The sequence below is a fragment of the Thamnophis elegans genome, chromosome 9 (genome assembly GCF_009769535.1).
Source record: "Thamnophis elegans isolate rThaEle1 chromosome 9, rThaEle1.pri, whole genome shotgun sequence".
NCBI classification, from domain to species: domain Eukaryota; kingdom Metazoa; phylum Chordata; class Lepidosauria; order Squamata; family Colubridae; genus Thamnophis; species Thamnophis elegans.
In genome coordinates, this window is record NC_045549.1 from 48636438 (window position 1) to 48912510 (window position 276073).

General features: G+C 39.4%; 5 protein-coding genes across 20 annotated transcripts; 4 read left to right on the forward strand and 1 right to left on the reverse strand.

Moving 5' to 3' along the window:
* Nucleotides 1–70829: 70829 nt before the first annotated feature.
* On the forward strand, nucleotides 70830–126114 carry ACSL1 (acyl-CoA synthetase long chain family member 1). Of its 4 annotated transcripts, none has more exons than XM_032223609.1 (21): nucleotides 70830–70976; nucleotides 78794–79038; nucleotides 83414–83528; nucleotides 83869–83933; nucleotides 90426–90527; nucleotides 94777–94876; nucleotides 101995–102173; nucleotides 103346–103378; nucleotides 103475–103526; nucleotides 104263–104336; nucleotides 106367–106444; nucleotides 111374–111508; nucleotides 111942–112076; nucleotides 114617–114712; nucleotides 115528–115600; nucleotides 118231–118319; nucleotides 119027–119143; nucleotides 120660–120803; nucleotides 121077–121178; nucleotides 124615–124686; nucleotides 125107–126114. In XM_032223609.1, the coding sequence occupies exons 2-21, from the start codon at nucleotides 78829–78831 to the stop codon at nucleotides 125245–125247; spliced, it is 2112 nt and encodes a 703-aa protein (XP_032079500.1). In that variant the 5' UTR covers nucleotides 70830–70976; nucleotides 78794–78828; the 3' UTR covers nucleotides 125248–126114. The 4 variants fall into 4 exon arrangements, with proteins under 4 accessions (XP_032079500.1, XP_032079499.1, XP_032079501.1 ...); XM_032223608.1 differs by lacking the exon at nucleotides 106367–106444 and adding an exon at nucleotides 106496–106573 and having other exon boundaries at nucleotides 70831–70976; XM_032223610.1 differs by lacking the exons at nucleotides 70830–70976; nucleotides 106367–106444 and adding exons at nucleotides 71240–71344; nucleotides 106496–106573.
* Nucleotides 126115–130674: 4560 nt separating this feature from the next.
* Nucleotides 130675–161684, forward strand: CENPU (centromere protein U). Its single transcript, XM_032224718.1, has 12 exons — nucleotides 130675–130808; nucleotides 132850–132901; nucleotides 134681–134798; nucleotides 136339–136471; nucleotides 139889–139958; nucleotides 149265–149334; nucleotides 149552–149651; nucleotides 150287–150365; nucleotides 151406–151453; nucleotides 152601–152662; nucleotides 157588–157735; nucleotides 161540–161684. Exons 2-12 carry the CDS (start codon nucleotides 132857–132859, stop codon nucleotides 161660–161662), a joined length of 996 nt encoding a protein of 331 aa, XP_032080609.1. The 5' UTR covers nucleotides 130675–130808; nucleotides 132850–132856; the 3' UTR covers nucleotides 161663–161684.
* On the reverse strand, nucleotides 161183–178142 carry PRIMPOL (primase and DNA directed polymerase). 6 transcript variants are annotated; one of them, XM_032224712.1, is made up of 17 exons: nucleotides 177981–178142; nucleotides 177279–177365; nucleotides 174749–174818; nucleotides 172047–172231; nucleotides 171281–171372; nucleotides 170111–170252; nucleotides 169558–169705; nucleotides 169120–169398; nucleotides 166416–166578; nucleotides 165892–165989; nucleotides 165444–165530; nucleotides 165253–165361; nucleotides 164717–164799; nucleotides 164586–164632; nucleotides 162394–162726; nucleotides 161910–162051; nucleotides 161724–161811 (listed from the first exon to the last, which is right to left on the reverse strand). In XM_032224712.1, the coding sequence occupies exons 3-16, from the start codon at nucleotides 174756–174758 to the stop codon at nucleotides 161947–161949; spliced, it is 1881 nt and encodes a 626-aa protein (XP_032080603.1). In that variant the 5' UTR covers nucleotides 174759–174818; nucleotides 177279–177365; nucleotides 177981–178142; the 3' UTR covers nucleotides 161724–161811; nucleotides 161910–161946. The 6 variants fall into 6 exon arrangements, with proteins under 6 accessions (XP_032080606.1, XP_032080607.1, XP_032080603.1 ...); XM_032224715.1 differs by lacking the exons at nucleotides 161724–161811; nucleotides 161910–162051 and adding an exon at nucleotides 161183–161467; XM_032224716.1 differs by lacking the exon at nucleotides 161910–162051 and having other exon boundaries at nucleotides 161673–161811; nucleotides 177981–178141.
* A 57-nt stretch (nucleotides 178143–178199) lies between these two features.
* On the forward strand, nucleotides 178200–193040 carry CASP3 (caspase 3). 4 transcript variants are annotated; one of them, XM_032224719.1, is made up of 9 exons: nucleotides 178207–178304; nucleotides 178372–178583; nucleotides 183224–183360; nucleotides 183459–183540; nucleotides 184661–184785; nucleotides 187533–187661; nucleotides 188902–189077; nucleotides 190559–190676; nucleotides 191209–193040. In XM_032224719.1, exons 3-9 carry the CDS (start codon nucleotides 183315–183317, stop codon nucleotides 191433–191435), a joined length of 903 nt encoding a protein of 300 aa, XP_032080610.1. In that variant the 5' UTR covers nucleotides 178207–178304; nucleotides 178372–178583; nucleotides 183224–183314; the 3' UTR covers nucleotides 191436–193040. The 4 variants fall into 4 exon arrangements, with proteins under 4 accessions (XP_032080612.1, XP_032080611.1, XP_032080610.1 ...); XM_032224720.1 differs by lacking the exon at nucleotides 178372–178583 and having other exon boundaries at nucleotides 178205–178304; XM_032224722.1 differs by lacking the exon at nucleotides 183224–183360 and having other exon boundaries at nucleotides 178209–178304.
* A 19771-nt stretch (nucleotides 193041–212811) lies between these two features.
* Nucleotides 212812–257272, forward strand: IRF2 (interferon regulatory factor 2). Of its 5 annotated transcripts, none has more exons than XM_032224253.1 (9): nucleotides 212812–213612; nucleotides 238486–238580; nucleotides 239915–240014; nucleotides 242031–242207; nucleotides 243608–243654; nucleotides 246714–246828; nucleotides 249755–249919; nucleotides 250958–251007; nucleotides 255419–257272. In XM_032224253.1, exons 2-9 carry the CDS (start codon nucleotides 238494–238496, stop codon nucleotides 255719–255721), a joined length of 1044 nt encoding a protein of 347 aa, XP_032080144.1. In that variant the 5' UTR covers nucleotides 212812–213612; nucleotides 238486–238493; the 3' UTR covers nucleotides 255722–257272. The 5 variants fall into 5 exon arrangements, with proteins under 5 accessions (XP_032080144.1, XP_032080143.1, XP_032080147.1 ...); XM_032224252.1 differs by having other exon boundaries at nucleotides 212813–213607; XM_032224256.1 differs by having other exon boundaries at nucleotides 212814–213607; nucleotides 250961–251007.
* The last annotated feature ends 18801 nt before the right edge of the window (nucleotides 257273–276073 follow it).

The following is a 276073-nucleotide window of genomic DNA, read 5'->3' on the forward strand; positions in this document are numbered from 1 at the left end:
AATAAACCCCTCTAGAGCACTTCATCTTCTGCCAAATCTGAATATAAATCACACAGAGCATTAAAGAGAAATGTTGCAACCATTACCTTGAATGATGCCCTGATGGCCTAGAGAACAACCTATATAATTGCTGAGGTATTTTTGGCTAATTGTCTTCCTTGCCTTTCTATCACCTGAATCTCTACCTCCTCATATTCTTCATGTTTCTGCAGGGAGAGTTCACCTCCTTCCATTGGCTCTAACCTTTGCCAGTTTCAACCACAACCTTGCCTTTCCTATGAGATGGAGAAGATAGAGAAAGTGAATTGAGTTCCAGAATTCTGCTGCAGAAATAACAGAAGAATCAATCTCTATCACTTCACTCCTATTCACAAACATTCTCTTAAGGTTCAGAGATTCTGGCAAAGTACCTGTCAGGGGGGAGGGAATTTAGTAGATGGGGTGGAACAGCTGGTTCTCTTCAATTCAGGTGAACTGGTAGCGGCAGCTATAGGAGACTCCGCCCACCTATTCCGACATCATGCACAAGCACTGTGCATGCACAGAAGGCAGTACGCATGCGCAGATATGGCACGTGTGAGCAAAGCTTGTATTTGTGAACCGGTAGGGAAAGTACATGAATCCCACTGCTGGGGTGGAAGTGGATTCCATAAGAATAAGAGGCAACTTGGTTCAGGTAGTTTGTATGAGACAAAGGGGGTGAAAACACTCCCTCTTTTCCCAGGGTATATGTTTTGTGCAAGTTATCCTCTACTTCAGTATGGCAAGATTCTGTCTATGGGTGTAGAACAATAATTAAATCTGCTTGGAAGAATCACTATGTGTCTTTCCTGATTTCTGGAGCCTGACAAAGCCTCAGGAGAGGGGAGGAGATCTCCCTTGACCCAGCACAAACCACTCTTGCCCTAAGGTTTCACAGAAACTGGTGTAGTGGGCCACTACTCAATTCATTCTGCAAGAAATAGATCCAAGTATATAGAACATTGTATTTTATGATTATGATCATGATTTATCATTTGTTGCTTGTAGGTACACTGAGACCTTATGCACTGGAAACACATTCTTTGTGTGTCCAATCACACATGGCCAGTAAAGAATTCTAAAGAATTCTAAATAATTCTAAATACAGAACAGAGAGGAGAAGTAAAACTCCTTAAAACTTTCATTCTAAGCCATTTAGGATTTTAAGGTGAAGGGCATTTATCCTGTTTAGGGCATACCTAAACAGGTAGCAAAGGCAGATCAGCAAGGGCTGGAGTTTTATCAATACATTTATATTTTAAACATTATATCTTGTAATTCAATGGATATGCATCACTGACAGATGGAATGTGTCTACAAAGGGGGAGGCGATATGATAGACTACAGCAGGGGTGTCAAACTCAAGGTCCATGGAGTGAATTTGGCCTGTGGGGTGCTTAGATCTGGTCTGTGGGACTGCCCTGCGAACAGTGATGGTCTGGCTCTGGTGCCTCTGCCAGTGAAAACAGAGCTTGAGAGGGTCATGTGGGCCCTCCTGAGCTCTGTTTTCAGCTGTGGCAGCCTCCTGCAGCACTCTTCCAGCAAAAATGGAGCTTGAGGGAGCTGCGTGTGGCCCTCCCGAGCTCCATTTTTGGCCACAACGGCCTCCGTTGTGACCCTCTCGAGCTCTGTGCATGCTCCCCCTGAGCTCTGTTTCCCCTTTTGCATTTGAGCATCCAATAAGGGACAGGAAAGGAGAAAGGGAATGAGAAAAGACAAAGAAGGAATGATGGGAAGAAAGCAAGGAAGGAAAAAGAAAGAAAGAGGTAAAGGAAGAAGAAAGCAGAATGAAGAGGGAAGGAAAAAAAAGAAAAAGGGGAAAGGAAGGAAGGAAGGAAGGAAGGAAGGGGATTATAATGAAAAGGAGGGAGGGTCTGAGGAAAGTCCTGCCTCAGCTCTTAGCCACCATCAGCTCTGCTGCCCTTTCACCATTCCTTGCCCCAGGGGTGGGTTCCTGCCAGTTCTAACCGCTTCTATAGAAGAGGTTCCACAAATCTATAGGGCCGTTTAGAACTGGTTTCAACTCCCTCCCCCTGCCTGTCTGCATATCATCAAGATGAAGAGCGAGAGGAGGAATTCTGGGAGTTGAAGTCCACAAGTCTTAAAAGGTGTCAAGTTTGAACACCCCTGGGGTTTTTTTCTAAAGTGCTAGGGGTGCAAGGGTCATGTAACTTGACAGCTTTAAGACTTGCACACTTCAAATGCCAGAGTTTCTGAGCCAACGTTTTGGTTGCTAAACAAGAGCGTTGTTAAGTGAGTTTCACCACATTTTACAAGTTGGCTACGCCTTCCCAATCACATGACTGCCAAGCCACTCCCACTCGGTCACATGGCTGGCAAGCCACTCCCACCCAGTCACATGGCCTGCAAGCCACTCCCATAAAGCAGGCCATACCTACAGAAGAAGTTCTAAAAAAATTGAAACCCACCACTGCCTTGTCCCCTCCTGACCTCTCCTGGTGGACTCCCATCCTATCACTGAGGATGCTTTGGTTACAAAGTCGGGAGGGAGGGAGGTGGCCTCTCTCTGTCCCACACACTTTGCTCTCCCACACACACCATGAGCATCTTGGCCAAGGAGAGTGAGAAATGCAGCAGCAGTCTCGAAGAGGAGGTAAGCACAGCAGGACCAACCCTCGGGGAAACACAGCTGGGCTAGTGCCAAAGCCCTAGGAGCTCAAGGGCCAGGCTGGATGCTTACCCTCCACTGCCTAGGGCTCTGGACAGCCTGTGCTGCCATCCAGGGGTCCTCCATGTGACCTGAGAGGGATGGCGAGGCTCCTCTGGAGGACAAAGGTTTGGTCCTCTCCCTGGTCTCACCTTCCTCTTCTGAGACAGTGGATCCCCTCAGTTCCGCCTGAGCCACCACAGGTGCCCCCAACACAAGTGATGGTCCATCCTGGCCATGCCCACCTTGACCCCCCCCCCAAGGTGAAACAAAATCCTGATGCGGCCCTCAATGAAATCAAGTTTGACACCCCCGGACTACAGCAAGGCAGCAGATTTTGCAGGAAGGATGGAGCACATTTCAAGGAGAGGGATGAGACAAGAGACAGCACGGTCAGCAGCTGATCATGGGAAGAGGAAGATACTTAGGGTAGTCACTCCCTAAAATCTCACAGTATATCAGAGTTAAAGTAGTATAGGTTTAAGTTCTGCCTATATGGTGTGTGAGGGTTCCAAGTCCCCAACAAAAGAAGACTCTGAGGCTTGAAGTTCCTCAAAGTTCCATTTTTTATTAGATCTGTCGTATTGGCACATATGGGCAAACCTGAAGCTGAAAGCTTCCAGGTTTTCCCCACCCAAATGAAAGTCCAAGTCCTTGACCAGCACCCACATGTCCATCACATGGACCAATCAAGAACCGTCCCAACTGGAGATGCCTCCCAGTCACACCATTCCAGATGTCCTTGACTGTTTGAGAAAGGAATGTTGTTATGACTATATATCTCCCATACTCCATATACCCCCCTCCCATTTTCCCACAAAATTGAATGTGGCAGGCTGGATGGCCCAGTGTAAAAGATGGCTTCCAGGCCTGACAGGCAGCCAGTAAAGAACTGAACTTTGGATGAATTGTGTTACATTGTTCTTGGGATAGGCCTGTCCCTGACAGACAACTTTCTAGAAACATTTGGGACCAGCTGGAATTTCTGCATTATTTTCAAGGATATTACTATACTAAATGTATTTATTTGTTTATTTATTAAATATGTATGCCCCACTCCAACTTGCAGTTCGAGGCAACTCTGAGTGACTTACAATATAATGAGACAGTTTTGTTCTCCAAGGAACCATGTCTTCATCTTTCGTGGAAACCAGATAAAGCATGACTCAATTTTACACAATGATATATTTCTAAGAAAGGCTGAGCTTCCATATCAAGTACAGAATCATGACTCTTAGATGAATATTCTTAACTGAAGTTTGAACCTTTTACTAGAGACACACAATTCTAATGAAATTAAAAATTGTTTGAATGAGTTGTAGGATTGCAGAAAGGACATTAGTAGTGAGTTCACCCAACATGCTAAATGCTAATCCTCATTTTTGGAAAACACAACTTTTGTGTCCAAGAAAGGAAGCCTGGATGAGTGCAGTTTGCAGCGCCCATCTCCATCAGAATATCCTACCATTATGCCCAAGGGAAATAAACTACGGTATATTATGTCTCAGTGTGATGGAAAATTTTATATTGATATTAAATAATAGGTGAGTTTTTATAATCTGCTGTATCATAGACCACTCCAGTTCCAAGTGGGCTAATGTAATGTATTGTGCAAATGCTGCCATAGGTCTTTAAAATGCGTATTTTTCTGGAAGGTATCAGGATGTGGGAGAGAGGAAGAGAAACTGGGCCAAGTAACTTATCAACTCTATCTATTAATTCCAGAGAATAGTTCATTGAGTAACAGCTGCTGCCTTGGGCTTTCCTTTCCATGCCACCACCAAACTCATGGGGTGCCTATCTTTTCTCTTAATCATTGCCACTCTCTTACCTTAAGGAACAGGAGATGGCTGAATAAATCCTCCACATTAACTTTCAGATGTCTTACACTAAAATTACTCTTTGAAACACAGTAAGATATTTTGTCATTGGAGCTGCTATGATGTCTGTGAATGCCTAAGGTGACCAGATGTCCCGCATTTGGCGGGACAGGCACGCTTTCTCATAATTTTTCCCGTGTCCCGGGCCGTTCCCAAAAGATCCCGCTTAATTTTGGTGCCTTCTTCGATCGCTCGCTCCCCCGCCCATCCGCTGCCGCTCACATGGGTGGGGTAGCATAGCGAGTGAGCGGGTGGATGGCAGTGGGATCGCCACCCGGGAGCCGCCAGAAGCCTTCCTGCCCACCACCGGCTGCACTGCAGCTGACTCGCCCCGGGTGGGCTGGGAGGCTTTGGGCGTACGGGCGGGAAGAGCTGTGAGTGGATGGTGGTGGGATCGCCATCCGGGAGCCGCCAGAAGCCGCTCCCGGCCGCGGGCCCCTGCCCTGCCACGTCCAGCGCGTCTTCAACAGCAAGCGGGTTGTCTGCCCGGCTCGCTGCCGCTGCCCCTCCCTGACCGGGTCATCCCAAATGTGCACGACCCAGAGCTCCCCGCGCCTAGCTGCGTGGCACACACGCGTGGGCATTCAAGGAATCTGGCTGGATTCCTTGAATCCCCGCGCGTCTGCACAACGCAGCTAGGCAGGGGGAGCTCCGCTTGGGATGACCCGGCTATGCCCTCCATAGCCGGGTCATCCGAAGCAGAGCCCGCCTAGCTGCGTTGCGCACAAACGCGGGGATTCAAGGAATCCGGCCGGATTCCTTGAATCCCAACGTGTGTGCGCAACGCAGCTAGGCAGGGGGAGCTCTGCTTGGGATGACCCATAGCCGGGTCATGCTGTTGAAGACGCGCTGGACGCGGCAGGGCAGGGGCCTGCGGCCGGGAGCAGAGCCAGCCACTGCTGCAGGGATCAGGTGCCGCAGCAGCAGCAGTTCCCAGTTGGGACCGGGCACCCTTAATGTAGCAACCCTGCATTGCTCGTAATCTTGAGGCTCCACGTGAAAGGGCTGAACGCGGAGGAAAGGAAGGAGCATCGGGCATCCAGATCGCAGCTAGGAGAAGGAGGAGGAAGGTATTTATTATACTTGTATTTATTATACTGTGGATTTGGTCTGCATCAACCTGCCGCCTCCCCTCACCAGGCAAATCGCCAAGTGAAATTATATAATGGTTCCTCATGTCTCTGTAATTTTCTAAATCTCATCCAGAAGTACCACAGAATCTGGCATTTTCAGCAGAATGATGCTGATGCTAATAAAACATCCTGATTTTTGGTGAAAGGATGGAAAGAGGAAGGAAGGAGGAAGAGAGATCTAAAGAGCAGAAAGACAGAAGGCAGATAGGCAAGAGGAAGGAAGGAAGGAGAAAGAATGGAAAGGAAGGAAGGCTAGAAGGAAGAAAGAGGGAGGGAGGGAAGGAAGGAAGGAAGGAAGGTGAAAGGAGGAAGGAAGAAAGGGGTACTTCCACTTGTAGGCCTGGGACTGAATGCAGGAGGAGTCTCTCCATAGGATCAGCTGCTCCTCTGATCATGGTCTATGAAAATGTTACTGCCTGCCTGATGCAAATTTAGACAGATGGTGCTTTGGGCTGCCCCTCAAATCCCCCCTTTACTCCTCCCCCTGTAGAATTCAGCCCCCTGAGTTTTGCCTTTGAGGGGCATGTGTGGTTATGGCGGATGGCAGAGTCAGCTGGAGGTTGAAAGAGGATTGGGGGCTTTTGTCCGCCTGTGGAGTTCTCCCCATGGACAGGATGGGATGTTGGTATGAAAGGGATCCAGGCACAATCTCACCTGTTCCAAGTAAAGTTGCCTTTTGCAATTGGCTACCGGTAATCCTCGACTTACGACCAGGATTGATCCCCCAATTTCTGTTGCTAAGGGAGACGTTTGTTAAATGATTTTTGCCTCATTTTGCGACCTTTTATTGCCACGTTAAGTGAATCATGGTGGTTGTTAAGTCAGGAACATGGCTGTTTAGTGACCAAAGTTACAATGGCATTGAAAAAAGTGACTGATGACCATTTTTCACACTTAGCGACCATTTTCACACTTAGCAACTGTTGCAGCATCCTCATGGTCACGCGATCAAAATTTTGATGTTTGGCAACAGATTCGTATTTATGATGGTTTCAGTGTCCTGGGGTCATGTAATTGTTTTTTGTGACCTTTTGACAAAGTCAAATGGGGAAACCAGATTCACTTATGTTACTAACTTATCAGCTGCAGTTATTCACTTAAGAACTGTGGCAAGAAAGGTGGTATAATGGGCTTAGTGACCAAAGTTACAATGGCATTGAAAAAAGTGACTGATGACCATTTTCACACTTAGCGACCGTTGCAGCATTCTCATGGTCACGTGATCAAAATTTTGATGTTTGCCAACAGTTACAATTTATATTTGTAAATTGTAGTTATGTTGAAATAAAAAAAATATTACAATACTATTTTTGCGTTTTATGAAAATTTTTGTTGCTCCATCTAAATTTTTTAATCAAGCCCCCCCCCCCCCCCGGTCAAAGGTGTCCCTCCTTACCAATCTGAAAATCTGGTCACCTTATTATACAGTATTGATGATTTCTAATCATCCTGCCATGAAAAGCAGAACAGCAGAAATTGCCCATTTTCTCCAATCACTTTTGAACTCTACTTTTTGTTTCCTGATAATGATCCCCATACAAGAATACAAATGACTGAGATTTTGCTGAGCACGTGTTTTTTTTTTTTTTACTTTACCTCTCTCCAACTTCTCTTTATTTTGCTTCTTAGGGTCAAGTGCTAGTGGTGATCAATCTGAAGGTCCAGATAGGATGAAAGAACAATCCATTAGCAATTGCAACATATTGCATGAGAAACCAATTTATGCAATATGTTCTGACGCCTAATAGTGTGAGAAATAGTTGATTATTCCATGGGAATATGCAAATTTGCACTTCATGTTCTGGCTATAACTTTTTCTGGAAAAGATCCATCTAATGTCCTGAAGGACTATGGATGAGATGTTCCATTTTCCCTCCCTCCTTCCAAGCCAAAAACTACTGAATTTAGTGCAACTCCCTTTCCTTCTGGGGAACAATATGGGAAGGGAAGCATACTTTGGCTTAAGACATTCTCAGATATTCAGCTTTAACTGAGTCTCTTCATTGTAAGGAGAAGAGGATGAAGTGTGTTTCCTTCCCCTTTTGTGGTTCTGCACCATTGTCTGAGGCAGTGTTTCTCAGTCTTAGCAACTTTATGATATGTGAACTTCAACTTCCAGAATTCCACAGCCAGTATCTCTAGCAAGAGGAATTCTGGAAATTAAAGTCCACTCATGTTAAATTTGCTGAAGTTAAGAAACACTGTTTGAGATACAAAAGTTCCTAACTTTTTGGGAGTTCAGTTCTCTGATTATTTTGTTTTGTTGGTATCAATCTCTATTTCAGGGGGGGGGGGAATATTTGTGAAAAATGGGAAAAGTACATTCATCTGCTGCCTTATTGGACTTCTCAATATACATTAATAACATGCATCACTGTGACTTAATACTTAAGGATTGAGTTTTATGTTTAAATTTTGCTACGCTATTAACGTGCTCCTTTGATGTCCAGTTGCAAGAGGGAAACTGGGTTTTGAAAGTATTGCATCATTCTCCGGGTCTTGGTTTGCTGCTGTACTAGAGTTTTACCTTGTGAAAGAAAATATAGATATCATCACTAGAATGCTTTTATTTAATTCTCAGCAGCATAATCAAAACTAAATGAAACAAGAGAAGACAATATCAAACAATGTAATGAAGATATTGCATGTTTTTCCAAATAATACTACTTGATTAAAATGTGCAATAAAATATGAAACATGCTATTAAATAAAAGCATATAGCTGTGTCATTTTTTTGAATTTCTTGCTACAGGGAGGAAAAAATGGGAGGTCCCAAAAGTTGAGATTCTGTGTTGGCTGCTGCCTCCCAGTGGTAAGGAAATATATCGTGTTTTTAAGACCACTTAACAAAAATGTATACCAGAATATAAAATAATCCAGCAAGGCTTTATAAAGATATAATTTTGTTTCCACTAAGAGGAGCACTCTTAGTGGAAAAAGAAATATCTGTTTGTTGCTTGTGCTTATGTTTTGTTCATATTTGCCTGGCACCTTTCTATTTTAAACACATTAATTGACTGAATCAAAATTTTGTTGACTCCACTTAGCGTCCACTTAGGTAGACTTTTTCCATGATGATCTATCTCTAACCTCATCATCCAGTTCTTCCAACAGTGAACTCATTGCCATTGTAAGAGTCCCTCTTTTCTTTCCTTCTAGTTTTCCCTATCATTAGAATATTTTCCAGAGATCCAGGTCTTCAGTTAATGTATCCAATGTAAGATGGCTTGTTCCTTGAGTAAAAACTCTTGAGTTAATTTGTTCAATGATCCATCAGTTTGTTTTTTATATGTCCACAATATTCTCAGGAAAATATAGATTATTTTCCTTACCATTAGGAAAAGGCTAAGAATTTTTTAAAAATTTTTTCCAGATATATCAACTTTCTGAGCAGTTTTAAAAATTATTATCCACTAAAAACATGAAAATAAAAAAGAGCACAAACAAAAATCCCTTTCTCTGCCTAGTGTGATAATATTTATAATTGTAATTTTAAGTAGGTACAAAATTTATCAGCCACATACATGTGGAGTATTTCTGCCCAAACAGTATTGGCACAGATGGAAATAATAGAAATAACATAAATGATTAGGGACCATGACAGCCTTAATCAAGTTGAAAACGCAGTTTCTCTTCTCTTACTTAAATCCTTCATGCATCATTTTGTTGCAGATTTTAACCAGTCCTTTTGAAACTATTTAAATTACCTTCAGCTGGAAGTATCCACTTTTAGGACAGGGAAAATCAATTCTCCATTCCTTTTGCATTTATAAGTCCTTCAAACATTGAAGTCTCCTGGGAAGGAAGTGTGGGGAAAATATAAAAATTGTCTCCAATATTTGATTTTGCCTATAATTTCTAGTTAATTCATTAGTTCTATTTTTTAAAAAAGAATTGTAATCATGATTTCACCTTCACTGGGGCATACTTATCTGTTGAACTCAACTGGTATCAGTTAGACAAATTGGAAGGATGGCTGGTATCAGTTAGACAAATTGGAAGGATGGCCAATGCTTTGCTAAAGGGCTTATTTTTACTTCTACATTTTGGCTGTGTTTGCATAAGACATCCTTGTAAGCTAAGCTTAGTCAGTGCTAGTGTTCCTTTGCTTCATTTTTAGAGTTAGCTTTAAAATTCATTGCATGAAGGTAGAAAAAAAGTTAATTCAGGAGTTCTCAAACTGTGGTTCACACACTACCTACAAATTTAAGGGAAGTCACACTTGCTCCTGCTTTACTTGAACACATCTTCATTAAGCAGCTGTCACTGGTCTGGGCCAAGGATAGGATATGGCTGACAGAACTTTTCCTCAATGTGTCAAGTTCCAAGTAACACCCCTAACAAAAGAAGACTTTCCTCAAATTTCCATTTTATTAGAGATGTCATATTGGCACATCTGGAAAACCCAAATCTGAAAGTTTCCAGGTTTTCCCCATCCAGAAGAAAGTTCAAGTCCCTGGCCAGTACCCACATGTCCATCACATGATCCAATCAGGCGCCATCCAAAACAGGTGATGCCTCCCAGTCACCTGATCTGAGCTGCAGAGCAAGGTAACCTTGACTTTCTGAGAAAGAATGTTATTTTGACTATATATCACCCACACTCTGTATAATCCCGCCTCCCATTTTCCCACAGTAGAAAATATGGCAGGCCTGAAATCCCAAAGGTGAAAGATGGCTTCCAGGTCTGACACAATGGTGTTGCACCCACACCAGACATGCTTCAACCTTTTACTCAATATCACCAAAGGCAACCAGTCCTGAATAGAGACTCCCTTGCCCAATTTCATCTTTTCTGTACAGTAGAATAAGGGAATTCCAGGAACAACATTTTCAAAATTGCAGATTAATACGATTGATGCAGAAAATAGTCGTAGTATCAACCCAAAAATTCCAGTAATATTCTGAGTGGTTTATTGATTGATTGATTCCCAATTTTATATTCTATGTAAGAAGAAAATAAAATACACAATAAAACACATGCTACAGCTCCAAGAACCACCGCAGGTCAAAAGCACCTTCAGTTCAAATGTGTTCCTTTCTCAGAAGATCACATTTTGTCCTCAGCTCATGATATATATCCTTGTAATGTGCTGGAATATAAACACACACACACACACACACACACACACACACACACACACACACACCTTTGTCTTAACTTGACAGAATGTAATTCCTGGGCATTTAGTATCTTGGACATGAAGGTCTCTTCCAGGAGGAACCAGGACAAAACATGCCCAAGAGAAGAATAGTTTAAACCCTGGTACAGGTATGTGGAAAGTCTTTCTTAATGGTATTTTACACTGTGGGATATGTCTGGAGGTGATATTCAGTAGGTTCTGACCGGTTCTGGAGAACCGGTAGTGGAAATTTTGAGTAGTTTGGAGAACTGGTAAATACCACCCCTGATTGGCCTGCCGCCATCTATTCTCTGCCTCCCGAGTCTCAGCTGATCGGGAGGGAATGGAGATTTTTACAGTATACTTCCCCTGCCACACCCACCAAGTCATGCCCATCAAGCCATGCCATGCCCACCAAGCCACACCCACAGAACAGAGAGTAAAAATTTTTGAATCCCACCATTGGATATATCCAGTACTTAGGAAGAATACCCGTGGTCATAGTTGATTGAAAATTGGTGGCTACAGACATTAACTTGGGATTGCAAGGAATGGGTGGGTGCCTGTATCAATATGAAAAACCAGGTATGTCTTTGGTAATGTCAAGCACCAATGAAATCAGGAGATTCAGACAGTTCAAATGAGTATTAAGATTTATTGCAAGCTTAGCTCTTTATAAGAATCAGGCCAAGTGACCATTAAGAGAAATGTACAGGAGTTAAGAATAGAAAGGAATTCATAGTAGACTTGACTTAGATCTCTTGTGGGTGCAAAGAGACTCATGATTTATTACATGTTTGACTCCTTCCTTAGGCTCAGCCTGGTGATCTACAGGTAGTGGGTTATCCAGAACAAGGATCCTCCCATCGTTGAAGTATTATTGAAAAGAATTCATGTAGAGGTAGTCCTTGTTTAGAATTGGTGCTGACAACTCAGCCGTTCATCACTGTTGTAATTATGGTCACCCTACAAGGCAGTCATTAAATGAGGACTATTTTTAATTAGTGCATTATATTAGGGGGTCATAGACAATATGGATAACTGTTGTTTATATGAAATTATGAATTTTGCAAGTATTTAAAATATAATTGTTTACTGTATTTTATAGATTTACAACTTCCCTCCATCAGACATACTGCATTTTCTCTCATGTAGTAAATTCTAGTTGAAAGCTATCAATCCCGTTCTCATTTGAACTCATCTGATTTCTTGTTGAAATGATTGATGACATTGAGGATAGTCCTGAGTGCTGTAAAATATCATGCAACCAAAGAGAAGTAGATCCATAAATAATTTTAAGAAAAGACATATCTTCTGTACCATTTTCTATACTTTGTTTTAGGGAAAGAACATTTTGTTCCAGGACAAAAAGTGAGATCTTCATACGATTTGCACAATGAGATTGAGCTTAGATTGTGTAAGAAATGGGTCAAGAGTATGATAATTTCCTAAAATATATGAAATCCCCCCAATGGAAAATGCTACCCTGCTTACAAAATTTCATTTTCAAGAGTCCTTCAGGGAATTTGGTAATTTGAACAAAGTTTGAATTTATCACAACGCAAGCAAAGTAGATTATGCCTGCTTTCCCAAATGTGATGTCCTGCCCAGGTAGAAGGATCAGAACATCCAAAACATGCCAGCTTTATGGCCAATGGATTGAAAAGTTTCATTGCTTTATGCCACACTGTCGGGAGGGCTCTAGATTGGGTGAAACTTCATGTAAGATGGATATAAAATACAGTATAAACTGTAGTGATGTTTGAAAGAAGAAAGTAGATAAATGAAGAAGAAAACAGAAAGAAAAATAAGAAAAGAAGCAGTAGAAGTCATTCTCTCAATATTGCTGCAGTACTGAGGATATAAAGAATTTCCCCCTTTTTTCTAATATTCCTATACAGCATGGCTGAGACAGGGTAAATCCTGGGAGAGGCTGAAGTGATGCACTCATCCCAATCATTTTATAGATATGCCCCAAATATTTAAGTCTTGTGCTTGGGTACAGGTAGTTCTTGACTTACAATAGTTTATTTAATGACAGTTCAAAGTTACAACATCACTGAAAAAAGTGACTTATGACCTGCTTTCACACTAATGATCATTGCAGCATCCCCATGGTCACATGATCAAAATATTGGTGCTTGGCAACTGGCATGACAGTTGCACTATTCCAGTGTCATGTGATCACCTCTTGTGACCTTCTGACAAGCAAAGTTAATGCGGAAGACAGATTCATTTTAACAACTGTGGCACTAATTTAACAAGTGCAGTGATTCACTTAACAATTGTAGCAAGAAAGGTCATCAAGTGGTGCAAAACTCATTTAACAACTGTCTCGCTTAGCAATATAAATTTTGGACTTAATTGTAGTCATAAGTTGAGGACTATCTGTATAAAGCAAATTCCACCTTTAATATAATTCTACATGCAGAAATTTCATACATCCCATCACCTACCTACAGTCACTTTCTAGATAGATACCTGTTAGATTTTTGCTTAATTAATTGTTCTTTGGAAAATGTATTAGATATTTAAAGACAATTTTAAAAAGCATAAATAGGAAAGATGTTTACAAACACAATCATATTAAGTAAAATTAGTAAATATTTCAAAATAATATTCATTTGATTCTAAACAATATCTTATGTTAATTTGGCACTCCAGAACATTTTAAAGTTAAGAAGTAGTCATTAATAACAATAATCAGAAATAACTATAATTCAGAACAAGAATGCATTAATAGACCTTTTTTTAAAATGAAAAAAAAGGAAAACACATCAGGAAAAAGCAAAGTATAATGCAGTTACTGTATGTATGTATGTATGTATGTATGTATGTATGTATGTATGTATGTATGTATGTATATTCTGAATGCTTAATGCTGAAAGTATACTTTTAAAAAATCACTGATACATTGTAGGAAAACCTTTTGATTAGAATCTATTTTACAACTGAAAGATAACACATGCTAAAGTCACTTTTTAACTCTTCATATATTAAGTTATTCCAGAAATATTGAAACAAGAACGTAGTGTAAATCTTGTTTAATCGTCTCTTAGAGAAGGGAGAATTGGTTATTTTTGCAGTTTAAACTTTATTCTGGATATATATATATATATATATATATATATATATATATATATATATATATATATATATATATATATATATATATATATATGTTATTATTGTAGTATAAGATAATTTATCATTCATGAATAATTTGCAAATTACTGCACTGACTTGCCCTTGGGAGTAAACCTTACTGTGCTGAATAGGATTCAGGTCTAAACAAGCATCTTTTAATGGAAATGCAGATTTACCAACTCTATCAATTGACATCTCCTAGGATTTAGTCAGCCTGCTTGATTGCTTGATCATATGCCATCAAGGACAGAGTTGCTTCTTAGCAACTACTTAGATTGACTCTTTCCAGAATCACTTGTACCCAAGGTGGACTCTCTTGTCTCCCAGCAGTGCATACATTGTTATAATAATTCAGTTTCTTCATCCTGTTTCTGGTTATCCTCTTGTTCTCTTTTTTTCCATCTTTCCCAGCATTATGGGTTTCCCAAGGGTGCTGGGTCTTTGCGAGATGTGTCCAAAATATTGGCCTCATAATTTGTGTTTTGAGAAAGAATTTTGAGTTTATTGTAATTCATTTATTCTTTTGGATGGCTATCCACAGTATTCTCAAGAGTCTTCTACAGCAAGCAATTATCAGTACTCCTTTCATTCTGCTTCTTCAAAATCCAACTTTCATGTCCATGGAGTGTCTCAAGAAAAAAACATTGCCTGAATAATTCTGATCTTTGTAGCTATAGACATGTCTGAGCCAACCTGGCTCCTCCTTTATGCAGAAGCTTTTGAAAAAAAAATCCCATCAGCAATCAGTGAGTTTATTTTTATTTTTTTCAGTCTGATGATTGTACAGTTTTTGGAACAGAATATGTGTAAAAGGTGAAGCAACCTAATTGGTAAACACCTCCTGTTGGTTAGCAGCTCCAGTTTACTGTTTACTTTTGCTATCTTGGAAGATATGGTAGTCCAAAGTTAAAGCCAACTCTGTAGAACTTACAGAGAGCAGGACAAGAAATAATGGATGGAAACCAATCAAGGAGAGAAGCAAGCTGGAACTAAGGAGAAGCTTCCTAAAATTGAGGATAATCAACCAGTGGAGCAGCTTGCCTTCAGACATTGTAGGTGCTTCATCACTGGAGGCTTTTAAGAAGAGACTGGACTGCCACTTGTCTAAAATGGTATAGGATCTCCTGCTTGAGTAGGGGGCTGGACTAGAAGACCTGCAAGGTCCCTTCCAGCTCTCTTCTATTCTTATTCTGAACTTCAAGACTTTCTGACATATTCAATAACTGATTATTATTAACATTAAAAAAGATATTGGCTTTTGATAGCTGTTGGTCTGTTGTTCAAAATAGTCTGTTCAAAAAAAAATCTCTATTTTATGAAGGTAAAGTTTTTTCTTTTTTTGTTTGTTCAAATTGTTTATTTCAATAATATCTCTTCCTCCATTCCCACAAATCTGTACAGTCAATCTATCATGTTGTTGGAAGTGAAACTTGGGCCGAATGTCAATTTCAGGGCTCCCAGCTCTGCTCTTCTGACATCTAACAGAGGCACTGATCTTAGAATATCTGAAGTTCAAGAGAAATGTATGGTTGGCTATAATGCTTCAAAAACAAGCCATTCTTCTCCATGATTCTATGGATTGGCAAGGCAGTACCCAGTAATGCAAATCACAATGTTTGTGCAGAGGCAAGTTGATGAATGAATGAAGTTTCTCAAGTATTTTTTATCATTCATTCATTATTTCTGCCTTTCATTCATTTATTCCAAAAGAAAGCTTATATGCTATACTTTCTAAATATTTTTAAGATGGTGTATAAGAACTTAAAAAAATATAAACAATAAAAGACACATTTCAACTCAGTAGGAAAGCCAGATTATAAAAAAGTTAACTTAATTCTTGCTTAAAACTGAATTCTCTCTTCAGTCCCTTCCACCATTTGGGAACAATATAGGATTGGGCCACTTTCTACTTGCCCATCATGGAGAAACTTGTGACTGTCTTCAGATTTAGACTTTAGTAACAGACTTTAGTAACAGGTAGATTTACTGACAAGTGGGAGGCCTTACTTAAAGCTGCAAAAGTTGAAAACAATACCTTGAATCAAATATGTAAAAATTACAATCAATGCACATCTTTGATTGTAGAACTTTATACATTCATAATATATTCACAGTAAATTTGGCAACTTGTTCATTAAATGTGACATGGTTACCTTGAAATGAAGAACAAATAGCCCTCTCCACTTATTTAGCATGTACAGTAGTTGGTTTTTAAAAACATCCTCATCCAAAGGGACTATTATTCAAAAAAAAATAGTACATTAAGTTCATTAATTGCTCACTGCTAAACTAGCATGATGGTCTCATGGATCTAATATACAAGAGAAATAGAATTGCTGTAAAAAGACCGGAAGTGCTTTGAACCACATATGTGAATAATACTGATAAATGTATCTCTCATAGATCAATGATAGATATATTAAAGCTTTTAAAACAAGTTGACAATTTGTCATTTTAAAAAAAGATATACATGCATCTATAATTAAAATGTTATTCTGAGAAAAGAGCTCAAAATGCTGTATTGATAAATCTCTGGCTTCCAATGTTATCTTTGTTTTCTTTCAAAAGCGTTGCTATTTTACAAACATGAGCATTTCTTGCATAATAACTTCTTGTCCAAGGCAAGAGTTCTATTAATATGCAACATTTTCATGTGGAAATGCTGACAACTTACACCATATTTTATGATGAATTGATTCATGCTGAGGAATTTCAATGGGATGATAAATACAGCTGAAATCTTGGCATAGGTGTTATGGTAATCTCAATCTATGCTTACAACTATTACTTAATAACCACATTGCAAATTATAATTATAGTAATAGTTGCTTGATTGAATGGTAGAGTCTCAGTCTGTGCCAGAAATGCTTGCCAAAAGCTACCTACCTTATCTCTCCTTGATGGGGTCAGATCAGCCTGTCTCTCTTGGGGTTCTTCATGGCAACACTGGACTGGATAAATTCTTTAAACGTTGTGGAGACTTGACAGCTTTTAAAGTATTCCCTTAAAATTTGGCTCCGTTTTCTAATCTTGCAGAAGGACTACAAGATGGGTTCTTAAGCCAATGCCTAAGTTTTTCATTTGGTTCCTTAAAACCCAGTATTTATCAAATAAGGAAAATGTACCTCCACCCATTCTTATGATATCTAAGGCAACACAGTTCTTGGTGACTAACTACGTTTAAAACATAGGCTTTGTCTGTATAAAAGTTGATCGCTTTGCTCTAGGTAACATTTCAGTTGGACAGTGTTCATTTTAGATTACTGTTAATAACAATGTGGCATGTCTATGGAGTTTCTTTTGAAAAAAAGAAAGCACATTTGGGACAACAATGTGACATGATCCCAGAATTTAAAATTGAGGCCTGTGGTTCTCTGCGTTTACTTAAAAATATTAATCCACTTGGTGTCCTTCAGATCACAATGCTAACCTGATTATGGGTTGGGAATTCTAAAATTCTGGTCCATTTGAAGGGAAAGGTTGCTTCAAATATTAGTTGCATCCAAAAGTTACGATTCTGAGGAATGTTTATTGTAGGAAATGCTGGAAAATTCCGCTTTTCATCCAAATCATGTGCATCTGACCACTCCTAAGTATCTTCAATAGTTTTCTGAAATTAAATATTCCTGTTGTGCTCTAGACAACTACTTCTGGAAAACTACCACCTCTCCCAGGTTACTCAGATTAGTATATCCAAAAGAAAAAAAATGTTTGACTGTTTCCCGGAATAATCCATTTTAGAATGGTAATTTTGTGCAACGCAAATTAAATTCATTTCACAGATTTCCTTATTTCCCTTCCCCTCCTCCATCCCTGGTGATGATAGGAACCTAGAGGAGGAAATGTAGTAGAAATGCTGCATTCAACTAACAGCCCAAACAAGACATTTTTAGATGACATTGTGACTCATCACCAAAGGCTAATTTACTGCTTGGAAGAAAGTAAAATAATTTCAGTTAAGGGATTTTCTAAAATAAAAGTTAGTATTGAGGAATTACATAAACAGAATTAGGATTCAAATTTTCCTAGGGTGCCTGTCAGTACAAATATAGAAAGTACCATATTCCCCATAGATAGAATATTACAATACATCCAGTGAGTGCTGCCATGATTAATGAGAATAGTTGGAAAGTTAAAAGAAGGATAAATGTATTACAAGTCAGCATCTTTGTTGTTTGCCTAGTGAGACCAAAAAACAGATACTGGACAAATAAACAAGTTGATATTTATTTGTCTATCTTTAATCTTTAAATATGGAAAAGCAAAGTGATAGCAAACTTTTGAAATAAAGTATTATGATCCATAAGAAGGGAATTAGGGAAGCAGTTGCATTATTACCAATAAAAGGACATCTTTTAACATACTAAAATCAGTGGTGGGTTCCTACTGGTTTGAACCAGTTTGGATGAACTGGTAGTGGTTTGGCGGCCTGGGTCTCTGGAACTGGCAGCAACCCAGGCCTGCCACACCCCCGAACTGGTTCTCTTGTTTTTCACTTCTGTGCATGTGCAGAACAATTTTTATTGCATTGTGCAAAGCACACACAAACAAACTGGCAGTAGTGCTGCCGGAATCCACACCGACTAAAATGTTGCATGATATCTTTCTTTCTATAAAGGCACAATGTTACTTATGCCTTGTGTGGAATTTTCTGCCACAGGACCCATTTACAGTGCAATACATCAGCTCACTTGTATTCTGATTGGCTTATGCTTCCTGTGCAGAAAATATTCAAGGCTGTCAGGCTTTTTCATTGAATGACTCTTTACATTTTGAATTCCTGATTGGAAGGGAATTCCCAACGTTGAGTCCCTTGAATAGGTGTCCTGTCTGCTCTTCTGTTGGGAAGATTTAGAGAACCCCATTGCATCCTGTTTGAAAACTGAGCACTCAGTTTGTGCCTCATCCTTGCCACTTCTCTCAGGAATACCAACAGCTATAATTTTCCATCTGCACATTTTCATGGTCCTGCAAATCATCCACCATTGATGGAATGAAAAAAAATATGGTTTTGACAAAGAAAATCTGGGACAATAGCCTGCCTTTACTTGTTGTCTTTAAAAATAGATTAAGAAACTCATGTGCCATAATGTTCATTGCATATTCATGTGAGTTGGCAATCATCTGAACTTTACACATTATGTGGTGCATTGGTGGTTTTGCCATCATCCCAAATGTTCATATGCTTAACTTTTCAGTTATAAATTTTGTTTTTCTTATACTGTAGTTATAACCAAATTTTATTTTTTGGATACATGCTTAATTAATTACTTTCCTGCTGCAAAAGAGTATTTAATCTTACAACATAATAAATGTTTTTGCTTTTACATAGATAATTATAACACTACAATGAGTATTTTACTTTACAAATGTATCCTAACTTTTGCTAATGAATTTGAATGAGATGAATGGAGATCACAATTCTATAGAAGAAGCTTTGGATATTATCTGAATGCTCAAAATTTGCTCATGTGCTACAAAGTAAAGGTAACATGTAGGAGGGTCATAGTTAAGTACCAACACAAACAACCCCACTCTGGGATACCCACACATTTCACCTAAGATGAGAGTGCCATTTTCCCTTGTAGAAAGTTATCATCCAGCCATCTCCCCCCAAAAAATGAAATATCCTAGGAAATATTAAAAAGGCAGAATAATACATTTCCCTGGATGTGAAAAGGAAGAAACATGTTTTAAAGACAGAGTAGCTCCCTGCAGCTTCCTGGCCACCCCCCTTGTCAATGGGCCATTAAGATGCCCAAGCCAGTCCCTTTGCATAATAAAGAGTTCTCCCCTTCAGCTCCAGGATGATGGAATTAAGGCATGATTAGCCCTTACCCACTCACCACATGGCATCTGAGAACTCAACCAAACCTGGATTCAAAACACAGCCTAGAGAGTTGCCCCTGCATGGCCCCATGGGAATCTGACAACCAATCAGAATACATTTCTTACACAGGAGCAGGAAACAAATAGGTGGGGCTGAACAGATTATAAAAACCCATCAAGCCCCTTCCTTGGCCCTTCTCTTCTTCCTCACCCAACATTGAAGCATGTGATCACCTTTTCTGTTCAGAATCAAGCCATGTGGTCCTGTCCACCCTTAAACCATCTTTCCAAGCAGCCTCCATGTCTCCAGTGTCTTTTTCCCCACTTGGAGCCGAATCCAGAAGGACATTTCTTTCAACACCCTAATACATGACTAAAGAGTTGAAGTGATCCCAGAAAATATTTCATTATTCTTTCAAAACATCGCATATTTCTTAATTTTCTGAGATATTTCAGATGAAATATTAAAAGAAACCTGGAAAGATAATGTTGTCTTCTAAAATTTTCTCTTATTAGTTTCTTCCTTCCTTCCTAGTTTCTTCCTTCCAAGATCTAGCATGTAATTATTGCCACAAATGAAAAAAAGAACAAATGTTTTTTTTTACCTGCTTAGCACCCCAGCCTTTGTGAATGGTTAACTCCAATCCTTGAGAGCTAATTTATGTTCTTTTTAAGAAAACTTAAACCAATGTTATTCTTTTAACCTTTTGCCCAGATTACATTTATTAAACCTTTGCCCACTCCTTCTCTTGTTTTACGCAAGTCTATGAAAAGGTTATTTAGTCTTTCAGAATATCTTTACTGTTTTTATATGGAAATGACATCACTTAACAATGTTTCACAGCTATAGATGTAAAAGGTTTTTTGTTGCACTCTGGAGTATTAGGTTACTTTTTCTGGGCAAAGAGTTGAGTACTTCCAAAGCACTTGGTCTAATAGGCTCGTGTTCCCCTGGAGAAATGACAGGAAACTCTTTAAAAATTTCTCATGTTCATAAGCTGATTTTTTGCCACTCATTTTCAATGGGCCTTACAATACATTTTTCCAATGCAACAACATTTCATCTTTCTTTTACATGGAAACATGATGCATGTCCATGAATATGAAAATACTTTGTGGCCTCTTTTCTGCATTATATGTGGCCTTTTAAAGTACCCGTAGTCCTTGTCTTATGACCACAACTGAGACCAGAATTTTCACCGCTAAGCAAGGCAGCTATTAAGTTGCTCCTGCCCAAATTTTATGACATTCTTTTGCCACAGTTGTTAGGCAAATCACTGTCATTATTAAGTGAATCATGCATTCATTAATCTTGGCTTCCATCACTGACTTTGCTTGTCAGAGACCTGCTGGGAAGGTTACAAAGAGTAACACACACGACTCCAGGCACTGCAACCATTGTAAATGTGTGCCGCTTGTCAAGCATCCAAAATTTTATCATGTGACTGTGGAGATGCTATGAGGGTCATAAGTGAGAGGATTGGTTGATGGGTCCATTTTTTCAGTATCATTGTCACTTTGAATGGTTATTAAACAGTGGTAAGTTAAGGACTATGTGCAATTTAGAAGTAAAAAAAGTCTTACTCAACATGTTTCACACCATTGCACACATTGAATTGTAACAAGGAAGAAATCACCATGATTAACAACAATCTCTGTTCATACTTGGTCTCAGAATGTTCCAACATTTCTTCATGGCAAACTCAGAAAAGCATATACCAAATAGGGCAAGAATTTAATCTTTTGACACAGTTAATTTTCTTATATTTTATATATAATGTCCTGTGTCCGCTGCACCTATCAGCTGCCATTTTGAGTCACAATTGCACTGAACCCTGTGCTGCCCTCCAACACAGCATGACATATGTGTCAGTTGAATAATAGTAACAGGTACAAATCAAATTAATCCATAATATGCTGGGGTAGATTGATTTTAGCATGTTATGGTAGCCTAATTATTTGTGATTTATACAATAAACCATCATTTGAAGCCCTGGTTTCAACTAAAATCCAGTTACAGGGCGTTTTTATACTAAAGTTGAAGTATGATCAAGGCAGAGTCTGATAAAGTGAGCAGATACAAATGATGTTAAATAAATGAAACCATTTCTGTAGACATTTTAGGAATTCATTTCAAACAGGGTAGAAAAGGACATGTCTGCTGGCATTTTTATGAACAAATAGGACTGCATTAAAACCTGCATCAAAACTCCCAATTGAATTGCATGGAGATCAAATAAACATTCAGTGGAATTGTTAGTTCAGTCAAATCCCCGGAGATCTGCAAAGTCAGACTTTTACCTGAATGTACACTTGGAGATTCTCTCTGAACTTCTTCTTGTAGTATTATATTAGTATAGATGTAGCAGTACAGGTAGTCCTCAACTTAAAACCATTTGTTTAGTGACTATTCAAAGCTACAATGGCACTGAAAAAAGTGACATGCCTATTTTTCACACTTCTGACTGTTGTACAATGGCCCCACGATCAAAATTCAGACACTTTGCAACTGGCTGATATCTTTGATGGTTGCAATGTTTATGTGACCTAGGTAAGAAGATGGCTGAACTTCTACTGGAGGTACAGCAGAGGGACAAATGAGGAGAGATATAGACGAGGTGTACAGAGTGTGAACCAACTATGCACACAGATACAGCTACTGAAAGAAGTCCATGTGAGATTCACGAAAAGGATAAGAGATGAAGTATAAAAGAAAATGAAGGAAGAAACAATAACTTATACAGGAAAGGAAATACAAACACTGAAACGAATACCAAGGAGAATGAGAAATCAAAGGTAGTAGTACCAGTTCTTAACTTTGCAATTAATCAGATAAAATGTGATGTTACATTGGCTGGTGCCAGAAGGTATCCTTATTTCCTGGCAGGAGAAAAAAATTAAGATAGATACCATTGAGAAAGCACAAGAATTCTTCGAACACAAGCTGGAAACTAAAGAAGACCAAGAGAGCAGAGAAGAAGTTGAGAGCAGGAGCCAAGAGGAATACCAAACGGAGGAGAATGAGGGGGAACAAGAAGCTAGGAGAAAACAGGAGAAAAAACAAATAGAAAGAGAATGTGCAAGAGGAAAAATACACACAGAGAGAGACAAGGAACACAAGGAAAAAAGATGGAGGAGGAAATTAAGATAGTCTCCATAAACATAAATGGATTAAATTGTCCAGGAAAAAGAACTCAAATATTCACAAAACTACGAAAATCGGATATGGGCATTATGTTCTTGTAGGAGGAACACATCATAAAACAATATAGCAAATTATTAGAAAACCCAAAGTTAGAGAAGATGTATGCATCATTAACACAACAGAAAAAAAGAGGAATTGTAACATATGTTAAGGAAAGACTTGAGTCGAAACTAATGTATACAGACAAGGAAGAAGGAATTTTAATGATTGAAATTAAAACAGAGCAAAAACAAATACTCCTTACTATAATCTATGCACCAAATAACAACCAAACTGAATTTTACAGAAAAGTACATAACAAAATAATGGAATTACTATACGAAAACATATGTTTAATTGGAGATTTCAATGCAATAGTGGGCATCAGAAAAGATTATAAAAGTAACAAGAAGAATAAGATAAGGAAGAGAACACTGCCAGACTCTTTCTTTAAATGACACAAGAACTGAGCCTTTGAGATCTGTGGAGAGAAACAAATAGGAGACAGAACCAATATACATTCTATTCTAATCCACATAATGTGAAGTTTCCAAAAGATGAGACCTGACTCTGGCCAAAGGTATGCATGGAATTCTCCTCCCTTTTCTCCCTTTTTCTATGTCAACTTGATAGTAGTCATGGAAATACTTTACAAGTTGACATCCGGCTCCCCTCACTTTCCAAAAGCGACCTGTGTGAAACAAAACAATTTGAGTACAAGTATATAACTTAGGGATGCGTCCCTCCCCCAGGCTTGCTTGGATTTTCTTCATGGAATTTTGCTATAAAGAGATCAGCCTGGATATTTCTACTTTTTAATCCAAGTTGCCTCTGAGAAGGGGTAGCCCTTCCACTTGATTAAGTATTGGAGTTGTCTCGTGTGCCACCTCAAATCAAGGACTTGTTAAACTTCATAATGGGTTTGGCCCCGTATGACCACAGGGCCCAGGGGCTCCTAGGGTAGTGGTCTCAGAATGGATCCAATCACGGGTTTTAAGAGGCTACTATGAAATGCTGGGTGTATCTTCCCCAGCAATCGAAGCAGTTTCAATTTTACTGTAACTGGGTTGATGATCTTTACTATGGGGAATGGTCCCATAAACTTTGGCCCCAGTTTCTTGCTAGTCAGTTTTAATCTCAAATATTTTGTGGAGAGGTAAGCCTTCTCTCCCACCCGGAATGGCCGTTGCGGAGCCCGGTGTTTATCTTCTGTTTCTTATAGGTTTGTGCCACTTTAGCCAGTGCTTTTTTGACATTTTCCCAGGTTGCTTTCAGCATTGACATCCAATCAGTCAAGCTGACTGAGGAGGGGAGAATCCCTTGGATACTTAGGCATTGGGACAAAGTCCATGCCACTCACTACTTTGAACGGTGTGAGTCCTGTGCTACTATGAACAGCATTATTATACGCAACCTCAGCAAAAGATAAAAGGTCTGCCCAATTGGACTGCTGATAGTTCATGTAGCACCTCAGGTACTGCTCTACCATGGAGTTCAGTCTCTCTGCTGCCCCACTGATACTCGGATGAAAAGCTGAACTAAGACCCTGAAATGACCCAATGGACCACAGGAATTTCCTCCAGAACTTAACCGTGAACTGGATCCCTCTGTCTGAAATAATTCTTCGAGGTACTCCATGCAGTCGGTAGATATGCTTCACAAACAGTTTAGCCAGCTTGTGAGCCAAGGGTAGTCCTCTGCAAGGTATGAAGTGTGCCTGTTTGGAGAAAAGGTTTATTACAGTCCAAATCACCGTGTTTCCCCCACTTTTTGGCAACTCTACTATAAAGTCCATTGCAATCTCCTCCCATGGCCTCGTTGGCTCTGCTACTGTTTGCAGCAGTCCGGGGGGGGGGGGGGTTTCCTGGTCGTCTCTTCATTGTGGCACAGATGGTGCAACTTGTCACATAACTATCCACATCTTTCTTTATGCCAGGACACTAGAATTGCCTCTGGGCTAAGTGCCCTGCTGATTTGGCGTCGTGGCTCCTCTGGAGAATTAAGGTATGTAGGGATTCTGGGATTTAAAGTTTCATCCCCTTCCATGTGAAGTCATCTCTTTTTGTCAAGATGTGTTGGTTGTTTCAGAACCAGGGGTCTGCTACAGTTGCAGGAAGTCATTTATGTCTTGCAGTTGGGGGGGGGGCTCTCCTCTTGTGGAGGGCTACTAACCATTCCCTTGCTTCTCCCTCTAGCCCCTCTGTGATGGTATTCACCATGGCTCTGGGGGATGGGTAAAAGTGTTCTAGGTAGATATCAGCAAAATCAAGGGATAGAGCTAGCTGGTCTGAGTCCCTGTCAAACTTTCCCCTGAATTGGGGTGGGTCATTCAGCCCTACTCCTCCAACCTCCAGTCAGCCTCTGTATGCTTGTGCCTGATATGGCTGGCCGTCTTCCTCACTTCTAGTTCGGAGGGAGAGAGGGGTTTGCCTGTGCTGGGCAGCCTGCCTGCTGAGTGGGAGAGGCACTGGTTGCAGTTTTGGGCCCTTTCTCCTTCTATTGGGTGGAGGAAGGGGGCTGCACTCCAGTCTGCGTCTCCTCCCCTCAACAGGATCAGATGTCCCTCTCCTCTCTTTTGGGTGGCATGATGGCCCCTCATTAGCAAGGATGGTCCGCTCAAAATCCTCCCTCTGTTGCTCTATTGCACTCCCCAGGGATTCCATCTGAGGCTTTGGGAGCCTGGCTTGTGCCCAGTCCCACCTCCAGTCCACCCTTGCCAGCTCGCTTGAGCCCTTCCCTGTATCTTGGGACTAGGGTAAGGGAACTCAACTTCAGCTGTCTTAGGGGCTAATTTCCACCAGTACTCATCCTTTCTTGCTTCTGCCACTTGGAAAGGCATCACAGCTTGGCTGTCTGGAGCTTTGATGTCTGGACTAGCCGCATAGCTCCCACTGCAATCAGTCTCTATCTCCAGCTATGGTTGCCTGATTTTCCCTCCAAGTACCCCAAATATTAAGGGAATGCTTGGAGAGACTGGGATTCAGGAAACCCGGAAATCTTCATAGATTTTAAAAGTCAGTTTCGGCTCTCTGTGAAATTTCCAAAAGATGACCTAATTAATTTACGAGCCTCAAGACAAAGTTCAAAAGAAATCCAGTCATTTATTAGGATCAACATTTTGGCATGTTCTTCTGTGTAGCTGAAACTGATTTTTGCTTAATGGCATATGAACTTTACCCCTGTATCCCCTCCCTTCTGTCTGTGTCATAAATCACATCCACCAATAAGGTGCTGCGGCAGGCTATGAACATGCACATTTCACACACCAGCTGTAGGAATATGAGACCTGACTCTGGCCAAAGGTATGCATGGAATTCTCCTCCCTTTTCTCTCTTTTTCTATGTCAACTTTATAGTTGTCATGGAAACACTTTACAAGTTGACTCATAAATCATGGTCTAGGATCAATATGGCATGGATGACCTAAGAGCTGATACAAGAGATTGAAGAGATAGAAATAATGGCTAAAATCTGGGCAGACCACAACCCCATAAAAGTATTATGCAATGGAAAAAAGAAAAAGTGGTGGTGGACGATGAACAAGGAAATATTGAAAGAAAAAGAATATACATAGATGATTAAAAAAAATGAAATGACAGCATTTTTAAAAATAAACAAAAAGGAAGACATATCACTACAAAACTTGTGGGATACTACCAAAGCATATATATGAGGACTTACTATAGCATACAGAGCAAGAAAAAAACAAGAAAAGGAAGCAAAAACAAGAAGGGTTGCAGAAAGAAATTAAAAGGTTAGAATCAGATTTATAGTCCATGCCTCAAAACAGCAAGATAAAAGGAAAAATAGACTTACTAAGAATAAAGTGAACCTGATTACACAAGATGAAATGGCCCAGAAAGGAAACGTAGTCCTAATAAGAACGAACTGAACCTGATTACACAAGATGAAATGGCCCAGAAAGTTAGAATGGCAAAGCAAAACTTTTTTGAACATGCAAATAAGCCAGAGCATTGGCTGGCATATAAATTAAGGAAAGGAAAGAATAATAGCCTATTTGCAAGATGAGGAGGCCATGGCACACCATAGAAGAGAGGTAAAAAAGAATATAACACAACAATTTTTTCAAAGCTCGTATTGGCAGAAGCATGTATTGGAAGATAATATCAAACAATACCTGGATAAGATGAACTTGACCAAAATTACAGAGATAAAAAGAGAGAGATTAAATGAACCAATAACTATGATGGAATTAGTGGAGGGAAGGAAGAAACAAGAATAATAAAACACCAGTCCCATATGGATTACCTGTGGAACTATACAAGACAGTACAGGAACCATTAGATATGTTAATGATAGAAGTATTTAATGAGGTGCTTGTAGAAGGAAAAATACCAAATTCATGGACAGTAACACTTATAATACTCATTCCAAAAAAAGATACAGATCCACATAAGATTAAAAACTACACACCTTTGTCACTGCTAAACATGGACTATAAAATATTTGCATCCATAATTGCGGAAAGAGTTTAAAAGGTTCTAAACGAGTATATCCATCCAGACGAAAACTGATGTTTACCAAGAAGACAAATAAGAAGCAACATGAGAGCTATTATAAACACACTAGAATATTATGAAGCACATCCAGGAAAGCAAGCTGCCTTAATCTTTTTGAATGCCCAAAAAGCCTTTGATAATTTAAATTGGAGATTTACTATTTTACAATTGGAGACTATGAACTTTGGGGAGAAATTTGTAAGGATGGTGGGAAAAAATACACACAACCTAAACAGCCAAAGTAATAATAAATGGTGATACTACCAAAAAAAATATTATTGGGAAGGAGGTAAAACAAGGATATCTGCTATCACCTTTATTATTCATATTAACCTTGGAGGTTCTTGCTAATAAAAATCAGAGAGGATCAGGAACTAAGACTAAAATAAGAAAAGAAGAATGCAAAGTCCAAGCATTTGCGTATGACTTATATTGGAACAACTGCTAGAGACAGGACCCGAACAGGTGCAACATATAGAAGAATACGGTGGAGTAGCAGGACTTAAAATTAACAAAAATAAAACAAAGGCAATAATGAAAAATCTTACTAAATAACAGGAAAGAGAATTGGAAGAAAGAATGGGCACACAAGTTATAAAAAAAGTTAAATATCTGGGAATTTAGCTATTAGACAGATGTTCCTCAATCAAAGAAGACAACTACACTAAATTAATACATCAGATTAAAAAGATTTGGAAATATGGAAAAAAAACTACAACTGTCCCTTATAGGAAGGATAGCTGCCATCAAAATAAACCTTTTACCAAAAATACCGTTCCTCTTTCAAGTAGCACCAATAAAATTAGGTAAAAGCTTTCTTAAAGAGTTAAATAAGCTAACTATGAAATACATTTGGCTGAGGGGAAAAGCACAAATTAAAATAAAACTATTACAGGATAGTAGAGAAAGAAGAGGATTCGGGCTCCTGGATTGGGAGACTTACAATCAAGCAGCGGCACTTACAGGGATCAAAGATTGGATTGAGTTAAAAAATAAAAGAACACTGATTTTATCACTGTCATGATTTACAGTTAGGATGACTCATATTTATATGGGACAGAAAAAATAAAGTCCACAGTTATTTTCAGAAACATTTAACCAGGGATGCTTTGCTACAAGTATGGCAAAAAAAACTAAAGAAAAACACTATACTAAAATTCCGAATTGGCTATCAATGATGGAAGCATTAATCTACCGAAATGTATTAGACATAGATAAATAAAAAGATATAAAGGTTTGCTAAATGGTCAGGGGGAATTAAAAACAAGATTAGAACTAAAAGAACAGGGCATAGGCATTGATTGGTGGCCATATATGCAGATACAGGCTAGATATAAGAAAGATATAAAGGTACCAGTATGAATTCCAAACAGAATCACAGGATCTAGATAAAATTTTACAAGGTGCAGAGGATAAATTGATCAAGAAATAATTCAACTACTTATTGAATTACAGAATGGAGGAGGTGGTAGTTAAAGAAACTATGATAACTTGGACCAAAAATTTTGGCTATAGTATTGATTTGGAGAAATGGGGATAAATTCGTAATGAAAATTATAAAGTGACAATGGCAGTAGCCTATAAGGAAAATATTTATAAAATGTTGTATAGATGGCATCTCCCACCAGCAAGACTGGCTAAAATGTACCCAAACCTATCACCGGAATGTTGGAAATGTAGACAAAAATCAAGGAACATATTACCATATGAGATGATTATGCCCAAAGGCTAAACAATATTGAAATAAAATAAGAAAATGGCTCAAAGAAATTACTAAACAGCAAATAGATATGAAACCAGAATTATTTTTATTGAGAATACGACAATGAATACGACAATGAAATATGACAAAAAACCATAATATTTAATTATGCATATCATAACAGCAGCAAGAATAACATATGCACAAAATTGGAAGAATAATAATATACCAAGAGAGGGGAATGTTATAATGAAAGTGTTAAGAGTGTACAGAGATGGACAAATTTACAAAAGAAATAAAAGAAAAGGAGGAAACAATATTATATGGTATGGAATGAGTGGTACAAATGGCTAGAGGACAGGTGTAAAGCTTAAGGAAAGACTAAAGGAAGAAGACATAGGAGTTAGAAATTAGCAATGTATAGGTAGAAATGAACAAACATGCATAAATGGAACGAAGGATTGTAAATTAAGGAATGTATATAAGAATATCATATGTACAGACAAAGTGAAACTGAAATAAGGGAGGAGAAGTACATTTACAATGGATGTATACCAAGGTGGAAATGTTGTACAGAAGGAAATTTCAATTATCTTTTCTTCTGACAATCAAAGTCAATGTGGAAGCCAGATTCACTTAACAAGGATATTACTAACTTAACAACTTCACTTAACAATTGTGGCAAGATTGTAAAATGGAGTAAAACTCACTTAACAATTGGTTTAGTAACGGAAATTTTGGGCTCAATTGTGGTTATACGTTAAGGACTACCTGTACTATTAACAAGAGCACTTTTAAAAAATGACCAGAAGAGGATCGATCATTCATCTTCTCACTTCAATTGTGGCATATAAATAATGACCCCAAATAGCAGACTATGAAATTACAGCTAATTAAACAGAATTATACTGAGTTTATACTTAACAGTCAGCACTGTTCTCTTCTGAGAGTTGATTCTACAAATAAACCTAACAAAAAAACCCTTCAAGAAGTTGTCTGAATCTTGTGCACTATAAGTTTAGACTATCTAGGGCAGACATGATAGCAGTGTTCCAATATCTAAGGGGCTGCCACAAAGAAGAAGGGGTCTTAGAACCTATTATCCAAATCACTTGAAGGCAGGACAAGAGGGAATGGATCAGAAACTAATCAAGGAGAGAAGCCATCTAGAACTAAGGAGAAATTCCCTGACACTTAGAACAATGATCCAGTGGAATTATTTGCCTCCAGAAGTTGTGGGTGCTCCAACATTGGATGACTCTAAGAATAGACTGGATAACCATTTGTCTGAAATAATAGGGTTTTCTGCCTGAGTAGAGGATTGAGTAGATAACCTTCAAGTCTCTTCCAACTCTGTTATTCTATTATCTTCTCCAGCCAACCCACCCACTTCGTTTATCCCCAGAGGAATGTCTGACAGCTTCCCATTTCTGTAACATGCATAGAAACCAAAGGTGCTAAACTACTATGGCAACAACTTTACCTTGGAATATAGTCTCCTGCTTGAAATGAAATTGGTCCCTACAGAAATTATTGAAAACATACTTCTTTCACAGAATTTATAATGATGAGTGTGCAATGATTTTGGGTTTTTATAACTTTAGAATTATGTGATTTTAATATTTTATCATTAGTATTTTATTGTTTATGTTGCTGTAGTTTATCTGCTTCAGGCAGGTAATTCACCTAACAAATAAAAAACAAATAAAGTAATATAATGCTTGTTTACAAATAATTCATCCTATTTATTGCTTTATATATGTTCCAAATATGTTCCAAATGGTTTGGACAGAACCCCCAACTTATATTATTAGGAATGGCAGAGTTCTTGTTTAATCATTGTTCCTTTAAACAATGGAATAACAATAGCATGGAGCTTTGGAGAGGGATCTTGGAATCCTCGTGGACAATCACTTAAATATGAGCCAGCACTGTGCTGTGGCTGCCAAAAAAGCCAACAGATTTCTTGGCTGCATAGAGGGATAGAATCAGATCACGTGAAGTATTAATATGTTATAGTACATTATAACTTCACATTATAATGCCTTGGTAATGCCACTCTTGGAATACTGCATCCAGTTATGGTCGCCACGATGTAAAAAATATGTTGAAACTCCAGAAAGAATGCAGAGAAGAGCAACAAAGATGATTAGGGAACTGGAGCTAAAACATATGAAGAATGCTTGCTGGAACTGGATACGTCTAGTTTTATGAAAAGAAGGACTTATTATCTAATTGCATAACTAAGCATGTTAATGCATTTAGTTTATAATAGATGAAACAAAACCAAGATACCAATAAGCTTACTGATTAAATACATAAAGGATCCACAGTAGAAGACATTTTTAACTGTTTGTTTCAACTTAGTTATCAAGTTACATTCATCTACAATCTTCAGAAAGTTGCACCACCTCTTGCTGCATAACAGAAGATTAACTTAGAAGGGTGGCAATGGTTATGCAAACTCTCCTACTGTTGTTGAAATACATGGCAGTTAAAAGAATAGATTACTCATAATGCTTGCTTCTCACAGCTGTAGTAGAAATCTAGGATGCCATAGATCAGGCTGAAGATAGTATTTTGGTCTTCCAGCACATTATTAAATTGCAAAGCAATTTAAAATGAACTTTGAGAATTAAAGAGGCATCCTGCAACATGTATGTTACAAAAGTTGGGGTTTTGCCTCTCTGTGAAGGAACCATCATGAACATGTTCAACAATCATTTAATTCAAGTGCTTGTATGCAACTGCAAACAGTAAACATCGGCTTCAAAAAGGGATCGCCTCTTCTGTCTCACACTGGGGAAATGCTTTTTCTAAGACAAACTTTCTATTAAATATATTTTCATTGTCAAACAGCAAGAAAATATGCTTCTTTCATTAGGTAACATTGTTGTAAATGTTTTTCCCATCAGAACTATACTGACTTACAACCATAATTGAGCCCAGAATGAAAGCAAGACTTCCTATAGAATCCTGAAGGTGAAAAGATAAACAGATATTAGACTGAGAAGCTTTTTACCCAGAAAACTGTGTAACAGGGTAATTATGCGCAATGAACATATTGAATTGTCTCAAATTTAAGATTGATGTTTGTACAGTACAAATTATTTCTGAGCAACTGAATAAATAATTATTATAGTTATTTTTGTTTCTATGAACATCAGGCTACTTCTGCTGACTGTCGGCTGACTGCAATTTGGCAGTTTGAATCTCATTAGGCTCAAAGTTGACTCAACCTTCCATCCTTATGAGGTGGGTAAGATTCGATTTTAACCCATATCCCAAGATGGAGATTCCAGCCATTCAGTCACCATTGTCACTGACTAACAGTTATTACCAAGTGTTATTACCAAGTATGTATTCCTTATCATCAGTATAGGATGTGCTGTGTTTTATAATCCCAGGTAGTTTGATATGAATCCAGAGGTGGGTTCCTACCAGTTCGCACCTATTCGGTAGAACCGGTTCATCAAATCTACCGAACCGGTTAGAAGAGGTTCCACCAGTGGATCCGGAAAGCAGGCCACACCTACAGAAGAGGTTCCAAAAATTTTTGAAACCCACCACTGGCAAGGATCTTGTAACTTGACAGCTTTAAGACTTGCATGCTTCAATGCCAGAGTTTCTGAATAGCTACTTGGACCGACCTAAGTACTAATTCATAATTTCATATCTGTCACATGGGTGGTAAGCCACTCCTATTCGGTCACATGGGTGGCAAGCCACTCCCACAAAGGAGGCCACACCCACAGAGTAGGTTCCAACAATTTTTGAAACCCACCACTGTATGAATCCAACAAGAAACAGTATTTTTGAGTGTGTTGAGACGCTTCCAATAGTAGTTACAGACTCTGTCCTCCACATACAGTAAGTACAATTTCCAAGATTACTAGGAAGGGTGAGGAACAGCAACAGGTTAATTATTGACAGGAATCCAAATTGACTAATGACTAAGAAGGCTTTGATTATCCTTAAGAAGTCAGAAAAATATTTGATATGTTTTTATTAAATAGAAACATGCATTTTATTTTAAAAATAAACAATAAACATAATGAATTGCTAATGGAAAGCCACAAAAATCAATCTATGTCAAATCTGAACAATTAACCCTTGGACAGAGCATCCAAAATTGCATCAGTATTGCATACAAGTTCAAATTGTGCTATAATAAACTCTGAAATTTAGCCCTGAACTTGCATGCTCTTGCCTGACTCATGATGGCAAGTCTTACACACTGAGAACATGCACTTAATCGCAGGCCATACAGAAGAGAAAATTAAAATGTGTTATTCTGCCTTTTATTCTAGTGACCCAGCAGTCATATTTAGACTTATAAACATCAGCTCTACTCTTTCTGTATCTGTGTTACATCATAGTGTTATAATTTTAATCTCTGCAAGATATGTAAGATCAAATACACGTTGCAGTTTCAACCAAGGGCAAGGTTATGATTGCTATTATTATTGCTATTATTAGCCTTTTCTTCTGTTACTAGGGAATTTGATTGTATTCTACAAATATGTACACTGAGCTCAATATACTGCTTTGGTGAATTTAGCCTAACTTTTTTTTTTCTTGAACTCCTCGAAAAACTAGCAAGATTGTTATAGTTTCTAGACCGATAAAGATTTGGGAGGTTGTTAGGGAAACAACCGGTTGTAACTCCTTTATGATCAGGGAAAAGACTTTACCAGTTTGCCACTACATAGGAAAGCAGTTAAAAGAAATTGAACAATTTCCCCTCAAATATACTTTGGGATATATTGGTTTAAAAAGGAAAAAGTGAATTTGCTGGAATTCCTGCAACTCCATCTTCATTTTCTTCTCAATAAAACCTGCTAAAGAAACTGGGAGAATAGTATTTGGAAAAGAATCACTTTTGAGTTGAGTAGCTGCCAGTTATCCTGGGCCAAAAAAGAGGTTGGGCTGTATCGGGACCTTTAAGGATCAGTCTTGTTTTCCTAAGCACTTGGCAATATTTTTCTAAGATACTAGTATTTCATTTGGTATGAAGGAGGTAGTGCTGTAATTTGAAGCTGTTTCTTTACAGATAATTTCAGGCAACATCTTGAAAAGTCCAAACTTTTATTTCTATCCCCAACTGAAATTTCTCCTGTTCATACTGCTAGTATTGTTATTGAGAAAAAAAATAAAGGTGCTGTTCCCCCCCCCCCACCCAATATAAATGTGGGTTGTTTAATCCAACTATACTCTTAGCAATTTGGGTTAGGGTGTCAGCGTTCCGGAAGAACCCAACTCCAATGAAAAACTCCAAGACAGGCATTTTCTTAAAGTTCCCATTTATTAGAGTAGGTACAGGCACGTATGGGAAAACCCGAATCTGAGATTTCTGGGCTTTCCCTCAGTAAGTCAAAAGTCCCAACCCATCTCCTGCACCTATCAGTCCATCAGATGGTCCACTCCCAATTTGTCCCAACTCGAGACATCACTCCAACCACTCCTCCTCCAGGTGCAGGAATACCATGACTTTGACCGAAAAGAATAATGCTATTGTGTCTAACTACATTCCCTCTACTAAATTCCCCCCTCCTAATTTCCCAAGCACAAGAATGTGCCAGCAGGGAAGCTTCCAGTGTTAATATGGGTTCCAAAGCTGACATAGGGAAAATTTAAAAGAGAACATATCCTAAGGAAAAGGAACAATGTGGTAGCATCACATCTGTAATTAAGGTCAATCCTCTGCAACCAGTTTATTATTATTTTTTAATTGGTTGAAAATGCTGAAGGGAAATTCCAGTTTGGTTGCAACTTACATCTGTGGTAAATACAAACCAGTTATCATAAATTTAAGGGTCATGGCTTTTAATGGGCCTACTTTACAGAAAAGCAAACAAAGAGCAACTGTAGGTGAAGAAGTATCTAGAGAAATGTAAATTGTCTCAGTTGGGACCAATCCATCCAAAGTGATTTTTGTACCTTCCATTGAACAATAATAGTCTGTTTAAAATTTGCCCACATTTCTAACTTTCTCCCAGGACTTTCAAGAAGCTATCTATTGTGTTTAGGCAATGTTTGATGTGAAAAATAAGAGTTTTTAATGATTTATCAAATAAGATAGGTAAGAGCCCGAAGGCCCATAATCTGATCTGTACATTCTGAATCTCTCTATGCTGATAGAACAGAATGTGGTTACTCGCTGAAACAGAGCAGGTAACATCATCTCAGGCATTCTTGTTTCCAACCAAATGCTGAAGAACTCGACTTTCCAGCGGGTTTTTTTTTAACCTGCAGATTAAATATAAGATATGCATTTGCTTAGTAAGCACAGAAACAATATCAGCCACTTGGAATGGTTGTTATTGACAGAGAGTACTCAACAAAGGAAGAGAAACCGGTTAGTCAGTAAATTATAGAAATGGAAACCTGAAGATACAATGTTCAGCTCCTCAAAGCAGAAAATTAGATAACTGATTGAGATTTGGAATCTTTTTGGGGGTACAACTAAATAAAGTTGTGAGAATCATATTTGACACATATAGGAAAGCACAGAAAGTCCTGAAGAGATTTTCTGCAGTTGAGCTGATTGATATCCATTTCTGCTATTGCTGGAACACAGATCACAACATTTCCATTTTAAAAGGTACAATGCTGGTGATCTGCAGGATCTACACTCTTACTCATTTCTTGCCTTGTCTCATCTAGAGCCGAGGTGGCACAGTGATTAAATGCAGCACTGCAGGCTACTTCAGCTGACTGCAGTTCTGCAGTTCGGCTGTTCAAATCTCACCAGCTCAGGGTTGACTCAGCCTTCCATCCTTCTGAGGTGGGTAAAATGAGGACCCGGATTGTTGTTGGGGGCAATATGCTGACTCTGTAAACCGCTTAGAGAGGGCTGAAAGCCCTATGAAGCGGTATATAAGTCTAACTGCTATTGCTATTGCTATCTCCCCCAAACTGGTAGAACACTGCTTAAAATTTTGTGAATCCTTTAAATTGCCAATATTTCTACATATAACATGATCTATTCTGTAGTCTAGATAAAAAGAATCCAATTAAACAAAGGAGCCAAAAACTTTATAGTGCTTCATTGATTGAGGAAAATGACTTAAGGCTACATACAAGTAGTCCTCAACTTACAAGTGAGCCCAAAATTTATGTTGCTGAGAAATTTGTTAAGTGAGATTTGCCCACAACTTTTCTCACCACAGTTAAGTGAATAATTGCAGTTCAGTTCTTAAATTACTAACCCAGTTGTTAAGTGAATCTGGTTTCCCTATTGACTTTGCTTGTCAGAAAATCACAAAAGGGGATCACGTGACCCCAGGACACTGCAACTGTCATAAATGTGAGTCAGTTGTCAAGCATCTGAATGTAAATCACATGACCATGGGAATGCTGAAACAGTCATAAGTGAAAAAAATGGTTATAAATAACTTTATTCATTGCTATTGTAACTTCAAATGGTCACTAAATGAACTGTTGTAAGTCGAGGACTACCTGTAATTGGGTGTGGCAAAGTATGTAGAACTCTAGGAAATTAAGAATCAGGTGGTTCATCAATGAAATAATAATCAGGTGTGAGTGTGGGAGGTCCTTACCTATTAAAAGAACAGAATTTTATTCAATATCAAAGTGTGATCTTCACCACAACGGTATATGGAAATGGGCATTGGCTTGAATAGATTTGTGAGTGGGAAAACAATTTTTGATGCTCACAAGTCTGTAAAGGTTACACAACTATTTCTAAAGATTTTGGGCTCCACCAGACTATTGTAAAGTATATCATGTACTTTTTTTAAAAAAAATCTTCCATTCAATCGTGTTCGATTCTTGGGGACTATCTGAACAAGTCCCTGCCATTTCCATGGCAAGGTTTATCAGAAGTGTTTTGTCATTGCCTCCTTCCTAGGCATGAGAGAAAGTCCAAGGTCACACTGCTGGGTTTGTGCCCATGGCAGGACTAGAACTGATAGTCTCCTTGTTTCTAGACTGCTATCATAACCACTATACCCAACTGGATCTCAGTTCATAGGCAAATGGAGGAAAATCGACACCTTTGTTACTCTCCTCAAGAGTGGCTGACCAAACAGATCATACCATGAAGAATTCCAAGGGGCGCCAAAGAAATTGATGGATTAAAGAGCTAAAGGCTCTGTTGCATTGGCTAATGTCATTGCTCATGAGACCACCATCAACAGAATTCTGAACAACAACAGTATGCATGACAGAAGAAGGCGACTACTTTCCAAAATGAACACTGCTGCCCATTTACATTCTGTGAAAGACCATGTGGATAAAGGTAACGGAAGGCTATTGAAAAAAAGTTCCATGGATAGATGAAAACAAAGTAGAACTTTTAGGTTTAATGAAAAGCATTATGTTTGGCAAAAGGCAAGCACTAAATTCCAACATAAGAGCCTTTCCAATTTGTGAAATTTGGTGTTTATCATGGTTTGGGCCAATGTTGCTCTTTCTAGATCAATTATTTATTGAAATATGAATTCTGAACTAAACAGTAAATTCTACAGGTTAGAATGCAGGGTATCTGTCCATGAACTAAAGTTCAAGAGAAAATGGGTCCTACAGCAAAACAATGACCCCAACATATAAGTTGGGCAACCAAAGAATAAATAAAGCAAAACAAAGCCAATGTTTTGGAATGACCAGGTTTAATCTCCTGACTTTAAAGCTATAGAAATGTTGTGGAAGGAACCCCTAGGCATGGAATCTCTACCAACATCTGTGAGTCGAAGTTGTTCTATAAGAAGGAATGAGCTAAACATCTTCCAAGCTGATATGCACAGTTATTTGTTATTTGAAATATTTAGTTGCTGTTATTGCTGCCCAAGGGAGACAAACCGGTTCCCGAAAACAAAGATTTCATACACTTTTACCACACAGATAAGGAACTTTGAATCATTTTCTTCAATCAATGAACAAGCATAATGTTTTGACTCATTTCTTTAATTGGGTTCTCATTATCTCATTTTAGCACTTGTGAGAGAACAGATTACGTTTTAGGTCATATTTACACAGAAGTATTGAAGATTCAAAGTATGAGCAGAGCAGTGGCCTAGAGATGAAGAAGTTTGCCTCCCACTCAGAAGTTTGAAAGTTTAATTCTAGACAATGACAGATGTTTCTCTGTCGGGGGAGAAAGAGAAAATATCTGCTGCAAACTCTTCATAGGCATCAAGAAGGGCATCCGGCCTGAGAGAGGAGGAGCCTATGTCGCGATGATGCAGACATGCGGTCTCAATGCTCCGAGACTGCAGCCGATACTTTTGCCCCTGGGTGGTCCAATCGGACCTAAACTGTCCCGAAGAGACAGTGAACAGGGAGAATACGTCTTGCTGACCTCAGGGACAACACAAAGTCCCTGATCGATGCAAGAGAAGTTCTTCAAGCTGGTGACAAAAAATCCAGCTAAGGCTGATGAAGTCGGGGCAGCTCCAAAATGGAAGGATACAGCAAGAGAAAGTGTTTCCAGCTGGTGAGGAACTTTTTGTCAGGCCTGCAGCTATATTCCTTTTAGGATTTTTGGCCTGCCACACTTTCTATTATTTTCCTATGCTGTTTCATTAGTGTAGTAATTGGGATGGGGGATAGAAAGGAGTAGAATTGTGGAATGTGTTGTGGTCATTCCTTTCTAGAAACCCAAGGTCATCTTTTGTCTCCACACCTCTGCATCTGACTGGAACTAGATGGGTGGAAATGCCAGTGTGGCTGAAGAAGATTGGACCATGTGCTGGATTTATGGGTGTGGGGATAAGATCATGAACTTTCAACTGGGTGAAATCCCAGGAAGTTTTCAGATTTGGGATTTCCACAGCTCGTTGCCAACATGTCTGTCTTATTAAATTTAAGGATAGCTCTGCTTTGGACTCTGATTTAATTCTGCAGGATATTTGAAATGCTGACACTTTTACTGTTTTAAAAAGAGACTGCCTATGAAAAACTTAAAATTAATTTAAATTGAAGAACAGAAGAATCAAGCGTCGGAATTAAATTTGGAATAGTTTTGGACAGTGGGTTATCTTACTGTTTAAATGCTATCTTCATGGATGGAATTTATGCAAGCCTTTTAAAATGAATGGATTAAGTTTTCTTCTTTTTTATTATTTTTTCTTTTATTATTCTCTGTAACCCAGGGACTAAAATTTTCCTCTTTCATTACTGTGGGTGTTCTCCTAACCAATTTAAAAATTGGACTCTTTTTCTAACTTGAAATACAAAAAATATACAAAAAGAAATAAGGAAATTTGCAACAATAACACTGCTACTCGGAGGCTGGAAGGTTTGTGTATTGGAAATGGAACACTCTCTTTTCTTCACTGATTGTTTTGGCTTGGTACTACAAAATCTCACTGCTTGGCTATAGAGAGTGATAAGAAGGAAAGCATACAGATGTCCCTTTGAAGTATATCTTTAACCAGATACAAGTGAAAACAAAACATTATTGTGAATCTATTGTGAAGGTAAATTTTATTAACCTTCCAAGCTAGAGCAGCTGTGTTTGTTAGCTGGAGATAATGGCACAATTTCAACAGCAGAAAGAAACCTTAAGCTTGCAAAAGATATTTTAAGACATACAGATATTATCAAATACATATGAGAGGATAGAGAAGAATCTGGAAGACTTAGAGCATCTAACAGCAAAATATGATGAAGAAGTTGAGGCTGTTTATCAAGTGGAAAGCGTAGTGGTTAAAACCCAAAAAATTGAAGTGGAAAATGAATATAAAGAGATTAAATTTGCTGATATTTATGGTGATTGGTTTGTCTCCGAAAATGGAAAGAGTGGAATACTGAAAGAGGAATTATATGGAGGGGAAATTTATCCCAGATGGCAAGATACAGAAGAAGAAAAACAAAAGAATCTATGGATTTAAAGAGAGAAATTTTATTAGCAATAGCATTGATAACACTACTGACAATCAAAGATAAGCTGACTAAGGAAACAGAAGAAGGGCATCAAGATTACATGAGAGATCTTATAAGCAAGGAGTTGCTAAGAGGAGTCCATACAAAGTTGATCAAGGAGATGATTAGAGGACTGGCACCACAAATGGCAGAAGATATGAGATTGTTTTGCTATTGGAAAGATACAGGTTGATAGATGGAAGAATATAATTTAAAACTAGTTAAACGTAGTGAAAATTATTGACAATAGATATAGTTTAAATAAATAATTGATAATGTTACTAATGTATACAATGTGTAGTGTTATGATGAGTATAATTGGATATGAACAATGGTACCCATGTAAGGAAGATTAGAAATTCCTTTGGATTATATATAAAGGTTAATTAAAAAAAGCTAAGTTAGATACAGTTAAAGTTTTGATTATTAGGGGGAAAATATTATGATACAGGATATAGTTAAATAAAGGAGGGATAAGACTAACAATGTATATATAGATATGGGTATAACATAAGGAAACTGGATGTAAATTCTAAACAGTGATTTGGAAAGGAGGATTAGAAAAATTTGTTATTAAATATTATGGATATTTAGCTAGAATAGGACATAAGGATTTAGTGTTAGTGGAGGATTTTAGAAATAATAAATGAAAGGCCAGTATGTGGTTATGTACTAAATATTGGTATATTTTATGATGAAGGACGTTTAAACAATTATAGTCAAATTAAAATGGAGAGATGATGATGGTAACATGTATAAATATCTGAGTTAAAATACTTAAGTTAATATGAATTATGTTTGTTGACTGTGGAAGAGATGCATGAAAGATTTTTTGTAACCAACTGATACACTTTCTACAGCATGTAAAGAAGAATTGTGTTTGTTCTAAATTAAATATAAAAAAAAATTCATTAAAAAAAGAAGGGCTCAGGTCCATTCAGGTGCCCCGACTCCACCCCAAAGCAAGGGATTACTGGGTTGTAAATAGAAAAATAATTGAAGATTCAAAGAGTCCTAAAGGTGACTTCTTGAAGAAGCTTTTTGGATGAGAAGTGAAACATCTTCAAAGTAAAACCAGAAAGTCCAGTTGCCTCTTGAAAAAGTATCTTTGAGAGAGAGGGGAAGGTAAGGAAGAAATGATGGAGAACTATGAGCGAGGACAAAGGAAACAAAAGAAATTAGAACAACAAGAAGCACAAAACCAAGGTACCGATAAGGAAATGCAAGAGGAGATAAAAATTATATCACTCAACATCAGTGGATTAAATTTGTCTATTAAAAGAAAGAAAACATTCAATAGATTAAAGAAGTTAAATTTAGAATTACAAGAAGTCACATAAAAGAAAAACAAAAGCAGCTGCTAGAATATTCCAAAATAGGAATCGCATACACCCCATTAGCACACACAAAAAAGAGGGGTAGTTTTATTCATCCAAAAGGCGATTCCAGTGAAACAAATCTATAAGGATGATAAAGGGAGGATCTTGATAGTAGAGATAGAAATAAATCAGAAGAAAATTCTATTAGCTGAGATCTACGCATCAAATAGTGCACAAGAGCAATTTTATAGGAAATTACACAATACGATCTGTGACATACTGCATGATAACATCTGCATTCTGGGAGATTATAATGCAATTATAGACAAAAAATTAGATTATGAAAGTTACCAGGAGGAGGAGCTGAAAATAAAAGATGTTTGGAGAAAGAGAAACCAGGATAAAAACCAATATACATACTACTCGAATACATACAAATCATGGTCCAGAATTGACATGATCTGGGCCTCAATAGAATTGCAATCAGAAGTAAAGGAAGTTGCAATTGGCACGAATCTCTGGGCAGATCACAATCCCATAGAAATAAGTTTGGTAGAGAAAAAGAGGATGACAAGATGGATGTTGAAAAGATCGATTACAAAAGACAAGGAATTCAAATTGATGATGAGTAATCAATTGCATCTCTTATTCAAAAAAACAAAAAAGAATAAAAGAGAATTGAGAAGGATCTACAAGATAAGCCGCAAAAAGGGAATATAAAACAACAAATGGATCTAATTAGACATAAATTGAATATACTAGAAAAGAAAGACTTGGCATTACAGATAAAAAAGACAAACCAAAATACTTTTGAGAATGCTAACAATCCAGGGAGATGGCTTGCATACAAACTGAAAAGACAAACAGAGGAAAAATGGGTCATCAAACTACAAGATGAGGAGGGGAATATATGTTACCAAAATGAGAAGAAAAAGATAGTCCAGAAGTTTTATGAGAACCTATATAAAGAAATTGATTGCTAAGCAGAAGGGGAAATAATACGATGTCTTTAGAAAGTGGACCTGCTGAAAATTCCAGAAGAAATTAAAAATATGTTAAATGAGGAAATAAGGAACTGACAGATGCGATTCAAAAACAAAAAAATAATAAGATATCCGGCCCTGATGGACTACCGATAGAAATATATAAAGAATTGCAAGATACCTTAGGAAATTTTACTTGAAGTATATAATGCAGTTTTGGAAGAAGCGAAGATACCATAAACATGGATGGAGGCAAATATTATCCTGATATCAAGAAAACTCAGAGAAGACACCAATTAAGAATTATAGGCCTATATCCTTGTTAAATGCAAACTACAAGATATTCACTTCAATAATAGCAGAACATCTAAAAAATTCCTAGACAAGTTTATACACACAGACCAAAATAGTTTCCTCCTAAACGACAAATGAAAAATAATATACTGTATTTTTTGGAGTATAAGACACACCTTTTTTCCTCTAAAAAGAGGCTGAAAATCTGGGTGCATTCTTATACACTGAATACAGCATTTTTTGCCTCCTGAAGCTCCACCCCCTTCACCAAAATGGCCATGCATACCCTTATGAAGGTTTTCAGAGAGTTCCTGGGGGCTGGGGAGGGCAGAAATGAGCAAAAAATGGACCGATTTTTGCCCCCCCCAACTCCCAGCAGCACTCTATAAGCCTCCATAAGGCTATGCATACATTTTTTTTTTTGCTCCTTTTTGCCCCCTTGGAACACTCTGCAAGCCCCTCCCAAGGCTATTCATGCCTTTTATTTGAAAAAAATGGGACCATTTTCACAAAAAAAGGGGGGCTGTTTTGGGGAGGTTTGCAGAGTGCAAAACCTCCCACCCCCCCTTTCGGAAAGATGTTTAGTTAGAGTGGTTGATGAGTTTTAGGCACAACAAGTTGTCAGTGATTTCCTTCTCCAGCACATGGATAAATACACCTGGAAACATCTACCTACCTACTCTCTCTCTCCCCCCTACCTACCTACTGTATCTCTCTCTCTCTCTCCCTTTATCTACCTACCTACATACCTAACTAACTACTCTCTCTCCCCCTACCTACCTACTGTATTTCTCTCTCCTTCTCTCCCTCTATCTACTTATATACCTACATACCTATTCTCTCTCTCCTCCTATCTACTGTATTTCTCTCTATCTCTCTCTATTTCTCTCTCTCTATCCCTCTACCTACCTATCTACACTCTGCCTCCCTCCCTCCCTACTGTATTTCTCTCTTTCTCTCCCTTTATCTAACTACCAACTTACCTACTCTCGCTCCCTACCTATCTACTGTATTTCTCTCTAGCTCTCTCCATTTCTCTCTCTCTATCCCTCTATCTACCTACTTACCTACCTACCTACCTATCTATCTACCTACCTACCTACCTACCTACACTCTCTCTCCCTACCTACTGTATCTCTCTCTCTCTCTCTCTATCCCTACCTACCTACTTTTTTTTCTCTCTTTCTCTCCCTTTCTATTCACCTACCTACCTACCTACTTTTTTAAAAAATTTGCCTCTTCAAAACCTGGGTGCCTACCCCTTATACTCCGGTGCATCTTATACTCCGAAAAATATGGTAAGAATAATTCTAGATATCTTAGAATACTATGAGAAACATAGTGGAACGCAGGTGGCATTGTTATTTCTAGATGTGCAAAAGCTTTCAACAATGTTAATTGGGAATTCATGTTACAACAATTGAAATATATGGAATTTCACGATAAATTTTTAAACATGTTTCGGGTGACCAAAAAGTTTAAAATTTAGAAAGGTACAAGGCAAGGGTGTTCTTTATCTCCTTTGTTATTCATAAGTTATTCATATTCACTTTAGAAGTGCTAACAAAGATAATATGGAAAGAAACTCAAATTAAAGGCTTAGAAATTAGGAAAGAAGTCTATATACTGCGAGCATTTGTGGACGATTTAGTTTTTATCCTTGAAGAACCACTAGAATTGGGTAAGAGGCTGATGGAGGTATTAGAGGACTATGGGAAGGTAGCCGGATTGAAAATCAATAAAGATAAAACAAAAATGATAGTCAAAAATATGGCAGAGAAGCAGGAGGAGGAATTGGCCAAGGAAACAAATATCCAGATTGAAAAGAAAATGAAATATTTAGGAAATTATATAACGGCAAGGTGCACATCAATCAAAGAGGACAACTATGTTAAATTATTAATTCATATAAAAGGAGAATTGGAGAGGTAGAAAAATTTGAGACTCTCTTTCATGGGAAGGATTGCAATGATCAAAATGAACATTCTTCCGAAATCATTATTCCTGTTTCAAAACATCCCCATAAAATTAGATAAAAAGTACCTCAAAAATCTGAACAAAATAACATCAGAATACATTTGGCAAGGAAAGAAACCCAGGATTAAATTTAAACTTTTGCAAGATGTAAAAGAAAGAGGAGGATTTGGGGTACCAGAATGGGAATTATACGATGAAGCAGCAACACTAACCTGGGTAAAATAATGGATTGATTTTAAAAATAATAAATTGTTAACACTTGAGGGCCATGATTTGCATCTAGGATGGCATGCCTTCCTGTGGTATATGGGAAACAGGTAGCACATCAATATTTCCAAAGACACTTCATCAAACAGGCGTTATTAGAAACATTTAATTTTTACTCAATATCATATGCCATATGAATAATAATGCATTAAACAATTGTCAGTAGTTAGTAATTGGTAATTGTTTAACAATAGGTTAAACAATTACCTATGTTAAATTTGGAATTTTCCAAGAATGTTTGTTTAATTTAATTATAGAAATGCCAACTAAGTCTTGACCTAACATTAATCTTGTCTTCTAATACTTCAAATGAGACTTGCCTATTGAAGCACATCAAGAATAAATTATTTTTGGTCACAGACATACCAATGGTACATTGCAAAACCCTTTTAGCTGAATTTCCTACATGTAATTCCAGTCTGAAAAGGACTATATTTATGTATGATAACAATTCTTGAGTCTTGATTTATAAGCTAATGATTATAAAATTCTTATTTATATAACCAATTTTGTGTTTTAGGCAAAGGATTGTTAGCGGGGACAATCCAAATAACTAAGAGAAGCTTCACGTGTCACTTGGAGAGTCAATACCATTTTTTTCACAATCCAATTTTCAATACTGTTTGATGTTGCATGGTCTTCAGTCTTTTCTTGTGCTCAGTTAATCATATAAGTGCTTTGTAAAAAAAATAGTCCAGTTCTCTTAATTGTAACCTCAAGATGATAAGATATGACATTTGTAATGAAATGAAATGTAATGAAAATTACATTTTTCATTCTAGTTACAGTCCAAGCTCACCTGACAACCAAGAGCTGCTCTTAGGAAGGTCAATACATTTGCAGAAACAGGAGCTGCTCTTGTAATCATTAATCTGCCCAGATTTGTCTAAGGAAAGGCGGGGGGGAACAACCCCAAACATCATCACTTCAACAACCACAGGGAAGTCAAAAATCTATGGTGAGTGGCACTTGGATCATACTTGGAAGAATATTCAACAGCCCAAATCCTCTAAACTCTTTCCAAGTATGTGTGTTTAAAGGCAGCGTGGAATCATGAATGAATAGATTCTTTCAAGGAACATTTGTTGCAAGGAACATTTGCGGCTAGGTACATTTTGCCCTGTTACTTCATCTAAAACTACAGGTCATGAAATGCTGTTAAATAGTCCTTCTAAAACCAAACATGTGTATGGAATAAATTTAAGAGGAAAATTTATAGCAAGGTACCCATTTGACTATGAACACTAGAAGCAGTAGTGCATCCCAATCTTATTAATCAGGAAAAACAGGTCACCTATAAAAATATACTAGATAAGGAAGGGAGATTAAGATTGAGGCAAGATTTAAAAGAACAGGGGATAGATCTGGAATGGTGATCTTACCTCCAAATCCAATCATGCTACTCGAAAGATATGAGAGTGGGGTATTGGTGGCAAGTTGATGGCAATAGACAAGATTCTTTTGTGGATAAATGATAAATTGATAAAGAAGATTTACAAATTCTTATTGGAATATAAGATGGAAGAAGAGCAGATCAAGGAGACAATGGTTGCATGGGCGATAAACTTTGGTTATAATATACAATTGGATAGATGGCAAGAACTATGGGAAAGGAATAGGAAAATAACATTGTCAATACCGTATAAGGAAAACCTATATAAGATGTTTTATAGGTGGTATCTTTCTCCTACAAGAATCGCCAAAATGTTTAGAAATGCATCGCCAAACTGCTGGAAATGTGATCAAGAACCAGGCTCATACTACCATATGTGGTGGTTGTGCCCAAAAGCCAAAATATACTGGCAGAATATCCAAAAGTGGTTGATAGACATAACCAAAGAGGAAATAGAATTTATACCAGAACTATGTCTCTTGGGAATTATAAACAAGAAATACAACAAGGAGGTTATCTTTTGAACTATACATATTATCACAGCAGCAAGAATGGTATTTGCCCAAAATTGGAAAAACAGGGAAACTCCACATGAAGGGGAAATGACTAGGAAAATTTTGATCTGCGCTGACATGGATAAATTGATGTGGGAATTGAAGAATAAAGAAGAATCAGAATATTATAAGATCTGGGATAATTTTTTATCGATGGTTGGAATATAAAAGGGAAAGCCCAAAATAGGCATGACCCAAGATTCATAGAATGGAGACTAGAATTATGTATGAAATAATAAATGTGAGAATGTACAAGATAAACACAAACCAACACTGCTGGAAATAGGTTAATTTTTTTTTCTTTTTGTAAATACGGTATGGATCAAATGTTACCAAAAAAAGGGTGGCTACAATGTATAACTGAATATCTTAGCATGTATGTCATAGATTGGTTTACATTGTGTCCAACATTTTAATTTATGTTTAATAAAAAACTTAAAAAGGAAAAAGCACCTGATCCCAGGATGGTACAACTACTATAAATATATGCTGAATGGCAAACATCTGACTTTTGATCATGTGATCATGAGGATACTTCCATTGTTATAAATGCAGTGACCCTTTGTAAGTTTTTTCCAATACCATTGTAATTTTGAATAAATGGTTGTAAGTAAAGGGTTATTTGTATTTCTTTGCAAAGGGTTTATTAGTTGATCAAGGAACCACCCGATTCCTATACCCAGTTACTCTAGAGGTCATATCAAAATTGTCTTGCTTCATGTTTTATCTTTCTGATTTGACTTCTTCCTTGCTTCTCTATCTTACCAATGTTGGGATACTATCACAAAATAGCTGGTATGATGGGTATTGTTAGGAATATAATCTAACAGTTGGGTTGGCAATATATAAATCATGTAACAATGCTATACCTGTTTCTTTAAATCATACTGTAAAATGTGATTGGTTGCTGTTTTCCTCAATCGGCCATAAGAGGTTCAATCCCAGATGATTGTCGGAGCTACCAGTTTGCTTGAACCAGTCCAAACCAGTAGAATCTCACCCCTGGCCAGGCTGTTAAAATTATGCCCTGCTCTGCTTTTTATCCACTCCAACTCACATATGTTACTATATTTGATATAAGCGTATATACTATAGTACTGAACTGGTGGCATTTAATCATTTTTATTTTCTAAGATTATCTGTTGTTTCCTATGCAGAGTCCAAAGCATTCTTTATAAAATTATGCTAAAGACTGGCTCTGTAGATTAATTCCTTGTAGATCTTTTTAAAATTAAAATACATTTTGAAAGGCAGCCAAATTGGTAGAACCTGATAAGTGCCAAGTATTCATTGGTTCATTGGTTCATGGGCTCATTGAATGCCCATATAACATGTTGCCAATCTTACATCAAGCAGTTGATCTGAAAAGATACCACAAAATCTCTTATTCTAATTTAATTTAACCAGCAAATTATTTATTTGACTTAATGTCAATTATTTCAGAGAAGCGTTTCATATTTACCCTGACCTTCCCCCTGTTCCCCTTTAGGTGAATTATTTCTCCAAGGAAACTTTAGAAATAATAATAATAATAATAATAATAATAATAATAATAATAATAATAATAAAATGCTTAGAAACAACTGGCATTAGCAAAAATATTACATCCTTTACTGAAAAGGCGATGAAACAATGGAGAACTGAGTTGGCAGTAGGGAATGAGATCTATGGAATGGTTAATATCAAGCGAGGAATTTTCCAGGGTGATTCACTTTCACCTCTTCTCTTCATCATCGCAATGATCCCACTATCAGTAATCTTAAAAAAAATGAAATTAGGCTACCAAACAGCCAAAGAAGCTGAAAAAATTTCACATTTACTATATATGGATGATTTGAAACTCTATGGAAAGTCAGAAATAGAAATCCAATCATTGACAAACACAGTCCGAGTATTCAGCACCGATATTTCAATGCAGTTTGGCATGGAAAAATGCGCCACTGTATCCATAAAAAGGGGCAAAATCACTACATGTGAGGGAATTGAAATGCCCAATGGCCAACTAATTGAATGCAACGAAAATGAAACCTACAAATACTTAGGCATTCTGCAGTTGGATAACATCAAGCATGGAGAAGTAAAAACTATTGTCAGGCGAGAGTACACCAACACAGTTAGGAAAATTTTGAAATCTAAATTGAATGGTGGAAATACAATCAAGGCCATAAATACCTGGGCAATACCAGTTATAAGATACACAGCTGGTATAGTTAACTGGACACAAGCTGATTTGGACCTTTTGGACCGAAAAACCAGGAAACTAATGACAATGCACTACAGTTTACATCCACGTGGTGATACTGATAGACTATATCTGCCCCGAAAATCAGGTGGCCGAGGATTATTACAAGTGAAGCAAATAGTTGAAGAAGAAAAACATGGACTGGCTGATTATTTAAAAGAAAGTCAAGAACATCTATTAATCGAAGTAAAGAACAAAAATCTACTGAAGGCCCAACAGACGAAACAAGAATACAGAAAAGATGTGATAAAATCAAGAATGGAGAGTTGGCAGAACAAAGCACTGCATGGCCAATTTCTGGAAAAAATAAAAGATAAAGTGGACAGTGAACAAACTTGGTTATGGTTAACAACAGGTACATTAAAGAAAGAAACAGAGTCACTAATCCTGGCTGCGCAAGAACAAGCTATCCGCACAAATGCCATTAAGGCCAAAATCAAAAAATCCTCTGATGATGCCAAATGCAGACTTTGCAAAGAAGCTGATGAAACTGTTGATCACATACTCAGCTGCTGTAAAAAAATCACGCAGACTGATTATAAATTGCGGCACAATTCAGTAGCACAAATGATCCATTGGAATTTGTGCAAAAATTATAATATTAAAACAGCAACAAACTGGTGGGAACATCAGCCTGAAAAAGTCACCGAAAATCAGATGGTCAAGATCTTGTGGGATTTCCGTATACAAACCGACAAAATACTGGCGCATAATACACCAGACATCACACTGGTTGAGAAAAATAAGGTCACAATCATAGACATCGCAATACCAGGTGATAGCAGGGTCGCCGAGAAGGAACATGAAAAAATCGCAAGATACCAGGACTTAAAAATCGAAATTCAACGACTATGGCACAAACCAGCAGTGATAATTCCAGTGGTAATTGGCACACTGGGTGCTATTCCAAAAGCACTGGAATTACATTTAAAACAGTTAAAAATTGACAAAATCAACATCAGTCAAATGCAAAAAGCCGCACTGCTTGGATCTGCACGCATATTACGAAAATACGTTACGACGTCCTAGGCCCCTGGGTGGGGCCCGACTAGTAACCAATGCCAAATCCGGCGAAACAACTGGCCGCTGTGATACAATTGTATTATAATAATAATAATAATAATAATAATAATAATAATAATACAACTGGCATTAGCAAAAATATTTCATCCTTTACTGAAAAGGCAATGAAACAATGGAGAACTGAGTTGGCAGTAAGGAATGAGATCTACGGAATGGTTAATATCAAGCGAGGAATTTTCCAGGGTGATTCACTTTCAACTCTTCTCTTCATCATCGCAATGATCCCACTATCAGTAATGTTAAAAAAAATGAAATTAGGCTACCAAACAGCCAAAGAAGTTGTAAAAATTTCGCATTTACTATATATGGATGATTTGAAACTCTATGGAAAGTCAGAAATAGAAATCCAATCATTGACAAACACAGTCCGAGTATTCAGCATCGATATTTCAATGCAATTTGGCATGGAAAAATGCGCCACTGTATCCATAAAAAGGGGCAAAATCACTACATGTGAGGGAATTGAAATGCCCAATGGCCAACTAATTGAATGCAACGAAAATGAAACCTACAAATACTTAGGCATTCTGCAGTTGGATAACATCAAGCATGGAGAAGTAAAAACTATTGTCAGGCGAGAGTACACCAACACAGTTAGGAAAATTTTGAAATCTAAATTGAATGGTGGAAATACAATCAAGGCCATAAATATCTGGGCAATACCAGTTATAAGATACACAGCTAGTATAGTTAACTGGACACAAGCTGATTTGGACATTTTGGACCGAAAAACCAGGAAACTAATGACAATGCACTACAGTTTACATCCACATGGTGATAGTTTGAGTTTGAGTTTGAGTTTTATTTCATTTGTATGCCGCCCTTTTCCCTGAAGGGACTCAGGGCGGCTCACAACTCAAGGGAAGGGGTTTACAGACAGTTAACAACAACACAAAAACAATACATAGTTAAAACGCAACAATCATATCATTCGAGATAGGGGCAATGATTCTTTAGCCCCAGGCCTGTCGGAACAGCCAGATTTTAAGGGCTATGCGGAAGGCCTGGAGGGTGGTGAGGGTGCGAATCTCCATGGGGAGTTCGTTCCAGAGGGTCGGAGCAGCCACAGAGAAGACTCTCCTCCGGGTAGTCACCAGTCGACACTGGCCGGCGGATGGAATTCGGAGGAGGCCTGCTCTGTGCGATCTAATCGGTCTGGTGGAGGTAATTGGCAGCAGGCGGTCTCTCAAGTACCCAGGTCCAATACCATGAAGGGCTTTATAAGTGACAACTAGTGCCTTGAAGCGTATCCGGAGACCAATAGGCAGCCAGTGTAGCTCGCGGAGGATAGGTGTTACGTGGGTGAACCGAGGTGCACCCACAATCGCTCGCGCGGCTGCATTCTGGACAAGCTGAAGTCGCCGAATACTCTTCAAGGGCTGCCCCATGTAGAGCACATTGCAGTAATCCAGTCTGGAGGTCACAAGGGCGCGAGTGACTGTTGTGAGAGCCTCCCGGTTCAGGTAGGGACGCAACTGGTGCACCAGGCGAACCTGGGCAAATGCCCCCCTGGTCACAGCTGACAAGTGGTGTTCAAAAGTCAGCTGTGGGTCCAGGAGGACTCCCAAATTGCGAACCCTGTCTGAGGGGCGTACTGTTTGACCCCACAGCCTGAGAGATGGAACACTTGGCCAATTAATAGGAGGGAAGCACAGCAGCCACTCGGTCTTTTCTGGATTGAGTACAAGCTTGTTAACCCGCATCCAGTCCCTAACAGCCTCGAGGCCCTGGCACATCACGTCAATCGAAATGCTGAACAGACTGTGTTGTAATCAGGAAATAGGTGGTGTCATATCCTTCCCTTTCTGTTGAGAAAAGGCCGTTCAATCTTAATGTAGATGGCCTCTTTAACCCCCCTTTCAGACCATTGGTCCTCTCTGTCCAGAATGTGGACATTGCAGTCATCAAAGTCTCCAATGATATGATATTCTGACTGAAAATGTCCTATCCCAATCCACTGATCACTGATGCTTAAGATGTCTATTTACAACTGTTTCCTTTCATCTTTCATCATAGTGAGCTTTCCTGTGCTGATGCTCCTTTCATTCCTTCTATATTTCTATCTTTGTAGCTTCAGATTTTATTCTCCCGTATGGCAATATCAGCAATTATATATCTGAAGGCTTTAATCCAGCCACGTTGTGGACAACATTACTGGTAGTACTCAGCTGTTCTTCAATAGCAGGTTGAGTGCCATCTGACTTGAAGGATCCTTCATCTGCCACTACATTATCACTCGTTTTATATTTTCTACATACCAGAATGGGTTTACTACTGGCTACTCCTACATAGTATGAACTGATGCAATTGTCACTAAAATGATTATCTGCCTCAGGCCTCTTTCCATGTTACTGCTTCTCAGGAGAAGTGCCTATTTGCTTTCGCTGGACAGCTGGGATGACCTTCACACCTTGGGTGACCCTGCTGGATTATATATTCTTGGCATATGCTTTGGACATTCCCCCCCTCTCTCTTACACACACACACACACACACACACACACACACACACACGCTACAATGAGGTATCACAGAAGGACTTGTGGAGGATAATTCCATAAGACATCAATAAAAAATACAATTCTTTTTTAATATAGTTGCTGATAGCTGCAAAGGAAAACTAAGAAAAAGGAAGGGAGATATACTACCAACAATAGCTGATTCTAAATGTAAAGTTGTAGAACAGGGGTCCCCAACCTCGGGTCCATGGCATGACAAAGACCAGGCCACACAAACCAGTGAGGCTCCATCTGTGGGATGCAGGCAGCATACGAAACCACTCTCCCTCCGGCCTGCAGAAAAACCTCTCTCTGCAGAACCGGTCCCTGGCCCCAAAGGGGCCATTGTTGTAAAATATTTAAGTAATGGTGCATATTAGCAGCACCCCTACATGATAGCATTTTAACTAAATTTAAGTAAGAATGGCTTCCGTATATTTTATACATTATGTGTAAGCTTTGAAAACTATACTGTAAATTTCCGTATATATCTTATTGCACAATCACCGCAGTTAAGTGAATCCTGGGGTTGTTAAGTCAACCTGGCTTCCCCTGTTGATTTTACTTGTGAGAAGCCAGCTGGGACGGTTACAAGTAGTGATCACATGGCCCCAGAACAGCGCAGTTGTCATAAATGCATGCTCGGTATCAAGCACCCAGATTTTGATCACATGCTGCAACGGTCGTTAGGTGTGGAAAAAATAATCATAAATCACTTTTTAGTGCCATTGTAACTTTAAATGGCCATTTAATAAATGGTTGTAAGTTGAGATGGCCTGTATTTATTTATATTGTTTTTAGGACTGTTTTTTTTTCTTTTTTCTTATCTTTTATGCTATTTCTACAATTATAAATAATATAGTGGACATGTGGTGTAAAGCTCAAAATTTAATATTCCTTTTTGTCTTTACATCATGAAAACAATTCAATGTGCTTCCCCTGCCACGCCCACCAAGCTACGCCCACAGAAGTGGTAGTAAACATTTTTGAATCCCACCAATTCTTACAACCACAAATTAAGCCCAAAATTGCTGTTGCAAGATAGTTGTTAAGTGAGTTACTGGCAAATATTCTTGAATAGTGAACACAGAGACAACAATATAAAAAGACAGTGCTATATGCAATCACCAATAATGATATAGTACAGTTTACCATCCAATTGTACAATGTGCTTTAAAAGTTTCATATTTTCAGTAGGTATATTGATGGTCATCCCTACACATTTTTATATTGATGCCCACTTACAGAAACTCTTGTTTTGAAATCAGAGGTCAGTGCTATTATTAAGATTGACCACAAATGATCTACTTTGAGTGCCCCCACAAAGTCCAAGTTGTGTGTCTTGCTAAGGTTAAAGTTACTCAATTTTTTTAGAACTGGGTATCAGTTGATGTAATCCCAAAAGTACAAAATAGGGAAGAAGCAAAGAAGAATCTTTTGAAACTAAAAAGATAAAGACTTGCTTCATGAATCCACCCATGGGGAAAAGGTTTGCAACAATTTGGAAAAGGAGTTCTACTGACCTCATTCAGTTGTGGGGTTGTTTTTTTTCAATTTCCCTGTCTACCCTGTAGCTCTGGAAATTCCATCTAGTCCCTTTCTAAGCACTAATCAGATTTTACCTTTTTAAAGGTTTTTTCATTAGTTAGTTGATTACGTGTTGTTATTTAACTGTGTTAAGTATTTAAATTATGTTACTTATAGCATTACATGATGAAGAGGCATTAAATGACTATTTCAAATTTAGAACATATCTGGTGATGAATGTCAGTAGTTTCTCCTGCATAGCCTGCACAAAGCACATTGCTTTGTTTATTTTATCATTATGAGAGAAAATTGACAAAACCCAAACAGTCTAGTTAGTTAACAGATGGTTTTGCTCTCATCGCCGAGTTTGCTAACCTTTCAGTAACATCCTGCGTAAGAAGGATGGAATGTTGCTGCATGTTTGAGGATTCAAAAATAGATCTGCATGTGTGTTTGACTTCCAAAGACAGGTTAAGGAGAAAGAAATTTAGGGAATGAAAAAGAACTCCAAGATGCCTAAGTTTGATCCATTTTTAGATTTTATTTCAGGCTTTGATTAACACAAAGGAAGAAAGTTCAAAGAAATCTTTATATTTGTAAATCAATCTTGGATTATTATATAACAATGTTCAGAAGGGTCAAGGTCAGTTTTAATCACCTTGCAGAAAATTGTTGTAGCCTATTGGAAAATTTCTCCATTTTCCTTGCAATTCTAGTTATTTTTATACTGCATTTTGCTTGTTTCAATATTTATGTCTAAAAGGTAAAGAAGGCAGCATTTAGTTTGTCCATCCATCCCATTCAATTGGAAGAGTTTCAACTGAAGACCTATCTCCTCTCCTAAAGTCTCACCCTTTGAAAGCTGTTCCTTTAAAACTTCCTCCAAATGTCTCTCTCTTTGAAATAGTTCTCTATTAGAACAACCTTCAGGAACTGATTGTTTCCTCTGTGTCAAAAGGAAAAGTTGCAGAATAGGAAAAGCCAAGAGGGGGCATCTGAAGCTGCTTTAGGTAGGAAGTGCCTTCAAGTGTCAGGTGCTCAATGTTTAGCTAACCAGCCAATTTTTCCCATGGAGAAGGTGCAAGACAGGCAAAGCTAAAAATTAGTTTGAAAAATACACTTCCCATCTCTTCAAGCACTGTTGTTTAGTTTTTAACCTACCCCAAATCTTTCTTCTTTTGGAAAAAAACATAGATAAGTCATTTAGTTACCTTTAATAAATCTGCACTTACATTATAAAAGGACTATCTAGTGGTTTTATCTAGATTCTAGACCAATAATTTTATTTAGCCATAAAGGGGCTGATTCCAGAAATTTTATTTAGGGGGGAAATTAGGACATTTGCTTATTTAGAGTTACTACAGGGGATAAAATTTGAAATATGTTGTTGAGTATGGGACTTGTCACAGAGGAAGTCTGCAAGATAATGTTTGAGCTTTCTTTATGGACATGCAGTAATAACTACTTTGAGTGCAGAACAAAAATCCAAGGAAAGAGGATGAAATGAAGTGGATAAAGGAAGTTGTCAATCTAACCAGCGTTTTTCAAACTGGCAATTTAGAATTTGTGGACTTTAACTCCTAGAATTCGCTGGCTAGCATGTGAGTTGAAATCTACACATCTTAAAAGTTGCCAGGTTTGGAAAATGCTGTTAGAGATGCAGAGTGTATTAGTCTTTTGCTGGAGGTCCTATTTCTATCACTTAATATTCATTCTTGGTGTATTTATTCAATAGTTATTCAGCAATCATTAAGAATTTAGATTCCATTAGTTCTTAAAGTTAGCAAAGAAGCTAGCCTGCCCTTTAATATTGATTATGAAATTTGAATTAACTTCACTTCATTTTAAACAAAAGCCACAAAAATGGATAGGCACCAATTTCAAAATGTCCCTGTTGTCTTTTTATTTATATACAGAAAGTCTCATTTGGACAAGCAGTGTTTGGGTCATCCAAAGTTCACAGAAGTTGAACATGGAATTGAAAGATTGAACTGAGTTTGAGGAAAGAGAGGAAAACTGAACTGAATTGAGGGTATATAAATGCTTCCTAGAAAAGAAAAGAAAGAAAAGTTCAAAAGTTGATTTGAAATTAAATATTAAGACAACTAAGAAATTTAAATACAATCTTACTTTAAGCTTCAAGAATCATCAAAAATTTGGTGTAAAATGTTAATGAAAAGAATAAATATATGAATAGGAATAAAAGTAACAGAATTTATTATAAAAGCATATATATTTAATTTTTGTCCTAGCTCTTAAAATAATAAATAACATTAATAATAGTTATTATTGTTATTTTTATTTAACAACAACAGATGAAGTTCCACTGCTTCAAGCAGTTCAATATTTTCTACAATTACTGCCAGCATCTGATAATGAATTCTTTTCCAGCAGTCTATGGAAAGATCATGGATTAAAAAGAGGGAGAGAAAAAAGAAATATATTAATAATAATGTAGACAAATATTTGATTTCTGACTTAGCCCATCTTTATTCTCCAATCATTTTATAGCATCTATTGGTTCAAATTTTAGACAATGTACTCTATATGTTGATATTTACTTTGCTGTCATATACCTTATATAATCTGTAATATATATACATTATACTTGCTTAAATTAAGTTGATAATTCAACATAATTTGTTATGTTGTTATGTATGTTTGCTGTTAGTTTTGCCATTGCTATATTTTCTCCAAGTTTAAGTTCCCAATCATCTATCATTGGCACTATGTCTTTTTTCCAGTGTTGTGGAAGTCATAAGCCTATATCTTAATAAGTCATGGATTTTTTTAAAAAAAAGTACTGATGTGTTTTGAAATTCTATCTAGTAAAAATACTGAGTTTTCATTTTGAATGTGACCCTTTAGATTCTCTGAATGGTTCTATGTTGTTTCAATACTTTTGTGATTTTTTGCATCTGCCACATACAGTACAATGTTCCTTCTGACTTACGGCATTTCCAGCACATTATTGTACAATTTGTCTATTTTGGCAATTATTGATGGAGTTCTATACCAACTGTAAAATATTTTATACCAGCTTTCTCTGAAACCATAGCCTGGGGAAAATATTATAGATTTGTATCACAATTCTTCCCATTGTTGTATTGGGACTCTTCGAAGTTTTGCAATCAATTTACCATACATGTGTATTTGTTCTGTCTCTGTAATGTGTGTGTGTGTGTACATACATACATACATACATACATGTATACATGCATACATATACTATATATACACATACATACATGATCGTATAGGTGGTTTTGATTCTGTATAAGCATTTCAAATTCTGTCATTTTTCTTAATATCCCTTCTTTGTTTTGAGGTCAGATTTTATGCTTCCAATAATTTGCAGGTACATCAGCATGAAATGTTTTGGTCTTTATTAGATAGTTCTGTTTCTTTAAATCATTAATAGGATCTGAGTAGACCACATTTGTACATGTAATTATTATCTTCTTAATGTAATTATCTCCAATATGAAAATCATGTCACCAACTAAAACGAAGACACAAAGTACATTTGAGTTACATTGCCTGCATTAATGAAGTTCTTAACAGCCTCTCACGGGCTCTCTCTATTTGCCTCCTTTTTAAATAAATGTTCCTTTCTGTATGCTTTACAATAAAAGTCTATTTTTGGCTGGTTAAATGGCAACTTCTCTGGTATGAAATGTATTATTTTACCGTGCTATGGAGATGGCAGTGTGGCTACAGTGCTATTTGAACTGTCACCTCAATGGCAGTATAACGATAACCAATTGTACAATTTTAACATCATCAGCACACTTTTGCTTTAGTAACCCTTAGCAAGCTAAAGTTGGAGCTAACACACTTTATCTCCTCCAGAGCAAATCTTACCCATCCTAATCTGTCTGCCCTATACTTTGGGACAACCTATTTGCATAGCAAACAGGACATTTCTATGTGGCTTTGCCAACTTGAGAGTTATTTAGGATTGCATGTCCATCTTACTAATTAAATATAGAACATAATCTTGGAATAGAATGTAGACCAAGGAGTACGGCCTTGAAAAGCTTTTGACTTCTGTAATTGGCTTCCAAAGTTATATTATTGTGTCTTTGCTGGTGGTTCACCTTACCTGGGCCTAATAGCTAAGCAGGCTGGGGCCTGGTTAATGCTTGGGTGGGAGACTTCCAGAGAATATTCATGTTATTAGGTAGGGAAATAAGTTGAAAAAGCTTGCCAGAAGAAGGCCAACAGAAATAATTTCCTGTTGCACCCAAGAAACTTACATGCCACCAGAAGTGAAGTTTCACTTGTAGGAGATTTTAGCTTTATCTGTACCATTTTTTACACCATAGGACAGCAAATCTGCAATTTAATTCCTCTTGGTATAACTAATCTCAGGTGTGATGAACAAAGTTTGGGTGTTAATACAATACCAAAATAATAAACAAAGTCTACCAAATCTGAAGTTGTTTGAGTGATTCATATATATATATATATTATTTGCATTAATTTTTGTCATTTCTGTATTTACATAAATTGATTTTAGCATCAAAAATACAAATTTAATGAACATCCAGCCATTAATGGTCACTCCTTATCTCAACTGTTTTCTAACTAAGCTGTTATTGTTATTTTTCACTGTCATAATTTTATATTTTTTATTTCATAGTTAAAACAATATTGGAGATACATTGAATTATATTAATTTTATTGATATCTCTTTGTTCTTTATTTTGTAAAGCAGCATAAAGAACAAAGAGATTTCAATAAAATTAATATAGTGAATTTGTTAAGAATGGTTGAGAAAATAATTTTGTAATAAATAATGTAAAATATCACAATTTTGTCTTGCAACCAAGCTCATTTTCAGTAGCAAGTATTTTCACAAATCATGATCATTTATTTATTTACTTACCAATTCTATCCAGCTCTAACAGACTCTGTGCAGCTCACAATATATTACCATAAAAATCTAATACAAACCCAAAGAAATTGGGATCTGGTCACTATATACAGACACAGACAACATAACGAAGATATAGTATATACAACAGGGGCTGCATTCATCTCAACCCAAGACCTTGGAGATTAATAGGAGCACAATCTTGGAGAACAATCAGGTCTTCAAGGTTTTTTAGAATGCCAAAAGAGTGGAGGCTACATGGATGTCGGGTGAATCTTATTCCAAAAGGCAGTCACTGGTATGGCTTTTAAATCCTAATAGGTGACACTGTTTAATCAAAGGGACCTGGAGCATGCCAAGTCTGTTGGAAATACCATGCAGGCATAGATAATAGGGAATAGGCAATCTGTCAGGTGAAGAGACCCTATGCCATATAGGATTTTCTAATAGCCAGCACCTTGAACTATACCCGGAAGAATACTGCAACCAGTGCAACTCACACATCAGCAGTATCACATGGTTATCTCTTTCACTGCTCACCTCACTGCATTCTAGATGAGCTAAAGCTTCTTTTCAGGACAGCCTCATATGTACATAGGTTGCAGTAGCCAAACCTTGATGTGACTAGAGCACAACTGATCCTCTGAATGGACTTCCAATTCAAGAAGACATGCAAGTGGAAAGCCAAAAGGAGCTGTGCAAAGGCCGTCTTGACCACAGCTGCCTTGCGCTCTTCAAGTAGGAGATGTGACCCCAAGAAAACTCCCACACTACCAAAATGCTACCCCATCCAAGAGGATCGCCCAAAGTGATTATGTAACATAGAGCTGAAATGGGAGAAAATGGGAAAAAAGCAAAGAAAGAAGGCTGACAATTCTCTGAAACTACCAATTTTGTTCCCATTAGTTTTATTTATTTTTGAATAATTTTGCTGAATTTGCTAATTTCTTTTGGAAATTACATTGAAGGCCTTCTGGGGTGGAAGTAGTGGCGGGTTGAAGATGATACGGACCGGTACAAGCGTACCGGTGCCTGCCGGGAATATTGGGTACCATTCCGATATGGTAGCCTAGGGGGCCCACCCGCCCACCCTCGTTCCTTATCTGTATTTGAAGTAAACAGGCATTTGCATACGGCACCTGCGCGACGCTCTGCCAAGCAGCTGGAGCGTCATGGAGGTGTCGCAGTAGGTAAGGACGCATGCATTGCACACGTTCATGTGGTAGCTGCTGGGCCCCGTTGCACCATACTGGTTGCAACGGGATCTGGAACCCACCACTGGGTGAAAGTCAAACTAAACTTTTAAGATAGGTTTGTAGGACTTAGGAAAGTTATATTCCATTTGTTTCACTTAATTGCTATACAATATATCTTCTGATTTTCTATCATATATCTGTTTAGAGAACAGTTACAAAGAACTTCTCGCTCATATGGATTTGTTTTCTTGAAAATATACACAGGTTTGGAATTTTCAACTGTAACATCTAAAGCAGGGGTGTCCAATATGTGGTCCATGAACTGCCTGTGGCTCTGGAAAGTTAATAATGCAGCCACACAAAATAACAAAAATATGTTTTTTAAAAAATAAATGAAGGTTGTCATTTATATAATTTAATTATATATTTTATATGCAGCCCAAAACAATTCTTCTTCATACAATGTAGCCCAGGTAAGCCAAAAGGTTGGACAACTGTGCTCTAAAGAAAGAGGCTACATTTTTTCTGTGGAAAAGAAAAACATTTTTCTAATATTCATTGTCATCTTTTGGTGTTAATTTTCTGCATATGAAACTTTTTTTTTGCCCATACTCAACAGGCTGTCTTCTTGTATTAAGAAAAGCATCAATCAATTAATAGAACAGTGTTTCTCAACCTTGGCCACTTGAAGATGCCTGGACTTCAACTTCCAGAATTCCCCAGCCAGCATTCACTGGCTGGGCAATTCTGGGAGTTGAAGTCCAGACATCTTCAAGTTGCCAAGGTTGAGAAACACTGCAATAGAACCAAAGCTAACAATTAATGCTTGTCTCTGTTTTGCTGTAGATTTCTAATGCATATTAACTATCTTTACACACTAGTCTATATGCAGTTTCCAATTTTTCACACTCATGTTTCATATTTCATTTGTTTGTTTGTTTATCAATTAAATTTCTCAATTGGCCATCTCCCTCACAGAGGGGCTATATTACAATAAATATATAAAAACAACTCAGTTTTCAAGAACAAATGAAATCATTCCTATACATAATCATATTACTTAATCAGTACTGTCATTTAACAGGCAGCTAAATGTCTGAAAATGAATACCTAACATCAGTCCCATGAACATCAATCTCTTTGGGGTAATTCCCCCAAGGCACAACCATCTCTTTCGCTGTGTTTTCAGTCACTCCCCTAATCCCATAAGTATATAAAATGTAGCCTAAAATTAGTACAGAAACAACCCCAAGGCTTTCCCTGAATCCTAAGCAGAAACTAGCAATTAGAAGCTGCATGATGGAGCAGTTCCAAGGCAGTTCCAAGGGATGGAAATCAGTCAAATTTAAGCAGTCGAATGCGATAAACAATTTGCAATCCATGACTACCCATCCATGCAATTGGCCAAAAGATAAACAAAAGGTTCACCCATATTTCATTTGAAATATGATGACTTTCTTAGAATTTGAGGGTGCACAGATGTGTTTGATTCTCAAACATCTTTCTGATACTTTTTCCTTTGGTTGTTCTGATATTATACTGTAGAGCAGGGGTCTCAAACTCGTGTCGTCATGTGATATAACGTGACTTTTCCCCCCTTCGCTAAACTAAGGGTGGGGGTGGCCAGCACACGACACATCTGGCCTGTGTACCGCAAGTTTGACACTCCTGCTGCAGAGCATATAGGGATTCTAACAAAATGAATGATAACATACAAAGAAATATGCAACATTGGAAAGAGACAATACTTTGTATTACTATGTAGCTCTAGACATTTTGGTGACCCAGGCAAAGTGCCCCATATGGTTTGGCTCACCTTCCAATTTTGTGAGGAATTTTAAAAAGGCACCCTTTTTTTCTTTCTTTGACTTTTTGAGCCTTTAAGTGTATGATTTTCAATCACTTTTTTTCTTGTCTTGGACATATTCACACCATTTACAGTGAATCACAATAAGTAAATTTAATTATATCAGTACACATTGCTCTCATACGGCAACAATTCTGTGAAATTATATTTAACCCTTGAAAGGGTGTGTTGCTGCAAAGAATGCAGCATTGCCACTTTTCTTTGTACAACTTTCACAAGCTGATAATCACATGACTCATTCACTCAAGAATCTGCCTAGCAGACCTTCGCCTTGATTTAATAAAATTATCAACCTTCTGAGGCCCATAGCTGTAATAATTTCTTTTTTTGACTTGCAATATCTGGCTAGTGTACTGTTCATGATCGCAATATCAACCAAGTTTGTGAAAGTAAAAGTTCTAGAGCAACAAGAAAGATTTAACAGATTTTTTACACAAATTGTATGTTTCTGAAGTCTTTTCCATTTTGCCACCATCTAAAACTTGGCATCCTGACCAGCCTATATGCATCTTTTCCTAATATTAACATTTTTTTCAATAAAGAATCATAGACATATGTCCATAGCACCTTAAATTGCCAGCATTTAACACAGTAGAGAAATAAATGTAAACACAAATACTGTACCCTAATGGCTAACTCAATCTGATGTATTTACTGGTAAATGAACTCAGGTACCTAGGTGATATATTATAGTTCCATACTGAACTGTAAAGAAAGCCTTCTGGTTTGGTTCACAGAATTCATTAATCTATGAATTACCTGGTAACATTTTAGTCTGGCATGTATCAAGCTCAAGAAATCAGCTGAAAAAAGGACAGGAATGGGAGTGCTTTTTAACTGCCATAAAAATCCATCTGGAAAGGCTCACTTATAGCAGGAGTAATGGTCAACCATTATTCTCATGCATGAGTATATATCAGGGATAATTTTGTGGAGAAATTTCATTTGCTGTTTAATGCAATATATTATACTTACTATCAGTTAGAGTAGAATAGATAGTATAGAGTGCAAATCTGCAGCACTTCTTCAATTACTAAAGCAGCTGTGTTATCTTAGTTGTTGTTATCCTGGCTGCTTGAAAGCTAGTTCCACTAGATACCTCCATAGGATTCTGCTTTAACAATCCAAACCAAGCAGCTTTGCTTGCATGATCTGAAGCAGTTCCTCTGAAGGAGCCTTACACACCTGTAATAAATAAGGTGGAAAACTTAAGAGTAGGAAGGGACTCTTCATCTTTCATAATGAGGCAAAAGAAGAACAGGGAGGGGAGGAAAGAGCTTGCCTGGCTATTTTAGCTGAATATCACTTTAGGCCAGTCATTATGTTTCTGCTCAACTTATCAAACAAGATTCTTTTGAGAAGAAAAAGGGCAGTTCAGCTGCCTTAGAGAAAAGAAAGCACTGAAATAAAAATACAACACACACACACACACACATCTTCAAGTTGTGAGGGTCATGCATTCATATAAGAGCAAGTGCAGTGGTGAGTTGCAGGTGGTACGTTCCAGTACGGGCATACTGGAGCCTGCCCGGAGCACCGAATACCATTCTGGTACGGTGCTCTGTAGGACCTACCCACCTGCCCGAGGTCCTTACCTGTCTTTTAAGGCTTCCGCGCTTACCACTGAGCAATGCCATTGAATGTACTAATTCTTATTAAGTCAACCTCTAGAAAAAGGGAGCTTTTTGAGTGTTGATTAATAACAATAAATGTTTCTTTTTCCTCTTGGAAATTGCATTTTATGAACAGGAGGTTATGATGAGAATGTTTACTTTTGTTTTTGGCATTTGATCTCCTTTTCCTAAATTCTTGTTTGGTTTGGCAGGCAGGCAGAAATAAGCTTTGACTCGTTATGGTGTAATTGTTTAAGAGAAGTGGTCATTTAGCTTTCAAGGATGAAATAATTGTATTATTAATGTTTGAAGCAGAAAGTTTACCTTCTTGCGGAACTAGAGCCACAGCAGCAAAAAGGACCATAGGCAAAACAAGAAATGAAGATGGCCATTTAGCCAGTAAGCCCCATCTGTTTTATATATACATTGACATTGCATTAAGATGTCCAAAGGGCGGTCTTCAATTGTACTTCCACAAACATCACCTTGGCAGAGCTAACGTGAGATCACATTGCTAGCATACAATGGATACTATAAATATAAGTTGTTCTATCTGGGAGAACTCGGGTGGAGGGAAGGACTGAGGCAAGCCAGATCTCTTAATGCTAACAGTTTATTGCTAACAGGTTGCCAACGTGGCATTTCACTATGCACGTATCTCAGATAATGGTAACACTGAGACCCTGCTTGACAGCTCTTTATATATGCCGGCTGTTAAGCAGAAACCAATCAGAACCGAGTATGGTACTCCCTAGTGGACCCAGGAAACTGCCATACACAACATAAGTCATCCTTTGTAAGTTCAGAGTTACTGTAACAAATAAACTGGGCAAGATTTGAGAGCAAGGGCTTTCCACACCTTCAAATCAGTGTCATCACATTTGGGGCAGTGGTTTCTGGAAGGAATCATGCGGGAATCTTTTAAATTTGGGTGAAATATTTGACTCCCAAATATTTGATTCAAAATAGTTGAATAAAATATCACACTGAGAGCACAGTGGCTGCTGAGATAATGTGGAGGGAATGCCAAGTTAGAAAACTGCTTGCAGAAGACTGGTTGTGTCCACAGGAATTAAGGAAGGCACCAGAGGGGCTGTAACTGGATCTCACCAAAGAGATGCTGTTGGGAAAACACCTGAGGAACCTCTGAGGAAATCAGGGCTCATGCAATGTTACCTCATGACATTAATCTTGACCCCTTGCTTGCAGCAATTATTAAAGAGAAGGTGAGAGAATCAGGATGTTTTTGTTTCTTTGTACCATAAAGCAGAGATGATGATGATCATGATCATGATGATGATCATGATTTTGCTTGTCTTCCCCTCCTCCGCCTTCTGTCACTATGGCCTCCATTGACAATCTGGCAGAACATTTTGGATTTGAAGAGAATTGAACAAAGAAAAACATGCATTTGTATAGTACTCTACAAGATTGTGTTGATATGCTTTAGGCTACTTGAGAGTTTTGACAAAACAGGAATGACAACATTATTAGCAAGCAAGGGCAGCATGAACTGTTCTAGTTGTCATAAATTCTCCTGTGAGTAGACTTTGGGAAAGGTAAACAATACAGTATAAAAGTCTGAAACTAGAGAAAAGTAATCCTTTAAGAAGAAAATTACTAACAGATATGGGCCAAAAGGAAAGAACATGCATTGTCACATTGGGAGTAGTGTCACTGCAGCTCCTTTTCTTTTTCAAATTATGCAAGAGAACTCTGAATGGTGATGTAATAAATCCTCTAACGCATTTCATAACTTGTGCTCTAGCAGAAATTTGCAACTAGGAACATTTCATTTTCATGTCTCTTATCATGTATCATGCAATGATTATACTATTCTTTTTAAAAAGCAGTAAGATTTTCCACTAAGATATCAGATTGTGGATCTGTATCTGGCTTTCTCATCAGGTCAGAAACCAGGGAAGACTATGGGAATTTGTGTATATACATTTATAATTATAATTGGTTCATATTGGTTCATAGTTTTACGTTCTGAGGAACACAGACTGAGGAGACCGGTTAAACGTTAACAGAACCTTTATTGAACACTGTGTGATGTTAGGACCCTCATGGGTGTGGCATGATTCTCTAATATAGGAATGGACCCTGGTTTGGAAACAAATGTTATTCCTGAGCCGTGCATGCTACTTTATGAGTTCACAAAGCACAGTTGACAGTTGACAGTCTTTTGCATGTGTGTTCCTGCGATTCATTTTTAGACGATTATGGACAACACACAAAATAGATGAATGGTGGGTTGAAAGAGAGAGAGAGGATGAGACCAGAAACAATTGGCAAACAATATTTTAAATGAAGCATAAGGAAGACTGAGCACTGCCCTTTCCTGGAGCTCAAACAGCATGTTGTGGTTCTTGTTCTTTTTGCAATGAATGGAGTCAAAACTTCTATGAGTGGACAGAGATCATTAGCCTTCAATTTTCCAACAGCAAAGTAACCGTTAGAGGGAGTTGAATATTTTTCTATCTTTCCAGAATGGTTGAAACAACATTGTGCAGGGACTCCCATTTCTTTACCAAGATTTATGATGCATCATCAGATCTCGTTCCAGTAGTAGACTAGACCATTAAATAAACTCCACAAGGGGTATCTACAACTTTTATTGAGATTGTCTATAATAATAAAATTTTGCAAATCTGATTTTGCTGTACTTCCTTCTCCTTCAGTGTACTTCCTTCCTTCAATGAATTAAGGAAGTATCTGTTTGAGTTGTTTCTGAATGTTAACTGGACATTCTGGACTTTTTAAAAAATGCCTTGTTGCCTTAGCAATACAATCTGCACATCTCAACAAGGTCATTTTCCTTATTCTCTACTTCAAGTTACCGGTACATCAGTTTCTACCATAAGGATTGAACCAGCCTGTCTGGCGAGGGACCAGCATTGGGAGGTTTCATGGGAGTCCCTTTTTTCTCTGAGGACTTGGGTGACAGGCATTCCCTGTGACCATCCCCTACTTTGGAACTGACTACACTTGAAGTCTGTAAAGCTCCTTGCTCTTCAGTTTTTAGAAGAGCTTTTAAAGACATCTTTATTTCACTAGGCCTCTAACCCTTGATAAGATTTATTGGTGTCTTTCTTGGGGGTAATGTTTATTTTTAGTGTGGGCTTTTTAAAGGTAATTTTGATGTATTTTATTGTTGCATTTATTAACCTTTTGTAGTCCACCAAGATTCTTTTGAGTTGATCAAACCTTAAATCCTATAAAATAAGGGAAGGAGGGAGGGGGCTACATAGATTCAAGCAATATTTTCCTTCTAAGTTTCTAAAAAATCAATATATCCCCAATATTTGATGTGGAAACATTTGTAATAATTGCCTTCCTATGAACCTGCCAAACTAATCAATCTCTTCACTGATAATGAAAGAGCTTAAAATTGGTTGTTTATGCAGCAGAGTCCTGAACCTTGAATGGTTTGGGAGCCAACAATTATACTCTCAACCAGTCTAGGGCAGACCTTTTAAAGGGACAAAAACGAGTTGGGACAATCACACAAACATGGCAAACTCTGCTTTAATTCCCATATACAACTTTCACTGGAGCCATATAAGAACCCAGAATAAAGAAAGAGGTGATACTCTTGGTTGTGCCTCTTATATGGACTATCTTGCAGGCTTAACATCAGTAAGCATCAATAGACTTTTGAGAGAATATTATGGGTACTCTCACCAAGTAACCGTCATGTAACTACATCCCAGATAGCATTTGTTAATGGTTTCATTTTAGTGTTGAGGGAAGCATTCAAGTGGTGTTCAGTGGCAATTCATATTGACTGCATTGCAATAGGTCGTACACTAGATTATCTAGACATAACTGATTGTAACAAAATGACTGTTAGTTTAGGAAAGTATTAGCAAATGAAATATGTGAGAAGGCTTCCCTGGCCATAGCTGCTATCTTTTCTTCTAGCAAGAGCTGTGAGTTGAGGGAGATAATGGCTCACCAGTTTTAAAAGGGAAAGCATGAGCATCTCTGGCACTATAAAAAATTATGAAGTCATAGCCACTTGGTCTTTTCAGGCTTTAATTTAAATTTGTTCTTCCTCCTTCAGATATCAACAGACTCTAGTCACAGCATACTGATGATATCTGCCCAGTGTTGACTGATGACCATACAGATATTAAACAGAAACAAAGAGACTGTCAAGCCCTGATGCACCTCTAAAACCACAGGGTTTAAACTGGACTTCTCCATACCTGACAACTGTGGCAGGAATGATATGTAGAAAAGGAAAGAGATACACCACAACATTGAGCCACCAAACTCATGGCCAACCCATAAAACAATCATGACAAACTATCAAAAGTCACCAAGAGATGAAGAAGAAAAAAGATAGTCACACCACCCCCAGCGCAGCTTTGCTGTGTCATCAAGTGATTATCAAACATCACCCAGCTCCAGAGGGAGTGTACTTCCTTCTCATTTAAAATAGGCAGAACCAGCCCTCTTTCTAGGATGAATTTGCTCATGACTCTAATTACCTACAAAGGGGGGGTATCTTGCAAGGCCTTTACCAACTAGGAGAGACAAAGATCCCATAAACAAGTGACCAGAATCTGTAAGTATGTCCCTTTCAGTTAGTTTTGGATTCCTGATAAATGACTGGACAAGTCTCTGCAGTTTTCTTGACAAGGTATTTCAGAAGTGGTTTGATTTCCCTTTTTCTACGGTTGAGAATGACTAGCCCAAGGTCACCCAGTTGGTTTTGTGCCTAAGGCAGGACTAGAACTCACCGTTATCCCTGTTTCTAGCCTGGTATCTTAACCACTACACCAGACTGGCTTCCCAGGAACATCCTATCCACTTCTTAAAGAGTCACAAAATGAAACATAAGGTAACAGGATTAAACTATTCTTGGCCAGTTCGACAGCATCTGTCCAGTCAAGGTCTGCATTAGGGTGGATCTGAGCAACTTTATATACCAGGCTCCCAGGATATTTCTAACAGTAGCTGTAGATATTCTTGTGATGCCTCCCACCCCAACAAGAAACAGGCCACTTTAAGCAGGACCTCCAATTGGCTAACTGCAAATGCAAGAATAATTGCATTTGCAGGTAGCCAATTGGAAGTCCTGTGCTAATACTGCCTTAGGCACAATAATTGCTGTTGCCAAGTATAACCCCTAATATCAGTTAATGCACATGCTCAGTTGAGTTTGCACTTCACTTTTTTCAAGCAATAGGAATCATTTCCCAAATCTTCTAAAACAAACAAACAAACCCAGAGAGCTCCCAATGATTGATAAATATATAAAATTAAAAATAATCCAAGTCAAGGCTCTCATCATACAGCCATTCCAGGCAGAGACTAAGGCTTCAGGTGACCTGCCTAGTTGAACTGCCAAACAAATCACTGGGAAAAAATCTCAAGTTCCCCCTGATATCCATCCAGGTCCATTACCCACCTGGAGTAGACCGATGGGATCAGTCCTACCTCCATAAAGGGGTGGGCAGGGGGAACAGAGCACACCCAGCAAGGTGAAAGGACTGAAGGTAATATTCTATACCTTCAGATCAAGTCACTCTGTCTTGAAATAAAAAAACAGGTCTAGTGTGTGATCACTTGTGAATGTTGGCCCTTAATAACTTGATCAGGTCAATGGTTGCTATTGCAGTATTGAATGCCAACCTTATCTTAAACATCTAACTATGCATATGCAGTCCATAGACCTCCTTTCTCTGGTATATATCAACAGTGTCCTGTGGGTTAATAGCTAAAAAAGAATCTCTGACTGCGAAATAAAGAATTCTAACAGTTAGAAATAACAAAATATCTTCTAGATATATTTGAGAGGCCCTTAGGCAGAATATTGAAGAGTTACTACTATCTGATTAAAGTTCTAACTCAAACTCAATTTCAAAACATCTCAAAACTGCTGGATTTTAAAATTTAGAAATGTTACATATTTTGCACTGAAGCCACCTTCTAGAGCAGTAAATACATCTTTTAAACTTTTTTCATAGAATGTGTTAAGAACTAAGTAATTCAAGCATTCTTGCAAAACTTCGCAACACTTAGTTTGCTTCAACTTTCATTCTGATTCACAATACTTATTTTCCTGCGCAATCTAGCAGTCAGCTATGGCAATGTGTGCATGTGCAAATATGTGGGAGGCAAACTCTGAATTCTAAATTCAATGAGATCTGCTGCTAAATAAATGTCTTGAAGAAATTTAGTAACAAAAACAAACAGGGTTGCACCCTGTAAAGAAAACAGCTGTGTTCTCCCCAGAGCAGGATGAGACTGAATGGATCTTTTCAGTGTGCTTTGAAATAAGAATAATCTTGCTTGTTAGTATTTATTCCCTCTATTTATAACCTTGTATCTTAATATAAGGAGAACTTTAGACATGTGTTTAGGATTGCCTTGTCAATTTTTCCCAAGTGTAGGTGCAAAATGATGATGATGATGATGATGATGATGATGGGGGGTGATGGGGTAGCCTCACTTCTAGGCTTTGAATTCAGCCAAAGCATATAATTCTACAACGTGCTTTTCTCGAGAACAAGAGATGCGATAAAACAGATCAGAGAAGGGAACGGATTGATTTCTGGCGTCGTCATGAATTGCCAATGGACACCAGCGTGCGCTTTCCATCAAGGACCAGACTAGTTCATTGAACGTGGGCGGGAAAAACCGTCCCCAGCAAGCCCCGAGGCCGTCAAAATTATCGGGAGGCCCTCGATGACATTCCGAGCGTTCTCCCAAAGGACCGGCACTCGAGGGATCACGTGCGGTGGCCCCTCGCCTCTAGGACCGAGACCGCCCGGGCTGACTTCCGACGCTCCGCCGCGTCGCGCGATTGACTGCCTTTGGCATTGCGTGTTTTTCGCCCTCCTCCTCCCCTCCTATTGGTGCGAACGCCGAGTAGCGCAAGCCAACCGGTTCGCTTCGCTTCTAACTGGTCCTAGTGTCTCTCGTGTCCCTGCGCTTACTGGAAAGGCGGGCCTGGCGCTACGTAAGACACTCGGCTGCGCCGCCTCCGTTTCGTGCGCTGTTTTCTTTCCCACTCCCCCCCCCCCCCACATACACCTTCCCTCCCTTTAGGGACGACTTAAATAGGAGCGCCGGGCGCTCCAGCCGCACACCGCTCGGACTGCAAATAGTGGTGGCTGCCCACTGACTTGCGCCCAGGGGAGCGTGCCCGGGAGGAGACAGGACGAAGAGGAAAGCAGGTGGGTGAGCCAGCCAGACTGTCATGCAGCAAGCGGGGAGCTGCCCCCTCCCCACGACTTCTGGAGGGCAGCGGGGATTTTCCCGCTTCTTCACTAGCTGATGCCGCCTTGGCTGCCCGGGAGGACCCTAATCTTTTCTCCATTCTTCCGACCAGCCTAACCTGCCCGGCCGGCGCCGCAGTTGCACCGCTGCCTCTGGCTGCGCCCGGAAAAGGGGGCGGGGAGCCGGGCGAGGGAAGGAAAGGGCCGCGCGTCAGGGAGCCGGGGGCATAAAGGTGGGGCCTCCCACTTCTCTAGGCCGCTTGGAGAGGCGCTTTCTCTCCCTGGCCCCTCGGATCAGGCAAGGACTGCAATAGGATCTTTTCTAGGTCGGTATTGGCTGGATGCAGCCTATCAGCACGGGCAGGAAATGGGTTATTTTGCGGCGATGGTTTCCTTTCCTTTGAGCCCCCCTTTTGGGGTGGGGGGTGGGGGTTTATCTGGGACTATTGGATTTCGAGGAGATAATAAAGGCATAAATGTTTGCAACGTGGAGGTGGAAGTGGTTTGGCTTTTGTTCTGTTGAACGCACCTATGCTGCACTGGGACCTTGGATTACAGGAGAGTTGTTAAATGGGATCCGGGTGCCTTTCCTCCACCACATTTGGAAGATGCCTTGGTCTTTCACTCAAAAACTTGATATTTAGACCTGTGGGAAGGACTGAGTCAAATGCTGTCATCCCTTCTATAAATTCGTTCCATCTGAATTTGTCAAGGGATATTGCTCTGGCTGGCTTAAATCACATCAGTTTGATGGAGCAGTCCTGCAGTGACAAGGTAATTTGCAGTTATAGCACTTTGCCTATGAACTCTTAGGCAAGACATCCACTATGTCTTGTAATGCCTCTCTATTTCACACTGCTTTTTTCATCCCATTTGAAACTTCTGGAAATATCTGCTTTTAAGAGTTTCAATTAAAATGTTGAGTTTTCTTTGTCTATATATTTCCAGAGATTAAATTGTTCCAGAAATGATAATATTCTGTGGAGCAGATTGCAGAATCTTTTGTTCTTGTTGTTTCTGCTGCTGCTAATGTGGCTATAATTAACCAAGCCTGTTGCTTCTTCTGCAGCTATCAACATTGGGATTTTCTTCTTCAAGAGAAAAGGCTGAGGTTTTTATTCCATCGCTCAAAATATCACCGTATTGGATACTACTATTCAGGAACAGCCAGATCACATTTAACATTTATTAATGATGTCTGGTCTTGGCTATTTTAGTTTGATGGCCAGATTCTAGTCATGGGGTTAAAAAAAGAGAAAACTCCTCTTCTGGATTAGTAGCTGGCCAAAGAAGAGGAAACAAGGAGTAGAAATACATGATGAATTCTCTCAGTGGCAGATTAAACCAACAACATCTCTATGTGCTTGTATTAGTGCTTCATAAAACAAAAGGTAGCTCCAAATTCTGAGATCAGGGATTCAGATTACAAACAATATAAGGTTCAGTTTAATGAAGCATAGACAAATGCACACTGGGTCAAAATTGGTGATGAGCATCCAGAAAAAAGATCGTAAGTTTGTGGTTGAGCACTATACAGTGTGCAGTTGCTGTGGATGAAAATGCTACAGATAAAAATGCATAAGTCTGTAAAGGATATAAGGGTTGATGAAACATGTGTTATGACCTCTTTATACCAAAACAGGATTTAAACATTTGCTTTAAACATAAGATGCAAGTATGTAAAGACAGAGTTTTTGTTATTGTATGTGTTGTCATCATTTTGATGGAGTCTTGGTTGCTGAAGATGTTTGTGCTTCTGCATGGGATATCATTAAAAAAGAATATAAATAAATTTGCCAGTATCTTTATTGTTGCTATAATCATACCCTGTGTGTGGGGAGAGAGAGAAAGGGAGAGGAGAGAGCACCTATCAAAAGTGCAGAAGGCAACCACATTTCATCTAGGAATTTAAAAAGACTGAATAGAGACAGGAGAGTGATGGGCATAATTATGCATGTAGTGAAAGGGTTTTTTGTAATATTGAAACCCATAATCCTCCAATGTTGAGAGATTGAAAGGAAATACTTTTCATGCAGCTACATTTGATTTATGGAATTTGCTATCCCAAAGTATAGTGACAGTCACCCACATTTTAACCTGTCTTTATTCTTGGGGAAAACTGCTATCAAACTTTATTAACAATGGGTACTATACATTAATTCTAGTTTTGGATAAAGAATGTAATACACCATATAAAGCTCTAATGCCTGGCTCGAAGTTGTCTTTACAGGCAAGTCTGTTTGGTGACATTAATGGCCTTTTTGTGGTTTCCAATATACCAATTTCTCAAGGTTTTGACACTAATGCTCTGAAACTCATGTTTGTTTGCCTTTAATGAAGTGCTGCTTAAATACTGGCTTCTGAGAACAGAATTTGTGGCCTAATTATTTGCTGTTCTGAAGCAATGCGGAGCCAGCAATTAATTGTGATGTTTGCTCAACCACTTAAATCTCCTTATTAAGGTGCAACACGTTAGACTTACTATTACATTTGAAACTGTGATAACAAATCTGGGTCGGATCTAAGTTATGAATCTGTAGAAAGGTGAAACAACGTAAATTATACTTCGTTTTTGAAGTTTAGGTACTGTCAATCCTGCCTCAAAGAAATAAAACTTGTTTTCATGAAGGCAAAATCTTAGAGGGAAAAGCTTGTTTATAGTTATGGATTTTATAATTATGTGGTATTTATAAAATCATAGTATATGAAGGGGCAGTTAAACCATTAGTCTATCCAAGTCTAAATAAAACATTTATGACAGATGGCCATCCATCCTCTGCTTAAATACATCCAGAAGATAAGAATTTGTCATCTGTATGGATTCGGCTGTCCAATCATCAAATTATTTCTACTGTTTGGAAGTTTTCAAAAGGTTCAACAAGAATCTGTCTTCTGTATTGTATGGATCCAGAAAAGAAATCCATACATACAGTAAGTTCTCTGCAGCTATAGCAATATTTTATTTCGCAAATGCATCATAATGCTCTTTCTATAGGCTAAGATACTATTTTAATAATTATTTTCAATTACAAAGAAATACAAATGTGGAAAGTGTTCCATTAATTTCTTTTAACCTTGTAGACCGCCCCCTGATTAAAATATGGTTAATGTTTCTTAGAAACTACAGAAAAGTACCCAGGCTGTTGTTTATTGATTAGTAAGTGGATTAATGTTTGTCTAATTCAATCAGCAACATAACTATAATAATGCTCAGTTGAAAGTAAACAAAAGCAGATGTTTTTTGTTTAAAAATTCTTTGAAAAGCTAAGTAGGGCTTCATAAAATTTTTGCTGAAGTTAGTGATGTGAAATTTTGCTCAAGTGTATGTTACCAACATACCCAAAATAACCTATAAAGTGATTTTGGGTTTTCTGAATGGCTTTCTTTTAGAGGTTTCAGGAGTTTAAAATATGATGCCAACTAGTTTATGCAGCAGTGTGTCTTTTAACTCTAAAATTCAGCTCAGTGCCTCATCAGGAAGTTACATAGACAACTGATCACATGGTGGGCATATTTTATATCTCCTATATTTAACAAGAGGAACTAATGGTAAGCTCTGATGTGTGCCTCTACCCAGCCACTAAAAATTTTGTGCAGTATCACAATTTTTTAAAATGTTTCTAGACTCATTCCTGCTTGATGCTATAAGTGGGAAGGGGCAGGGAGGTGTTTCTATTACTATTGCTAACTGATAGTATATCAATGAATTTAAACAATTTAAGTAGTCATCAACCCATAGCAATATTTAACTCCACAATTAACTCCATACTTTAATTTTATTAAGGCAACCAAGACAAAGTAACTTTAGCCACATTAAAAAAAATCCTCACACTGGGGCAACAGCAAAAATGCCTCTGCTAATCAAACAGAAGATGGCCAATGTCCATGAGATCTCCAAACTGAGGGACAGAAGAACCTGGTAGGTTGTTTTTCCCCATGTTGGCACATCACCTTTGATCGACTTGGCAGTAGTTTTAAAATAACATTTGATAGATTTCCTTGTCTATGTCTCCTTTTGAGTTATTAAGCAAAACTGGACATGCCCCAGAATTGGGCTGTTAAGTAATTGTCTTGCAGTATGCCATTTAAGAATAATGGGAAAGTGTCCTCTTTCAGCTGACACTTCCTTAAATTAGTTTGATGTCTGTCATCTCTTCCACAAAACTTAAGATAGATTTTTCAGATTAACCTCTCCACTAGTTTAAAAATGGGGAAAGAACTGCAGAGGAATTAATGCAATGCTGTGTATTAATTTGAATGGCACATCTTTCACCCCAGTCTAAAAGTAATGAATGAATAGTGTGGTTGCTAAAAGCGTCATACTTAGCATGGGGTGGAGCTGATTTCTAAAACAATGATCCTGATTAAGCAAGTCACTATAGATTTCACTCTTCCTCCCCCCTTCAACTTAATCAGCAGAGCTAGGAGGAGAAAAGCCATTGGCTCCTCTGGGGTAACACTATACTGAAGAAGTTGGCAGTTGCCCTCGAATGATGTCTGCCTACTGGCAGACAATAGAAGAGCATTCTGCTCTCTGTAAATAGATGATTGTACTTGGCAAAAGGAGGAGGAGGAGCTTGGAATGAGTACATGGAGTCAACTTGGATGAGGTTTGCTAAGCTGAGCGCAGCTGAAAAGACCACATCTTGGCTGATTCAGTATTTTACTTAGGCGTGTGTCAAGGAGCTTTTTTTTGGCTGGAAGCATGGTATTCATTTGACTAGCTGAGTAAGATACACGAGACAGGGTCAGAGCTCCCTGTACATAGCTCTTTCACCGACAGGTTTCTAAAGCTAAAAGTTTGAGTAAATGGATAATGATCCATTTAGTTGTTGAATTAAAGTTATAGCTATGAATGTATAATCAAAAAGTTTGTCTCACCCTGAATTTAGGTATTTACTGCTTGGACAACAGTATTAGAAGGAATTGACCTGGTTCACATATAATGCTAAGGCGTAATATACTTTTTATTTTGGCTTAGACACATGAATCCACATCTCTGTTGTGGAATCTTAAGAGAAAAACACTGCATAATAGTCCCTTTAGAACAGCCATATAGCTCAATACCTAATGTGTGCTTTTCTTATGTATGTAAGACGTGTATAAGAGAAGTGTTTGTGTGTTTGAAGTTTATGTTAAAAGAGGAGGTTAGATTAGATTAGATTACCCAGTTTTTCATAGCCTATTACCCACTGGATTTTTGGGATCCTGGCTGTGCTGGCTGGATACTCTGGAAAAAGAAGTTTGACTATTGGATTATAGAAAAATTAAGAGCCATATCTATTCAAATTAAAACCTGATGTTCTTTAAAGTATTCCTGTTGCATAGCATTTAGGGTTTTTAAAATTCTTTTCTTACCAATCTAATGGCCTTGCCTGCAGAAATATGTGTAAGGTACAACTTTTTAAGACTGAATAAATTGACTAAGCAAAATCTTATCTTTCATTGTCACATTTTTAAAGTGGTTCACAGGCAACTTGATGCTTTAATGTATGGAAATATGTGTTGAAACAGTAAATAGTAGCATTAGTGCAAATAGGATTTTGTTACATTGAGGAACATAGAAATTACTCAAAAAACACATTACAGTGGAGTTTAATCTAACTGACCTAGCAAAAATGGTGTAACTTGGGAACAATTCAGCTTGAAGCTAAGGAGAAAGATATTTTATTCAGAATATTAAAGACACAGGGAAATGGAAAGAATCCAAATTTACATGTTGTATTACTAATCATTAGTAGCTGGAAGCAAGACTTACAAAAGTTGAAACAAGGGCATAGTTATGCACCCTATTGACTAAAGATTCACTTTAGCCCCAAATCTGACAGAACTAACATTAATCGATAAATACGATTCTTCATGTAAATACACACACACACACACACACACACACACACACAAGCCTATGGGATAAGATCAGGCAATGGTGATTCTTAAAGGATTCGTGATAAAGAATTACAGTCTATAGTAAGTACTATATTCTATAGTACAGTACTATAGAATATAGTAAACTTTTGCTTAGTTTACAATTGGAATACAGCTGTGAACACTGTAAGGCAACATTGTACCTAAATCAACTCTCAACAAATTTTTAGAAGCATTTACATAACAATGGTTCAATATTATACCATCAGAGCTGGAGAGAAAATTTCATAAAACTATATTTGGAAAGGCTTTGCTCTTGCATTAATGGTAATACTGAAACACAAACTGGTTGTTATATTCTAATTGCTTATTGAGACATCTGCAAGGAGTTCCTGACACTTATTGTAATTTCAATTCTGGAACGGACTCAAAAAATTTAAATACAATTTCTACTAGCAGACCCAAAGAGGACTCTTGCCACTGCACTGCATAGCTTATAAAACCTGTCTATTGCTGATAACTAAATAGTGGGAGGAGAATTGCAGCTCTTCTATCTGGTGTGCTTTATTTTAGTCTGTATGGCATATTGTGTAGGTTTTTATTTAATATGATTCATTCTGTCTGAGTTGCTGACCTGAAATAAAGAATTGGTAATGATTTGGTAATCATTGACATATATACCATGCTTCTGAATGATCAAAGCATCGCATTTTGTAATCTTTACCAACAATTCCAAAGCAGATCAGTTTAATCCTTGTATTACAGAGGAGAAAGATCCCAGATTGATGAGAAGATTCTGAAAGGTTGTTCCAGGAGAACTGAGTAAATTCTAGTTGCAATTACTCTCATGAGTGAATATGATGACATAGCGTAGGTCTGCTCCTCAGCTTAATCTCAGGACCCAGTCCAGAGAGAGAGATGCTGAAAGATTTCAGAGTCTGTTAGCATGTAGGTAACTATGAAAAATAGATAGTTGTTAGGCTTTGTACCCTTGTTTTCATAACATCTACATCTGATCTTTCCAAGAATAAGATGTTGATGGACAGTTAGAAATGTTGCTGCCAGTTGTGTGTTTCTGAGATGAATATTGCTTTTTTGCATGCCACGTTCCGTGGTGTGTGCAGTGGGATGGCTTCAGACTCTTGTTTCCATTGGCTCACCTTGTCTCAAAGCTAAGTATGCATTTTGTCTGCTGGTAAACTTTGGCCTAGTGGGCAAAAAATGTAAGGGTGAGCATGTGACTGATGTTCTGAGAGACCTTGGCAGCCGAGTGAAACATAAGCTGAACAGACACACCAGGACTTTAAAAAGAATTTAAAAAAATCTTTGCTCTTTTTTTTCTCCTTGTCCCAGTTGGAGATTTAAAGAGACAAGTAGAAGAAAATTCCTTCAGTGTTCCGTTGCCAGGGTGTCAAGTGATATACAAAAATTTTATATATTGGATTTCAGGCCAATTATCAGTGGACTCCTTTAAGCTCATGGTTTAAAGAAAATGCATTGCAGCTTTTAAGGAGCTTGAGAGAAAGTTTTTTAGAGAGTAACTTTTTTTTACCAAAAACTGGAAGTAAAAGCTGCTTTTTGACAAAAAAAGCCCGTAAATCATAGTCATGTGACCATAGGACATTGAAAATAGATGTAAATGTGTACTGGTTATTATGTGCCTCAAACGTGACCACATGATTTTTTGGGGGGAGGGTTCTTGGAACTTTGAAACTGGACTGTAAGTAGTTCTGGGGAGGTCCATTGTAACTTCAAATGGTCGCTAAGTGACTGGTCATAAATCAGGGATTACCTGTAGATGTTTCTAACTTGGTTTATTGTTGGAAGATACATCCTTCCCTCAGAGAAGAGGAAAGCTTCATTTATTCCATATGGGATTGGGCTAACGTCACCTCTTTTTTTGTCAACAGATTGCAGTAGATATAGATCGCAGCAGACTGAATAAATGCAGCCTATCACAATGCAAGCCCATGAATTGTTTCGGCATCTGCGAATGCCAGAACTCGACGATGTAAGGCAGTATGTACGTACTCTTCCGACAAACACACTGATGGGGTTTGGTGCTTTTGCAGCCCTGACAACTTACTGGTATGCCACAAGACCCAAAGCACTGAAACCTCCATGTGACTTAGCGATGCAATCTGTAGAAATAGAGGTAAGCAGTCATGCATTTCTATTTCTTTGATTACTTATTTCATAAAAAAGTCTGCCATGGTAATTTTAGTTAGTCTTTACAAAAAAGAGCTTTAGGTTAAGGTTTTAAGATAAATGAATATATTTACATAAAATGTTTTGAAAATGATTTAAAAGGACAATTCAAGATCTATACAATACATCAGTATTTTTCAATCTCAGCATCTTTAAAGAAGCAGCATGGCTGGCTGGGGAATTCTAGGAGTTGAAGTATACACTTCTTAAAGGGCTCTGACACTGGGAAACATTGTTTTGGATCTTGTGCTTAGTGTAAGCAGCAGAACCTGAATCTTCTCAGCTAACTAACATACTACAGTGTAAAGTATTGTTGAATATGGACAGTAGAGTTTGTAGAAGGACAGGCTTAACTGTGGGACAACACCGATTCAAAGCATCTCTCATTTGAAATTTAAACAATGTAGTCCTGAACTCCTTAGGTGATCATTTTTTTCTCCTAAAGCATAACTAGATTTGGGGAAAAAAGGTCAAGCTGATAAAGAATGGCTAAGCTACAGTTCCCCCTGCTCTCTTCAGACTATTGCAGTCATGAGCTATGATTGAACTTTGCATTATTTTCTTTGTTTCAGTAGAATTCTAGAACTCTGGACGTGTGATTTAAACACTTACAACCGGGCAAAATACAATCCCATTTACTATCTTCTGTTGACTGAGTCCATATGCCTTGCCATCTAAGAAGGACATTTGTCTATTAATTCAGACAAACATTGGCCATGATGTTTGGTAGTTGGATGGTATTCTACAGCCACATTCATAGTGAGATGCAGCTGGTAACTTAATTGAAGCTTCATGAGATTTAGTGATGCATCTATTATACATGTGGAAGCCACCTTCCTATATAAAGTCTCTTTTTCAAGCAAGGATGTTCGCATATAAAAATGTCCAATTGCATATTGAAGCTCATGAAAAATACAGTACTTGTCCCAAAGCTTTATTTTTGCACAAATAAGCAAATAGCATTAAGCTAATTATTACACATGCATAACATTAACAATCATTGGGAAATATAAGCTTATTAGTGGACAGTTGTCATGGGGAATATATTACATCTTGTGTCTCACTGAGATCAGCCATTCAATAGTACTATTCCAACAATGCATTCAAGCCTAAATATTTAATTGTTTTTTAGTAATGCAAAACAGATATTTGTATTTCCTCTGATGAACTAACTACTGGTTCTTTCTGGAAATCTCTTGGTACTCAGTTTTCAAATAATTGATCCGGCCAAATATTGATTTGCAAGTGCAGAGTTCAAAATAGAAATTGCTTACTTTCACAATACTCTTCATGACCCCACAGATTTTGGCTGACCTTGGTAAATTTGCATTTCTAATCTCTCTCAGCCAGAGGCTTTGAACTTCACAAAAGTTTGCAGAGGCTGGGGGCGACGGGTATCTTAAAAAGTTGTGTTTCTAGAACAACAAATAGTCATTATTACACACTAGGCCTCCGGTCAAATTTCTAAGATACACAAGAATAGAATTCTCTCCTCCAGGTATTCATAGAGTACACAGACACATATAATGTCTTGCCTTTAAGGCACCAAGAATACCTGGAAATGGAGATTTCCTAACATGTTTTCTACCTGCATTAAGAAGGGAGATCAACCTTTCCATTTTGGTGTCCACAGTCTCAGCTTCATGTGATGCTTAGTTCATGAACTGTCATTGATTCTTAGCTTGTATATTTTTCCAAAGTGGCTAAAAGTGACCAGGATGTACTTATTGGAGATAACCGTGCTGGTATATGAGCTACAATTTTAAAAGTGTTGCTTTATAAATGTAGGTTGTTTACAGCTAAAATTATATGGAGATTATATTGTATTCGGGTCTTTTCCCATGTAAGATTGAGATTGTCTTGGCAACGTTTCGGCTAGGTCTCACTCGCCATCTTCAGGCTGGGTTTTAGGCTTAAAGTATTGTCGGAGCTGCCGTCTTTTTATAAATCTTGGTGGGGGGTGTGGAGTGCTAGTGTTGTTTCAGTAAGTGGAATGATTGGTTGTGTGATTGTATCATGATTGGTAGATTGGTGCTGATGACAACACTCTCTCAATTCTCCTGTTTGTTTGTCCTATGTATGTTGCAGGACAGATTTTGCATTCAAGCCTAAATATTTATGAAATACATCTACAATATTGCATGGTATATTTACGAAATACCATGCAATATCTGCCCTGCAACATACATAGCACAAACGAACAGGAGAATAAATGCATGCATCGCAGGGCACAAGAACGCAGTAAGAAAAAAAAAAAACTTCCTCCCTTTTCCAGCACCTTAAAGCTACAGGACATGAAATTAATTTTGAAGGAACCGGGTTAATCTCCAAAACTGAACACTTCCATAAGAGAATAACTAGGGAAGCTATCGGAAGAGAGAAACACCCCCACAACATGAATAAACGTGATGATACCTCCTGCCTACCAGACATCTGGAAACCAGTCCTAATCCTCAAACAAGCCACACCCACCACCCAGGCCATTACAACACGAAATAACAATGGACACACAGCCAGCACCAATTAACCAATTATGATACAACCACACAACAAATCATTCCACTTACTGAAACAATGCCAGCACTCCACACATACCCCACCAAGATTTATAGAAAGACGGCAGCTCCGACCACGCTTTAAGCCCAAAACCCAGCCTGAAGATGGCGAGTGAGACCTCGCCGAAACGTTGCCAAAACACTCTGAATCTTACACGGGAAAAGACCCTAATACAACAAGACCAGCATACCTACATCCGTGATAATCTACGAAAACAAATTTTTATATGGAAAGTATTTCATAGATAAAAATAAGTTTGAGTTATGATGTCAATTTCTCTTCTATATTGTATACAGATGAGAAGCCATGCTTTCAAAATTTCTATTATGTGCACTCACTGATGTTACAGAAATCCTAGCCTTCTGATCCTATTTGATAACAGAAGAGCAAATAAGAAAGTTTTCTATCTTTCTCATCTTCCCATCCTGTACTGTGCAGGGTTTGAAATTATGATATTGTTTTTAACAGTCATCAGAGCAGTTTTCTTAACAGTAATGGCTAATTCTAATTGATACTCTTTCAAAACATAGTAAGCAGTGCATATATTTGGCGATGTATTAGAAACATCAGATTGCTAGAGATATGGGTGAAATGAGAGGTTGCCAATCCATGTCACTGGTTAGGATGAAATGATATGCCCAAATCAACAAGAATATTGCCCAGCCAGATGCAGTACAATGTGTTCCTAGATGCTCCCAGGTTTTTTTTTCTCTTCAGATGAACAGCTGCAACAGAGTTTGTGTGCAATTACTGGTGTTGTCATCCAGACACCAACTTCTCAGTGAAGACTCTGACTAATAACTTTGTAATTCTACCTTCTACCTCACCCATTACTGGTATACTAAACATAGGAAAAAGACACTTATTGTGTAATTTGCAGAATGGGAGCTGGCAGTTTCCAAAATTATGATTTGGAATTCCCTGGTTCAAAAATTTCTTCTGAACTTGCTATAGCGTTTCAGAAAAACATGGGGAATGTTTGTTTTTTCTTCCCTTCCACCTTCAGCATTTTGATATAAGCTATGAATATATTGCTCAACATTCAATAATGTTGAGGATGTATTTAAGTAACAATGGAAAAGCAGAGAAGGAAATCAAGGATGAGGGAACATGAAGGAACAAAAATATGGATGTAGGTTTTATGAAACTCAAGGTGGCCATAGAAGTATATATTTATGTTTCCTTCTGTTCATTCGTGTCCGACTCTCAGAGACTGCCTGGACAGGTCCCTGCAGCATTCTTGGCAATTTATTTCAGAAATGGTTCGCCATTGTTTCCTTTCTAGGGCTGAAAGTGGTAAGTGGTAAAATAACAAAAGAAACAAAGGGAAAGCAGCTTAACACTACAATAGCATAAAATGTAAGACATGTAGTAGAGTAAGAGTAATAGTAGAAATAAATAATTTACACTATTTAAATTTACATTAGTTAAGCCTATTTAAAAAGTTAACAGAAATAATTCCATTCCTGAGCTTACATTTCCATTCATTTAGAACATGCAGTCAAATTAAATTATTGCTAAGTATTGTGATTTGTAGCTTTAATATAACTTTAACACAAGCTGTATATGATTTCCCTTAATACTGGGCTAGAAACAAATTGAAAGTATTATGTGTCATATGTGTGTCAAATTTTTACATGGTGTTCTCTGTGTTCATTGATACATTTCCTAATTTGATAATTAACATAGTTTGTTGTGCATGATCACAGAAAAAAGTTGTTCAGAAGTTGTACAGAGGTATATGGGTTTTACTTCATTTCATACAGGGTGGAGAGTATGCCAGACGCTCTGCACTACTTGATAATGATGAGCCACTTGTTTACTATTATGATGATGTGAGAACGGCCTATGATATCTTCCAAAGGGGCATGCATGTGTCAAGTGAGTATTGATCATTTGGAAAGAAAGAATAATTCTGGAAGGAGCATATCTTACGGACTTTCATGGAGCCATACCAATTAGCCAGATATGAACATCCATATACACTGGTTCCAATCACTAGATACTGAAACTGAAAATCATAGGACTTGAGAACTAACATTTGAAGTTAGATAACTTATATCAATTCTCTGGGAAGTGGAATCTAGCAACATGAATTTGAATTTTAGTATTCTAATATAAAAATCCAGAACTAAGGTGTTTAGTCATTGAATGTTGCTCGATGCTTCATTTTACTTATTTTTAAATTTTATTTAACATTTTGAACTTTAAATCTCTACAGACAATGGACCTTGTTTGGGTGTAAGGAAACCAAATCAGCCATATGAATGGATTTCTTACAAGGAGGTAAGTGGAAAGGCAAATTTGTATGTGGTCGCAATGCAATGATAAATTAGATGTATTCCATCAAAGCAAATGTTAATTTGACCTTTCCTTAAATGGAAAATAACTGGAAAGTTGGGGAACTCGGAGAACTCAAGAGAAAGAGAGGAAAGATGCTACCAAGAATTGAATAGGTTGAAAAGAAAAGAATTGAAGATTAAAATGTCACAAATTAATTATACTGTAAATAAGAAGAAAGGGATAGTTTTGATTGATTGATTGATTGATTTTTGGGGGCATGCAAGTCAGTCTTGACTCCTGACAACTACCCGAACAAGCCCCTGCAGTTTTCCTGGCCAAGATTTCAGAAGTGGTTTATCACTGCCTGCTTCCAAGGGCTGATAGAGTTTACCTCAAGATCATGTAGCTGGATTTGTACCTAAGGCAGGATGAGAACTCACGATTTTCCTGTGATCGTGGAGACAGCAGCCAGACTGGGTTTGCTCCGTCCAGTAACCAATTGCACTGAGTCTACACTTATGATGTCATTGGGCCCTTGTAGCTCCCCAGTTCAGACTCAGTCCAACCACGATTGGCTGTGAGAATTGATCTCTCCTCCAAATTTTAACTTTATAACTTTAATTGGCAATTTTTAAAAAAAATATTTTTCCTTGAATTGAATTTTTTTCTTCTGACCAAATTGGAGGAAAATTCAGAACTGCTTTCTGGCTGCCTCTCTTCAGTCGTCTGACTGCCTGTGGCCACAAGTTCACTCAGGAAGCCTGCCTTGCAGTCAGATCGGCCAGCTCACGAGCCACGGCTCCGGAGCTGTTTCCCCGCAGCGCTCCTTGACTCTGGGCACTCTGAGGGACGCGCGACCGGCCCTTTCGCACACAACGGTTCCAGGAGAGGTCGACCATTCAGTGGATCACCCAGCCACTAAGAGTGTCGGCAGCTATTTTGCGGGTTGGAAAAGCCCGCGAAGATAGCGGCAGCCATTTTGAGGCTTGGAAAAGCCTCAGAGAAAAAAAGTGAGCCATTTTGGACAGTTTAAAAAAGGCGTGAACCCTGCAGCAGTCGATACAAGTGCCCACCAACCCAGAATCATCTCAGGTGGACTGGATTAGAAGCGCCTGGCCAGCAAATGGGTGAGACCGTTGCCTATCTTTATTGTGATTTGGATTTATGTCGGGTGATATGGCTGACCAAGCTGTGGCTGCAGATAAAGGATTAGAGGAGGCAGGGCCATCTGGGGCAAAGAGCAGTAGGAAGTGGCAAGCCAAAGAGGCTTCTTCCTCAGGGGTAAGCCCCAAGGTCTCTAAAGCGACTACCAGGGCAGAAGAGCGCAGGCAGAAGGCTCTTGAGAAGGGGTTTCAAAGGGCCCAGAAACAGCAACAAATTCTAACTGCCCAACCCTCTCCTCCTCCCCCGGAGGATTCTCAAGTGGCCTCCCCAGCTCCACCTGTCTTGCCTCCCATGGGCCCTTGCCTTTTTATGGCTGATTCAGATGGGGAACTGTCTTCTCCTCCTCTTTTATAGAGCCTGAAAACAGAGGCAATTTCTTTAATGTCCCTCTCAATAGGGAACACACCTTTGAACAGGCTGCCCTCCCTGTTGCGCATGGTTCTGGGATTCCCCAAGCCATGTACACCTCTCCTACAGATATGGCAACCATCATTGCTGAAACAATTAAACAGGTCATGGCTGCTGTCCTACAACAGCGCCCCCAACGTGCTCCATCACATAGCCACAAGCATAAATCTTCTGCAACAACCTGATCCCTCTGCTTCTACCTCTCAGGCTTCAGTTGGTGGGGAGCAAGATAACTTGTGAGATTCAGACCTGTCTGATGATGAGGTGGTCACCCCGGATGCCCCGGCCTTTGCTGGATTATTCAAAACCGATCGCTTTAAGTCCCTTCTACTTAAAGCCATTAAAGCTGCTAACTTACCATCTTCTGCTTCAGCTTCTACTTCACAAGAGAAACCGACAGAACCAGCTACAATTGAGAGTCCCAGTACCCCATTCACCGAATCTACTGTGGAAAAGGAGGTGATCCCTGTTCCCAAGATCTTCCTGAACGTGATCCAGAAACAGTGGGAGTCGGGCACGGGTCCACAGCCAACCAACTTCGACAAACATCTCTACAACATTGCACCGGAACTCACCAAATTCTTCAAGACCCCCCCAGTGGATGCACCGGTTGCAGCCCTGTCATCCCATACAGTGGTCTCTGGAGCCCCTGAGGAGAAAAGGTCAGATCAAACCTTAGTCAAAAACTATCACACTGAGGCCTGGGCGGTTAGGGACTCCATGGCCACTTCCTTTTTCTCTAGAGCGGCCCTAGTCTGGATTGAGCAACTTTAGGAGCGCATTGCTCCTACTGACACTAGATCACATAGGGACTTCAACAAGATTAGGGCAGCTGTTGAATTTGTGGCTGATTCTTCTCTCAATGCTGCCAGGCGTCTGCTTTGGCTCAAGCCATGGCTGATGGATGTCCATACCAAGTGGCGCCTGGCAGCCTCCCCCTTCAGTGGCACCCAATTATTTGGTACCCCTTTGGATCCGTACCTCAAGGAATCTAAAGACAAGCGCAAGGTCCTTTCATCCATCTATAAGAAAAAAGACAGTCACCCCGCTCCCTACGATAGGAGGTCACTCTTTCGGCCAGTGGACGGGGGTACTTCCTTCTCCAGTCTGCAACGTCAATCTTACACTCCCAGACAGGGATCTCACCAGGACAGATCTAACAGAAACACACAGCGTTTCCCTCCCAAGAAGTCTTACCATGGAGGAAACAGACTCCAATTTTCTTGTTGAAAATGATTATCTGGACTCTCTTCTGATCGGAGGCCGCCTGGCGTTCTTTGCCCACCTCTGGGAAGAGACCACAACAGACAATTTGGTACTCAAAACTGTCATATTCGGCCTCATGCTGGAATTCCTGACCATCCCCCAGGAATACTTCGAGCCATGCCCGATCTCTCGGTGTCCTCGCAAGAGGTCACTGATGGAACAAGCCATTCATCACATGTTGGAGATCCGGGCTATCCCAACCGGTTCCTCCCCATCAGGAAGGGCAGGGTTTTTATTCCCGCCTATTTGTAGTACCGAAAAATTCCGGGGGATGGAGAGCAATTTTGGATCTAAAATTGTTGAACTACTGGCGGTTCAAAATGCATTCCCTGCACACCATCCTGCAGAAAGTCAGAAAAGGCAACTTCCTCACGTCGGTGGACTTGACCGAAGCTTACCTTCATATTACTATCTTCGTAGACCACTGAAAATATCTCTGTTTCTCTTATGGGGGCACTTCCAGTACCGAGCTCTTCCATTCAGTCTGTCCTCCCCCCCCCCCCCCCCCCGGGTCTTCACTGCGGAATCACCGGTTCGGGGTGAATCTCAAAAAGAGTCACCTCATTCCTGGCACTCGCATTCTCCACCTCCGAGTCTTAACAGACACCGTGGCGGAGAGGGTGTTTCTGTCCAATGATCGCATACTCAATCTGAAGGAGCTTGTCAGCAAGGTGCTATGCCTCCCCAAGGCGTCACTTCTTCTCTCCCAAGTCTTGGGCAAGATGGTGTCTTGCTTCGGGGTTATCCCGTGGGCCAGGTTCTACAGCAGGAGCCTTCAATGGTTCATGCTTCCACATCAGAAGGCCGACAGGAGCTATTCTCCTCTCCGGGTTCCCCTTCCCAGCCAGGTCTTACAATCCCTCAAACGGTGGCAGTCCCCGGCGATTTTGCAGGGGACCTTTTTCAGGGATCCGTACCGTCTCACATGACGGACATGACGGACACAGGTCTGACAGGATGGGGGGCACACATGCAGGACCTAGTGGCTCAGGGACAGTGGTCCTTCGAAGAGAGCCAAAACAGCATAAATTGGCTAGATTTGTGGGCTGTTCGCCTCTCCCTCAGACAATTCCAACACAAAGTTCAGGACCGCCACATATTAGTCCTAACAGACAATACCACAACCAAGGTGCACATAAACAGGCAGGGGGGAACACGTTCCTGGCCCCTAATGCAGGAGTCCAATTTGTTGTGCTGGTGGGTGGAATCTTACCTGTCATCTCTCAGGACAGAGCACATCTCAGGTGTCTCCAACGTCCAGGCAGACTGGCTGAGCTGGACAAGGATAGATCAGGCGGAGTGGAGCATCCATCCGAACCTCTTCCATCGAATGACACTACGATTCGGTTTCCCAGTCCTAGACCTGTTTGCGATGGCAGACAACAACCCAGGTATTATTCGCAGTTCATGGATCCCATGGCAGAAGGAGTAGATGTCTTCAGGTACCAGTGGCCCAAAGGTCTCCTGTATGCGTTTCCTTCCCTTCCCCTCATTCAGAGAGTAATTTGGAAAATGTTGGAGCAGGAGGCAGAACTACTGCTGCTAGCGCCGGACTGGCCACGCCGGCATTGGTCTGCTGACCTAGTGACTCTGTCAATCTCCACTCCATGGCACATCCCACGATCTCTCCTGTCTCTGCACCAGGGGTCAGTTTGTCATCCCGAACCCCAGTGGCTATAATTAACCACATGGCGATTGAGCGGCAAGCCTTAACAGCCGATAACATCTCCTTCAACGTCATTGTTACCATTCAGGCATCACGCAGAAGTTCTACTAACCGCATTTACGATGCCACCTGGCGGGCATTCGCACTATGGTGTACCAACAAGACTGTTGACCCACATAAAGCGTCCATTCCTCAGATATTGGACTTCTTCCAGAGGGGGCTTGATCAGGGCCTTACCCCTAATACATTACGCTGACAGGTGGCTTCTTTGGCTTCTGTCCTGGACAGTCTTGCCTCCGACCATCTACCTTCTCATCCCTTGATCCGGAGATTTCTCCATGGAGCGTCCAACCTGTGTCCCTCTGCCATCCATAAGTATCGGACTTGGGACTTGGGACGTGTCCTAGAGGCTCTGACTGCCTTGCCCTTTGAACCTATGAGATCCACTTCTTTGAAACTGCTGTCCTTTAAGACATTGTTTTTGGTGGGTATAACATCTGCAAGATGTATTTCTGATTTGGCTGCCCTTTCAGTCAGGCATGACTTATGTGTGTTCCATCCAGATTGAGTCATTTTAAGACTGGACCTGACATTCATACAGAAGGTGAATAGCTGCTTCCACAGGGGTCAAGAGTTAACCTTGCCTGATTTCTGCCCTTATCCTCGTCATGAGAAGGCGCGTAAGTGGCACACTCTTGACGTACGACGTGCCCTCAAGATCTACATTGACCGTACTGCTTTGCTCCGCCACTCGGAAGCTCTCTTAGTTTCCTTCTGCCAGGCTTCCTTGGGTACCAAGGCTTCATCGTCGAGTCTGGGGCGATGGATCAGGGCCTGTATTAAACTGTCTTATGAACTCCAGTGCTTGCTGGTTCCTCTAAACATTACAGCTCATTCTACAGAAGTGCTGCGACAACTGCTGCTTGGTCCACGCAGGCCACATTGGAAGAGGTCTGCCGGGCAGCCATGTGGGCTTCTCCCACGGTCTTCATACGTCATTACAAGTTACACAAGTATGCATCGGCTGACGCAACCTTTGGGCGCAGGGTGCTGCAACAAGTGCTTGTGCCTTAACGGACTTTCTTTAGTATCCCCACCTAGTGGACAGCCCAGTCTTTGGTACGTCCCAGTCTGGCTGCTGTCTCCACGATCACAGGAAAATGGGTGTTGGTTCTTACCTGATATGCTCATTTTCTGTTGAAGTGGAGACAGCAGCCAGCCCCGCCCTGGTATGTGTCACACACTGGAAATTTTTTGTGCGGAGGAAAGAGAAACAGAGACTATGGACTTGCACCTGTACGTTTTTCTCACAATTCTCACTTGAGTCTACAGTTTTCCTTTGCCTGAACTGGGGAGGAGCCACAAGGGCCCGATGACATCATAAGTTGTAGACTCAGTCCAATTGGTTACTGGACGGAGCAAACCCAGTCTGGCTGCTGTCTCCACTTCAACAGAAAATGAGTGTATCAGGTAAGAACCAACACCCATCGTCAGGTTTCTAGCTTGATGCTTTAACTATTACACAAAACTGGCTCTCCTTTTGATAATACATTGCTTTTTAATGGGAAAAAATTCCCATTTTCATATAATATCACTGGAAATTAAGCCTTAATGATCCGTAATCAACTAGTATTCTGTGTGTTGATAGAATATATTAGTCATCTATAACCTAAAATATTGGAGTACCAGGAAAACCTCAGCTTTAGTGGATTTAGTGAACATCAATTAGAGAAGGCACAGAAGCAAAACTTACATTCAGCCATGATTGGGATCCAAAACTGCACAGTTGTTCATCAAGCTTCATTTAGAAATCTCCTTTCTTAAGGAAAATTCCATCCTATTGTAATATATTAGCATGTATATAAAGTTTATTTAGGGATTAGACATTATTGAATGAAATTACAAGGAACTTTCAAAGCCATAAATATCCAACTGTATTAATACAAACATTTGTGTTTCCCCTATCTCCACCCATATCTCCACCCACCCAGGTTGCAGAAAAAGCAGAATGTGTTGGTTCAGCCCTTCTTAATAGAGGCTTCAAACCATCTCCTGACCAGTTCATAGGACTCTTCTCTCAGAACAGACCTGAGGTAATCAAAGATCATTAGTCCAATAAATCCTATTAAAAAGAATGTTTAAAAATAGAGCTGTAGTGTTCAGTAAAATGCTTCTAGCGGTGGAGAATCTGTCCTGATAGGCATGATTCCTGTCCTCCTGTTGGCTTGAGTAATACTTGAGATTTTTTTTTTTTTTGCTTTACCTTGAAAGATACAGTTTTGCTTACCTTGCCAAAGCTAGTATTTCTGTAAGTTGCCTGTAATTCTGCGTTTAATTGAACCTCAGAAATCTTGGCAGCATAAAACTAGCATAAATTAGTGCAATTAACTACTGTTGCTTCTGACAGACCTTTAGAAATAGTGCATAGTTATTGTTGTTTTTAATAGTACATGAGTTACAGATAGGCCACTGTATTTTTGAGATTGCAGATCACAAAATTGAGTTTTAACTATGATAGTTAAGCATTTTGCCTATGCATATACTGGCTCAGTTTATTTTTTATGTTTTTCTTGTAATTCATATGTATTTGTGAATTCAATTTTCATAAAAAGTCTTCACTAATCTGATCCAGGAAAATAGCTGTGAAAGTTATCAAATTTTTATTAATGTTTATAAGTTCCCGACCTCTTCACTTAGTGACATTTAGCTTGCTGTCATATTAATATTTTGCTTTATCAGCTTTACCCAGGAGTTTATAATGTTGGAAATATATACAAATGGTGAAATAATATATAGTTTCATTGCAACATATTACTTGGTTAATCCATTAATTTAGATTCCTATAATGCAATAGCTCTCAATCTTCAATATAAAGAAGTAGTCTAGTTATGCTCTCTTCTGTGCAGGAAGTTTGATACAATGTCTATTTACCCATAGTTTTATACATACCTTTTCTTTCTAATTCCTTTGTACTCCATGTTCAGTAATCTACGTGCCTAAAATTAATCTAGTGTTACATATCTATGTTCATATCTTCACCCATTGTGTGGGCTACAGTGTTAGTCTTTTATGTCCTAACACATAATGACATTGTAGGTTTCAGCTTGGTCACTATTTACCATAATTATCTAATCTACAGAATCTTTTTTTTACATGTACACCCAACAGTTTAGCCTAGGAGTGTCAAACTGAAGGCCCACAGATGTGGGCCACAGGATGCTTAAATCTGGTCTGTGGGGCCAGCCTGGAAATAACAAAGGACTGGTCCAGGGTGTCTCTGCTGGCCAAAATGGGCCCCAGGGCCCTGCATGCAGACTGTTTTTGGCCCTCATGGCCTCCAACACCAGTCTGGTGGCCGAAAACAGGCCACGGTGGGACCTGTTTTTGGCCTCCATGACCTAAAGCATTTTGCCAGTTGAAAATGGGCTCAGGGGAGGGTTTTCAGCCTCCATGGCCTCCTACAGAAGTCTGGCAACCAAAAATGGGCCCTGGGGGGGGCACGGGGGGTTCGTTTTATGTTTCCTTCTCCGCCCCATGCACTCTATCTTCCTTCCTGTTGGCTGCTTTACACATGATTCCTGGCTTCAGGAATATGGAACAGGCCTAATCCAAAGAGTTTGCTCACTTATCTGTGGCTGTAATGTGATTTGTTAGTTTTCACTTACAACTGGATTGTATTATCTCCCCCGTAAATACAGAACATAATTGGATGTAGGATATAGTAGTATGCACAAACTGTAAGATTTTTTTAATTGCAGTATGTTATGTGAAAATGTCTAGTGGTTATTTCTAAATTATGATTTACTATGTAAAGCTCAAATGGCTGAATTTACAGAACACCGAGTCAAAATCAAATCATATTATGACTGGATCGTGCAAATCTGGCAGATAGAAGGCAGATTTTGTCAGATATGCATAAAACCCAGTGAAGTCAGTGAGGTTTAATTGTGTATCCAGTTGTAGTCCAAATGGACCTGGAAATGTTTCTGCACAGCATGCATATTTTCTGAATCTTTCTAGACATTTAGTAATATATTGTAATGATTTTGTTGTGTTGTACAGTGTTCCTCTTTACAATAGATATCTAGAATAAAAAATAATGTCTTCAAAGAACTCTATTAAAAATAAAAAATGGGAGGGTCAGCTAAAGTATCCTACATAGAGATAGTTAATATTTCAAAGGACAGATTCAACAGGGAAAAGGGAAACCTGAATTGATATTGCCTAAGCATTAACAAAGCGTGTACAGTTTTGTTATTTGGGGATGGAGAAGTGCCATAAATAAGGCAGATGGATTAATACACGAAGAAGACAAAAAGGAGATGTGGATGAATTAAAGAGAAATGAATTGTTTTGTTTAAAAGTCTTTTAAGGTTCTAAATGTTAATTTATCCTTCAACCCAGCAAGTATAAATATAATACCCTGTGGGTTGTTTAGGTTGTCTTAACCAGAGATGGGCTTCAAATCCTGGCACTACTAGTTTGCTCGTGCATGCATCGCTTCTGCGCATGCCAGGAAGCTTTTCCTCATGCACAGATGCGTCCAGGTGGGCGAACGGAGCCTCCTGCCACTGCCACTACTAATTCGGCCGATCCGGGCCGAACTGGGAGCAACCCACCTCTGGTCTTAACTCACATTAGGCTTTTAAACATCTCTGTTCTGACAATATTATGCATATATTCAGATCTGCTCCTATACAAAAGAGTCAAGCTCCATAGCAGCTGGGGACTCTACATGTCTTTAATCTCTACATTATGGAATTGAGACTATTTGTGCCAGAAAGTAAATCTTACTTTGTCTGGAATAACTGTTTTGAATGCAAAGGGGAAAAATGCATCTTGAGCCTGTGTCAAACACCCACTATGGCCACACCCTGACCATGCTCACCCCATCCCTTTGAGGTCAAACATGACCTTGATGTGGCCCTCAATGAAATCGAGTTTGACACCCCTCATTTAGCCCATTTAAAGTGCTAAAGTTTACATTAAATGGCCAAGTGGAAAACAAAAAGTGTAAAAACTTAGTTCAGATATCCTGTACTCTTAACTAGCACTAGCCCTTAGACTTCTATACCACTATATAGAGTGCTATTAGAGCCCTCTTTAAGTGGTTTACATAGTTTGCATATTGCCTCCAACAGTCTAGGTCCTCATTTTACTGACTTCAGAAAGATGGAAGGCTGAGTCAACTTTGAGCAAGTCAGAATTGAAATCCTGACAATAAGCAGAATCAGCCTGCAATATAGCATTCTAACCACTGCACCAGAGGTAGTAGAAATTTTGAGTAGTTCGGAGAATCGGTAAATACCACCTCTGCCTGGTCCCGCCCCCATCTATTCTCTGTCTCCCAAGTCCCATCTGATTGGGAGTAAATGGGGATTTTGCAGTATCCTTCCCCTGGAGTGGGGTGGGAATGGAGATTTTACAGTATCCTTCCCCTGCCACTCCCACCAAGTCACGGCCACAGAACCAGTAGTAAAAAAAAAATTGAATCCCACCACTGCACTGTACCACTCATAACTAAGTAGGAATAGGGTCACTTGAGAATCCTTATCTCATCTGAAAGAAAATAGCTAATATAATAAAAATCAGAGTTGTTTATCTACATAGATTTTTGAAGAGGAGAGGGAGGTAAAATACAAATGTCAAAAGAGAAATAATATGATTTAAATGCTTGTGTCTGACATTGGTATTCAAATAGGAAAGAGCAGATTTTATATTATTAGATTTTATTAGATTAGATTTTATTTATTTGTATTCCACCCTTAATATTTTTACAAATAACTCTAGGTGTCACACCTTCCTTTTCCTATTTTCCCCACAATAACAATCCTGTGAGATGAGTTGGACTGAAAGAGTGTAACAGATATAGAATTTTCCCAGCTGGCTAAGGCAGGACTTGAACTCATTTATTATGATGGTTTAACCGTTTTTACATAATTGTGGTTACTAGTGAATGTTATGTAGTTAATGGCATGATGCTTCTCCAGGTTGTTATTTTTATATGACTTCTTTATAACTTAGTACATTTATTTTTTAAAAACCTATATAAGTAAACATATGTCTAGGAAACACAAATAAAAATATGCTTCATTTGCATCTTTCCCAAATTTATTATGCTAGTTTTTTTTTTAAAGGAAGTTTTTATCTGATTGTAGGAAAAAAACAGTATTTTCTTTGGATGGAATTTTCCATATTGCCTTTGTGAAAAAACCTTTTGTGAAAAATAGAGTGGCCAATACTTTCAAGACTAGGAGAATTTCGTATAGAAAATTTCGTATACTCTTCTTATAGAGTTAAGCTTTGCAAATGAGGCCTGACTTCTTTCTGCTCTGCTTGCAGTGGGTTATCATTGAACAAGGATGTTATACTTACTCGATGGTGCTTGTGCCACTCTATGATACTCTTGGAACAGAAGCTATCATTTTTATTTTAAATAAAGGTATGTTCTGAACACTTCAGTTTACTAAACCAAACCCTTATACTCTGATGAGTTTGAACATCAATGAATATAGAAAAACTGACAGCAGAAAAAAACAGTGGTCTATTGAGTCTGTCCTTTGAGTTTTTGTTTTCTTTTGTTTTCTTTTTAATGTATTTATTATTTTATATATTACTTTTTATTTATTAATTTTTGTCCAATGATAAACATATGTTTATCCCAAGCATGTTTAAACTTACTTACTTTATGATTGACTCGCTACCTCCGTTGGAATTTGGTTCCAAACTTCCACTACTCTTTCTGTGAAGTAATATTCTAATATAATTTAACTTATGATGCTAATTATTTTGAAAGCTGCTATAGCAATAAAACTAGGATTGATTTGTTTCTACCACCATTAGTCATGGTGGCACAGTGGTTAGAATACAGTATTGCAGGCTAATTCTGCTGACTGCCGGCTGCCAGCAGTTTGGCAGTTCGAATCTCACCAACTCAAGGTTGACTCACCTTCCATCCTTCAAGGTCAGTAAAATGAGACCCAGATTGTTAGGGGCAATATACTGACTCTGTAAACCACTGAGAGAGGGCTGTAAAGCATTGTGAAGTGGTGTATAGGTCTAAGTGCTATTGCCATTGCTATTAAGAGTAACTATAGTAAATTCATATAGAAAATCTGGCTGCCTCTGTTTGGTTTAGAATAGCTTGATACCAGAAGCACTTTTAATAAAATTCCATTAGGTAAGTCATACTAGTCTGAAAAGAGAGAGAGAAAGATTTGGATCTAAAGAAATACAAACGAAGATTACAGTATGAGATTACTTCAGATTCTTACCTTGATTGGACGGTATGATAAGGTAACCCATTTTCTAATTATAGAATCCAAACTATTTTCCTGGGTGCTGCTCTGGAGAGTCCAAGCATGGGTTAAATACTGCCAAGTTGCCCAGGACTGAATTGAAACTTTGAGCCACGCTTCTGATGCCGACTAATCCCCACATTTTTTCAATTCAGATAGCCCAGTGGACGCGCTTCCAGTTTCTCTTCATTCCTAATTGATTGCTTGGACTCTGATTTTCTATTTTACTACAAAGATTCTAGTCTTCTTCCTGATTATTGGAGTCTCCTTTTAATTTAATTCCCTGGTTCTCACCAATTTCAGCCTCTCCGTTGTCCTGGGCTCGCTTGGGCACAGTGAGACTGCAGGCAGCTGTAGCTGTGGGGGAAGGCGCATGGGTCGGAGTGCCGATGCCAGCGCGATTGTAGCCCCACTGAGACCTTCATTGCTGCTGACCGTGCTTCTGAGTGAGCCAGCTGTTGGTGCAGAGCCTCAGAGCTCTCCGGTATATGTGGGTGGCCATTTTAGGTGGGTTGCATTTGGTGGTGGCCATTTTGAGAGCATCGCACATGGCCGCCATTTTGTTGACCTACTTTTGCCGCAAAAAGGAGCTTCAGCTGCCTGATTGCCTGTCTCTTGCGGGTCGCCGCTAGAAGCCTTCCTGTCTGGAATTCCGGCAGGTTTGCCTACACACACCTCCACCATTACAGCAGAGGGTGGTAGCGGAGGTTGGTGGCCCACGATGTCGCGCCCTACATTAATGCACCTGTATGAGTGCTGGTAGCTTGGAGTTCTCACCATTCTCCTTCACCAATCAAAGGACTGCTGACCTTTGCTTGCCCTTGCCTTCAGTGCCTCTGCACCAGAGTGCTAAGGCTGTTTGTCTGAGGTGGTGAGTGGGGGAAAGTTTCCTTTCAGGCCTTACGTCCCCACATTTAATCATGGCAAACGAGGCCCCTGAGGAACAGCAAGTTGGTCCTTTCACCAGCAGGGCCTATACCAGACAGGCTGGCAAGGCAGCCAGGAAGGCCATCAGAGCAAGCAAGCCTTACTCTAGGCAGGGGACTAAGCAGAGTTCAGGCCTAGACAGAGATGCCATCAGACGCCAGAAGGCTTTAGAGAAGCAATTTTCTAGGGCTCAACTCCAGGCCCAGAGAGCCGGGCCTGCTTTTCCTGGAGATCACTCGCCCAGGGTTCAACCTGATCAGGATCCTCCAATGTTGGAGAGTGAGGATGAAAGCCAGGAATTCTCTTCTGCTGATTCCATTGCAATGGCAGCCTCCCTTGGGCCTTCGATGGCCGATCGAGCAGTCCTATTTGCATGTCCTTCTGATCTGGAAGATGAGCCAGTCATAGTGGGGACCCTTGCACCCCAACAACCGGCCATTCAGCCCCCGCCCAGAGCTCACCCACCGGAAGAAAACCCGATCTTTCCATAGAAATGGAGGATGTCATTGCCAGGGCCATTTCCCAAGGGGTAGAGGCTGGCATGATGCAACGGGCCAAGCACCCACGCAAATCATGCTCACTCCTGACACTGGGACCTTCACAAGAAGTGGCTCAAGCCCAGCCCCCTCAGTCATCGCATTCTTCCTTGGCCAATGAGGATTCTGACTGGGAGGAGGACCTTGATCCAGGGCTAGAACCAGAATTCTCAGGAGATGAGGCTGCTGTTCCCAACAAGCCGGCCTTTTCTGGCTTGTTCAAGTATATTAATTTCAAGACTATTTTTAACAAGGCCAAAGCCTTGACCCACTTGGGTACTAGCACCCCAACTCCGGATGCTCCTGCACCAGAGGACCTCAGTGAGGGACTCTTTGAGGAACCAGAACCTATTCAGGAAATTGTGCCAGTTCCAAAGTTATTTCTTAATGTGGTGTAAAAGCAATAGGCGCAGCCAAGCACCCTTGTTACCCCTAGTGGTAATGACAAGAACTTGTACACAGTTGACCCAAGTCTAGATGACTTACTGAAATTGCCTCCCATGGACGCACCTGTGGCGGTGCTCACTTCCAACTCAGTGCTTCCCCCTAAACTATTAGAAGGGCTCAAGGCGGAGGACAAAAGGCTGCCACAAGACTCATCAGGCGGCGACTTGGGACATTAAAACTTCTGCTTCTGCATCCTTCCTGTCCAGGGTGGCACTACTCTGGCTGAGACAGATCTTCGCCAAGCTTCAGGCTGGGGATACCAAATTAAGGCAGGATGTTAACAAAATTATCGCAGTGACAGAGTACACTGCCGATGCTACCCTGAACACTGCCAAAATTTGCCTCTAGATCCCTGGCTTCTAATGTCACCACCAGGCACCTCTTATGGCTCAGACATTGGAATGCGGATATGCGATCCAAGGGGAAGCTCGCCTTGGCTCCCTTTAAGAGCGGCAAGCTTTTTGGGAGGCCCTAGACCCTGTCCTGGTTGAAAACAAGGACAAATGGAAGGTCATGCCTTCGTTCAACAAAAAATCTGACCGTAAGGGTTCACAAACTTATAGGAGGCAGCCTTTTCGGAACTTGGAGCAGCCATCTACCTCTAGTTCCTTCCAATATCCATACTCTCAGGGCACGAATAGGTCCCAGGACGATCAGCCCTTTCGTGACAGAAACCGTCAACAGGCCTTCTCCAAACATCCCTATCGCAGAGGGTCCATAGATCTCAAGGAGGGCCTACCTCCACATCCCCATTCGCAAAGCTCAGCTCAGGTTCCTGAGATTCTTTTATGCAGGCCACCACTGCCATTCAGCCTGTCCTCAGCACCTCGAACCTTTACAAAGATCCTAGCCGTGGTGACGGCATTCCTGAGATCTCGCCCAGTGCGCCTGCATTGCTACCTGAACAACGTTCTCATCCAGTCATCGTCACGGCAACAAGACCTGCAGGACTGCGAACCCTCCAACATCACGGGTTCTCCATCAACAAGAGTAAGGTTCTACATTTAGACAAGAAAAACGAAATGCACAGGTACAGTATAGATGATACCTTGCTCAACAGTAGTAACTGTGAAAGGGATCTTGGAGTCCTAGTTGACAACCATTTAAATATGAGCCAGCAGTGTGCAGCAGCTGCCAAAAAAGCCAACACAGTTCTAGGCTGCATAAACAGAGGGATAGAATCAAGATCGCGTGAAGTGTTAATACCACTTTATAATGTCTTGGTAAGGCCACACTTGGAATACTGCATTCAGTTTTGGTCCCCACGATGTAAAAAAGATGTGGACACTCTAGAAAAAGTGCAGAGAAGAGCAACAAAGATGATTAGGGAACTGGAGGCTAAAACATATGAGGAACGCTTGCAGGAACTGGGCATGTCTAGTTTAATAGAAAAAAGGACTATGGGAGACATGATAGCAGTGTTCCAATATCTCAGGGGTTGCCACAAAGAAGAGGGAGTCAAACTACTTTCCAAGGCACCTGAGGGTAGAACAAGAAGCAATAGGTGGAAACTAATCAAGGAGAGAAGCAACTTAGAACTGAGGAGAGATTTCCTGACAGTTAGAACAATTAATCAGTGGAACAGCTTGCCTCCAGAAGTTGTGAACGCCCCAACACTGGAAGTTTTTAAGAAGATGTTGGATAGCCATTTGTCTGAAACAGTATAGGGTTTCCTGCCTAGGCAGGGGGTTGGACTGGAAGACCTCCAAAGTCCCTTCCAACTCTGCTATTGTATTGTATTATTGTATTGTAACAAGGAAAAGAGTAATCTGCATCTGACCACCAGGCTGCAGCACCTGGGTGCTATCATCAATACCACCAGTTGCCAGGTCTCCCTGTCTCCAGAGCGGTTGGCAAGCATCAGAAGCCAAGTGTTGCAGGTACTACACTCATCACAGGCATCAGTTGTGCAGCTGTCACAACTCCTTGGCAAGATGATTTCGTGCTTGTCAATAGTACCTTTGGCACGCCTTCATTCTTGACACCTACCATAGGGCCAACATGAGCTCAACAGCTGGTTGAGTCTCACCAAAGGTACATCAGTCCCTCCAGTGGTGGATGTCCCCCACGCTGGCAAGGGACACCCTCTTCAAAGAGCCAGACCATCTCACCATCACAACGGACACCAGCCTATTCGGCTGGGGTGCTCATCTCTACAACTAGATTGCACAGGGCAGATGGTCACCACCCGAAGCGTCCCACAGCATCAACTGGTTGGAACTGAGAGCAGCGCGGCTTGCACTCGTTCACTTTCAAGAGCACATCAAGGGGCATCACGTGAGAATCCTAACTGACAATGTGGCCACAAAGGCACACATAAACCACCAAGGGGGCACTTGATCCAGGTCCCTGATAGAGGAATCAGAGTCCCTGGGAAGATGGGCAGAAAGATACCTATGCTCTATCCAAGTGGAGCACATTTCCAGGGTCCACAACATCCAAGTGGACTGTCTGAGCAGGGCCACAGTTGATCACTCGGAGTGGCGCCTGCACCCTGACCTGTTCCACCAGTTGTCTCAGAGGTTCAGCCATCCTCTGGTTGACCTGTTCACCTCCCCAGACAACACACACCTTCCCAGGTTCTCCAGGTTCCACACCCTGCAAGCTGAGGGGGTCAACACTCTCCATGGCCACCGGGTCTGATGTACGTGTTCCCCCCGTTGCCTCTTCTTCCCAGGGTGATTCGGAAAATTTTGTTGGAAGAGGCGGAAATTCTGATCGTGGTTCCCTACTAGCCCAGAAGAACCTGGTTCACCGACCTGGTGAATCTCTCTGTCAACCCCCTTTGGCGGATTCCCCGACACAAGGTCTCTCTCAGCCAGGGGGCGCTTCAACATCCAGAGCCCCAGTGGCTACAACTAGCCATCTGGCACTTGAGAGGGACCTCCTAAGTAGGGGTAGCCTTTTCACCAAGGTCATTCACACCATTCAGGCGTCCAGACGGCCTTCTACAACCAGACTATACGACGCCACGTGGAAGTCCTTCGACAGCTAGTGTAGAGAGCACGACACTGTGGCGATGATTTCCCAGATCTTGGACTTTTTGCAAGGTGGACTCGACCATGGCCTGGCCCCTAACACTCTCAGACAGCAGGTGGTGGCCTTGTCCACAATTTTGACAATAGACAAGCACTCTTCCCTTGGTCATCATCCCATCATCTGCAATTTCCTACGGGGTGCAACCAACCTGAGGCCTCCAGTTGTTCACAGACATCCCTCATGGGATCTCAATGTAGTGTTACGGGCTCTCATTGCCCCGCCCTTTGAACCTCGGCCACCCTCAAGCATCTGACATTTAAGACAGCCTTTTTGATTGCCATCACGTCTGCACAGCGAATTTCTGAATTGGCAGCACTGTCAGTTCGTGAGGACTTGTGCTTGATTCAACCTGACAGAGTGATCCTCCATTTGGACCCGGCATTTATACCCAAAATCAACTCTTGGTTTCACCGGGCCCAGGAGGTCATACTTCCCCACTCCAAACAGCCCAAGGAGAACAAGTGGCACATGTTCGATGCTTGTAGAGCGATACGTAAATACATCAAACGCATGGCTGCTTTCTGTTGCTCTGAATCACCTTTTGTCGCGTTTCAACCAGCTTCCCAGGGCTGCAAAGTTTCTTCTCAGACCATTGGTCGCTGACTACAGGCTTGTATCACCTCAGCTCACGTTCTTCAGTCTATTCCGATGCCACGCCATATCACCGCACATTCTACCAGAAGTGCCGCCACTACGGCGGCCTGGGCTACCCAGGCACCAATAGATGAGATTTGCAAGGCTGCTGTGTGGACTTCCTTGTCTCCCTTTGTTCTAAACTACAGACTGGACAAATTTGCTTCTGCGGAGAGGGCATTTGGGGGGGCGAGTTCTCCAGGGCATTCATACCAGTGGAGAAACCCTAGACACTTCCGCTTCCTGCCCTAGTGACATTTAGCTTGGGTATGTCCCATGCTTGGACTCTCCAGAGCAGCACCCAGGAAAATGACCATTGGCTTACCTGAAGGGTCCTTTTCTGGGTGCTGCGAAGGAGAGTCCAACCCCACCCTGTGGTCTACAATACCAGTTGTCATATGGTTTCTTCTGAACTTATGGATAAGTGTTATGACTTTGGTTGACTTTGTTCCTGAACTTCTCTGTGTGCATTGTCCACGCCTTCATTGAAGAAAACCTGAGGATTAGTCGGCACCAGAGGCGTGGCTTAAAGTTTCAATTCAGTCCTGGGCAGAGTGGCTGTATTTAACCCATGCTTGGACTCTCCTTCGCAGCACCCAGAAAAGGACCCTTCAGGTAAGCCAATGATCATTTCTGATTACTCAGATTTGAATTAATAACCTTTTTTCTTTTTGATTTAGCTGATATAAGAGTGGTATTCTGTGACAAATCAGAGAAAGCTGAACTACTTCTGGATAAAACTGAGAAAGGAGAAATATCAGCCCTTAAAACAATTGTGATAATGGACCCTTTTAACACAGACCTTGTGGCCTGTGGAAAAAAATGTGGTGTAGATATCATCAGCATGAAAGAATTTGAGGTAAATAAAACAGATTTTATTGTGAGACATCCTGACTTGAAATAAGAAAGCAAGAAGTTTTTGCCTGTTGCAAAACTAAACTAATATTCTACCCAACTGAATAACGTCTAAATTGGATTTTACATAAAAAAACCCACCCAAACTCCTAGCAATGTAAGGATTTTTCTTGGCATTGCACAACATTTAGATGACATTAAACATTTAAACAGGTGGTCCTTGAAGCAAAACGTGATGGGGGGGAAAGGATGATGGCTGTTGGGACTGTGTGAGATGGGAAGCAGGCCCAAAACCTGTGGGAACTCAATGGGGCAGGATGAGGAGTAAGATAGGCAATTGGTTGTAATGATGGGCAGATTGCCAAACACTCAAATTATTCGCATATCTGTAGAGGTGTTGCAGTGACCCTAGCTTCAGGTATAGGTCATACCCTATTTTTCGGAGTATAAGACGCATATTTCCCTCAAAAAAGAGGCTGAAAATCTGGATGCATCTTATATACTGAATATAGCATTTTTTGCCTCCTGAAACCCTATCACCTTCACCAAAATGGCCATGCAGAGCCTTTAGAAGCTTTGCAGAGTACTCCTGGGGGCTGAGGCGGGCAAAAATGAGTGAAAAACGGCCCATTTTTGCTCAATTTTGCCCTCCCAGCCCCCGGGAGCTCTTTGCAAGGCTCCTAAAGGCTATGCATGCCCTCTTTTTTGACAATAAACGGGCCAATTTTTGCTCATATTTGGGGGGGGCACCCTCAGGAGCACTCTACAAGTCTCCTAAAAGCTATACATGCCTTTTTTTTAAAGGGAGGGGCATTTTAGCAAAAAATGGGCAGTTTTGGGGAGGTCTGCAGAGTGCAAAAACTTTTTTAATTTGTCTCTTCAAAACCTTGGTGCGTCTTATATTCCGGTGCGTCATATAATCCGAAAAATATGGTAAGTCCATTCAGTGCCATTGTAATTTTGAATGGTCACTGAATGAACCCTTGTTCATTCCATGTATATCCAATATGCAGGTTCCTTTCCATTTTGAAAAAAAAATTCATAAGAATTCAAATAAATAATACTTGTCTAAACAAAATTCATTGCAACTTTTGAAACAATATACATGAAAGTTTTGGGAATCAAAAAGGTGATTTCAACTCCTATCTGACTTGCTGTCGTTTCCCCTCTCCAAAGGTATCAGGAAGAACCCACAAACACAAACCTGTTGTAAGTACCATGTAGCTTCTAGCGATATATACATAGTGGCTATTTTACTGTGCTGGTTTGAAAAGAAGGATACTAGAGATTTTTCTCTCTTTTTAGCTTCCACAAACAGAAGATCTAGCCGTAATCTGTTTCACCAGTGGAACTACAGGTATGATTGTCTTGGAATTGATATTGGAGACGAAAAGGATGATAAAGTTGTTTTTAACACCTGAAATATAATGCTAAAGTAAACTGTCAGCATTGCTGTAGATACCACTACAATCTAAACATGCATTCATATTTGGAGATCCGTATAATACAGTATAATGTAGAAGAAACATTTTGTTATTATAAAATTGATTTTATAATTGTAACAGTTATAAAACATGGATTCGTTACAGCCTGTTTTTAAGCTCTTGCTGACATGTACAATAGTCCTTGACTTACAAGCATAATTGTGATTATAATTTCTGTTGCTAAACAAGAGGATTATTAAGTGAGACACACCCAATTTTATGACTATTTTTGACATAGTTGTTAAGTAAAACACTGCAGTTGTTAAGTGAATCACGTTACTTAAGTGAGCTTGGCTTTCCCCATTGATTTTGCTTGTTGGAAGCTGGCTGGGAAAGTGACAGATGATGACCTCATGACTTGGGGATCTACAACCATCTTATGTAATACATAATGGTTGCCAAGTGCCCAAGTTTTGATCATGTGACTATGGGGTGGCTGTGAGAATTGTAAGTGTGAAGATTGGTCATGTCACTTTTTTTAGTGCCACTGTAACTTTAAAGGTCACTAAATGGTTGTAAGTCGATGATCACCTGTACAAGAATTCCATGAACCCATTTAGAAATTTCATCTCTTTGCTGTTTCAAATCTTTATACCTTTTTTCTCACAGGATTGCCTAAGGGAGCCATGATTACTCATCGAAATATAGTGAGCAATATGTCTGCATTTGTGAAAGCAACAGAGGTAAAGGTTGCTGATTTGGATTTTTTTAAGACCTTGGAGTGTAACTCATTTGTAAAAAAGTGATTAATCTTTTACAGAAGGTTTTTTTTCAGTTTTAGCAACCTGATTTAATCAGTTTATTGAAGTCCAAAAACTGCAGCTTCCAATTCTGTAGTTAGGGGAGAAAAAAAATCTGTATTTTTAATTTTATTAGTGCTTTGTTTTAAAATGAAATTTATATATGTTAGATCAGTACTAGTAGGACTGCTAGGTTTTTATAATGCTTCCTATCCAAGGGATTGACTTAAATTAAAAACAATAGAATGTGTAATTCATACAGTATATACCTGTTAATATCCTTTAAAAGTGTGACATTTCTATTATACTAGGTGTTTAATCTGGTATTTTACTAATGTTTACAAAATGCTGGGATATTAGAATTTCAGTATTACTAAGTGAAATAAGGTGGTACTTTTCTGCCAATCTGCCAATTCGAAAGCATGTAAAAAATGCAAGTAGAAAAATAGGGACCACATTTTGGGGGAAGGTAACAGCGTTCCATGCGCCTTTGGCGTTTAGTCATGCTGGCCACATGACCACGGAGATGTCTTTGGACAGCACTGGCTCTTTGGCTTTGAAACAGAGATGAGCACCGCCCCCTAGAGTCGGGAATAACTAGCACATATGTGTGAGGGGAACCTTTACCTTTACCTTTAAGGAGGTACTTAGAATAGTTTGCCTAACATGAAAGCAAATGACATTTAGGTTGTTTGCTTGCTTAATATCTTCCTCCTAGCATACGTTATCTAATCTGTCACTTAAGTCATCTAATACTGTATTATTTCATAAAACATTAACTGCAGCTTCTCTATTTTGCAGATTTGTTATTTTAAATGTTTTAAGGGTTCTGCCATGGGGATGGGAGGTTAAAAATTTAAAACAACCAATACAAAATTCTTGGAGAAAAACAACACCTTAGCATGTTATACACATATCTTGATCTTCTTATAAGAAAGTATACAAGTTTTATGTAACCACTGAATGGAAGTTGAGCTAAATACAGGCTTGATTTGTAGTTCAACATACAAATTCTGCTTTCTGGAAGCCATGTTTTATTGTTTCTGGTCTTTTATATACATACATACATACATACATACATACATACATACAGGTATGTGTGTGTGTATGTGTGTGTGTGTGTATGTGTGTGTGTGTGTATGTATATATAATACACATACATGCATATTCATATTCTAATTTCTCTGGTGCAAGTTTGCTTGTCTCTGATGTTCTCTGATCTTTGCTACACATAGATCAAATTCATACTTTGGTGAATTATGTGGATTGCCTATCTTCTGGTTGATTTTATCCTATTTGCAACTCTGAAGCAAAATTGATTTTTCTAAAACAATTGATAATCAAAGAACAGCTTGAAGTTTCTTAACTAATCTTTTACAATTCAATATCCTCCCCATTTCAGGGTCTAGGTTCTAAAATTCCAAACTACATCCCAGTGTATCTGGAGAACTATCCACATTAAGATTTAGGTACTAAATGCTTCATGCCTTATATGACAAGATCTTTGGTCTTGAAGCAAAAGATGTTTTGCTAAAAAGTCAGTTCGTTGTCTCTAAAAGAAAAGTACATAAGTTGCACATACCTTGAATATGAGACATAAATATAAGTGTAATCGTAGTGTAATAAGTATATACCTTGGTTATTAGAATATTAATGGTGAGATTTGCTTCTCCAATTTAGAGGTATAACGCATTGACTTAATACAGCTCTGCAACATCCTTTTAATTTTAATAATTGTCTTAGTTTGGAATTTCAAAGCACGGATGATAAAATTGTAGAAAGGGCATAGAACATTACTCTGAGTGGCTTAATGGACCAAACTGGGCTTATTTCCCATTCTTCCTATGACTGTGGTGATCATGTCTATTGATTCTGTTTTGCTTGGCTTGGACATGGTAGCTTTTCGTTTTAAAAATTATTCTTCTGTAATTGGTTTCTTTTTCCCTTCTACTTCCTGGTGCTTCTGCTGACAGAAAGCAGTTTTTCCTTCTCCTGAAGACACCTTAATCTCCTTCTTACCCTTGGCTCATATGTTTGAAAGAATTGTTGAGGTAGGCATCTGTATTTTTAATGTCATTTTTAAGTAGTTTCGTCTTTTGCAGAGTGGATATATAACAAGCCCAAGTGACACACATATTTCCTTTTTGCCTCTTGCACATATGTTTGAAAGAATAGTCCAGGTAAGTAAAACTATGTATGCCGGGTTACTTGCAACAGGTAAATCTTTTCTTAGACTCACATGATTTTCTTAATGTTGGTTCCCCAAATAAAAATTGGCAATATACAATTCCCATTAAATACAAATCCATTTTCTGCCCTTGAAATTGAAGGAGTGATTAAGAAATAATTGCTCTTTTTAGCCCAACCATTTTAAAGGGCTGTAGATAAAAGTGCTGAAGGAAGTTTTATGCATGCTGCCTTTAGCTCCTGAAGGAAAGGTAGGATATAAGTGTAAAAAATAAGAACAACTCCCTGCCAATATGATCATTAGTTAGGAATGATAGTTGTCCCAGCAATACATAGGAACCAAGAGCTAGAACTTTTTAAATCTGATAGTGAATAAGGAAAGATGGGATATCAGTGTGTGCTACCTTGAGATCCCAAATGAAGAAGAAATAAATATAAAGATGTCTAACATACGTACGTACGTACGTACGTACATACATACATACATACATACATACATACATATATATATATATATATATATATATATATATATCAGCACTAATACAACAAAAAAAATGTAACAAAAAAGGCAACAGTAAAATAAATAAATAAATATTGGGTTTCTGCCTGGATATATATATATATAGCATATCTCTGTCAAGGTCATTGTCTGTTATTCTTTATACCCAGCCACACTGCCTTTTTTTAAAAAATTCCACTAGCATAAGCAGACCAAGTTGAATATACAAAATCTGCAGGATACTCTATGTTTGCATTTATTGCTAATACTTATGGTTTTGTTGCAGCTGAAGAAGAGTATAGTCTCAGCTTTATATTGTATACTTTTTTTTTCTATTGTGTTCTGTGTGCACTGAAGGTGTTTTAATTTATACACGTATTGTCTTGTAGGCTATCATAATTGCTTATAATTAATTGAATCCTTTTTAGTCCTATTGGATCTAGAATTTTGTTTGAAAAATAATGTATAGCCTTTATTGTCATTGTACATCATGTATACAGCGAAATAAGTTTTAGCCTCACTGGTGCAATCCATGACAACAAATGCAAACAACATAAATAATTTAATCCCTATGCAAGTAATTAGGAAAAGAAAAAGAAAGGAAAACTAGTCATATGTTTCCGAGTGTGCTTGGAGTGATTATGCTTATGTTTAGGAGTCTGGCAGTCCAAGGATAGAAACTATTTTTAAACCTATTTGTTCGGCTGGCTATGCTTTGATTTCTTCTGCCCAATGGTCGAAGTGCAAAGAGACCTGGGTGTGAATCATCTCTGAGTATCTTCCTTACTCTGCTAAAGCAGCGAGACCTGGTGATGTTATCCAGTGGTGTTAAGAGGGCAACTAATGGTTTCTTGTGCTGAATTGATCGCTCTCTGTAGTGCCTTCCTGTCTGCAGCAGTTTAATCTCTGAGTAATTTCATTTTTCTTATATAGATAACTACAAATTGAAAAATACATTTATTCCTGAATGAACCTAATGGGTATTTAAATACAGATTTCACTGAACATAAAATATTCTTTAAAAATTAAAAAATTAATTTAAAAAAATTAAAAATGTTGTCATCCTGGATAAGAAAATATGATATGAATTAAGTGAAAGATGGTAGCAATCTCAATTGGCTGCTTTCTTCTTTGATAATGAAACTGTTTCTAAAAGCACAGCCTCTTCAGATTTCATTGACAGTGAAATAACATAAGATGGCAAACAAACATGAAGGTATCTTATGTTTTTTTAATATATATATATATGTTGTATTTATGCTGATAAATAAATAAAGGGAGACTAGTATAGATCTATTTCAAGCTATTTAGCTCTCATCAGCTAGCCATACCCTTACTGGGATTCGAAGCTAGCTGATGAGAGCTAAATAGCTTGAAATAGATCTATACTATATAGATCTATATATATACATATACATATATATATACACATACATACATACATACATACATACATACATACATACATACACACACACACATACATACACACATACCTTCCCTATTACAATTCTACTAAGTTTCTTAGTGACGTGGTGGCTAGTGGAGTACATGTAGCTGCTTTAACAAGTCATGGACAGGACACATATTCTAATGCAGTTACTACAAATAAAAACCCAAGCATTGGACAGAATGTTGTCCATGGGGTTGCGATGGTCGGACATGACTTTGCAACTAACAACAACAACATCAGTAATTAGCTAATTTTTTTATTCTGTTGGGAGTTGAAGTCTATACATCTTAAAGTTTCCAAGATTGAGAAACATTGCTCAAGTCCAAGTAGTACCTTTCTATCTTACATTTGCATGCAAGCTGAAGCCAATTTTGGGGATGTGTTTTGGCAGATAAAATTCTAGGCTTATTCCCCAGTAATGAAGGCAAACATGGGTCCCAAGATAATGTTGCAGGATCCAATCTGAATCTTTCATTAGGACCAGAGTTTTAGTCTTCCAAACTTTTGGGTTTGTACTGGAGCCCATCCTTGGGGAACTTCTCTCTCTTCAGAATGCTCTCTCCATAGTGATTGCTGTAACATATATTGCTTTCCTGTCTTGAAATTGGCTAAAACACAATGGAGCTATTATTACTAAAATAATAAAACAAAGCCTGCTCGGGAGACATAGATACCAACTATGATGTCAGATCCCAGGGACAAGCAACTAATAACTTCAGATAATTTGCCTATAGCATTCAAAATTCTGATTATTTGCCACACTGGCTGAGGCTTATTAAGTGTCTGGTGTCCTTAGACTATTTCTCAAGTGTTTCAAATATAAACAGAAACTTCATTACAAATCAGAGAACAATCTTGATCAGCCAGTTTCAAATTGTAGTCTTAGTTCTACTTTAGCTCTCTGATGTCACAAGATTAGTTATTCTTCCCTTTTCCGTAGGAGGAAGAAATGATATGTTTGTGTGATATTTATAAATATAGTATTAGCTAACCAGGCAGGTGGTTTTACACTAATTTTTCACCGCTTCAGGGATGGAGACAGTTAAGGTGGATATGTTTGGAGTTACAAGTACAGTGGATATAAAAAGTCTGCACACCTTGGTTAAAATGCCAGTTTTTTTAGATGTAAAAAAATCAGATCAAGATCAATCAGATTCCCCCCACACACACACTTTTTTTAAATATAACAATTATCTGTACAGTTTGTTTTTAGTGGAAATCTTTTAGGGAGCAAAATCTCATTAAAAATGTATCATAATATAGTTGCATAAATGTGTATGCCCTTAAACTAATACTTTGTTGAAGCACCTTTTGATCTGATGGCAGCAGTCAGTCTTTTGGGTAGGAGCCTAGTAGCTTGGCACACCTTGCCTTGGGAGTCTTTGCCCATTCTTCCTTGTAAAAGCTCTCCAAGGGCATCTCCTGTGTTCAGCCCTCTTCAGTCATCCCACGGATTTTCAATTGGATTCAGGTCTGGGCTCTGGCTAGGCCCTTCTAAAACTTTGACCTTTGAGGTCGGAAGGTTTTGTGTCAAAATTGATTTTTGGAACTGTTCATAATTCTCTCCACCTTGACTAAAGTTCCAGTTCCAGCTGAAGAAAAGCAAACCCAAAGCATAATGCTGCCACCACCATGCTTCACTAGGGACGCGGTGGCTCAGTGGCTAAGACTCTGAGCTTGTTGATCAGAAAAGTTGGCAGTTCGGTGGTTCTAATCCCTAGCACCATGTAGTGGAGTGAGCTCCCTTTGCTTGACCCAGCTTCTGCCAACCTAGCAGTTCAAAAGGATGTAAAAATGCAAGTAGAAAAATAGGAACCACTTTTGGTGGGAAGGTAACAGCTTTCTGTGCTCCTTCACCGTTTAGTCATGCTGGCCACATGACCACAGAGACATCTTCGGACAGTGCTGGCTCTTTGGCTTTGAAACGGAAATGAGCACCACCCCCTAGATTCGGGAATGACTAGTAAATATATGCAAGGAGAACCTTTACCTTAAGCTTCTTGGTAAGCTCTCAGACCTATTTTCTTGTTTTTTCATATATATTTTTTCAATTTTGGAGGGACACCCCATTCTTGGTAATGTCACTGTTGTGCCATATTTCTACTTGGTGATATCTGTCTTCACTGGTGTGTACTCTTTACTATTTAACATCAGTTTGAATATGATTGGTGAACTCTGAACACAGCCACATCCCTACTCATTAGAGAGTGTGCACACTTATGCAACCATGTTATTGTAATTTTTTTATTATTTCCCCTACAAGACTTTACTTTGTTTTTAATTGAATTGTAGTTTCCATGTTATATTAAAGGTGAAAAAAAATTCTGAAGTAATTTATCTTGGTCTGATTTTTTACATCTCAAAAACTGGGCATTTTAACAGGGGTGTGTTATATCCACTGTATCTTAAGCAAAGAAGTGACTTTAAAAAGTCATCTACTAAAGAAGTAATGTGCCAGATGGATAGCTTATATTAAAATCGGTTAAAAGGGATTGTTCAACTTTGCCTCCTAGTAAATTTTTTGTAACTAGAAAAAAGCCAGTTGTAAGAGTGGAAGCTGGTGAACAGTCTAAATTTAAGTAATGCTATTAATAAGCAAATATAATTTTAGGAATATGTCAAAGTGGCTGAAGAACAAAAGCTTTGTCTGTGTGCTCCCTAACTATCAAACAGATTATGCTGATATGTATGTGGTGCAAAAGGGAATGCTGATAACTTGGGCTGCAGTGATAAAATAAACCAACTGCTCCAATTTCTGCTCATCTTTTTAAAAATAAGCCAATTAAATTTTAATTGCCTTGGTATATTTTGGATTCTTTCTTTCTCTCTTGTCCTTAGTGTGTGGTTCTTTGCCATGGGGCTCGGATTGGATTTTTCCAGGGAGACATCAGGCTACTCATGGATGACTTAAAAACTTTGCAGCCTACGGTGTTCCCTGTGGTGCCAAGATTGTTGAACAGAATGTTTGATAAAGTAAGTCTGTGTGAAACTGAACAATAGTAGGCACCCTTGCTTTCCATGACATTTCCGGAAATCACTTTTCATGCTTTGGGAGTCTAAAGGTAGAAAATAAAGCATATTTTGATTTGTAAAAGCAAAGCTCTTATTTGTATCTAAGGGGTGAAACCGCAGCAGCAGTCACTCAATGTTGCAGCAGCGTTAAGATCTTTCCCAAATGTTATTTGCATTTGCATACAACCACGAAACTATGTCTACTACAGCCTACGGTAGATGGGATGCAGAGTGGGCCTGATCAAAGGATTATAATGGCTCTATGATTAGCAGTGGAAAATAGCAAGCAGGAGTCCTCAAGCATTTGTTCAATTAACAGTTAGTGGCATAGGATGGTGAAAAATATATTCACTTGTTTCTATGGCATCTTGAAGAAAATTGCACTCTTTTGCAGATCTTTCAACAAGCAAACACTTCATTTAAGCGGTGGATATTGGAATTTGCTTCCAAGAGGAAAGAGGCAGAACTTAGAAGTGGCATTATTAGAAATAATAGCCTATGGGATAAAATGATTTTCCGCAAAGTACAGGTAACCTGATTGCTGATTATTTTGTGAGTTGACTTACTTTCTGGAAGTTCTTGATTCCAATATTTTTTAAAACAATCTGTGGCTATGAAATTAGGGCAATTGTTTATTAAATCACTGATACATCCAGATTAGCATGTTTTATAATGCTAGACAACCACCACTTAATGCTTCAGATGGAGATTTTATATTAGAGGGCAATGTATTGTCCTCCAGATGTGTTTGACTGGTAGATCCCATGAACTTTCACAATAGACCACTGTATGATTGCTTAGACTTCTTATTTAATCTTATCTGGTAGTAATAAAATTTGACTCTAGGATCCTTTACATATAGAGAGCATACTTATCTATTTCATTATATCCTTTTCCTATAACATAAGAATCCAGCTAACATAACATACAGTTAGTCCTTGACTTACAATCATTCATTTAGTGAACATTTAAAGTTACAACAGCACTTTAAAAAGTGACTTACTGTATATACTCGAGTATAAGCCTAGTTTTTCAGCCCACTTTTTGGGCTGAAAAAAGCCGCCTCGGCTTATACTCGAGTCAGTGAAAAATTTGCCCGAAATGGAGGAGAAAAAGGGGCGGGGCCATGCCGCTGGGTGACACTCGTGAATGGCCCAGTGCCCCTGTGAGTTTCCCCTCCCTCTGTGTCAGTTTGCCACGCAGCGCGCACCGCACCATCCCCCCTCCTCACGTTCTAATGTAATGCAGGGCTGTCTTACGATTCCCCTTCCTCCCCTCCTGCCGCTCTGCAACGATGTCCCACCTCCTCCTTGTTATGGCAAGCAGCCACATAGCGATGTCCCACCTCCTCTGGTACAGTGATCCAATGATAGGAATCACTGTGCCGTGTGTCATAGGAGGCGGGACATCGCTCCCGCGGCTGCACGGGACATCATCATCACAGCGGGACATCAGCATCATGAGGTGAGTGAAGTATTTCATTGAATACACCGCTAGTTTACTGTTTTTCTTTGAAATAAATATTCAAAAACATTATTGGTATCTATTTTTATTTTTGAAATTTACCGGTAGCTGCTGCATTTCCCACCCTAGGCTTATACTCGAGTCAATAACTTTTCCAGTTTTTTGTGGTAAAATTAGGTGCCTCGGCTTATATTCGGGTCGGCCTATACTCGAGTATATACGGTATGACTGGTTTTCACATTTACATCCTTTTCAGCATCCCCATGGTCACATGATCATAATTTGAGTGTGGCAACTGGCATGTATTTATGACAGGTGCAGTGCCCCAACATCATGTGATCACTTTTTATCACCTTCTGACAAGCAAAGTCAATGGGGAAGCCAGATTCATTCTTAACAGCTGGGTTACTAACAGAACAACTGCAATGATTCACTTAACAACTTTGGCAAGGAAGATTGTAAAATGGGGCAAAACTCACTTAACAACTATCTTCCTTAGTGGTGGAAATTTTGGGCTCAATTATGGTCACAAGTCAAGAACTACCTTAGTATAATTATTCAAAATTGTTTGAATTTAGATTGTGGTTTTAAGGAAGTGAATATTGGAATATTTGTTTTGAAGAAAAAATATATTTGCCTGTAGAAGACTCAAAGTAGATTTCCAATAGCAAAGTATTGTTTGATGTGTGAGGTCATTCTAACAGGCAATATCATCTCACAGTCAGAAATAGCAGTTTAACCTTAGTATCTTTCTCATAGTGACTCGATACATACGTGTAACTGCTGGTTCTTGTAAAGTGATTCTAGTGATTCTGATTTCACCCAGTCTAGTGAAGCAGGGTAATCGAGGGTCTTTTATGCAGATCCATAGCTCTTTTTTAATTTAGATATTACATTTTTTTAAAAAAAATCTGAAAAAAATATTTCTATTCTGAAACCATAGTACTTGTTTCTAATTATGAGCCACTCAAAACAAGTGCTTCCAGGTTGTCCTATATGACCCAGGATGAGACAATCCATAAAATGATTGTGTTACACATGTGTGAAGTGTTGTTTATGTAGCTATCATCATATGCAACAACTATATATGAGTGGTATAGCTGGAATGTCTGTGTGAGGAAAACAGGCAGGAGAAGGAAAAATTAATCATATATTATGTGTATTTGGATATGATACAGTAGGAGGCAAATATGATTCCCTTCCTGTTAGGGCAGGAAAATTTATTATTGTGTAAATGGAATAGGTTGCCTCTCCTTCCTGGTATAGCATTGCCAAGTGAGGCCCAATATGGTCTTTCCTAATACACATGTTTGGTTTTAGAAAGACTATTTAACAATATTTCATGGCCTGTGTTAGTTTTAGATGAAGTAACAGGGCAAAATGTATCTGGCAGGCAGCACTGCAACGAATGCTCCTGGAAAGAATAATCCATTCATGTGACTCCAGGCTGCCTTTAAACACACATACTTGGAAAGAGTTCAGAGAATTTGGGCTATTGAATATACTTCCAAGTATGATCCAAGTGCCACTCACCATAGATTTTTGACTTCCCTGCGGTTGTTGAAGTGACGATGTTTGATGGGTTTGTTTTTTTCCGTTCCTTAGGCAAATCTGGGAGGAAAAGTCAAACTAATGATTACAGGAGCAGCTCCTGTTTCTGCAAATGTATTGACCTTCCTAAGAGCAGCTCTTGGTTGTCAGGTGAGCTTGGACTGTAACTAGAATGAAAAATGTAATTTTCATTACATTTCATTTCATTACAAATGTCATATCTTATCATCTTGAGGTTACAATTAAGAGAACTGGACTAATTTTTTTTTACAAAGCACTTATATGATTAACTGAGCACAAGAAGGGACTGAAGACCATGCAACATCAAACAGTATTGAAAATTGGATTGTGAAAAAAATGGTATTATTGATTCTCCAAGTGACACGCTTCTCTTAGTTATTTGGATTGTGCCCATCTAACAATCCTTTGCCTAAAACACAAAATCAGTTATATAAATAAGAATTTTATAATTATTAGCTTAAAAAAAATCAACTCAAGAATTGTTATCTTACATGAATCTAGTCTTTTTCAGACTGGAATTACCTATAGGAAACTCAGCTAAAAGAGTTTTGCAACATACCATTGGTATATCTGGAACCAAAAATAATTTATTCTTGATGTGTCATTTGAAGTATTAGAAGACAAGATTAATGTTAGGTGAAGACTTAGATGGCATTTCTATAATTAAATTAAACAAGCATTCTTGGAAAATTCCAAATTTAAAATAGGTAATTGTTTAAACTATTGTTAACAATTACCAATTATTACCAATTGTTTAACACATTATTACCCATATGGCATATGACTGCATATGCTGAATAAAAATTAAATTGGAAAACCAAGGATGAAAAGGAGTTCTACGTTTGTTCAATAATTATGTATAAAGTGTCTTGAGAAATGATAAAATAGAATTCTCATTGGATGGTGAAAGTTTCAGAGTCTGATCTTTATGTTCTGCTTCACAGTTTTATGAAGGCTATGGACAAACCGAATGCACAGCTGGATGTTCTCTAACAATACCTGGTGACTGGACTGCTGGTAGGGCTTTTTAAATTTGTTAAGACTTATACAATTTAAATCAGGGCAGACAAAATATTTATCAAGAAACTTCAATGGTAAAATTAATCAGAAGTGAGAAGCAAGTCCAGCAATTTATATTATATTACTGTATTTTTCGGACTATAGGACGAACCGGAGTATAAGATGCACCAAGATTTTGAAGAGGTAAATTAAAAAAAAAAGTTTTTGCACTTTGCAGGCCTCCCAAACCCTCTGCATGCCTTGTTTTTTGTGAAAGACAAGGGGAGACTGAGGGGGAGGGGGGAAACAAGCAAAAAACGGGCTATTTTTCACGAAAACAGGCCTGTTTTTTTGCAAAAAAACAGGGCATGCATAGGCTTTGGGAGGCTTGTACCGTGCTCCTGAGGGCTAGTGGGAGCGGGCAAAAACAGCCCAAAAACAGGGAATGCATATGCTTTGGGAGGCTTGTAGAGTGCTCCTGGGGGCTGGGGCGGGCAAAAATGGGCAAAAAACAGCCTGTTTTCACTCGTTTTTGCCCTCCCAACCAGCTGCTGGGAGCTCTTTGCAGGTCTCCCAAAGCCAATGCACGTCCATTTTTATGAATAGGGCGGGGTTTCGGGAGGCCAAAAATGCTGTATTCAGTGTATAAGACTCACCCAGATTTTCACCCTCTTTTTTGCAGGGAAAAAGTTCATCTTAAACCCCGAAAAATACAGTATATTCTATTCTATTCTATTCTATTAATGACTAGAGTAATTAAATCTTGCAGATTGGTATGATAGTGGCTAGCTTCGTAATATTGGCTACTTCGTCTATCTTCACTGGCTACTATGAATATTAGCTGAAGGTGATGGGGGATATAACCCATTAATTTTGGGAATGTCAGGATTGAATATCACAATTTAGTTGATCCACAAGTAAATTGAACTAAATTATTTGTACTTGCCCTAGAAATTGTGGCATTTCATTATTTTAAAGAAATGGAAGGGATGGGAGAGAAATTGTCTTCCAATCAATCAATTTATTCCCTGCAGATATTTTTTCTACATATGACTAAGCAAGTCTGTGTGTGAATGCTTATTATTTATTTGGAAGACAGGAATGTTTAGTTATTTTTACTCTAAATGCAAGTTATCTGAAAATGTCGCTTTAGCTACATTTGTGGTCTGAGAAAGAAATGGTTATTCATCCTGCTTATACATCAATGTTTGCACAGTTCTCTAATTTCAGTCCATAAAAAAGATCTGATTTTGAAAAAAAAAATCTTTTCATCTTTATACATGGGCTACCTACTACTATCTAGCATCTATTTTTTGTGTATTACTTAAGTCAATTACTTGTAAAAATCTGTGATCTCACTACATGGTCTCTGAAGATCTGACGCTAGAAAGACATATTAACTTCTACAACATGATTGTAATATTTGGGGATTACAAAATTGTAGGACCTATTACATATCCTGATTTCAATACCTGTCTTTATTTTTCAATCAGTATTTGTGGATAATCTAGCTTGTTCAAAAAAAAATTTCTGAAGTGCAGAATCAAACCAAAATTATCAGAGTTTATGCTCTCAGATGGGTGCTCTTTGCATTGTCTTTATTCCATCTTCCTTCCTGATAAAAGACATAGCCAATGTAAATTATATTATATAGTGATAACAGTGACCTTAATAGTGCTTGTTCAGTAGCATGTCCAGTATTCAGTTAAACCATTTTGTGTAGAAATGAAATTATTACTTTGTATAGAAATGGTTTATGAATATTCATAATTCAACTATTATAACTTCACTGTTTCAACCACATGTCTGACAGCAGATGTCCAAAGTATTCTTATTGCTTTTTTGTGTGTGTGGGGGGGGGGGGGGGGAGGTCAATCAGATGTTGCTGCAGGATGCTATTTGTCTTTCTTTCTAGAGCTAGAGCACGTCTTGTGGAGCACCTTGGAAACGTGACAGACCAGGCTAGCAATCTTAGGCAGCCAAACAACTACCCTGTATTAGCATTGTAGTCTCCTGGCTAATGTAACATGGCCATTCATTCAATAAATAAATAAATAAATCATATATACATACATACATACATACATACATACATACATACATACATACATACATACATAAGCTGTTGGATTAATACTGGTTATATACAGATGCTGGTCTACTCCCTGTCATGGAAATTTATTGGTTTTTTTAGTATAGTTTGTTACACTCTGCTTAACCGACCATAGACACTGGGAGAATAAAATGATGGGAAAACTCCTACTTAAGCTGTCTTCAGCTTCTAGAGAAAAAGTGGTATATAACTCTAGTCAATAAAAACAATAATAAAATAAGTATATGCAGAGAAACGTTAATAAGAACTATCAGTAAGAACAACATGATACAGCAGTTCCCATGAGTGAAATGATGCAAGCTAGCAGAACTACCCTCAAGTCCTATTCAGTTCAAGTTCAGTTCAGTACCATATATATTTGCCTGAAACTATTCTTAGAAATGGACTTTTTAAACTATATACTGTGTGTGTGTGAATGTGTGTGTGTGTGTTTTTTAAAAAAATGCATTGTTTATTAATAACCTTTATTCAGAGTGACTCTGGTAGCATATGGTTAAAAACAACCCAAAACAAAATATTATTATTCCACCAATAGGTCATGTTGGTGCCCCAATGCCTTGCAATATCATAAAGCTGATTGATGTAGAAGAAATGAATTATTTTTCTGCCAAAGGAGAGGGTGAGGTAAGTTGTGCTATCTGAACTCCAAGGCTTGGCTTTTCCAACACTTAACCTCCCATTCTGGCTTGAGTTGGCAGAATATGTCAAACACAGTTCAGCTAGATTAGAAACTTTTGCAGGCAAAAAATTAAGCCTTAACATAATAGTTGATTGCCTGCTGCAGAGCAGCAGATGTAGACCCTTCATACAGTGTTAGTGGATGTGTGTGAGGGAGACAGACAGAGAGAGAGAGATCCAGAGATTAAAAACTCAGTTTTCTTCTTCCTGCATTTCTGGGGTTATAGACACTTTGCAGATCAGGTATCAGCCTTGGCTAATTGCGATGTGTTTCTATCATGGTCCTTTCTAGCCTATGAACTGCTGGTCCCTGATTCACCAGTTTTAGTTTTTACATGTAGAACTTAAAACATACCCAAATGTCAGAAAATCTCTTTCTGTTTCACATTGCATGTTTTAAATTTTAAATAAATACATTCTCTATTCTACAAGAATTAGTTCAAATTTTTTTTAAAGGTATCGTGATTTTGATCAGTATTATTTACCAAAACATTGGCAACTTGATTAAAAATAATAACAAGTGAGCTTAGGAAGAATCAGTTGGTATAGTGAATTATACCAGTGAATATAGTGAATTATTTCCATTCCTACATAAAACAGTAGGATAATCAGTTTTATGGTGTATTTTTAAGCACAGTCCATTTCTGTTCCAGATTTGTGTAAAAGGAGCAAATGTGTTTAAAGGCTATCTGAAAAATCCTGAAAAAACAGCAGAAGTTATTGACAAAGATGGCTGGGTACATACTGGAGATATTGGGAAGTGGTTATCGGTAAGCCAGTTTGTAATCGAATGTATTTTGTGAATAGACAGAAGAAATTACTTTAATCAATGGGTTATTTCACTGTTTTAGTGCTAGAACTTTTCTGTTGCAAGCTTGCATATTTCTGTGACATTCAATCTATTGATCATCTATAGTACAAGTGTCTTATAAAAACATGGTACCATCAACTTAGTTGTCAGCTTTTTCCATAGTATAAACTCTGAGATGATTTTCAGTTTAGATATCAGATTCCTAGCAATTTTAAATATTATTGCCAATCCTTTCTTAGTACTATGTGCTTCATTGGAAGAGATAAAAATTCAGCACGCAACTGTCTAACCCAGTGTTTCTCAACATTGGCAACTTGAAGATGTCCGGACTTCAACTCCCAGAATTCCCCAGCCAGCATTCGCTGGCTGGGAAATTCTGGGAGTTGAAGTCCGGACATCTTCAAGTTACCAAGGTTGAGAAACACTGGTCTAACCTTTCATGATGTTATCCATTATTTAATATAATTAAGATCTTTGTATATACAGAAGGAGTGTGATATAGATACATATAGACTGTGATATAGAAACTGCATTAGCTACAGTTCCAGCAGGATGTGGAAAAAGGCTACCATATAAACCTGGCCATAAGCAAAAAACCTGTTTTCACTGTGCATTTTTCTTGTGCTGCAGCTAAGTTGGAAGTGAATCTGTTCAGTTTCAGAAGAAAAGTTCTTATGTGCATCGCCAGTCCCAGATTACCACAAATTGGTGTGGTAGAAGGGACCTTAGTAGAATATTTATTGTAAACATTTATAACAATTTCCTTGGTAAATGCTGTGAAGTTACTTTCAATTGAGCAATTATTTCTTTTTCTATCAAGAACATACAGGTAGTCATCGACTTACAACACAATTGAGTACAACATTTCTGTTGCTAAGCAAGGCAGTTGTTAAACGATGTTTATCCCATTTTGCGATCTTTTGCCACAGTTAAGTGAATCATTGCTGTTGTTAAGTAAAGTGTGCAGTTCTTAAGCGAATCTGGCTTCCCTCATTGACTTTCTTTGTCAGAAGCCAGCTGGGAAAGTCATAAATACATGCCAGTTATCAAGTGTTCAAATTTTGATCATGAGACATGGGGATGCTGCAGTGGTCGTAAGTGTGAAAACAGGTCATCAGTCACTTTCTTCAGTGAAATGTCACTAAATGAGTGGTTGTAAGTGGAGGACTACCTGAATAAGATTATAAGAGCACAATGAAATGGCAGGCAATAAATCTGATGGATGAACAAACAAACAAATAAATGTGTTTTGTGTTTTGCTATGTTCGTCTCAAATTACAATTATGGGCTTTTGAAATAACTTAGAGAAATAGTCTACTTGTGCTGTTCAAATAAATATTTTTTTAGTGGTAATCTTGGCTTTTAAATAAATATTCTTCAGAATTGATCTTGCACGACTCATTGATTATGGGATAATGTAAAGCATGAACCTTTTATGAATTGAGAAAAGTTTTTTTTTCCTACTGGTTTTGTAGAATGGTACCCTGAAGATAATTGACAGAAAAAAACACATATTCAAACTTGCACAAGGAGAATATATAGCACCAGAAAAAATAGAGAATGTATATATAAGGAGTGAGCCTGTTGCTCAGGTGTTTGTCTATGGTGAAAGTTTGAAGGTAGGTATTTGTTTTTAAGAATGTCTTAGAAATGTCTAAAAAGAGAATAAAAATATTTACCATGAATAAATGTTGCTTTGCTGTGAAGATAGACCAGAGAGATTGGTCTGATCTCCAAGGGCAGGCCTTCATTAGCTTTGGTACTCCAGCACAGATCTGTTGTTTTCTATTGTGGCAAAAGGTGTAACTTGGCTTCACCTTTTACCATTAAAATTTTTGTAAAGTGGCTGATCCAGTAATACAGTTGAAGTGTTTGTTCTTATCTGGCTTCAGGCTTTCCTAATAGGAATTGTGGTACCAGATCCAGACATATTGGTCATCTGGGCTAAGAAAAAAGGCTTGGGAGGCTCTTATGAAGAACTGTGCAAAAACAAAGTAGGTGGTTTTTTTTTTCCTGATTACAAACCTGTTCTGACCCCCCCCCTTCACAGCTCGTTAACAAACACAGGCAGGCAAACTAAAAAAGGACTTTTCTCTTTATCAGTTTACAGTTCAAACTGGCTTCGAGCCCAGAAATAACATAAACATAACTCTCCGATAAGAGTTCAAAACAAAAGCTCTTACAAACGCAGCAGTTCTTCCACAGTCTTCACAGATCAGGTTTACACGAAACACCGAAGCACTTTTCCAAGTGTAACAGGCATAAATCACGATTAGTAATCACACAATGTTTTACCAAACACGGAACACACGAAGGAACGTTAACTCCAGCGACTGGGGCATGGCAGCATCTCTCTTTTTATCTCCAAACCTCCTCCCACAAGCCCCAGCTGCATACTGAATTTTGTATCCCGAAAAAACTCTCAGCAGAACTGCTGAATCACAACACTGAATTTTGTATCCCGAAAAAGCTCTCAGCAGAACTGCTGAGTCACAACACAAACCCTAGTAAAGGCTTGGTGTAAGCTTGCTTGTTTTTAAAACCTTTCTTTATCTATGCAGTTTCCAGTGTAGGTAAAAGAGTTAATGTAGGAAATGACCAGGCTGACCCCGAGGGTCAAATGCATAATCAGTCTCGAGTCCCTTTGCACCCACAAGAGATCTAAGTCCAGCCCACCTTGAATTCCGTTGATTCTTACCTACCACAATTCTTGTAGAGAACTTCGGATTCTTGTAGAGAACTTAAGCTTGCAATAAACCTTTATATTCATTTGAACTACCTCGATTTCCTGATTTCACTTGACAGTTCAAAGATTACATTCATACAGGTGAAAATCGAAAAATTAGAATATCGTGCAAAAGTTCATTTATTTCAGCAATGCAACTTAAAAGGTGAAACTAATATATGAGCTAGACTCATTACATGCAAAGCAAGTAGTTCCAAGCTGTGATTTGTCATAATTTTGATGATTATGGCTTATAGCTCATTAATACCCCAAATCCACAATCTCAGAAAATTACAATATTGTGAAAAGGTCCAATATTCTAGGCTCAAAGTGTCCTACTCTAATCAGCTAATTAATCCGTAACACCTGCAAAGGGTTCCTGAGCCTTTAAATGGTCTCTGTCTGGTTTAGTAGGAATCACAATCATGGGAAAGACTGTTGACCTGACAGTTGTGCAGAAAACCATCATTGACACCAGAGGTGGGTTCCTACCAGTTCGCACCTATTCGGTAGAACCGATTCATCAAATCTACCGAACCGGTTAGAAGAGCTTCTACCAGTAGACCCGGAAAGCAGGCCACACCTACAGAAGAGGTTCCAAAAATTTTTGAAACCCATCACTGGTCCTTGGATATGATTATTCTACACTATCATGCTCACATTTATAAAACTCAGTGTCTCTGTGAAAGGTAAGGATGACTACTGTGTTTGTGGTGCAATCAGACCATTGCATGTGTTGAAAATGCCTTTTAAAAAACAAGTTTACATCATATTCTTATGCATGCCAGTGCTGTATGTGAGGTAATTTAAGGTGGTTCTGAGAAGTGTCGTCGGCATCTTCATATCCGGTCACATGGGTGGCAAGCCACTCCCACAAAGGAGGCCACACCCACAGAGTAGGTTCGAACAATTTTTGAAACCCACCACTGATTGATACCCTCCATAAGAAGGGAAAGCCTCAAAAGGTAATTTCAAAAGAGGTTGGATGTTCCCAAAGTGCTGTATCAAAGCACATTAATAGAAAGTTATGTGGAAGGGAAAAGTGTGGAAGAAAAAGGTGCACAAGCAGCAGGGGTGACCGCAGCCTGGAAAGGATTGTCAGGAAAAGGCCATTCAAAAGTGTTAGGGACTTTCAGAAGGAGTGGACTGAGGCTGGAGTCAGTGCATCAAGAAAGAGCCACCACACACAGACGGATCCTGGACATGGGCTTCAAATGTCGTATTCCTCTTGTCAAGCCGCTCCTGAACAACAAACAATGTCAGAAGTGTCTTACCTGGGCTAAAGAAAAACAGATCTGGCCTGTCGCTCAGTGGTCCAAAGTCCTCTTTTCTGATGAGAGCAACTTTTGCATCTCATTTGGAAACCAAGGACCCAAAGTATGGAGGAAGAATGGAGAGGCACACACTACAAGATGCTTGAAGTCCAGTGTGAAGTTTCCACAGTCTCTGTTGATTTGGGGAGCCATGTCATCTTCTGTGTTGGTCCACCACAAGTCCAGGGTCAACGCAGCCGTCTACCAGGAGATTTTGGAGCACTTCATGTTTCCTTCTATAGACGAGATTTATGGGGATGCTGACTTCATTTTCCAGCAGGACTTGGTATCTGCCCACACTGCCAAAAGCATCAAAACCTGGTTCAATGACCGTGGGATTACTGTGCTTGATTGGCCAGTAAACTTGCCTGACCTAAACCCCATAGAGAATCTATGGGGCATTGCCAAGAGAAAGATGAGAGACATGAGACCGAATAATGTAGAAGAGCTGAAGGCCGCTATTGAAGCATCCTGGTCTTCCATAATGTCCTATATACAATCCTTGTTTTATTGATTGCATGTAATATTCTAATTTTCTGAGATTGTAGATTTGGGGTTTTCATGAGCTGTAAGCCATAATCATCACAATTATGACAAATCATGGCTTGAACTATCTTGCTTTGTTTTACCTTTTAAGTTGCATTACTGAAATAAAGGAACTTTTGCATGATATTCTAATTTTTTGAGTTTCACCTGTATGCATCTGTCATATGATTGTGTTTTAGTCATCATTATGCAAAGCACAGAAAAAGAATAGTAAGCAAAAGAAAATGGCATACCATTTTGCCTCTGAAGATGCCAGCCATGGTTGCCAGTGAAATGTCAGGAAATCTGTTACTAAACCTTGAAGCTCTACACTGCCCCAAAGCAATTAGATTTGGACTAAAAGGAAAAAGGAAAATATAACTAAGTTCTAGTAATATGAGAAACCCACATAATAGACAAAGGATCAATTGCTTACAACTTAAATAAGGAGTTAACTCATGTTTTGCATTGGTATTGTAATAATTGCAACAGTTGAGGATTTGCATAACCAGGGCAAAAAACTCAGCACACCGTCCCTCCTATCAACACACAGTGTTGTTAAACTACTAGGAAAATAATTATCCTTAGCCATTTTGAATGACCTAGGCTAGGATTGGGTCATTTTTGTTCCTTCTGGCCTTGATCTCACGGTCTAACACACCTGACTTGTGTGTGGGGATTGTGTTACAAAATAATAAATCATTGCTTATCATTGGTCCTGATTTTTTGCAAAGGTAGCTTCTAATTAGCCCTTATAAGTTAAATAAGTGCAGTGAGCCTTATTTATTATTTGTGGTCCACAAATAAAAAATAAGACTCATATTTTTGTGATATTGTTCCATAACACTATGCTTTGAATCCCAACAGGATTTAAAAAAATACATTCTGGAAGATATGTTGAAGACAGGAAAGGAGTTTGGCTTGAAGTCATTTGAACAGGTAGGAATTTCAAATGTTTTCCTATTATTAACCTGCTGTAGTTTCTATGTGAATGTCATTTTGGGCTGTAGAGTTACAAATATTAATTGACTAATTACAATGAAATTAGCAAGATTTAATTTTTAAGGGAAAAAATTAACCTACCTTTGCATTAAGACTACCATCCTTTTTGGTTAACATTTTATTTTAAAGGAAAGATAAAATTGTTTTTTCTTATAAATATGGGTGATTGGTTTCAATAAACAGCCTATGTAATTCAGTACCTATATTAAATCCTTACTAATATAGAGTATCACTTACTGCTTAAATAAACTGGTTCAAATACTATTTCTGTTCTTTCACAGTCTAATTGTACTGTACATGTAGCATTGTTCCTAAATAAAAAAATTGCAAAGTCTGATTTAACCTTTACTTTTTCAGATCAAAAACATCGCCCTTCATTCTGAAATGTTCTCTATTGAGAATGGCCTGCTAACACCAACGTTAAAAGCAAAGAGACCTGAGCTGCGTAAATACTTCAGCTCTCAAATAGAAGAACTCTATGCTAATGTCCACATGTAACCGAAGAAAACTATTAGAGAGAATGGCATTTGCTATTAACCATCATATCTATGAACAGACTGCAACAAATACGTGAAAGGAAACAGTGCAATCATTAACTTTTACACAAAGGGGTACTCAACATAGGAAAACTGAAGAATAATTGAACTCTGCCTTACTGTCCACTTGTGTCGCAGACCATTTTTTACAATGACATACAACTTCCTCAATGCGCCTTAAAACTGTACATGTTATCTATGTGATTTGTAAGTTATTTAAGACTTCAGCCAAAAATGTGACTCTCAAGGCATGTAAAGGGATATGTGTGTTGCAACCACATTCATTGTTTTCATTTCATTGTACAGCTGGTAATCATTTTCCAAAATATTTGATATATGGAGATTTTTACTGCATAACAGCAGAGGAACACTGATAGGAGACTGAACTTTATTTGTGTCTGGGTGTAAAATGTGGGCAGAATCACAGCTGTCTAGGTTATTTACAGACTTTTTCGAAGCTTTATTTAACATTGTGGGATTAATGCAATGAACCACAAGATAAATGATCAGATATTTTAGCTTTATAATTTGTGGGAGGGGTGTGTGTGGGGACGACTCCAGATGAAACTTCCTATGTAATTCAAGATGTCAGCTTCACAAGCTACAGGGATAGTTGGGCCATAGTGGCATCATGTTATAAAATAAATACGCATAGATGTGGATGGAATTTCAGTACATATTGGGAGTAAGTCATGCTCATACACTGCAAACCATTCAATTGCCTCGGCAGTACAGCTTAATCTTGATCACTTAATTTACTGGGTCTTTGTACAAAGTTAGCTTCTGATTCTTACTCATTGAGCAAAGAATATTGAGAATTTGATAGTGTCTAAAAATAAACATGCTTCTGTAACAGAGAGGGAATATATATATGTGTGTGTGTGTGTGTGTATGTATATATATATATACATACATATATACATATATATATACATATATATATATATACATACATATATACATATACATATACATATATATATATATATATATATATATATATATATATATATATATATATATATATATATATATATAGGATGTCATTTTATTGGAATGGGGAAGGATGCTTGAACATACCTACCTTTTGCCTGCATCTGTATATTTTTCTGAGGGATTGATGGAATTGAAATGTCTTGTAGTAACCCATGCTTGATTTCTCCCTTAAAACAGTAATTAATTTGTTAAATATATGTAAACAAGCACAATGAAGTTTGCACTAAAGAGTGTGTGATTATAATGCACTACCCAGTTGCATAATTTCATACGCGGGTGTCCTTATTGCACACCATTATTCAAACCCATATTCTTGAAGTATTATATCACTTGTTATATTGGAGTTCAAAAGTTTGCTTAGTGTTGGCTATTTCTATATTTTATAAACAAAAATTTCCACCCCCCAAAAAAACCCCACAAGGAAGCCAAAATAAATATTTGTGCATTTAATGTGAGTAAATGTTTTTATACTGCAGTTTAAAAAATTCAGTGCTCTCATTCCTTAAAAAAAGGAATTATTGTCTGATTATTCTTATTTGTTTCCCATTCTTTTTGTCTGGACTTTTATGACTATTTTATGTCCCAGTTAGTACAGGAAGCAAGAAAAAGGCAAATCAGCCAATAAATCACAGTTTTCCACACAGCTTTATCATGAAGAAATAATTTTGACATATTAGCAAAATAGAATTTCTTGATCTTAACCAGCTTTCTCTTTTTGGCAGTGGACTAGTATTCCTAGGCAGTAACCTTATTCTTGTGACAGTGGGAATGAAGTGTTAATCTAAATACATCTCAAGAGTTTAATATTGGAAAAAGCTTGTCTTAATAGCTTTTTGAAAACTAGCAAACCTGAACTTGGATAAAATTAGTTCCGTAGAGGAACAAAAATTATTCCACTGACCTATAGAACAGAAAGAAATCAACTCTTTAGTGAAAGGGTTGTTTCTGGAGTAATTGTAAAGGAGTAGAACAAGCTTGTGAAAAATGTAAACAATTATATCCAAAGGTATATGTAGAGGGCATATGACACATGCAGTGTTCTACTGACATAATACAAGCCCTACCTCTTTTATAGACATATCACAAAATCATACAAAAAGGATGGACATCGCGGTGCAATGTTGCTATTGTCATTCTAATGTCTCATTTGAAACCGCTTTGTAATGTTCTAAGGTTTTAATGGCATTCGATAGCATTATTCTCTAGAAGTGGTATTTGTAATTATGGTTGATATAAATGATGCATGATGTTAAAAACTCAAGTTTTTTCAAAAGCTCTTATGGCAAATAAAGCAAGGCCTTTATAATGTAGAAAGTAAATTCACAGAGAATCAGCTAAACATTAATGCATATGTGCATAGATATATGTATGCATATTTTTAGTTCAGATGGTGGAATTGATGCCTTTTTATGGGAAGGAATTGTTAGCTAGCCCTGCCTCCATTCAATTTTAGACATCAGAACAAAAGGAAACACCTTACCCCAACAACTTGTTAAATAGTCCTATATTAATTAGGGTATAATATCTTAACACCTCTGGAGCATTGCTGAGGCTCTATATTCATGGGCCTCATTTCCACCCTCCTGTGGTAGAATATTTTATAATTTAGCTGCCACAGAAGTTTCTTCAACTATTTTTGAATAAAATTTGGCAAGAGGTGGTAATGCACAGTCCTTGGCCTAGAAACTCAGTTGTTTGTTGAAACTTGGGCTTGGATTAATAGAAAATTTAAACCACCCAACTTTCTTAGAGGCTAACTGGGTTATTCTGGGAGTTGAAGTCCACAAGTCTTAGACAAATTTGTGTATATTGTGAATTACAGAGACAGTCTCTCAGCTCGTAGCCAGCATATGAGCCTATTCTTATTTGGTTACACCAATCATACTAAGCAGTAGTATCACATATTTTGAATTCATACAAGGCAGATTGATTGCACATAAACAATCTACTACAATTCCATTCCCCTCGCTAATTTCATTCAGTATGAATTGGGAACTGATGCCACCACATAATTAATCAGTTTTGCTGAATCAAAGTGGGGAAGCTGGGGACCTTCATTTGTCTTTTATTTTAATTTTTATTAGGTTTTGAAACAGATAAAACGGGGAAATAAAATAGGAAAAAGGATATTAGTATTAAATGCATATGAATGAATGATTGAATCAAGAAGGTTTGGAAATGCCCTGGCAGTAATAGTTTGCCAATATATAATTAGTAATTTAGTAATGAGTAACTGAATATATTACATTAAATTGCTATTAAGCTCTAAGCAAAGAGTGAATATCAATAACCATGATCCAAAGAGTATAAATCTGATTTATAATTTACAATAAATTCTATTTATGTTAGCAAAAGTCTGCTGTGTTTTGGAAATCTTGTAAAATGGAAGTATCAGCTAAGGCATAGAGAAACTCTACTTTGGGATGTATTATAGATATTGATGATGCATAACTCCATAAGTGTAGGAAGTTGTAGTCAGGACTAGAGTCCTGTCTCTTCACTAAGCTGAGTTGTATGTGAATATATAAGACAAAGATAGTATAAGCCAGTTTAGTATAATGGTAAAGATGCTGGCCTAGCAACAAGGAGACTGAGTTCTAGTCCTGCCTTAGGCATGAAAAGGCAACCTTGGGTCAGTCACTCACTTTCAGCCTGAAAATGTAGATGATTTGGGAAGGGTGTGTATATTTATATATATTTGTATTGTATATCTTCTTTATAATCCTTGTTTATTGTAATTGTTGATACTAGAAAACAATTGCAATAGGAAATGCAGTACAGAAACTCCTTGATTTACAACAGTTCATTTGAGACCATTCAAAGTTACAATGGCACAAAAAAGTGAATTATGACCATTTTTCACACTTATGACCGTTGCAGCATCCTATGGTCACGTGATTTACATTCAGATGTTTGACAACTGACTCACATTTACGACAGATGCAGCATCCCAGAGTCACAGGGACCCATTCTGCATCCTCCTGACAAGCAAAGTCAATGGGGAAACCAGATTCACTTAACTGTGTTACTAATTTAAGAATTGCAGTGATTCACTTAACAAATGTGGCAAGGTAAGTCCTAAAATGGAGCAAACTCACTTAACAAGTTTCTCACTTAACAACTTAAATTTTGGGTTCAATTGTGGTCGTAAGTTGAGGACTACCTGTACACTTGATAGGAAATACCTCTGCAACTTGAAAGAGTTTGTGAGAACATCCTATAAAAAACTTCCTGTACTGAATTATTATAATTGGCCTTTTTGTTATTAGGTATTATCCTTCAGGGTAAGATACTTGAGCAACTTATGTTTAGGAACAGAATCAATCATGGTTTTGTTAAAATAGCCAAGATCACTAAATTCACATGCTATGTTAGACTGTAAACCATGTATTATTAATTAATTGGGTGGATTCAAACAAAACAGTACACCAGAACCAAACAAATCATAAATCTAGTAAAAACAGATGAACAGTTAGATTTTTCAAACAGTTTCTTCTAAATATAATTGCATGGAAAAGAGGAGAGAATTTATCAAGTTATTTACTTTGGATAACAACGCATTTTCTTTTTCTGTTTAATAGAACAAAAATAAGAACTACTAGAAGAATTCAGATTTCTAGTATCTTTTCATTACAGATGTTGTCTAAAATTTGAAATGAGGCACCATGGGAATATGTTTTTTAATTAAATAGTTAAGAATCTGGATGTATCTGTAATTGTTTGCAATACATCTCTAGGTTTTTCTTGAATAAGGAAAAAATGCTTACACAGAAGAACTACAGATTTTGACTGTTCTCCTTGCCATTTCTAGTCAGTCTCCAAAACCACATAGCAGTTACAGCAGGGGTCTTCAACCTTGGCAACTTTAAGCCTGGAAGACTTCAACTCCCGGAATTCCCCAGCCAGCAGCTGGGGAATTCTGGAAGTTGAAGTCCGCCATGCTTAAAGTTGCCACGGTTGGAGACCCCTGAGCTACAGTACTGTACAATGTTACCAGTTTGCAGATAAATGAACGTAAACATTACAGGACTATTTCGTCGCAATATCCGTCTTGTCTATCCTCTGGCCTTTAGATGGCGCTCTTCCTTCTTGCGGCTTTGCGTGTTCAAAGGGTTAAGCTTTAAAAATTTAACTCAGACAATGGACTGAACTATCTACTAAAGAAAATAGGGGGGGTTATTCATTCAGGGGGGAAAAGTCTACTATTAACTTTCTTTCGCTCCTCTTTGCGAACTGTGAAATTTTATATAGAATAGTGAGCAGTAATTTACAGGGTAATTTACAGTAATTTACATACGAACGGCTTTGGTTCAATTCCCTCCTCCCCCCCCCTTTTTTTGAGTACGCAATGGGAAGTGCCAGCAATATATTTTGAGTTTCGGCGCGAGGGAAAAAAAAGCAGTTGTAGCCAGGAAGCTGAGTCTGCGCGTCTTTTTCCACCACCCACCCCTCTCTCCCTCACGGTTTATTTTCCCCCTCACGAGACGGGGCGATTTGGAACGTTGGGAAGGAGTGCGCGAGCCACAGGTGAGCCCGGGGTGGGGGGGGGGGGGCAGGAGGTCTCCTGCCTGTGGCCGTAGCGTTTCTGGGTAACACTCAGGGCTGTTTAAGGATTCTCCATAAATATTTATATATCTCAAATTTAGGGACTTTAGGGATTCCTCACTGAGGATTCAGTGGTACTTAGGAGACGGAGGCGAGGGGCCACGCCGGCTTTTCGTGTATTTGATTTTATTCCTCTTATTATTTGTTTTATAAGCAATGCAAGGCGGTGACCATACTTAATACGCCTCCCTCCTATTTTCTCCACAACAACAACCCTGTGAGGTGGATTGAGCGGAAAGAAAGTGACCGGGCCAAAGTCACCCAGGTTTTTTTTTTCATGCCTAGGATTGGAGTACCTCACAGTCTCCTGCTTCCTAGGCCAGCCCCTTTTTAACCACTAATCAGGGTCCCAAACTTGGTAACTTTTGTGGACTTCAACTCCCAGAATTCTGCAGCCAGCATAGCTGGGAGTTGAAGTCCACAAGTCTTAAAGTTGCCAAGTTTGAAGACCTGCACTAGATCAAACGGGCTCCGTCTAAGTTTGTTTCAGGAGCCCTTGATGGTAGGGGAAGCAATCTGTTTAGGCTTCTGGGGTGGTGGGGTTTTCCTCCTCTTGCCTTTCTCGGTACAGGGAGAGATGTGCGATCAATTCAAAGCAAAACCCTTTAACTGAGGCCATTCCATGCTTTTTGAAATTTAGGTGAAAATCATTTGGGTTGGTGCCTTGGGAATGCATGCTCCTCTCTCTTTTTGCATAGGATAGGATAAGGATAAGATAGAATAGAATAGAATTCTTTATTGGCCAAGCGTGATTGGACACACAAGAAATTTGTCTTTGGTGCATATGCTCTCAGTGTACATAAAAGACAAGATACATTCATTAAGAATCATAAGGTACAACAGTTAATGATAGTCATAGGGTACAAATAAGCAATCAGGAAACAATATCAATATACTGTATTTTTCGGAGTATAAGACGCACCTTTTTCCCTCAAGAAGGAGGCTGAACATCTGGGTGCGGCTTATACACTGAATACAGCATTTTTTGCCTCCCAAAGCCACGCCCCCTTCACCAAAAGTCTTATGGAGGCTTTCAGAGAGCTGCTTGAGAGGGCAGAAATGAGCGAAAAACAGGCTGTTTTTGCCCCCAGCCCCCAGGAGCATCTATAAGCCTCCATAGGGCTATGCATGCATATTTTTTTTGACACAAAAACAGGCCTGTTTTCGAGAAAAATGGGACATTATTTTGCTCATTTTTGAACCCTTCCCCCCCCCAGCACTCTACAAGCCTCCTAAAGGGTATTCATACCCTTTTTTAAAAAAAACTGCCCGTTTTCAAGGAAAACAGGCTGTTTTTGAGAGGTTTGCAGAGTGCAAAAACTTTTTTTTAAATTTGCCTCTTCAAAACCTTGGTGCGTCTCATACTCCGGTGTCTTATACTCTGAAAAATACAGTAAGAATACAAGCAACAAAGTTACAGTCCTGAAGTCATAAGTGGGAGGAGATGGGTGATAGAAACTATGAGACTAATAGTAATAGTAATAGTAATGCAGCCTTAGTGAATAGTTTTACAGCTGTGAGTGAATTATTTGTTTAGCAGAGTGATGTTGTTGGGAGGGGGGGGACTGTTCTTGTGTCTAGTTGTCTTGGTGTGCAGTGCTCTATAGTGCTGTTTTGAATTGAAACAATTTATGTCCAGGATGTGAGGGGTCTGTAAATATTTTCACAGCCCTCTTTTTGACTTGTGCTGTATACAGGTCCTCAATGGAAGGCAGGTTGGTAGCAATCAAAGGGTTTGAGTGGGTGTAGGTAAGAATTGGGCGCCTGGCCTGGCCTTTGCAGGGCCAGGCTTAAATTAGAGGTTGCTTTGGACATAGCCAGGTTAATTTGGGAGGTTGCTTTTGGACAAGATTAATGCATGGAACAAAGATTTTATAGTGATACCATTGATTCATGAATGTAAAAGAAGAAAAGAGGGTTAATTCCATTTAAGCTTATTTTCCACTCTTGTTTGTTTCTCTAGTAACAAGATGTCGAAGAGAAAAGCAACCAAAAATTTCAAAAAGAAATTGGCAGTAAGTGGCATTTTGTTTTAAAGTGTGAATAGGCATTTACCTTTTCTTTTTAATGTAGAACTTTGAATTGATTTAGGTGTAGAAATTCTATAAAATTTATTTAATTCTTGACCCATTTAATTTTGCTATGCCTTTTTGAATCATCAATTTTTGTGACATAGTTGAAGTAGGGTTGTTTCCTACTTAGTACTTTGTCTTCAGATTGGAGTGTGAACATTAATGCAATCACATATTTTTCTGGGATTATACAGCAGCTTCAGAAAACTCCATGTTTTTTTAAAATAATTTAACAATTTCCAATAATTTTATTTTGGATTATATTAAACAAGTAAAACTTATACAACTACAATATATATATATTAAACAAAATAGAAAAGCTCTATGATTTCAGGAATAGATGCAGCAGCTCTAAAATATTCATAGGTGCTGTCTGCAGAGCTCTAGAATAGGAGTGTCAAACTTGATTTCATTGAGGGCTGCATCAGGGTTGTGTTTGACCTTGGGGGGCCAGGGTGGGTGTGGCCAGTTCAATGTCACTTGTGTTGGGGTGCCTGTGGTGGCCCGAGTGCTCTGCTAGTGGAAATGGGCTCCCAAGCTCTGTTGGCTGTGACAGTCTCCTGCAACTTTCTGCTAGAGAAAACAGAGCTCGCATGCTCCATATTTCCTAGCACCGTGGGCCAGTCCATTGCTGTTTCCAAGGCAGCCCCAGGGGCCAGATTTAAGCACCCTGCAGGCCGGTTCCAGCCCCCAGGCCTTGGGTTTGACACCCCTGCTCTTGATGGTAGTACTACATATGGCTCTGATAATTTTTCTTAATTTAATTTGCTTATTTATTTAATTTATTACTTAATTGTAATAACCTTAAATATTTAACTATCTGAAGAACTTAGATAACATGTTTTTTAACATTGTCATGATAATCCATAGGTGCATGTAGCTTTTGAAATCCATGATTTTGATTAACATCTTTCATTCTGGACGGGGCTAAATTACCCCAGACTTGCAACGACTGCTCAAAAGCAGGTGGCAGTAGTGGCTATGAGAGCCTTTGTGCAACTTTGAGTTGTGTGTCAGCAGGTTCTCTCCTGGTTTGGAAGTCCCTGTGCTTAATCACTCAAGCCCTGGTTATTTCACACTTGGACTTGCTACATGCTGTACATGGGGCTATTTGAAGAGTATTTGGAAGCTACATCTGGCACAGAATGCAATCTTGAAGACAATGCATGGGGCCCCTCGGATGGCCTGTATTCACCACTTGCCAGTTTGCTTCTAGGTTCAGTTCAAGATGTTGGTTATCACTTTAAAGCCCTTCATGGCATGGATCCAGATTGCCTAAAGAACCATCATACCCCAAAGGGATTGCCTCACCCTACCTGCCCCAGTAGAAGGGGAATGCCGCAAAACCTATCAATCAATGAATTTTGTCTGCCGCTAGGCAAAGCCTTTTCTGCTATGGTTCCTAGCTTTTGTAACATCATGACCTCTGAGATGAGCTCCATATCCACCCTTTTGGCCTTCCAAAAGGATCTGCAGACTTGACTGTGCTAATTGGCATGGAGGCACATCATTCTTGAGGTGGTTAACAGACCATGATAAGACACACACACCATGCATCCTGCTCCCTCCTCCCCATTTTTATGAATGTTAAGCTAATTTAATATTACTGTTGGTTTGATGCTTTCATGTTTTTATCAGTTTTTAAATAACTGCCTAGAGTTGCCTGCAGATGAAATGGGTAGCATATAATTTGAATAAATAAACTATCTGCTTTCCTTGCAGGGATATGAAGCCAAGCAGGACTTTCATGGTAAATTGTTTTCATCTGAGGAGCCTGATGTCTCAAGTATTTTGAAAATTCCTGGAACTGGGCAAACAGATGAAACTGATGACTTATGTGGTTAGTTATTGTCTATAACATTTTTACAATGTTCCATAGTTATTAGAATTGTCTGCTTTCTAATTGGCACTTCAGGTAGCCATCTACCCCCCCCCCCTTTATTGTAAGCCGCCCTGAGTCTCTTTTGAGAGTGGGCAGCATACAAAATTTAATAAATAATAATAATAATCTGAACTCTGAATTATTATTTTTGTTTACTGATGTTGGATTTTATATTTACTGTAAGTGACCAGGAGTTATGCTTAGCTGGTAATATAAAAATAATTGTAATAAATATTAACTTATTAATATTGTTCCCAACTACAATTTGTAGATAGTAATTGTTCTCAGATGTATTGAGTAAATGCAGAATAAAAACATGATTGTCACATTTCCAATAAGCAAGTTAAATAAATATAAAATACACACACACACACACACACACACACACACACACACACCACACATATATATATATATATATATATTATAATAATGTCTAGTACATTTTTATAAATATGCTTATTTAATTGTATGGATACAGAAAGATCAAATATAGAATCCTACTAAGCTAGCTACAGCATCTGGATTAGCTTTAGCATTAATAAACAATTGAATAATAAAATAAATTACTGTGTTTTACAACAGAATTTTAAATAAAATATCCAAATGTAATATTGAAAATTAACATTACAAATTGCAAACTATACAATGAAGTATGTCAGATTTTGCTAATTTGAAACTGTGAACACTGACCACACAGATTACTATTTCATGTTCGTTGCCTTGTACTTCTTTCAGTTCTAGCAACAAAGACATCTCTCCCTTTGGGAAACTTTGTTGGCTATAAACAACTCCGTGTTTAGTTTCTGAAATTCTTGTGTGAATGCAGGACTGAATAGCAATTTCCTGAACCCACTCCCTTCCCTTCTTCAACTCCATAGTCTCGGTTTTCACAGAAACATGCGTGGCAGATACCACCTTTTTTTTTTGTTTAAATTTATTTGCCACCCATCTCGCCTCGAGACTATCTGTAAGATGTTCATATTAGCAATACTTTTTATTGATAAAGTTTTTGTTTACTTTAATCCAGCACACTCTTTGGGACAGGGTCCAGGTTTTGTAAGGCTTTGCACATCTCATTAGCATAAACATTTTCTTCCATTAATTTGTCGTAATGCCTACTCTTAAATCCTATCAGCTAAGCCAGGTTTATTACACTGAGGGCTAAAAATTCTATTCTCACTTTCACATGACCAGGCATTGGTACTTGTTCAATGTCTAGTGGACCAAACTAGGTTAGAACTCTAAAATAATCAAGGTGGAATATCAACCTTTCATGGTAACTTGTTCTGTGTGATTGCTTCAAGGAACTATAGTTACCAAACACTTTTTTAAAAAATTGCATCTGGGTGTTTTTTCTTCACTCTTCCTAATATCTTCCTCTTGAATGAAATTGCTTCATCCATGTCACACAAAAACTATTGTTTTGAGATTTTATGTTTTGAGACATATAGGATCTTTTAAATTGTTATAGTTAATTAATATTTTTTCATCCTAGATCATCCTTTACATAGCACTGCTCTGTCTGTATATGAAGAGGGAGAAGATGCTGATAATGGGAATGATCAATATTCAAAGATCAATGAGTCTACCGGCAGTTTCTCTGATCCAGAGAAAAATACAAAGAAAAGGTATTCCAAAAATAAGTTCAAGACATTATTTTGTGTGTAATATTTTCTCTGGACCAATTTTCTTAATGTACATGAATTTATTAGTATGTCCAGCCCTGTTAACTTAATCTAGTTATATGACCACTGAAATTATGTCATCAAAATAAAGAAGGGATATTTTGAGCACATCCAATACTTCATTCTAAAATTCCTAGTAAAGTATGAATATCAGTTAAAGAATCAGGTATATTCTTTATTTTTGGTGCTTTTGAATCAACTTTGAGTTTGGTCTCCACATAGCTAAGACTTCTTAGCAACATGTTTTCTTCATAATCATTGCTTTTCTCTATGTTCCAAATGTATTGCTTTTTCTTTAAAATATCTGTTGTTATACTTTTAAAGTATGACAGGGTTCAAATTTGGTAAGGATTTGCACACTTTCATTAGCATAAATATTTTCTTAAATTTCAGTTTGAAGGCAGTAAAGTCTTGGATGATTTTTTTTCTTGACATTTTGTCTTCCTCTGTATTATCATTGCCAATATTTAGTTCTTACAATAGGTTCCTAAAGGTGGCATTTCTGGCCAACTTCCCCAGGACTTGGTTTTCTCACAAAAGTCAGAAGATTTTGGTCTCTTTGCATGCCATCTTTTTAGAAAGCCTTGAAGATTTGGATTTATTCCTGGGTCAGTTGGTTAGAACTAAGACATAGTTGTTCTGATTGTTCTGAATTTTTTAAATTTGGGTTGTCATTATATATATGTTGTGTTTTTTATGTGTATTTGTACATTTTTATATGATATTAGGTGCCCAAAGTTGTTATAGTGAGATGGCATACATAAATAACCATTTAAAATTATGAAACGTTATAGATTTGAACTGAATTCTATCTGTGGATCCTTGGTGCTCTGAGCTTTATGGTTTTCCTGCAGACCTGTTATTACCAAACTAAATAAATCATCAGTGCTAGAAGGGAATGGAATTTGCTCTTATTTTTATGTATTAGTGTAGGGGTCCCCAATCCCCACCACTGGGATGTGAGCCTATGGGAACTGGGCCGTGGAAGCAGCAGGCAAGTACACATGTGCTACATTTGTGTGGGGTGGTAGGTGCATGTGCCTGCTGCTCATGCAAATGGAGCTGCTCGTGCATGCTTGCCTTCGGCTGGTGTGTAACAATCCCCTCTTCTCCCCACCCTCCGCCAGTCCACAAATCTTGAAAGGTTGTGGAATTGTTCTAGTGGCTTGCCCTCTTAGTGTTAGTGGGAATGTTTTTGAAGGTTCCTTGATTAGGCTATTTACTGTTAATTTGTTTGTCTGCATTGGCAGTTCCTTGGTTGGAATATTGTTTCTTAATTGTTGGTCTAATGTTAATGATGGTGTTAATTTCTGCTTGTATGGGTATTGATTGCTGGTGATGAGTTGTTTTGGTCTTTTTGTTTCCTTTTTGGCTTTTTGATTGTCTCTTGTAGATTTTTTTTATTTCTATGTGCCTGTTGATGGCCAATTTGTTTGAGTGCCTTGGCCTCCAGGAATTCTCTGATGCTTTTTGAACTTGACTTGATCTAGGATCCTCAATTTCCCAGTTGAAACTGATTGAGTCTGCTCATGTGTTATAAAATTAAGGAATTTCATCATATATTCTAATTGCTAGTTGGTATTCATAAATGTGCTGTGCTAATTTTCTGCCTGTTTGTCCTAAATAATGACTGTTACAATCCTTACACAGTTTGTGGTAGATTGGCTCCTGTTTTATTTCTTCTGGAGCTACTGGGGCTTTTGTTTTACTTAGTTAGAATGTTTGAGAGGGTTTAGTTGGTTTGTGTGATACAGTGATGCCATCACAAAAAAATAGCCATTTTTTGCTCATTGGGGGGGGCACCTCCCAGGAGCACTCTACAAACCTACTAAAGGCTATTCATGCCCTTTTTTGAAGGAAAAAAGGGCCAGTTTTCACAAAAAAATTCATTTTTGGGAGGTCTGCAGAGTGCAAAAACTTTTTTTTTTAATTTGCCTCTTCAAAATCTTATACTCTGAAAAATATGCTACATCAATATTAGACTTTGACCACAGGGTTTTTGTACTTTATTAACTTGCAAAATATTTGGAGATTATTTTTTTAATTTTTCTTCAACTTTGGATCAACATATCCAGTAAAAATCTTCCCTGTTCCTTAATTTATTTCTCTTCTTCGCTTTAGTGTTTTTTGTTTTCTGACTCACATATACAGAACAACAATGGATCGAATTACAACAGAACAGAGCTGGCTAACATGCAATTTTTAGGTGTAAGTTTATTTTAAAAGTTTGATGAAATGATAATAGCTGTGAAAAATATTCAGAGTCATGTTGTTCTGGAGTTAGATTCACAAAAGGAATATAAAACTTTTACATTTCTTTTGCAAATGGATTTGATAATTTAAAATCTTTTGGGCCTATTTAGCAAGGGATGAGAAATTAATTTTTAGTAATATATTAATCAGTATTCAACTAAGGGGGAATAATATGTATATAAGTGTTATTTTTTCTTTTTCAATGAACTTTTAAAATGTCTTGTTTATTTTGTGGGGGAAGGGTTGCCTTTTTCTATTTTTAATATATTTTTTGCATTTTAAACTTTTCTTTGAATAAAATAAAAAAATGAATCGGATCATTTCATGTGTTTTCTCTAGTTGGGAGTACTATAGATTCAGGCATTGCATTATGGTCTCAGCTATGAATCCTGAAAGTGGTAATCCTTTGAGTTGATATATTTGTCCATAAAACTGAAAGTATGTTGTCAGGCAAAGATTGATAAGGTTCATGATTCTGGGTATTTCAATGTTGGTGTAGTTGGTTAGGTGGGGTGTGCTGTCATGGTTTCTTTTTGCTAGGTCTGGGTCTACAAAGAGTGCTGTAATATCAAACAAGACCATGATTTCATCTTCACGTATGGTCAGATCTTTGATCGTATAATCTATAGTCAGAATTTGATGGAGTGTTTACTTCCTTCTATGAAGTGTATGTTCATTTGTCAATTATTTGGCAATTTTGTAGATTGGTGTCCTTGATAAGGATATAATTGGCTGGGGAGGTATGTCTGCTAGTTGAGTCTAATTGCCATGTAATTTAACCCTTACCATTCATGATGTACTTGTATACTTGCTTGTTCAATAAAACTAAATAATCCCTGATGTATGCACATTTGTGGCCATATATTCTTTTTTCAGTATGACATATGTACCATTGAATTTCCATACTTTATCACTACTAATTATGTTGCTTACTCCTTGCTATTTTTAACTGCAAATCTTTATCTGGCAATAGCATAAAGGATCTCTGGCCCATCAGTGAAATTATGTAATCAATATAATACTACAAAAAAAAATTTCTGAGCAGTTTCCATGCCAGTGTTTAAAATTCCATGACAAAATATACTGTAACATTTTTATATTTACCAGAAAAACTCACACTATGAAAACAATAGTGAGAACTGAAGATTCAGAAGAGGAATCTTCAGTAAAGAACACGGTAAGTAAAAGGTTTAGATAATACTTTTTCCATTTTATTGATAGTAAACTACAATCAATTATATGCAGATGTTTTGAAATATATATATTTATATTTATTTTCAATCTCAATGGTGCATAATTGGATAACATTTAAAATTATATGACTCAAAACAACAAGCAAAACTGATTTAATAATTTTAAGTTGAAATTTCTTGTAATTTGTTATTTTGGTAATTATGTTTTTCTTAAACATACTTACTTTTTAATGCTCAAAAATCTGGTAGATGCCATGCAGTAAAATATTATCTATAATGTCATTTGTTGACCGTATGTGGTATTATGTATCATTTCCTTGCAGTCATTATATGTTATAGTCTATCTCTGTTTTTAATGTTCATTTATCCTGATAGTGCTAATCTCAATGGTCTCATATTTTTCCTGAATCAGAAAACTGAAAAAACAGAATAACAGTTGGAAAGAACCTTTGAGGTCTTCTAGTCCAACCACCTGCTTAGGCAGGAAACCCTATATCACTTCAGACAAATGGTTATCCAATATCTTCTTAAAAACTTCCAATGTTGGAGCATTCACAATTTCTGGAGGCAAGTTATTCTACTGATTGTTCTAACTTTCAAGAAATTTCACTTTAGTTGCTTCTCTCCTTGATTAGTTTCCACCCATTGCTTCTTGTTCTGCCCTTAGGTGCTTTGGAGAATAGCTTGACTCCCTCTTCTTTGTGGCAACCTCTGAGATACTGAAATACTGCTATCATGTCACCCTATTCCTTCTTTTCATTAAACTAGTCATGCCCAGTTCCTGCAACTGTTCTTCATATGTTTTAGCCTCCAGTCCCCTAATCATCTTTATTGCTCTCCTCTGCACTCTTTCTAGAGTCTCAACGTCTTTTTTACATTGTGGCAACCAAAACTGGATGCAGTATTCCAAGAGTGGCCTTATCAAGGCATTATAAAGTGGTATTAACACTTCACATGATCTTGATTCTACCCCACTGTTTATGCAGCCTAGAACTGTGTTGGCTTTTTTGCCAGCTGCTGCACACTCTTGGCTCATATTTAAATGGTTGTCCACTAGGACTCCAAGATCCCTCTCACAGTTACTACTATTGAATGGGGTACCACATATATTGTATCTGTGCATTTTGTTTTTCTTGTCTAAATAAAGAACCTTACTTTTTTCACCATTGAATTTCATTTCATTAGATAGCACCCAATGTTCAAGTTTGTAAAAATCCTTCTGTATCTTAAGCCTATCTTCTGGAGTGTTGGCTATTCCTGCTAGCTTGATGCAAATTTGATGAGTTCCCCATCTATCCCCTCGTCCAAATCATTGATGAAGATGTTGAAGAGTACTGGGCCTGAAACAGAGCCTTGGGGTACTCCACTGCATATTTCCCTCCATGTAGATGCAGTTCCATTTAGGACTATAATGTTGTGTGCGGTTGGTCAACCAGTTACGAATCCATCTGGTGGTGATGCTGTCTAACTTGCATTTTTCTATTTTATCTAGTAGTAAGTTATGGCCTACTTTATCAAATGCCTTACTGAACTCCAAGTAAATTATACTGACAGCATTTCTCTGGTCCACGAATTTTGTCACTTTGTCAAAGAATGCAATAAGATTAGTCTGGCATGATCTGTTTTTGACAAACCCATGTTGGTTTTTGGTTATCACTTTGTTTGCTTCTAGGTGTTTGGTGATTCATTGCTTGATTATCTTCTCCAGAATCTTCCCTGGTATTGAGGTCAGACTGATAGGTCTGTAATTTCCTGGATCTATTTTTTTTTCCTTTTTGAAGATGGGAACTACATCAGCTCTTTTCCAGTCCTTTAGCAGTTCCCCAGTGCTCCAGGATCTTTGAAAAATATGGGTCAGTGAAGTGGTGGGTTCTCCATAGTGAGGGGGAGGAGTATCCAGGATGGGTTGACTTTATCCTCTCGTTGATTGGACTGAGTCATCAGAGCTCTTGGTATAAGCCTCTGGTCCACCAGGCTCCGCCCAGTTTTAGACTCAGTCCACTCAAATGGACGGTTGGCCATCCTGGATCTCCAACAGGTCGAAGATATTCAAGAAAGAAAAGGAAGGAAAATTCCAGTGTCTCCCTCCTACAGCATCCCAGGCGAGCTGGCAACTCCCTGGACTGTAAGGATCGGCCAAAAGCCCCTCAGGGGGCGGCCCGCCGCCCAGGCTTCTGAGTGAGACAAGCAACACTCAGACAGGAATTTGCCGGGTGAGCAGTAGACAGAGGGCAGAAGCCTCTGGCAGGCACGCCCGGCTGCAAGGACGCCAGCAGCGCCGGAGACTTCCCCAAGAGCCGCGGATCGTGAGAAGGGACAGGCTAGGACGGCGCGGAGTCCCCCCGCCCCCTGGAAGGGAGCCTTGCAAACGCAGAGTGCCCGCCCCATTGGTACGTGACCCACCTCATTGGAGGGGGCTCACGGGCAAAGCAAGGACTCCAGCGGCATGGGAAGTGAAGAAAACGGCAGCAGCGCAGCTCTTCGGAGCACAAGCCGCCCAGCCAGAAGATTCAAAAGGGGCGCCTTCATCTCCTGGCAAAGGTGCCATCTTGAAGCCATAAGGGACCATGTGTTCCAAGATGGCGGCGCCCAGAGGCAACAGGAGACTGGCAGGACACAGGTACTGGCAACAACAGCCGGCAGTCCCACCAGGTTAGTGACCACCCCTCAGGCGGCCCAGAGAAGGGGGGGGGGAGGAAAGGCAGAGACAAAAAGAAGCACCTCTCCCCCAGGGCAGAGCTGGAAACAGGCGGGGGGTGGGGTGGGAGGAAAGGCAGAGACAAAAAGAAGCACCTCTCCCCCAGGGCAGAGCTGAAAGCAGGGGGTGGGAGTCACAAGCCTCCCAAGCCATCTAAATAAGAAAGGAGGAGGCATTAAAGACTGGAACAGATTTGCAAGAGGGCAAGTGGCCTCAAATCCATCCCATGCCAGGGAAAGAAAAGAAAGGCTCCTGGAGGCCCCACAGCAGGTGGGACTGCAGGGGAGATAACCATTTGCAGGCAAGAATCCCCTTTGACACCCCTAGTCCTTGGGGTCTCCCTCAGAGGTGGCAATCCCCCTCCCCCATGCTGCCTCCCTGAGATCAGCCTCTGCCACACACCCCCCAGACAGGCAGGGGCCCCCAATTTTCAGACATAATGATGAAGGGCTTCCAGCAATGCCTGACATTGCTGCAGCAGCCTCAAATGCTGCCTCAGTGGCATCCTCTCCTAGGATACCTGAAGGGCTGGAAACCCAGGGGGAGGACAGCTTTAGCTCCTCAGCCTTATCACGGGAGGAGAGTGAGCTGGATTGTGAGGGGGGGAAGTCAGGGAGGATGACCTATCCGATGACATAGGCTTGCCCCCCCACTAAGCTGACCTTCACCGGGTTGTTCCAGCCTTTGTTATATAAATCACTCCTTTTTAAGGGTTAAGCAGCCGCCAGGCTTGGGAACAGAGCAGCAGAGGCACCGCCTCAGCAGCAGGGGTTTTCTGCGGAAACCAGGTTTGAGGAGCAGGCCATTGAGACCGACACAGTGCCAACTCCCAGGGCCTTTCTTGAATCGGTCAAGTGCCAAGGGGCCATTCCCATGCTCACATCAACAGACAAGGCCTTTTTCAATGTGGATCAAGACATGGAAGGGGTGCTATCCCACCCACCAGGGGCGCCTCGGCTTTGGCTCTGCAACACCCCTGATTCTGCCAGGGGAACCTGAGCAGGCTCTGACGTGGGAAGACAGGAAGGCGGGCCTCACCCTCCGAAGAGGCATCAGGCAGCCGCCTGGGCGGTGAAGGCCGCCACCACTGCCTCATTGTTCAACAGGTCTCCTCTGCTCTGGCTGCAGGAGCTGCAACAACGCATCTCCATTACCAAGGTCAGAGCGCAACAGGACATCAATAAGCTGGGGGCGGTCATCCAATCTGTGGCAGATGCCTCATTGTCTTCAGCCAGGCTTGCCTCCAGGGCAATTGCTCCACTGTTGCATCTCGCAGGCTGCTGTGGCTGAGACAGTGGCAGGCGGAGGTTCACCACAGGTGGCGCCTGGCATCCACTCCTTTCACAGGACATGTCCTTTTTGGACCCGCTCTGGACCCCTATCTGGTCGAGAATAAGGACTAGAGGAAGGGTCTCCCCACAGCCCCTAAGAGGGGACAGTTCAGGACGGTGCCTTACTCCAGACGGCCCTGTTCCCGGGGACAAGACTTCGGGTCCTCCTTCTGGGGTTAGGATCCCTTCAGGGGTTCAGGGGCAGGGTACTCAGGTGCCAGGCATTACTAGGAGGCTCTTCCGGCAGGCAGAGATGCCAAGATAGGCAGCAGAGGGGCAGGCAGCAGAAGCGGCCCTTCCGAGGGAGCGGAGGATGTGGCGGGGGGGATGCCCCTCCCGCAAAAACTAAGGCCAGAACCGAGTCACCCCCCCCCCTAGGGGGGCGGTTGGCATACTTCACCGACTGCTGCGACCATGCCTCATCAGATAAATAGGTTCAGAACACCATGAGGCACAGTCCGGCTCTGGAACTCCTGTCTAAACCCCTGGGGTTTTTCCAGAGCTGCCCGGTTTCAAATAACCCGGCACGGAGATTACTGATGCAGCTATACAACTCCTGCTGGACACGGAGCCATCCAGCCAGTGCCTCTGGACAGCAGGGCCAAGAGCATTACACTATCCCTTTCGTAATCCCCAAGACATCGGGGATGGAGGGCAATTCTGGATCTGAAGTGGCGGGACCGCTTCAATCGTTACAGGAGGTTCAAAATACATTCCCTCCACTCCATCTTGGAGGGAATCAGACAGGGAGACTTCCGCACTTTTATAGACCCCACAGAGGCCTATTTACACATTCCTATCATTAGGGATTACAGGAGGTTTCTCAGGTTCAGCTACCTGGGGCAGCACTCACATAACCAGGCCTTGCCCTTCGGCCGGTATTCCTCCCCGCAAGACTTCACCAAGGTAATGACTGCCTTAGCAGCGAGCTGGAGGCAGATTCCAGTTAGGATTCTAGGCCACCTAGATGACCTCCTCATACAGTCATCCTCCTTTGAAGGGGCATTAGGGGATCTAGATATCACCTTGCCATTCCTGAGGGAGCACGGGTTCTTGGGGAATCCGGTTAAAAGCCAACTCTACCCTTCCACTAGGCTCATTCACCTAGGGGCTCTGCTAGACTCAGTGGCAGGTAAGATATTCCTGTCACCCAAAAGACAGTGCTCGCTAAGACGACTAGTCATCCAGGTAATCAAGGGAGACAGGGTGCCTTTAGCCACATGGTCTAGATGGTTAGGCACCAGGGTCTCAGCCTTTGGCATTATTCCTTGGGCCCGTCTCTACATCAGAGACCTACAAGGGTTCCCTTGCCATTCCAGCAAAGGCACAGGAGCTACTCCCAGGCCAGGGTTCTTCTCCCGGCAATAGTTCCACGCTCACTGATCTGGTGGACGTCCCCGGCGATAACCAAGGGCGAATTCTTCAGAACGCCAGACCGGGTGATGGTAGCCATGGGTGCCAACCTGTTCGGAGGGTGGGGGGCGCCCACCTACAAGACCAGATAGTGCAGGGACAGTGAACCAGACAGAACCGACTCACAATATCAACTGGTTGGAACGCAGGGCAGTTCGCTTGACCCTAGAAAAATTTCACCACTCTGTCAAGGACAGACACATTCCAGCCCCCCACAGACAATATTGCACCCAAGGCCCACTTAAACAGACGGGGGGACCAAGTCAAAGGCTCTCATGCGGGAGGCCAAAAGGCCGGGTCAGTGGGCCGTAAGGAATGTTCTCTCCTTAAGGGTGGAACATATAGCGGGGGTGGACAACATCAGAGCCAATTGGCTCAGCCGGGCAGAAGTGGACAACTCGGAGTGGAGATTGCACCCGGTGATCTTCAGAGAGGCGATGGACCACCTCAGCCACCCGGAAGTCGAGCTATTTGCCACCACCCCCAACACCCAGCTCCCAAGGTTTACGGCAGGTACCAAAGCCTGGGGTCAGAAGGGGCGGACGCCCTCCTAGGGCGTCGGGGACTGCTCTACGCTTACTCACCCTTGCCCCGGATTCCCAGGGTCATCCAAAAATTCTTGGGGAGGGGGCGGAGGTGGTACTGGTTGCCCCCTATTGGCCCAGGAGGCCATGGTTGGCAGACCTTCAGTCGCTATTGGGGGACAGAGTGCAGAGGATTCCTCAGGATAGGCTCTCCCTCAGGCAGGGGTCACTGGAACACCCGGAACCCCAATGGCTCCAATTGACCACTTGGCGGTTGAGCGGAGCATCCTGAAGGAGGAAAGACTTTCCATCAAGGGGATAGAGCCCTTAGTGCTCAGATTTCTTCAGGCAGGCCTGGACAAGGGGTTAGGCCCTAACACGTTTAGGAGACAAGTCTCGGCCATTTCTCAGCGCTTCTATGCGGTAGAGCCCAGGCACTCAGTCAACAACCTTTGGCAAGGCAGTTTCTGAAGGGGGCATCCAACCTCACACCACTCACGATACACAGGTGCCCCTCCTGGGTCTTGCATAAAGGGCTGGATGCTTTAAGGTGGCCCATTTGAACCATTGCGAACAATGTCTCTAAAGTTTTTAACCCTTAAGGTGGCGTTCCTAGTGGCCATCAAATCTGCCAGGCGGACATCACAGCTGCAGGGCCTGTCCATGGAGGATGACCTCTGCATCTTTCACCAGGACAGAGAGGTGCCGCGGCTGGACCCTTCCTTCATTCCTAAGGTGGGTTCATGTTTCCACAAATTACAGGACCTGGGTTTGCCCAATTTCTGTCTGGACCCTGCTCACCCCCTAGAGAAGAAGTGGCACACCCTAGACAGAACCTGCCCAAAGAGAAAGTCCGAGGCCCGGTTGGTCTCCTACCATCTGTGGTCCCTGGGTAAAAAGGTGACTTCCACCACAATAGGCAGGTGGTGAGGACCTGCATCGCTACAGCCTACCAATGCCAGGGCATGCAGGCACCAAGCCCCATCACAGCACATTCCACACGAAGTGCAGCCACCTTGGCATCCTGGGCTACACAGGCCTCATTGGCGGAGACATGTAGGGCAGCCGCAGGGTCTTCTTCCTCACCCTTCGTGAGGAACTACAAGCTGGACACCTTTTCCTCGGTGGAGGCTTTGTTTGAGCGCAGGGTACTACAGGCTGTCCACAGGGCAAGGGAGACATCTCACCAGGCTTAGTTGGGCCAGGGGTCTTCAACTTATTACCCACCCTAGGGACGTTTGGCTTTGGTACGTCCCATCCTGGATACTCCTCCCCCTCACTATGGAGAAAGGGCGTTGGTACTTACCTGATACGCCTCTTCTCATAGTGGGGGGGGGGAGTATCCAGACCCCCCCTGTCATGGAAAGGTAACATTTACTAGGTTGTAGGTTGTAATAACATGATCAAAGTAGGATTCAATAAAAAGTAGAAACCTTAACAAGGTCTGGAGTGGATGGTTCAATGAGTCGGATAGAGTTCTTCGTCTACAAACTGGGCGGAGCCTGGTGGACCAGAGGCTTATACCAAGAGCTCTGATGACTCAGTCCAATCAATGAGAGGATAAAGTCAACCCATCCTGGATACTCCCCCCCCCCCCACTATGAGAAGAGGCGTATCAGGTAAGTACCAACGCCCTTTCTGGATCCCGTCGCAACTGGTATGCTGCGATGGGGCTGGGCGTCCACCTTGGGCACGCGCACTGCGCACACATGCACACCAACCACCCTGCGATGCTCCAGCTGCTAAGCGGAGGTCGCACAGGTGCCATATGCTGCAGGCACCTGCGCAAATGGCCCGGTTGGCTTAAATGCAGGTAAGGAATGCAGGTGGGCCCTCCAAAACACTGTTCCAGTACAGTGGCTGCTGCTCCCAGCTACCACTGGTATGCCCATACCGTGGCGTACCGCCCGGAACCCACCACTGGTTCAATGGTTCTGAGATCCCATCTGCTAATTCCTTCAGAACCCTGGGGTGTAATCCATCCGGTCCTGGTGATTTGAATTCATCAAGGGTAGACAGATGCCTTTCTTCGCTATTTTAACTTTTGTTTCTGATCTGTTTTTTGTGGTACTGTTTTTGATAGGTTAGACTGTTTTTTCCCTTTGTGTAAAGACACTTGCAAAAACTGAGTTAAGTAGTTCTGCTTTCTCCCTGTTGCTTGTCACCACCTTGCCACTTTCTCCCAGCAATGGACTTGTTTTACTTTTTTATTATTTTTTATCCATGAGTGATAAAATAGATTTTATGAGCTGATGGCCATAAGTCTTTAATTATGAATCTGAATACTTCTAAACCCTTTTACGGTGTCTATCGTACAGGTATCATTAGTAATAATATAATTAGTATGCTATTGTATATGTTACTTATGTTTATATTCTCAGTGGAGTTAGCTACTTTAAAAAAGTTTAGTTTTAATTATAATAAATTGTAAGCAATGATAACATAAAGTTCCTGTTTATCCATTTATTCTGCATGATTTTCTGCATATTTTGTATACATTTCATATAGCTTCAAGAGTTTTTCTTATTCTAATAGAAATTGACTGCATTAGTGAATATGTAAAAATGATTAAAATAATTCCTAAATTATTTTCAACATGTCAACAAAATTTACATTCATTGCAGAAATCTGTTAGCAGGTAATTGGTTTAGGAAATCATGTTGATTAAAAAATAGATAGCAAAGATTCTTGAAGAATCCTTTAATATTATTTTATTAACATGTCTTTACCTTCATTTCAGCATAGTAATTCCTAATAATTACCATTATATAATTATATGTAATTTCTTAGAACTTTTATACTTTCTAGGAGAGGACTTATGTAATTTATTTTAACGTTTCGTTGATCAATATATCTTTAAATGTTTTTATTAAAAACCAGTATTTACTCTGTCACATATCGGATATGAAACTCTTTATTATAAAAATGAAGCAAAGCACATACTTCAGGCTGATTATTAAAAACCATATACTCATTAAAAGAGTCCACTAGTTGTAAAAAAAATAGTTTTCAATTTATTTTTGCTGCAATGCAGCTATAGAGTATTCAAAGTTAATGGGGTGTTGTTGCAAAGAATTATATAAGTGTACTCTAATAGTGTATACCTTGTTTTTTTTATAGGTGTTATGAGAATTTACTAAAAATTTAAGCAATGTACATCTAGATAAAGTTTATAGTTTGAGTAAGTTTGAAAAAGTGCCTGCCAAATGAAATATCACAGGCTGTTGGTTGAGCACTGAGCTTGACAAACTGAGCTACTAAATTCAAACACATTTTAATAACATAGGTTGCTAACTAATATGCTCCTTAACTTTGATCTAATAGATACCCAAGAAAAAACCTAAATCACGTGTAAAAAATAATGCTTTACCAGAAAGGGAGACAAACCATCCAGGTAAATCATTTTTCCTTTCTCCACAGCATTAGAATGGTTTTTCACTTTTGTGTGTAGTACCAGACCTGCTGATCTTGATTTTTATATTAACTGAGTAAAACTGTAGGACTTCACATTTCATGTGCATCAGTTTAAATTGTGTATCTTTGGGAAGCTTAGATAGGCTTGGACCCATAATAACCAAATGTATTAATACTCTGTTTTTCGTTTCATTTAGTTTCAAAAAAAGTTCCAAAGAAGCCAACAAAAGTTACCAGACATGTTACCAAGGAAAACATTGTTTTGAAGGAGCTTGAAAAGATAACAACAGATTACAAGTAAGCATCTTTTCTTAGGATTGACAATCTCCTTATGACTGAAAATTGTGCTGTGATATTAAATGTAACATAACTCAATCTGCTTTTTCACTTTTTAAAATTTGAATTGGTGCTGTTGCACTGTTTGGAGATATTGTAAAAACATAATAAAAGGATTACTTTGTTTTAAATAATAGCTTTTTTCTGAAAAATATGCATAATAGAAAATTGTTATATTTATGATAATAATTTTTATCAACATCATCTGGATGCTAAGCAAGATTTAAGCAGGCTTCGGCCTTGTCACTATTATGATAGGAGACTGCAAAAAAAATATCAGGACTGCAGGAAAACTGGGAAATTTGAAAAAAAAATAGTAGCAATTATGTGATATCAGAATTATTGCAGGAAACATGTTGGCTAGCAGCAAAAGTACAAACCCAAGAATGATAATTGAAAACTTTTTAGCATTGTAAGTTACGATAACATTTTTTAACAGGAAAATGTTAGGTATTTGGCATTGTATCTTATGTATCAACCATTAGTAGGGTAAAATACAGTGACAAGAATTTGTACCGCCTCATGTACAAATTAGTTTAATGTGTTCATTTAAGCATAGATTTATCATGATATATGTATTGTGTATATTGTTTCAGAGAAGAAGTGGAACAAGAGAAGTATAAAAATGTTATTGATAAATTTCATGCCAGGCTCAAAGACCAATTCACTGAATTTGTACGTACACATTTTGTTTGGGAAAATTTTGTATTTTGCCAATGTTACGGGGGTAATTAAAGACAAATCACCAAAATAACTGATGTATTCTTTAGAAGAAAAGGAATGGCAATTAAATGTATCTGGGAGGGGGGCAAGTAGAGTGCTAAAGAATTTTATAGAGCGGGGCATTGGGCATGGGAACAGTCCATGATGTAAACTGTTGCAGGATATATGTGTATGTTAGTTAGAAAAATAAATTGAAAATTTGGAAAGTATTCAGAAAGGAGAAAACTAGGCAATAAAAAAGTCAGTTGCAGTTTTTTTCTTTTTATGTATAACAATTCTCTTTGTATTACCCATACTATTTTTTGCTCCTATGCATTATATCCAGCCAGGTCTTATCACTTTAATTCCTGTTTATATAGAAACTGAAAAAGGATAAAATTAGATACATGTACATAAAAATCCAAAAACATTTAAAATTATTATTTCTTGAATTAAATAAGCTTCTTAAAATCTGGTTATTAGAAACTATGAATTTTACTAATTTAAATCTCTTATATTTATTGTAATTATTCGTGACCCGTCAAAACCGCGGAGGACAAAATCGCGCTCGACGAAAGCGCGCATTTGACGTCATCACAGCGCGACAAAAAAAATTAAAAATTGAATTAAAATTAAAGCAAGCCGATTCACATAAAGGTAAGGGTTAGGGTTAGGTTAAGGGTTAGGGTTATGTTTAGAGCGTTAGGGTTACGTTTAGCGTTAGGTTAAGGGTTAGCGTTAGGTTTAGCGTTAGGTTAAGGGTTACGTTTAGGGTTAGATTTAGGGTTAGGTTAAGGGTTAGGGTTAGGTTTAGAGTTAGGTTTGGGGGGGTTAGGGTAAGGTTTTCGCTTTATTTTTACATTTTTCAATCACAGCGCGATGTTTTCGTCGCGCTGTGATGACGTCAAATGCGCGCTTTCGTCGAGCGCGATTTTGTCCTCCGCGGTTTTGTGGTGGAACCGTAATTATTTACTAAGTTATGCCATATCTTTAATTTTGAATATTTTAATTAGTCTGCAGATGCTGAGAAAGTGAAAAATACAAAATTGAAACAAGCAAAGGTAAACTAGCCAGTGCATCGTCTTTTAAACTGTATAGATTTTCTTCCAATAGATTAAACTAGCTTTTAGTGGACACTATTTAAAGAAATACGATGTAATAATAATATAAAATTTCATTAATTCAAATTAGGAGCAAGAATAGAAAATATTCTGTCTTTGAGTTTGACAAATACAAATTGAAGGTTTTATGCATACTAAGTTCTATATGTGTATACATATACATGACTTATGACCACAATTGAGCCAAAATTTATGTTGCTAAGTGAAACTTCATTAAGTTGTTTTGCCCCATTTTATGACTTTTCTTGCCCCAGTTAAATGAATCACTGCAATTGTTAGTAACAGGTTGTTAAGTGAATCTGGTTTTTGCTTGCCAGAAGGTCGCAAAAGTGATCACATGACCCCAGGACACTGCAGCCATTATAAATATGAGTCAATTGCCAAGCATCTTAATTTTGATCATGTGATAGCAATAGCACTTAGACTTATATACTGCTTCACAGAGCTTTACAGCCCTCTCTAAGCAGTTTAAGTCAGCATATTGCCCCCAACAATTTGGGTCCTCTTTTTACCGAATTCTGAATGATGGAAGACTGAGTCAACCTTGAGCAAGTGAGATTCAAACTGCAAACTTCTGGCAGCTGACAGTCAGCAGAATTAGCCTACAATACTTCATTCTAACCACTGCACCACCACAGCTCTTGGATAAGTATGCGAAAAACAGTCATAAGTCACTTTTTTCAGTGCCATTGTAACACTTGTTAAGCGAATCACTGTTGTCATTAAGCAAACAGCACAGGTGTAAAGTGAACCAATGGTTTAGTATGGGTGAAGTTTTGCTGAAAACTATAAATAAATGCAGTTTTTGGCAAAATCATTTTAAAACATGACCCCTTGACCAGGGGATGTTGAAAATGGCCATAAATGTGGTCTGGTTGCTGAGCTCCTTGTGCAGTCATATCTGTAAGGAACTATTGGAACTTTGAATTCACATCATAAGAACCCTTAAGTAGGTCTGTTGAAACTTAATGGTGGCTAAGCGACCAGTCGTAAGTCAAGAATTACCTGTATTTTAGAGAGGTAATGGCGGTGATAAAGTATTAAGGATTTTCATATGTAATATTTATTTTATTTTCTGGCATTACAGATGGTCAGAAAGACAAATAAGGCAAGACAACGTTTAATAGAAATAAAAGGAGAAATATTTAGGTATGTTGTAATAACTTTGCAGTTAAGTTTTAGATAGTTATCACTGAATCCTAAAATCCTGTTTTGTGCCAATCTAGTGATGTATTCATTTTCCCATGCCCCAGTATGGATTTCAGTACTGGTAAGTTTCCAGAGGAAGAGAGGGAGGGGTTACACATGGGTATTCTCAAAGCCTGATTGGTCCAAAGACTGAGGGAAACTTCTTAAATACTCCTTCCTTTCCCTTTATACCCCTGTTGCTGCCCTGGTCGCGTCTTCCCCGGTAGTTTCAGGGGATGCTGCTGACAAGCTGAAGCCGGAGGACAAGTGGGCGGAACTTACTTTACATAAGAACTTTAATGCCTCCGCCTGGGCCGTCAAATTGACAGCGGCAGCCTCATTTCAATCGTACAACCATCATGTGGCTCCGCCAGCTCCAGGATCGCATCCCGATCCAGGAGGATCACCTGCACCAAGACATCACTAAAATAATGGCTTGCCAGTTTTCAGCCGACGCAATGCTGGACGCGATTAAGTTTGCCTCCAGCACCTTGGCTACGTCGGTCATCTTTCGCCGGTTGCTGTGGCTTCACAACTGGCAGATGGATAATAAGGAAAAATGGAATCTGGCTGCTTCCCCCTTCACCAGTCCCAACCTCTTTGGGGAGGCCTTAGATCCCATCTTGGACAAAAATAAGGATAAAAAGAAGGTGCTCCTTTCCACTGCTAAAATGTCCGAGTCTCGTTCTCATCCTTATCGCAGGTCCTCTTACAGGGCTCACAAGAGATACAATACATGCAGAGATACAATACATTCAGATTGGACAGGCAGTTCTCTCGCTTGTCCTATCAGGACCGTAACAGGTTCCAAAACCAGTGTAGGCGGCCCTTTTGAGGCGGAGGCGGTTGTCCCTTCCACAGGGAGAAATGACTCGAACCCAAGTCTTCCCATAGGCGGCCGCCTGTCCTACTACGTGGATCATTGGGACGAGATCACCTCAGGCGCCTGGGTCAGATCCACCATCAGGCACAGTCTGAGGTTGGAGTTCCTCTCCACCTTCCCAAATCTCTTCAGAACGTTCTCTCGTTCGAGGAGCCCAGAATGCTGCTGTCTGATGGATCTAGCCATAAAATATCTTCTCGAGATCCAGGCGGTGGAGACGGTCCCACCAAAGGAATGCGGGTGGGGCCGCTACTCCAACCTGTTTGTAGTCCCAAAGAATTTGGGGGGCTGGATGGCGATCCTAGACCTCAAGTGGCTGAACCACTTCCTGGTCTACAGGTGCTTCAAGATGTCCTCACTCAGATCCATCCTGCAGGGCATTCGGAGGGGGGACTTCTTGGCTTCAGTGGACCTGACAGTACCTTCACATACCAATTCTGCCAGCTCACCGCAGGTATCACAGATTCTCCCAGGGGGGCCTCCACTATCAGTACAGGGCTCTCACCCCTTCGGTTGGCTTCAGCGCCTCGCACATTCATGAAGGTCCTGGCGACATTGGCGGCTCACCTCCACTTGGTCCCGGTGAGACTCCAATGCTACTTAGACGACGTCCTTGTCCAGGCGGGGTCCCTTCCCGAGGCGGTATCAGATCTTCAACTCACCATTCAGTGCCTTCAGTCCCTGGGGTTTTCAGTCAACTTCCCCAAAAGTCATCTCTCACCATCCACACAAATCCTTCACTTGGGGACAGTCATAGATTCGGTGTCGGGGATAGTCAGCCTTTCCCCGGATCGATTGGCCAGTCTTCACCGGCTGGCAAGCTCAGTTCACAGAAGTCCATCAGTTACTTGGCAAGATGGTTTCATGCATCGGGATAGTCCTGTGGGTCCGGTTTCACCTGCGTCCCCTCCAATGGGCGCTCATCCCATTTCAGAAGAGTAAAATGAGCAACTCCCTCTGGACCCTTCGCCTCCCAGCAGAGGTCTGGGTATCCCTCCTGTGGTGGCTCTCCCCAGCTTTGCAGCGGGGCTGCTCATTTGGGGAGTCGGACAGAGTGACTGTCACAACCGATGCGAGCTTATTCAGTTGGGGGACCCTGATGGGCTCTAAGCTAGCTCAGGGCCACTGGACTGTCTCAGACCTCCAACACAATACCAGTTGGTTGGAGCTGAAGGCTCTCCATCATGTCAAGGATTCAGTGAGGGGGCGCCATGTACTCCTCCTGACAATGTCGCCACAAAGGCCCACATAAACAGTCAGGGGGACACACATTCTCAAGCCCTCTGGCTAGAGGCTCTGAGGATTGGCTCTTGGGCGGATCTGGCTTCGCTGGTGTCAGAATACATATCGGATGAGGCCAATCACCAAGTGGACTGGCTGAGCCGGGCGACTGTCGACAATGGCGAGTGGCAGCTCCATCCCACCCTACTTCAGGAGATATGCCAGAGGTTCGGCTCCCCGTGGGTGGACCTGTTTGCCACCCCAAAAAATTCACAGATCCCAAGGTTCTTCTCCCGTTTCCAAACCCGGGACGCAGAGGGCACGGATGGCCTCTGGAGCAGGTGGCCTCTGGGTTTCCTCTATGCCTTCCCTCCCATACCCCTTATCTCAGCAGTCCTCAGGAAGGTAGTTACAGAGAGGGCTCAAGTCATCATGCTGGCCCCTTATTGGCCAGGAGACCCTGGTTTGCGGATCTGATACAACTTTCGGTTTCCCAGCCATGGAGGATTCCTCGGGAGATCGTCTTGTGCCAGGGGGTCCTGATCCACCCAGAGCCTCAGTGGCTCCATCTGGCCTCCTGGCACTTGAGCGGTGACTCCTGAGGAAGGCTAACCTCTCCTCCAAAGTCATACAAACCATTGAAGCCTCTAGGTGACCGTCAACCACTCGAATCTATAACTCCACCTGGACAGCCTTTGTCAGATGGTGCTCCCTATTGGCTATCTGTCCAGCCAAGGCTATGATTCCCAACGTCCTGGATTTCCTGCAGAAGGGACTGGATGGCAGTCTGTCACACAACACCTTATGCTGGCAAGTGGTGGCGTTGTCCTCCGTCCTGGGGGGGTGGGCTTGTCTTCCCTCTTCCACCATCCCCTGATCAAGCGCTTTCTGAAGGGGGCAACAAATCTCAGCCCCCCCCCCCCCCGTCCATACATTTCCGACCTGGGATCTCCCTCTGGTCCTCAGGGCCTAGACGGGGGCTCCGTTTGAACCCCTTTGTACGGTCCATCTTAGGTTCTTGTCCCTTAAGGTGGCGTTTCTGGTGGCCGTTACATCTGCCAGGCGTATTTTGGAGCTACGGGTGTCGCTGACACCCTTCATCCATCATTATAGGTTGGACGCATTCGCCTCAGTGGACGCTGCCTTTGGACGTAGGGTCCTGCAGAGGGTGGCAGCTGACTCTTCCCTTGGGTATCCCTCCCTGGGACTAAGCTTGGGTATGTCCCAGACGTAACCCCTCCCTCTCTTCCTCTGGAAAAAGAATGTTGGTCTTACCTGAATGTGTCTTTTCAGGGGAAGAGAGGGAGGGGTTACAACCCGCCCTAATTTGAGTGGGGTGGACCAGGGGGGGGGGGGGCAGGAAGTTCTCGAGGTGTCTTGTATTTGATTACAGGTGCAGTTTTCCCCTTCAAGGAAACTGGGAGATAAAGGGAAAGGAAGGAGTATTTAAGAAGTTTCCCTCAGTCTTTGAACCAATCAGACTTTGAGAATACCCATGCGTAACCCCTCCCTCTCTTCCCCTGAAAAGACACGTTCAGGTAAGACCAACGTTCTTTTTGCTCAAAATATATACTTAGAGCTCTAACTATGCTGCTCCAAATCAAATGCATCAGAGAACTGAAACTATACATTTATGAATAGGGTAAAGATTTTTTTCAAAACTAAAAGAGGAGCATTAACTAAATTCCAGATCCTTCCTCCAAATAGGTTTCAAACAGTATAGTTTCTCATTTGGCCATATTCATCCCTTTCCATTGCAATATTATTTCTAGATTTATTTCCATTATTTTGCAAGAATAAAATAATAACAATATCTAAGAAAATATTGATTTGCCTTATTAACCCACGTTTTGAAATAGATAACTTGTTGGCACCTGTTGACCTCAATCATTCCTGTTAGGTCTATGCAGCTTTTTGCACATTGACTATAGAAGCTATCAGATTGCTCATACTCAGATAATCATAATAATCTTCCTAAATGCATGTAGAAATGCAAACTCTTGCTGTGATTTTGGCTGGATGAAAAATGAAACTAAAGACTAATTTCATACAGCAGAGATACTGCTTGCAAGTATCTGTACCATAACATTGAAAACAAAAGATTGTAGTGAAATTAACACAAACATAATAATAGATCTCAGAGAAATAAATAAGGGCCGTGGTGGCTCATGTGATAAGGCGCTGGGCCTGCACACCGGTGAGGTCAGCAGCTTGGCGGTTTGATTCCCGTGAGTGAATAAACTGCAGAAGGGACAAGAAAGGAGCCTCCTCTGACGCCTACTGGTATTCAGGTGACCCGCGGGTAAAGATAGCACTGTGAAATTCTTTTCACAGAGGCAGGCAGCCACCTTGGTGATCCCTGCCTAACACGTGACATACACTAAATAAAGTTCAAATTCCAAACATACACCCTAACTATCTGAAATTGTACTGCTAAAATATGGTATCACACACTGCAAAAGACCCAAAACCTCTGCCTGCCCCTTCCAATGTCACCAAGACTGTCCTATGTTCTTCAACCAATGAAGAAAAAAAGATGACTACCAAAGAGTTGCCACCCTGGCTTATGAAGCAGGTTTCCAATTAGATTTTATATTGATGCAGTAACAGTTGATGTCCCCCCTTATTTTTATCAGGTCTGAATCAAGAACTGATTATCCTCTTGCTGTGTGATTGTTTAGCTTATCACTCTTGTTCCTTTAGATTCAGTTATGTAAACAGTTTTCTGTAAAATAAAAGGAAATCTTATCAAAACATAATGCTCAACATTTATTTTTGCTAGAAATGAACCAGAACTGAAGAAACTAAATAAAGAACACAGTAAACTAAAAGAAAAAATATCCTGTCTCAAGAATGCAGTTCAGTTTATCAAAGATTTAAAGAGTCTTCAGCAAATGGATGAAAAGGAACATTCACAAGAAAAATTAGGAGTAAGTAACTTAGCATACTGGCTTAGCATACTGGAAGAATCATAGCTGTAGCTACTGCTGCTTATCCTTTAAATGCTAACCCCTCCATATTTGAGATAACGCAAATACACATAATTGTATAGTTCCTAGGAGATGCAGTTTTTTCAGACATTCAGGGTGTGCTGCAACAGAGAAACCTATTTGAGTGAAATAAGCATTGCCATGATTCTCCATCCCTGGCATCATTTTCAAATACATATAGTACTCCACTTATGTCCATTTTTTTTACAGGCTATTCAAAGTTACAATAGCACGGGGAAAAATGGACTTAACAATTATTCTAGTTCTGGCTGTTGCAGTGCCCCCACAGGTGCCCAATTCATGCAGTGAACCACTCACAAGATTGCCATTTGCAATTTACCCTGCGGGCTTCAGACAAGCAAAGCCAATGGAGATGTCAGCAGGAGAGGTCACAAGTTACTCCAATTAAGTTGCTCCCCACTGTATTTTTCTCCCAAGGAGAAGGGATCTCATACTCAGTAACACCCCTTGCCCAAGTAATCCGGGGCCCAACCCATTCAGCGGGTCACATGCTCGACCTCGTATTCCTCTCGGAGCAGTGGATTTGTGATCTTGGTCTGAGGGGTAACGACATCATACCCCTGTCGTGGTCAGACCACTACCTACTGAGGCTCGACTTCTGGAGACCAAACCCCCACTGTAGGGAGGAGGAACCGACCAGGTGGTTCCGCCCCAGGCGACTTATGGAGCCGTTAAGGTTCCAGACGGAGCTTGGGGTTATTCCTGATACTTTCGCCCACAGTCCGGTAGAGACTCTGGTTGCTGCTTGGCACTCAGCAGCATCGGAGGCCCTCGACCGGATTGCGCCACTATGGCCCCTCCGAGGCGGCGGATCCCGGAGACCTCCTTGGTTCACCGAGGAACTCCGGGAGATGAAGCGCCGGAGGAGATGCCTAGAGCACCGATGGAGGTCCGATAAGTCCGAATCGAACCGAGCAATGGTAACCACCAGCACCAAGGAATACACCAGGGCACTTAGGGCAGCGAAAAGATCTTACATAGCCACCTTGGTTGCGTCCGCTGAGTCCCGCCCAGCCGCCCTGTTTAGGATAACCCGCTCCCTACTAAATAAGAGGGAAGCGGGGGAACCCTTGCAGGGCAGAGCTGAGGATTATGCCCAATTCTTAGCGGACAAAATTGCTCGGTTTCGGTCGGACTTGGACTCCATCCCTGCAGTTCCAGCCGAGGCACAAGAGGATCAAGTAGACCATCTCTGGGTTGAGTTTCAGGATGTTGCCCCCGGGGATGTGGACAAGGCCATGAGGGCTGTAAGTGCCTCCACCTGTGTACTGGACCCGTGTCCCTCATGGCTGGTTACTAACAGCAGTGAGGTGACACGAGGCTGGATCCAGGCGGTTGTTATCGCCTCTCTTCGGGAGGGGAACTTCCCCGCCGCACTGAAAGCGGCGGTGGTGAGACCCCTCCTAAAGAAGCCATCTCTGGATCCAGCTGTTCTTAATAACTATCGCCCAGTCTCCAACCTTCCCTTTCTTGGGAAGGTTGTTGAGAAGGTGGTGGCCTTCCAGCTCCAGCGGTCCTTGGAGGAAGCAAGCTATCTCGACCCCTTCCAGTCAGGCTTCAGACCCGGTTACAGCACAGAAACCGCTTTGGTCGCATTGACCGATGATCTTTGGAGAGCCAGAGATGGGGGACATCCCTCCATCCTGGTTCTCCTTGACCTCTCAGCGGCTTTCGATACCGACCATGGTATCCTTCTGCGACGACTGCGGGAGGTGGGAGTGGGAGACACCGTGTTGCGGTGGTTCTCCTCCTACATCTCGGACAGGTCGCAGTCGGTGTTAGTGGGGGGGGCAGAGATCGACCCCTAGGCCCCTAACATATGGGGTGCCTCAGGGTTCGGTCTTATCCCCCCTACTATTCAACATCTACATGAAACCGCTGGGAGAGATCATCCGCAGGCACGGGATAAGATACCATCAATATGCGGACGATACCCAGTTGTATCTGTCCGCCCCGTGCCAACTCAATGAAGCGGCAGACGTGATGAACCGAGGCCTTGAGGCCGTTATGGACTGGATGAGGGCTAACAAGCTTGTACTCAACCCAGAAAAGACCGAGTGGCTGTTGTGCTTCCCTCCCAAAGATTCGACCAATATTCCATCACTCAGGCTGGGGGGTCAAATTTTACACCCCTCAGAGAGGGTTCGCAACTTGGGAGTCCTCCTGGATCCACAGCTATCTTTTGACCACCACCTGACGGCTGTGACCAGGGGGGCATTTGCCCAGGTTCGCCTGGTGCGCCAGTTGCGACCCTACCTGAATCGGGAGGCTCTCACAACAGTCACTCGGGCCCTTGTGACCTCTAGGCTGGAATACTGCAATGTGCTCTACATGGGGCTGCCCTTGAAGAGCATCCGGCGACTTCAGCTAGTCCAGAATGCGGCCGCGCGAGTGATTGTGGGTGCACCTCGGTTCACCCACATAACACCTATCCTCCGCGAGCTGCGCTGGCTACCTGTCAATCTCCGGATGCGCTTCAAGGTCCTACTAGTCACCCATAAAGCCCTGCATGGTAGTGGATCTGCGTACTTGAGAGACCGCCTTCTGCCAATTACCTCCCTGCGACCAATTAGATCTCATAGATTGGGCCTCCTCCGAATTCCATCGGTCAGCCAGTGCCGGCTGGCAACTACAAGGAGGAGGGCCTTTTCAGTGGTAGCTCCGACCCTTTGGAACGAGCTCCCCGTGGAGATTCGTACCCTCACCACCGTCCAGGCCTTCCGCACAGCCCTTAAGAACTGGCTAGCCCGTCAGGCCTGGGGACAAAGATAGCTGCCCCTCCCGAATGATGAATGAATGTTGCTTATTATTTTTACTCATATGTGTCTACGTCATTGTTTGTATTTCCCCTTCCTGATTTTATGTGAGCCGCCCTGAGTCCCCTCAGGGAAAAGGGCGGCCTATAAATGTTAATAAACATTCAAACATTCAAACATCTGCACTTCAGACCACAGCTCTTCCATAGCCTCACAGAGAGTCTTCCAGACAGAGTGTCTTCCAGCAGCCGGCCCACCATAGAGAGCACTCCTAGAGCAGCCGATGCTGGAAGACTCAGCCCCGAGTTTTGGAGTTTGGAAGTTCGGAGTGTGGCGGCGGCGGAGGTGCCTTGGGAGAGCTGCACAAGGGCTTGGTGAGGCTGAGGGCAGAACAGGCCTCGTGCAACCCCTCTCCAGCTGGACAGAGCTCCATGCACTGAACTAGGGGGGATCCCGAATGTGCGGAGCTGGGGGGTGGGCAGAACGTGCGGGATGATACTTGTATTCACTTGAAACTAAGAATGCAACAAGCCTTGTAATGGCTCCAGAGTTTCCAGATTGAAGGATACTTCAACATTGAATTTTTAAAAAACCACATCTGAATAAAATATAGTCTTGCATATTTTAATAAAGCTTTCTTTTCAGGCATGCATGAAAGAACATGTCAGAGATGGCCCACAAACACAATTGGGATATGGGCAGAATATCAGCCTTCATCACAAAAACAGCATTAATCATAAACCCATATATCTTAACTGTCAGGACTATGGTTTGTTAACTACAAGAGCAGAGGAAATTAAAACAGTCTTGACTTGTGGCAACTGCCTGCACAAGTCCATGCTGTTTTCCTGGCATCCCTTTTGGAAGTGGTTTCTCCTCTTGCCCTCTTCTTCAGCTGAAAGAGAATGGCCCAAAATCAGCCAGCTTATTATAAACTATGTCTTGTTTTTCTCTTTCTGTTCCATAGTATGGCATTTCCAGCCTCCCTGCACTTCTGATGGAGTCACGAAGAATTTTAGGAGCAGAAAGTCACTTAAAAAATATCAACACAAAATTACAGGAAAGTTTGGAATTGCAAAAAACCAATTAAGTATTCATACTGTAAATTCTGTGTTATCAGATGTGCAATGTATTCAAATATAAAGTTGAAGTTGAAGTAGGAAAACTCTAAATAATCGTATTTTTTTCAGTGACCTAAACTCCATAAATTCCTTTTGGCATGCTTACTGGTATGACTGACTGAAAGAAAAAGAAAAATATTTTGTTTGACAAAGAAGAAATAATGAGGCAATAAAACAGACCATTGAATCATAAATATAGTATTTTAATATATTTACTTTGTGTGAGAGAGCAAGTGATCTTTAACTTATTCTTTCATGAAAGTAGTCTTTCCAACAGAAAAATAATCTTGCTATTATTTAGTTGCAGTAATGTTTCATCTGGCAAGGCACATGTAGCTGCATGTTGAGTACATGTATGCTGCTTTTCAAGAAATAAGAAAGAATATGGTTGCTGAGAAATTAAAACTTAGAGCGCAGGCTTCTACTTGTCAGCTCTAAATATATCACATTACTATTTATGTACTTGCATTACTATTTACATATTTGGCAATTCAATAAAATCCTTTTCCTAAATCCCAAATGTTATCTTTCCTACACCTAGTTGCTTCTAAATTCTAGTTGTCTTTATTCTTCATCAACCACAGTAAACATACAAAATGTATCATATACATAGTGTCACAGTAATTTTAAAGAAATAATCAAATTAATTTTTTGCTGGGTTTTCAGTATTGACAAATGTATCTGATGATGTGATACTTACTTCATCCACAAGATTTTTGTAACTTTCCTTTCTTTCTTTTACTTCATAATTTCTTAAAACATCTGCTAGGAGCTCATCAGGTATTTCACCCACAGTACAGTTCCTCTGGGTATGAAAAATATCAGTAGCTTCAATTAGTTCCACATCTTCAGAAGCTTCCAAAAGGCAGGCGTCAAACTCATGATCCCATTCAACATTTGAACTTTTCTTGTTTAGCTTGCTATTTTCTTGCACCGAAGTAAAAGGCATGCTGTCCAATAAACCTGTAGTATCAACTGTATTTGCTCTTTCTTCAGTGTTATTTTCACCTATTGTACCAACATATTCTTCATCCTTTAAAGAGCAAATGTCAAAATGTAGAGTTTTAGATTATACTTTTCTGGTGACATTGCCATATAGAATACCAATTACATATTGGCTAAAGCTATCCCCCCTTTCCCCAAAGTTCTAGGCTTATCTAGCCCTGAACAACACAACACTGCTGTATTTAGGATTTGGATGGGTGGATGATAGTGGATTATATGAGAAGGAAGCATGCTGGCTGGGAAGTTCTGAAAAGTGAAATCCACACATCTTAAAGCTGCCAAGGTTGAAAAACACTGCTATAGATTAACTGTGATTATCTATGCAGTGTCCTATATATAATGAAGAGAGAGAGAAGGGGAATTTAGCTTTTAGCCACTGTATATTTTATTATTATTTTCACCTGGAGTGCCCAGCTGCCCTTTTTTGGCTTGTATTAACTGGTTTTGTTCCCATAGGGATATGCTGAAAAAAATGATAGCCTTATCAAAGCAAGTGGGAGGAACATGTTGGTTAACAGAATAACCCCCATCCATTGTAAAAAAAGAAACTCTTAAATAATGCTATTTTGTTGTAGAAAACAAACTGTTTATATTTATTGTTTTTGATACACGGTTATTGTTAGAACTAGGTCGTTTCCATAACAATCTTGTTTTGCAAAGAATATTTTTTTAGATATAAAGAACTGTATTCAAGATGCTTTAAGCTAACAGAATATAGAGGGACAACACCAGTTTAAAAAAGTTAAATGCAGTCTTCCCTATGTCTCAGTTCGGACAGAAATATTTTATTCAACTATTCTTATTCCAGGTTAATGATATTATTTCCTTTATCCTGCTCTAATGGAGGGAACAAATCTACCGTATTTTCGGAGTATAAGACGCACCAAAATTTTGAAGAGGCAAGTTTTAAAAAAAGTTTTTGCACTCTGCAGATGTCCCAAAAACAGCCCGTTTTCATGAAAACGGGCCTGTTTTTTATTTAAAAAAAGGGCATGAATAGGCTTTAGGAGGCTTGTACAATGTTCCTGGGGGCGGCGGGGGGGCAAAATTGAGCAAAAATATGGCCCATTTTTCATTCATTTCTCCCCTCCCCAGGATCACTCTGGAAGCCTTCTAAAGGCTCTGCACAGCCATTTTGGTGAAGGGGGCAGGGTTTGGGGAGGCAAAAAATGCTGTATTCAGTGTATAAGATGTACCCAGATTTTCAGCCTCTTTTTTGAGGGAAAAAGTGCGTCTTACTACGAAAAATACAATATTTTTAATTGCACACTTTACAGATTGTATAGATTCATGCTGAACTTCACCCATTTATAGTTTTGCATAACTATTCCTGGAAATCAAATCACTTCAAAGCTTCTAAAGCAGGGCTGTCAAACTCCTGGCCTATGTGCCACTTGGGTCAGGCGCTGGGCATTACCGGTTTAGCAAAGGGGAAAGTCCCGATACATCACGTGACATAAGTTTGACACCCCTGTTCTAAAGCAGTGGTTCTCAACTTTCCCAATGCCACAACACTTTAATACAGTTCCGCATGTTGTGGTGACCCCCAACCATAAAATTGGTTTCTCGGTTCCTAAGACCATTGAAAATATGTGTTTTCCGATGGTCTTAGGCGACCCCTGTGAAAGGGTCGTTTGACCCCCAAAGGGGTTCCAACCCACAGGTTGAGAATCACTGTTCTAAAGGAAGGCTTCCAAATATAACTTTATAACTACAAAATACATTTACTGAAGCTTTATGATAATTAAGTTACTTATAAGGTAAACAAAAATAATAAGATATACTGGTAATTGTAATTCTGTTAATTTATTAATTAATTCCTATTTTATAATTATTCAGTTAAACATGTCTTATGCTGAATTTCAGTATTAAAAGAGAAAAACATACCTCTTTGAAAAGGAAGGGCAAGCATACTTCGACTGGTAGTGGAAAACCTATGTCATAAATACAAGTGAAATTACATTAGCAATTTATTTAAAATAAACAATGATAATGGGATAATTACAGAATGTACTCACATTCTGACTTGAAGTTTTCAGCTCTGCAAATAGGATCATGACATTTCTGATACCAATTTTCATTTTTCAAATCTATTATAATCCTTAAAATATAAATGGGATTTTAGAATTACAGTTTGTTCTGTAATAAATAAGAATGTTATTATTTGATGTCTGTATACCAGGAAATTAATTCCCTCCTTTTCTGTTACTGTTAAGAAAAAATAGTGCGATCATAGATATAAGATTAAGCACTAGTGAATAAAATTTGATTTACTGTTCATACTGAACCTATGCATGCATGCATACACATGTATATGAACATACAGAAGCATCCATGTATTGGATTTAGAAAGTTCATATACTTACCATATACTGATGCTGACTAAAAATGATTACCAAACCTTTATTCCCTGTATTCTAACATATCAAATTTTGCTATACCCTTTTTTTTACAAATTCTAAACATAATTACAAAAGCCTATATACCATGAAATAAATATAATTTAGATTCCAAAGCATTAAGTAGATATTAAGAGTAACAAGAGTGAACCTACATTATATTATTACTTTTGTGAGCTCTGCCAATATTTCTGCACCATCGATAGTTGAAGATGTCATATACAATAAGCTGTTCAAGTGAAAAGTAATTCCATCTTCTTATCCCTGAAAAAAAAGATAGTCTGTTTCTTGAAAACAATATAAGTACCTTTAGATAACATATTTCTCCTGGGTAATTTTTTTTTACCTCCTTGAACATTATCTTTCTTGATTAAAGTGCGAACAAAATCATCAATTTCTGGGTAAGGTGAACAATGGCATCCTTCTATTGGAGCTGTAAAAGAATAAAATTACATCTTTATTCTTACCAATAAAATTTTAAAAATCATAGTAAGAACCAGCTAGGATTCATAAGTAATTTGTAAGCTTTTCGTAATTATTGTCAATATTACGGAGGCAAGAACCTTAATCTTGCTCAGAAACAAAACACATTTTGAAATCTGCAATATTGTTTCGCGATTACCTTACAGAAAGTTAATACATATTTTACAGCACAGGATTTTTTGTTGAAAGTGCACTCCTGATGCACAGAATTAAGTTTGAAAATTAATTTATTTACATATTGTGAAATACTGATGTCAGTGCCATACATTTATTACTAGAACCAACATTTCAATTTAATCTAATGGAAATACCCAGACAGCTCCTTGATAGTTTGTCTTCAAAATATAGGGATGGTTCTCTTGCATGTTCTTGGTTGTCACAGGTCAAAATTTTTAAGCAGTCTGAAAATCTGATGGAAAACAAGAATTATAAGAATATTTTTTTCCAATTATACTTCTCTATTCATGTATCCTTTTCATTCCATCATTGCCCATTAGAAAATGTTATTTTTAGTTTGCAAGGTATTCTAAGAGTGTTTTCACTGTGATATATATGCTACATATAAAATGACAGAAGTTGACTTAAAGAAATTTCAAGATGCAGTCTTGAAACAAAAGAGACAGGACAATGATTTCCTTCTATGACAGAGCTGTTTATCTTCAAGGATCCAAATCTGAGAAAACTCAACTCCTCACACTAGTAACTCTTAGCATGCTTAAACTCGAGTATGATTCTGTGTAACATAGTCGCCTCAAGCATTCCCAGACAGAAAATCTCTTGCTGCTACAAATAAACATCTTCAATAATTAAAAAGGCAATACTTTGAAATTACTACCTTACATTGCAGATCAAGGAGGACAAAAAATACTGTTCATCTATGCAAGAATTGTTTACAGATTTAGGAACAAACTTGTTATCTTCTGCAATATTCAAACTGACAGTGTGTCCTGCTTTTGATGACATGTATAATCGAAAATTTCTATTTTTTGTATAAACTCCTAAGGAAAGATAAATATAGAAAAGTATGGGGGTTTTTACTCCATGAATACAAAACATTTCAACAACCATTTTTAAGACTATGGATTTTGGTCTGCATAAGAATGTTTAACCCTACTGAATTAAGTCTTCAGTTTATCATGCATTCCTTTAAATACAAAAAGAACATAGAAAATAAGACAAATTATACATGTGTATGTGTTCAAAAGTTAAACTAGAATTGTGATTTTAAATTAGAATTATCATTTTTTTAAAGAAATACGGATTCCAAAGATTCTCCTTCATGTGGCATAGTTTCTTAAAGAAACTATTTTTCTGAAACAAGTTGGCTAAAAAAACCATTACTTTGAAAGATTGTTTTTTATTTAAATGAGTGCTTTTCAAATACCCCAAATTTGGTAAAAGTGGTTTTTCTTTGGGTCACAATACACAAGCCCATTAAAATGGTTTCCTAGAGCAAATGCTGCCTTGAGTTATTTGTAAAAATAATAAAGTTGGGATGCTAAACAAATAAATAAATAAATAATTGAGCTTAGGTCAAACAGTCAAGGCAACATGTTAATTGAAGAAGATTATTTAGAGTTTTTCTCATTAGCAATTCATAATTCATTCTTGATGTGGTATCTGGGGAGGGTATGGTGCCATTTTGAAGTAGGATTTTCCACACCTGCCTTCATAAAGAACACAAAACTCTTTGCCAGGCACAGAAGAACAAATCCACACATGAAGGTTCAATGAAGCAGATTTATTGCTAAAAGTCTATGTACATGAATCTTATTAATGGTTAGCACCTAGTTAAGAGTCAGATGGGTAAGCAGTGCTCAAGTTGGGATTGGACATAGTTTCCTTATGACTTTGTAGAGTTTCCAGATTGATCCCTCTTTTCTCTGTGCTTCCTTCCCCAGTCTTCTACCTACACTGTTAGAATACTTTATTGGCCAAGTGTGATTGGACACAAAAGAAATTTGTCTCTAATGCACAAACTCTTATACAAACAACAAAGTAAGATAATTCGCCTGAACTGGCAGGAAAACAATGCTTTAAAAAGTGGTGGGGGGGAGTAAAGCTTCCCACAATCACGTAGCTCACAGCTGATCCACATAATCATGGGAAACTTTCCGCCCCACTTTTTAAAGCATTTTTTTCCTGCCAGTTCGGGCGAATAGGCAGGAAAAAAATGCTTTAAAAAGTGAAAAAAAATTGACATGCCCACCCAGTCACATGACCACTACCACCACCAAGCCATGCCCACAGAACCAGTGGGCAAAAAAAAAAAATAGATTTCACCACTGATGTAAATGATGTGACCATAGGAATGCTGCAATGGTCATAAGTGAAAAATGGTTATAAGTCACTTTTTTCAGTGCCATAACTTTGAACGGTCACTAAGTGATGTACTGGTAAGTTGAGCAGTACAAATGACAGATTAAATAATTCCTCTGTAAAACTATCAGCAGTTCCTGGGGCAGACTGAACTTTCTCTTTTTGCCAGACCCCAAAAATACTTGTGGATAATGAAGGAAAAGATTTGGGAAACACTGATTTAAACAAATCAAGTTATTATGACTCGATTTAACATTTATTCTGAATTTTGAACTTTTCAAGTTTTTATGTGCTCTTCAGTCTGACTGCGTAGGGAAAATATTTTAGACAACACGGTAGACACTGATATTACTTTTCTTCTGAAATCTCTAATAAATGTTCAGAAATGGAAATGCAGCGAATACAAATTTATTGGTGATTGTATAATTCTAAAGTTCTATTCTAAAATTAATTAGTGCTCTGCAACCAAGATTATATTACACATGCAAAAATTAATTCTTAAAAAAAACAAATTATATCAAAAATGATGTAATTGCCTATAATTTTTCTGTATTTGTAGTTGCATATAATTGTACGAATGAAGCCCTACAGATATTCTTCCTATTGCACATTATAAGATTCAGTATCATACATTGGGAAGAAATTGGCTCAGGCCTACACTGCAGCATCAGATATCATGTAACATTCAAATTTGTGCTAGAATTTTGAAACAGAAGTATACTGAAAAGATTAGTTAAACAATATACGAATATTCCCTGTGTGCATAACCAATTCTACATAGACCAAGAGAGAAAAATACAAAATACTAGATTCGGACTTTCAGATAGATACTGTAAATTTGCTAGCTATTTTCCTGGGAATGTCATATTTGAAAATAGTAGAACACACAACAGAACGCAAGCCAATCGTGTTCTTAACTAATCAACACCTGACTGCTGTTCAATTCATATATATATTTGCAATAGCTGTTCATAACTTTTTTAGATCTTAAAATGTCATCAGGCACATTGACGTTTCATAGTTAAGAACATATCCGTTAATCGTCTTACACCATGAAAATGCTTTGTCCCAATATGCTAATTCTGTAGTAAACACTACACAAGCCATGAATTAACTGTTTTCAAAGCTGCATGTCTCACGGGAAGAAATATTTGCAATCTTAAACAATCCTGGCATGCTATGCAAACCCTAGACAGTATAACATTTAGGTTTATATTTACCAAGATCCACAAACAGTTGCTTTTCTCCTTGTTTACCATTCACTATTAAAAAAGAAAGATCTGGATTTTCTTCTGAAGTTACTTTTTCTGATATTTTGTAAGAGTTCAGTTTCAAGTTTTGATATGCATCTTTGATTAAACTGTTGTTTTCAAAACATGTAGGCAAACCAACGGTAGTTTTATAACATCGACCAACAGAGTTGATGTTTTGGCGGTCCATTGCATCTTTATTCTTAGTTAAAAGAATAGCAGGTTGCAAAATTGTTCTTAAAAAGTTACCTTTAAGATAATCAGAATAGAGAAAAACAGTACCATAAAAACCTGTAATTTTCTCTTGCAAAGTGTTTAAAATCACAATATTTTTTATACAAACTGAACGGTATAAAGTTTATAAAAGCAAATGAATTAGAACATGCATTTGAAATATGAAATATTTACCTATGTGGATATTATTCTTAAATGCAGCATTTTCAAGGAGAAATATTAAATGGCAGCTATATTTTTCTTCAGTGCTGGAATCCAATTTCAAAATATTCTCAGCAGAGCATTTTATTTCATAGTATTCATCTAGTTTTCTACCTATAAACTAAAAAAAAAACCCAATCACAATGCCCCTTTTCATTTCATATTTATGTATGTTCATATGTAAAGGCAGACAATCAAAACAAATAGTTCCATATACTAGCAGCAATCCACAACATTCTTATGGTTTTGAGAGCTTTTTCAAAAAAATATTGGCCTCCGAGAACCACTCAGAATGTACATTAACAATTTTAATTTTCATATATAAAAAATTATGATACATTGTAAGTTAAATAATTCTTATCATATATCTTCCCCAAACAAATAATATTTTCTAAAATGGTAATGAAATTCATTTTCAGGTTTAAACTTGAATTTATAGAAAGCTTTACAGCTTCTATTGGCTATTAATTCTGACAATCTATTATTACAATTAATTTGTAATTGCAATTCTCCTTTAAAAAAATACCTTAATTAGATCTTCTACCATCTGATTTGCGTTGGCTCCCTGATTTGTTGGTTTGTAGAATTCCAAATCAAAGTAAAGCTTGCAAACAGCTGTTTCTGGGATGATTTCATAGCAGTGTTTCAGTTTTGTTTCATGTTTGCTACTTTGAAATTCAGAAATATTGTCATCATAATTAGGTAAACTATTTCTCCCCTGTTTAGTACCGTTGACTAAAGATTCCCCGTCTACAAATATCAGCAGTTTTAACTAATGCAGATAAATGGTGAAGGATGTGAGAGCTGCCATTCAGTAACTCAATAGTAACAACTGGAAGGTCTTGGGTTCCTCAGCCAGCTTTGACTAAAACATAGTAGAGCTCTGTGATCTATAGAACCATCACAATACTAATCAGGGCATTGTATTAACGTTGCAGAAATGCTATATAAGATATTTATACAATATTTTACCATCTTCCTTTTTTTTGTTTGTGTCTGACCTGACAATTATGGAAAACCACAATATTTCAGGAAGGAATGCCAAATGTCAGCTGCATATTTAGGGGGACCTTCATGAGTCACCATGTGAAGAACATATAATCTCTAGCTATTCATATTAAGCCTTAAATATCCCCAGGGCCTTTCAAAAACTGTCAAATGAGACAGAAAGGGAAAATCATGAACTGTATTTACTTAATTTAAACGTATTGTATCAAATTTATTTTTATCCTGGCTTTGTTGACTTGTTAGTCTATTTCATGCATTTCTCATTTTTAAAGGACCACCTTAAAATCATAAAATCACAAGTGTCCCAAACATAAGGTACTATCTAAGCCAAAATGTTTGTGAGTGAATATTTAAAAAGTATCTATATTATCTATTATTCCGACAACAGAATGATCCCAGTACTATTTAAATATTTTAAGAAGCTGCTTAGAGACTTTAATGTAAGGTTGGATGTTCAGCATCATAGCAAAGAGCTAGCATCACAGTAAAGAGATAGCTATTCTGAATTTAAGCTTTATTTTTTAAAAAATCTGATAAAATTCATTATGTCTCATAATAATGGGAAAAATAAACACACAAATACTAAAGGCTGCAATTCTACACAAATTTTGGAATAAGCTTTGCTAGACAGAATTTGCATCAATGTAGGCTATAGAAATAATTTTGTTCCCAATCTTCAGGTACATACCGGTAGTAGAACCAAAGTTCTGTATAAGTTGTCACAAGATAGAGCCGCTGATTATTTCCATCACACTTTTCCAAAGCAAATACATGAACATCCTTTTGAAATAACATCAATGACATACATAACTACATATGTTTTTCTGAAAGTCATAGCTAGTTATTAATTTAGTTCTGTTGTCATATTTTGTCTGTAACATGCCTATGTTTGACAATAAAGGAAAGTCACATGAAAACAATCCTTTAAATCCTTTAAATATATATTTCTATTTTTTATTATTTGCTATGTATTATTATATCTAAATCCTGCAATATATTAAGTCTGCTTATTATATGAATGGCCCTGCTTCTTCCAAATAATTGTAATAATCTAAAATTTTCCTTAAGTATAAACTCTTTTATTTTTTAATGATGCTGATTCGACCACAATTCTGTAAGCAACATTCAGCCATTTTTATTAAAGGTACTTATTTAGTTGTTATTGACCATTTCTGACTTCTTTCAAAAGAAACAGAAGCAAGCTGGCTTTGTGCATTTTAATTTTCAGTTTCTTCACTATGTAATTAAAATGTGGCTGTTTCCTAAGCTTATTAGCTTATGTTTTAAATATCCAAGGATTTGTAGAGTAAATCAGACTAAACCTGTTTTTTTAATATGGAGCATTTCATAAATAAAATTCAGTAATAATAAATTAATTTCTGAATTATCAAAATCCTATAACAGTTGTTAACATTCAATTGTCAGAAATGCTGCCCTATTCATTACTACTGTACCTCTTTACAAGTCTTGGCAAAATTAAATGCATGAGTTTGCCGATAGAATAGCTTCCAAACTGAAGGTGGTTGCAATGGATTGGACAGTTTGGGCTTGTAACTGGAGCAGAGAGGCCTCCGCTTATAGAAAGATGTTAGTTCCTCAACATTCTTCAGTTTTTCTTCCCACTTTCTCTTGGTTGATCCTGAAGCAATTAACAGTAAACACTTAAGACCTTTCCAGAAAAAAATCCCAATTCAATCCAATAGTAACATTATGTTTATCAAAATGTTTGAAATCAGAAAGTTTTATAAACATATTATAGAATGTAGTATAGGATGTGGAAGAAAGATGTTTATTTTCCTAAATATCTGTATTTATGTTGGCTGTTACAGCAAGTTGGGGATCTTCCTGCAGTCTGGCAGAATCCCTATGTAAGACAAAGATCTTTTGGTGTTGGTATTGGCTAACATCAACTTTCATCCATGTGAAGCTGAGTCAGATATTGCTCATGGCCTCCATGGTAACCATGGGCTTCTCCCATATAATCCTAGACCACACATGTTAGGCTGGGATCCACGTCTCCAGATTTAGGAAGCCACATGTTGGATTTGCTTTAGATATTTAGTAGTCTGGATATGGAAGTTATTTCTATCAACCTTTGTCAAATCTCTTCCTAGTGCAAATAAGATTAATCTCTCTATATGGGATGATTAAACCAATAAACATGGTCTGCCACATTTTATGAATCAAAATAGACTCCAGTGGGTGTTTAAGGTAGTTTTCCACTGATTTTGTAGTGTTATATTGAGTATCTGATTAGTTACTGAAGCTGTCCTCTCTCTGTTAAGGTGATCTGTTAATGTGCTCTCTGGCTATTTCTGGCTACTTATAGATTGGATCCTCCTGACTTTGAGAATCAGAAGTGTGTGATGATCTGGATCCAACCTGTCTTCAGGAGAGAGTGATGCTGAAAGCCTTTTGGTCCTGGCAGCTAGCATCCCGTCTTCTACTTTCTCCTAGGAAAGTTACAGCCCATTTCAAGAGCATAATAAAGAAAGTTGATTATTAGGACCATTTTCACTCAGGATGTAAGCTTGGACATAGAATGCAACAATATTGGCCATTCTTATGAACTTCTTTAGAAGCTGGATGAGGGTGGCATATCCCTTCTGGTTCTTTTAGATCTTTTGGTGGCCTTCTATAACATTTAGACTGGCATCTTTCTGGAGCATTTGAAAAGATTGGTGATTAAAAGCACTATCCTATGCTCTACTGTTTCTTTAGTGTGTAATTCCATTTGGTCGGTGGAGAGATTAGCCTGGTAGTTACTCCCACGTGAAATCTTCTTTTACCTGGTTTTTGACATTTACATTAAACTGATAGAACATTCATCTGTACCAAGTATGATATTATCAGCAAGTATATAGTGTAATCCTGGGACATCCAAGAGATCTGTTAATGGCTTCTTCTGGCATCTGAGAGTAAATATTAGAGGCCGAAAGGGACAAAACAATCCTAACCCTGTTCAGAACAGAGTTACTGTTTGTACATTAAGGAGTTCTGTCAGCCCCAGTTCGGTCTCTCAGTGAGGTGCAATATCCCTAAGAGAACAGGTATTGCAGGATAAACAGATGGAGAAGGTGGCAGCAGCTCTGATTGTTGTGCCTGTTGCAGGACTGCTTAGACTGGGAAGACCATGTAATGGTGTTTCCTGCTGATCCCTACAATGTATTCAAAAAGTAGCTATATTTGAAGACCACTTAAAAGTTGCAACTAGTCCAGAATGCAATGGTCCAAATGCTGGCTGACATACGTTGGAAACATTATTACATTTTGATCCGACAATGTTCAGTTCTTGCTGCAATTATAAAAAGATGGATAGCTTTATACAACATTAACAGAGCCAAGCATGATTTGACCTGTCATATATGCAGGTGTCAGGAAATGCAGTTACTTATTTGTTGCAGTAAGGGCAATGAGGCATACAAGCACTATTATTCAGTGAGTACATTTGCATTACCGATAGTTTACCCAGGGAAATTACACTGATCCCCTTGTAAACCATTAAAAGCTAAATTATTCTGAGTGCCTTTGAAAGTTGAGATGCTATTGATGTGTTATGAATGGAACTTTGTTGCCATTGTCTTTGATTTTCTACTACAGTATATATGTTTTAGGATATTATTCTCATAACTAAACTGCCTAAGTGCAAACTCTTTTAATAGTGGCAGGTATAAATCTAATAAATAAATAGTCACCATATGTAACTAATAGCACATTCCTTTGACTACTTTTTGCAACCATTTTGTACCCAAGTATTGAAATCTGATTACAAATAAGGAAAAGCCAACTGGAAAGAAAAACCACTCTATGCTGGTGTATAATCATTCCATTAATTTAGCATCAAGATTCCCAAAGTACATTCTTGATGTATATGTAAAAACATATTACAAATGTTATTTCACTTATGGAAAGAATTAGAATGCAGTAAAAATGTGGAAATGAAATTGAAGGGGAGAAAGAGATAGGTTGTTGTTTTTTTTAGGTTCCAGTTAACAACTTTTTTTTTCTTAAGCAGATTTTAATAGTATATGAAACAGGAGCGTGAAACACACAACAGAAATCAAAACTTAATTGCGAGTCTTTTTATTACTTAGCAAATATTTATTGTGAGCAAATACATTATAAACATTATTAGGTTTTCAAACAATGAACTTACCAATATTCATGACAGTTTCTTTGGATAGTAATCAATAGCATTCAATCTTTAGTTTTCATAAGAAAAGTATCTGTAGGAAAACACATAAAATACTAGATTATTATGCTGTTACAGCCAGCCTGTTACTGAATTTTTACCAATAGAAACTTGTTACCCTTAATGCATTTTTTCAAGTTAATGATGAAGTGAGGCTAGATTATGTTCACATGTTCAGTAATTCATACAATAGTCTATTAGTCTAATAGAGAAAGAAAAGTACTATATATGTCCAAAATTTTGCTAGCTTTTGTTTACTACACTGTAAGTTAACTTAACTTTTTTTTAACTTCTATTTAATTGTGTCTGATTCTTGGAGAGGTTTCTGGATAAGTTCCTGCAGTTTTTTTGGGTTCCACCACAAAACCGCGATGCCCTTATCCGCGCCGACATAAGTGCGGAGGCAAATCCGCGGCGTCCGAAGCGCTAAGAAAAAAATGACCCTACCGCCGCGACAACAGCGCGGTGACAGAAGGGCGTTCTACATGCTTCGTTCTTTGCCTCCAAAGGTAGCCCTCCTCCTCCAGCTGACAGCGGCAGCGGGCACGGGGCAAAGCGGGCTGCCCAGCAGCAGCAGCCCACGGGAAGGGTCCAGCTCAGCCGCGGGGGGCAGCAGGAAGCGGAGGAGGACGCAGCAGCGGCGGCGGCTGAGGCTCTCCCGGGCCGGCGAAGCGGGCTTGCCCGGCGGAGGCAGGCTGCCCTCTTCTTCCTCAACAACATCTCCTTGGACGGGTGGCCTCCGCCGCCGGCGCCTCCCCCGGAGGAAGAGGCAGGGCGGGCGGCGGCGGCGGCTGAGGCTCTCCCGGGGCCGGCGAAGCGGGCCTGCCCGGTGGCGGCGGCCGCCCATCCAAGGAGATGTTGTTGAGGAAGAAGAGGGCGGCCTGCCTCTGCCGGGCAAGCCCGCTTCGCCAGCCCCGGGAGAGCCTCAGCCGCCGCCGCTGCTGTGTCCTCCTCCGCCGCCAGCATCGGCGGCCCTGCTCGGGCCCCCCGCAGGCTTCCTGCTGCCCCCCGTGGCTGTGCTGGACCCTTCCCGCAGGCTGCTGCTGCTGGGCAGCCCGCTTTGCCCCGTGCCAGCTGCCGCTGTCAGCTGGAGGAGGAGGGCTACCTTTGGAGGCAAAGAACGAAGTATGTAGAACGCCCTTCTGTCGCCGCGCTGTTGTCCCCGCGGTGATGACGCGCGGTGATGACGTCGCAACTTTAGCGACGCGATTTAATCTCCGCTATTTTGCGTAGCACGGTTTTGTCGTGCCACGTTTTTTTTGACAAGGTATTTCTGAAGTGGTTTGTCATTGCTTCCTTCCTAGGGCCAAGAGAAAGTCACTGGCCCAAAGTCATGCAACCAACTTTATGTTGGAACTGAGACTAGAACTCATAGTCTCTCAGTTTCTAGCCTAATGTCTTAATCACTATACCAAACTGGTTTTCTTACAACTTACTTTTATGTGTCTCAAAATGTCATTAGATTGAAGTTTAATAAAATGCATATTTAATCAACCAGTGAAACATTCTACAACTCATTAAAATTTGTTATTCTAGTACCAATATTGTTATATTGATTATAACAAATCTTTCAAATTCAATCAATTTTCATTATGTAGCTAATTTTTGCACTTTGTTGCTTGTTTACATGTCACAAACAACTATTGGCTATGATTCTTTTGGAAATATACATTTATACATCAATGATGGAAAAATAATTTGATTCAAAATTTACAGTCTTGGATTGCCAATATGTGTTCCAGTGGTTATCAATCTGTGGTCCGCAGGCCACTGGTGGGGGGGGGGGGCTGCAATGTCATCACAGGGGAACTGAGAAAGCTTGAAGAAATGTTATGATTTAAATCTCAAGTTAAATCTCTTGATGGTCTGTGGCCATAGTTCTTGGCCTCAAAAGGGGTAGTTTGAGTTTGAGTTTTATTTCATTTATATGCCGCCCTTTTCCCTAAGGGGACTCAGGGTGGCTCACAACTCAAAAAGGGAAGGGGGGATACAAACAGTTTAACAAGAACACAAAACTATACATGGTTAAAAAGCACAACAATCATACCATTCGAGATAGGGGCAGCGGATCTTTAGCCCCAGGCCTGTCGGAACAGCCAGGTTTTAAGGGCTATGCGGAAGGCCTGGAGGGTGGTGAGGGTATGAATCTCCACGGGGAGTTCGTTCCAGAGGGTCGGAGCAGCCACAGAGAAGGCTCTCCTCCGGGTAGTCGCCAGTCGACACTGGCCGGCGGATGGAATTCGGAGGAGGCCTAGTCTGTGGGATCTAATTGGTCTAGTGGAGGTAATTGGCAGTAGGCATGATGAAAAAAAGATTGAGAACCACTGACTTATTCTGTAATGAATGTGTTTGTGCGTACACACAGACCACAGAAACATGATCCTGGGCTAGAAACAGAGAGGGGCAGAAATAGCATGAATTTCAGCTAGTTTAAGAAACGAGGACGGGTGCACTACTTCATCAATGGATATGCAAAATAAAAAGAAAATCCAACCTTTCACTCTCCCCAGTGAGCTTGTTTCTCTGGTCCACAGGTTCAGCACTGAAGGCCCTTCAGGAGACAGGCAACCTAGAGAAATAACTGTGGAGGACAACAACCAGTGAGTGAAAGGGAGGAGTCACTGCATACCCTAGTAGCCTAGTGCAGTGGAGGCATTTGCCCAAAATGAAATGAAGTGGGGCAGATGACATAAACCACAACAGTCCAGTCTGCACAAACTGGAAAACACTTTTGACACAGTGACAAAAGAAGCTGCCAACTCAGATCAGCTGAAAGTGAATAGAAACTTGCATTCCTGTCTACTGCAAACTACTACCTCAGGTCAGATTTGGCAGTTTGATTTGGATGTGCACACCAAACTGGATGTGCATCTCCCATAAGCTTTGTGAATGAAAGCAGTGCCTCTTCACAAAAGGGTGTCTTGGATCCCCCCGTGTCTCTCTGCATCTGCCTATTTGTATGTATGTATGTATGTATGTATGTACGTATGTACGTATGTATGTATGTATATACATATGTATGTATAGCATTTTTTTTCTTGCCGGCTCCAAAGAAAAACTCAAAAGGCCCCGTGCAACTTGCGGAAACAAACATGCGGTTCCAAAACAAAAGAATCGGAGGTTGCGTGATTGCACGACATCATCTTAAACCCGTCCCAGCAACTGGTGGGAAAGGGAGGAAGCTCAGCCCACCTACCTCGGCGGAGTGAGGGTGGGGGCTTTACGGAGCCCCTTCTCGAGGGAGGGCCGCAGTTGCCAGCCAAGCTTCGAAAGACGGCGGGAAGAAAACCGCGCCCGCGCTGGTGATTGGACAAACGGCCATGTTGCTGGGGTCGTCGTCAACGGCACCAGGCAGCAGCAACCCCTCCCTCCCCTCCTCCTTCTGGCCCCTCCTCCAGGGCGGGGTTGAAAGCAGGCTAGGCTGGGGGACCGAGTGTAGAGAAAGCGGTCGGAGGCAGCCCTGGAAGCGGTCGGAAACAGCATAAAACCGTAGGAGCGAAGGAAGGGGGAGTCAGCAGAGGTCAGTGACCCTGGCCCGTGGTGGGGGGAGGGTGTTTCCCCACCTAACTCATTGTTTTCACTCCCAGGCTGGTGCTGGTGCTTGTGCTGCGCCCATTGGGCGGGGAGAGAGTTCTTTCCGGTGGTCCTTGCGCCTCCGTTGGAAATAAAGCATTTTCCCCTTAAAAGCTTGCTTCGAGCCGAGCTGACCCGCCAAGGGAGGGGGGACGCGCCCCTGTTGCTGCTCTCTCGGATCGCCGTTCTTTCCTTTCTGTGGAAGCTGCTAATAGGCGCCATCGCGGTTAGTTGTTCTTGCTTACTTCTACCCCACAAGCTTTTTCTCCCCTATACCAGTCTCGGAAATTGAGAAGTGGTCGAATAGCCGCTGGCAAGCAGCAAAGTAGGTAGCGGCGTCCTGCCTGGAAACAAAAGTGATAACCCGTTCTCTCTGATACCCATCCCCAGATCGCTTGTGCAACAGTTTGAAAAAGGTTTTAAAAAGATTTTGGTTTGGCAGTGGATTGAGACTGCCTTCCTTTCTCTCTGTGCCCTTTGCTCCACTTTAACATTCACGATGTTTCAATGATAAGAGAAAGAGAGACGAATGTTAAAAATCGATGTTTATTATGGTCACAGACCAGCATTTGAATATTTAAAAACAAACACCAAACGACTACAGTTAACTAAGTGAAAAAAGGAAGCCTCTTAACACTCAATACTGTATCCCTAAATGAGGAGTTTAATTCTCAAAAGTATTAAAGCATTTGGTAGATTGTCTACCCTAAATTAAACTATCCTTTAACACTGATTTCCCACCTCCATTTTGGCATCCCAAGAGCATGGCTTGCAAAGCAAAACTTAACTATTTTGGATTCATTCTTAGTTTTAGTTCCTGACTTTGAGTTTGGGTTAAGCCTTGTGAATAATCAAGATTACAATGAATGCATGGCAGTTTACCTGAGAGTTCATGAATAGTTTTCATGGGGTACTTCACACTGAGATTGACTGGCAAAACTACATCCTGCAGTGTGAAGAACATGCACTAAAGTGCTGCCTGAGAAATGTGGCACCAAATATTTTGCATTGTTCTAGAAATATTTTTCCCAAAGAATTGTCAGATCTTTAGAACAAATTAATTTGGAATCAATTCTGATAAATTGCAACACAATCTTAGTGTAGTTTATTCAGAAATACAGCTCAGTGAGGATAGGGGTACTTGCTACCAATACAATACAATACAATAGCAGAGTTGGAAGGGACCTTGGAGATCTTCTAGTCCAGTGTTTTTCAACCTTTTTTGTGCAAAGGCACACTTTTTTCATGAAAAAAATCACGAGGCACACCACCATTAGAAAATGTTAAAAAAATTTTAACTCTGTGCCTATATTGACTATATATAAAGTGTTTTTCCCACGGCACACCTTACACTATGTCACGGCACACTAGTGTGCCACGGCACAGTGGTTGAAAAACACTGTTCTAGTCCAACCCCCTGCCTAGGCAGGAAACCCTGTACCATTCCAGACAAATGGCTATCCAACATCTTCTTAAATACTTCCAGTGTTGGGGCATTCACAACTTCTGGAGGCAAGCTGTTCTACTGATTAATTATTCTAACTGTCAGGAAATTTCTCTTCAGTTTTAAGTTGCTTCTCTCCTTGATTAGTTTCTACCCATTGCTTCTTGTCCCTCAGGTGCCTTGGAGAATAGTTTGACTCCCTCTTTTTTGTGGCAACCCCTGAGAAGCCTCCTTGAGAATACTGTGCTCTAAATATTTGGCTTCCCTCAAAATTCTTTGGAGTTTTCAACTAAGGACAGCATGAAATTAACACTTCTATTTGCTAGATTTATAATCTCCTTTTCTTTCAGGAGTTAACGTAAATTATGGGTTGTATTGTCTTTTCTAATTTTGCAGAAATCTGAAACTCTGAATTGATACACTGTAATTGGTCTATTATCTTTGATTATGACATAACCAAAAGAAAATTTCATATAGGGCCTTTATACAGCTAGTGCAAAGACATCTACTAGGAGAATTCATGGGAATAAAATTGATGATATTTGAAACTCTTAGAATACCAGTAGATAACCTTTGCAACAATCTTAAGAGCAATTTACTAGATACGCCTTTTATATGCTAATAGTACCTTGACCCCGAATCTTTACTTGCTACTAATGAAAGTTACACATTAATTTTGTATAGTAAAAGTGACTTAATATACCCCATTGAAAGTAGCAACTCAGTCATTAGGTAAAGTGTTGCTAAGTTATGCATATGATCTTACTTTAGCTTTCCATTGTTTAACAGACCTGCAAGAATTGGTAATAAAGTTACTTTTTCATCAATGTTTTGTAACTGCAAATGGATGTTAAGTGAAGATTACTAGACTAGCTGATTTTATTATTTCACTTATTTATATTCTGAGGCTAACCTTAAATTATCTGATTTTTATAAGAAGGTCGACACAATTTATTTGCTTATTTGATTTATATCCTGCCTTCCCTTCTAAAATTCACACCAGATTAAATGATTTTATTTTATCCCCACAATGACAACTCTGGGCAGTAGGTTGAATTGATACACTGTAATTGGTCTATTATCTAATGGATTTTCAAGGCTTGAATCTGGGCCTCCCTTTTCGTAGTCAGGGGTTTAACTACTACACCACACTGGAAGCAGATGTATCTGGAACACATCTGTGCTTTCCATTGTTATTTTAAATGGAACAGTCACCTAAGATTAATCAAGGTTGCCTGCAGGTTCTGTCAATAATTACAGCCTCAAACCATAAAGATTGGAAAAGGACCACGCCCAACCTTCACCTAAGAGATTAGACAGATTACTCAAAGCTGCATCCAGGTTCTGTCAATAAAGCCTCAAATTATAAAGATTGGAAAAGCTAAACGGGGGTTATTTTAATACTGCTTTCAACAAGAACTTTATCATCCAAAATAAAAATAATTTCTAATCCCCAATGTTGCACCAAAGTTGACAAGGTTCTATGGTTGCATACTTTGGAGTTACTACACTTACTTAATTTTTTATTTCTAGAATCAATTTAATGATTGGGATGCTAGCATAAAGCAGATAAATTTGTCCAGTAAAATGTAGATACCTCTCAGTGCCTCCACGTCTGATACATACCACAGTTGGAAGAAAGATACTTCCTTGTTTCTTTTACAGTTAATAGTACTTGTGATTTACTCCTATAGCTGGGAATCTGGATTCTATTCTTCTTGGTGTATCACATTTAATATATTTAAAATTATAAACTGATAATGCTGAATGAGAAGTGCCTTATTTAAAACATTACTATTTCTAGAGGAATGCTAACCTATGTTAGCAGTAGGTCAATTATTTGAAGAACAATATGGAAAAACATGGTTTCAAATATTACCTGGAAGCTGTGTTTTATTTTATTTTCAATGCCTTTCCAAAGGAGCCAGCACTACCTTTTACTGTATAAAAAGTACTACTTTAAGTTTAAATTGCATTAAAAATTGTATTGACATACATTACTTTATATGTTATCTGTATTATTGCTAACTTTTCATAGAACCATCTTAACTTTCTTAATTGTGTTTCTGTCAAAGAAACTCAGGGGAGCAAATGTTAATTCCAAAAAGCAGACAAGCGTTAACTTAAACAGTCCTAGATAGATTTTTTTCCCCTTTGAGAAATGAGATCATCTTCCCCAGAGGAACGTATATTCTGCTTGACAGACGATGACATCAGTGCATTAGCTAAGCAGGATGAGGTAATGCTTTGATACATGAATGAGGTTAGTTGGTAACAGCATTGTCCTTTCAAGAGGTTTGATGCTTCTGTAGGTTAGTATCACTGTAGTGGAACAGAAGTAAATAATTGCTGACAGAGCATGTGTCAGACTCTGCAAAATCAGAACAGATGTCGGCTTATGGGAAGGTCTTTTTGTGGTTCTTTGTCCTAGGAAAGTGTGTGGTCAATTTGCTTTATTTGAAAAAATGATTGTATTTTGTAAAATGTAATTGTTTTTAAAGCGATGACATATTCATTTAACTTATGCAGGTAGTGTTTCTTTGTATTCTTCTAGTTTTCTTATTGGTATCTTGGTTTTTGTGTATATTGACTGAATTTCCCTTAATTATATATGCACATTCTTTGCATGTTCTGGGCTAAAAAAAATGGAACCCTCAATTTCTTTAGACCAACATTTCTTCTGAATAATTATCTAAGCCTTAGTGGTAACTAGATTGTATTTTCTTTGTTTGAACATTATTGAAGGGAAACATTCATTTTATTATTACCATGGATAACTAGTGAGTAGCCAATTAGTATTTTTAGGATTCAGAGACAATAGGCTCAAATAAGGGTGAAATGCTCACCAGGATGTCTGGAGTAAATAGTAAGAGAGTCACAGAAAAAGATATCACCAGTTCACATCATAACATTCCATCCTTGACAGTGTCCATGTGTCCCATCACTGTTCTACCTTGAACAGACCTTACAGGGAAAGGGGGAGCCTCTTTTAATTGCCACACCCTTATTCTTATTGTCAGGAGTCCAGCATCAGGATCTCAGAAAGTGTTCACATGGATCCCTGCTGTAGGTTAGCTAGCACATAAAATTAGGGAAGTCCAATTGAAAAGAGGGGAAACAGCATCCTGAGACCCCTTCAAGTATTGATTTTTCATAGGTCAGTAGACAAATTGCCTAACTGAAATAATTCAACGTTCAGGGAAAATACACCATATATCCCTTGATCCCATAGATGCAGTAACTATTGACCTTGTTTCTCAAAAGGGATTTACAAGGCAAGTAAGTAAGTCTAAGTGCATATGTGCAGGAATTTACAAAGTCACACTTTGCTAAATCACATACTGTTTGTTAAAGCATGGTTTATTTATTATTCATGTTTACAAGCACTCATTTCACACAAGTGACTCTGGGTGCTTTACCAGATTAAAAACGAAGAACCCTCCCAACATCCCTCCACCTGGATGCCAGAGGAGAAACTATTAACCATCCAGAATAGCATCCTGTTCCAAATGCATGGAGGAGGAAACAAGTTTTCACAGCCTTACAAAAGGCAAACAGAGTTGGGTATCTAATTTACATTTTAAGGTGCAATGAAACAAAAGATGCTCACTATTTAATTATACAGTTAAAATTATATATTTTTTTATTTACAAACAGAAACAACTATGGCAGACAAAAACCATGTCCTAAAATCGCCACAAAGTGTAACAGATGCAAAGACTTTATCTGGTTCTGAAGGGTAAGTAGGACTTGGAGCGGGGGAGGTCTCTTGGGTTGTGTGTGTGTATTTTTTTTTCAAGTTAATTGGTTTATGGGAAATCTCACTGACCTATTTAAGCCAATTATAATAGTTATCCATACTGCATTCAGTTCCTACAGTGAGCCTGGCATCAACTAAGAGTGTGTCAGTCAACAGTGGTTATTTCATTTGGCACTTCCTACCACTCACTATTATTCTATATCAAAGGGAAACAGAAGTAAAACTATGAGGATTGCAGCAGCATCCTTACTTTACATTCTGTATGAAAATTTGGGTACAAACTGACAAGTGTCAGTTTGTAAATAAATACATGTATTAAACCATTAGCATCAGATAATTACAAATTAATCCTAACTTAATTCAGTATCTTAAGGTTTTATAACTAAAAGTGTGCTGTATTTTCTTGAGTTTGGGAACAGACTCATCACAAAAAGTTTTTGGCACTTTGTAAATGCAACATCCCTTTGTTATTCATTAAAGCATTTAGATCAGGGGTGTCAAACTCACATCACTTTTTTCCTCTTCACTAAACCGGGTGTGGGCGTAGCCAGCTTGTGACGCATCCAGCCCACGGACCGAGAGTTTGACAGCCCTGATTTAGATTTTCACATGAGCATTAAAAAAGATTGTGTTCCTTTAACAAGTCAGTTCTTAAAGCAAACAAATATTTTTTCAACTTTCATGAAAGCTAGAAAAAATTAGACTGTTTAATGAATAATAGAGAGGTGTATTTTTATACTGGTTCCAAATTACTTCTTCTAATTTTTTGGGATGCTCACAGCCCTATTGTTTATATTGTCACAATTTCTATATCTTATTTCTTTTCATATCATCCCCTTGTATATTATTCTGATTTTTGTGTATCAAAAATAAACTAACAATCTTTTTGCATTAAACAGCTTTGAGATGTGTAATTATTTCACATGTTTCAAGATCTGATTCCTTGTCATTTGTGTAACTAGTATTTTTTTCCCCACCAACCCTTTATCTTAACATTGGTAAATATCTCAGTGCATGTAAAATGCATAGAATCAAATATTGTGATTTTCCGTTTATAACTTGAATGACATTAGCTTTACATTGTTTTATTTCTTCATAGGAAAAGCATTCCTTTTAGCAAATCTGTTGATTCTGTGATACAAGCAGATGAAAGTTATAGAATGGACTGTCCAGAAATGGGAATATGCATTCTAGTCAACAATAAACATTTCCATCCAGATACCGGTAAACATATTTTTATTAAAATGAAAACATAAGTGGGTAATTGACTTGGAACAGTCAAATGTTTTTTTTAAAAATATAATTCCTAGAACTTGCATTCCTTCTACAATGCCATCCTTTAGAGTTATATTTCCTAAGACCATCAACCAATATTCTATAATTAAGCATGCACTTCTGATCACAGCTTTAAAAATACCTAATATCCCCTCCCAATCCAAAAAAGGAGTATTCATGATGAGTGGAATGTCTTGGGAAAATTTCCAATATTTTGGTTCATCTCTAGGGAACATTTAGGTCAGTGATGGCAAAACTTTTTTGGCTTGTGTGCCAAAAGCGGGGGGAGTGCAGGGGGGTTGTGCACGGGCGTGCCACACCAATAATGCAATGCATGACCCCAGCACGCATGTGTGCATTACCTGCGCTCCCCACATTTTTGCATGCTTTTTTCTCCCTCCCCAGGCTCCAGAGGCTTTAGAGGAGCCTGGGGAGGGAGAAAACAACCTCCCCCACCACCCCTGAGGCCCTATGGAAGCTTCAGGAGCTTCCCTGAAGCCTCCGGAGCGCAAAAAAACAGCCCTATAGGCAAACTGGAAATTTAGGAACGGACATCCAGTTTGCTCGTAGGGCCGGTTTTAGCCCTCCGGAGCCTTCAGGGGCCTTCTAGAGGCTTCCCTGAAGGCTCTGGAGAGCAAAAAATGGTTCCACCACAAAACCGCGTTCGGCTAAACTGCGCTCGATGAAACCGCGTAGCTGACGTCATCAACAGGGCGACAACAGCATGGAAACAGAAGCACGCTGTAAACGCTAAACCTAAAATTAACCCCTAAACCTAACCCCCCTAAAGCTAATCCTAAACCTAACCCTAAACCTAATCCTAACCCTTAACCTAACCCTAACCCTTAACCTAACCCTAAACCTAACCCTAAACCTAACCCTTACCTTAAGTTGAATCGGCTTGCTTTCAAAGCGCTATTTAAAGCGCCCTTCTTTCTCCACGCTGGCTGTTGATGACGTCAGCGACGCGGTTTAATCGGGCGCGGCTTAGTCGAGCGCGGTTTTGACGGGTCACAACAAAAAATGACCCTATGAGCAAACTGGAAGTCACTTGTGGTTTTTCCATAGGGCCGTATTTAGGGCCGGACCTCCAGTTTGCTCATAGGGTCGCTTTTTGCCTTCCAGAGCCTTCAGGAAAGCCGCCTGAAGGTCCCTGAAAGCTCCGGAGGACAAAAAACGGCCCTATAAGCAAACCGGAAGTCCGTTCCTAAACTTCCAGTTTGCCCATAGGGCGACTTTTTGCACTCCGGAGGCTTCAGTGAAGCTCCTGAAGCCTCGGGGGGGGGGGGGCTGTTTTCGCCCTCTCCAGGCTCCTATAAAGCCTATGGAGCCTGGGGAGGGCAAAAATGACCTCAAAAAAAGGCTGAAGTCAGCTGGCCAGCGCGCACATGTGCCCAGGCGTGCCATAGGTTCGCCATCCCGGATTTAGGTTATGGATACAGAAACATCAAATGGAAAAGAAAAGGCAAAAGGGTAACACATATAGGAAAACAGAAGAGAAGATCCAACTTCATTTCTCCTAGCAACAAGAGTTGGAGATTTAGAATCAGTAAATTACAATTGTGTGCAGCCATGGATAGCTACATTTCCATATACAACATTAAGGAAGAACCTGACTTCCTCTTGTTATCTTTTAAAAGAGAAATACCGTATTTTTTGAACTATAAGATGCACTTTGCTCCTCCCCCAAAAGTGGGTGTGAATCTTATAGAGGGAATATTGCAGCCGAGGGGAGGGGGGTTGATGCTGCACTAATCAGCTGTTCTAGGTAGTGGGGATTTCCGCCACCTATTGCCTCCGCCCATTTGCACCAAACAGGTAATGGGGAACAGGCTGCGGTGGTGGGACTAAACAGGCCATGGCAAATGGGCCACGGTAGCAGTGAATGAGCCGCCGCCGCAGCAGCAGCAGCAAATGGGCCCCAGAGGCAAATTTTTTTATCTTGTTTTCATCCTCTGAAGCTAATTTGTGTTTTATAGTCGAAAAATATGGTAATTCCCTAAGTACAAAGAGACAGAATTAACACTGCAATGGAGTGAAGTCTAATTCCCTTGACAATTTGCTTGGCATTTAAATAAAGTTTATCATCTATTCTGCTTCAGAATGCATGAAAGTTCAGCCTATAGAGTGTGGCAACTACACCCAGTGTCCATTATATCTGCCACTTCCATGAGTTCAGACACTCTATCCATTTCTAAAAGAAGCTCTGCCCATTCCATTCTGGCTTCAATACTAAACTACCTTCATATAACTAAGCTAAGGCTATGGAAGGGGATCGTTCCATACAGCATTCCTAGATTGTGGGAATAAAGGCATGTTAAGTGAACCCTCCTTCCAGTGTCCCAAAGGACTCAGCTGCCTGCTAGATCATTGTACACTCACCATGAAATCCTGAAAAGACTCTTCTGAAGAGGTTTGTTTGGCCACTCACCTAAAATCCACAACTCTCGGTGACTTAAAAAGTAAATCTAATTGGACATTCTGCCTTGCCAGAATACCCAACTGTAAATGCCTCCATGGCCTTCTATGATGTGAGATCTGTCTGAAAACATGTCCCAGTCTAGCTGTTATTTCACATTTTATATATTCTCTACCCGGGTAGATACTGCCTGTAATATTCACAGTCTTGCTGCATTATAGTGTGTTCAAAATGCAAGATGTCTTACGACTTTTTCCCCCTTTTTTTTAACATGAAGGAATGTCACTTCGATCTGGTACAGATGCAGACGCAGCACTTGTTTTAGACACTTTCAGAACCTTGGGATATAATGTGAAAATTTATAATGATCTTTCATGTAAAGAAATTATTGATGTGTTGCAAAACAGTGAGTAGTCATTTTATGATGCATCATCAGTTGTATTGAAGTATATTACAGAATAAGCTAATGTTTTAATTTTGGAGCTATCTGTTCTTCTTAATGAAATGTAAAACAGGCCAGGGATTGTCAACCCGTGACTCTGTAGCCGCATGTGGCTCTTTCATCCCTCTGCTGTGGCTCCCTGTTGCCGGTCAGCTCCACAATTGATGAGGCTTTCGGTTAGGACAGATAGAGGAAAAAGGATGCCTTATTAAGAGACTCTATGGTGGGGGAACCAGACTTCTGATCAGCTCCAGAATTGAACAGGGGGCTTCCAATTAGGACCTTTGTGGCTCTTTGAGTGTTTAAGGTTGCCAACCTTTATGCCTAGAGTTAAAACAGTTAAAAGAATTGTATGGCATATCGGTAAGAAAGTATAGAATTTTGAAATCCAATCAGATTTACATTTCAGAATAAAATTTGTTGTGTTCAAAGGTGTTTTGTTTCATTCAATTCCCATCATTTTGTTACTTTCTGGTGTTAATAAAATGATGTGTAAGGTAGAACATTTTATTGCTATAAACTAGAGTCAAATTATGTATAGGTAGTCCTTGACTTAACGACCACAATTGGAACAGGAACTTCCATCACACAGCAAGCCAGTTAAATGAGTCGTGCCTGATTTTTTTTACTGCAGTCATTAAGCAAATCACCATGGCTGTTAAGTGAATCACATGGTTGTTAAGCAAATCTGGCTTCCCACAATGACTTGCTTGTCATTTCTGGGAAAGTTTCAGATGGCGATCATATGACCCCAAGACACAGCAACTGTCATAAATACATGCCAGTTGCCAAGTAACCAAATTTTGATCATACAACCATGGACCCTGTGATCATGGACACTCTTAAGTGTGAGGAGCAGTTTTTCAGCATCATTGTAACTTTGAACAATAACTAAACAATGATTTGAGTTATTCATATGTTGAGGTCTACCAGTACTGCATCTTGTGAAAATTATGTGAATACTTAAAATAGGAAAGTATTTGGCTGTGACTGTTCTGATGAAGATAGCAAAATCATAGACTGTTTTTGGAAGTTCAAAAAACAAACAATGATACTAAATGTTACTCTGCTTCTACAGATCAATTAGATCTTATCATTCAAAAGTCTTTTTTTGTGAATAAATGCAATTTTCTTGGTTAATTTGAAGAAAATTGTTATTCGGGAATTTCTGACCTGATATAACATTGTTTATCTTCTCTTTAAGTTTCCAAGGATGATCATAGAAAGCGAAATAGTTTTGTTTGTGTCTTGCTAAGCCATGGGGAAGATGGACTGATTTATGGCACAGATGGCCCTATAGAGCTGAAAATGTTAGCCAGCCTCTTCAGAGGAGACAGATGTAAAACCTTGCGAGGGAAGCCAAAGCTCTTTTTTATCCAGGTAATAAGAAACATAAAGTAGAGAAATGGAAATCCTTCAATAAAAGAAGACTGCCTCAAAGGACCAAACGTTTCATATCCTCCCAACATACACATACTATTAGGAATAGTAGTGAAGTAGAATCCTTCTGGCATCTGTAGGAAAGTACATGAATCCTCTTACATGTAATAATTGTCCTTGTGTAGTAATACAAATTATTCTTGTATGCCAATAAAGGAGAATGTTTGTGGATTGAAATCAGGATGCCTCTGAGTTTAGTTGTTTTCTTTCTGACATTTAATTACCCAAGCTAGGTAATCTCATCAGCGCTAGTGACTAGCACTGATGAGGGTACTTGGTTTAGGTAATGAAATGTCTGCAAGAGAACAACCAAGCTCAGAGACCACCAAGGACCCCTTATTCTGGTGTGCTTACACAGGAACTGAGTCTCTTCCCAAAGAGTTATGTCCTTTCTTTAAAGGATGCATTATTTTCTTTTAGCGGGCTTATTTTCAAAGTAAAGCAATCTAATTCATAATCCTGAAGTTTCCATATATTCACCTTTAGAAATTAAAATCATCAATATTCCCTTGACCTAAATCGAAGTCATGACATAAAAAAACCATTTCTGATCATGATTTCATCTATGACCTCCATTGTGACAGGGCACTCTAAAGATGGTGTGAATTTTTAATATGATTTGGAGAGTAATGATAAAACTTCCAAATTTAATATAGACATTAAATTTTACATATTATAGCTTTATGTGCCTCTTGTATATGAAAGTCCACTTATTCTCTTTGTTTTAGGACTAGGGTTGTATTCAAAGATGATGTTCACATGGCTCATTGTATTTATCAGTGACATAGTAAACCCTGTCAATCAATCCATCCTTATTACGATCACAGAACAGCAAATAAAAGCATCAAAACATAATACTAAACAATAAAAATAAAAGACAGACATAATATATTGCGATTGATGGTGGATGAACAATGCACAGTTAAAGTTTGCCTGATTTTACATATAGTTTAGCAGAATTTAGCCACATTCAGAGAAACTATTTCATATCAATTTGGTAACAGTAATTGCATGTAAAAAAAGACCAGTATTTCCCAGATATTTTATTAGGTAAGATGTTACCTAATTGAGACTATGAGTCTTTATAGAGAAGATACAGTACAGCGGGAGGTGAGCTATAGTTTCAATGGTTCCTTGTCCATAGGGGCACTGTCTCGGCTCATGTGGTGTTAAGCCATGCCTTTTCCTGATTTTGTATGGTAACTGTCTGGACCCAGGAAGCTGTCTTGTGAGACCAGAAGAAGGCATAGCTTTTTAAGATGTTGCTTAAACGAGATACAGCAAATTAATCCATGCTGGATCCAAAGTACTTTTTCTGCTTTGAATCAAACTCTACACTCTATGCACTCATTTATATCCCATTAGTGTTAATAAGGAACATTAGTAATATTTATGATGTTTTCTTGTTTTGTATTTGGTAGGCTTGTAGAGGAACGGATCTTGATTCTGGAATTGAAACAGACAGCGGCTCAGAGGAAAGAATGTGTCAGAAAATACCTGTAGAGGCAGATTTCCTATATGCTTATTCTACTGCACCAGGTAAGATAAATGAATGGAAAATGCAACTTTTGCATATATTTTATTAGGTTTATAACCTTATCTTGAATAGATCTATTAAAATTAATGGAACTTAATTTTGTTTTGACAAAATTCTTTGACTTATGACTGTAATGAAGCCTGCCCATTATGACGATAGGTTTCAAGCTTTGGATCAGGATATAACAGGGAAAGACCATTCTATGAATGTTTTTATGATCACTGATTTTTCTTATCAATAGAATGATTACCTCTATTGAAATCTTTGGAAATAAATGGAGGTTATTTCTTTCATTCTTCTTTTTTCTCTAAGAAAATATAATTGCAAGAATTGGTGAAAGGAAAGGGGAAATGAGATATGACAAATAAATAATTTTGGGTATAGTGTGATCAAATATTTTAAATACCAGAATACTGCTTTAGATGCTCTCATTGAATTTAATGATAATTGTATAAGTTTGTAGATAACGAAATTCTATGGCTGGCTTTTATAATTATTGCTTGAACAATATTATTTCTTTTTACTTTCTCTTAGGCTACTACTCATGGAGGAATTCCTTAGATGGTTCCTGGTTTATACAGTCATTGTGTGTGATGTTGAAACAATATGCTAAGAAACTTGAACTTATGCAGATCCTAACACGTGTAAATTGCAAAGTTGCAGAATTCAGTTCCTATTCAAACAGACCTGACTTTCATGGAAAGAAGCAGATTCCATGTATTGTCTCTATGTTAACAAAAGATTTTTATTTTCCATTCTAAAGAGTTTTTTATCTTCTGATACAGAAACTAAAAGAAGGGAGATGGCAGAATTTGTTTTATTCTGAGCTATGTTTATTTTCTGGTGCCCTGGTTGCTTTATAAAGATAAGATTTATAAAGATAAGTATTCCAGTTGATAGAACAATAGTACAGAATTGTGAAGATTTGGTGATATAGAAATTACGATTTAGAAAATGAAAATGTTTCCATTTGATTTGGAGTAATTTTCAATAAAAATTATGAAAGATTCAGTAACTTTTGGTTGACAATATAATTTGCAGGTAAAAAGTAATAAAAATGTACCATTTTCAGAATAAGTGGTTAATTTTGGTAGCAATGCAATAGCCTATTTGTAAATAAACATACAACCAAAAATTAATATTGTTATTAGTTGGAACTTCTTGCCAATCAGAGTATTTAAGACTGGATTGTAATATCCTTATACAACAGAGGTTTTACAAAATGGTGTAAAGACTAAACTATCAATAGGATTAATCTGTTGATAATAGAATCAAATTCCTGATAGCTGTGCATTTGCTATTGAATACAAAATGCTCAGTGACAGACTTTTAAACTTTACTCAGAGCATTTTGCTCTTTTAGAATACCAGCAATATCTTTAAATGGGTTTAAGTTTAAAAGATGACAAAAGGTGCTTAGAAGTTAGAACTTGATTCAGAATTGGATTCTGGATTTCAGTTTGTGGTGCAGTAGTGTGTGGTTTTTAACTTGTAGTATATACACTTTGTATATTCTAAAAGGCATGCAAAAGTGAGTCCACATTTCTAATTTTGAATGTGTAGCTTGTAGAAATATGAATCATTTAAAAATAGAATAAAAGAGAGAGGCTTCTAAAACCTCAGTAGGTATACATTTCCTGTGAAACTCAGACTTTGAGTATCTACAATGCATGCTTGTTTTCTTCTTATAAACTCAAGAGTAAAGGTAAGGCTATTTCACTTTTTAACAATCTTTGATGTTGAATTTTTCATACTGCTAAAATAGAAATCTATGTTCCTAGAACTTAATTTTGTCCTGGTTAAAGATTTGCTAAAGACTTTCCATTTCCCCCTTTTTAAAAATCAGGACATCTTCTGCCTCCATTCCAGTGATCTTCATATATTCACTAGGATTTTTCAGTGGGATAGGCTAAAATTCTGAGAGCACCCTAGGAATTCAGAAAAACAACAGGTATTAAAAAATATTTTAAAAGGATGCCCATTTCTACCAGGACATTTGAGTTTACTCTGGTGGTCTTTGTTGTGGCTACCAATGCCACAGTATAAAACAATTGATTCTTTATCAATTACAAAAATGCAAATGGATGGGAGAGGTAAGAGATCAAGAGCACTATAGTAGCTGCTATATGCTTGATAGAAAGAAAGGTCTTAAGAAACAGGGATCCTAGAATTGAAGTATCCATTCTTACAGGGCTTGCTGAACAGTAGATTGGTATGTCAGCAATAAACCTACAATGTGTACTTGCTTGATAAGTCGCATGTTCTTGGTTTACAGCTTTCTGAATTGGTTGTAGAGTAAGCATGCAGACATTATATCTGTGACTATATGAATTTTCATATAACAATAAATCCTATACATTGTTTTAATCAACTGAGTGACCATCTCTGTTTTTAACAGTAGAAATTTAGGACCTTGCAGATTTCAACCGGTATGCATTTCAAGCAATAGAACTATCTCAGTGTACAATTATGTCTCTGGAAGGTGGCCATGGAAGGTTATTTTATTACATGCAAACAATGATACAAGGCTTAGTGTGCTTGACTGATCAATACATTAGTATGATCTCCCAACTTGAACATCTATGATTCTAGAGTGTGTACATTAAACATCAAAGTAAAGAAACAACCAACCAACCAATATGGTTATAAACAACAAAAATTAATAGGAATCAGGAACCCAAATTAATATCACAGCCCTCCTGACTCCAATGCCTGATTTCATATTCTAATACATAGAATTCATAATATAATAAATTACAAGGGGGTGGGGTTGTCTCCTTTTTGCTTCACACAGCAAGGTAGAGCTCTTTGTGTACAGGTGGTCCTCAACTTACAATCACAACTGAGTGCCAAATTTCTGTTGCTAAATGAGACAGTCATTAGTGAATTTTGCTCCATTTTACAACTTTTCATGCCACAGTTAAGTGAATCACTGCAATCATTAAAATAGTAGTGTTTATGAATCTAGCTTCCGCCTTATAAGTCACTTTTTTTCCGTGCTTTTATAACTTCAGTCACCAATGAATAGTTGTGAGTCAGGGACTACCTGTACTGACATCATAACTAGTATAAAGGATCATTTTTAAATCTCCATATAACTGAGATGTCCTCGGTATCCACAGGGTGTCACTAGAGATAAGGAAGTAAACCAAATTAAATAAAAGAACATTGTGAAGGGGGGGAGGGGGCGGAAATCCTGTGCAAGGTTCTGTAGTTATATGTAAACTATCCAAGTTACACAAAATTCCCAATAAATGGTCTGTTAAAATTTAATATCCATGAAAAATGTTCATAAACTGCTAGAAGGATCCTAATCTATCTAGTTCTTTATCTAGAACTTACAGTTTTAAATACTTCCCTGAGATCATTGCAGAATCCTTTAATATTTCTTGTGGTACAGGCTATTGCCGTGATGGTGAACCTATGCCACATGTGCCTCAGGTGGCACGCGGAGCCATATTTTCTGGCACGGCAGCCCTCCGCTCTGGCATGCATACGTGCACCAGCCAGCTGATTTTCGGCCTTCCAGAGGGCTGAGGGAGGCCGCTTTCACCCTCCCCAGGCATCAAGAGAGTTTCCGGAGCCTGGAGAGGGTGAAAAACAGGCCCAACAGTTGGGCTATTGGGCCGTTTTTTACCCTCCCCAGGCTCCAGAGGCTTTCCTGAAGGGCAAAAACAGCCTCCCCCAACCCTCCGTTTTCACCCTGGGGAAAGCCTCCAGAGCCTAGGAAGGGCAAAAGTGCTCCCCCCCCGTGCGGAGGGGGCACACGCATGTGCAGGGGGTCATGCATGCATACGCAGGGGAGATGCACATGCATGCGCAGAGGAGCGGGCACACATGCGCAAGCGATAGCGTGCACACACAATTTTGGCACACCTATAGAAAAAGGTTAGCCATCACTGGGCCTATTGCCTTTGCTGGAGATAGAAACCAAAACATTACTTGCTATAGTTCATTGTAGTTCCTTAGATGGATCGTCAATAAAGTTCCTCCATCAATATTTGATAGTGAAAAAACTGTCATAAAAGATCTTTCGTTATCCTTCTTATAAGAAGGGTATGTGAATTTAATTCTTGTTAGGAAGTCAAAACTATTAACTTTTTAAAAAGTTTTTTTATTTTAAAATGAGCAAAACCATACATATAACATAAAAATTATCATCCATTACATATCTATTTAGCATGTCGTTTGGTCACAAACATTTGTGTATCACTGCTTTCAGTTGCATATAAAATCAGTAGTTTTCAACCCAATATACATTAGTACATTGATTATCATTGTAAATCATATATCCAGTTTACTCTTATAATTTCTTCCTTTTAAACATGTATTCTAAAGTTAAAATTCATATGTATGCTATCTATCTGTTACATCATTAGAAATCTAATAATAACATCTTTATGGTATCATCTATCTTATTCTGGTATTTCTTACAGTATATATTTAAAAAAAGGTTCACCATCATTTTATATTTGTGTATCATTACTTTCAATTATATGTAAAATCATAAAATATCTATCAAATGTATATAAATACAACTTTATCATTGTGTTTCAAATATTCAAATTACAATTATTATTTCTTCATTTTAAACAAAATATTCTAAATATTCAATTAATATATATGTGTGTGTGTGTGTGTGTATGCATGCGTGTATGTGTGTGTGTGTGTGTATATATATATATACACACACACACACATACATACATACACACATACATATACATACATACCAATATTCCATTACTTTGTTATACATCTATAGAAACTATATATTCAATTCATATATATATACCAATATTCCATTACATTATTATAAATCTATAAAATATATAAAAGTAATATGTCTATGGTATCTCCTGTGACATTCTATTATTACAATTCAAAATTATGGTAATTGTATCCTTTGATAAAACAAGTCCCAAATCTTATAAAATTGTTCATCTTATTTTCTGGTAGACTCGAGGGAGGGGCGACTCCGGGGATATTCTCACAGCCTGATTGGTCCAGAAGACTGAAGGAAATCTCTTTTAATCTCCTCCTTTCCCTGGTTCCCAGTTTCTCTCAGTCTTTTGGGCCAAAGACTGTGTTTTGAGTTCCCAGAGTGAGTGAGTAAAATTTGAAAATGATTAGATTGTATATATCAGCTATTCTAAATTCCAAATTGTCTGAGCTGGTATCTTGCAGAGACAGGGTCCTCGTCTTGCAGCAAGCCGGGGGGAGAGCAAATTGGCTCCGCTCTCTGCCTGTGTTCTTTAGGAGGTCTGACCGATCCCTGGAACTGCAGGGGTGTCAGGCTCCTTTTCACAGCTCCGTGGGAAGGGCTGCTGGCCAGAGGCAATGATCAGGCTGTGGGCTATGAATTCAACTCTACAAGCTGCTCCTGGTTGCAACGAGCCACAGCAAGCCTTTTCGAGCCGTGGCTGAAGAAAAAAAGGCATTTGCAGTGCGCGGAGCCTTCCAGTGGCCATTTCGACCGTGCACACATGGGGGCAGGCATTTTGGATAGATTCCATAGAGGGCATGATTCGCCTATCCTCAGACCGGCTGGTCAACCTCCGGGCCCTGGCAAGACAGGTTCGTGCAAGGCGGTCAGTTTCCATCCTGACCTTGTCCCGCCTATTGGGCAAGATGGTATCATGCATAGGGATTGTTCCCTGGGCACGGCTTCATTCACGGACTCTGCAGTGGGTCCTCATCCCATTCCAGCGAAAACGCCTGAGCAACTCCCTGCGACTCATCCATCTGCCAGCAGATGTGCGTCTATCTCTGCGGTGGTGGCTGTCCCCAGCTCGTCAACGCAGATTGGAGTTCTGGGAGCTGGATAGAGTGACTATCACTACAGACGCAAGCCTGTTCGGTTGGGGAGTGCTCATGAACGCCAAGATGGCGCAGAGCTGTTGGACCTTCACCACAATATAAACTGGCTGGAGTTGAAGGCTGCCAGGCTGGCTCTCCAACAATTCAGAGACACGATAGAGGGCCATCACATTCTTCTGTTGACAGACAATATGGCCACAAAGGCCCACATAAACTGCCAAGGGGGGACCCACTCCAGAGCCCTTTGGCTGGAGGCACTGAAACTCGGCTCCCGGGCGGAGAAACATTGGGTGTCAAAGGTGTCAGAGCACATCTTGGGCACAGCCAACCACAATGCCGATTGGTTGAGCCGTGCGACTAGACCATGGTGAGTGACAGATTCTATCAGAACTCTTACAGAAGATTTGTCAGAGGTTCGGCGATCCATTGGTGAACTTGTTTGCAACCCCGATGAACGTCCAGCTCCCGAGATTCTTCTCCTGTTTTCCAGCCCAGGCCGCAGAAGGGACGGACACTCTCCAGAGCAAATGGCTTCCGGGCATGTTTTATGCCTTCTCCCCACTCCCTCTGATCCCGGGGACCCTGAGGAAGGTAGTGGTAGAGAGGGCAGACATCATTCTGATCGCCTCTTACTGGCCCAGACGGCCTTGGTTTGCGGACCTCGTCCAGTTCTCCATCTCCCCCCATGGAGGATCCCCTGGGAGAAGCTTTCTCTGCACCAGGGGGTCTTAATCCATCCGAAGCCCCAATGGCTCCATTTGACCGCCTGGCACTTGAGCAGAGCCTCATGAGAAGTGCCAACGTGTCCTCCCAAGTTATAGCAACCATCGTGGCGTCTAGGCACCCCTCCACCACTCAGATATACAATTCCATGTGGGCTGCATTTGTTAAGTGGTGCAGCCCACTCAGAATTTGTCTGACTAAGGCTTCAATCGCTCAAATTCTGGAATTCCTACAAAAAAGGCCTGGATGGGGGGCTCTCCCATAACACCCTACGGCATCAGGCAGCGGCCCTGGCCTCGATCCAAGGGATGGTCACTCATCTCTGGTTCATCACCCCTTGGTCAAGAGGCTTCTAAGGGGGGGCGCTAATTTACGGCCACCCCCCATTCATAGGTTCCCAACTTGGGACCCGCCGCTTGTACTTAGGGCCTTGACAGGGGCTCCCTTTGAGCCCTTGCGCACAGTCTACCTTAGATTTCTATCACTCAAGGTAGCATTCCTTGTCGCCGTGACTTTGGCCAGGAGCATTTTCGAGTTAGGGGCTCTGTCATCTAAGGACGACCTCTGCCAGTTTCACTAGGATAGAGTGGTCCTGAGGTTGGATCCTACCTTTCTCCCTAAGGTCAATTCGCCCTTCCATCGAGGTCAGGAGGTCATACTCCCCAATTTTTGTCTGACTCCCTCTCATGAAAGGGAGTGACTTCGGCACAGGCTGGATGTGCGTCGCGCTTTGTGCATTTATCTCTGACACAGATCTTCCTTCCATAGATCTGAGGCCCTCTTCATTTCATTCCAACCGGGCTCCCTAGGAGCCAGAGTTTCCTCAATCACCATTGGCAGGTGGTTACAACAGGCCATCTCTATGGTCTACGAGTCCTCGGGCCGGCCTCCCCCCTCGGGGATTATGGCCCATTCCACATGGAGTGCCGCTACTACAGCAGTGTGGGCCACAAGGGCTCCAATGGAAGACATTTGCCAGGCGGCCATCTGGGCCTCCCCCACTCCGTTTATTCGCTACTACTGGCTGGATGCCTTTGCATTGGCTGAGGAATCTTTCGGGCATAGGGTTCTACAGCAGGTAGCAGTCATCCCTCCCTCGAGTCTACCAGAAAAAGAATGTTGGTCCTTACCTGAACCTTTCTTTTCGGTAGACAAGAGGGAGGGGCAACATCCCGCCCCTGTTAAGACATAGTTGGTAGTCAGTTGGGGTGGGGGGCTGGGGTGAGGATGTCCCCTTGTCTGTTGTCTGTTTGACAGCATGCTTCTGCTCATGCGGCTTCGAGGAACTGGGAACCACAGGGAAAGAAGGAGTTTAAAGAAATTTACCTCAGTTTTCTGGACCAATCAGGCTGTGAGAATATCCCAGGAGAGGAGATGGGAGGACCCAACGTCGCAACGATGTTGGATTCGGCTGTCCAAATCCGCCGATGACACTTTTGCCCCTGGCCGGTCTGGCAGGACCTAAACCGTCCCAAAGAGACGGTGACTGGGAAGACAAGACCTTGCTGGTCGCAGGGATATCGCAAAGTCCCTGATCGACCCAAGGGGAGTGCTTCCAACTGGCGGCAAACACGCAGCCCCCCCACCAGCTGACATAGTTAAAGACAGCTCCAAGAAGAGAGAATGAAAGTGTCTCTACTGGTGAGGTTTTCTTTTCTTTTCTTTTAGAAGATTGCTCCAAGAAACACTTTTCTTAAGCTTAATTAGTCCATTAAGCAAGAACAAAGTGGCATACTTAATCCCCATGAGACTGCCTTAGAAAGTTTTTTGCTCTTGCTTGTAATCTTTTGTGGATTGAGTGATTGCAACGCTCCTGTTTTTTCCTTGTGGTGAAAGGATCTCTTTTTTCCTTATTTTCCTTTACTACTTTAACTTTTTTGGCTTAAATTAAAACTCTTTTTACTTCAATAAATTTCTTCTTCTACTTGTTGCAATATTATATTGGAGATACTTAAGGAAAGAGATTTTAAAAGAATCGAATCTGCCTCTTGAAAGCCCAAATCTGAAGCTCTTTTTCTTTTGCTGCTGTAACAATGTTTTCTTTGTTCACTCTTATCTGACTATATTGACTGTGACTGCGCAACAAAAGGATTTGGTCTCTTTAAAACCTGATAAAGACTCAAGGTCACAAATAGTGGTGTATGGAAAATACTTTGACAAGAATTGGAAAAGGAAAGAAAAACTTCAAGACCCTTCTTCTTTGAAAACCATAAAAGAACATTCATCTAAAATAAAAATAGATATATTCTTCAAAATCTGTGATAGGCTAGACAGATTGTACCAAATTCCTCTTCTCTTCTTGCTCTTTCCCTATATTATTCCTTATTCTAAAAATGGAGCAATACTCAGATGAAGAAAACTTGTTAATTCAAAACATTTTGGCTGGACTTCAAAACATCTCAGAAGGATTTGAGAGATTCTACAAGAAATGGGACAGACTATGGGATATTACAGAAAAAGATGATGGGGTTATAGCCCCAGAAATTAAGGAAGTGAATGGAAATACAGAAAACAAAGAACTTAGATGAACTTATAAATGCAGTAAACGTGAGTGAAAGTAGAAAGAAGGAAAGCTGGAAAAGTGACTTTGATAATTTGGTGTTTCACCCCAAACTTCAAGATGTAGGAGAAAAAGAAAGAGCGAAAAAGATGGAGGTAATAAGACAAATCTATTTAGAAACAAACAACTAAAGTTAAGCTTACATTAATAACAACTCAAGGGCAACAAAACTACATGAGAGATCGTTTAAGCTTCAATGTGCGGAGAGAAGTCTTAAACCCTGGAAAGGTTTTGGATATAGAATTGGCACAACAACTGGCGAGAGATGAAAGACTATTATGTTACTGGAAAGTTACTGGTTAATAATGACAATTGATGGAAAAAAGCTAGTTAATTTTTGATGGATTATTAAGTAGAGATTATAGTACCTTTTAGACTGTTTTAAACTATTGAATGTTTATCCATTAACATAAATTTACTATGATACTAATAAATAATAACCCTAGTTAGGATAAATAACCAGACCATAGAAATACTAATATACATTCTGGGTGATTGTCAAGTAGAAATGTTAATATTTCTTAGATTGTCTTAGATGTCTAATGTTTATTTTCTTAGCCCGTAATTAACTAATTTGGGATTGAGGGAAAAGTCCTATAAATCTTAATAATAAATCATTGTTTAAAGACGGTTATAAAGTTATAATATTGTGTGGGCCTGGAGAGGAGAGGTGAGATAATTAGTAAATAACCTTTAGTTAACTACAATAATAACAATGAAATGTTAATGGACAATATTTAAGGATACATACAGGTGTGTTACAGAGGGTGGGGAATGCTCAGATATCCTACTTAACCGAATTAATTTTAGAACATGTCATAAAGGTGTAATGGTATTGGAGATTTATTGAAATTACAAATGAACTCCAGTAGGTGGTTGTGTCTTCTAATATAAATGATTCTAGATAAAAACATGTTTAAACAATGGTAACCAAATGAGAATTATGGTACAGAGACAGTAAAATATATAACTTTTCTTTCTTGATTTAAAATGTACAACATGATTTGAATGAAGTATATGTAAGGACTGTGGAAGAAACGGACGGAATATATTTGTAACCAATCGATACGCTTTCAACAAGATGTAATGAAAAAAATTTTTTTCTTATTTTTCTTTCTGTTTAACTAAAACAATTAAAAAATTTCTCAAAAAAAAAAAAAGAATATCCCAGGAGTCTCCCCTCCCTCTCGTCTACCGAAAAGAAACTTTCAGGTGAGGACCAACTTTCTTTCTCTAATTTCAAATGTCAATTTACTCATTTCAGCACATTCCATTGTTTTTCGAATAACTTCCTCCTGTATTGGTTTTTTTTCATTTTTCCAATTTTTTGCAAATACAATTCTGGCTCCCGTTAAAATATTTATGATCAAACATTTCAAATCCCTGTTATATGTTTCCAGTATAAGTCCCAATAAAAAAATCTCTGGTTTAAAGTATATGTGTTTTTGTATCATTTTCTCCAGCCACATGTGAATTTTAGTCCAATATCTTTTAGCTTCTGTGCAAGTCCACCACACATGGTAGTATGAATCCGGTGTCTGATGACATTTCCAACACTTTTCCTATTTGTTTTTGGACATTCTTGCTATTCTCATTGGGATAAGTGCCAACTGTAAAACATCTTATACAAATTTTCCTAAGCTGTTGACATTGTCATTTTATAATTTTGGGACCACAATTTCTCCCATTTCTCTAGTTCAATCCCATGTCCAAAATTTTTCCCACAAGCTATCATAGGTTGTTTAACTTGTTCTTCTTTTAGCTTAACCTCTAGTAAATGTCCATATAGTTTTTTTAATTACTTTTTCATCAATAACTGTCAAGATTTTATCTAACTCAAGTTTTTTATCATAAAAACCTTCCATTTTACAGTCTTTGTCATATCTAGATTGTATTTGCACATATGAAAACCAATTCATTTCTATTCCTTCCTGTTTCAGCTCTTGCATAGATTTGAGTTTACCTTCTGCATTCAAAATTTCACCATATCTAACCGTTTGTATATTATTTGATATGAAAAAGCTTCAATAGTTGATAGCCAGACTGGTATTTTTAAGTAATATTGCTTTTTAATCTTCTCCCAATTCAATAACAAAGCTTCCCTTAAGTAATGTCTTCTGAAATAACCCTGTGTTTTAGTACCTTTATACCATAAAAAACCATGCTATCCCAACAATCAGTCATGTCCTTCTAAAGTCAATAGTCTGGAATTCCTTAGTGTTATCCACTCCTTAACCCACATCAAGCTGGTTGCCTGATGATATAATTCCCCAATTGGGGAATTGCCTCCTCTTGTTATAGCATCTTGTAACGACTTTAATTTTATTCTTGCTTTTTCCCCTGCCAAATGAACTTCAATACTATTTTATTTAATTCGTCAAAATAATTTTTCCCTAGTCTAATTGGAATTGTCTGGAACAGATATAAAATTATATTGAACATTCTGTAAAATGTTCATTTTGATTGTAGAAATTCTCCCTATCATTGATAATTGTAAATTTTCCCATTTCATTAGATCAGGCGCAATCTGTTGCTTAAGTTTATGATAATTGTTCTCTTTAAGAGTGCTACATCTTGCAGTTAAATATATCCCTAAATATTTAACCTTGTTTGTAACTTGGATCTCCAATGCTTCTGCCAATTCTTCCTTTTGTCTTGATGTTATATTCTTTGTCAAAATTTTCGTTTTGTCTTTATTTATTTTCAACCCAGCTATATTCCCATATTCCTCTATTCTCTCAATCAATTTAGGTGCCGTTTCAAGTGGATCCTCGAGAATAAAAACCAAGTCATCTGCAAATGCTTGTAGTTTATATTCTACTTTTTTGATTTTTATTCCTTTTATTTCTTTTTCTTCTCTGATCTTTCTATTTAATACTTCTAATGTTAAGACAAAAAGTAAAGGTGATAATGGGCAGCTTTGCCTTGTACCTTTCTTTATTTCAATGGAGTCTGTCAATTCTCCATTTATCATTATATTTGCTGTTTGTTTATGGTATATGGTTTGAATGGCTTGTGTGAATTTCTTGCCAAAATTCATCTGTTCCAATTGTAAGAACATAAATAGCCAATTCACGTTGTCAAATGCTTTCTGGGCATATAAGAAGATCAAATTCATTTGTTTTTCAGGGTGCGACTCATAATATTCCAATGTATTCAAAATTATTCTCATATTATCTTTAATTAGTCATTTTGGTAAAAATCCATTTTGGTCAGGGTGAATAAAACCATTTAAATATTTTTTAAGTCTTTCTGCTAATATCAAAGCAAATAACATAGTCTGAATTCAGCAAGGAGATGGGTCTATAATTCTTAATTTGTGATAGATCATCTTCCTCTTTGGGTAGGAGCATAATATATCCCTCTGATTATGATTTGGGTACCCTACTCTCCGACATCACCTCATTCATAACTTCCAGTAGTGGAATGGACAAAAAATATTGAAAAGTCTTATAGAATTCTGCAGGCAGACCATCTGGGCCTGGAGCCTTGCTGTTATTTTGTTTTTTAAGTGCTTCAGTTAATTCCATCATAGTTATTCTACTTTCTAATATTGTTTCCATTTCTTTAGGTATCTGGGGAAGGTTGGTTTCTTGTAAGTATTGTTTAACTGCTCCCTGTGGGAGTGGCCACACGTGCACACGTGATAGCGCGCACACACAATTTTGGCACACCTATAGAAAAAGGTTAGCCATCACTGGGCTATTGCCTTTGCTGGAGATAGAAATCAAAACATTACTTGGTATAGTTCATTGTAGTTCCTTAGATGGATCGTCAAGAAGAGTTCCTCCATCAATATTTGATAGTGAAAAAACTGTCATAGAAGATCTTTCGTTATCCTTCTTATAAGAACTTTGAATTTAATTCTTGTTAGGAAGTCAAAACTATTAACTTTTTGAATTGACTTCATACAACCTGTCATGAAAAGGCAGAACAATACAGTGTCAACAAGATACTTTTTCCCATGGTTCTTTTGCCATACTTGTAGGCTAAAATACAGAAGAGAGTGGATAAATTCTAAACAAAATGATGTTTTATATGTGGGAATTATAATTTATTATAATGGCTCATATGTTTTATCCATTCCAAAAGAATAACCAAAACCCTTCTTACACTATTAGAAAGAAAATAAAAAATAAAAATCCCACTTCACGTACTTGATCATCACTTTCAGAAAAGAAGGAAGAAACAGAAATGTTGTCATTTTCATCCCTACCAAATTAAGCCAACATTCTCCTTAATTGACTTGAAGGAGGTGAGTACCCTTTAGTGGAAAATTTTCCTTTCAGTGGAAAAATTGATTGATTACAAATAAGCAAAAAAAATATCCATTACATACAATTGAGTAGGAAATTATTCAAGATATTGGCTTTACAAATATTAGAAGCTCGCAGATAACACAAGCAGGTTTTGAAACACTACCATCCTTCTGTGGCACATTTGAAATGAACTTGGAACAACTTTTTAGCATAGCAAAGAAACTATTCACCTAAATGTAGTTTTTTTTTAAAAAGTGTGAATTATACAAAACATACATTTTAAACATATCAACTTTTCCCTTTGGGTACACAGCTGACTAGGAGGATGCATAATAATTTTAATATAATTTCCATTTTAGTAGGGGAGCTCCAACTGCAGCTTTATTGGTTTGCTTTAATTTTTTAAAATAGCAAAATATTTCCATCTCACCATAAAGAATATTTAAAATGAAAAAAATCCCTAATGATTAAAGCCAGAAAAACTTTTTTCCAGATCTTATAAACAGAAGGATGTAATAGTCAGATGTAGGAAAGCATCAATTACTTATATCAAATAGAAATTTACAGTGGCATGTTGCATCTTAACTTCAATGTTACATTTTAGTTCCACATAGACAGGAGGACTAAGCTGGTTTACATGAGTATCTAGAGCTTATGGCTGATCTCATAAGCCTGTCTTGCCATGTGGATTTCTGCTATTTTTTTCTGTTCTGTCATAAGGGAAATAATTTTCTGGGGATTTATCTGTACTTAAGGAAATACTTGCTCTGAATACCACAGAAAATGTTCCTTTATTTATGAATCAGCAAGACTCTCATAGCACAGAAAGATGCTAAGGGTTGTCCCCAAAGATTGTTCATCTGTCCCAGAAGCAACTGGTTTTGACAATCCTGGGCTTGATTTAAGATTTTTGATAATTTCATGCATTCTCTTAAGAGCATAAAGTAGCACACAGTCTTCCATCATTTTAGTCCCACATCAATAATCTTGACGGAAAGTTGGATGAAAAGGGATACATAAAAGTCACTTAGAGGAAATGGAAAGTTACTGGCATTCTCCTAAAATAAGTGGTTGTCTGACTTCTCCCTTATAATGAAATGAGCAGAAATCTAAGTGAACCTGTAATATGAGAGAGATGTAACAGCTAGACTAAGTTACTGTGCCTCAGTGTATAATCATGCTAGCCACATGACCATGGGAATGTCTTTGGACAACACTGGCTCCCTCAGCTAAGAAACGGACATGAGTACCGCCCCCTAAAGTCAGACATGACCAGGCAAGGAAAACCTTTACTTTAGCCTCTGGTTTAAACTTTTACTTAGTTTAAGTAAAAAGAAAAGAAAGAACATCAAGTATATCAGGAGTATCTTCAGCCTATAGTCAAAAAAACCAAGATGGTAGCTTGTAGTGACTGTTTTTTCATGTGTCATGTGGATAGCTTTGATTATACATTGGAGCTGCCATCTTGACTTTTTTCATTAAACCGCGTGAATACCACTGGTGTACACAGAAAATAGATCCTTGTGAAAAAGTCCAGACTTCCATTCTTCTCAATGGAAACAGCTTGTATCCCATCATTTTGTTCATATATTATTGTTAAATCAAATTGTAATTATTTTTTAATTAATTGCTACACTGATTAAATGATATAACACAATATTTATATAATCCACTAGTTCCGCTAGTTGTCATGTGAATTGCTAGTTTTCATGTGTTTCAGGAAGCTGTGCCATCAATTTTCAGCAACTGTAATCAAAGCAACAAAAATCTTTTTTTTCTAAGAAAAAAAAGGGAGAAATATGATGAGAAGCAATCATCTGGAGAGCTCATAAAGTTGTAAATAATGTTGGCCAATGTATCAATCAACTTTTATTATGGTCACAGACCAGCATTACAATTAAAAGCATTATTATTATTATTATTATTATTATTATTATTATTATTATTATTATTATTATTATTATTAATAATAATTATTAATAATAATTATTAATCATTATTATTAATCATTATTATTAATAATAATACAAATAAAAGGCGGACACAATATATTATGATTGGTGGGAGATTATCAGCGGCCAGTTAATTCTGCAACATATATGTATGAATGTGAGTTTGTCTTATTCCTAAAATTCAAGGCAAATGAAAGTTAAAAAATGAAACTAATATACACAGAAAAATATGGTCATGAAGAAACTTGCATACATAGAAATAATAGCTCATTATGCTTACCATCATATAGTTGTAGAGCTATCATATTTATGAAATTGCAGCTGCTTTCTATGGCACAAAGTAAGCTCATCGAGTCTTAATTAGTGCCTGAAGATAGACGGGCGGTTGAACAACTGGCCCTGTGGTACAGCTGTAACAATCTGGAGATGATCATGTTTAAAATTATAAATATGAAGATGGTTTTTAGGAGAAGCCCTTCTATTTTATCACCTCTTCCAATATTCAATATTCTGGTATCAGCAGTAGAGTCTTTCACATTTTGGGGTTCTGTAATCTCCCAGGAGTTCAAATGGACACTCAACATTAGAAACTTCATTAAAAAGGCACAACAAAGAATGCTCTTCCTACATCAACTCAGAAAGTTCAGACAGTTCGAAGAGCTGCTGATACATTTTTACAGAGGAATTATGAGCCTGTCGTTTCTATAACTGTCTGCTTTGTGAAGCAACAAACAAGACAGGTACAGACTCCAATGGATAGTTAGGACTGCAGAAAGAACGATTGCAACTAGACTGCCTTCCATAAAAGAGCAGTATTTTGGGCAGGTCAGAAGGCGGTCTGAGAAGATATCTGCAGATCCCTCACATCCTGGACATACACTGTTTCAATTCCTTCCCTGTCCAAATAACTAGATATAGGGACACTTCCCCATCATGCCATCACTGCTGAATAACTAATTTGCTCAGTGCTGCCTAATGTCTAATAACCCATGTAGTGTTTGTAATATTTTTATGTATCCTTATTATCTTCTTTACTCTCCCTTTTATTGTTGTTGTTTTGCATGTGCACTGCTTCTGTACCGGAGGCAAATTCCTTGTGTGTCTAATCACATTTGGCCAAATAAAGTATTCAATTCAATTCTCTAGAATGGGTTGATTTTAAGACATCAGGAAGAATGAAATGAGATATACTTGACATTAGTTATATTTCGCTGGATGCAATATATTGCGAGGAACACATTAACACATACATCCTTATCCTAAAATTATATTTTGCAACACATTTAGATCAATTAAAGTAATTTTAATTTGTATTTGAAATCAATCCTGCTGAAAATAGTGGAAATAGTTTGGAAATAAACAGATATATAATTGTGTCAAAGTTCACAAACCAATGTTATAAACTTTAATTGAATGTATTTTGAAAATTATTGTGAAGAATTGCTTCAGACTTTGACAAACACAACCATTCTCTGTGGTGTATTAAAACAGCTGCCTTCCCTGCCTTCCAAGCTTTTTTGAAAGAGCCTTAAAATGTGATTTAATTAATCAAATAGTTGTGTATTTTTAATAATAGTTTGTTTATAATATTTATATCCTGCCTTCAATTCAAGTACTTAAGGCATCATATTATACTTGCTCCTCCTCAGCAACAATCCTGTGAGGCACATTAAGGTGAGAGAGAGAAACTTGCCGAAAGTAACCTAATGTTCTTCTATGATGGACGTTGAAAACTAGAATCTGGGGTTCCTGCTCTTCTACGGAGCAACACTGTCTTTCCAAATAATTGTTCAGATTTTAAAAAGATGAAACATTTGCCCTGTACATAGAACATTTCCCAGGGTGGATATATAAACATCCAGCAGAAACTTCATTTCAAGTAACTGTACATAGATGCCATAATCAAAATAGACTTTGATAAAAAGACATTTTCTAGACTCAGCATCTACAATTATAGCATCTAACTAGCTTCTCATACTCTGGTTAGAGATCAGCCAACTAGCCACATTTTTCAAATAATGTAACATTAGATTATGAACTTCAAGGCAACCATATACATGTCTATCATATACATATTTATTTAAAAAATAAGGGGGGGAAGAGATTATGGCTGGTCCTCTTTACAACAGTTCATTTAATGAGCATTCGAAGTTACAACAGCATTGAAACAATCTCTGCTGCAGCGCTTTCCGGATGGGACTTCTTACAGGTAAGAACCATTCAGTCTTTTCCCAAACCGCTTCAGCCCTCCTGTGCCCACGTCGCCTTCCCCCGGCTGCCCTTTGGCTTAGTGTGGCCTGGCCAATGTGGGCGGCAAGCGGGAGGTGGCTCTAGGGCAAGGCTGGGCGAGGTGGGCAGTGAGTGAGCTGCAGCTCCGGGGCAAGGCTGGAGCCAGGGAATGGCGCATTCTCTGACCCAGCCGAGGCAGGCGGTGAGCAGGCAGTGGCTCTGGGGCAAGGCCAGAGCCAGGGAATGGCATGTCCCTGGCCCCAACCCTAAGTGAAAGGCGAGTGGGTGGCATGCTTACCTTTGGTGAGGAGAGCAGGCAAGGCACGGGGATTAGCTGGCCGGTCTAGACCACATGGCAAAGGGAAGATAATATATAGGACAGGGCGGGGTGGGGCTAGCCGGTGGTTGATTTTACTGGTTCTCCGAACTATGCAAAATCATAACAACCGGTTTCCCAATCCAAACCAGCTCCCTTGCTTATGACCATTACAGCATCCCCATGGTCATGTGATCAAAATTGGGATGTTTGGCAATTGACTCATATTTATGATAGTTGCTTGGGGTCATGCAATCATCTTTTGTAACCTTCTGACAAGCAAAGTCAATGTGGACTCCAGATTTACTTAACAACCATGTTACTAATTTAACTATAATGATTTACTGAACAACTATGTCAAGAAAGGTCACAAAATGGGGCAAAACAAATGCTTAACAAATGTCTCAGCAACAGAAATTTTGGGCTCAATTGTGGTTGTAAGTTGAGGACTACCTGTACTACTTCTCTGAGATCTCTGAAATAGCAAACTTTATATTTATTGCATGTTTGGTAAGGTTAATTGCTTCACAGAGTTCTCCATATACTTTGGAGAATTAGTACTTTTAGATTCCCATGATTTATTGTTTAAAGGTTAAATCATACTGTATATATTTAGTATTGACTTCAGAAAATATTTTTGGCAACTTGATACTTTGATATCTTATTTCTAAATGCAAGCAGGATAAATAACATTATTTGGCAGAACTGTAAACTAAAGAACTGAATATTAATAAAGCAATTGGTATCTACAGGTGAAACTCGAAAAATTAGAATATCGTGCAAAAGCTCATTTATTTCAGTAATGCTACTTAAAAGGTGAAACTAATATATGAGATAGACTCATTCCATGCAAAGCAAGATAGTTCAAGCCATGATTTGTCATAATTGTGATGATTATGGCTTACAGCTCATGAAAACCCCAAATCCACAATCTCGGAAAATTAGAATATTGTGAAAAGGTGCAATATTCTAGGCTAAAGTGTCCCACTCTAGTCAGCTAATTAAACCATAACACCTGCAAAGGGTTCCTGAGCCTTTAAATGGTCTCCGTCTGGTTCAGTAGCAATCACAATCATGGGAAAGACTGCTGACCTGACAGTTGTGCAGAAAACCATCATTGACACCCTCCATAAGGAGGGAAAACCGCAAAAGGTAAATGCAAAAGAAGTTGGATGTTCCCAAAGTTCTGAATCAAAGCACATTAATAGAAAGTTATGTGGAAGGGAAAAGTGTGGAAGAAAAAGATGCACAAGCAGCAGGGATGACCGCAGCCAGGATTGCCAGGAAAAGGCCATTCAAAAGTGTTGGGGACTTTCACAAGGAGTGGACTGAGGCTGGAATCAGTGCATCAAGAGCCACCACACACAGACAGATCCTGGACATGGACTTCAAATGTCGTATTCCTCTTGTCAAGCCACTCCTGAACAACAAACAACGTCAGAAGTGTCTTACCTGGGCTAAAGAAAAACAGACCTGGTCTGTTGCTCAGTAGTCCAAAGTCCTCTTTTCTGATGAGAGCAACTTTTGCATCTCATTTGGAAACCAAGAACCCAGAGTATGGAGGAAGAATGGAGAGGCGCACACTGCAAGATGCTTGAAGTCCAGTGTGAAGTTTCCACAGTCTGTGTTGATTTGGGGAGCCATGTCATCTGCTGGTGTTGTTCCATTGTGCTTCATTAAGTCCAGGGTCAACGCAGCCGTCTACCAGGAGATTTTGGAGCACTTCATGCTTCCTTCCACAGATGAGCTTTATGGGGATGCTGACTTCATTTTCCAGCAGGACTTGGCACCTACCCACACTGCCAAAAGCACCAAAGCCTGGTTCAATGACCGTGGGATTCCTGTGTTTGATTGGCCAGCAAACTCACCTGATCTGAACCCTATAGAGAATCTATGGGGCATTGCCAAGAGAAAGATGAGAGACATGAGACCAAACAATGCAGAAGAGCTGAAGGCCGCTATTGAAGCATCCTGGTCTTCCATAACACCTCAGCAGTGCCATAGGCTGATAGCTTCCAGGTCACGCCACATTGAGGCAGTAATTGCTGCAAAAGGGGGCCAAACCAAGTACTGAGTACATATGCATGCTTATACTTTTCAGAGGTCCGATATTGCCCTATGTACAATCCTTGTTTTATTGCTTGCATGTAATATTCTAATTTTCTGAGATTGTGGATTTGGGGTTTTCATGAGCTGTAAGCCATAATCATCACAATTATGACAAATCACGACTTGAACTATCTTGCTTTGCATGTAAAGAGTCTATCTCATATATTAGTTTCACCTTTTAAGTTGCATTATTGAAATAACTGAACTTTTGCACAATATTCTAATTTTTCGAGTTTCACCTGTATATAGGAATATTGAGTATGTTCCCTGTGATCATAAAATGAGACTAAATCTGCCAAGTATTTGTTTTCACTTTTACCGGACATCCCAGAGGAATTTAAATACAGTATGCTGTTAAACGCATTATGTAGCAAGTATAAAATCAAAGAGAAAACATTTACTCAAATGATATAAGCTTTTCCTTCTATTCTATTTCCTTCTATTGCTCCATTTCAATTTAACATCTATAAGTTAGTTAATATGGTGTTATAAAATCAGTAATGTTTGAAGATGTGAATGTATTTTAGTTACATACCAAAAATGTTTTCTCATAAGGGAATAATTATTAGTGGGGTTGAGAATGGAGAGAGGTTAGCAAAAAAAAACCCTTTCCCTAAATGTTGGAAAGATGGTCTATTCCCATTTTTAAACTTTTTGATTATTGACATGGGTTCTCTTCCAACTTATTGACTACTTCTACAAGGGAAAGACTAATCAAGATTGTTCTATTTGTCAAGGTCTAATGATGTGATTAAAAACTAGATTATTGTTTATATTGGTAGTCTTTGATTTATAACTATAATTTTAAGTCATAATGGTTGTAAAATGAGTTGATCACAAGATTTTATTATTTTTGGGGGACGTGCAGTTAAGCAATGATGCAGTCATTAAGCAAATCAAAACCTGGTTGCTGAAAAGTTGACATAAATACTGTTTTTCAGCAAAACCATTGTAAAAGTCATATGACTCTGGGATGCTGCATAAATTCGGCCCAGGTGCAGAGCCCCTGAGATTCAGTCATGTGATTACAAGGGAAAGGACCGATTATCAGAATTTTGAATCCAGATTTTAAATAGCCCCCATGTAGGCTGTTGTAGCTTTGGTCACTAGGTGATCAAGTCATAGGTTGAGGACTATCTGTATGTAACACAATGTGCACATGATATTATTTCCTTTACATTATATATTTTTCTTTTTTTTTATACTAAAACAATTAAATAAATGCACAATCCCTATATATTATTAAGATTACTCTTATTGTTAAAAAAATAAATGCAATTACTGAATAGCAAATCCTTAAGGGTTTAGTTATTTGCCTCTCCAGAAGTGGTTACCAGGAATATTTGCTAAACCAATATCCTACATAGCTTGTGGGAATTGGAATATAGCAATTGGAAGACTAGATTTCACCAGGCTATTATTATTGACTATGATGACAACAAGATGATGCAAACATTGGTCTCACTCATTTTTCCCATAGCAGCACTTTGACACCACACATCTCACACCTGAGTGTCTAAGGCGGTGCATAGAAATGCCCTGTAAAAATTCTCAATCAAATTGGTGTATACCAAAACTCAATGAGTTTCTCCAAACTGATCAAGGGAAGAGAAAATTGATCAAACAATTTGCAAGAAGTTTTAAGAGATTGTTATTATTATTTTAGCGATGATGGTAGAACTGAGACTGAAAAACTTCCACAGCAGAAATTCCTTACTGGTGTCTTTCTTCAGGATTTAAGTAAAGCCAGAGAAGCTCCAGACCTCTGGAGAAATAACTTTGCAATTAAAAGCCAGGATCTTCATGCAAATCCTTCAAGAAGCCCTCTCAATAACAAAAAACCTCTCACTTATTCCACTTTGAATAAAAGCTTTGAAATGCTCTTCTCCTTTGGCAGAAAAATTGAAAGCATTTTTTTTCTTTAGGAGAACTTGTGGGGGGGGGGAACTAAATTTCTTTGCCAGTCACTAGGTGAGGAAGCCACGGATCTCCTATCAAAAAAACCAGTGGTGAAATTCAATTTTTTTACTACCTGTTCTGTGGGCTTGGCTTGGTAGGCGTGGCAAGGGAAGGATAGTGCAAAATCCCAATTCTCAACCTACTCTGGGGCCAGCCAGAGGTGGCATTTGCCGGTTCTCCGAACTACTCAAAATTTCCGCTACCGGTTCTCCAGAGCCTGTCAGAACCTGCTGAATTTCACCCCTGAAAAAAATCCCAGCCCAATCACACAATCGTGGCACAGGATGGTTTTCTAGGTCTTTCTAGAGCGATACACCAACGAGATCCTTTCTGTCCAACCAAACGCCGAGAGGTGCAGCGCTAGATTCGGGCTTCTCCGGCGACCTCCCTCCTCCGTGTAAGGGAAATGCAAGATGCTCCCAGGTCTTTCCCGGCTCCAGAGACAGAGCCTCCCCGCGTTTGGAAGGGAGCTGCCCGATATTTTTGAAAAGGGGACGGCGGGGCCGAGGTCTTTGGAGCTCTCCGCTTTTCGAAGCCAAGGAACTGAAACTTCTCTTTCGCCCTCGTCCTCGACTTTCCGCCCCCTCCCCGGTGCTGGTGTCGCTGTTGCTGAAGGGAAGTGAAAATGAAATCGGCTTTTCTGAGAAATGATGAAAGCGGCCGAGCCCGCCAATGAGCATCTGCGCCCAACTTCCGCACCTCTTTCACTCCAGCCCCCACCTCCCTTCTGCACAAACAGGCCTCGGAGAGGTGGAGGAGAAAGGGAGGGGGGGAAGAAGGGAAGGGAGGAGGAGGAGGAATTTCCAAGATTGGACTCCTCGCTGCTTCTCGCCTTGTTTTGCTTTCGATCTGGCGTCAGGACTAATCCCCGCCAAATACAGAGGAGGAATAACTTTTAGTTTTGCTCCCGCGATTTATTCCGCCGCCGGTTTTCCTTTCCATTTTGCGTCTCTTGGCAACCGTGACAACCTTGAGGAATTACATAAATACCGGGAAACACATAATTGGTAAGGTAAATCCAGAGCAATCTTCTTCTTCTTTTACCAAGATCCAATGACGGTACACATTTCTTTCATCTGATTTTGCCTTTATGCCTATGCTGGACCCAAATGCAAAGGCCGTGGCGGGTCATATGATTTTAGGCGCAGCTACTGGCAAGAGAAAGCAGGGCTTTTAATTTCACTTTTGGATTTGCAGGGAAGAGAGCCACGGGAAGGACGCCTTTCTCTTTCAGGCTACGAAATCGAGGACGGAGCTGGGGTGGGGACGGCAGGCGCGGCGGCGAAACATGTCAGCGGCAGAAAGCCCAAACCGAGAGTCCCTCTGGCTCTCCTCTCAGCCTCGGCAGGGCGCGGAGAAGCTGAAGGGAAGTGAACTGGGCTTTGGGAGTGCGCAAAAACTCTCGGAATGTCACCGCCGAGACGGTTCTCGACAGGCGGGGATCTCTCCCCCCCGCCCCTGCAACTTTCCTTCAACCCCAGCGGAGTCGGGCTCATGGAGTTGCGGCACGGCCGCTGCTTTGCCACCCACTGGCCAGGCGGACAGTCTTTCTGGTAACCGGGAAATCGAGGTGAGCCCGCGAGCCAGCAGCCCTCTCCGTTGCTTTCCCTTCTCGGGCAGGGAAAGGCGTGCGAGTCGGGGGAGACATTGGCCTTCTCGGTCCCCACCCTTGCAGGACTTTGGACCCGTTCATGGCGGGATCGGGCCCTGTTGGGAGGCGCTGCCAAGAGCGCCCCGGGCGGGGAAGAGTTTTTCCTTTGATTCCCCTTGATGTATGTGCTGCAAGGGAAAGGAGGGCACGGAAGGGGGGGCATAAGTGGGCATCTTAGGGAAGGGAGCATTTTGCTATCCCCCTCCCCCCGGCAGGCTCCGCATCAACCTTCGCTGCGGGCAACCGAGAGGAAGAGGGCAGCAGCTCCGATCGGGGCAGCCCTGCCGAGGGGAAGGGGGAAGAGACGGTCATTTTCTCCTAACAAGTCATTGGTGCTTTGGAGAAGAACCAGGAGGGGCCGCCGTGTCAGCATAATGCGCCCCCCCTCCCCCCAATATCCCGCGAAGGCGGCTGTTACACAAGCCAGCTGGGTCACTTCCTTTTCTCCGCGGCCGGGTCAAGTCGTGACGTAGAAGCTCGTCTGGCCAATCGGGGAACGGATCGTTGGCGTTAGAACGCCCCGCTTGATACTTTTACCGCTCGCGCGCTGCGTCGGGTTCCAGGAAGCAGGGATGGAGAAAGGGCCCAAAGGGAGCCCGACGCCTCCCAGGCGATGATCGGGCGATTTTCGAGTGGGGAGTATGGACGTCTTCCCGAGCCTGATGCCCCCTAAGTGTGTTAAATTTCAGGCTCCTTCCCCTTTTGAAAAAAATACGGCTGAGAATATGGTAGATGTACATCCTTGTACATCTGGTACCTAGAACACAGATCTCTATGGAAATTCTCAGTCATCCAGGTCATGGTTGTCCCAAAGGTGCTTTTTTCCCCAAGAAGCAACTGGACTTTCAGGGTTTTTTTTTGAAGACGTTTCACTTCTCACAGATCAGGTGCATGGACTGTCCTTTTGTGCTTCAGCTCTTTCCGAAAACAGGTCCTTTAGAAATGGCTCTAAAGCAGTGTTTTCCAACCTCGGCAACTTGAAGATGTCTGGACTTCAACTCCAGAGATCTTCAAGTTGCCGAGGTTGGGAAACACTGCTCTAAAGCAGTGTTTTTCAACCACTGTGCCGCGGCACACTAGTGTGCCGTGACATAGTGTAAGGTGTGCCGTGGGAAAAACACTTTATATATAGTCAATATAGGCACAGAGTTAAAATTTTTTAACATTTTCTAATGGTGGTGTGCCTCGTGATTTTTTTCATGAAAAAAGTGTGCCTTTGCACAAAAAAGGTTGAAAACCACTGCTCTAAAGGATTCTGATGGTGGCACTACTAAATCAAACCTTTTTATGCTGATTGAATTGATGTGGGGTATCTTTCACTGTGCTTTAAGTCTTACACATTTGTGAGGGTTTAGCCACTTGTGCGAGACAGTTTGGTCCAGTGGTGTAGGTACCTGGTTAAAAACCAGGAGATTGTGAGTTTTAGTCCTGGTTAGGCATGAAAGAAGGCCTTGCAGGGTTGTTGTTGTGGGGAAAACAGGAGGAGGGAGGTTTATTTGGTATGTTTGCCACCTTGAGTTAGGTACCTCAAAAAGCAAAGCAGGATTGGGCCTGGTTTGACCAAGAATAGAAGACCACTAGAAAATGCCTGGCTAGATTGGAAAAAGACTCCAGAAGAAGGGAATGACAGATCTTATTGTTCATATAATTTTACATATCTCGAAACACACACAGTGTTACCACAACTAAGCACTTGGGTGGGTTTGGGCTGCCAATGATGTGAATGGAAGCAGCCTTGGGGATGCCAGTAGCACAATCCATACAAATACTGTTTTCAGTACTATACTTGAAACAAATATTTTTGTTTAGAGACTACTGAGTCTTAAAAATAGGTCATCCTGAGTTTTTCAAGGAGCGATTAAAATCTAGTATTAATATGTTTCCTTACTACACTATACATAAACAGATTAAAAGGCATGGAACATTAAAGTTAATGTTCTGTAATTTTTTTTAAATACAATACATTTTTCTTATGAATTGATGTGCATAAGAACAAAGCCATATAATTTACCATATTTTTTCTGGTTTCCAAATTGTATTTTGCAATGAGTACCATTGCCTTTTTCTTTGTGGTAGAAAAGGTTATTCAGGAAGATTAGGCTGTTTGGAAGATAAGGAACATTTATGGTTTCAATGTAGAAAATATTCTGGTGTTTTATTGACATCAGTAAGACAACTTATGAAATAACTATAATGAAATGAATACATCTGAGATTTGAAAATTGAAAAGGCGGATTTAATCTGTTTGTTGGAAGAAGACATGTTACTTCTGGCATTATGGCAAGATATGCAGCTTCATTTGTGTTTCTTAGATTTCATAAAACATTTTTAAGTTACGTCCTTTGATTAAGCTCCTTTACTCCTTGTACATAAAGCTTTATGTGCTATACACGGGTATACAAAAATGAAATAGAAGTATAATTTTTAAGCAATTCTAAGCTATGACTTTGTTTATACAGCTCGGATATATTTTTTATATATGTATGTATGTATGTCTACATATATGTAGACATATATAAAATGCATAAAATATATGTATTTTAAATACTGTGTTTGCCCCAAAATAAGACCTACCCTGAAAATAAAACAGCCTGCTTTTAAAACATGTGCTTAATATAAGCCCTACCCCCAAAAAATAAGCCCTAGTGAAGGGGGTAGACGTGGCCAGAACAGGAGGCAGAGAGTAAACATTGGTTTCCTGTCCAAGCAGCAGGCAGAGTTGGGGAGGCACACAATCTGGATGTGCTGTGTTGGCTGTGGGAAAACAGAGTTGAGCCAGAGCGGCAACTGGCCAGAGGAAGCTTATATTCGTGCAGTGGCACCGGCAGCAGATGGAGGAAGAGATGCAGGGGGGAATGCAAGCAATCTGGACATGATGTAAGAGTCACAGGAAAGCTGAGAGCTGGTGGGCCAGAGTGGGTAGGCAGCCACAGGAGGCTTGCCTTCGCGTCTCTTGGCTTGCCTGTGGTCTGTGCAGCACATCCGAATCGCCCGTTTTCCATCCTGTACCTCTACTTCCGTCTACTGCCAGTATTGCTGCATGAAAATGAGTCTCCCGCAGACAGACAGCCACTCCGGCCCACCAACTTGGCTTTTCCGCTGCGTGTCTGGATTTCCTCTCCCCCCCGCACCTCTGCCCCTGTTGCTTGGATAGGGAATCAACTCATTTGCGCTATACGAGTAATACAGCTTCATAGTGCGCCAACCAAGGGAACGACTGGCTGAAGCTCCTGCCAGATACCATCGGTCCCCATGTGTGTTTGCTTCCTCTTGTGCGCACATCAGGAGGGCGAGGTGCACAACCGGGGTGATCAGCCTGAAATCATGTTTCCCCCAAAATAAGCTCTACTGCTTATTTTGGAGCCCCAAAAATATAAGACGGAGTCTTCTATTTTCAGGGAAACACAGGTACAGAATGAATATATATTAGAATACTCTTAGGAAAATCTGTAGCAAAATAGTAGCATTCATGAGAAATATCTACAGTAATGTCATCATGAATCAAAATAGTATCTAATCTCTTGATATAAAACTTTAATTTAGAGGATGTTCTATATAAAAAATAATAATTTCCAAGCTAAACAATTTATCTTATTGATAAAAGTACAAATAATTAGCTGAACAAATGAGCTATAAGTTACAAGATAGTAAAAAAAATCTTGAAAACAACATCTTCTACTCTTTCTTAATTAATACCAATACCTGGTTTGCTAAAACCAGATCTGCCTTCCTTTCACCTGTTGTGTATTTCTACCCACTGGAGGAAGAAATCTTCTTGCGTTTGATGCTTTTGGGGGGATGTAAATAGAAGTAAAGGTAGCAAAGGGGCGGTTTTCAGTCCACCCTAAAACATCTGTGGGAAACTGATTTTATGGGGAAGTTACATCTCCTACTTTAAGAACGTTTCTGATTTACTTTGAGTCAAACATCAATTGGAAATAGTTTGATTTTTTTTACCTGTCTCACTTTAACGATATTAATGGTTTACTTTGAAGTCACATTTAGTTTTTCATTAATGGGGACATGAAGTTCTGGATTTTACAGTTCTACTTGCCATTTGATGTTGTACATACCCCAGGGTATGTCAGCTTTTGGTGGTTTGGAGAGCAAAGCAAATAGAAACAATCAGAAGCCTAGCACAAATGTGTGGACAAGCTTCTTCTCAAGCTTTTAATTAAATGGTTTGCAGCAACAGTCTTCATACTGCATTAGGAGAGAAAAGAGAAGCCATAATGGGTTTTTCTTGTGTTTTGAAGACCAAGCATGGAAACAGTGACAAGATTCCATGCCCTATGGATGGAGCAAGACTGGCATCCATAAACTTCGTGATGATTGACAAACTCAGCTAAAATGTGTGAGACTCTTTGCATGCTTTAACAATTGATTAACAAATGTTTATTTTAATGTGATATTTCTTTGTCCATCTGTATAAAATAAGCAATCTTTCTGGAAATGGCTCTTGAAGTCTTTGCAGTGTAAGTAAATTAATCTCTGTGGAGTGGCTAAAATGAAAATTCTATACCTACTAAATGTGGGTGCAGTTATTAAAGGTGCTATTGGTTTGAAAAACTGGGAACTTTGAGGTTATATAAAGTTTGGCATATTGAAAACAATGGCTATTGTTTAAACAAAAAACAAATGCATTCCTATGTGTGGGTGAATCTTCTGAATCAAAGAAGGAAATGGAGTAGAATAAAAGCATATTCACTATTGAGCATGTGAAGAGATTTAGTCAACTTGATCCTACTTATAGAGCATCAGGTTTTGTGAAACAGAGTGGAAATTGCTTGTAAATATAGAAACAAACTTGAATTCACAGAATTTTGAATGCCAATGATATTGAATTATAAGCCATTTGGAATATTTTTTATTAATGAGGCATATTTTATATTGGTTCCTACAATTTAAAAAAATATGTACCGGTATTTTCAAAACTGCTCAGTAATACAGGTACAAGAAGTGCTTTAAGACCATGATCCGGGCAGCAACTGACATAAACGAATGAGTCATTCTCTCCCATTAATGCAAGAACAAAACATCCTGTCAACATATTGTTAATATTCTTTATAGCAAACTATTCACAGCACTGAGAGCCAGTTTGATGGAACAGTTAAGGCATCAGCTAGAAACCAAAAGACTGTGAGTTCTAATCCCACCCCAGGTAGTTTAGTTTAGTTTAGTTTATTTGGATTTATAGGCCGCCCTTTTCCCTGAGGGGACTCAGGGCGGCTTACAATCATTAGAGGGGGGGACAAAGCAATTAGGTGGCATTGAGCCAGTCATGCTCTCAGCCCTGAAGTAGCCAATGACAAATCACTTCTGAAAAAACCTTGCCAAAAAAACTGTTGAACTTATTAGGGCAATCTCCAGTAATCAGACACAATAAAATATTTTCTCATCAACAACTTTCTAAGCAGTGCAGTTCTACCCTGTTTCCCTGAAAATAAGACCTCCCTGGATAATAAGCCCAATCGGGCTTTTGAACACATGCACTAAAATAAGCTCTCCCCTGAAAATAAGCCCTCCCCAAAAATATTGCAACACAGCAGCAGCCATGAGGTGATCACTTTCGCCGCCTCCTGCACCTCAAAAATAATAAAACCTCCCTGAAAATAAGGCCAAGTGCTTATTTCACGGGTCAAAAGAAAATAAGACCCTGCCTTATTTTCGGGGAAAGATGGTAATTCTGAATGTATTTTTGATACGAATTTTTGATGTGAATGGAATAAATTATAGGACTGTCTCATGCCTTTAAGAGGTGAGAGTTCTGTACAAAATGGAAATAGATAGGCTCGCACCCCTATAAAAATTTGTAAGCATGTCCCAAACTTGGATTCTGCATGTTTTACCGCCTCTGGTTTGAATAGCAGATCTTGAAGTAATGTTGCAAATCAGCATTGATGAAGGAATGGCCTTCCACTTCTTTATCCATTATTTGGAAACTCCCATCTCTAACTGCATGTAGAAAATAGGTCATTTTTCTATCAAATTTAGGCAGTGTATTTCCAGATTGCAGAATGAATATTGGGTATTGCCTGGACTCTTGCCATGAAAAGCATCACCTATTCAATAGATCAGTGTTTCTCAACCTTGTCAACTTGAAGATATCCGGACTTCAACTCCCAGAATTCCCCAGCCAGCATTCGCATTCGCTGGCTGGGGAATTCTGGGAGTTGAAGTCTGGACATCTTCAAGTTGACAAGGTTGAGAAACACTGCAATAGATGCACGTGGTGAATCCAGGGCCCCTTGATGCTAACGATACAGTTTCTTCAGGAGTTACTTCTTTGCCTGAGTTTGGCTTTCTGTCTGGGAAATCTGTTTAAAAACTTACTGTCTAAAAGTACTTACAGGATGGGTCCATGGTTCATTCCATCTTTCTTGATAGATTGATACCACCACCATCACCCCCCCAAAAAAAAGAGTAGCCAGTGATGAAGCGTAGTAGGATTGCTCAATCTAATTCTCCATGATCTTTGGCCCTTTGCAGTAGTCCTCATTTAGCAACTGCCTTGTTTAGTGGTTGTTCATGGTTATAACAGTGATGAAAAATTTTATGACCAATCCATGCATTTATGATCTTTGCAGGTCTGTAAAGCAAAGAAAGCTGAATAGCAATACCACTTAGACTTATATGCCGCTTCACAGTGCTTTTATAGCCCTCTCTAAGCGGTTTACAGAGTCAGTCTATTTCCCCTAGCAATCTGGGTCTCATTGGTTCCGACCTCGGAAGAGTGGAAAGCTGAGTTAACCTTGAGCCTGGTGAGATTTGATCTGCCAAACTGCTGGCAGCCAGTGATCAGCAAAGGTAGCATGCAGTACTGCACTCTAACCACTGCACCACCGCGGCTTATGAATAACATAAGCACAGTTGCCGTTTTAATTCGCATCTGCTTCATTTAATAATCAAACTGCCGGTTCCAATTGGGGTTGCTAAGCAAGGACTACCTGAATAGAGATCAAATAAAAACAAGCAGAAAGACAGAAGCCTTGAACCATACATTTTATGCCATATAGTGCTTAAAGCTACTAATCCCTTTCTTACTAAGCGCTTGTGCTGGTCTGAAAAGGAGAGTGTGAATTTTGTATTAGCATAATGGTCACCAATACCTCTGTAAGATTAGCTAAATTCTGTTCATCTGAGATTGCCATCAAGACATGTTGGGTTGGAATATGATCTTATGATCATTCTGTAAATCTCCTTTAAATTCTTTTATTCCAAGTTACTATATTTTACTTCCATTTTTTTCTCTGTCTTTGGTGGTAAATAAAGCAATATTTGTGGTATGATATTTTTTATTATTAAATCATTGTCCAATTCTGTGCCATCATTTTGGATGATGAACAAAAATATTCTATTTTCTTCTACAGTTATAGCTGGCACTTCTTGGTAAAAGTTGAAGGATATGAAAAAAATATAGAATGGAATAAACAGTGAATACACAGTGTTTGTAGAGACTTGAAGGACAAAGTCCACTGATTTTATTTGAATGTAGTCAAACTTATATGCATAAGATTGACCCTTAAGTTCTTAAACTTGAGTTGTTTGGGAAAATCTAATCAGCTGGCCTAACAATTGTGGCTGTGGACCTGTCCCCTTTCCATTGTACCCCCTCCCAGATCCCATTCCCATCCTGGCAGCCCTCATGTTAGCGAGGTTGGTGTCAGCCACAGCTGGGTTGGGCCAGTGTCTTGGGGTGGAGAACAGGTCACGCAACCGGGTCGGCAGGGTGCCACAGGAGAGGGGTCAAAGAGCCACATGCGGCTCGGGAACTGTTTGGGAAAATCTAATCAGCTGGCCTAACAATTGTGGCCCCAAAACCTTCCATCTTCCTACATTTGTTGCCCAGAATGTAAAATAATGTGTTTTTCAAACTTGAGAATTTTAAGATGTGTGACTTCCATTCCCAGAATTCCTCAGCCAGCCATGACTATATGCTCAAGAGTTTATATTTTTAATAAATATTATAAAGGGAATTGATGATTGATGACTCACAAAAAGGCAAAAGATCTACATGAAGGAGCTGAGTACACTGGTTCCAAATTTTACGAAGCAATACTGTAACTTAAGCTGTCTGAACATAATTTCTGGGAGTGTGAGTCATTAGGTACATCAGAAATTCCCTATTCAGTTGCAAAAGAGCGGCAACAACAGCAAAAAATCATCAAGTAGGAGAATAGCTGCTTAATCAGGAGGAAGTCCAGTGTACCTTGTCAGGTAAAATTCCCCTTGACAGCTTTGTATATTTGTTTATAGAAGGTGTGATTAAGCTCTAAGCTTAGATTGTGTAATAAGTATTAATGGCCTTTTGGCCTTTTGTCTGCTTCAGAGTGGCATTGAGTAATTTTGTTTCCACTCTAATGGTTTACTTTTGAAAAGCAGCAGCAGAACTTTACTTAATACTGTATAGTGGAACAGATACAGGATTTGGGACCTAAAATCAGTTGTCAGTCCTTAACTCAGGCCTAAATATTTTGTGTCCTAATTATTTGAGCTGCTGAAACTGAGCTATTGCTTGGCTGAAACCGAGCAGTAGCTCAGTTCAAACACAATCATTGCTAGCTGTTTTACCTGTTTTACCTTCACATACATGGTTAAATCTTGGTTTGCAGTCCTACTTTGTAGGTTAAATCCTAGCCATGATCTTTCAGTTCATATGCTGATGCAAATGATAGCTTGTGCAAAGGTTGGAAAGGTATAGAATTTCTATAAATTAGAAAAAACATTCTAATTCCTTTAAAAGTTCGTTCAGTCTCTTACAAGCACTGTGGTCAGTGATGTTTTGTGGCGTTTTGTTTTGGTGTTTTGATGCCTTCCCAAAATACTTGGATAACTGTGAACAAGTTTTGAATAGGGACTCACATTTGGGATAGGGAAGCAGTTGTTAGTCATATCACATTGGATAACAAGCTGAGTTGATAAGGCAAGGAGTGTCCCTTTACTATGTGACCATGATTTTATTTAAAAACAATGCTGAAGTATTATTGTATAATTGTATTTATCTGTCATTCCAAATAAATAAATAAAGCAAGTCAGAGTTCTTAATTAGTGACTGCTTGGACAATGGGCAAAAGTGATGCTATCCAGAGTAGTTCCATGTTTATTGGTTTGTAAATTGTCATGTATATTTCTCAGTAGGAAGTTCAATAAGTCCTGGCATTGAATCTGCATGCCTGTTATGCAAATTCCGTGAAAGTATAAAGTATATTAAGTATATTCAAATTCTGTGAAAGTATATACCATGATTAAAAGGAGGTTTTATGACACACTGAAGCAGGTGGGCACTTGAGTTCTATAGCATTCTCTTTCTGCAGTACTTGGGAGCCTTTCTTGAGAAGTACGAAGAGCTGCTTATTTTACAATGGCCATTGCAACTATTATTGCTGAACGGAGGTCATTGCCTGGGCCATTATTGAATGGGACCCAATACAGCAGAGAGAAACAAGTCGGTGGGATCTGGGCATATCAAGCAGGTGTAAGAAACTTCAAGTCTGGGGAGCATACTTGGGAATTTGAGAGTACTAATCAAAGTATTTGCCAACCACAAAATTACTGTTGTTCATAGTAGAAAAATATTCTCCACTTTGGAATGGGGGAAAAAGAAATGTTTAGTATTTAATATTCATTTGTTATTATAAACATGCTCCTTGTCAAGGATGTCCACAGGTTTGCCCATCACTGCTATCCTAAAAAATCCTATTCTCTATTTTCTGTTTCTACTGTGCCAATTATTCCTGTGTGTATGTGGCAGATAAAAAAATAAACTTCTATTTCAGTTCTTATGAAGAGCTGAAACTAAGACTATCTTCCATAAAAGGCTCTCACTGCCCAGAGCTTTTTATAAAAAGAGTTCACAGCAACAATAGGGACAAAAGCAGTGAGATGTTTTTATAAAACATCTTATCTAAATGTCAGGCAGAAGAGAAATAAATGTATATGTGATTTTTAGGTGGTCCTAATCCAAATTCTCTTGAAAGAAAAACTATCACCTGCATAGTTTGTGAAAGTGGAGGGTTGTGCTCATGCTTTTAAGGCTGTGTCTTAACAAAGAGATACAGATGTTCCTGCTTTAGGAACCACAACTATGACTGGCAATTTGATTGTTAAATGAAGTAGTCATTAAATGAAATTGTGACTGTACTTATGGTCTTACTTCAGTTTTCCTTTGCTGTACCGAGCGGTGAAAGTCATAAATGCAAGGATTGGTTGCAAAATTACTTTTTCATCATTATTGTAACTGGAGGCAGTTGCTAAAGGAAGCAGTTGCTAAAGGAAGACTGCCTGTAGTTTAATATCTATAGAGATTCTCAGCTCTGAGACTTGAAGAAGCTTCTTGGATGAGAAGGGAAATGTCTTCAAAGAAAAACAAGAAAATCCAGTTGCCTCTTTAAAAAGCACATTGGAACTGCCTATAGTTTACCTCTTATGACACACACACCCCAAAACTTCTTTGGAGAGTTTTATAATTTGATCTTAAAGCAATTATTATAGAAGATGTATACATAACAGGACCAAAAATAATCTTAAAACACCTGGAGGTTAATGAATCCTAAATAAAACTAAAACAATGTCAAAATTAACAAAAAAACTGATGGCAGTTGTCAAACAGTTACTGCTACGGTTTGGTTTAACTTATTTTTTTCCAGCTGCTGACTAGAATCAAAACCAATCTAAGTATAATACCCAGTTCAGTTTCATTTCTTATTTCTTCCGTTCACTGGTTTCAGTTTGTGTTTCTGATTTTGACAAGACACTTGTTTGATGCTTATAATTTGTGTAAACTTCTTTTTTTTTCCAAGCTTTTAAAAATTCTTCCAGCAAGAGACTTCCCAATTTGGTCTGACTCAAAGAAAAGTTTCCACTGATTTTATTAATAGTTTACTTTTGAGTCATTGTGCAATCTACAGTGAGTGCTTTTGCTATCCAGCTTCCTGTTGAAAATGTGTGAAAAAGTAGTGATCCTAAAGCAGGAGTATTCTTTTTTTAGACAGGACATGAGTGAGGGGCAGGAGCTGCATGTGAGAAAGGAGGTAGGGATATGGGAAAAAGAGAACCTTGAGATAATTAAATTTTACAGCTCGCAATAGCACTTAAACTTACACACCGCTTCATAGTGCTTTACAACCCTCTCTTAAGTGGTTTACAGAGTCAGCATATTGTTCCCCAACAATTTGGGTTCTCATTTTACCAATCCCAGAAAATGGAATACTGAATGTACCTTAAGCCGGTCAGAATCAAACTCTTCACCGGATCTCGATCTAACCAATTTCATTGTATTTAAGTACAATCACAATATGCTTGATTATACTTATCTGGCGGTTAGTAGAGTTAGCCTGTAATACTGCATTCTAACCACTGCACCATCATGGCTCAGTTGTTACTCTGTATATTAAATGATTATCTCCTTTTGTCATATTGGAAATTAAAATTTGATGTTAAATATTGAAGAATATTTAAGAAACTTTGCTAAATATTGAAGAAACTTTGAAAACTGCACCAGAAGCTTTGAAGGGCACAAGAGGTAAACCTGATGTCTTGAGGTGGTATATGTCCTAGAGAAACACTTTCGCAAAAGAAATAGCAACAAAAACTAGAACTTTTCAGAAGAAGCACTACAGCCCAGTGAGAATGTAACATCTCAGGATGAATGTGAGCAAGTTGCTTTATTCATTGCAACTCTCTCAAACTTCCCCTTTCTTTTGAACAGTTAAATATTGTGAAGAGTGTAGACAATTTAATCATACCACATCGTATACAGAAGCACCATTAGCCCCTTAATGTAAGCCAGATACCCACATATACGTAACCAACATTATTATAGAACCCAGTAGCATCGGACTTCATGTTAGGGCTACACCATCTGCTCTTCCTTTTGGAGCGATATATGTCATCACCCACCAATAATAACTTTTAGGTTTCTATCTAGAACATGATTCAAACTCAATACAAGAAAATAAATAGAAGTATGATATAAAATAGTATTTTTAGAAACTAGTTGAAGAACATTTCAACTGATTATAAATTCAGCCTGCATCAAAGAAAAGTCCTAGGTGATGATTTTTGGTGCAAAATTTATTAGCGAATTTTATTTTAATGCAACAGAAGGCTTGTGTCCACTGGAGGTATTACATTAGCCCAGCAGAAAGTATTACTGGTAAATACATTTTTATTTTATTCATGTTTGTTTTATATGTACTTGGTCTCCTTAGAATTATCACAGATCTGACACTTGGGCATTCAGTGCTTTTATTTTCCCATACTGAGGAGAAGACATCATGTAACTGTCAGACAAGATCACAAGCCTGTTCCAAGGCTCTGGTGTGTGATTATTTCTTTGTTGCAAGTAGCTGCTGCCCTCTTGGTACCACAATTTTGCTTATTAAACAGAATTGGATAATGATTCTATTTGAAACTGAACATTCTCTTTTAGGAATATATTTATTGTTCTCCATTACTATCTTACTGTATGTATTATTGTTGGGTTTTACTGCATGGGACTGTTGATGAGGTAGAATTTTCTGCATTGCTGAGTCATTAGAGAAAATGTTTTAGCTTGCAGCTGAGAGATAGGGAAGTCTCTTGAGGGACGTATCTTGGTACTGCCTTCTGTTCTGAATTGTAGGTATAGAGATAATCAAGAGAACCATGCGTACATACATACATACATACATAAATGTGTGTATCTTTGTAGGAAGAGCAGGGAGAGCAGACAGCAGGAAATAGGACACATAGGTGCTGGCAACAGGACAAGTGATGTCATGTGCATTAGAACATCAAACAGATATAATTTGCTAGGCTTCTAGTTAATGCCTTTGAATGGATAAAGAATGGATATCCTATGTTCTCTTGTGTTGTGGCTGATTTACACCACTTTTGTTAACCATTAGTTGCTGGGTAAAGTGATACACCATAGCTTACCAATCATAATGGCTAACGTCACACCACATAGATTATACCAGTTGCTTATGTATTGGTATGCTGTGCAAACAAATTCTGAGATTAATCTCTATAATAGGTGGTTGTGTTAGCTTTCAAAGAAACGTTTCTTTGAATTGATTGAATTACCTTTTCTCTGTCCATTATCAATTTTCTATTAAGTTGATATTGTGCTTTGTGGAAATGGGTGTGTTTGGTCAGATTTGGATTTCAGGCTTCAATTCTAACTTGTAGAGTTTGGGGGCTAAAGTTTCCATAAAAGGCATCAGCTCAACTTCTGTAAAATGAATATTGAAACAGAAAACCGAAACACAGATAGACTTCCCTTCATCTCAGAGCCAAAAAGAAAAGAAAACTGCTCTTTAAACTCTTTTGTTCTGGGGAGAAAGAGGAAAATAAATTACTCTTCAGGAAAGTGCATATGGGGTTATGGTTTTTCTGCTCTGGGATCTTTTGGTCCAGGTGAGTAAATATCTCCTTCTAAGACTGGGCCACAATTACTGAAGAATGAATTCTGTAGCCACCACTGCTGATTTTCTTCAGAGGCAAGAGCTCCATGAACAGTGCATTTTAATGACTGCCCTTAGAGCTGGTTCCAGAAGGCTTGTTTCAGGTAAGGAGACCAACATGAAACAACAACCTTGCCTTATATTGTAATCTCTTTGTTAGTAAGGGAAACTGCAAGTTGACAAATTATAGGACTGACCTGAATCCTTGTCTAGTTTGCATTTATGCTAATATCTCACACCCTGAATGCAAATGGTGGCAGGGACGCTTAATAAGAGAAGTTACAGCAATCAGCAGAGTCTCATCTTTGACTTTGTGTTTTGTACAGCTGTCACTTGAGAAGGTAGCTTAAGCTTTTTCAGTTCAACTTCCCCTCACTTTAGAATGCACTCTATGTTTTACCTGGGTCACAATATCCATTTGGCAGGTGAATGTACTGAAATCTCTAGAGCCCTTTAGGTGCATGCAAAATATACTCATTCATATTAGGTAAGGATATTAAGTAAGCTTCAAAAAGTATGATAGCTATAATGGGGTCAGCAGACAAGAAAATACTGCTCCCCCTCCCAAGTTTCTGTTCCACTATTGCAAGATATGAAATAGGTAATGTCTTATATAGGGCTTTAAAGGGACATTTGACAAATTCATAGAGGATACCTCCCTTGGGCTACCAATATAATCTTAATGTAATAATACATGTATCTGTTAACCTAAGCTGCGATTTAAGCCTCCAGATATCCAATGCCACTGTTGAGGTGGTGCAGTTCACCAGCTGTTGGTGCCAGTTGGTTGCCCTTTGGGAACAAAAGGGTCATTTCACTCTAATTAATTGATCAAGCAAGAATGACCCTGCTTATTTGCCCTGAAGACTCGCTTGGCTTTCACATACAATTTGGAGGCAACATTACAAATGCCAGTTAAAGTCAGGATGGGAATCAAAGTTTGAATTAAATACAACTCATGTGGTTGCTCCCCACATATTTAAAAAGTTATTTTCATATGAACACTTATAATATCAGGAATTTGACCCCTCCCCTTTACAGAAAAAGAATATGTTGCTTCTCATTCTTTTGATAAGAGTTCTCCTTCCAGATATTAGAATAAAATAATAGAACTCTTTATTGGCCAAGTGTGATTGGATACCCAAGGCATTTGTCCCAGGTGCATAATTTTTATAGTTAATTTATTACAATTAAAAACAAAGATTTCACATTATTTCCATGTAATGGGAATACCTGTTAAAAATTATAATGCCCATTGTGGGGATTAATAACTACCTAATGACAAATGCATGGAGACAAGTAGCCATGACAGGATGTGTATGAATCTAGAATATCGAAATATTTCTTTTGGAAATTGATGAATTAGAGCCCTTTTAAAGAAACAGGTGTTGTTGAATATGTATTCATAATTAATAAAGTCCTACATAAAACCCCTGGAGGTCCTGTTCCTTGAATTTCTATGTCCCTCTTCTAGCTGTGCTCCCGAGTTGATTCAGAGTGTTAACTTACATTAACTTGTAATTATTCATCATATTTACATCAAAAAATAAAGGCTTGTTGTTGGTTAATAAGCCAGAATTCTGCTTTATGAATTTGTCTTGTTAACGAGGAATAAGACAATATTTTCCCATTATGTTATACTAGGAAATACTAGGCTTTGGCAAGCAGGATTTCCTTGTGGGTTTGGGAAGTTGTAAGGGACCGCTGCATGACTATAATTTCTTTAATCAGTGTGCAAATAATTGATTACTAGGATTTGTGTATGACAGGATTTTGTTTGTTTGGTAGAAAGAATTTTAACAGAGGAGGCAGGCCTTTCTGGGGAAACAGCTTATGCAACAAGTTTTTTATGTACAGAAAGAAGACATTCCAAAGCTGCTGTTGCATAAAAACTAAAAGCTTTGGGTCTTTCTTGACACAGTTGTCTTAATACTCTTGTTAGTATATGCATTTGTCAAGGCCCACTTCTCATGTTACAGATGAAATATGTTCCACTTTATAAATGCTTGAAAAGGTAATGGAAAGTATGATTAGAAAGGCCAGTTCAGAATGAAAGCACAGCTGTCCTCTAGTGCAGTCCAAATGCAACATCTGGCTGAGGGGAAAGTAGGGTTTCACAAATCTTTCAAAGAAGGCAGGAGTGGAAGCTATTTTTACTGGTGCTGGTCCAAAGGGACAATCTTATTTTTATGACAAAGTGTTGTCATTAGTTGCAAAGTCATGTCCAACCCATTGCGACTCCATGGACAACGTTCCTCCAGGCCTTCCTGTCCTCTACCATCCCCTGGAATCTATTTAAGCTCACGCCTACAGCTTCAGTGACTCCATCCAGCCACATCATTCTCTGTCGTCCCCTTCTTCTTTCCCCTCAATCTTTCCCAGCATTAGACTCTTCTCCAGTGAGTCCTTCCTTCTCATTAGGTGACCAAAGTATTTGAGTTTCATCTTCAGGATCTGGTCTTCTAAAGAGCAGTCTGGGTTGATCTCCTCTAGGACTGACTAGTTTGATCGCCTTGCAGTCCAAGGGACTCGCAGGAGTCTTCTCCAGCACCATAGTTCAAAGGCCTCAATTCTTTGGCGTTCAGCCTTTCTTACGGTCCAACTTTCACAGCCATACATTGCAACTGGAAAAACCATAGCCTTGACTATATGCACTTTTGTTGGCAAGGTGATGTCTCTGCTTTTTAGTATACTGTCTAGATTTGCCGTTGCTTTAACAAAGTAGATAATTTATTTCATGTATAGTAAAGCATATGGTGGACCTTTCAACTTTTGCCTTGGCATGGATGTCACAGGGAACCAGCAAGTACTACGCTTTCTTCCTCTTGTTTTTTTACCCTTAAACCATTCTGCATTTCAGGTCATTGAATTTGCTGATTCCAAATCCAGCCAGCTGGTCCTTCACGTTGCTGCAATTCACAATCCATGGCCTGGGTGGCAACCTCTTTTTCTTCCTTTTCATCCAAAGCATAGTCATAACAAAGCTTGAAATCCTCATTGTCAGAATTTGCTAATCAACTCGATGTTTTCCTTCTTCCAGCATATCAGTGGCAAATTGTTGATGATGGTAGTATGAGATCATTGGAAATGCTCTGAGGACATAAACAGGGTTTCTCCCATTTGTGACAACTTTGTTTATGACATTGTCTCAAGTAATTCTTCCGACCTGAAGAGAAGGTATTGAGATGCTCTGCTTAACTTATGTAACTACACTTTTCTCAAGTAGTTTTCAGGGTATGGAAAGGGATGAGAGAACCATTTATTTATGTATTTACGTATCTTAAATAACTTATATATCTACTTGTATTGTAAGAACAAACTTGGGTGGCACTCAAAATATGTATCAATTGCCTTGAATAGCTTGAGTCATTTGAACCATTTTGCCTGTTTCTGTCTGAGCCCAGAGACAGCCCAATCCTTTATTTGCTTACACCTGACAGAATCTTGCCAAACTAAAGCTATAAGATACTAGATATATCCTGAGAAATTCTAGAAAGTGGTTATCTTGAACCTCTTTCCTCTTTCCTTATCCAGTTCGGGACTGTGCAATCTGGGTCTTTTTCTGGGAAAGCTCTGCTTTAGCTATATGTATATATGAACTTAGTAGCATAGGTTGTAGGCTTATCTTCTCAGAGATTATACCAGTATATAAGGAACAAAAAGGGAAGGGCCAGCGTGTAGCAGAGTTTAATGTGTGGCTAAAGGAGTGGTGTAAAAGGGAAGGCTTTGGTTTTATTAGTCATGATACCTGCAGCTGGTCCAATGAAAAACTATACAAAAGAGATGGTTTGCACCCATCCAACAAAGGGACTGAGCATTAAATTCACAGATTTTCTGGATAAACATTTAAACTGAACAGCAGGGACAGATAATTAATTGATACAGAACATTTCTGTCCCCAGCAATCTAAAATTCATAGGGTTATCAGTGCATGTAACAGATGTTTGTGCGGGTAAGATGATCAGTCCTCCTGTCAAGCAAAACCAGGCATTTAATAGTGAGTGCCATACCATGTGCACAAATCATACAAGTGGCAAGAAAATAGGGGCAGTCAGGCATAACACAAGTTATGTAGACAGTAAACACAGAGTCAATCAAAATGGACTCAAATATCTATCCAATGCACAGAGTATGAGGAATAAAAAGGGTGAATTAGAAATTAAGTAAATGAGGCCAGATATGATATTGTTGCCATTACAGAAACTTGGTGGGATGAAACCCACAATTGGAACATATAGTTAGAAGGATTTAAATTATTTAAAAGAAATAGACCAAATAAAAGAGGAGGTAGAGTTGCACTACATCTTTACAGAAATAGAGCACAACAATGATGAGAGCTATCTTGAATGCATTTGGATCAATATTAAGGGGCGGGGGAATGACATTGTCATAGGTCTCTACTACAGGCCACCCAACCAAGCAGAGGAAGTTGATGAACTTTTTGCTAGTCAGCTAACTAAGGTATGTAGGAAGCACACCACAATAGTAATTGGGGATTTTAACTACCCTGACATCAACTGGGAAACAAACTCTGCACCAATAGGTACCTACCTACCCAAAAGGTAGAGAAGGGAACAAGGGGATCGGCCATATTGGACTTAATTCTCACTAACAGAGAGGAAATGATAGAAGGTGTTGAAGACATAGGAATCCTGGGACAAACGATCATGCAATACTGGAATTCAATATTATGCAAACACAAGTAGTAGAACAAAGTCAAACTAGAGTATTGGACTTTAAGAGAGCTAATTTCAATAAACTTAGAGAGAGCTTGGGAAGGATTCCATGGATGAGAATCCTCAAGGGAAAAACAACTCAAGAAGCTTGGGAACTTTTGAAAAATGAGATTATAAAAGCCCAGTCTACCACAATACCAATGAAGAAGAAAAATAACAGTTCCCAAAAGAAACCAGTATGGCTGCCTAAAGAACTCTCTGACAAACTGAAAGACAAAACGGATAAATATAAAAAGTGGAAAGAGGGGGACATAACTAAGGCAGAATATCAGCAAATAGCCCGAGCCTGTAAAGATGAAGTGAGAAAAGCTAAGGCTCAGTGAAGAGAGGCTTGCCACAAAAGTAAAAAATAACAAAAACAAAAAAAAAAAAAACCCCTTCTTCCAACATGTTAAAAACAAGAAAAAAGTTAAAGAAACAGTTGGCCCATTGCTGGGAGAAAATGGCAAGAAGGTGACAAGCAACAGGGAGAAAGCAGATGTCAGCCTCTGCTTCGCTTGCTTGTTTTTGGCTGCCATGGAAATGGGAAGGGGGGCATGGTATTTGGGATTGGAATATATGGTACAGAAGTGATAGTCAAAAAGGGAGTTTTGTTCTCACCATCTTCTGTGCATGCTGATGGCCAATGTTTGGACCTGGTCAAGACCAACTGTCCTGCATACCAATCTGATGATGGTTCTTGGAGATGCAACCCACATGACATCTAAGGAAGTTGCAGATTGGGCAATGGGGTGGGGGGTTGTTGAAGGGAGGGGGCTGGGCAAATGTTTGATATGTATGATTTCGTGCTTTTCTGACTCAGATCTTGCTTTACTTCGCTGCTATCTATTCATAACTAGTAAAAGTACTTTTAATTCCATAAACGATGGAGTTGGGAGGTTTCTTTCTTGGTTACTGAAGGAGGCATGCATGACAGCAGAACCATTTAACTCATTTTTTGCATCTGTCTTTACACAAAGGGGAAAAAAAATAGTCCAATTTAGGTTTATTCAACTTGTATGCCGCCCTATTCCCGAGGAACTCAGGGCGGCTAACAAACCAAAGGGAAGGGGAATACAAACAGAACAGAAGACACACAAAATAAAAAACAAAACAACAGTCACAACAGTTTAAGTGGGGCCGGGAACTCGTCAGCCACAGGCCTGCCGGAACAGCCAGGTCTTAGTGGCTTTGCGGAAAGCCAGAAGGGTGGTGAGGGTCTGGATCTCCACGGGGAGATCGTTCCAGAGGGCCGGAGCAGCCACAGAGAAGGCCCTCCCCCGAGGGGTCGACAGTCGACATTGGCTAGCGGATGGTATTCGGAGGAGGCCTAATCTGTGGGATCTAATTGGTTGTAGGGAGGTGATTGGCAGGAGGTGGTCTCTCAAGTACCCAGGTCCAATACCATGTAGGGCTTTAAAAGTAACGACTAGCACCTTGAAGCGTATCCGGAGACCAACAGGTAGCCAGTGCAGCTCGCGGAGGATAGGTGTGACATGGGTGTACCGGGGTGCACCCATAATCGCTCGCGCGGCTGCATTCTGGACAAGCTGAAGTCTCCGAATGCTCTTCAGGGGCTGCCCCATGTAGAGCGTGTTACAGTAGTCCAGTCTTGAGGTCACAAGGGCGTGAGTGACTGTTCTAAGGGCCTCCCGGTTCAGGTAGGGTCGCAATTGGTGCACCAGGCGAACCTGGGCAAATCCCCCCCTGGTCACAGCCGACAAATGGTGTTCGAAAGTCAGCTGTGGGTCCAGGAGGACTCCCAAATTTATCAAAAACAGCACCATAAAAATCAGATTAGGAACCCAAGTTGAAATAGGGAAGAAAATTTTAAGTGAGTCTACCCTAGACGAGTTCAAATCACCAGGATCGGATGGATTACACCCTAGGGTTCTGAAGGAACTGGTAGATGAGATCTCAGAACCACTGAACTATATCTTTCAGAGATCCTGGAGCACCGGGAAACTGCCAGAGGACTGGAAAAGCGCTGTTGTGGTTCCCATCTTCAAAAGAGGGGAAAAAATAGATCCAGGAAACTATAGACCTATCAGCCTGACCTCGATAGCAGGAAAGATTCTGGAAAAGATAATCAAGCAATGAATTAGCAAACACCTAGAAGTAAACCAAGGAATAGCCAAAAGCCAACATGGGTTTGTCAAAAATAGATCATGCCAGACTAATCTTATTGCATTCTTTGACAAAGTGACAAAATTAGTGGACCTGCTGTTGATATAATTTACTTGGACTTCAGCAAGGCATTTGATAAAGTAGACCATAACCTACTACTAGACAAAGTAGAAAAATGTGGGTTAGACAGCATCACCACCATTCGTAACTGGCTGACCAACCTCACTCAATGTGTAGTCCTCAATGGAACTGCATTTACATGGAGGGAGGTATGCAGTGGAGTACCTCAAGGTTCTGTTTTAGGCCCAGTACTCTTCAACATCTTCATCAATGATCTGGATGAGGGGATAAATGGGGAACTCATCAAATTTGCAGATGACCAAGATGGCAGGAATATCCAACATTCCAGAAGATAGGCTTAAGATACAGAAGGATTTTTACAAACTTGAACATTGGGCACTATCTTAGAAAATGAAATTCAATGGTGAAAAAAGTAAGGTTCTACATTTAGGCAAGAAAAAGAAAATGCACAGGTACAGTATATGTGGCACCTTGCTCAATAGTAGTAACTGTGAGAAGGATCTTTGAATCCTAGTGGAAAACCATTTAAATAAGAGCCAGCAGTGTACAGCAGCTGCCAAAAAAGCCAATATAGTTCTAGGCTGCATAAACACAGGGATAGAATCAAGATCACATGAAGTGTTAATACCACTTTATAACGCCTTGGTAAGGCCACACTTGGAATACTGCATTCAGTTTTGGTCGCCACGATATAGAAAAGATGTGGAGACTCTAAAAAGACTGCAGAGAAGAGCAACAAAGATGATTAGGGGACTGGAGGCTAAAACATGAGGAACGGTTGCAGGAACTGGGTATGTCTAGTTTAATGAAAAGAAGGACTAGGGGAGACATGATAGCAGTGTTCCAATATCTCAGGGGTTGCCACAAAGAAGAGGGAGTCAAACTATTCTCCAAAGCACCTAAGGGCAGAACAAGAAGCAATGGGTGGAAACTAATCAAGGAGAGAAGCAACTTAGAACTGAGGAGAAATTTCCTGACAGTTAGAAAAATTAATCAGTGGAACAGCTTGCCTCCAGAAGTTGTGAATGCCCCAACACTGGAAGTCTTTAAGAAGATGTTGGATAGCCATATGTCTGAAATGGTATAGGGTAGCGATGACGAACCTTTTTTGGCTCGCGGGCCATTAGTGGGGGGAGAGCAGGGGGGGTTGTGTGTGGGCGTGTTGCACCCATAATGCAATGCGCGCACTACAGGTGCTCCCCCCATTTTTTGCATGCTTTTTTTCCCAGTCTCCAGAGGCTTTATAGGAGCCTGGGGCGGGCGAAAACAGCCTCCCCTGCCCCCCCCCGGAAGCCCTCCGGAGGCTTCAGGGACCTTCAGGAGGCTTCCCTGAAGCCTCTGGAGCACTTTAAACGACCCTCCAAACAAACCGGAAGTCTGTTCCCTTTTGCGCTCTGGAGGCTTCAGGGAATCATGAAGCCTCCGGAGGGCCTCCGGGGGGAGGGGGCGAGGGAAGCTCTTTTCGCCCTCCCCAGGCTCCTATAAAGCCTCTGGAGTCGGGAGGGTGAAAAATGGATTTAAAAAAGGGTGAACTCAGCTGGCCAGCGCGCAGGGCAGCGCCTTGCATGCCCTGACAAATGGCTCTGTGTGGTGGCACACGTGCCATAGGTTTGCCATCCCGGGTATAGGGTTTCCTGCCTAGGCAGGGGGTTGGACTAGAAGACCTCCAAGGTCCCTTCCAACTCTGCTATTGTAATAAATATATATATATATATATATATATATATATATATATATATATATATATATATATATATATATATATATATATATATATATATATATATATCAACAAAACTACAAGGAAGGCTGGCTAACTTAAGTGCATGGAGAGCAGGAAGCTTTGGCCTTGCACGCCTGTATTTTCTAGATATTGTGGCAGAAAGATTAGAAACTTTGCTTTTGTTTTAATTTAGCAAGGCTTCCTCCAAAGTGATTATTCTGGTTAGTTTAAACTGCAGTTTACTAATAAGCCAAGTTATAAATCACCGCCAGATCCTAATCTTGTAGCAATCATCATAGTTTAAATGAAACATAGCCTCCTATAGAAAGTTCAGCTAGTTTACAAGCAGAAGTAACTTCCTAATTGATTTCTAAGGAGATTCTTAGCCATGTGAATCATGGGTTGTCCCAAACGTGCTTTTTCAAGAGGCAACTGGACTTCCTTTGTTTTTCCTTGAAGATGTTTCATTTCTCATCCAAGAGGTTTCTTCAGTTCTGAACTGAAGAAGCTTCTTGGATGAGAAGAGAAACACCTTCAAAAACAAAACAAAGAAAGTCCAGTTCTCTCTTGTAAAGCACCTTTAGGAAATTTCTAATTGATTCTTCAGGCCCACTCTAAAGGAGGGGAAATTAATACTTCAGCACTGCATGTGAAACAGTTAGTTGTGCCTTCCTGAAAATAGCCGCCCACAAACACATGTAGTAAGGCATATTGTACTCCAGAAGTTGTTAAACTACCTCTTTATCCCTGGAATTGGATATGCTGGCTAGGGCTGAAAGGAAGTGTAATTTGACAGCCTGTGAGGAGTTGCATTTTTCTAACCCCTGCCTTAAGCATTCCTATGTGAACCATCTAGGAATAGTAGCTGTTTTGAAGCTCTTCAGCTATTTGATGTAGTGGAACTAATGTATAAAATGGTAAGCCAGCAGAAAACATTTTTTTGTTTTGTTTTAGAACAATGCTCTAGTAATTAATTTATGTTTGATGTCTTTTTGACTAAACAAGGAAAACACTGGAGGTTATGCTCTAATTCTTGAAATCTTACTTGTCTACATTCCAACTGTATGTGTTGATCTGGTGTGAGGTCAGTTCTATATTCAGCATAGCCCAGCATATCAGTTTATATTGTCGAAGCATGACAACCTCCATCCATTATGACATTTCTGATTCATATATTGCAACCATGGTATCATTTTACTGATGAATTATATTGCAGGTCCATAATTTATGATCATGTTTGCTCTCTGGACACTGTTATGGTTTATAGTACCTGATAAATGATTCTAATCTCAATGAATTCAATAAAAATAGGTTGATGTATTCTTGGAAAAGCGTAAAGGGTCCAACAATCTGTTCCAACATTAATTCACCAATGACCACACTGACTTGAGTTCCTTGAATAACTCCCAGTTACCAGTGAATGTTCAAGCTTACAGGGTATAAGGTTAGAAACCTTACCAGTCTTAGCTTTAACATATTTTCCCAGTTATGCAGGGGTGAAATGTTACCAGTTCTCCCAAACCATTAGTAAAAAATGCTACAGATTCACCCAAACTAGTAGTAAAATAATGCTACCGGGCAAACTGGTAGTTCTGATGAATAGCTTTGTGACAATCAGCTGTGCCGCATGATTTAGAAATCGTGAGGCACAGCTGATCATCAGAACTACTGGTTCACCTGAACCGGTTTGGGCAAACCGGTAGTTCTGACAATTAGTGCCTGCGGTGTGCATGCACATATGAAGCAAACCGGTAGCAGACTTGAGGGCATTTTACCCCTGCAATTATGTGTGTATACATTTCTATACCAAAAGTGTATCTGATGTCTTAGGAAGAAGGTTGGGGGTACACTTAGCTCTTCCTTTGAGATCAGCAAGATTCAAAGATTCTTCTTTTTTTATGAAGATATTCTTAAGCTGAAGGAGTGTTGAAAATTGTCAAGAGATGTAGACATTTCACTGATTGAGTGTAAAGTAAATGCTCATAAGAACTAAATAACCATTCAGGAAAGATTAACCAAGATTCAATCTGTTGATATTGTTTTACTGTACATCAAAACATTCAGCATTCATTGGCTTGAGTATTTAATCAAAAGGAAATATGAATTTGGCTTTCAAAATAATCAGTACTTCCTCTTCTTGCAGAGGAAACAATGCCTGTGGAAAGAATGCGAATGCGGCCATGGCTAGAGGAACAAATAAATTCAAACAAAATCCCAGGGCTGAAATGGCTAAATCAGGTAAGGCGAGCCTGCATTTGTAAGCAGTGAAAAATAAACCATCATCTTTTCTAAAGCAAGGCTGCAGAGTATTCAAAAGTATGTTTTGTAGAGTATGCTACTACAGGCAAAATGAATGAGCCTCATGCTTTGGACAATTTGTTTTGTTCTTTGCTGCCTAAAAGGTTGCCTCTTCGTGTGATCTGTCTGTCTGTCTGTCTGTCTGTCTGTCCGTCCATGCACAAAGAGAATTTCTTCTGTGCAGACCTGAGTCTTCCAAAAGATATGACGGCTTTTAATTCTCCAGGAAAGGGGAGCTTTACTTATGGTAGCACACTACAAAGCCCTCATTTCCAATGCTTTGCTTAGCCTTAATAACAAACACTGTGCTCACTTCGGTCAAGCCATTGTTTATCATTCTGATTTTATAAAGCAGAGATAAGCCAGTCACCTGATTCACTTGTAACTAGAATATTTGCCTCCCCTTTTTATGTAACAAACAAGGAGGTATCCAGTTATATGATCTCTATAAAAAAGGAGGAAGATTTTAATTTGGCTTTCTGAATGATACTTCCTATAGCATTTGTGTCTTTATCTATGAATTTTGGGATAGATTAAATGGACCAGTGGGATTTGCTAAATCTTTCCCCTTAAGTAGAGGGAAGTAGAGAAAAGTCTTCCCTCAAGTAGCCTATAAAATCTAAAAAATGTTGTTTTTGAAAGTGTAATAACACACAGTACCTCAATTGTAATATTAATTGATTCGTGCATCATGTATATTATTTTGGGAGAGTACTACAATTTGAAATGATAAAAAGCTGTCTCATCAGCATCCTCATTTTTAAAGATTTAAATAAGTGCTTTTCAAGCTTGGTAATTTAAGATGTGTGGACTTAAACTCCCAGAATCCCCCCCAACCAGTAGCAGAATTCTAAGAATTGAAGTCCACACATCTTAAAATTGAAAAACACCTCTTTAAAAGTTCTATCTTCTCTTGTTTGCCCTCCCAGAATACCCTCATCATCTCAGCTTCCCTCTGTCTTTCTTCTAAACCCAATATAAAAAAAGTAGATTGCAACCAACTGTGATCATTTTTAAGAATGCTGGTTGTGGTATGTGAACCAAAAAGCAATATTACAATTAAATGCTATAGGCAGAATCTCACATTGCCATTAAAAAAGTAAAATATTTAAAAATATATTCAGAGATCTAAAAGAGCCTGACAGCACCCAGAGATGTGTCCTTTAACATTCTGGTGATCCTGAGTGACTGATTGTCTAGCTTTGCTGTAAGTATCTAAGATTTACGTTTGTGAGCTAATTCTTTATGTGTCCTTCTTGATCCCTACCTCTCAGGAAAAGAAGATTTTTCAGATTCCTTGGATGCATGCTGCACGTCACGGGTGGGATGTCGAGAAAGATGCTCCTTTATTTCGGAATTGGGCCATTCACACTGGTATGGAAACTTATTTTTACTGGGTCGGTTTCTTATTGAATTTCTCTATTTTTCTCATTGATACTACTTTCTGTTTTGCTGTTCTGTGTGATCAAACTCATTAGTACCCTAAATATGGTAGAATAAGTTAAAGTGCCCTCTCTGTTTCAAATGGATAGAGCAGTAGTTTTCAACCTTGGAAACTTGAAAATGTGTGGACTTTAACTCTCTGAATTCTCCAGCCTGCATGGCTGCTTGGGGAAGTCTGAGAGTTGAAGTCCCTAAATCTTCAAGTTGGCTATGTTGAAAAACACTGGGAAAGAGAGTCCTTGAAGTATAAGTAAAGTCACTTAAATATCAGGTGTGTCCGTATGCTTTGCTCCTGAAAATTGATTTCTGGGACAATGTGTGAGTAAATATGGACTATCAATGAGAAACTTGCTGATTTGATTGTCTAGAATAGTGATTCTCAACCTTTTCTTCACCATGGACCCCCTTTAAATATCTTTTGTGGCCATGGATCACCAAAATTAACTCATTACATTTAAATCATAACATTTCTTCAAGCCTTCACGGATCTCCTGTGATGACATTGTGGACCCCCAGGTTGAGAGCCACTGAACTCTATGTAGCTGTAGAGTCTAAAAGGTCTTGGTTCTCATTCCTCTATCACAAATATTTGAGTTGTGAAACCAAATGAAACTAAATCCCCCCCTATCCATATTCTGAAGGTGATTCAGCCCTTTGGCTCCACGTCTTAAGAATTACCACACTTAAATAGGGGGATACACTTGTGACCTACAAAAAGCATTTTGTTATATTTGGCCTTTGGGCAGGTGCAGAAAACAGTCAACTTCTCCAGAAATTGAACTCGGACACATCTGTAAGGGTGGAGCTGGTTCAATGGGCTCCAGGGAGTCTGCCTTGGGAGTGGTTGTCAATTGATACCACATCCACAGAGGTGATGGAACAACCTAGGTTCAAACCAGGGCATCTTCAGCTAATGCTGAACCCTTCTTGGCAGTGTGCCGCCCAGTTAACCCTTATATTTCTTCAATGTTTTTGATCAGTTAATGTTTTACAGGAATTGTTTTTGGTAGATTAAACCAATGGTGTTATAGACTTATATTAGAAAATCTCCAAAGCACCTGAAAGTTTCCAAAGCAGAAGGCAGGAGAAGAAGCAATGGATGAAAATTAATCAAGGAAAGAACCAACCTAAAACTAAGCAGAAATTTTCTGTCAATTAGGACCAATGTACCATATTTTTGGAGTATAAGACGCACTGGAGTATAAGACACACCAAGGTTTTGAAGAGGCAAATTAAGTCTTTGCACTCTGCAGACCTCCCAAAAATGGCCCATTTTTTGTGAAAACGGGCACATTTTGTGTCAAAAAAAGGGCATGCATAGCCTTTAGGAGGCTTATAGAGTGCTCTTGGTGGCTGGGGTGGGAGGGGGAAAATTGAGCAAAAATCACCCTTTTCGCTCATTTCTTCCGTCCCCAGCCCCCAGGAGCAGTCTGCAAGGCTCCTAAAGGCTATGCACAGCCATTTTGGTGAAGGGGGCTGGGTTTCAGGAGGCAAAAATGCTGTATTCAGTGTATAAGACACACCCAGATTTTCAGCCTCTTTTTTGAGGGAAAAAGACACGTCTTATACTCTGAAAAATACGATAACTGCTTGCCTCCTGAGGTGCTCCAACACTGGGGGTTTTTAAGAAGAGATTGGACAACTATTTGTTTGTAATGGTATAGGGTTTCCTGCTTGAGCAGAAGATTGAACTAGAAGATCTCCAAGGTCCTTTCCAAGTTCCCTCACCATTTTATTCAAACTGCTACACAGATATTTTAAATTAAAGAAAAATCCTGTATCATTTTTTCACAGTTCCTGTCTTTCTGTGGCCTTTGTTTGTACTGCATTTCCTTCCCCCCCTGTCAAATTAATCATTGATTTTTAAACCGGTGTTACAACAACAGTCTCTTCCACTTCAAGATAAAGTCCGGTTACCAAGAATTTTTTTCTTCCCTTTTTGCTTAGGAAAGTACCAGCCAGGAGTCGATAAAGCAGATCCAAAGACATGGAAGGCCAATTTTCGATGTGCGATGAACTCCTTGCCAGACATAGAAGAAGTTAAAGACAAAAGCATCAAGAAAGGGAACAATGCTTTTAGAGTGTATCGGATGCTGCCATTATCTGAGAGGCCTTCTAAGAAAGGTAAATGAAAGGATTGTGATAATTCGTAACTTATGGGACAGCAGCTAGCTGCTTTTTAAGAGATTTCCCAATATATCAAAACTCCAGTTCACAGAATTTCCACTAGATCAAAACAAACAAAGCTTACAGCCTCAATACACTTAGGAAACCAGAGGGGAAAGCTGGGAAAAGACAGATTAGACGCATGTGGATCAATAGGCAGGCATAGTCACAGGCACATCTACTAAGTGAATGCAACCACCTAAGAAGAATAAAAATAAAAATAAGTCTTTAAAGTCCTCATTTCCATACTGAAATATCCTTCCCTTCATCTGTATGGATGAGCACAAATGGTCTTGGCTCTGTCAGTACTTCCTATGACACCATCAAATTCCATGGGTTGTTTTTTGAATGTTCTTAAAACTGATAATCAAAGAAGAAAAGGAGAATTGCACATGGCCCAGCAGATGACAGTTCTGAATTAATTCCTGGCATCCCAGGTTTTTTTTTAAAGTCCCTTTTCAGAAAATGGGGAAAAGTCTTTAATTGCTAGTCAAAATAGGAAACATTGTAAATGATGATAAGGACCCTGGCATTCATCCCCTTCTGATATATCAATAATATCAGTTTGTGTCAAAGAAAAACAGAAGGCTCAAAACCATGATACTTGCTACTTGGTTAGTACTTCGCTAACCTCCCTGACCTGAATAATTAAACATGAAAATGAGAAAAAAATCTCACAAGATTTTGCAGAAAACTTTAGCTTTTCCCCCCCCTTGCTTTGGCAGGTAGTGATTAGAAAAGCATAGTATCTTATTATTTTGGAAGACAACTCCAGAAACTGAAAAGAAAAGCAATAATACCAGCTATTGTATTCCAAATGTAGAGAGGGATCCCATTCCAATATTTAAGTGGCTGCCGCAGCGAGGAAAGAGTCAAGCTATTTTCCAAGGCACCTGAAGGCCAGAAAAGGAATAATGAATGGAAACTGATCAAGGAGAGATTCAAACTAGAAAGAAGGAGAAATTGTCTGACAGTGAGAACAATCAACCTAACAACTTGCCTTCAGAAGTTGTGGGAGTTTCATCACTGGAGGCTTTCAGGAAGAGATTGGACTGCCATTTGCGGAAATGGTGGAACCCTGCTTGGGCAGGAGGTTGGATTAGATGACCTACAAGATCCCTTCCAACTCTGTTAATCTAATCTAATCCTCATTGATAGGGGGGATCTTGGAGAATAATGTCAGTTCTGTTTGTGCGTCTTCATATATTTTCAGTATGATTTAAATAAGTAGCATTTTTCAGGTATTATTGACCTGATTATTCTATTAAATTCATGTGAAAATCTTTTATTTGCAAATAATGGTCTTAATTTTTGTCAGGAAATGACTGTAAATATTTTTTTTTCTTGCATTTCTACAGGAAAGAAACCAAAGTTTGACAAGGAAGATAAAATTAAACAAATTAAGGTATTTTTTGTTATCATTTCAAGGCTAAAGAACATGTCGTTTCTGGATTAAAAACATTCTGAAAAATTATTTCATATTATTAACCCTTTTTATCAAAAGGACTAAACAGACATTTTATTCAGTTAACTTCATTCAGATATAATAGTTGACCCAGCTGGAAAATATGCTTAATATAGATGGTCTTTATTTTAAGTAATTGAAGGTGAAGATTGATTCTTTTCAGGTGCATAGTTTATGGGAGAGGATGGTCACAATTTACCCTCCCCCACAGGACAGGAAGAAATACAATTTACTTCTTCTAATACTGCATTTCTAATAAGGAGTCTCCTTTTCTCACATCCATGATTATTGAAATGAAAACCAAAATGTAGCCGAATTAGATATTGTCTGCTTCTGTTTTTTTAAAGGTTGTAATAATAGAATAGAGTGGAGTGGAGTGGAGTGGAGTAGAGTAGAATAGAATGGTTCCACCACAAAACCGCGGTAGACTAAAGCGCGCTCGACGAAAGCGCGTACCTGATGTCATCACAGCGCGACGAAAACATCACGCTGTGAGCGGTAAAATTAAAATTAACGCGAAAACCTTACCCTAACCCTCCCTAAACCTAACCCTAAACCTAACCCTAAACCTAACCCTTAACCTAACGCTAAACCTAACGCTAAACCTAACGCTAACCCTTAACCTAACCCTAAACCTAACCCTAATGCTTAACGTAACCCTAAACCTAACCCTAACCCTTAACCTAACCCTAACCCTAACCCTAAACCTAACCCTTACCTTTACGTGAATCGGCTTGCTTTAAAAGCGCTTTTTAAAGCGCCCTTTTTTCTCTGCGGTCGTATTTGTCGCGCTGCTGATGACGTCAGGTACGCGCTTTAATCGGGCGCGCTTTAGTGGACCGCAGTTTTGTGGTGCCATGGAATAGAATAGCAATAGCAATAGCAATAGCAGTTAGGCTTATATACCGCTTCATAGGGCTTTCAGCCCTCTCTAAGCGGTTTACAGAGTCAGCATATTGCCCCCAACAATCCGGGTCCTCATTTTACCCACCTCGGAAGGATGGAAGGCTGAGTCAACCCTGAGCCGGTGAGATTTGAACAGACGAACTGCAGAACTGCAGTCAGCTGAAGTAGCCTGCAGTGCTACATTTAACCACTGCGCCACCTCGGCTCTTCAGAATAACAGAGTTGGAAGAGACCTTGGAGGTCTTTTAGTCCAACCCCCTGCTTAGGCAGGAAACCCTATAACATTTCAGACAAATGGTTATCTGATCTCTTCTTTAAAACTTCCAGTGTTGGAGCATTTACAACTTCTGGAGTAAGTTGTATTATAAGACACTCTATCAAAATATGTTTCTAACCATTGGATTGAGACCATTCTGCTGGCTCATGAAAAATATTGTCATTTTCTTGGTTATCCAGATTTCTAGTTACTGAACTCATGGCAAATAGCATCATGATGGGTGGTGGTCTTTCATTCACCATCTGTTCTGTTATCCCAGGCGTTTTTATGGCATCACAAAAGTATGTGTAGCACTCAAATCTCTCTAGGAGGACACAAAGTGATAATTGCCAGCTGCTGCTGTATTACATAATTGGTTTTGTCTTTGAAAGGTTAATTCTCATAATATATTCTGTACAAGGAATTAAACAGGGGAGAGACTTTTCCCTTCCTCCTGTCTGCACATGTGACATTAGTAACATCCTATGCAATTATCTGACTGCACTTTCCAATGTTGATAGGCGTTATCTACACAGTTTCAATAGTATGTTTGCAGACTTAAGGAACAGAAACAGAAATATAGAATTTTGCCATATGCGGAGGCAAGAAGCTTCCTCTTCAGGCAGCAGATGTTTATTTTATTGGAAAAACCCAAATCAGTTATAACTTCTTTTTTCCTGCTCCATCTATCTAAAAATGGAGGGTTTTATTTCTATTACTTTCTTTTTCCTTGGAAAGATATGAAACTAAAAAACTAAACCAAAGTGATGAAAACAAACACATAATTCTTTCTTGACCTGGACTACCAAATATATGATCACAAATTGATTAAGAACGGGGATTCCCCGTTCTTCCTTGTACATGTTGCATTTCTCACTTCCTGAGATTGGAAGAGCCTTGTGAACAAAGAACATATATTATTATCAAAGGGCATTTTGTGGGTGCCAGACTCAGGTGTTTTTGCACTGAGGTTGATGCCCAAGAGTGCCTAATTAAGTTTTATGGATTTGATTTTACAGGAAGTAGAAATTTTCTAAGATCATGCATTTTAGTTAGAAGAACCACTTGAGTTTATTTGGGAGGCTATGACAAATATTTAATAAGAAAAGTTGTTGGAGATGGTAATACCTAGGTTAATTTCTTAATGCAAAGCATATTTCTTAGAAGGCCTCAGAATAAACTCTGCATTGCTCTTCTGAATGCAGACTATTTTTATGAATAAAATGGCTGGTGTTTTGGTTCTGAAGTTGGACAGTATTAGGCACGGTTCACCCACAAAACCGCGCTCGACTAAACCGCGTCGCTGATGTCATCAACAGGGCGACAACAGTGCGGAGACAGAAGCACGCTGTAAACCCTAAACCTAAAATTAACACCTAAACCTAACCCCCCTAAACCTAACCCTAAACCTAACCCTTAACCTAACCCTAAACCTAATCCTAATCCTAACCCTTAACCTAACCCTAAACCTAACCCTAACCCTTAACTTAACCCTAACCCTAACCCTTAACCTAACACTAAACCTAACCCTAAAGCTAACCCTAAACCTAACCCTTACCTTAAATTGAATCGGCTTGCTTTCAAAGCGCTATTTAAAGCGCCCTTTTTTCTCTGCGCTGGCTGTTGTCGCCCTGTTGATGACGTCAGCGACGCAGTTTAATCGGGCGCGGTTTAGTCGAGCGTGGTTTTGACGGTCATGATTAGGCACTAGTCTGCTTCAGATTGCCCTGCAGAATGCCAAAGAAATGGTATGGGATAGGTTTAGCTGATGATCAATCAGGAGATGTCATATATTTCTGAGTGCCTACCAATCATATTTCCATTGCTTTCTTTCTAGCAAGAACCAGAGGAGTGCTCTTATCAGCTGAGTAATGGAACAAGTCCAGAATTTCCTAATTACTGCTTGTCTTCAACAATAAAAACTGAAGTCGACAGTACAATAAACATTGTAGGTAAGCAGCTCCAGTAGATTGGTACATTTTTTTCCTTGTGTGGCAAAGTTCTAGAGCAAGAATTTTGGCTTTTAAAGTTCAGTTTTCATACTGAACAGTAATATATCAGATGTATCATAGCAACAGAATAATTAGACCTGGTTTAGTTAGGAATCTTGAACAAAACTCCTGGGAAATGGTAGAAGTGAAAGAAGAAATTTAACCCTTTATCTAGCAGTTATTTGTCTATAGCAGTGGTCCCCAACCCCCGGTCCGCGGACCGGTGCCGGGCCGTGGAGTACCTGGCACCGGGCCGCGCAGCGGCGGGGGCCATGATCGCTCTTTTAAATCTGCTCCTCTTAAATGCATTTCTCTCCCCCCCCTTTGGTCCCACCCTCGGCTCTCTCTCCCTCCATCCCTCGCCGTCTCCTCCCTTCTCTCTCCCCCCTCCCGCACCGATCCATCGCCAGGGAAAGAGAGAGTGAGAGAGTGAGAGAGGAGAGAGAGAGGGAGAGAGGGAGGGAGTCAAGAAAACTGTTCCGGCCGCCGCTGAAATGACTCAGTAACTTTTTCAAACCTCCCCCAATCATCATCGCCTTCCTACCCGCCCTGCCGCGCTTGGTCTGGCTCTTTTCTTTTTTTGCTCTCTCCTCGGCTTTTCCTGCTTTCTCCCTGCAATTTTGTCACCCAGATGCATGCTGTGGTTCGCGAGTGCGGCTCGGTTTTATGTGTCCGCTTCTCTCCCTTTCTCTCCACACACCCCCCACCTCCATTTAATTATTTTTTTTTAAAAGAAAGAAAACCGTAGTTCTGCCAATTGCAAAAAAAAAAAAAGTGTGTGTGCGTGCATATCTGCCGGCGGGTGTGTGTTTGTGTGGTGTGTGTGTGTGTGTGTATGCGCGCGCGGAGAGAGACTGGTTGGAAAGGAAGGACAGGACTGGCGGTGTGTGTTTCTGCAGCCCCTCCGGTGGAGGCTACACTAGCCGTCAGATCTGGTGTTTTTTTTTTCCCCTCTCCTTTTTCCGGCAGGTCGTTTTAATCCTTGCTAATTACTTTCTGTTCTTCGCTTGCCAGCTTCCTTCCCACCCTCCTTCCTCCTCCTCCCCCTCCCCCCCGGCCGGGTGCGCCCCCCCCCGCTTTTACTCCCAAACAGTTATATATTTATATATATATTTATTTTCTCTCTCTCCACGGCATTCGCGCGCTCCGCGCTCTTGTATTTTATTTTGTAAGGCATGTTTAAATACAATAAAATAAAAGTTGTTTAATCAAAACAATCTGATATATAAACAATCAATGTGTCGTCGCGAACAATGCCCCCCCACCCCTGCGCACGCTCAGCGGGCCACGGTAAAATTATCAAAGGCTGACTGGTCCGTGGCGATAAAAAGGTTGGGGACCACTGGTCTATAGCAGTGTTTCTCAACCTTGGCAACTTGAAGATGTCCGGACTTCAACTCCCAGAATTCCCCAGCCAGCGAATGCTGGCTGGGGAATTCTGAGAGTTGAAGTCCAGACATCTTCAAGCTGCCAAGGTTGAGAAACACTGGTCTATAGATTTAGTCCTGTTTAGAGCAGGCCCATTAAAACCATCAGAGTGAGTTAATCATGAGTCCCCCTAAGTTCCACAGTATCTGAGCACAAATAAGGCTGCGGATCAGCAGGCTCTGGATGAGCAGCCCTGAACATAAGATTTTCAGAATTTTTCTCATCCAGGCTGAATAGAGAACTCTGACCTAAGTGGGAAAATTTTCACTTTGGACATATACTTCCCTCCCTTGGGGCTTCCAAAACCAATCCTTTCTAATTTGATAATTCCCAAATGAGGTATCGGGAAAATGATCCAAGGAGTGACTAGATCCATAAAATTCAGTGTTCCTCAGACATATACTCTACATCAACCTTGGAGCTGGAATAGAGAAAATGTTCTGTGGAAAAATGCAGATCCTGTTCTCTCTTCCTCCTGTTGGAGGAAGATATGCTGGGATGCTTCAAAACAGGGTCATTCTTTAGATAGCATACATACATCTTTAGCTAAAGAAAAAAATAATACCTGTTCTCATTCACAAAACTTAATTTTAGTACACTGTGATTAATGTATTAGATGTCTTCCCTTTGATTAGTTCAATAGAAAGTTTGTGCTGGCCTCTGCAAACCATGCGTTTGTCAATTATCACCTTCCTCCCTCCCTCCTTTCCTCACCCTATTTCCTGCAGCAGTAAAAAGGTATCCCTGAATAGAATAGAATAGAATAGAATAGAATTCTTTATTGGCCAAAGAATTTGTCTTTGCTGCATATGCTCTCAGTGTACATAAAAGGGGAAAAAAAATAAAAAAAAATACATTCATCAAGAATCATAAGATACAACACTTAGTGATAGTCATAGGTTATTAATAAGCAATCAAATCATACTAGGAACAAACAGAACAATATAAATCATAAAAACAAGCAGCATGGTTATAGTCATAAGTGGGAGGAGATAGGTAATAGGAAGGATGAGATGAATAATAGTAATACAGTCTTAGTAAATAGTTTGACAGTGTTGTGGGAATTAGTTGTTTAGCAGAGTGATGGCATATACATAGGCACTTCATCCACTATCAAAGTTCTGAGATGCCCTTCCATACTGTATGGGTGAACTGGTTAAGGTGTTATTGTAATAAAATCTTCACAGCAAGCTGATTGACTCCGAATGGTGATGTAGAAAGAATCAGTCATGAACTCATGGCCCAGTAAACCAAACATTTTTTATACCCACTGCCCATACGCCTTACCCACAACATCCCTTTGAATAGTGGGATTTTGTAAACTAGATTCTCTGACGTTTTCTCATTTTATAGTATGAAAATACGATAAACCATAGTGCATTCAGAATCACTAAAAATATGCTATTAGTTCATATGACTGCATGTAATCACCATTATTATAATTTGCTGTCATATCCAGTTGTAGGAGAATCACACTTTGAGGTTGATTCCGGGGATCACATGATTGTTCCCAATCCTCCAGACGTTTGCCAAGTAGTAGAGGTAACAACAGAATGTGATGACCAGCCCAGCTGCATGAGTCAACTATATCCACTACAAATCTCTCCTGTCTCCTCTTATGCAGGTCAGTAGCTTTGTGAATCTAGAATTTTTAACAGATATTTCCTTTTCTGCTTAGTTAGTTGGAAGAGATTTTACTGGTGCTCTGGGAAAACCATTGTAATCAACATAAACAATTTTATTCTAAGAAAGAAAGCTGCATTGAAATCAAATATAGGCACTAAAATTGAATGTAGCTTAAAAGTACTTGAAATTAAATTTAATAAAACTCAGTGAATAAAATGTTAGTTCCTTAAAAGACAATAGCTAATTTGAAGAACATTTAATCTTCATTTCACTTTTGTATATAGTTTAATCTGTCTTTAAAAATGGAAATTATTGTCATTTATAGGGACTTCAGGAATTCAGATCAGGGTCTTTTTTGTATTTCCCTATGTGAAATCTAAGTCTCTGTCTGGGACCCACCGTATGTAATGCAGCTGTTTTACCAGTGATTTAACCTTGATCTGCTATTGTGCATAAAATCTTGTCATGCATTTCATCTGTCAGTTATATCATAATACAGCCAAATACCAATAATGTTCTGGTAAAAAGCAGTTTACTCGGATATCAATGTATCTTTAGTTGAAAAAAGCAGCCAGAAATCTGGAAGTCTAGATAAACATTATCAAGTAAAATAAATGTTGTTGTTTCTTGGGTATGGAGCTAAAACATTACTTGCAGATAAGCCAATGTAATGTGCAGAGTCTCTATGAACAATCATGACTGCAAATGCAGGAATAGTTGAGAGTAACCTCTTGACCCTGAAGCAAGTTCACACATAGTAGTAGTGTTCGCTTTTGGCCCTCATATACAAACAATTCTATATTTTAAAAAAGAAATTTATGGCTACTCATTTTAGATTACTTTTGCCCTCTGTTCCAATGGCTAATATAAACTAACTGGTTTTACATAAATCTCACTAGACTGAAATAGAATTATTTCTTGGATATGAGAAGGTGTAGCTGATGATTGTTAAAACAAAATAACTGTATTTAATTTCTGTTTATATTGGCTATTCATACTTCTGAAGAATTCCTATTTTTATCCCTGCTTTGTCCAGCAGAAAGTGAAACAACAAATAGCATCCCGAGTGACGAAGAAAATGCACAAGTAAGTAAAACATTTCCAGGTTTTCTTTTAATATTACAAATAGGCTTTGTAATATTGCTTTTAGGAGTTTCGTTTGGTTTATTGATGTTTAGAAGTCAGTATCCTTTCTGTTCTTTGTAAAGGTTTGCAAAATGTCTTCTGACAGATGGAAACAGTGAACAATAACATTTAGATACTAGTAATACAGTGATAGTAACAGAGATGAGGAAGGAAGTTGCATTAAATTTATTGCAGGAGCAGTATAAAAATGATTGTACCATTAAGAAATGGCAAATGCAAGTATCCTCGACTTACAACTGTTCATTTACTGACCATTTGAAGTTATAACAACAGTGGAAAAAGTGACATGACCATTTTTCACACTTACGACTGTTGCAGCATCCTTGTGGTCACGTGATTAAAATTCAGATGCTTGGCAACTGACTCATATTTAAGAGAGTTGCAGTGTCCTGAGGTCATGTGATCATCTTTTGTGACCTTCTGATGAGTAAAGTCAGTGGGGAAGCCAGATTCACTTAACAACCATATTATTAGTGTTTCATTTAACAACTGTGGCAAGAAAAATCATTAAATGGGGCAAAAATTCATTTAACAACTATCTTGCTTAGCAACAGAAATTTTGGGCTCAATTGTCATAAACCAAGGATTACCTGTAGTAGAATAATCAAAACTCTTCATAAAAAGTCTTCCCATTTTCCAAAAGGATGAAAAATAGGAACTACTTGGGCTTTCCAAGGGAGGAGTTTTTCCTTTTTCCTCAACAGTCACATTGGTGAAAGGGATCGTGAAGACAGCCACCAAAGCCATGCTCCTTCAAAGGAGAAGTCCAGAGTGTGATGCCTGACCCATTATCCTCCAATCCGCTGAAATCAGTCCAGAAGTCATGACTAGACTTCTAAGATATTATTGTTTCTGATGAGATTACTCTGTAAAGACTACAGGAATAGGTTTAAGCATCTTAACAAGAGCCATTTGAAACTCTTATCAATAATAAAATGGGCAGTATTTTCCCTTTCCCTCCTGCTGCCACATGTGGCTTATGACCAAAGAGCAAATACGGTCCCTATTAAGCCACAGTATTGGCAAAATAATTTCCCCCATCTTCCTGCTGGAGAATTAGCAACGTCTTAGGGGCATTACAGCACCTGGTTTGGTCATGTTCAGCACTATGCAAGTCACATAGAATTATTCCAAGCCCACCTAAATACCTACTTTGTAGATTAGGCTGAAGTAGCTAAAGGAAAAAAGGGACGTGGTGGCTCAGAGGCTAAGACGCTGAGCTTGTTGATCAGAAACATTGGCAATTCAGCAGTTCGAATCCCTAGCACCGTGTAATGGAGTGAGCTCCCGTTACTTGTCCCAGCTTCTGCCACCCTAGCAGTTCGAAAGCATGTAAAAATGCAAGTAGAAAAATAGGGACCACTTTGGTGGGAAGGTAATAGCGTTCCGTGCACCTTCGGTGTTTAGTCATGCCGGCCACATGACCACGGAGACATCTTCAGACAGCACTGGCTCTTTGGCTTTGAAACGGAGATAAGCACAGTCCCCTAGATTCGGGAATGACTAGCACGCATGCGTGACCCGAACCTTTATCTTCAACTAAATGTATCTAGCTCAGAGCCAGGAGGCCATTTTCCAGACCAGATGGACAGACCTGGGACTGATATTTCAGCATTAGTGGGCAGATGATTCCTATCTGGCTGCTGCGTGTCTTTTTTCCCCATCATAGGACTCTTGTACCACATGCAACACACAAAAAGCTAGGCAAATTCTTTTTCTCTTTTTGTATTTTCATTTATAGTGCAGTTTTAGCCATTTAATATATAAGGCATTGAACCTGGTGAATCTCTACAGAAGATATAATTCTTATATGGGCTATCAGTGGTTTGTAAAGTACATGGGCCAATAAGTCATCTCATAATAAAATGTAAAAATATAAACTTTCCAGATGTTGCAGTTATTTTGATATCTGAAGGAGTGGTATTGTATTGATGGATGCATACACAATAGCTGCTGCCTTGCCCTTGCAATCCAATTGTTTATGGAGGTACAAAGGTGCCTAGTCAACATGAAATAGCCTTGGAAAACAACCCCGTGAGCCTTCCAAAGTATCCCGTTGTTTTCACATTTGCAAAGCATGCCCTTTAAATACTTTAGACAATCTTAAGAATTAATGGTTTGAGTGATCTATTTTGATACAATATATATCTTCCACTTGCTTCTTCTCATTCTTTGCAGCCATGATTTTATTGCAATTGAAATCAACCCCCAGGATAAAGTTATGGCCTCTTACTCACTGAGCAACAAAATCTTAATGGAAAAGTTAAACATCCAGTTTGGGCTTCATAGGTTTTAGTGCCTATTATCTTTTATATATACAGAGCTACAGTGGGAGGATACTTTTGTATAAACGTTTTTGTTATATCTTAGTTAGAAGCTGTGTCTTTTGGATTTCCTGAGTTCACATGTGCTTGAACACAATGGCAGGAAGCTCTCCTAAACCATGCTGGAAAGCTTTTTACACATTGTACCTGGGATATGAATAACATTTCTATCCAGTCTTATCACGAGTTGCCTGAGAAACAATCAGGAAACAAATATTTCTTTTTATTATTGTAGTTTTTCCTCTTTATTTTTGATTTTTTTTAAAAAAAAAAATCTGCCTGCTTTTTGAATGATCATTTCTCTTTTTTGTAAAACTGGGCCAAAGCTGGGTATTCTTGCTTTCTGCTGAACTTACTGTAATGAGAAAAGGGTAAACTAGGAGGTGTGTGATGGAACTCTATGGCAGGTTGAAACCTGCAACTTCTCTAGTGTGGAGAAAAATAATTTCAGCTACAAATGGGGAAAGTTTCACTTTGCCCTTGCTGGATTTTTTTCCTTGCTGGTAACATTTGTTTTGCTATATTTGATATAAGATGGGAAGGAGACCTGGATTTGAAGAGATCTAACACTTAAATTTTCTATAGCAAGTCCTTGGCTTACAACCACTTGTTTAGCAAACGTTCAAAGTTACAGTGGCACTGAAGAAATTGACTCACAACTGCCATAGCATCCCAAGGGTTATGTGTTCAAAATTTGAGCAACTGGCATGTATTTCTACCAGTTGCAGTATCCCAAGGTCATTTTGTGTTTGTGTGATGTTTATGACCTTCCCAGCAGGCTTCCAACCAGCAAAGTCAGTGGAGCAAAGCTGAATTTGTTTAACGACTGCGTGATTTATTGAATAGTTATAGAGATTCGCTTAATATTCATGGCAAAAGAAAGGTCATAAAATTGGGCACTTAACAACTGCATTACTTAACAATGAAAATTCTGGTCTCAGTTGTGGTTGTTGAGAACTACCTGCAAATACTTCTCCATTAATCAGCTGTGACGCCAATTTGTATAGAAGCTTTATTCTGGTGTTTGATAGAAAGCCAGAACAAGGTACCTACTTAATTGGGCACCTTGAAGTCTTAGAACTCTTTGAGTGCCCATGTATGCACATGCAGAGCTTTCCCTAAAGGCCCAGAGATCAGATGTCAATGTTGGGACTAGGGTCAGTAAATATATCCAGCTGGTCCTTCCATTAGCTTATGCATTGAGGAGAAATGCCTGTACAGCCCTTTTCTTTGCACACAAGCATTGTCCCAAGCAACAAAATCTGTATGGCACAAACTGAACTTGTTGCAACAAGGTGCACAATTGAGGCAAGAAAAGTCTAGCTTGTCTTTCACACACCACTGCAAGAATTCTGTCCTTGTCGGCATGTTTGCTCTTTTATACAACAGGTGACATGAGCAATGTGAGATATTTTTTTAACATGTCAGTGAAATGCAGGTAATCATCACTTACCGACCACAATTAGGCACATTTGTAAGCAAAATGTCACATGACCATGCCAATTTAACAACATCATTTCTGGTTCTGGTCGTTAAGCATGGTATCACACAATTGCAGCTTGCGACTTCCTTCCAGCTTCCCAGTAACTTTGCTTGTCGGAAGCTGACTGTGAAAGTTTGCAAATGGAAACCATGTGATTGTGGGAGATTACAACTGTTGTAAATGCGTGCTGGTTGCCAACTACCTGAACTGTGTTCATATGACCAAAGAGAAGCTATGACATCCAGAGCTTTGAGAACTAGTTGTAAATCCTCTTTTTCAGCACTGTTGTAACTTTGAATGGTTGCTGAACAAATGGTTGTTAAGGAAGTAAGACTACCTGTATACTATCTTGGGTACTGGATTTTTGGCTAGGGACTACGGACCAAGTTTCAAGTCACCAGTTGATCAAAGAGCTGTCTGGGTGATTTTGGATTAGAGTAACTCACAGGATTGTTCTTCTGCAGTTAAGTAATAAATTAAATAAATAAATAAATACTCTATTGGAGTTAACAAAATAAGTAACTTAATCAATTCTTCTCTGCAGAGTCAACTTCAATGGCAAAAGAAAAACATTGGTGGGAAGCAATATTATAGCAATTTGGGCACAAGGAATCCACCTTACCCACTTCCTAGTATGGCCACCTTTGTGACTTCTAACCAACCTGACCTCCAGGTGACCATCAAAAAAGAAAGCAGCTCATGGCCTTCTTTGCCAGATCACCCTCTCCAACAAATAGTTTGCTCCGCTTCTACCAGCTACACTAGCAGGCCTCCAGATCATGAAAACCGGGCAAGTGTCATCAAGAAAACCTCAGATATCACTCAGTCAAGAGTCGAGAGCAGCTAAGCCATTCACCGATATGTTCCTGGCAGATGGCATCTTATGGCTTTGAGGAGCATATCTAGTGGGAGCTCTACAAATTTAAGGAAAACCTGGATAGTACAGGATATGACTGTGTATCAACTCCATCATTGGAACATCTTAAACTCAGGACTCTGATTATCAGAATGTCGGAGTTCCAAGATTACAGCCCAGGGAATGGAGGTTCACTTAGAAGTGTTTTGCCAAGCTTCCTCAAGTATCCCTACCAACAGTCCCCCAAACAGAAGCACTTCACTTCTTGCAGCCACCATAATGAACTCCAAACTTTTGGAAGGAAAGAGAAAATGTGAACTCGCTGGATATTTTTTTCTGCAGAATATATTGTTAATATGTACATAATGCAGCACTAGCAATATTGCAGTCTGCTTTCGCACCTTATTAAAAAAAATAGCACTTGCAAAAAAGGCCTTTTATTAATTAATGGCACATTTAAAGCTCCAGGTTTGATCTCTCCGAGGGCTTTTCTGACATATGTAGCCTTGGAATCTGGAAATAAGAATTAAAAAGGAAGGTAAAACTTCCCATGTACATTTCACAGATTGTTTTGAAGAGTGCTTGTCTTATTTGTGTCTAATCTGCTATGCTTGAAATCTGTGTGGTACAAATAGAAGAAAATCTATTACAGATATATTATGCAAATTCCTAGGTTTTAAAGAAATTTTTCCCTAATTCTAACCAGAGTAAGCTTTTTTATTTTTTTATACAGTGGAATATTTTATTCAAAGTAAAATTCTAAAGTGAATATAATTGTTTCAAGTTTTTTATCTTTTCTACAGGAAATTTATAATTTTACAATTTAGTGTTTGGTTGTCAGCAGCTATCACATCTTTGTGGCACATCTCTTTTTTCATTTTCTCCCTCTCTTCCTATCTTTTTCTCTTTTTTACAATTTGTAAAAGTGAAATAATGAGTTTTATGTAGCAATCAAAATATCCTGTGGATTGATAATAAATATTACATATAGCTAATTTTTAAATAAATACTTGTCTACATTCATGAAATGGTTAAAATCATATAAGGGGTGAGTTGAGAAATATTGTGATGAGCAACAAACTTGAGCAATGAAGAGATAATAATGAACACCCGGGCTCAAAAATTGTATCCAAACACGAATATTTAACAAAACGGCATGAAATTCAATCAGAGAATTATATTCAGCAGGTCCTGAAATAAAATGAATGCTATTTCCTAGTTTTTAAACATGAAACATGTTAAATGGCCTCACCAGTCTACTTTCAAATAAAATACTTCATATTTAATTCATTCATTACTAAAAGTAGGCAATGTGTTATTTTCTTCCAGAATTTCAAATACATACCCTGAGGGTTGTTAAGACAGTTGTTAGAGCAACTTTAATGTCTAACTGGTAGACAATGTGGTAGCTTTAATTCTGAATTGTAATAAAACATAAAGGTTCCATACGGTTAAGGTGCTGGTTATGATTTCCACTTATCCTCTACAACTGGATTAAGAGATTAATCAAAGAATGGAGTTAACAGCATACAACACTAGCAAATAAATGTCAGGCATTAACAGCGGAAAATGTTTTAAAAGATACAAGAATAGGAACAAATTAGACCAGGCATAAAACACCTTCAAACTTGAAGATTATACTTGGTTTATTTTTTAAGATCATTAAAAACTTGAGACAAATATAGAAAATGCATTTTATGAAAAGATATTTAGCCTAGAAATACTGAAAACATGCAAGGGGTTTTGTCTGGTTATTGGGCATCGGTGGTGGAACAGATGTTACTTCCAGGGCCAATTTGGAAAAAGCATGGTTGTGTGTGGCAAAGTAGGATAACCAGATGCTTGCTCACACAGTATTGGACATCTCCCATTCAATAACTGCTTTTGAAAAATCTCTCTGCTTAGTGCACATCAAGAGATTTAGCAACAGATCTACCTTGTGCTTAAACCTAAGTTAGGATTATTATTATTATTATTGTATATAATAATATATGGTAATTCTTTAAAATAGTTACTTGAAGTCTGTGTTGGCTTTTAACTATGCACAGAAATATTTTTCACATGAAATGGTTCCCAAATGCGGCCTGACAATGTCTGGTGGTTTACAAAGATTGTTCTTATTCAAAAATTATCTTATCAAAAATTTCACAATGTAACATTCTTGTTTGAAATCTCATGTGATTTGACCATACTTGCCCCAAACCTTGCAATATTTCAACTAAGAATATCAAAATTCTGTGTGATTCAATGAGGATGAGATCAATAACTATGCTTCTCTAAAAATAATTGAAGATTTCACATTTGCTGTGATGTCCACAGTCATCATGCGGTCTTCCCTGGCTTATTCAATCCTCAAAACCTAATACTGATGTAGCAAATCTACATAAATGCAAAGGCTAAGAATTGCTCTTTGAATACATATGTTTTTACATAAACCAATTTTTAATTCAAATGTAAAAAATATCAACAGAACAATTGTTTCAAATGTTTTTCTATTTTTTTTCTATTCATTTTAACCCGAACAATCTACTTGCATCAGGGCTCAAAGTCAATTCCTATGTTCCTATAAAACATTAAACCTGGTTGCAGATTGTTTTGTGTGTAAATTTCAAGGTATAGTTTTTAACGCTCCCCAAATGGGAATGTTGAAATAAAATTTTGTTTTTTAAAGTAGTAAAATAAGCATGGTTGGTTTAAGAAATTCAGTTTGATTTGCTATCATTTGCATTAATTATCTGTTGATAGATTAAAAACTGGTGTGGTACTCGAAAAATAAAATACAAATAAGTAAGAAATTGGAAAGTAAGTCTTCCTTTGCAGGCAACATCTGGCCATAAGTGTTGGTAACATAGATAAGTGTTTCCATCTAATATACAGCTAAAACAAAATAGGAACCTGATGCATGTGCCATGCTGTGTCATTCATATGCTCAGCCAAAATCAAGTTGTTTAATAGATCACATGATTTTAGCCAACACATTCTTGCACTTCCAAATTTCTTAAAATACTGTTGAGATGGAATGGGTATTATTATGCCAGTTATTTGTTTTTAATTAGTAATATAAAATATATATTAAAGCAGTTCTGGGAAATTAAAGACGTTTATTCAATGGAACGATTTATCCTAAGCGAAATAGACTAGTGTTCCTTAATATGTAGAAAATATAAAGGAAACTTTCCTGAATGCAGAGATATTTCATTCCTAATTATTTTGCTAGTTATTGCCAAAAGTGGCAGCAGTCACCAATATAAAAAGTTATATAATGGAGTAACCTCCGGTGATGGGATATGACTGGTACGCCCCGGTACAGGCATACTGGTGCCTGCTGGGAGCACCAGGTACTGTTCTGGTACGGTGCTCTGGAGAGCCCACCCACCCGCCCACCATCCTTACCTGTATTTGAACCGATCGGGGCATCCGTGCATGCGTACGGCGCCTGCGCAATGCTCTGCCAAGCAGCTGGAGCGTCGCAGGCAGTGAATACATATGCGTGTGCTGCGCACGCACATGTGGTGAACGCCCAGTCCTGTTGCACCATACCGGTTGCCCCGGGATCCGGAACCCATCACTGGTAGCCTCCTTGGGAGAAGGGGCCTCTCTAGACCAGTGTTTTTCAACCTTTTTTGTGCAAAGGCACACTTTTTTCATGAAAAAAATCACGAGGCACACCACCATTAGAAAATGTTAAAAAATTTTAACTCTGTGCCTATATTGACTATAGGCAGCAATGTTCCCTCTAATTTTTTTTCAGTGTGAGCAGAAAAGTATAGTGTTTGAGCGGCACATTTTCATGTCTGAGCACCTGAATTTTTTTCATAGATGTTTCACAGAGCAATTGATTTATAGGATCTGAATTGGAATGGAGAAAAATGGTTTTGTGCATGAGTGTGTATGTGTGCGTGTGTGTATGTGGGTTTGAGTGAGCGATGGTTCCGGTAAGGGAACTGTGCCTATTTAGAAAAGAAGGTAAATTATTGCAAACATAATTTGAGAGAGAGAGAGTATCCCTCCTTCCTTCAGCCCAACACACTCTCGCTGGCATCCCGGCCAGACGAGAGGGACTGCAGAGGGTCTCCCTGAGTTTAGGGCAGCAAGTCAGGGCTGGGCCAGCTTGGGCACCCAAAAGGGGAAGGGCAGGAACAGCCTGAAGCCACCCCCACACCAGCTAGAGGGGGTGCTGTGGGCTGCAGGCGGCGGCGAACAGGAAGGGAAGCGAATGGCAGCCAGCATCCCTGCCTTCTTCCTCCCAGAGCCGCTTCTTTGCCAGCCTCTCAGCTGATCGGTGTCAGGCAGCCCCCGCAGGGCGAGCGCTGCCGGGGGGAGATCCGGGGGAGAGGAGGGAAAAGGCGTCCCGAACAGAAGTCTCCAGCCGCAGCAACCCTGACGGCCCCCAGGGAGACTGAAAGGGGCGCAGCGCTCTCCCAACCGCCGAGGAAGGCAGAGGAGCCGGCCCTGGGCTGTTGGGAGAAGCGCCCTAACCCTCCCTTCCCTTTGGCAGCCGCCTGGCAGAACGGGGAGATTTCTGACATTTTGCAGCTGGGGGACCAATGGGAATTCTCCCTTCTGCAGCGTCATCGGTCTCCGGGCAGAGTTTTCCTTGATTTCGCCTATCAGAAATCAGAGTTCAGAAAGGAGGGAAGGGGGATATTTCCAGTCACATTTAAAGACATTCAAAAACACTGTGCTGCACTTTGAAACTTGTGCGCGGTGTTTCTTTGTTACCTGCGCGGCCGCTCACACGCGCAGCTTAGAGGGAATGCTGATAGGCAGGTGTTTTTCCCACGGCACACCTTACACTATGCCACGGCACACTAGTGTGCTGCGGCACAGTGGTTGAAAAACACTGTTCTAGCTAATCTAAATTGCCTGGCATAGCAGATTCCACCGCCCCTCTCCCTTTGTTGTTCTACTTATCTTTGCAGGCGTGCTGGGTAGCAGGCTCGTTTTAATGCTCGCAGAAGGTCCTGCACACGTGGGGAGGTGGCGTATGCCCGCTTGCACACTCACATTTGCGAACTGGTAGCAAAGGTAAGTTGATTTCACCCCTGGTCATTGCACAATGGAGGTTTCAAATTGTGTTTGATTTCAGCTGATTATAGACAAATGCTTGCCTTCTTGATCTATCTTTAACATAACTCTTCCAAATCTATTCTGCTAATCTTTTTGATATTTTTGATCTAGCTCATCCACTGATGTATGCAAACTATAGAACTGCAGTATATGACAGCATGCAAAAGAGAGTTATTCCTTTCTCCAGAAGTTGTTTTAATAGAGATTATGAAAGTTAAACAAGGAAATATTTCTTTAAAAATATGCTGCCACTCATCTGTGCACATATGCATATTTTCTCTTGCTCTCCTTTCCTTTCATGGCTTTATGCAAAAAGGGCTATGTAAATACAAAATGTTATCAACTTACAATACAAATTTACAGTAATCTTCTTGAAGCAGGCTTGCTTACTATTCCATTTTTAAAATTCAATTCCCTGCTGGCATTAAAAATCCAAAAACTTTGGACATGTTTTTCTGATGTTTCTCAATGTAAAAATGTTTTTTCTTGAAGAAAAAACATGAATGAGTAGTAGATTTAAATGATTTCTGAATCCCTATATCTTGCCATGACCAAGGCATAGCTACAGCACAATAAAACCTTTGTTTTTAATCATTCCGGCTGAAAGCCAGATGCCAACCCAATTTTAAATACTTGTTTTCTTTTTTTAAAAAATCCTTTGAATACTGTTTGTGTATGTTTGCAATATTCAGAAGTATTGTTTCTCAGGCAGTGTATTAATATAAACTTAAATATTTTCTTACGAGTTTGAATAATTTGGCCTACAAAGCATACTTCATTTTTTAAATTTTTTTTATGTTTAAACATACAAATAGAAAAACATAGACATAGACTACATTTATACGACACACTGGAACTTCATGTTCCTTCTTATAGCAGTTCCAAATCGGTACGTACATTCTATGTTACAATGTTTTCCCCCTAATATGTTTCACTTAAATTTCACAATTTTTAACCCTCTTAATTCATTATCTTTTACTTATCTATCTAGTATTTTGGCTGTTTGCCTTGGTAAACTTTGTTCCTCTTAAGTGTGTGTGTGTGTGTGTGTGTGTGTGTGTGTTTATTTGTGCTGATAAATAAATAAAGGGAGACTAGTATAGATCTATTTCAAGCTATTTAGCTCTCATCAGCTAGCCATACCCTTACTGGGATTCGAACAAAAGGCAACAGTAAAAATATTGGGTTTCTGTCATGATGGACTCTTGTGACGAGCCGATTGACAGATGTTGGAAGCAGTTAGCTTCCTCCCATAATTGGGGCTTACCAGGGGTTGTGACACTAATATATATACATATATATATATCAGGGGTGGGTTTCAGGCGATTCACGGCGGTCCCCGCGAACCGGTTGGTCGGCGAACCCGGAAGTAAGTAACTTCCGGGAACGCCGAAGGGTCTACCCGCCCGCCCACATTTCTTACCCGGTTTTGATGAGTTCTGCGCTTCCACGCATGCGCAGGATGCATACAGCGCCTGCACGATCCTCCAGGAGCAGCTGGAGCATCGCACAGATGCTAGTATGCATGCGTGCACTGCGCGCGTGCACGAGGACGCTGCCGGCCCCGTTCCAACAGAACCAGTTGGAACGGGGTTAGAAACCCACCCCTGATATATATATATACATACATACATAAATACATACATACATACATACATACATACATACATACATAGGCATACCAGGGGTTGTGACTTTAAATATATACCTTTCTCCCTGGCTCAGCTGATAAGGAGAGGAACTCTGTGGCTTAATGGTTAACACATCTGCCTAAGATGCAACACAGCACAGGTTCGATTCCCAGTAAGGGTATGGCTAGCTGATGAGAGCTAAATAGCTTGAAATAGATCTATACTAGTCTCCCTTTATTTATTTATCAGCACAAATACAACAAATGTAACAAAAAGGCAACAGTAAAAATATTGGGTTTCTGTCTGGATGGTCTCTTGTGACGAGCCGAAGGACAGAGAATGGAAGTAGTGATCCTCCTCCCATATTTGGGCATACCGGGGGTTGTAAATCTAAATAGATACCTTTCACCCTGGCTTGGCTGATAAGGATTCGAGCTCTGTGGCTCACTGGTTAACACATCTGCCTAAGATGCAATACAGCACAGGTTCGATTCCCAGTAAGGGTATGGCTAGCTGATGAGAGCTAAATAGCTTGAAATAGATCTATACTAGTCTCCCTTTATTTATTTATCAGCACAAATACAACAAATATATATAATACATACATACATACATACATACATACATACATACATACATACACACATACACACATATACATATACATATACATATACATATACATATACATATACATATACATATACATATACATATACATATACATATACATATACATATACATATACATATACATATACATATATATATATATATATATATATATATATATATATATATATATAATATAAAAAATGGAAGACCAGCTCTTCGGTTTCCAGCACTGCCACACATGTGAAGGCCAACTGATCATTGTGCGTGCATGTGCACCAGAAACCAGGCGACATCGCTCTGTGTGCCACTTCAGGCCTGAGTGCCATAGGTTCGCCATCACGGGCCTAGTGCCTTAACCACTATATCAAATTGGCTCAGTCAGATGAGTAGATTTTAAAGAAAGCATTAAGTTACGTTTACTTACACACACACATACAAAACCCACTGAATTTTCCAATAAAATAAAAGTATAGGAAATTAAAAGAAAATAAGAATATAGAAAATAAAAATTAAAGTAGAAATGAAATGTGGAAAAAACACAAAATTATAATTTCCAACTTTTTTTCTATTCAGTAATTATCATCTATTGCTTTCCTGTTCCTCTTTGGCACTTTTGAATCTTTAACTTACTAAGAATGGATATGGGGTTGGTGTGAGGTTCATTGACTACATGATGTAAATAAAGATGAAACCATTTGTAGCATGCTAGATTCCCTATTTAATTATTTTAATTGAATATTTGCAATTAAACTCCAATAACTCAAGAGTTTCCCAGGTAACCATGGAAGTATCTGGAAGTGTTCCTATGCTTCTAGGATGACGCTCCCTATTGTGGCTATGCGTTTGTGCTCATAACTCATAACTATTATATGTAGATAAGTGGTGTGTCATCCACAAAAGATGTTGCTACAACACATTTGTTAAGGTTTAAAGTACACCAGATTGTGTGCTGTTTTTCACAGGACAGATGGACAATAGCTGAATATTTACAACTTTATTTTATAAATATATAATAGTTAGCTGCTCTAATCAGCAGGTCCTACATACTTATTAAGTTATTCCCAAAATAATATTCCAAAACTTGTTCAAGCATCTGTTTCTCAAGAGAAGGACAGAGTTAATATCACCAATGATTTTGACAATATATGTTTGCAGTTTCAGTTTACACAACAATTTGCTCAGCTATTCCATGTTGCCATAGTAACAGTTCATTGCCTTCCCATGGTAACAGCATATGATTTCTTAGTACCTGAATGACCTTTGTGCTAACGATAAATTCTTAAAGAAATAAGAGACGCGGGTTAAATATATACTCCTTTGTGCAATCCAGCATTTTGGGAGGCTCACAAGTAAATGCAATATCTCTATATGAATGTACAGACAGAAATGCACCCTTCCCTGAAAGAAGAATTAAAGCACCGTTTGGCAAACTAAGGTCCTGTAGTATTTTGATTCCACCAGCAGCTCATCATTCCTACTATGTTAAGTATCTTTATAGATATGGATAAGTTGCCTGGTAATTTAGGGAAAGCCCATGGACAATGTGTTATTTAGAGCAGGGATGTCTAACCTTAGCAACTTTAAGCCTGTAGACAGCCCAGAATTTCCCAATAGGCAGTCAGAATTCTGAGAGTTGAAGTCTACAAGTCTTAAAGTTGCCACGGTTGGACATCACTGATTTAAAGTAATGAATTATCCAGCTAGCCTGAAGATTCTGCCAATCTTCATGTACTGTAGGACTCAGGAAATAAAAATACCAGAAAATATATAGAAATAGTGAACAGACTGCAGTTTTGTGTATCAAAACAAATGAAGAAACAGAGTATTTTTTTCCATATTTGCCTTCCTCTTCTTTTATAACTCACTCTCTCTGTGAAAACAAAGAGCACCTATGATGCAACCTCAACAAACATTGCATGATGGAAATGATCCTATTTCAAAGTAATCCATTTGCACTAAATCAGTTCAAAGGTTGCAACAGAGTATTTGAAACACTCCCAGCTACAATTAAAGAACCCAGCCATTTAAAAAAAAATGGAACAATCAACTTCCCAACCAAAGTATTTATCAATAAATAGCTACTATTTTAGACACATGTTTAAAATATCTCTATTCATTCTCTCCTTTCTTCAGGTAAGGAATAAACAAAGTAATAATGTAACATTTAAAAAACTTTTAAAGCTAGAACTCTCCCCCCCCCCAAAGAAAAAGTACATAATTAACACTGTAAGATCAATCAAACAAATAAAAGATTAATCTATTCAGTAAACAGAACTTTATAATTCAAATATGCATGTTTTCCCAAAAATAAGACGGGGGGGCAAAATCAGCACTAGGACTTATTTTTGGGACATGTCTTTTTTTCCCCATGTACAGGAGGCCCACTTCTTGCTCATGGAGGGGCAGGAAGCCATGCAGTGTGCCAGTGCTACCATTGTGTGGTAGGGGGTAGACATGCACGGCTCACTGGCTTATCTCAAGACCCCCACAGCCATGCCACCCATGCCCTGATACCTGCCTTGCCTTTCCACAGCTGCTCTGGCAGCCCCATCCAGCAGGATCCCATATGGCTCACTTCTTCTGCTTGCTCACGACTGAAACGGACCAGGAGGCCAAGCAATGCGCTGGTGCCATGGCCACGAGGTGAGGCAGGGGGGGGGGTGGAGCTGCTCTACGTGCCCCACAGCCAGGCCATCCACTCCCCGACACCTACCTCCTGCAGCCACAGCACCAGCACACCACTCAGCCTCCTGCTCCGTTGCGCCCATGAGGAACCAGAAGAAGTGGGCCGGCGGCCACATGGGCTCCTGCTGTACATGGCTGTTGGTGCTGCCACCGCGAGGCAGGTGTTGGGGTGTGGATGGCCTGGCTACAGGGGCTCTGAGGTAAGCCAGTGTGGGGCGCATTGGGTAGCTCCACCACCACCCCACCTTGCTTCATGGCCATGGCACCATGAAGAACCAGATGGAATGGGCAGGCAGCTGGCTGCACAGGCTCTTAACTGGGCTTATTTTATAATAGCTTATATTAGATGCATGCATAAAATATGCTAGGCCTTATTTTGGGATAGGTCATATTTTCAGAGAAATAAGTTATATTTACTCTCCTGCAGAACTCTGGTAGAAATAAGCCCTCATTGGAGGGAGTTTAACAGATAACATATTTCTGAAGCTCCTGAAACTCCAAAGTGAACTTAGCAGCAGAGAAAGCCAACCTCTCAGGTATTCTGCAAAGAATGTCAATAGGTTTCATGTTGTATTTCCCCTCCCCCCAAGACTGAGTTTCTTATTTCCAATCCTACATCTTTCTCAGAAAAGAAAGGTCATGAAAATGCCAGCTTTAAGGTTGGTCAAAAAACAATGAACTAAATATGTATAATTCATGAATACAAGTATTAAAATCATTGCAAATATTCATTGAGATTGGCATGAAAGGGGACAAATTGGGTTAACTATTGGAAAAATAAGCTGAAATTTTAGAACAACCATAACAGGAAGTTTGTACCTAATGATGGAACTGTTTACCTCCAACCTGACAGTCGTTACTTTTAAAGCCCTACATGGTATCGGACCTGGGTATTTGAGAGACCGCCTCCTGCCAATTACCTCCCAAAGACATATTAGATCCCACAGACTAGGCCTCCTGCGAATCCCATCTGCTGGCCAGTGTTGACTGGCAACTCCCCGGGGGAGGGCCTTCCCTGTGGATGCTCCGGCCCTCTGGAATGATCTCCCCATTGAGATCCGGACCCTCACCACCCTTCCGGCATTCCGTAAAGCAATTAAGACCTGGCTGTTCCGGCAGGCCTGGGGCTGCTGAATTTTTCAGCCCCATCTGAGGGTATGACTGTTGTTGTTTTTTAAATGTGTTTGTCTTTTTATTTTTATTCTGTACCCTTTATTCTGTTCCCTTTCTGATTGTTAGCCATCCTGAGTCTCTCGGGAATAGGGCGGCATACAAACTGAATAAATCAAATCAATCAATCATATACGAATATGTTTTCCTGAATCATCTGGACAAATATATCAGTGGGAAAGAGGCCCTCACATGTTTCAGCTATCATGCAAAGGCTTCCAGATAATATAAAACCTTGTATTATCAGAAATTTATAGTGTTAAGCAGAAAACATGATGGCATCACATGTGTCAAGATTTCATTTGGGAAATGCTTCATGATGTCATGACTGAAATTAAACCCAGTATAACAGTTACATAATTTGTACAAAGACTACACTCTTCCCATTTACAGATGCCCCATCCACAGGAATATCATGTTTCCCCGAAAATAAGACACATGAAATAAGTGCTTGGCCTTATTTTTGAGGTCTTATTATTTTTGAGGTGCAGGAGGCAGCGAGAGTGGTCACCTCATGGCTACTGCTGTGTTGCAATACATTCAGGAAGGGCTTATTTTCAAAGGGAGGGTTTATTTTAGTGCATGCACTCAAAAGCCCGATTGGGCTTATTATCTGGGGAGGTCTTATTTTCAGGGAAACAGGGTACCAGTTTTAAGCTTTGTATGAAATGGATAGAACTATAACTAATGGTGGCATTTTGAATCACCAATAAAATGAAAGAATTGAGACAACTTGCAAAAACTGAAATATATTAATGTAAGTTGTTAGGAGGGTAAAGAAGATAATCCTGATGGATAAATGCATGATGCAAGCTTTAGACAATAAGAGATACAAACATTTTTAAAACCACAACAGACAGATAGTATATATATGTAAGCAGCTCAGATAAACATCTCCTAATTCATCAAAATTTAAGAAGGAGAGGGAGGTATAAAACAGATTTGCAAACTTTTTAATGGTAGTCAATCTCAATAAAAGTACATTTAGCAATTCTGTGGAGCTGGTTTCTTGGTCTGGTCTTCCTAGTATGTTGGATGTTTATATAAACTGAGAGGCAGAAATGAAATTTAATAATAATACAATCTTAAATGATAAATGGACATACTGTTTCTTCCCTAGTCAGAATAACTGGAAATCTCCTTGTCCTTTGATGCATCTTTGCGCAGACAGGTACCAGTGACTTTATGACACACAGCAAGACTTTAAGAATTCACAAAACCTGCTAATAAAAAGTGGAACTTGTAAATTTATTGTGTTTATCTTTTGATTTGATTTTTGTCATTCACGAACAAAGTAACCCCTCATACATCAGTCAAATGACAATGTGAAAGTGTGCTGTTGCTGTTGTAAGATGATGTGTTCCAGGAGTTAGACAAGGTCATGATAGATCCGTGAAGACTATCAATACAGTTGCCATTTTCTCTTCACAGAAATCTCCATGCCAAGAATAAGACCTCCTGCCTCACTTATTCAATGATGTTGAGTTTCGTCCAATTTAGTGTATATTTTTTCCTCTTGAGCAACTCCATAACTCACCCCATATTATCCAAGAAGCCCCCAAACTCCCCATAGAAGTTTGGAGGGAGAGCAGAAATGTCTTCGGGGAGGAATACAAAGAAGACCACTTTTCTCACTTCACCTAATTTAATCTCCTGGAAACATTCACCATATACACTATTTGGAAGAGCTATTTCCAGGTATATCTTCCAAGGATTATTACAGTTACATCTAGAAATACAATGTTATCCTCACTTTCACTTACCACTGGAACCAAGCAGAGCCAAAAATAGAACCAAAAATAGAATGATGAGTCTGGGAACTAGTCCAAGATATTAAAAGTGTCTCTGTAAATAATCTGTGGAATGCACAGTCATTTCTGGCTTATTTAAAACAAATGTTTCCTTCTCTATTTTTAATAAACATTTGTCCTTTAATTAGAAAGAATGAACAATTTAAAAGGTCAGCGTCACTATTAGCAGAACCTAAAAGTCAGAGTTGAATTATTCTTATCTTTGCTTACGTCACATACAGTATTCCTATGTGTGCCTAGATAGATGTCTTTAGTTAGTAACTGCAACTGTGTCAGATGAACAGAGTAGCATTTTTTACTAAAATAGGAACACTCAACGCAGATGGAGGGAAAGGCTTCAAGCTTTCTTTGCCTCCTTCCCTGTCCTTTATCGTCTCTTAAAACTCTCCATATCATTGAGGATCTTGGAAAATCTGGCTGCTCGCCATTTTCTCTCTGGATACAGAAAAGCCGTTGATGGAAAGAAATTTAAGAATGAATTATGCTCATTCAATCCAAGGATTGTTGTTTTTTCTTTGCTACAGCAACCATGACAAGATTCATTTATTAAACAGTGACTGGGATGTCAGCCAAGCACCCAGTTAGAGGAGAGGAAACAACAAAGATGTTGGCATTTAAAAAAAAACAATCCAAGGAAGATCTATATTTAAAATGGTGTGTAATTTCTATAGTACACCCTTAAAAGAAACCTTACTTTTATTTATATTTCCTGTAAGAGGATTCATATGAGACACATAGAATGAAATTGATCATTACTACCTGAGCGACTTGGCTGTTAGGTGATAAGAGATAGAACAAGGATTGTCACTCAAGCTTTCAGAGAATGACTTGTATAAAAATATCTATGGAAAAGGAGAACTGAGAAAAATATTTTTCTTGTAAATTCAGGTTCCCCCAATCACAGAATAGAAATCAGGAACTCAGGAGTGTCCAACGCTGGCAACTTTAAGAATTGCGGATTTCAACTCCCAGAAGGCCCAGCCCCATGGCTTTCTGGGGAATTCTGGGAGTTGAAGTCCATAGGTCTTAAAGTCGCCAAGGTTGAATAGCTCTGCGGTTTTCATGATGTTCATTTATCTCATCTGTGCTCACATCTGAGCAGCTTAAAGTCATCTTTAGCTATTCCGGCTTAAAACTAATATTTTCTGCTAAGACAATTTCCCCCTAGTTATGATTATGAATATGATTCATTTACCATAGATATGATTGATTTCATCGTACAGTGATGGGAATCCTATGCGGTGAATAAGCAAGGGAAAATAAGAGCAGAGAGATCTTGCGAAGGTTTTAAATGCAAAGACTCCTCACTAAGCCTTTTTACTAGGCTTTTCACTTTCACTTTGAATAGTCACTAATGTTGCTACATAAGGACTGGAATCACTGTGTAGACTGGTGCATGTTTATCTAATTACAATTTCTGTGCAGCAGTAGGGCAAGTAGAAGAGATGAAAGTCTTGAAGCTTAGTTTATTAGCATTAGAGATTTGCACAGAAACTCCATTCCCCTTTTAGAATCAAGGGGGAAAATATTTTATTTCTGAAAGGATTTGAATTAGAGCTACTAAATTTGGACAATCAGTAGATGGTATTTTTTCTGTATCTATTTTCTGACAGATAGTAGAAATTAGGATCTTTGCAACTTAGACCTGGCAGTCTTAACTTATACATACCTCTGAGATGGTTTGAAAGAAACCCAAAAATATGTTTAAAGAATACTGACACCTAGTGGATGCACATCACTCAGACATCCTAGCTTTTGACAAAAGGTAGCCAATTATGCAGTAGATTTCTCCAACTTGGTGTCCAGTCCTGGTTTAGTTGGTGATTAACTTACAATAACCAAACACCATAATTTGGGTAGGAAAAATATAAAGAATAATATGTTTCTTGGAAGTAAGACACTCATAGTGTTGCTAGTTCTTATGATCCAAATTATACAACTGGATTGTTTCTTGATAAAAGTGACTGCAATGGAAAATGATGCAATTGGTACTCTTGAGAATAAAATCAGAATTAGTGGATGGAAAATGCAGGGACCAGATGGCAGCTAACAATTTGGAGAAATGTTTCATTGGAAATAATATCACAGTTGTAATGGGGGTCTTTAACTACATTATCATAAACTGGACAGGGGTGGGTTCCAGCAGGCACTACTGCTGGTTCACTCATGGGTGAGCTGCATGCACATGCTTGATGCACGCTATGCATACATGCACAGTGCAATAAAAATTGTTCTGCGCATGCACAGAAGCAAAAACATATAGCACTGCCCAGAGAACCAGTTCGGGGGCATGGCAGGCCTGGGTCGTTGCCAGTTCCAGCGACCCAAGACTCCAAACCACTACCAATTCAGCCAAACCGGTCCAAATCGGGTAGGAACCCACCACTGAAATTGGGAGACAAACTCTGCATCAGAGTTTGGGAGATTGAACAGATTCCTGACCAACCCACCTGACAATTTTGTCATCCAAAAAGTAAAGGAGAAAACTAGAGTTACAGCTATATTGGACCTACCTTAATTCTTACTAACAGAGAAGAAGTGATAGAGGGGGTTGAAGTTACCAGAACGATAGGGGAGAGTGACCATATCAGGGGTGGGTTTCAACCGGTTCGCGGCGGTCCCTGCGAACCGGTTGGTCAGCAAACCCGGAAGTAAGTAACTTCCGGGAACGGCGAAGGGCCCACCCACCCGCCTGCACTCCTTACCCGGTTTTAACAAGTTCTGCGCTTCCACGCATGCGCAGGACGCATACAGCGCCTGCACGATCCTCCAGGAGCAGCTGGAGCATCTCACAGACACTAGTATGCATGCGTGCACCGCGCGCGTGCACAAGGACGCCGCCGGCCCCGTTCCAACCGAACCGGTTGGAACGGGGCGAGAAACCCACCCCTGGACCATATCATATTGAAATTCAATATAATAGAAACACAAACAATAGAACATAATCAAACCAATGTTTTAGACTTTAAAAAAGCTGATTTTAACAAATTTAGAGAGATCTTGGGGATGAGTCCATGGATGAAAATCTTATTATTATTTTAAATATGTTTTATTGATGCATTTTTCCTTAAAAAACGTATTTTTTCATTGCAAATGGAAAAGGCTGCTTACTTTCTGAGAACATAGAAGAGGAAAAAGGAGAAGACCTACCTGATATAATGACAGAATTGAATTGCTTGCCATTTCTGCTTGTATCTACTTATGTCTATTAACCAGGTTAATTGGGACCTTAATTTAGTAAAATACATCACAATAATCTCCTAACTCCCAACCCACTTCTGAACCCCTATTTTAAACAAAGAAAAGAACACACTATTCTCTTCCAATTTCCCAGCATCATCACAATCTTATAATTTTTATAATCCACCAAATGAGTCCAAAAATTAATCCAGTAGTAGCATGAAATACTTCTTTGAAAATAATTATTTTCCTTTCTTCTTCTTCTCTCAGTTGGAAGTATCTATAATCCACAAGGCCTATTAATACCCCAGGACGTTGCAACTTTCCGTTCACTGTTCAAAGTTCTTAGTAGTAAATATTTGTAATCCACAAGGCCCACCAATTCCCCAAGACTGTATAAATCTCAGTTCGCTGTTGAGTATATTTATAATCCCAAAGTGTTACACTCCCATGGTTTGGAGTATCCACTCAGACCAAGCACCAAAAAAGGGAGGAAACATATATAGGGTGGTGTGGCCCAGCAGAATCCGGTTGAGTTGCTGATGGACTCGGATAGTGAGGAACCATATGAGTCGGCCATGGAAGGTGTGGAGGATCAGGGCCAGATTTAGATGAAAAGAGGCCCTAGGCTATTCCATTTATGAGGCCCTTTCACCTCCCATTTTTAAGTTTGTAAATTACATGAGAGACAATAAAATACATCATTACTGTGATATATATCAATATATATAGCTGGCCTCCCGATGGAGGGCGGCTCTGCTCTGCAGCAAAGGCAGCGAGGCCAGCCGCCTCCCCTGCTGTGCTCAGCTGCCCGGCTCGGCCCCCTCGCCCTCACCTGCCTGGCCGTTGGTGGGCTCCGCGTCGACGGGGCAGCTACTGGGAGCGGCCACGCCTCTCGCCCGACTGCCGGTGCCGGGAACGTGGGCGGGCTCCCCAACTGCCGCGGCGCTGGAACGATCTTAACCAATACATTTTTATATTTGTTTATTAGTCATATGCATAGAATTTCTCCTTATTTTCAGTTCAGTGTTTTAGTGTTCACTGTTTTTAGGATAGTGTAATTTTAATTTTTCTAACAATTTGAATGTAGGGCCCTCTTGATCTTGAGGCCCTAGGCTGAAGCCTAGTTAGCCTATAGGAAAATCCAGCCCTGTGGGGGATCCTGTGCAGGGTTCAGACTCAGAGCAGGGACCAGGGAGGCTGATTGGCCACCAGGAGGCACTTGAGGCATGGAGCAGTGCTAGATTGAGAAGGGCTGAGAAACGGAAGCAGCAAATCCGTAGGCAGTCTCACAGAAAATGATTAGGCCCAGGTGGTTGTTGATTGGCCCCTCCCAAGAGAGATTATAGGTGAGGCGTTGGGAGGGGACATTAGCAGGAAACCATTCGAATTAGTAGAGAATAAAATCTATCCGTGTATTTTAGCCGTGTCTGTTCGTTTGGGACTCTCTGCGTTGCTTCGTTTGGATTATCTCGGTTGAAGCAGAGCTACTGTATTGAACGTGAGTTGCCTGGGCCCTCAGCCAAAGGATTATCTCAGTAATTGAGCAGTGGCAAAAGCCAAGCCTGTGTTCTAGTGTATTCACAGGCTGGAGGGTTGGTGGGCAGGGCAAGCGGCGGATGGGCAGGTGGGAGTGGGGCCAGCCAGAGGCAGTATTTGCCAGTTCGGCAAACCAGTTAAAATTTCCACTACCAGTTCACCTAAACCAGTCCAAACCGGCTGAATACCACATCTGCTTGACTCCCTCCTTTCTGTGGTAGCCCCCCAAATATTGGAACATTGCTATCATGTCTCCCCTGATGCTTCTCTTCTAGACTAGCCGTGCCCAGGTCCTGTAATGGTTCTTCATAACTTTTAATCTCCAGACCCCTTATCATTCTGGTTGCTCTTCTCTGCACTTTTTCTAGAGTCTCAACATCTTTTTTATAGTGTGGTGACCAAAACTGGATGAAATATTCTAGGTGTGGTATTAGTACCTCACTTGATCTTGATTGTATCCCTCTATTAATGCAATTTAGGATTGCACCTAGCCTTCACTAATCCTCTCACTTTCATAAAAATCAGTAAAAATCACTCATGCTTTTTTATTTCTATTTATTATTTTGCTATGGCCACATATGAATATATATGCACATTCCAAACAGATTTTCTTACTAAACAGCCACCATTCTCATCCATAGGCCACTAAATGCCTCACCAACCTTTTCTGTATTCTTTCATTTCCTTCCATCCATTTTATTTATTTAACACAGAGTAGATTAGGCTGTCAGCCTTAGTCATTCTTCTAACATGACAACAATTCTTACCAACAAGGATGGTATTGGCACATTTTAGCTAATGCAACCTAAACATAACCAAAGCCTATTTCATTTCAAGTATGCTAACTTTATTCTATGCCTTCCCACGCATTACATGGCTTGAACGTTCGCGGATCGCCACCAAATTGCACAGGTGGTTGTTCTACCAGATGGACATCCTTACTTTTTCTCGAAAATGGGAGAGAGGCTGCCTTTCCTAGTCTAGCCCCGTAACAACAACCCTACAAGGTATGCTGGGTTAAAAAAAAAGCGAGTGTCGGGGAATTCTGCGACTGCATCACCTTTTCGCTGCTCTCGCTTCCCAGGGAGCTCCCTTTCCTCTCACCGAGCAGCCCGTTCTCGGAACAAAACGGAGAGGCTCAGAGGCGGATATGCCTGGCAGTCGGTGGGGACGGTGCTGAGAGGGGCGTGCGCTGGGAAAGGGAGCTTGCACGGTCCACCTCTGAGCCTCTCCGCGCAGTCACCCCCGTCACGCCCCCACCCCAAAAACAAACCACCAGCGCTCCTCCCGCTCCCCCACTCCCCAGGCCTGCAGCGCCTTTTCTTCCCGTTCGGCTCCGAGCCACCGTCACGGACCTCTTTTGGCTCCGCTCTAGGCACCGGCCGCCGTGCCGCCGTCCTCCCCTCCATCATTCCCCCTCCTCCCAGAGCACCACCGGAAACATGCCAACCTCAATACGGATGCAAAGGCGTCACATCGCCGCTACCCATGTTCATGAGGCGCCGGGCATTGCAGGGCACAGAGGAAGCCAGCAGACAGACGGGAGACTTGGGGAGGGGGGAAGGAAGAGATCCCGTCCAGGGTAAAAAGACGGAAAAGCGGAGAGCCTACCCTGGACGGGATCTCTTCCTCCCTCTCCCCCCCGGTCTCCTGTCTGTCTGCTGGATTCCTCTGTGCCCTGCGATGCCCGTCTGGGTTGGCTTCCTTGGACACTCAGCTGCCACCCCCACCCCCACCCCCACCTACCCTCCGACCAACTGTCAGTTTATTCTTCCTGCACGTGAAAGCGCTTTAGTCAGTGGAGTGTGTGCTGGGAGGAATCTCTCTTCTCCTCCCTGCACGGACCCCACGGTGCCTGCATCAGAGCTCGGGCGGGATTCAGGTGAAGGAAAGGACTTTTCTTTTGCCGGCATCAGAACTCGGGCGAGCAAAAGCAAGTATTTTAATCAGTGGGCTACGTGCAGGGACGAATATATCCCCTCCTCCCTGCACACATCCACTGAATAAAGTGCTTCCTCTGGCCCGCCTGATCTCTGCTGCAGGCGAAAGGGAGCTGGGAGGACAGGAGATTCCTCCCTGCACATGAAAGCGCTTTAGTCAGTGGAGTTCGTGCTGGGAGGAATCTCTCTTCTCCTCCCTGCACGGACCCCACGGACCCCAATTCCACTTATGGCCTGAGGTCTATTTACCAGTTAGAGGGTCTGGAATTGATCGTTGCCAGTTGGAGGGCGCAGAGGAACCCAGCAGACAGATGGGAGACCGGGGGAGGGGGGAAGGAAGAGATCCCATCCAGGGTAAAAAGAGGGAAAAGCGGAGAGCCTACCCTGGACGGGATCTCTTCCTCCCCCACCCCCCGGTCTCCCATCTGTCTGCTGGGTTCCTCTGCACCCTGCGATGCCCGTCTGGGTTGGCTTCCTTGGACACTCAGCCTCCACCCCCACCTTCCCTCCGACCAACTGTCAGTTTATTCTTCGCTACAAACAAAACACGGGGAAGCCGGCATCGAGTTTTCGGTGACTCCGAGGTGCGCTAACTGAAATGCGGTCTTCCTTCAGTCTCTGCTTGGAGCCTCTGGGATGATCGTTGGCGGGTGGGTGGGGGAAGCGAGGGCGCAGCTGAGCCGGGGAGGCAGAGATGAGAAG

Bases quoted from the DNA above. Each gene is read 5' to 3' on its own strand.
- ACSL1 (XM_032223609.1), top strand. From the start codon at position 78,829: ATGCAGCCTATCACAATGCAAGCCCATGAATTGTTTCGGCATCTGCGA. The intron at 104,337-106,366 runs GTAAAGGTTGCT...TTCTGCTGACAG, and splicing joins CATTTGTGAAAGCAACAGAG to AAAGCAGTTTTTCCTTCTCC. The intron at 111,509-111,941 runs GTAAGTCTGTGT...ACTCTTTTGCAG, and splicing joins TGAACAGAATGTTTGATAAA to ATCTTTCAACAAGCAAACAC.
- CENPU (XM_032224718.1), top strand. From the start codon at position 132,857: ATGTCGAAGAGAAAAGCAACCAAAAATTTCAAAAAGAAATTGGCA. The intron at 132,902-134,680 runs GTAAGTGGCATT...CTTTCCTTGCAG, and splicing joins ATTTCAAAAAGAAATTGGCA to GGATATGAAGCCAAGCAGGA. The intron at 139,959-149,264 runs GTAAGTAAAAGG...TTGATCTAATAG, and splicing joins AATCTTCAGTAAAGAACACG to ATACCCAAGAAAAAACCTAA.
- PRIMPOL (XM_032224712.1), bottom strand. The intron at 166,579-169,119 runs GTAAATATAAAC...ATCTTTCCTTAG, and splicing joins GCAACTGTTTGTGGATCTTG to GAGTTTATACAAAAAATAGA. The intron at 162,052-162,393 runs GTAAGTATCACA...CTTGAAAAGCAG, and splicing joins ACAAAAATCTTGTGGATGAA to CATACATGTACTCAACATGC.
- CASP3 (XM_032224720.1), top strand. From the start codon at position 183,315: ATGGAGGAGGAAACAAGTTTTCACAGCCTTACAAAAGGCAAACAGA. The intron at 187,662-188,901 runs GTGAGTAGTCAT...CTTCTCTTTAAG, and splicing joins TATTGATGTGTTGCAAAACA to TTTCCAAGGATGATCATAGA. The intron at 190,677-191,208 runs GTAAGATAAATG...ACTTTCTCTTAG, and splicing joins TGCTTATTCTACTGCACCAG to GCTACTACTCATGGAGGAAT.
- IRF2 (XM_032224253.1), top strand. From the start codon at position 238,494: ATGCCTGTGGAAAGAATGCGAATGCGGCCATGGCTAGAGGAACAAATA. The intron at 242,208-243,607 runs GTAAATGAAAGG...GCATTTCTACAG, and splicing joins TGAGAGGCCTTCTAAGAAAG to GAAAGAAACCAAAGTTTGAC. The intron at 249,920-250,957 runs GTCAGTAGCTTT...TGCTTTGTCCAG, and splicing joins TCCTGTCTCCTCTTATGCAG to CAGAAAGTGAAACAACAAAT.